The sequence below is a fragment of the Heterodontus francisci genome, chromosome 43, assembly GCF_036365525.1.
Source record: "Heterodontus francisci isolate sHetFra1 chromosome 43, sHetFra1.hap1, whole genome shotgun sequence".
Taxonomy (NCBI): Eukaryota; Metazoa; Chordata; class Chondrichthyes; order Heterodontiformes; family Heterodontidae; genus Heterodontus; species Heterodontus francisci.
In genome coordinates, this window is record NC_090413.1 from 19,255,444 (window position 1) to 19,503,246 (window position 247,803).

At 41.8% G+C, this 247,803-nt stretch overlaps 1 protein-coding gene across 9 annotated transcripts; it reads left to right on the forward strand.

The window, feature by feature from the left end:
- Positions 1-1,230: 1,230 nt before the first annotated feature.
- Positions 1,231-241,099, forward strand: rfx1a (regulatory factor X, 1a (influences HLA class II expression)). Of its 9 annotated transcripts, XM_068021072.1 has the most exons (20): positions 1,232-1,411; positions 54,015-54,172; positions 119,798-120,010; positions 123,546-123,865; positions 156,270-156,379; positions 190,977-191,072; positions 196,393-196,496; positions 198,176-198,443; positions 200,349-200,530; positions 205,124-205,243; positions 207,059-207,198; positions 208,338-208,456; positions 214,123-214,232; positions 214,551-214,702; positions 214,847-214,944; positions 218,175-218,324; positions 220,285-220,493; positions 223,985-224,138; positions 225,862-225,907; positions 228,283-241,099. In XM_068021072.1, the coding sequence occupies exons 3-20, from the start codon at positions 119,985-119,987 to the stop codon at positions 228,438-228,440; spliced, it is 2,562 nt and encodes an 853-aa protein (XP_067877173.1). In that variant the 5' UTR covers positions 1,232-1,411; positions 54,015-54,172; positions 119,798-119,984; the 3' UTR covers positions 228,441-241,099. The 9 variants fall into 9 exon arrangements, with proteins under 9 accessions (XP_067877169.1, XP_067877170.1, XP_067877178.1 ...); XM_068021076.1 differs by lacking the exon at positions 119,798-120,010; XM_068021073.1 differs by lacking the exon at positions 54,015-54,172.
- The last annotated feature ends 6,704 nt before the right edge of the window (positions 241,100-247,803 follow it).

Here is a 247,803-nt window from a genome sequence, read left to right on the forward strand (position 1 = left end):
TGACCCTCTGTACTTCCTAACGTCCTACCATCTATTGTATATTCTCTTGCCTTGTTAGTCCTCCCAAAATGCATCACCTCACACTTCTCAGGATTAAATTCCATTTGTCACTGCTCTGACCATCTTACCAGCCCATCTATATTGTCCTGTAATCTAAGGCTTTCTTCCTCACTATTTACGACACCACCAATTTTCATGTCATCTGCGCACTTACTGATCATACCTCCTATGTTCATGCCTAAATCATTAATGTACATTACAAACAGCATGGGTCCCAGCACTGATCCCTGTGGTACACCACTGGTCACAGGCTTCCACTCGCAAAAACAACCCTCGACCATCATCCTCTGCCTCCTGCCACTAAGCCAATTTTGGATCCAATTTGCCAAATTGCCCTGGATCCTAAGATACCTTCTTAACCAATCTCCCATGCGGAACCTTATCAAAAGCCTTACTGAAGTCCATGTAGACTACATCAACTGCTTTACCCTCATCTACACATCTAGTCACCTGCCCAAAAAAGTCAATCAAGTTAGTTAGACATGATCTCCCCCTTACAAAGCTGACTATCCCTGATTAATCCCTGCCTCTCCAAGTGGAGATTAATCCTGTCCCTCAGAATTTTTTCCTATAGTTTCCCTACCACTGATGTTAGATTATAGTAAATCTTTTTGCACCTTCTTCAGTGGCTATATATCGTTTTTATACGGTTCACGGTACTTCAAGTGTGGTCTAAACAAGGTTCTATACAAGTATAATATAACTTCTCGGCTTCTCAATTCTACTCCTTTAACAATGAACACCAGTGCTGTGTTTGCTTTCTTATGGCCTTATTTACCTGTGTTTTTGTTAGAATCTCAACAGGTTAATTGTTAAGAATCTCAGTGAAGTCTGCAGCACTCACCCAGCCAGTGAATGATTAACATTTTAACTGGAAAATTGGGAACTTGTCAACATTTAGGGAGATAACAACAATCTGTGGCAAGTCACAATGATACAGAACCCTGCTAAGAACACATTAACTTTTAAGTACATCAAGTTCTCGTGCAAAGAGCATGATTTTGGTTATTAAATATTCATAGTGGACTATTGTAAATTATTCTCTTATTTCCTTGTGTTTTAAATCTCCCCACACCCTACTGTTACATTAACTTTTTTAACTCCTGCCCTGTACTTTATGGAGTACCCCTCTCCTGTGCTTCCTGTTATTCCCAATAGCTGGAGTTGAGCATGGGAACTTGGTATATGTGGAATCATTCCTGCTGGGTGTAGCAGTTTTGGTAATGCCCTGATGGGCTGTCTTGTAGAAAGTCACTGTAAATAAACAGCATCTAGAAACAAGGAAACATCCGTGAATGCTCCCAATGACCCAGGATTTCTCTGGTCTCATTAAACTGAAAGACAATTTGAGGTAGGATAAGAATTTTCTTTTAAAATTGTTAAAAAATAAACTGCTCAGTGCTGCATGTGATAAGACACAAATTAAGCAACTTGGAATCCACCTCCATTTGAAATGTTCAAATGCTGTGCCCTCTACTTGCGAGTGAACCTATGTTACATGATTGCACAAGCCCTGTCCCCTCTGATCTCAAGGTGAGCCAAGTGCAGAAACTGCCACATCTCCCCAGCTGGGCAGCATTCAATATTTGCCTTGTCATCAACTTTCAGACAGTCGATAACCTCTCACAGCAAATTGCAATGTTTTTCCTTTTGGAACTATGTGACGAGATGCTCCAAGGACACCATCCGATTCAAAGTCAACTTTTTGCAGGAAGTATTAAGCAATTGAGCACAGTCAGTACATTTTTATACTAGTGCAACATTCCTTCCTAAAATGACATGATTGTATTGTCTGGATGTGTCAGTAATTTTAGTAAGAGTTCTAGTTTTAATTTTTTTTTAAATCACATGACTACTTTAATGTCACAAGGTTGAATCCACATTACTGATTTGAGAGATTAATAAGACGGAGAAATATGGATTGAGACTCACACGTTATTGTGAGATCTGACTCGGGGTGACATCAGTTCTGATGTCTGATTCACATCCTAAGATTCAGAAGCAATTGGGAAGGGGGAAAGGGAGCAATGGGAATGAGAGTTTGTATATGTTAAACTTGAGTTTGTTTTAGAAATTTCCAGACGGAAAAAAATTGCAAATCCAGACAAGCAGCAGGCCTGACAAGAAGCCTTATGAAGACATTCTGTTACCTGTTAATACTGGTGAAGAGTAAGTCATGCGTGTTTTGGGATAGAGTAACTTTTCTTTTTAAACAGGCATCGGCCTCACACTGCACCTGGTTGGGTACATTTCAAAGCTCCCTTCGCACTGCCCAGTCAGAGGGTTGTCCCATTCTCCTATTACCACTGTGCTCGCAAACCTGCATTGGTTCTTGGTCAAGCAATGTCTTCATTTTAAAATTCGCATCCTTGTTTACAAATCACTCCATGGACTCGCTCCTCCCTATCTCTGTAATCTCATCAGTCCCACAACCCTCCAAGATATCTGTGCTCCTCTAATTCTGGCTTCATGTGCATCCCTGATTTTAATCACTCTGCCATTGGTGGCTGTGCCTTCAGTTGCCTAGGCCCCAAGCTCTGGAATTCCCCCCCTACACCTCACCACCTCGTTTTCCTCCTTTAAGACCCTCCTTAAAACCTACGTCTTTGACCAAGCTTTTGTGGCTCGGTATGATACTTTGTTTTATAATGTTCCTGTGAAGTGCTTTATTACATAAAAGGCACTATATAAGTTGTTGTTGGGGTGGTGATGAGAAAGTTGCTTCCTCTGGTTGCTATGTGTTAGTAACTTTGTGAACCCAATCTCATATGCAAAATGTTTCTGGCAAAATTGTAAAAGTGTGCTACAAGTTTGTAATTTTCTTAAATAATGACCAGAGGAAATCTTCTCTCCAACTCCAAAGGTATAACTCCAGGGTTTGATATGTTTCCCTCCAACACATTACTTCTACCTCTGTAACATCGTTCAACTCTGACCCTGCCTCAACTCATCTGCTCCTGAAATCCTCATCCATACCTTTGTTACCTCTAGACTTGACCCTTCCTATGTTCTCTTGGCTGGCCTCACATCTTCCACCCTACATTAACTTGTGCTGCCCAAATCTTAATTCACTCCAAATCTCATTCACCCTTCACTCCATGTTGACCTTTGCTGACTCCCCAACCGACAACACCTCAGTTTTAAAATCCTCATGTTTTCAATGGCCCCGCCCCTCCGAATCTCTGTAGGCTCCTCCAGCCCTACAACCCTCTGAGATCTCTTCACTCATCCAATTCTGGCTTCTTGCGCGTCCATGATTTTAATCGTTCTAGCACAGGCGGCTGTGCTTTGAACTGCCTGGGCCCTTCGCACTGGAATTCCCTCGCTAAACCTCTCCGCCTCTCTACTTCTCTCTCCTTTTTTAAGATGCTCCTTCAAACCCAAGTTTTTAATCATCTGCCTTGATATCTCCTTCTGTAGCTTGGTGTAATGATCTTTTAAGTGCTTTGGGACGTTTGGCTACATTAAATGTGCTATGTAAATGTAAGTTGTTGTTGAGTGATTTCCCTTTCTCACAAAAGCAATCTTACTATGCGAGATTCCAAGTTGTATTAAACTCAATGCTAAATTTCCATGCTGCAAGACTGGCTGATCTTCTTTAAGTAAAACTCCCTTCTCAAGGAGAAACAACAGATCTACGACTGGATACTCCAGCTTGGATTACAGGTGAGATTCATCAAGATTATATTTCAAAAATGGAAATACTGCAGACCAAATGAAAAACTGATGTGGGGAAGCTAGAAGTTTTTTTTCCTGTCCAAGCACCTCGCTACCCTCTCGTATTCATATGTGTTTAGCCCATATTATTTGCCCATAATTCTTACCAGAAAGTGTCATAGCAATGTGGAAGACCCAAAGAAGTGAACACAGCAAGTTCTGACCAAAGGAATGAAGAATACTTTCTATTACCTTCTTGCTGGTGCTGGAGTTAAAATGAAAGAGGACCTACTGCTGGTACCGTTCAACAACTAAAGATTCTTGTCCAATGGCAACATCCCTGTTCCAGGACAGGACGATAAAGACATGTTTGAGCAGATCAACTTTTCTATACTGAAGATTGTATAGAAAAGATCACAGCAACAAAATGAGCCGAAGACTCAAAACATACCACGTCAATTAGCAGAGTCTGATAAATTTATTTTAAATACATTTGGCATTGGACAGAGAATGCATATTATATTTTTTCTCATGCTTCTCAATTTGGATCAGCTTGGATATTTAGAGGCGTTTCTGCACTTTCCCATTGAATTATTCAGGATTCGTTTCCAGCTGTACAGAGATTGGGACTACAATAACATGAGAATAATTTAGGGTTAGATATGACATTTCCTTGTATTTTATCCAGTTAACAGATTATAGTCAGTGAGACCAGATTGCACATATTAATTTCCAGAAATGCTTTCCTATCAGTGGGACTTTCCAGTAACAATTTTTTTGTGGCAGAAGATAACTACTGGATATTGGCAGTGGATGTCCTGAATTCAAGCTCCATGTTCTGGGAAGTATGAAAAACAGAGGGATTAACCCTTCCAAGAGCCCTCAAGCAAGTAGCTTTTATCCCGAGTCAGTGCACACTTAGCTATTGGCAAACGATTGCCTCTAAGTCAGAAGAGCATAATCAGGCAGGATTCCTGCTCCTCATTGCTAGCCAGTGACCTCTGCTGGAAAGTGCATGCAGAAAAGATGGGGTAGTACTAGATTGGACTTGGCTGTAATGGTGGACTAGTCTGCTGATTTTGACTAGGTAGATTCATGAGTAGCCCATGAACGATGACACAGCACAAGTCTGTGTCTTCAGAAGAGATAAGAGATGTCAAAACAGGAAGTTTGTTTTGCCATTTTCACAAAGACTCAAAGAAAGTTTAGCAGTTAGTCAACAACAGTTCCTGTTAATATTCACTGTTCCATTAAAACAGGGATGTTCAATAGAAATCACTGACCAGCCACAGGCATGTCTATGGCGACACCGTATGAGCCACATGTACTAATTTTGTGAAAAAGGCTTTATATACAAGTAAATATAGCTCACTTGTACACGTAATGAACCAACACTTCATTCAGTACGAAACTTAGCAGTCTTTCATCAAAGTTTAGAATTCTGGCATGAATTTTATCAGATTTAGTGCAGCTTCTAGGTTTTTGTCCAGAAGTTGTGAATGGTACTTTGACCCCATCAGTGTGATTGCTGAGGATCAACTTGCAGAACCAGATGCAGCAGACCCACTCGCTGCTTTCTATCCAGAATGCAGTTGTACGCTGCTTTCTCTTTGCCATGAGGTGCCCTGTTGGAGCTGCTCATTACAGGTTGATCTTGCTTTCTTCTGATGGCCTGGACCGGTTTTTCCAACTGGTCAATGCTGAACACAACGACAGATCTCCTCTCTCCAGACAATGTTGCTTATGCTTCCATGATGCTGGAGGATAGCATTTTCACCATATTACACACTATTTCACAGATACCAATAAGCAGTGACCAAGCAGACTTAACAATTATAAAACACTTGTATACTTTGTTTTCTTGTCGAAATATTTTCAAAGCAAATTTGTCTCTTTTTAACAAATGAAAAAAAAGGGTTAAAGTACACATGTGTATGCCTTGCGAATGGTATGTGTATTTAAGTCATAGGCCCAACAATGGTGTCGATCAGTCTTTTTTTTTACAATTCCCAAATGGCCACATGTAACTAGTGGTTATCATATTGGACAACATTGCACTAAGACAATAATGAACAAAGAAAAGTGCATGCCTATCTCTTATTTGGACTGTTAGCTCCTCATCTACATATGAAGTGTTAATTTATGCCCACTGTTGAGCACCAGACACAGGTGGCTCATGGTTTTCCCACCCAACCACTAACTATTCTGACAGATTATTTTTGGCTTGGGTGGAGCTCACTGTCCTCAGCGTAGCCCAGAGAACAGGTAGGTTCAGGAAGTACCATGGAGATAAGCAAGTCATTGCTTGTTAGTTTCAGTACTGACAGTAGGAATGACCATGGCAGTGGCTGATATCTGCTTTCTCAATAACATGCAAAAGAAGCGATGAATGGAGAGGAGAGCAGAGAGTACAGTTGATGTCAATAGATACAGCACTGGAGAAATTTGACCAAAACCTCCTATCAGCAAATGTTTGAGACATTCCATGGTCGAGTGATACACTAGAATTGGGATCAGTAACTGTAGTGATGCCTACATGATTAAAATGGTTTTATAGTTTCTATGCATGTGGGTAGTTGGTGTGGTTGTAGGGATAACACACGGTAGCTGAAAGTGTGTAATTGTAAATTCATCTGTGTTTTATAATGAATATTGAGTGTGGGATTAATTTGGGTGTTTTAATATTTGCATTTGTTTTATATTTTATCACATTGTCAATGCCTCAAAGCACTTCACACAATGGATTGTTTCCAATTGCTGGCCAGGCTCAATGGGCCAATCACCTCCTTCTGTGACTGACTAATGAAGACAAATAGAACAACCAAAGTCCCACAAAGGCCTGTACGGTGAATGACCAATGAAAGTCTTTTTTGGCGGTGTTTATTGAGGGAGTAACCGGCCAAGACACTGAGAATTATTTACACGTCCTTAGTAGCCACCTGGACAGGCAGGCAGTCTGATTAATGCCTTTGCAGTTCAGCACCTCTGTCAATGCAGCACTCCCTCAGTACTGCCCTAAAGTATTCGCCGAGATTATGTGCTCAAGTTTGTCTCAACCCTACAACTTTCTGACCCTAAATTAAGGGTTAATGAAACCAAGCATATAAAAACGGAACCACTGGGTAGGAGCGCAGGGAGGAAGATAGGCAGGTGTATTTTGTTTTGGACTGAGGCAGGGGATGTAATTAGATCATAAAAAGACTTGCTATTCAACAGCATCAGACCCTGTGCACTCGCAGAGACTATCATGTTACAATCTTTACATAAGTAAACCATTCAGTATGTCATTTTGTATTGCCTTCCAAGTACAGATGGTCCAAAAATCAGGGTGCAAAAATGACAGCTGATTGGGGATAGGTAGACAGCCATTGAGCAGGGGAGGAAGTAAAATGCTAAGTTCAATTAAAAACTGTCATGATCGTTTGGCTTCATAGTTTTTGAGTATTCCATTAAATAATAGGGCCATCTGCAGCAGAAATAGTCTCTTTACTGTTAGGTTAATGGAAGCTATTGATCTCCTAAAACACCTGGAGACCATGGAATCAGGAGTCACAAAAGGATGGATCAAACTCACTCCACATTTGGCGTTCATATAACTTTATTTTTATATTTAACAGAAATCTCTCTTTTGAAGGGTCCCACATAAGGAAGATCCTTGAACTTGAGCCACTTTAGTTGTCATGTGGGTTTCGTACCAAGTCTCTGTAAACTGTTTCATTGACCCCGGCTGGGGCTATCCAGAATATATCTCCATATTTGGAAAAATTTCACTTTTACTTTTTTGTGTGTGTGCCTTTTCCCTCGCTACAGCTGCTGTTTGTGTTTTCTTGGAGGCAGGAGCTGAAAATGGAACCAGCTGTGTTTTCCTGTTTGCTGTTATTGGCAGAACATGGCTGCTTAGGTCAGGGAGAGACGATGCTACTTAAAGACATAGTTCTCTTCCAGCTCTGCACTCAAAACAATCTAGTTGCAGCACTCTATGTAAGTGATGCTATGCACGAGGCCCACTGAGTCAGTCTGAATATTCTGCTGAAGTGGTCACCCAAAATGTTGGGCGGCACAGTGGTTAGCACCGCAGCCTCACAGCTCCAGCGACCCGGGTTCGGTTCTGGGTACTACCTGTGCGGAGTTTGCAAGTTCTCCCTGTGACCGCGTGAGTTTTCTGCCGGGTGCTCTGGTTTCCTCCCACAACCAAAGACTTGCAGGTGATAGGTAAATTGGCCGTTGTAAATTGCCGCTAGTGTAGGTAAGTGGTAGGGAATATAGGATTACTGTAGGGTTAGTATAAATGGGTGGTTGTTGGTCGGCGCAGACTCGGTGGGCCGAAGGGCCTGTTTCAGTGCTGTATCTCTAAAATAAAAATACAAACCGATCTTTCTCTTACAGATACTGACCAAGCAGTGGTGTTTTTCTTATGTTTTGTTGCCCATGTTCAAAGTGCTAAGTAAATAATTTTGATTTTTTTTAATACCTGAAGTGCAACCCCAGAAAATAACATAATAGAGATGCACATTCAGGGTGGTACTGTAGGTAGCTCTCGACTCAGTGACCTCCAAAATGTAGATTTTAGATGTCACAAATATCGTCTAGCAAGTCTGAAACAATGCCAGCCTACAAAATCTCTTCTCCAGCATCATTTCCCACAAAGTAGTTGAGTTAAATACCATGCGTGCTTGAATTTCCTTGAATTGAATGTGGGAGCATTTCCTTTGAAAATGTAACTGCTTCTAGGTTGTGCGTTGCGAAAATCATGCACAAGAACACAGTAATAAGACCAGACATACCTAATGAGCTAGACACATCCTGATTGGTGAAATGATCATGACTGAATTATAATGTACTACCCAAGGCCATTTTAAAACCATATTACTAAGTCAGGGATCTGCAACCTGCAGCTCCGGAACCTAATGCGACTCTTTAACATCTCACTTGCAGCTCCCAACCTCTTCCAGTTGGATGATATTAACATGAAAAAAGCCTAAAAGCAAGTTAAGTCAAGAAAAGTAAGAGTTGTGTTTTTATTGTGGGGATAAAAAGCTATTTTTTTATATTCATTCGTGGGATGTGGGCATCGCTGGCCAGGCCAGCATTTATTGCCCATCCCTAATTGCCCTTGAGAAGGTGGTGATGAGCTGCCTTCTTGAACCGCTGCAGTCCATGTGGGGTAGATACACCCACAGTGCTGTTAGGAGAGGAATTCCTGGATTTTGACCCAGCGACAGTGAAAGAACGGCGATATAGTTCCAAGTCAGGATGGTGTGTGACTTGGAGGGGAACTTACAGGTGGTGGTGTTCCCATACATTTGCTGCCCTTGTCCTTCTAGTTGGTAGAGGTCGTGGGTTTGGAAGCTGCTGTCTAAGGAGCCTTGGTGCGTTGCTGCAGTGCATTTTGTAGATGGTACACACTGCTGCCACTGTGCGTCGGTGGTGGAGGGAGTGAATGTTTCTAGATGGTGTTCCAATCAAGCAGGCTGCTTTGTCCTGGATGGTATTGAGCTTCTTGAGTGTTGTTGGAGCTGCACCCATCCAGGCAAGTGGAGAGTATTCCATCACACTCATGACTTGTGCATTGTAGATAGTGGACAGGCTTTTGGAGTCAGGAGGTGAGTTACTCACCACAGGATTCCCAGCCTCTGACCTGCTCTTGTAGCCACAGTATTTATATGGCTTCCCCAGTTCAGTTTCTGGTCAACGGTAGCCCCTAAGATGTTGATAGTGGGGGATTCGGCGATGGTAATGCCATTGAATGTCAAGGGGAGATGATTAGATTCTCTCTTGTTGGAGATGGTCATTGCCTGGCACTTGTGTTGCGCGAATGTTACTTGTCACTTATCAGCTCAAACCTGGATGTTGTCCGTATTTTGCTGCATTTCTACACGGACTGCTTCAGTATCTGAGGAGTCGCGAATGGTGCTGAACATTGTGCAATCATCAGCGAACATCCCCACTTCTGACCTTATGATTGAAGGAAGATCATTGATGAAGCAACTGAAGATGGTTGGGCCTAGGACACTACCCTGAGGAACTCCTGCAGTGATGTCCTGGAGCTCAGATGATTGACCTCCAACAACCACAACCATCTTCCTTTGCGCTAGGTATGACTCCAACCAGCAGAGAGTTTTCCCCTGATTCCCATTGACTTCAGTTTTGCTAGGGCTCCTTGATGCCATACTCGGTCAAATGTTGCCTTGATGTCAAGCGCAGTCACTCTCACCTCACCTCTTGAGTTCAGCTCTTTTGTCCATGTTTTGAACAAGGCTGTAATGAGGTCAGGAGCTGAGTGGCCCTGGCGGAACCCAGACTGAGCGTCACTGAGCAGGTTATTGCTAAGCAAATGCCGCTTGATAGCACTTTCGACGACACCTTCCATCACTTTACTGATGATTAAGAGTAGACTGATGGGGTGGTAATTGGCCAGGTTGGACTTGTCCTGCTTTTTGTGTACAGGACATACTTATTATTATGCTGCACTTTATGGTTTCAATTTATTATTTTAACAAAGAAAATCATGTTCTAAATAAACCTGTTCGAGTGGTATGGCTGCACCATGGTTGCAGATAATGCTTTTGGTTCAAGGAACTCATTTTATGGTTGTTATCATTATTATTTCTAATATAGCTGAGATGATAAATTATTCTGACTGTGTAATTAGAAGCTTTTTTTATTAACGAGAATCAATAGCCGAAAAAAATTGTCTTAAGTCTGCACATCTTAAGTTAAAGTTTGTTTTAAGGATGACTTTACTGACAGAATTATAGGTTAAAGTAGTAGTAAAAAAAGAAAATTCAGAATTAGATTTATTTTAGCTTTGATTTTTTTTCTCTAGATACATACATTCAATACATGTATTTTATTTATTATATATGCAAATGATGCATTCTACCAGAGACACTTGGCAATTTGCCATATATTTGGTTTAGAAATGCTGAAATTTCGTCGTGCAGCTCCCAATTGTCTTTATTTTCGGCAACCTTTTCGAAAAAGGCTCTTGAGGTAAAAAAAGGTTGTTGACCCCTGCACAAAGTGGGTGAGGAGGCTGTGTTGTTCAAATAGCACCGCAGCCTCACAGCTCCAGGGACCCGGGTTCGATTCTGGGTACTGCCTGTGTGGAGTTTGCAAGTTTGATTAAGATTTATGATTTAGAGATACAGCACTGAAACAGGCCCTTCAGCCCACCGAGTCTGTGCCGACCATCAACCACCCATTTATACTAATCCTACACTAATCCCATATTCCCGACCTCTATCTACACTAGGGGCAATTTATAATGGCCAATTTACCTATCAACCTGCAAGTCTTTTGGCTGTGGGAGGAAACCGGAGCACCCGGTGGAAACCCACGTAGACACAGGGAGAACTTGCAAACTCCACACAGGCAGTACCCAGAATTGAACCCGGGTCGCTGGAGCTGTGAGGCTGTGGTGCTAACCACTGTGCCACTGTGCTGCCCCTAAGTTCTCCCTGTGTCTGCGTGGGTTTTCGCCGGGTGCTCCGGTTTCCTCCCACAGCCAAAGACTTGCAGGTAATAGGTAAATTGGCCATTGTAAATTGCCCCTAGTGTAGATAGAGGTCGGGAATATGGGATTACTGTAGGGTTAGTATAAATGGGTGGTTGTTGGGCGGCACAGACTCGGTGGCTGAAGGGCCTGTTTCAGTGCTGTGTCTCTAAATAAATAAATAAATTTGGTGTTTTCACCTCTCCCAAACCCTACTAGCAAAACCCCATACTGGACCTATTACTGGCTCTGTTGCCAAACAAATGATCAGCTCTCTCATCGCCACCAATGCAACTCTTAATCCTCCTCATTGCAGACGCAGAAGAATGAACAAGTCAAACACCGCAAATGCTGGAAATTGAAATAAAAACAGAAGGTTCAGGAAATAGAAGAAAGACTTGCAATTATCTTGTGCCTTTCACAGCCTCCAGACATCCCAAAGCACTTTACAGCTTTTGAGGTACTTTTGAAGTGTAGTTACTGTTGCCATGTAGGAAACATGGCTGCCAATTTGCATACAGCAAGCTCCCACAAACAACAATGTGATAATGGCCAGATAATCTGTTTGTTTTGTGATGTTGATGGAAGGCAAAATATTGGCTAGAACACTGGGGATAACTCCCTTGCTATTCTTTGAAATAGAGTCATGGGATCTTTTGCACACACTTGAGAAGGTAAATGCAGCCTTGGTTTAATGTCTCATTCAAAAGACAGCATCTCGACAGTGTTTTCAGTTTTTCCCACCCCTCCTCCTGTGATTGATAGGTAATACCTGGTCTCTATTCAGCCTGATATGAAATTCAGGGCATCGGATACAGTTTACACCCAATTATCAGCGGAGATTGAATAGAGACCAAATTTGCACAGTTTTCTCGCAGTCCAGAGCAGAGGTTTGTCTTTCTGATAACCCGATGCAAACTGGATGACAACGGGTGTTCCTGCAGCTGCTTCAAGGAAAGCAGGAAATCCTATCACCCGCCCACTCTATTTTTGTAATGTGTCCTGTAAAAATCCAAAAAATTATTACTTTTTTTAAAAATTCAGAGCACACAACGTTATAAACAGGAAAAATGCTCTGAGTCATGCAACAGTTTGAACTTTGAGTCAATGAATTCCGATAAATATACAGCTCAGGAAATGTTGGACTGGGTTGGATTTGTGCTGCAATGGTGTCTCATTTCTCCACGGTTGGTGCTGCCCTTGGATTTCTCCTGTTGTGAGGCTGAACACATAGCAGCTTAATTAAGGAAGTACCCAACTCTGACACCTCTCACCATTCTTCTTGCCATAATTTCTGTTTGCACTACATCCGCAACACAATAAAGGCTGTACACAGTGTTGAAAGACACCTGATCCATTGTTCACGAGTCTTCCCAGTGATCAGAAGCTTGGGTCACATAAGTCATTTTTATATTAGTCTTTTAAGTCTGAGCTGAGCATCTGTGAGTTGGCTCCTGGTATTTCTGCTGTTAAATTTGGCTACTGTAGACCAGCAGGAGACCAGCAAACCCAAAAAAAGTCTCGGTCATTAATCAACAGAACCAGATCTGACAGCATAAACCCAAGAGCTAGCTCATGGACTCTGGGCTCCTAGAATCTCACTGAAATCTCCCACGAATTATTAGGGAATACTTTCAGCACACAGTAGCTTTTTCTCCCCATTCCTCACACCTGCCCCTACCCCACCACCACTGAAAAAATCAGGACTGAATTTCCCATCTCAGTTGGAGATTAAACAAGGTGGGGGACTTGTCTGAACTTGTGTTTCACTCCACAGATGGAAGAGTACTTATTCTGGGATATTCTCCTTAGGATTTCTGCTTCTTAAAGAAACAATATCCGTTACATTCAGAGTTTAACTGTTTGGTAATCTATTATGCCGCCTGTTTAAATCATTTTGTCTGCAAAATTTTATTTGGCAAAATATTTGCAACAATATTCACATCTTCAAAAACACGATACAGTACAACAATAAACGTATTTATACTGCAGTTTCTGTAAACTATTCAAAAACCTGTTCCAAGTGGAGGCAGCATTCTGAATAGTTTTGCTTGTCGACAACTATAAACAAGGTATTGTAGAACCCCAAATGGCATCGTGGATAAATATACTGCCAGACTGTGGCACTTAGCCAAAGAGCTCAATATGGTCCCTGGCTTACGATGTTGGCTGATCTCAACTGAGGCACCAGGTGGAACACTACAATAGACTGTAATGCCCCTTGGCTATAGAAGGATAAAAAATTAACATGACCAGTCACATAAATACTGTGCTACAAAAGCAGATCAGAATCTTGACTCCCCAAAGCCTATCCATTTTGTACAAGGCACAAGTCAGGAGTGTGATGGAATACTCCCCACTTGCCTGGACGAGTGCAGCTCCAACAACACTCAAGAAGCTTGACACCTTTTAGGAGAAAGCAGCCCCCTTGCTCAGCACCCCATCCAACACTTTAAACATTCACTCCCTCCACTACTGGTGCACAGTGGCAGCAGTGTGTACCATCTACAAGATGCACTGCAGCAAATTGCCAAAGCCTCTTCGACAGCATCTTCCAAACCTACGACCTCTACTGCCTAGAAGAACAAGGGCAGCAGATGCATGGGAACATCACCACCTGCAGGTTCCCCTCCAATCACACACCATCCTGGCTTGGAATTATATCACCATTCATTCACTGTCACTGAGTAAAAATCTTGGAACACCCTTCCTAACAGCACTGTGGGTGTACCTACCCCACGTGGACTGCAGCAGTTCAAGAAGACAGCTCACCACCACCTTCTCAAGGGCAATTAGGGATGGGCAATAAAATGTTGGCCTAGCCAGCGACGCCCACATCCCATGAACAAAACAAATCTGTGATTCTTACCCCCATCACTGTTTTGTAACTCCTGCTGAATGTATGAAGAATTTATATAGTGCCTTTAACATAGTAAAACATTTTAAGGCCTTCCACAGGAATGTAATCAGATAAAAAAATAACAATGACCCAAAGTAGGAGACATTAGGACAGATGAACAAAAGCTTGGTATCCCCACAATCCTCCACGGTATCTGCGCTTCTCTAATTCTGGCCTCTTGAGCATTTGAGCAGCCCCGATTTTAATCGCTCCACCATTGATAGCCATGCCTTCAGATGCCGAAGACCCAAGCTCTGGAATTCCCTCCCTACACCTCTCCACCTCGCTTTCCTCCTTTCAGACATGCCTTAAAACCTACCTTTTTGACCAAGCTTTTGGTCATCTTATGTGGGGCTCAGTGCCATATTTTGTTTTATAATGTTCCTGTTAGGGCCTTGGGAAGTTTTATTATATTAAAGGCGCTATATAAATATAAGTTGTTGTTAGTAACATGACATGGGGGGGCGGGCGCGTCCTGATCTGTGCTCCTTTTTGTCAGAAGATATTGGCATATTAAATATTAGTTATCAGCGTGGAAGACAAGCAACTAAGATGCATTGTGGACATCGGATGAAGCAAGACTGATCTTGGCTCTGATGCCCTCCATGACGAATAGGCTTCCACACTGTCGAGGCTTGGGTACAAGGAGTAGTGATGAGCTTGCCTGTGGCAATGATCGCCAGCAATAAGAATATGAGGAAGATTAAAGACAGCCAATGAAATATTTTGTATGAGTGGTCTGTTAGTCAGTGATGCTGTAAACGATGCTATATTTTGCCTTGTAAGATAATTCTGCTGCACAATAGATTTTGTGACCTAAAGCCCAGAGGATACCATATCTAAAATTAAGATTCTGACAGTGAAGATTAGAATTTGGATAGCTGGATCCAAATACTTCAGGTTTCTAATCCAAACCAACAAACCCAAATGCAGCTGACTTAATAACATCTGGCTTCAAGTTTGCATCACCAGCAATGATGTGTTGAATATCTCCTGACTTAAAGAGTTGGATTATTTACAGGTTTTAGAAGTGTACAGGGAGGTGAGTGCTTAATCCCTTACAAATAATTCGACTCCAGCCAAGTTTGGAATAATAAAACTGGATTAGTCATATTAATGGCATTCTAGGGTTTGTAAGCATTTTGAATGTATATATTCCCAATTTTATTAATAAACATAAATTACTCTCCTCCCATGATGGAGTCATTCACTGACAATATCAGGGTTGAATCTGTGCTGTGTTGTCCAATTTATCTGTTTAACTCAATCACCTAGTGGCATAACTTGCAGAGAAGGAAAACTGCATTTTTGCCAAAAAACTGAAAGTGATAGCTCGGAATGTTGAACTTTTGAACACAGCCTCTTCATAAGGGGGCCCGTGAGATCTTAGGATTTGAAGAACACTGTTGGCTTCGAAAAGTGTTTCAAAAAGGATTACTTGTTATTTTGTCCTTTATTGGACCTGATCTTGCTGGAGTGGGAGCCTCGTAGTGTTCATCCAGTGACAATATCAGGGTTGAGTCTCTCTCTTCCGGTTAGTTAGACTGTTTACTGCACACTGCAGCTCAAAAGTTTTTCTACCATAAGTTGCTGAAAGTGAAAACTGACAAGAATGTGATGAAGACAATGGGGTATCTCAGACCTTAGCGAATGGGAGGGCCGACAGTGTATCTGCTTACCCAGCAAGATTTAATGATTGAGAAAGAAACAGAGGAATGATAGCGAAAAAGGGAAAATTAGAGTGGCTGAATTAATGTCAAATCAGGTACAGAAAGAGAAATAAAGAGAGGGAAATAAATATTTTTTTTTTAAATTTGACATTTTTTAAATCTTTAACAATTGGCCACGCACAGGAATGAGGTTGAATACTTGAAGTTATTTCCATTCTGGCCCAGAGCAGTTGATTGACCTTCTGCGGTGAGTTGAATGGGAAATGAATGCCCCAATCCCAGTTCAAAAATGACGGGGAGGCTAAGGGTGTGATATCGTTTGTGCAAAGTAAGTGGCAGAGCACTGTGAGTTGGCCAGCAAATTCTGGAGATTCACAACTCACGGCGTATCCCTTATTTCCCTGAATGTGTTGATTGATTTGGACATTAATAACAGCGTGCATTATTAAGTCACCGTTAATTTCCCAGCAAGATTTGATCCATTGTGTAAATGTTTACAATACCTGACTATTTAAAGTAGAATGTGCGTATTGTACATGTTCTGAAATTACACAAGTTGAACTATTGGTGCCAGGGTTATTGCCAGCTTATATAAATGGTTTGTATCCCATGATTGTCAGTTCTTTTGCGTAGCTGACATCTCAATATGCCAAAGTGGTAATCTTATGATGAGTTGCATTTTAACCAGCTAACCATGGGGTGTCAGTAGGTTGAAAGATGTTACTTCAGAAGATGAACTGAAAAAGGGCCGACTTTCCCAGAACCTCTTTTAGAAACAAGGAAATATTACTTCCCATGAAATTGGAACTAAATCCCAGAAAATAACGTCACAATTTCTTTTCGAGGCAAAATTCCAAAAGGGAAACTCAGTTTAGCCATGAGATTCCATTTTTATGCTTAAACAGGAAATGAGATTCTCTGTCAAAGGACACACTTTTGTTGCTTGTTTCCGTCTGATAATATCTCTCAGATGTAACAACACTGAGGATCCAAAAGTCAGTAGGCTTTCACCTAATTTATGCATTATTATTTTTAGTGCAGTGTTTGTGCTCATCAAAGTCAGTGCTGGAGAATTTATCAAGCACTTCCAGGTCAGATTCATCACCTCTATGCTCTATTTTCTCCAAAACCTTCATCACAACACCAACAAATAACGTGCAGAATTAAGGGACCCTGCCTTCTGATATGCATCGACTCCAAATGCCCATTGCCCCTGTCTGTGCTTCCTGCCTGCCACACCATCAAATTTAAAATCCTCATCCTCATCTACAAACCCGTCCACAACTCCACCCCACCCTTTCCTTTATCCTTGCAACCCCATCCGGACCCTTTGGTCTTCTGACCACAGTCTATCCTCTCATTCACCGTCCTCACTCTCCTGTGTCGCCACTATTACTGGCAGAGTTCAGCCCTACTCTCTGTAACTTCTTCCTTAAACACCACCTTTTCGCTACTTCCTTCCCCACTTTTAAAAGGGACAAAGCAATACACAGGACAAAGCCAGCCCCAATGTTCGATAAACAGAATACACAGTTCATTACTTCTACCCATCAAATGATATTTTTCCTTCAAATGTCCTTCCAACTGCCTCATAAAATGACTGATGTTACCAGCCCCAATCACCTCCCTGGGCAATGGGCAATGCGCTGCAAGCATTCACCAGCCTTTATGTGAAGTAGCTGTTCTTAAAATTTCCTCCTCATTTCCTAGAAACGTTGAAGCCACTGAAAGACGATAAGGTGCTGAGCCAGATGGCCTATGCACAAAACCGTCCCTAGAAAATCAATCCTCTTGTTACATTTTAAGTCTTTTCTATGCTTCTTACTCCAGATTATTTCAGTTCTTGTATCTTAGATCACTCTCTTGGTTGAGCTTCACTCCCCATACCTTCATAACCTAAGTTAAGACTAAGTTAAGCTTAAGATTAAAAATGGCAGGAGATCTCAGACCCGTGTTATGCTCCTCTTGCTCAATGTGGGAGCTCAGGGACACGGCTGATGTCCCTGACTCCTTCACGTGCTGGAAGTGTGTCCAGCTGCAGCTCTTGTTAGACCTCATGACGGCTCTGGAGCTGCGGATGGACTCACTTTGGAGCATCCGCGATGCTGAGGAGGTCGTGGATAGCACGTTTAGCGAATTGGTCACACCGCAGATTAGGATTGCTGAGGGAGAAAGGGAATGAGTGACCAAAAGGCAGAGAAAGAGCAGGAAGGCAGCGCAGGTGTCCCCTGCGGTCATCTCCCTCCAAAACAGGTATACCGTTTTGGATACTGTTGAGGGAGATGGCTCACCAGGGGAAGGCAGCAGTAGCCAGGTTCATGGCACCGTGGCTGACTCTGCTGTTTGGAAGGGCGGGAAAAAGAGTGGAAGGGCTATAGTCACAGGGGATTCGATTGTAAGGGGAGTAGATAGGCGGTTCTGTGGTCGAAAACGAGACTCCCGAATGGTATGTTGCCTCCCAGGTGCACGGGTCAGGGATGTCTCAGATCGGCTGCAGAACATTCTGAAAGGGGAGGGTGAACAGCCAGTTGTCGTTGTGCACATAGGCACCAATGATATAGGTAAAAAACGGGATGAGGTCCTACAAGCAGAATTTAGGGAGTTAGGAGCCAAGTTAAAAAGTAGGACCTCAGAGGTAGTAATCTCAGGATTGCTACCAGTGCCACGTGATAGTCAGAGTAGAAATGAAAGAATAGTCAGGATGAATGCGTGGCTTGAGAGATGGTGCAGGAGGGAGGGGTTCAGATTTTTGGGACATTGGGACCGGTTCTGGGGGAGGTGGGACTATTACAAATTGGATGGTCTACACCTGGGCCGGACTGGAACCAATGTCCTTGGGGGTGCTTTTGCTAACACTGTTGGGGAGGGTTTAAACTAATGTCGCAGGGAGATGGGAACCAAATGAGGAGATCAGTGGACAGTAAGGAGGTAGTAACTAAAGCCTGTAAGGAACTAGATAACGAAGTCAGCGTGACTAAGGGAAAGAGTAGGCAGGGAGCAGATGATGAATGCAAAGGGACTGGTGGTCTGAGGTGCATTTGTTTTAATGCAAGAAGTGTAGTAGGTAAGGCAGATGAACTTAGGGCTTGGATCAGTACCTGGGAGTATGATGTTATTGCTATTACTGAGACTTGGTTGAGGGAAGGCAACTAAATATCCCAGGATATCGATGCTTCAGGCGGGATAGGGAGGGAGGTAAAAGGGGTGGAGGAGTTGCATTACTGGTCAAAGAGGATATCACAGCTGTGCTGAAGGAGGGCAGTATGGAGGAGTCGAGCAGTGAGGCAATATGGGCAGAACTCAGAAATAGGAAGGGTGCGGTAACAATGTTGGGGCTATACTACAGGCCTCCCAACAGCGAGCGTGAGATAGAGGTACAAATATGTAGACAGATTATGGAAAGATGTCGGAGCAACAGGGTGGTGGTGATAGGAGATTTTAATTTTCCCAACATTGACTGGGATTCAATTAGTGTTAGAGGTCTAGATGGAGCAGAATTTGTAAGGAGCATCCAGGAGGGTTTTCTAGAGCAGTATGTAAATCGTCCAACTCGGGAAGGGGCCATACTGGACCTGGTGTTGGGGAATGAGCCCGGCCAGGTGGTTGAAGTTTCAGTAGGGGACTACTTTGGGAATAGTGATCATAATTCCGTAAGTTTTAGAATACTCATGGACAAAGACGAGAGTGGTCCTAAAGGAAGAGTGCTAAATTGGGGGAAGGCCAACTATACCAAAATTCGGCAGGAGCTGGGGAATGTAGATTGGGAGCAGCTGTTTGAAGGTAAATCCACATTTGATATGTGGGAGGCTTTTAAAGAGAGGTTGATTAGCGTGCAGGAGAAACATGTTCCTGTGAAAATGAGGGATAGAAATGGCAAGATTAGGGAACCATGGATGACAGGTGAAATTGTGAGACTAGCTAAGAGGAAAAAGGAAGCATACATAAGGTCCAGGTGGCTGAAGAAAGACGAAGCTTTGAAAGAATATCGGGAATGTAGGACCAATCTGAAACGAGGAATTAAGAGGGCTAAAAGGGGTCATGAAATATCTTTAGCAAACAGGATTAAGGAAAATCCCAAAGCCTTTTAATCATATATAAGGAGCAAGAGGGTAACTAGAGAAAGGATTGGCCCACTCAAGGACAAAGGAAGAAAGTTATGCGTGGAGTCAGAGAAAATGGGTGAGATTCTAAACGAGTACTTTGCATCGGTATTCACCGAGGAGAGGGACATGACGGATGTTGAGGTTAGGGACAGATGTTTGATTACTCTAGGTCAAGTCGGCATAAGGAGGGAGGAAGTGTTGGGTATTCTAAAAGGCATTAAGGTGGACAAGTCCCCAGGTCCGGATGGGATCTATCCCAGGTTACTGAGGGAAGCGAGAGGAAATAGCTGGGGCCTTAACAGATATCTTTGCAGCATCCTTAAACACGGGTGAGGTCCCAGAGGACTGGAGAATTGCTAATGTTGTCCCCTTGTTTAAGAAGGGTAGCAGGGCAAATCCAGGTAATTATAGACCGGTGAGCCTGACGTCAGTGGTAGGGAAGCTGCTGGAGAAGATACTGAGGGATAGGATCTATTCCCATTTGGAAGAAAATGGGCTTATCAGTGATAGGCAACATAGTTTTGTGCAGGGAAGGTCATGTCTTACCAACTTAATAGAATTCTTTGAGGAAGTGACAAAGTTGATTGATGAGGGAAGGGCTGTAGATGTCATATACATGGACTTCAGTAAGGCGTTTGATAAGGTTCCCCACGGTAGGTTGATGGAGAAAGTGAAGTCGCATGGGGTCCAGGGTGTACTAGCTAGATGGATAAAGAACTGGCTGGGCAACAGGAGACAGAGAGTAGCAGTGGAAGGGAGTTTATCCAAATGGAGACGTGTGACCAGTGGTGTTCCACAGGGATCTGTGCTGGGACCACTGTTGTTTGTGATATACATAAATGATTTGGAGGAAAGTATAGGTGGTCTGATTAGCAAGTTTGCAGACGACACTAAGATTGGTGGAGTAGCAGATAGTGAAGGGGACTGTCAGAGAATACAGCAGAATATAGATAGATTGGAGAGTTAGGCAGAGAAATGGCAGATGGAGTTCAATCCGGGCAAATGCGAGGTGAGGCATTTTGGAAGATCCAATTCAAGAGTGAACTATACAGTAAATGGGGAAAATTGATGTACAGAGAGATTTGGGTGTTCAGGTCCATTGTTCCCTGAAGGTGGCAACGCAGGTCAATAGAGTGGTCAAGAAGGCATACGGCATGCTTTCCTTCACTGGACGGGGTATGAGTACAAGGGTTGGCAGGTCATGTTACAGTTGTATAAGACTTTGGTTTGGCCACATTTGGAATACTGCGTGCAGTTCTGGTCGCCACATTACCAAAAGGATGTAGATGCTTTGGAGAGGGTGCAGAGGAGGTTCACCAGGATGCTGCCTGGTATGGAGGGCGCTAGCTATGAAGAGAGGTTGAGTAGATTAGGATTATTTTCATTAGAAAGATGGAGGTTGAGGGGGGACCTGATTGAGGTGTACAAAATCATGAGGTATAGACAGGGTGGATAGCAAGAAGCTTTTTCCCAGAGTGGGGGATTCAATTACTAGGGGTCACGAGTTCAAAGTGAGAGGGGAAAAGTTTAGGGGGGATATGTTTAGTTTAGTTTAGTTTAGAGATACAGCACTGAAACAGGCCCTTCGGCCCACCGAGTCTGTGCCGACCATCAACCACCCATTTATACTAATCCTACACTAATCCCATATTCCTACCACATCCCCACCTGTCCCTATATATTTCCCTACCACCTACCTATACTAAGGGCAATTTATAATGGTCAATTTACCTACCAACCTGCAAGTCTTTTGGCTTGTGGGAGGAAACCGGAGCACCCGGAGAAAACCCACGCAGACACAGGGAGAACTTGCAAACTCCACACAGGCAGTACCCAGAATTGAACCCAGGTCGCTGGAGCTGTGAGGCTGCGGTGCTAACCACTGCGCCACTGTGCGTGGAAAGTTCTTTACGCAGAGGGTGGTGGGTGCCTGGAACGCGTTGCCAGCGGAGGTGGTAGACGCGGGCACGATAGCGTCTTTTAAGATGTATCTGGACAGATACATGAATGGGCAGGAAGCAAAGAGATACAGACCCTTAGAAAATAGGCAACATGTTTAGATAGAGGATCTGGATCGGCGCAGGCTTGGAGGGCCGAAGGGCCTGTTCCTGTGCTGTAATTTTCTTTGTTCTTTGTTCTTTGTTCTTCAAGACTGTCTATCCTGGCCTTGACATCTATGCAAGTCTTCAGTAATGTGCCCAAACAATAACAGAATGCATCATCTATTAGGATTATCCTACACTTCTGCAGGATCTTTTTCCACTTTTCAAAAGTGATAGACCTTGTTTTAAGTTTAAAAGTTAAATCAATTAAACAAATTAACATGCATATAACTATGTAACCATAATCATAATGCCTACTATTTCCATTTCTCTCACAGGTGGGATAATCTCTAAAACCCCACATGGGCCTGGTATTCCTACTTTCTCCAAAAGTGCTGCTGCAATCTCTGCTTCTAACAACACTGTTAAAAAAATACCATTTCCTCCAACTAACCATGGACCAGATCATGGGAGATTCACTAATATTTACAATGAAAAGTTGGTCAACTGAGTGGGGCAAAAAACAAATAAGTTGCAATTTCTCTGTGTACTCCAGATACACTATGGAAGTTTTTGTTATTGTTTAATGTTCCCTACTCCCCTCATACAGTTTTCTATTTTTGCATGCCTAACTGTATTTAAGACTTCACCAAATCCTTCTGCTCCAGATTGTCTAACACTAAACCAAAAGTTTTAGGTTTGCTAAAAACCTTCTACAGGATCTTTCTCCACTCTTCAAAAGTGGTAGATCTTATTTTAAGTTTAAAAGTTAAATCAATTAATCAAATTAACACAAGGCTCGAAACAGAAGGCAGATTTCCTCCCACAATCGGGCATCCAGATCACAAATTCTGTTAAACTTTTCTTCTCCTAGCTTTCTTGTGAAACTCCATTATAGTCTGTAGAGGAGCTGAAACAATATCAACTTTATGTTACTATTTTAGATTCTGATTATTCATTTTTACTGTTAAAGAGCAGGACTTTGCAATTCCTTCCCAAATCTGCAATTGGAAGTGAGGTGATTGCAGTATGCTGGCATGTAACCCAAAAGCCATTTGCAGAGACGAGGTAGAATGGCATCACCAAAGATAAAATCAACCAAAACATGGCCTGAAAGCCATAGGAAACAGTACACATGGAGATACTGAGATTTATGCTGCAATGTAATTTATGTTAAGTTGAAATATAAGAACATAATAAGAACATAAAAAATAGGAGCAGGAGTAGGCATTCAGTTCCTCAAGCCTGCTCCGCCATTCAATAAGATCATGGCTGATTTGATCATGGCCTCAACTCCATCTTCCTGCCTGCCCCCCCCCCCCCCACCCCATAACCCTTAACTGCCCTATAAATCAGAAGTCTTTCTAACTCAGCCTTGAGCATATTCAATGACCCAGCCTCCACTGCTCACTGGGGTACAAAGTTCCAAAGATTAACAACCCTCAGAGAGAGGAAACTCCTTCTCATCGCCATCTTAAATGGGAGACCCCTTATTCTGACACTGTGCCTCCTAGTTCTAGATTCCCCCACGAGGGTAAACATCCTCTCAGCGTCTATACTGTCAAGCCCCCTCAGAATCTTATCTCTTTCAATAAGATCACATCTCAGTCTTCTAAACTCCAATGAGTATAGGCCCAACCTGCTCAACCTTCATCTATCTATATTCATTTTCGGGGGAAAGGCTCATTTACCCTTTTGAATTCCCAATGGATTAAAAAGTGGTGAATTTTATATATATTTTTTTAAAACGCGCTTGTATTCCTGAACAAAATATGTTGCACCTTATCATTTTGACTCAGACCTTAACAGAGGCCAGTAAGATTCAGTGTGGAAGCTATTTCTGACACAGTGGAATGTCAAAACAGATTTGTGCTGATTGTCTGTAGTATAGCTGTCACTGGATTTTATGTGGCTGGAAGGATTGATGTGAGAACCTTCACAGAAGGATGAAAAAGAGGAAAGATGTTTTGTGACTAGCGTGTTATAGCTTGTAACTTTAAGAGACATGCTTTTTCATGGCAGTACAGCAGATGTTCCACTGCTACTGTGGGTAGCAGAGAGTAAATGGCTACTTAAACGATGAAAGCATGTGAGGACCCTCTTCCTTTCTAGGAGTGTCTGTTTTTAACCCTTTGAATACGTGGCAGCATTTCAGATACCAAAAAGCTCCACAATTCCTTCCTTGGCCTAATGTACAAGCTTGCAGAATTTTTGTTTGTCTCAACTTGGTAGAAACAGGGGTATTCAACAATCATTTTGGATGGTGTAAATCCTGAATCAATCCAAATATTGATCTCAGACTTCTCCCTCTGCTTTCTTCCTCTTTTTTTTCCCATTCCTGCTCTTATATTTCTGTCTTGCTAATTATAGGCTTTGTTATCTGAATCAAGATATGAGGTATTTTCAACATAAGGTTTGCCAGCAACTGGCACCATCTTGGACTTCAAACCAAAGACTGAGCATGGCAGGAGGTGACGTTGCTTCAGAATTCACATACAGATCCTATTCAATCTAATTTCAGAGTCAGTTGATTTGAGTTGACTGTTGACTGATTCAAGAACAGTAACTAGAAGAACTGAAGGCTGCACTTCAATTTGAAAAATCCCTAAACCAGACTGGGGCTCACATCCTAAAAATGGTATTCAGGTCTGAAATTTAGACCGACAAAACTTTCCTGCTAGCAATAGCCAAAAATGTTCAGCTCCTCCAACTAGACTCCACAAGCTTAAATGTGTTTGGATTTACACAAGCTTGAATATTTTAGTGGGGCAGGGGCTGGGGAAGACGACGAGGAATCTAGATGCTGCATGTTTTAGCGTACTTTCACCTTTGGTACCTGAGTTTGAAACTAGCCCAATTTGGAAAGATGGGTTTTCTCTCTGGGCTGAATTTTCAGGCCCCGCCGAGGTCGGGAACAGAGGCAATGGGGCCAGAAAATACTGGCAATGGCCAGCGTGCCCACTTCTGGGGCGGGCCATCTTTGCCAAGGCGGGTTCAGGGCCGGCAGAGCTACCCACCCCCACAAGGTGGGTAGTCAATTAGACTCATTAAGTGCCTTGTTGACAATAGTTAAAGGAAGCCAGCTGGGTGTTTATCCAGGCAGCCGCCAGTTTCCTGACGTAATGGGGGGCAGTTTAACTGCCTGGAGGCAGGCACGCAGCAGTAGGTTGGGGGCCAGCTCTCCAGGCAGGCCTGCATGCTCTCCCTGCCTGCCTGGGTGCAGGTGCAGCCAAAGGCCGTCCTGTAGAGGGATTCCCCTCCCACTACCCCTTCCACAGCGGTGACCTGGCTGCTGAATCTGTTTTTTATTTAAAGTTTTGTAAAAGTTGGTGAGAGGGCACCTCCATGTTGAAGCACCCTCCCAGTTACTTAACCTCTACTACAGCTGCTGCTGCTCTTAGGCTGGAAGGCCCTCCAGCTTCGAGAGGCTGCCTGCCAGCCTTACTTGGACAGGGTACCTGCCTCCGTGCCAATTTAGGGTCACCTCCGTGAAAATCCCTGAGTGACTGTTTCCCCCCAGAGGCAGGTTCGGGACCTGGAAACAGTCCTGACTCTTGTTTCCCCACCCGGGGGAAAATTCAGCCCTCTGTCTCTCAGCTGCCTTAACCCCTTTTGAATTGGACACCGAACCACAACACAAAGCACTATCCAGAATTCGATGCAAATTGGTTTACCTTTGGTAACCTCATCAAAAGACTTCAGTTGCAGCTGATTTGGAAGTTGTGAAAAGTTGCAGTGATGCAATAAGGTATTCTGAGGTTCAAGTTAAAGCACAATGTTAGGGAACAGCAAAGAGAGCTTTAATCTGCATCGACCTGACTGGGTGGTCTTCAGGCTAATGATAGTATGCAAGATGGAAAAAATGACCCACTTGACAGCAAAGAAACCCTTTAAACATTTTCAGCATTAAAAATGTCTAAAATGAGTTCACCTGGGTTAATAAACTTTGGCTCGACCTCTTCAGAGCTCTAACACCCGTAAACCAATCCTATCGAAATGTCATAAGTACTCGTCTAAGCCAATAGTTTCTTAATTTTGGCCTGTTAATGTTTTAGGTATTAAAATCAATAAGCAGGTCCTGAATAAGGATCAAAATACTGAGACAAATTTACATTATTATTTCCTACTGTGACTGAAAGCTTTACAATAGTACAGGTGATATATGAACTGGGCTATTTGGAACTGTGTCATACAGACCAAGAAAGTCTTAGGTTTTCCCTTTGATGTCTGCTGATTTCGTTGGTCAGCAATAAGATTACAAGTGGTTTCAGCAATACTGGGCAAGGAGGATGAATAAAAGAATTACAGATTAGAGCCAAAAGCTGACAAGTCCCCAGGCCCTGATGGACTTCATCCTAGGATCTTAAAAGAAGTGGCCACTGAGATAGTGGATGCATAGGTTTTACTTTTCCAAGATTCCCTGGATCCTGGAAAGGTCCCATCAGATTGGAAGATGGCAAATGTAACTCTGTTATTCAAGAAAGGAGGAAGACAGAAAGCAGGAAACTACACGCCAGGTAGCTTAACATTTGTCAAAGGGAAAATGCTAGAATTGATTATTATGGAGGTTATCGCCAGACATTTAGAAAATCTCAATGCAATTAGGAAGACTCAACATGGTTTTACAACTATAGAACAATAGAAAAATTACAGCACAGAAGGAGGCCATTCAGCCCATCGTGTCCGTGCCAGCTGGAAGAAAAAAACTAACTGCCTAATCTAATCCCACCTTCCAGCACCTGGTCCATAGCCTTGCCGGTTACAGCACTTCAGGAGCATGTCCAGGTACCTTTTAAAAGAATTGAGGGTTTCTGTCTCCACCACCATTCCTGGCAGTGAATTCCAGACACCCACCATCCTCTGGGTGAAAAAGATTTTCCTCATGTCCCCTCTAATCCTTCTACCAATCACCTTAAATATGTGTCCCCTGGTAATTGACCTCTCCGCGAGGGTAAACAGGTCCTTCCTGTCTACTCTATCTCGGCCCCTCATAATTTTGTACATCTCTATTAAGTCACCCCTCAGCCTCCTCTGTTCTAAGGAAAATAACCCTAGCCTATCCAATCTTTCCTCATAGCTGCAACTTTCGAGCCCTGGCAACATTCTTGTAAATCTCCTCTGTACTCTCTCCAGAGCAATTATGTCATTTCTGTAATGTGGTGACCAGAACTGTACGCAATACTCCAGCTGTGGCCTAACCAGCGTTTTATACAGTTCCAGCATTACATCCCTGCTTTTGAATTCTATAATAAAAGCAAAATACTGCAGATGCTGGAAATCTGAAATAAAAACAAGAAATGCTGGAAATACTCAGCAGGTCTGGCAGCATCTGTGGAGAGAGAAGCAGAGTTAATCCCATCTCATTTACCGATTAGGCATACTACAGCTTGCCAGACTGAACATTGAGTTCAATAATTTCAGAGCATGACGGGCCCCCCCATTTTACTTTTATTTTTAGTTATTTTTCCTTTTTTCTTTTTTTATTTTTTTTTCTGTTTATTTTATTTCATCTTAGTTTGTTCAGTTTGCTTACTCACTTTTTTTTCATGTTTGTACTTGCGGCTATTCAATTTTCAGTCCGTTAACACCCTATCTGTACTAATGCTTTGTCTTTCAATACACCATTAACATATTGTTTGCCTTTGCTCCATGACCTTCTGGTCAGTTATTCTGTGACCTTGTCCTTTGTTATCTCTTGCCCCACCCCTGCTTTACTTGCTTATAACCTTTCACATTTCTAATATTTGCCAGTTCTGAAGAAGGGTCACTGACCTGAAACGTTAACTGCCTTTGATCTGCCTATTACAAATCTGTAGTGGCTATAGTTAATTAACTCAAACCTTGCCAAATGCCTGTTGATTTTTTTCCCTTATTATTGTTTCTAAAACCTTACCCACCACTGAGGTTAAACTGTAGTTACTATACTGGCCTGTAGTTCTGAAGAAGGGTCACTGACCTGAAACAGTAACTCTGTTTCTCTCTCCACAGATGCTGCCAGACCTGCTGAGTATTTCCAGCATTTCTTGTTTTTATTTTTGTATTCTATACCTCGGCCAATAAAGGAAAGCATTCCATATGCCTTCTTCACCACTCTATCTACCTTTCATGCCACCTTCAGGGACCTGTGGACATGCACTCCAAGGTCTCTCACTTTTTCTACACCTTTCAATATCCTCCCATTTATTGTGTATTCCCTTGCTTTGTTTGCTCTCCCCAAATGCATTACCTCACTTTTCTGGTCTGAATTCTATTTGCCACTTTTCCACCCACTCAACCAAACCATTGATATTTTTTCTGGAGTCTACAACTATTCTCTTCAGTGTCAACTACACGGCCAATTTTTGTGTCATCAGCAAAATTCCCAATCATGCCTCCCACATTTAAGTAAAAATCATTAATATATATGCAGCAAGGGACCCAACACTGAGCCCTGTGGAAAGCCACTGGAAACAGCTTTCCATTCACAAAAATATCCGTCAACTACTACCTTTTGTTTCCTGTCCCTGAGCCAATTCTGGATCCAACCTGCCACATTTCTCTGTATCCCATGGGCTTTCATTTCACTGATCAGTCTGCCATGTGGGACCTTGTCAAATGCCTTACTAAAATCCATGTAAACCACATCCACTGCACTACCCTCATCAATCCTCTTGTTACTTCCTCAAAAAGCTCAATTAAGTTAGTAAGACATGACCTTCCCTTAGCAAATCCATGCTGACGATCCCTGATTAATCCGTGCCTTTCTAAGTGGCAGTTTATCCTGCCCCTCAGAATAGATTCTAACAATTTACCCACCACCGAGGTCATTATTTGGCCTATCCCTCACACCCTTTTTAAACAATGATATAATGTTCACAGATCTCCAATCCTCTGGTATCTCTCCTATATCTAGTGAGGATTTGAAGATGATCCTCAGCACATCCGCTATTTCTTCCCTGGCTTCCTTTAACAACTGGGGATACAATCCATCTGGTCCTGGCGATTTATCCGCTTTCAAGAATGTCAGACCCTCTTGTACTTCTTCTCTCATTATGTTTATCGTATCCAATATTTCACACTCCTTCTCTATAACTACAATGTCTACATTAGCCCCCTCCTTTGTGAAGACAGCGACAAAAAATTCATTAAGAACCCTGCCCACATCTTCTGCATCCATGCATAAGTTCCATTGTATATCTCTGATAGGCCCTACCCTTTCCTTAGTTATTCTCTTGCTCTTAATGTACTGATAAAACATCTTTGGGTGTTCCTTGATTTTACCTGCCAATAATTTTTCATGCCCTCTCTTTGCTTTTCTAATTTCCTTTTTTACTTCACCCCTGCACTTTCTACACTCCTCTAGGCTTTCTAAAGTATTAAGATTTTTGTGATCATCGTAAGCTTTCTTTTTCTGCTTTAACCTGCTTTTGTGAAATCGTGTTTAACTATTAGAATTTTTTGAGGAAGTAATAAGCAACGTGGATAATGAGGAACCTGTGGATGTGGTATACTTGGATTTCCAGACAGCATTTGACAAGGTGCCACATCACCGGTTAATAAACAAAATAAGAGCCCATGGTGTAGGGAGTAATATATTAGCATAGTTAGAGGATTGGCTAGCTAACAGGAAACAGAGTAGGCATAAATGGATCGTTTCAGGTTGGCAAGCTATAACTAGTGGAGTGCAACAGGGACCAGTGCTGGGGCCTCAACTATTTACCATTTATATCAATGAGTTGGATGAAGGAACAGAATGTATGGTTGCTAAGTTTGCTGATGACACAAAGATAAGTAGGAGAGTAAGTTGTGAAGAGGACATAAGGAATCTGCAAAAGGATGTAGATGGTTAAGTGAGTGGGCAAAGATTTGGCAGATGGAGCATAATGTGGAAAAATGTGAACTTGTCCACTTTGGCCGGAAAAATAGAAAAGCAACATATTATTTAAATGGAAAGAGATTGCAGAACTCTGAGATGCAGAGGGATCTGAATATCCCAGTACACAAAACACACAAAGTTAGTATGCAGGTACAGCACGTGATTAAGAAGGCAAGTGTAATGTTGTTGTTTATTGCAAGGGGAATGGAGTATAAAAGTATAGATGTTTTGCTACAGTTGTACAGGGCACATCTAGAGTATTGTGTACAGTGTTTGTCTCCTTACTTAAGAAAGAATATAATTGCATTGGAAGCAGCTCAGACAAGGTTCACTCAACTGATTCCTGGGTTGAGAGGGTTATCTTATGAGGAAAGGTTGGACAGGTTGGCTCTGCATTCATTGCAGTTTAGAAGGATGAGAGGTGATCTTATTGAAACATATCCTCTTCTTAATTCATGATCCCCTCCTTACCAAGCTCCCTCAATTACCAAACTCCCTTCTTAACACTCTGTGCCCTCCAGCAGCACTCAATGCAGATAATCAGCATTGAGAGTGCCCTGAAGTTATACTGTGAAAACAATGCTGTGTCAGCTCTGCTAGAGCTCTACTACAGCTCAGAAAACAGTTTAAGCTATCTACCTAATTAACTAGCTACAGCTATTTTCAGAGTATACCTCTGTTTAAAACTGCAAGAAACCTAACTTACTTCTTATCTGAAACAGGAATTACAATTAATTGCTAGATGTAAATAAAACAAAAACTAGTCTTGAGAGATTAACCCTTAAAATTCACTCAGGACTTGACAGGGTGGATGTTAAAAGGATGTTTTGCCTTGTGGGAGAGACTAAAACTAGGGGGAACAGTTTAAAAATAAAGGGTCTCCCATTTAACACAGAAATGAGGAGAATTTTTTTCTCTCAGAGGGTCATGAGTTTGTCAAACTCTCTTCCTCAGAGGGCGGTGGAGGCAGGGTCATTGAATGTTTATAAGGCAGAGCTAGACAGATTCTTGACAAACAAGGGAGTCAAAGGAAAGTGGAGTTGTGTCCACAAACAGACCAGCTGCGATCTTATAGGATGGCAGAGCAGGCTTGAGGGGCCGAATAGCCTACTCCTGCTCCTAGCTCGTATGTTTGTATGATTGCTATCCAGTGAAAGTATGGAAGTAACTGAAGGTTGGATTGGGCTTGAATGTGATGCCCTTGCCAGCCAAATAGCCTTCCCAGACTCCGGGAGGTTCACACACAAGTATTGCCTCACATGGGTAAACCACCAGGGACGTTAAGGGGACCTACGCCTATTTCCCTGTTGAAGCAAGGTTGTTTTGGGGTGTGTCAATTATTTGTAACTGCAGCAGCTAAACTGACCACTGTGACTGAAAAGCAAAATACCGCAAATGGTGAAACTCTGAACCATAGACATAAAATGCTGGAAACACCTTACAGGCCAGTCAGCAACAGTAGAGAGAGCTGACCCCATTTCCAGTTCATGTTGACACACAACTAAATATCTAATCAAAGATGGCCTCAAGATAAAGTCAAGTGAAATAAGATCTGCTTTTCTGCGTTTAACTGAACTACAATGCTTGGTTCTAATGAAATGTCACTGACCTGAAACGTTAACTCTGTTTCTCTGTCCACAGATGCTGCCCGACCTGCTGAGTATTTCTGGCATTTTCTGTTCTTATTTCAGATTTCCAGCATCTGCAGTATTTTGCTTTTATTGCTGCGCTGTGGCTGTTTAATCCACCTGGACACTGAATAACAATCATAACTTTAATATGATTGAGGAGCTAAGTGACCCAAACGGCTTTTTCTTCATTCCGCTTTATGTTTTGCATGTTTGCAGTAATTCCTTGTGACTTTTTGTTTAAAAGCCTTTTGATGTTAAGACTCAGGAGAGCGGTTTAGCCAAGTTTAGTATGATATGTGAGGCAGAGATTGAGACAGAAACAGTAGGCTGTTGAACACAAAGGCTTCTTCTTTATTCTGTTTTACTCTCATTTTCCCTTTGCTAGCATGTGTGTTCTACAGCAGCCTGTACAGTACATTATGCAATTGCAATTGCGAAACACTGGCTGAAATTTTACACCTGGCGGGAGGCCTCGCCTACCGGCCAAAAAGTCAGTGGCGAACCCAACTCCGCCAGGCCTGGGGAGCCAGGCCTGGATTTTACGCTCCCCAGGCTCTTAATTAGTCTTGGAGGGGACTTCCACCTCCTTGAGGCAGGATGTCCTGCCTAATGGAGCTGCTGGCCAATCAGCTGGCTGGCAGCTCTTAGTTCCAGCAGCGCCACCATTGGCCATTAATTGGCCACTTAAGGGCCTTGATTGGCCTGGGGCGGGCGAGCCATTTCCCGCTGCTGCTGCCGCCCCCACTCATAAAATGGCAGTGGGGGTGGGAGGGGGGTGGGGGTGGGAACGACCCCCCCCCCCCCACCACCACCGCCGCCGCCTCCCACTCAATTTTACGCCACCACCAGCCTGCTCATTTGGGGGCCATAAAATACCAGCCACTATCTCAAAACACAACAACATTACAGACGATCTGGCTTTAACTAATTGCTTGTAAGATAATGTAAAAATCAAGACTGATATTCACCGAGTCAGAGATTATTATTAAAAACCTCCCAGAAAATATACATAAATATACATTTTATAATAATAGCATAGAATATAAAATATTTTTATATTTAACAAAATCCCCAAAGACCCTAAGGCAGAATGCTTCCCAGACATTACTTTTTGTACTTACTGTTGGCAAAATGCAGTTTCTCTTGTAATGCCTATTGTGAAATAATTCTGATGTTAGAACTGCCCTCCTCCCTCTCATGCATAGTTTCATGGCACCATCTTCATGCTCAGTGCCTGGAACGTGCTCCAGTTCCTTTGCCAATTCTTACAAACCTGCCCTGCTGCCTCTCAGCTTCAGTGCAGTTGAGGCAAAAACCAATATGTCAGAGGTGGAAACATCTCATCACTCAGATTTTACCAACTTCGACCTCTACCCTTTGACTTAGTCCTGCCCAGCTTGTTTTTTTTAAATGTTTTCTCTGTTTTTGGGACATGGGTGATACTGGCAAGGCTGTATTTATGACCTAGTTGCCCTAAAAGGATGACGGTGGCAATGGTGCCCCCAAAATGATGTTAGATAAGCAATTCCAGAACATTGACTCAGCAACAATGAAGGAATAGCAATATATGTCCAATTCAGGATGTGTGTGACTTGGAGGGGAACTTTCAGGTAATGATGTTCCCATATTGCTGCTCTTGTTCTTCTTGATAGTTGAGGTCACAGGGGAGGGTGTTGTCATGGTAACCTTGACCAGTTGCTGCAATGCATCCTATGGATATTGAGTCTGGTGACGGTCCCGATCAAACAAAACTGCTCTGTCCTAGATGGTGGCGAGCTTCTTGACTGCTGTTGTGGCTTCACCCATCCAAGTGAGTCATGACTATTCCATCATATTCCGGATGAGACTTGTAAAGATAGAACCATAGAACCATAGAAAAGTTATGGCACAGAAAGAGGCCATTCAGCCCATCGTATCTGCGCGGCTGAAAAAACTAGCCGCCTGTTACGACCAGATGAGAAAGAGGTCTAGGGTTCCCTCTCAGCCTTCACCTGGTCTTACTGTAACAGGGTTTAATTTTAAACACACCATGCTTTTAGATCTCCCTTGGTGAATCCTTGTTCACCGCTTGCCAATAATAAAGCAAAGAAACCATCACAACCAGGTTTTCTTAGGTTTAAAGAAGAAAAGTTTGAAATTTATTAAACTTAAGCTCTAATTCAGTTAATACCTATGGATACATGACGCCCACACTAGCATGCACACGTGATACACACATGCAGATAGAGACAGAACAGAGCAGAAGAAATAAAGTGGAATAGTTTGAGGCAATATCTGAAGAGTTGTTGTTACGGTTCTTTGAGCTCACTGCAGAGTCCTTGATTGTAGGTAGATTTTGTTTTTCGTTGGGGCCCAGTATTCTTCTTAAACCCTGTTCACTGTAGGAGACTTTCCTCTCTTGGGGTTCAGATGTCTTCAGTGGATTCAGAGGCTTGTGAGAGAGAGATGGGAGCAGACAGGAGAGATCGTCTCAGTCCAGGAGATAACAGACACTCTCTGTTCAAACTGTTTGTACAATTCAGAAAAAAACCCAGGTTGCCAAGCAGGTTAGTCATGTGACTAACTGGTCTGGCCATGTCTTGGATTGTATCACCTTAGCAGTCTCTGGAATGCTCCTCTTACACAGAATACCTGGTGATCAAGGTCCATTGTGGGTTGAATGTGTCAGGGAATGGTCCTTTGTCCTTCCAATCACCGTCTGTTAATATGCAAATGTCTTTTTCAGCTACGGCTGATCTGTTTAACAACTCCTTTCTTCACTCCAATAACAGTTTAAAATCAATGTTCATGAAAAATTAATGTTCCTCATGCTTGGAAGGGGGCGGTGCCTAGCATGACACCACCCATTCTAATCCCACCTTCCAGCACCTGGTCCATAGCCTTGCAGGTTACAGCACTTCAGGTGCAGACCCAGGCACCTTTTAAATGAGTTGAGGGTTTCTGCCTCCACCACCAATCTGGGCAGTGAATTTCAGACACCCACCATCCTCTGGGATAAGAGTTTTTCCTCATGTCCCCTCTAATCCTTCTACCAATCACCTTAAATCTATACCCAATGGTAATTGATCTCTCCACTAGTTGAGTTGAGTCACAAGCCACAGAGTATCCACTCTGCTCTTGTAGCCATGGGCTGGAATTTTACACCCCCAACCCCACTGGGACCGGGCTGGGAGGTGGATGGGGCTAATAAACCCGGGATGGCAGGAGGTGTCATGCCCGTCACCTACTCACCTCCACTGGAATTTTACCAGTGACGGATGGGCACTTCGCTGACTGGGGAGGCTGCCCAACTAGCCAATTAATTGCCTGAGCCATGAAAAATAGCATCGTGGCTTCCAGGGCCAATGGAGGCAGGCTCGCCCCCAGTTTTCCAGCCATTGAGCAGGGCCACCGCTCAATCCTGGCCATGGTGTTGATATGGCTGGTCCAATTCAGCTTCTGGTCCACAGTAACTCCCAAGATATTGATGGTAGAGGACTCAGTGAGGGCGGTATAATTAAAGCCGAGAGGAGATACTTTGGATTTCTATAGTTTGAGGCGGTTATCACTGACATCTACAGCAAAAATGTTGCCTGCCACTTATCAGCCCAAGCCTGGAGGCTTATCACTGCTAATTCAGGATTGTGCGTAACCATTAAGGAGGTGAACAGCAGATTCCCGAAGGTTTTTTCAATAAGTGTAGATTTAAAGATATTTGACCAGTGCTGTGATCCTAGCCACACATACAATCAACTACTTGAAGATAAAATTGCTAAGACGCGTTAAAAAATTCTGACTACTTCCCAAAACCATAGGCTGGAATCGTCTCGTCTGTGGGCGTGGAGGCTAATTTGGTGATAAATGCAGTAACAAAGCAGTTCCTCAGTGATCATTACCATGATATAATCTAGATTCTCTAATGTTATTTACCTTGGAGTCATTGCTGTGTGGGTTGAAGTTTCAAAATCAATAGGAATTCAAGAAGGTTACATAGCTATGGTGGGCAAAGAATTGAAAAGAGTGGAATAAGACATTTAAAAAAAATTGGTTTATTCCAAGAAAATGAACAATGTCTTATCAACTTCTGAACGAAAAGCAATCCATTTTGCTTTCTGTTTCTGATAATCGTTAATTGTTACTTATAGGACAAAAAGTTCAGTTGTATGCCATTTAGCCTAATATAAATTAAATATCAATAACATATAGCATGAAAATAAAAAAACGTCACTGCTAACTTACATCTCCATTCCGATTTTTACTTACCAAAAATTCATCTACTGTCTTATTCACACAGTTGAGAGATGTCCCTAATTCATACATTTGTATCATCTGTGTTGATATATCCACAATCATCACCACCATTAAAGGATAGGAAGATAGGCACCAGCATTTAAGGATTTAAAGATAAAGATGACTAAGATGCATTAGTTAAGGGACTGTGAATCACACGCCAACAGGCACAACAGAAGTTTGCATCATTCCAATCCTGGGCCAGTGCATTTTTAACATTTTGGTTGTACGGGTGGGAGTATGTCAAAACACTAAAGTCTCTGCCTAACTTTACAGAGGAGATCCAACAGACCACATGAGCACTTTTTGAACCCAGTTGATGCACTGCGATGTATTCCACCTTTTGTGCTGGGCCTAAACAGTGTGAGACAACATCCTCAAAGGCGTCTTACAGTATGGGATTTAAAGTGAGATGGGGACCTCACTTCCAAATTATACTGTTATGTTGGTGTTGCTGCAAAGCAAAGCTGCACCCTACGATGACATTGTAATGAATTCCCATTATTCCATAGATTGTAGCCACTTTATAGCAGAAGAATATAAAAGATTTGCAACTAAACACTTATTTATTATTAAGAAACTTTAAAATCTGACTCTTGAATAGCAGAACTTCAAAAAATCTAGAACAGAACAAGTAATCTGGCCCATGAACTTCATCCCTTTATATAATAAAAGCAAAATACTGCAGATGCTGGAAATCTGAAATAAAAACAAGAAATGCTGGAACCACTCAGCAGGTCTGGCAGCATCCCTTTATTACTCAAAGTTCCCCATTCTGGCATTTTGAACTTCTCCAATGTCTTTTCTCTACTACCTTAGATGTTCTTTGTAGCATGTGTTTAACATTATCAAAAATGAAGAAAACAGCAGTCTGTTTTACTTTGATCTGTCCCTTGGTTAATGATGGATTTTCTGTTTTAGTCATCGTGTTAATATGAAAAACAAAGTTTTTTGAAACTGTAGTGAAAAGGGAGACCAGAAAAGCTAGATTCTCTAATGTTATTTACCTTGGAGTTATTGCTGTGTGGGTTGAAGTTTCAAAATCAATAGGAATTCAAGAAGGTTACATAGCTATGGTGGGCAAAGAATTGAAAAGAGTGGAATAAGACATTAAAAAAAAATTGGTTTATTCCAAGAAAATGAACAATGTCTTATCAACTTCTGAACGAAAAGCAATCCATTTTGCTTTCTGTTTTTGATAATCGTTAATTGTTACTTATAGGACAAAAAGTTCATATGTATGCCATTTAGCCTAATATAAGTGATAAACATATGATAACTTTATATTTGGAATTGTCTGTTGCAAGGGTTAAAATCTTTCAGTTTATTTCCAAGTTTATATAGTTCTCCATTTTCTTAGGTGTCAGCCACAACTCAGCAGTAGCATTCTTGCCTGTTAATTACAAAGCCTCACTCCAGAGACTTGAGCACATAATCTTGGCTGACATTCCAGAGGGAATTCTCTGCTGTCTTTCAGATGAGACATTAAATGGAGGCCCTGTCTGCCCTCTTAAAGTGAAAGAAGTATAAGAGGAAGTAAAAGATCTGGGGGATTATTTTGGCCAAAGGATGAAAACAGGCGCTAACTGCATGCAGTGCTATTAAGACTCGTCTGTTTGAAAGTCTGGATTTAGCACACAATTTTAGTTCTAATTGCTGATTACCTTAATTTGAAGGAGCTGCTAAACAGACACCTGCAGGTTTAGCATTCAAACACTGATTAGATGCAATTTTTTTGCAGCAGTATCTGTGGACTCTTTGCACCCATTTTCACTGATGATGTGGAAGGCTTTGTGCTGTTTTTATTATGCAGGTTGACTGATCTAACACTGATGGATATTAGTGAGATATTGCTGTAATTTCTCAATCCTCTTGTACTGCGTCTGAGTGAAAAAGGTTTTTTTTATTTGTTCATAGGATGTGAACATCGCTGGCTAGGCTAGCATTTATTGTCCATCTCTAATTGCCCTTGAGAAGGTGGTGGTGAGCCACCGTCTTGAACCACTGCAGTCCATGTGGTGTAGGTACACCAACAGTGATGTTAGGAAGGGAGGTCCAGGATTTTGACCCAGTGACAGTGAAGGAACGGCGATATAGTTCCAAGTCAGGATGGTGTGTGACTTGGAGGGGAACTTACAGGTGGTGGTGCTCCCATGCATCTGCTGCCCTTGTTCTTCTAGGTGATAGAGGTTGCAGGTTTGGAAGGTACCGTTGAAGGAGTTATGGTGAGTTGCTGCAGTGCATCTTGTATATGGTACACACTGCTGCCGTTGTGCACTGGTGGTGGAAGGAGTGAATGTTGAAGGTGGTGGATGGGGTGCCAATCAAGTGGACTGCTTTGTCCTGGATGATGTCGAGCTTCTTGAGTGTTGTTGGAGCTGCACCCATCCAGGCAAGTGGAGCGTATTCCATCACACTCTTGACTTGTACCGTATAGATGGTGGACAGGCACTGGGGAGTCAGGAGGTGAGTTACTGCAGAATTCTCAAAATAGAGATTCTAAGATCTTCTGAGGAATCGCGTTGAATGTATTCAAAATGTGATCAATTTTTTCATGTCGATTCATTATTCTAGTTGACATCCCACAAGTCAAAGTTTTGCATTTCTACACTAATGCAAAAATTATGCGATTTTTCAGGGAAATATTACCCTGACAGAAGATTTTAAATCCAAGTTTTAAAAATCGACCTCTCAAACATGTTTATTTTAATGGGGTGAAAATAAGGTTGGGGTTGTGGGCTGGTCCCTTTTGACCAATAAGCTGACTGGAATTAATTTCTGGAACTTGGCAACTGTGTGGTGGGCCTGACTAATGCGTGGCCTATGGCAGCAACTCTGCATGGTGTGGTGTCATTTAATCTCACCAGCTGGGACACGCGTGCTTGAACTGAAAATATTTGGGTTTTAAATGCACCGTTTCCTATGAATAGCGATTATTGCCTGACAAAAAACTGTGAATTATGGGCACTGAAAAGGAAATTGCATTTGGCTTTTGGAGACTTTCTCTGTTTTCCTTTGAGAGGGAATCAGATACAATTACACTGCTAGAGAATTCCCAGGAAAGAGGATTTCTCAGAAAGAGAGAAGGGAAAAAGGGGGAAATTGCTTTGGAGCGAGAAATATTTAAACTGTTTGTGTTTAAACTAAAGTCAGATCCCATGTGGGTCATGCTTCGCTAATACCACAAGGAATTTCTTTAGAACGAAGAATGCTTGGTTTGAACTACTTTCTGTATTGCAAACCTAGTGGTTTTATTCCATTGGAAATGTGCCAAGATATGATTTTGTAGTTAAATATTTCACTTGATTTTTTTTGATTAACTTTTAATCTTTGGGGACATAGGGAAGCAAATTTAAGCTCCGCTAATTATATTGATGGAATTGCAGGTCAGGTGCTGGGGGGAAAGGTCTGTGAAATAGTCTGTAAAGATGTTTAACTATATTTATTAAAGATCCACACCAGATCAACAATTCTGGAATTCAGCGCATCAATATTGTAGAAGCACTATCACAAAGTGTCATGATGAGACTTCAGCCCTTGTGATACTCCAAGTCTCAATCTCTATCACCCTGGGGGAAGAGGCCCAGTTACCTTCTTTCTTTATTTTCACTCTGGAAATAATCATGTGTTTCTGTGTTTTTGAAATCATATAGTCGCAGTAAGGCTTTGTGTGGTGGCTTATGCCATTGCCATATTTTGCATTAGTTCTGGAAATATGGTCAGAATTGGCCCTCCTATCAAAATCCTGCAATTGGGATGTTTTTGGGAAGAAGAAGAGGAACAGTGGGGCGATGCAGGCAGCTGAAGTTTCAACACACGGATCATGCCAACCTGTCATTACCCATTAACACCAGCAGAAGTACCCTTACCTGGATTTTTCTGAGGGCCCCTTTTTGTGTGTGCTCTGGTTCACCTGAGAGCCAGTGGCAGAGTTGTGTTGCCTGCTGCAGTTTGTCCCTTTTTGCATTCACATCGGGTAGCATAGCATCCTCTTCCCCATTCATGAAAGGTTGGGTGGAAATGCTCAGCAGACCAGTCAACATCAAAGGAGACAATGGGTGAAAGGTCTACACATGAAATAATACTTATCTGTTCTACCACTGATGCAAACTGACCTGCTGAGTGGTTCCAGTCTTCTGTTTCAGATTTTCAGTATCTGTGTTTTTTTTGCTTTTTGCTTATGAAAGGTTGGGTGCTAAGTCTTGCCATCACTTGTGTTTGGTGCGCCATAATGGATTTCACTTCTTTCCTTCTCTCTCTATACGTCTTTACCAAAGGCTGGAATGTCTTTAGAGCTTCCTATAGGCCACAAGGATTTTTATCCCTCTGCGTGGCTGCATCCCTTCAAAATGCAACCCGTAGACACTGAAGCAGCCTGTGTCCAGATGCAGCAAGACCTGGACACCATCCAGGCTTGGGCTGATAAGTGGCAACTGCACAAGTGTCAGGCAATGACCATCTCCAACAAGAGATAATCTAACCATCTCCCCTTGACATTCAATGGCCTTACGATTGCTGAATCCCCCACTATCAACATTCTGGGGGTTACCATTGACTAGAAACTTAACTGGACCAGCCATACCGTGGCTACAAGAGCAGCTCAGAGGCTGGGAATTCTGCAGCAAGTAACTCACTTCCTGACTTCCCAAAGCCTGTCCACCATCCACAAGGCACAAGTCAGGAGTGTAATGGAATACTCTCCACTTGCCTGGATGATTGCCACTCCAATAATACTCAAGAGGCTCAACACCATCCAAGACAAAGTAGCCCACTTGATTGGCACCCCATTCACGACCTTAAACATTCACTCACTCCACCACCAGCGCATAGATGCACCTCAGCAACTCATTCAGGCTCCTTCAACAGAACCTTCCAAACCTGCGAAATGCACAAACATTGCAATTTTGCAGCCTCTCTATTAGGCTAAGTCACTACACGAGACCTCAGCTGTGATGGAGTTTCAGGTGGGAGGAAAGGTTTCTGAAATAATTATGCCCATGCATAATGAGAGTCACTATTAAAATTGTTGACCATAATTCCTGGCACGAGGAAGGAAGCTGTTTTTCTTTCTGCCCGATACACTGACACACAAGGGATTTAACAGAACATTAAAATAAGAGCTAAGCATTTTCTTTTGTTCTTGGAATGTGGGTGACAGAACTAAGGTCACACTTATTGCCCATCCTTAGTAGTATAGAGAAAGTGACATTGGACAACCTCCTGTAACTGCTGCAATGATGAAAGAGCAACATTTTCTGTCCAATTCAGGGCGGTATGAGACTTGGACAGGAAGGTAATAGTGTTCCTTCAATATTGTTTTCTTGTCCTTCTCAGTGGTAGAAGCTGCATTGGAGCAAGGTGCTGTGCAATTAACGTATTAAGTTACACTTCAGATTTCATTCTGATGGGGTGGAGTATAGAGTCATAGAGTTATACAGCACAGAAACAGGCCCTTCAGCCCATCGTGTCTGTGCTGGCCATCCAGCACCCAACTATTCTAATCCCATATTCCTGCACTTGGCCCATAGCCTTGTATGCTATGACATTTCAAGTGCTCATCTAAATATTTCTTAAATGTTGTGAGGGTTCCTGCCTCTACCACCTCTTCAGGCAGTGCGTTCCAGATTCCAACCACTCACTGGGTGAAAAGGTTTTTCCTCAAGTCCCCCCTAAATCTCCTGCCCCTTACCCTAAATCTATGCCCCCTGGTTCTTTACACCCAAGCTAAGGGAAAAAGTTTCTTCCTATCTAACCTATCAATGCCCCTCATAATCTTGTACACCTCAATCATGTCCCCCCTCAGCCTTCTCTGCTCCAAGGAAAACAGCCCTAGCCTTTTCAGTCTCTCTTCATAGCTGAAATGCTTCAGCCCAGGCAACATCCTGGTGAATCTTCTCTGCACCCTCTCCAGTCCAATCACATCCTTCCTATAGTGTGGTGCCCAGAACTGTACGCAGTACTCCAGCTGTGGCTTAACTAGCATTTTATACAGCTCCATCATAATCTCCCTGTTCTTATATTCTATGCCTCGGCTAATAAAGGCAAGTATCCCATATACCTTCCTAACTACCTTATCTACCTGTGCTGCTGCCTTCAGTGATCTATGGCAAAGTACACCAAGGTCCTTCTGGCCCTCTGTACTTCCTAGGGTCCTACCATCTATTGTATATTCCCTTGCCTTGTTAGTCCTCCCAAAATGCATTACCTCACACCTTTCAGGATTAAATTCCATTTGCCACAGCTCCGCCCATCTTACCAGCCCATCTATATCGTCCTGTAATCTAAGGCTTTCCTCCTCACTATTTACAGAACCACCAATTTTTGTGTCATCTGCAAACTTACTGATCATACCTCCTGTATTCACGTCTAAATCATTAATATAGTTGCATTTAAAACAAAAAAATGCACTGAACTAACCTATACATCATAATGAAATTTATTAATTAATTCTGTTGTCATCTTAATCTTATGCACAGGTTAACAAGTCTGCAAGAGAACTGAAAGGGGAAAGTGCTTGCCTGACTCATTCAGTTACTGATAATATTAACAATTCCTGGGAATACTACCTACACCTTTAGCCAATGGCCCAGATAAATAGGCTTTATACTATCTTTTATCTGCATCAGAACAATCCTAGCTTTCCAAATCCCTCCAACTCCCCCCCTCCCTCACAAAATATACTTGAACAAGCTCCCCACTCAGAAGAAAAGAAAACTTCCACTGACATACATTCCCAGGATGTTGCAATGAACAGGTTCTATCACATGTCTCCTCAGCCGACCTGCTGCTGAAACCCTCAATTGTGCTTTTGTTTCCTCTAGAGCTGACTATTCCAACGCTTTTCTGGCTGCTCTCCCATCTTCCACCTTTCCGTAAACTTGAGCTCACCCAAATTTCTACTGCCCGTATTGTAACTCACACCAAGTCCCATTCACCCCTCGTCTAGTGCTCACTGACTTACATTGGCTCCAGGTATGGCAATGCCTTGAATTTAAAATTTTCATCCTTGTGTTGAAGTCCCTTCGTGGTCTCACCCCCTCCCTTTCTCTGTAACTTCCTCTAGGCCTTCGACCCACTGAGAACTCTGCTATTTGCAGACAGCAAGTCCCACAATACCAAGTAAAATGAATGGCCGGGTAATCTGTTCTTGACATTGGCGGTTGAGGGAAGATTATTAACTAGGATCCGGAAGACCTCCTTGATCATCTTTAAGTAATACTATGAGATCTTTTACACACAACTAGACAGATAGCCAAGGCTTCAATTTAACATCTCATCTGAAAGACAGCACCTCTCACAATGCAGCACTCAGTGTCAAACTAGACTGTGTGCTCAAACTCCAAATTGGGACTTGAATCCATCACTTCTGACTGACAATTGAGCCAAGTTAAGAGAGAAATGTCTTGCTGAAAGACCATAATCTCACTTCTCTCTCATTCCAAATTGCAAATGTTCTTTCGACAAAGGAGCCTATCTCAGAAATCTGGGGCTTCCACAAGCCACATTTTAAATTCCCCTCAGCACTATTGAATTCAGAGGCCTCTGAAAAATGCACTGAATCCACAATAATCTCATTAGATATATTTTCATTTTTCCTGCATTATGATTTCTATATTGTGAATATAAACTCTTATGCTTCAGCAAAACAGTCTGAGTGGTTCAAATCCCTTACTGGCCTTACTGTTTCAGATTTAACTCGAAGACTGTAATATTACTCGTGGGTCTGCCCAGAACTTAAAGGACAGATTAAACACCATTGGCAAATACACTTGAACTCTCTCTTAAGGATAGACGAAATTCAAACCAAAAAGCAAAGTTGTGCCAGAACTTGAGTGAAGGAGGCAGGTGCCATGTTAGTAGATATTCAGGTCAGGTCCCTACTTGCATGCTTCTGTTTCCAGGTTTGTTTATCCATCTATCTTGTCCTGCCCAAGCTTGCAGGCTTTTGTAGTCATTCAACACATTCTTACTTGCTTCCTTTTTTCTCTCCTTACCATTTTCCATCAATCCCTGCAGAATGCTAGTAGAAAAGAAGGCACTCCCTTTTCCTGCCTGCGAAAGTCTCGAAAATGCTGCCTTGTAAAACTCTATTGTACACAAAAGTTTAAAAAGAGTTTAACCTTTATTTGTTCACCCAGGGTTTCTGGAGGCGACAGCAAGATGTGGGAAACCTATGATTTTCACATCGCTAACCAGTGCAGTTTATTCAACTCCACCTGTATTATCAGGAACCAAATTCACAACAGATCTTTATTAATAGTTTAGTCAAGCTATGCCTCATTATCTAGAATCGAATGTTTTTAATGTGTAGCACACTTGTTTATAGGAAATCTAAAGTAATTATGTAATTAAGAATTTCTTTTAGCCTAAGGTTAACAAGTGTATAGAACCAACTTCCAGTACAAGTTGAAAAGGAAACGTCGGGCTAGAAATTACACTTTATCAATATAAACATCCATTTAGTATTCATATGAAATTTGCTTGGGGCATAATCGGGCAACGTTATGGAAGTGAAAGCATGCAGACTTCGTGATGGAGAGGATTGCAGAAGTTCAGCTCAGCTGACTCCAAGCTGCAAACAGTCTGATTCAGCCCCAGATAGTGGCCAGGGAGAGCAATGGAGTCACTCGCTAGGGATTGGAGTTTGCAATAGAGACTGAAGACAATGAGTCATAGAGTCATAGAGTTATACAGCACAGAAACATGCCCTTTGGCCCATCGAGTCTGTGCCAGCCATCAAGCACCTATCTATTCTAATCCCAGCACTTGACCCGTAGCCTTGTATGTTATAGCATTTCAAGTGTGGTACACCACTGGTCAGAGGCTTCCAATTGCAAAAACAACCCTCTGCCGCCTGCCACTAAGCCAATTTTGGATCCCATTTGCCAAGTTGCCCTGGATCCCATGGCTCTTACCTTTGTGACCAATCTCCCATGCGGAACCTTATCAAAAGCCTTACTGAAGTCCATGTAGACTACATCAACTGCTTTACCCTCATCTACACACCTAGTCACTTCCTCGAAAAATTCAATCAAATTTGAGGAAATTTTGGCTCATCCAATACTGGATGTCAGGACAGGTAGTGAGCCTAATTAGAGGCAGTGGAGGGGTCGAGAGAGGTGGTGAAGAGGTAGAGCTTGGTGTTGTCAGCGGACATGTGGAACCTGTTTTGGGATACACCCTAGGCTGGCTCAAGAGGTAACAGCATGGGAGTGGGAAGAGAAGTGAGTGCAAGTTGTCATGAAGACCCCACCTGCCAAGAATGAGGCATATTAATTTTATCTTATGAACAATAATTTTAAACTGTTGCTGGAAGGAAGAGATGACTTGTTTAAAGAGATCAGCAATGGCTGGAAAACATTTTCAAACTAAGAGACAATGGGATGGATGTTATGTTGGGTGGACGGGAGATGGCCACCAACATAAAAGTCAGATGCGAACCCGCTTCCGCATAGCCTGAGGATCCATCTCGCATTTTACGGGTCCCCAGGTTTTAATTGTTCCGAGGCGGGACTTCCACCCGCTTGAGGGAGGAAGTCCCGCCTCACTGAGCTGCTGGCCAATCAGCGGGCTGGCAGCTCTTAGTCCCAGTAGCACCACCGGGAGTGGTGGCCACTGCTGGGACTGCAGTCCAGCCGATGGCAGATGAAGACATGGGAGCCGGGATTTCAGGTGAGTTTTGGTTGTCTCGCAGCATAGTTTGGGTCAGATTACAACTGAACTTGAAAGAAGAGAGCCTCTCTCCTGGTTAGCTCTCTCTCTCTCATGAATCTATGGACCTACTGAAGTCACTTAAACCTCAAGAGAGAAATGACTCCTACATCGTAGCAAGTTTTAAAGCGTGCACTGGGCCCCAACGAAACGGCAAGACTTATCGGCAATCAAAGACTCTACATCGAACTCAAAGGACCGTAAATAAATCCCAGCATTGCCTCAAACTTTTCCCCTTTATTCTTTCTACTTTTCTGTCTCTATCTGTGTGTGTGTTTCTTGCGTATGCATGCTAGCATGGTCGCGTCGCATATTTGTAGTTGTTTTAACCGAATTAGAGTTTAAGGTTAATAAACTTCCACCTTTCTTGTTTAAATCTAAGAAAACCTGTCTGGTTGATTTCTTTGCCTTACAATTGGAGAGCAGTGAACGAGGATTCCCTGTGGGGGAGCGAAAGACACCGTGTTTTTAAAATTAAACCCTGTTACAGTTAAACCAGGCTAAGGCTGAGAGGGAACCCCTAGACCCCTTTCTCACCTGGTCGTAACAAGGTGATCAAAAGTAAACAGCCTTGTTCCTGTAGACAAGGTGACACTGGTTGCCCTCTTAAAGCCTATTTTGAAAACTGTGTGACCTTTGCTTTAAAACCTCTGAAGCAAACCAGATAATTTGTCATATTTACAGTGATTGTACTTTTGTCTGAAACCTTTTATCACCTGTCATAGAGAATTGGGAGAGCCATTCAACCCTGGAAATAATTCTCTTCTGGCAGCCAGCGGGAGCAGTTTTGCAGAGTACTATGAGCAGGTCTCATGCCCACCCTCCTGAATGAGTAACATTGTAGTGCAACTAAAGGAGATATTGGGCTAGAGTTTGCTGGAGCAAGCCATCTTGCTGCATGCCCTGGTAGTTAGACAAATTAGTGCATGTTTAGGTTTTAAAATTTTTTGCCCAGAACTTTGCTGGAAGTGTGAGCTGTTCACAACTCACCAAGGGTAACAGGGCATCTGAGATCTTGGTGAACAATGGAACCCACCGTGTATTTCCTTAACCAATGAGATTAAAAGATTGAGAAATAAAGAGGAGGTACTGAGACGGAATTAGAGTATGTGAATTCAATATCAAAGCAGGTAAAGAAAGAGATGGAAAAAAACATTGGCTTTAAAGAGACAAAGAGACAGGATTTAAAATGTTAAAATCTGCCATTTTAAAAATCTCCTAGAAGAATCACAACCTGAAGGAATGAGACTCCACACTGATAATTGTTTACTTTCTGGGCTGGAGAGATTGATTGGCAGCCAGTAATAGTTACCATGTTGTTAAAAGGACACTCACGCTGTTAATTTCTGTAGCAAGTTTAATGGACAAATATGGATCAACTTGATGACAAAATAATGTTGTACTGCCCAGCAACCTGTAGCAGTTTGCAATTCAAGGGGTATCTCTTCTTATATAATATAAAAACAAGAAATGCTGGAATCACTCAGCAGGTCTGGCAGCATCTGTGGAAAGAGAAGCAGAGTTAACGTTTCGGGTCAGTGACCCTTCTTCGGAACTGACAAATATTAGAAAAGTCACAGATTATAAGCAAGTGAGGTGGGGGTGGGGCAAGAGATAACAAAGGAGAAGGTGTAGATTGGACCAGGCCATATAGCTGACCAAAAGGTCACAGAGCAAAGGCAAACAATATGTTAATGGTGTGTTGAAAGACAAAGCATTAGTAGAGATTAGGTGTTAATACACTGAATATTGAACAGCAGCAAGTGCAAACCTGAAGAAAAACAGTGGGTAAGCAAACTGAACAAACTAAGATGAAATGAAATAAATGCAAAAAAAAGATGGTAAAAAATGTAAAAAAGAATGTAAAAAAAGGAAGAAAAAATAACTAAAAATGAAAGTAAAATGGGGGGCTGTCATGTTCTGAAATTATTGAACTCAATGTTCAGTCCGGCAGGCTGTAGTGTGCCTAATCGGTAGATGAGATGCTGTTCCTCGAGCTTGCGTTGATGTTCACTGGAACACTGCAGCAATCCCAGGACAGAGATGTGAGCATGAGAGCAGGGGGAAGTGTTGAAATGGCAAGCAACCGGAAGCTCAGGGTCCTGCTTGCGGACTGAGCGGAGATGTTCTGCAAAGCGGTCACCCAGTACCCACTGACCTTCTCCTTTGTTATCTCTTGCCCCACCCCCACCTCACTTGCTTATAATCTGTGACTTTTCTAATATTTGTCAGTTCCGAAGAAGGGTCACTGACCCGAAACGTTAACTCTGCTTCTCTTTCCACAGATGCTGCCAGACCTGCTGAGTGATTCCAGCATTTCTTGTTTTTATTTCAGATTTCCAGCATCCGCAGTATTTTGCTTTTATTTTAGGGTATCTCTTCTTCTTCGCTACAAGTTGCTGACTGATTTGCACATCAATAAATATGTCTATCATTATGTTAGCAGCAAAATTTGGCCCTATATTTTAAACAATGGAGTATCCTTCAGCTGATTGGTAAACATTGGCAATTAACTATATGACTAGCAGCCTAATATCATCAGGAGTACTTGCTGGGTAACGTGAATGAGCTCCAATAATGAGAGGAAAAGACTAAAAAAGAAGAAAGAACATGCATTTATATAGGGTCTTGCACAATCTCAGAAGGGTCCGCAGGATGGAAGACAGTTGCATACCCAAGGACCTTCTGTATGGTGAGGTAGCCGGGGCCAGTGAGCGCCCAAAGCTCCACTTCAAGGATGCTTGCAAACGTGACATGAAGGCACTAAATTTCAACTATCGCACCTGCAAGTCACTAGCCGGCAAAAGAGGGAAATGGCGACACATCCTGTGGATTGGTGTGCACTACCATGATGACCAGTTGCTACAGCAGCTTGGCAACAGGCGCCAATGTCACAAACAACAACTCACAGCGTCACTTGGCAGCTTCATGTGCGGCACTTGTGGCAGAACCTGCCTCTCAGGGATTGGCCTTCACAGCCATCGTTAAAGGTGCATCAAGAGAAGTCACCCCACCTAAATGGATTGTTTTCTCCCTGTCCATCATCTTTCGTAGATGGAAGGATGCCAACCAAGCTCAATCTCAGAACGTCTCAAAGCACTTTACAGCCAATGGAGTACTTTTGGAAGTGTAGTCACTGTTGTAATGTAGACTAATTCATGCCTTTGTTACCCCTGGACTTGACTATTCCAAAACACTCCTGGCTGGTCGCCTCCATAAACTTGAGGTCATCCAAAACCCTGCGGCCCATGTCCTAAGTCACACCAAATCCCATTCATCTATCACCCCTGGGCTTGCAGACCTATATTGGCTCCTGGTCAAGCAACTTGATTTTAAAATTCAGATCCTTATTTTCAAAACCCTTCATGGCCTCGCCCCTCCCTATCTCTCCCCAGCCCTACAACCCTCTGAGACATTTATACTCATCTAATTCTGGCCTCTTGAGCATCCCCGATTTTAATCGCTCCACTATTGGTGGTCGTACCTTCAGCTGCCTGGGTCCTAAGCTCTGGAATTCCCTCCCTACACCTCTCTGCCAATCTAACTTGTTTTCCTCCTTAAAGCCTACCTCCTTAACCAAGCTTTTGGTCATCTGACCTAATATCTCCTTATGTGGCTCCGTGTCGTATTTTGTTTTATAATGCTCCTGTGAATCCTTGGGAATTTTTATTATGTTAAAGGTGCTATATAAATAAAAGTTGTTGTTATAATGTGCTTATGATGGAGAGACACCCTGTAGCTTAGACCATTGCTGATTTCAATTAATCCCCCCTCACTCTTTCAGGATGTGTGACTCCTTCAAAGGTAGCTCACATTATGTTATCAACTCTCACAGACTAAATTAGAATATTCTCCTACTTTTGATAACCATGGATGCCCTGAACTATGAGTCTTGGTCCTGAAAAATTTCTTGGTGACATTTTCTCTTTCAGTCGGTAGATGAAAGCAAACTTACCTCATTCCCGCCACCACAGAAACCCTCATCTGTGTCTTTGGCAGCTCTAAAGGTGTCTTCTAACACTGTCCTCACTGGTCCTCTGAGTTGCATAACTTCCAACTTATCCAAAGCTCTGTTTTAAAGATCCTATCCCCCAAATAAAAACCATTTGCCTGTCCACTATGTCATGAAATGGCTACTGCTTTTGTGCTAAATTCCCCAGTCTCTCTGTTTTAATTTATTTCATTTTAATATTAAACAAAAACCATTTTGGGTGGACCAGACTATTTTGTAATTTCTGTGGCGATACCCCTTTAGGGGGAGAGACTTGGTTGGGCCCCAGTGGGGCTAGGTTTTCCTGGCTCCATATTCCCACTGCTCTATAGGCTTACTTCAGGACTCGGGTGCCAGCTCTGGCTCAGTGGTAGTAGCACTCTTGCCTGTGAATTAGAAGGTTGTGCGTTCAAGTCACACGCCAAAGAGGAGCCCATAATCTAGGCCTACACTTCAATGTAGTATTGAGAGGGTGGTGGCAATTTTTAGATGGGACATTATCCCAATGTGCTGTCGCCCTCTGAGGTGGATGTAAAAGGCCCAATGGGGCTATTCAAAGAAGAACAGGGTTTTGGGCAATGGGTTGTTATTCACAACACAAGTTGCTTGAGGCTAAACTGCTGTTAAGCTATTGCGTCGCTCATTTATAACATTAAGCAGCTACCCTTCACCAGAAATAGCCATGTTCACCCAGTAAACAACCCCAGTCTGTAACGAAATCCTCAATTACCTGGGAAGAAAAATCCTGGGTCAACACACCTGCAGGTGTGTCTTTGGCAGCTCTAAAGGCTGTGAAAAGAGGGCTGTCTTGTTTTGCAATATCTCATGTAAACCACTGGAGGGGACTACTGTCTTATACAATCTGTAATTTTTTAATACAATCAACTATCTTATTGAGAATATTGCTCGTACATTTAGAAGAGGCTAATGGATTTGTTGATTACTGTTGTACTGATAGACGTAGACAAATATCAAAATGGCACCCAATCCTGAAATTTTCTGATGCCTGCTGGGTGCAAGAAGTTAACAGTAAAGTGTCTCCTTGAAGTGGAATCTGGTGATCAATGAAAGAATGACTTGTATTTATCGAACACCTTAGCACATCTGTCTTAATTTGCTATCTTGTATTAATTATCTTGTCTTCTCCAGGCAACTAATTTTCCAATGTTAATGTTTAAACGGAGGTTAAACCTGCATCTATCATCACATTAAATACCCAGGTATTGAAACAAAAAAACCAGGTCGATATGCCAATGAAATTTCATCAGAGGCAGGAGATTCATCACTGTTTAGACTTTTGTAAATAGAGCCATGAAGGAATTGGAGCCACAGGACAATCAACGGTGTTGTCTAATTGTCAAGGAAACTGGATAGTGCAATAGGTTAGCACATGGGTCCATAGCCAAGCCTGATGAATATACTGAAACTCTCCTCTGGCAGCTGGCTGTAATGTAAAATAAATTTTGCCAGTCTCAACCCAGTTACTAGTAGAAGTAAGACAGCAGCACTAATAAACTCAGATTTGGCACTAACTGGCAATCTCAATATTTAGTTGTGTTTTACACTACAAGTGCTTTGCACCGTTGTCACAGTTGTAGTGTGAGTGCAACCTCCAAGGCTGCAGATTAGCTGATGGGGGAATTAGAAAATGGTACATCATTGTAAGTGGGGCTACTGTTCTGAGGTTGGGGCAGAAGCACATTGTTGGGGCAGCGTGGAGGGATCTTTACTCTGCATTTAACTGTGTTGTACCTGACCTGGGAGTGGTTGCTGATCCCATGTGTCTTCTCCTTACAGAAGAGAAGGTTAAGAGGAGATTTGATGGAGCTGTTAAAAAAATCAGAATATATAGAGAGAATTGTTCCATTGGTGGAAGGGTCGAGAACCAGAGCACACAGATTTAAGGTGATTGGCAAAAGAACCAAAAGCGACATGAGGAAAATCTTTTTTACACAGTGAGTGGTTAGGATCTGGAATGCTGTGCCTGAGAGTGTGGTGGAGGCAGATATAATCGTGGATTTCAAAAGGGAATCGGATAAGTATCTGAAGAGAAAATATTTTGCAGGCCTCGGGGAAAGGACGGGGGATTGGCACTAGCTAAATTGCTTTTGCAAAGAGTTGGCACTGACTCGATGGGCCAAATGGCCTCCTTCTGTGCTGTAACCATTCTATGATTCTATGTTCCATTCCTAATCCCTGCTGTTCCTCACTGATCAAACAAATTCACAAAAATAAATTATTTAAATGATTACAACTTGGCCACACTGCTGTCCTCTAAATCCAATAAAGCAACAATCAATTTAAAGCTGCCTAATTAATCTCAGGCAGCTGTATAGCTCCCAGCATCATCATCACACCCTCAGCTAACCTAGGCTGGTGCAATGGACACTAATTCACCAGATTCCTCGAAGCGAGAACTAGACCTGTTTCTGGCTGGGGCGGAGATCACCTCATATAAAAGGTAGATACTGTGTAACACTAATCAAGGCCAGAGTGATCTTCGAGACTGGTTTCCATCATGTAACAGGGTGAGAGAAGAATTTTATAGTACTTATTTCCCAAATCGGTCTGGGATTTTATCTGTGTTTTCACCTCTCCCGTGAGGTTACATGGCTTCAGGTGGGTTATATATGAGTATATAAAGCATGGCAGCTATGCAGTCTGTCAATGTGTTCTTATGTAACTCATGCCACACAGCTGACTGGGAGCCTCTAGTGGCAGAAATGAGATACTGCCAAACACAATCCTGAGTCAGGTATAAAACATTTTTCTTTAGTTAAATCCCACTAAAGTGGGCTTTGTATGTTGTTTGGCAAAAGTTTTTTAATTCTTTGAGGGAAGACAAAAAGGGTCATGTGCCTGTTAATCATGAAGTTATTTACAATTGCGAGAATTATTCATCCAAATTCAATTCCAATCATCATAATGCATATTTAACAAATTTGTTTGCAAACACTTATTCATGCACCATCAAATAACAAGCAACTTGGGACTTTAACTGAGAGTCAAGAATCATCCAATTGGGTAATGAGGAGTCTGTTTGCTTTCTGATTGGTGGGTGAAGGAAGTGTACCATGAGGATGTCCGTTTTGAGCAAGCAATAGCAGGAATGCAGCCATAGGAGGTGTGAGGTCATGTGACAAAACCTCCAGGAACACATCCAAGCCGAGTTGGCAACCCAATCTGTAACTGGCCTTCCAGGTGTCCAGGAGTGGCCCAGCTTCCTTATAAAACAAATGAGCAACAAAAAAAAACTGTGCATGCTGGAAATCTGAAACAGAAACAGTAAATTAAGGAAACACTCAACAGGTTAGTGAGAGAATATCTGTAGAGAGAACATAAAGTTAACATTTCAAGTGTAAAGGAACCACATGTGAAACATTTACTTATTTTCTTAGCATTTTTTGATCTTGGCTCTAATTTTTTTCTCCATCTTGGATGAGGTTGGGGAAGAGGGAATTTGCATCGCTGCACCCAGCAGTCTTCCTCTGACTGTCTAACTGAGATTAGGATCTCAGTGCCAGTGTCAACTCATATCCAATACTCCCAATAATACCATCCTACCCAAGCCATGCAAATGAATTATATATGTATTCTGATCACAGTTAGACTGGATAAAGCATTTCCAAACATGCTGCTCCAGTAGGCATCAAAGTTCTGTACATATTATCTCAAGATCTGGTTCTTTCTTTATATTTCTTGTTGGCCTCAGTTTGGCCTGCAATATTATATTGAGCTGCCTAGTCATTGGACTTTAATTGCTGAGGCATTGCAGGGCCTTTAGCCTTTCTGATTAGGGTTGAAGCATTCAGAGTTGCATAGGTGATCTCCTGTCCATCTGTCATTTGTACTTCAGGCACATCTTCCTACATATAAACATATTATTTCTGCATTAATCTATATATTTGGGGCGGCACAGTGGCGCAGTGGTTAGCACCGCAGCCTCACAGCTCCAGTGACCTGGGTTCAATTCTGGGTACTGCCTGTGCGGAGTTTGCAAGTTCTCCCTGTGACCGCGTGGGTTTTCGTCGGGTGCTCCGGTTTCCTCCCACAGCCAAAGACTTGCAGCTTGATAGGTAAATTGGCCATTGTAAATTGCCCCTAGTGTAGGTAGGTGGTAGGAAAATTGTGGGGATGTGGTATGGAATATGGGATTAATGTAGGATTAGTATCAATGGGTAGCTGATGGTCGGCACAGACTCGGTGGGCCGAAGGGCCTGTTTCAGTGCTGTATCTCTCTATGACTATGACTCTATATTTATCATTATTTTACGGACCGCTGGTTATTTTTAATTATGTCCTTTTCTGCTTATTATGGCATCACAAGTGTAATATTCATCACAAAAATTCACAGAGCAAATCAAAACCACTGATTTATCAAGAGGATCAGCAAATAGTTAGCTTATCCAATACCATGAAATAGATTATTTCTATCAATTGCAAACTTTCCAAGACCTAAAGTAAATTTAATTAACAAATAATGAGTACATTTCCTCCTAATGGGCCAAGGTTAAATTGTGCTCTCCTTCAGGGTGGCTAAGTTATATATTTTTTAGCTACTTATGTAGAAAGAATTCCTTTGGGTTCACCCTCCCAATTTCTTTCCTGCCCAATTTTCTGTCCTCCTGAAGATACCAGCTGAAGACAAGAAAGACAAGAAAACAAGAAATGGACTGAGCCTTTTTCTGCCCCAGCTGTTTGGTCCTGTGGATTATTATGATTGAGATGGACTAACTGCATAGATCAGGGATCAGATCAAGGAGCTTCTGCTTGGTATAGCATTCCTTTGGTAAGATCAAGCATTTTTGTCTGTTGTCTAGTGCAAATGTGGAGTTGTGTTTCATTTTAAATGTTTGATGTTGGACCAGGAAGAGTGAATCAAATGTATTGAGGCAGCATAATTATGGCTTATGGGTGAAACCATTCTCCCAACTTTCCTGCATTTGGTATGAGTTTCATTCATGAAGCAGAATTCAGGACTGGGCCCACATGTGACATGGTCCCCACATTGGCCATTCAGTGATCCTCTACAGCTGGTCTTACCTGATATACCAGCCACAGATCTGCTGCCATCCCAATATCCCAATGAGAGGGTTGGGATGTAGGAACTCCCAAGCGATGGGAGTCCTTGACCCTGGTCCTGCCACCTCCCACGCTGATGGCTTTGTTTGGAGTGAGTGGAGGCTGCATATACTACTAAACCATCAGGAAACACCCATGCAAGGCTGAGGGCTGGATATGGCCTAATTTGCAGCTGTTTCATCATACTCCTGCCAAGGTTACGGCAGTATTGTACCATTGCTGATTTTCAGCTCCAATCCAAGTGTCTGTGAACAGATTCTGATGCTTCAAACCTGTTTTTTAAAATAATAATTGTTGAACATTTGTTGAATATGCCACTCTTTTTAATCTATATTTATACCAAATATTGTCATTAAACTTTGAACTAAAGTCCAAATTTATCAGAGGATTTTAAAAATATATTTAAATGTTTTTATTTTTTATGACATAGAAACATAGATCCTGACATCACAGAAGTCATTCAGCCTATCATGTCTGTGCTGGTTCTTTGAAGGAACTATCCAATTCATCCCATTTTCCTTCTTTTTCCTCATAGCCCTGCAAATTATTCCTTTAAGTGCAAATGGTTACAGATAATACTCAATAATGATGTTGCTTGTCTGCTACTGCATATGGAGGGGAAGAATGCAGAATATTTCAGTCACTTAATTTAATTGTAAAAGACTTGCAGCAGGTTAGCCAAGAAATATTAGGCTTGGTTCAGGGTTTTAATAATAGGAATTAAAAACTGAAAATATACTAACCTATGAGTCAAACTGACATTTTACTGGCTGCTGCATTAATTGTATCAAAAGCAAATGATTCAAGCATGCGTATCTTCAGATCAGCATTTTGCTTTGAAATATTTAGAGCAAATAGAAATAGGTGTTTCAAGGAGTCTTGCCAGTGGTTTTGTGGGAGAAGGCACCAACTGATGTATTACTCAATTACATTGACCAAAAAGTCACAGTGACAACCCCCAGATTGTGCAGAGTTAGTGAATCCCACCTACAGTGATAATTGGGATGCAATAATTCGTGGAAGCTTCGTTGGGCTAAGAAGGGAAAGGTCAACTAGGATCTCCCAATCACCACCTACGAATTCCTGCTGGAAAGTACCTAGCTGGTAACGTTGAGCCAAAACAGGAGAGACCTCAGCTGTGATACCACAAACGGTCAAATAACCTGACAAAATTCACTGTTTAGGCCCATGCATGAAGTGTAGCCATTTGGGCAAGGTACTGGAGGGCTGCTTGCGTCTTCAGAGAAGGAGGAAAGTAAAGGGATGAAACCTAGTAAAGCAAATCTGATATAATTCTAACCAATGCATGAAAGGGACAAGATTTTGTCCCATGGAGGTGGGTAAAGCTGGAATCAACAGGATATAATCCAGTCCACTTTAATTCGTATGAAAGAAATGATTGGCCTTATGGAATGTTGTATATTTGGAAACAGTTGGAAATTTTGGAATTCCATAGAACAGCAGCAAATGTTAAAGTTTTCATCCATTGACAATGAGCTGGATTGATTTCTGTATTCCTCACCAGAGGAATCTGCGCTCTGGTGACACCCTGCTTTTCTACTCTTTGGACTTTTAGATCCCACCCAGTTTGCTCCCAACTCCTGTTTCATTTCAGATCTGAATGCTGTTCCTGAATTTTTCACCCACAAAATGCAATATCTTTTAATACAAGAAGTAGATAATGTATTTCATTTAGCCCAGTACAATATGGCTGCTACAATCATAAGGAGAAAAACTGCAACACATCCCAGAGCTAGTGATTTCCACCAGTCACGAGCTGTGAAACCAGAATTTTAGCTGTCAAAGAAGTTCCAACCTACATGTTGGCATATGAGAGGTACCCAATATCGAATTAGTTTCTGATAACTCTACTGTATCCTGAGTGGTGTGAAACAGGGCTGTGTTCTCGCACCCACACTTTTTGGGATTTTCTTCTCCCTGCTGCTTTCACATGCGTTCAAATCCTCTGAAGAAGGAATTTTCCTCCACACAAGATCAGGGGGCAGGTTGTTCAACCTTGCCCGTCTAAGAGCGAAGTCCAAAGTACGGAAAGTCCTCATCAGAGAACTCCTCTTTGCTGACGATGCTGCTTTAACATCTCACACTGAAGAATGCCTGCAGAGTCTCATCGACAGGTTTGCGTCTGCCTGCAATGAATTTGGCCTAACCATCAGCCTCAAGAAAACGAACATCATGGGGCAGGATGTCAGAAATGCTCCATCCATCAGTATTGGCGACCACGCTCTGGAAGTGGTTCAAGAGTTCACCTACCTAGGCTCAACTATCACCAGTAACCTGTCTCTAGATGCAGAAATCAACAAGCGCATGGGTAAGGCTTCCACTGCTATGTTCAGACTGGCCAAGAGAGTGTGGGAAAATGGCGCACTGACACGGAACACAAAAGTCCGAGTGTATCAGGCCTGTGTCCTCAGTACCTTGCTCTACGGCAGCGAGGCCTGGACAACGTATGCCAGCCAAGAGCGACGTCTCAATTCATTCCATCTTCGCTGCCTTCGGAGAATACTTGGCATCAGGTGGCAGGACTATATCTCCAACACAGAAGTCCTTGAAGCGGCCAACATCCCCAGCTTATACACACTACTGAGTCAGCGGCGCTTGAGATGGCTTGGCCATGTGAGCCGCATGGAAGATGGCAGGATCCCCAAAGACACATTGTACAGCGAGCTCGCCACTGGTATCAGACCCACCGGCCGTCCATGTCTCCGTTATAAAGACGTCTGCAAACGCGACATGAAATCGTGTGACATTGATCACAAGTCGTGGGAGTCAGTTGCCAGCATTCGCCAGAGCTGGCGGGCAGCCATAAAGACAGGGCTAAATTGTGGCGAGTCGAAGAGACTTAGTAGTTGGCAGGAAAAAAGACAGAGGCGCAAGGGGAGAGCCAACTGTGCAACAGCCCCAACAAACAAATTTCTCTGCAGCACCTGTGGAAGAGCCTGTTACTCCAGAATTGGCCTTTATAGCCACTCCAGGCGCTGCTTCACAAACCACTGACCACCTCCAGGCGCGTATCCATTGTCTCTCGAGATAAGGAGGCCCAAAAGAAAAAAGAATGCTTAAAACATTTATAATAGATGATGCTTTCTATTTAATTAATGTTACCAGAATCCTGACTCTCTTTGGTTTGATCCTGATCTAAAAAAAAAGAATTAAGTGATGTAGTTACCATTTAACTGATCACACTGGTATTTCTATCATTGTAATTGTGTTGAGACCCATGGGAACTTTCACTCTGAATAATTAAGTCTTGCAATATTTTGCTTCTGAGATGCAAATTTATAAAGATGTGTAATAGCATCACTGTAAATCTCCTTATTAGAAATCATTACACAGTTTGCATTTGCTATTTGTATAGATTCGTTGTAGCATTATTCCACAGTTTAGCCTTTTAAATGAGTTTATCACAAAAAAACTGAAGATATTTTACAGATAATTTAAACAAAGTTAGATTATATCACATCCATAAATGCACTCGATTTGCACACTGGACTTCCAGCAAACGGTCTATCATTCACTTGCTAAAATAATCTGCATAGGGTCACTGTGAGGGAAACCAATCCATCTCTCTGAGATCTTTCTTCTATATAGACAAGTGTGATTTCCTTCAGTTGTAGAGTTGAAGAAGAAAACTGGTGTGTGACTGATGTGAGGGACAGTGCTGATTTCACTATGATGCTCCACATGTATTTTATATAAAAGGAACCAGCCTGATGGATATCAGAATGTATATCACTGTATATCAGGATGTTTCCTCCTTCTCTAAATACTTCAGAAGCTGGATCCAAAGAAAATGATGGTTTGCAGAAAGGATCTAAAATAAACATAACATTTGGAATAAATGCTCTGAGGGACTAAAATTACTCTGAATAGAAGTAACAAAGTTTCAGGGGCAACCTTCTCAAATTAACTTTCAGACTGAAGTTACTTTCGCTCTGCTTCATGAATCCTACTCCATGTACCATTTGCTTTGCAGCATCATTGAGGAGTATCTGAGATTGTGATGCTATTAATACTGTAATGATAAGGACCTTTTAAGGTCTGTTTTTAATTAGTCTTTTTAAAAAGCTGAACTTGTGGGTGTTTTCAGTATCAAAATTCAGGGCAGAAATTATTGCCCAAAAACCAGGGTAAATTCAGTAAAAGTCACTTTTTATTTTAAACATCACTAAACCTCAAGAGATCAACAAGAATAGCTACATGACAACTGACATTTATTTATGGTTCCCAACCACCACTTTATGGCCACAAAAGTTTCAAAAGCTATGTAATTTTCCATAATCATAAGTACTGTCAAGCTAATTTAGCAGTAAAATACATTTACTGTATGTGTGAAAGGCTCTGCACTGCCTAATGTTGACAGCTACAAGTAATATTTAAGGAAGCACATCACTATCATTGCATCCATAAAGCATAAATATTTTTAAAGTCTGACAGAAATATGAAATAGTTGCTGTTAAAATTTAGTTTTGTGCTATGTGCTCTGAATGATATATTTTTGTTCACTGTGTGCAGCAGATCCATTTTATTGCCATTTTATTTATAGGTGTAGTCATTACCAAGTCTCTTCAATGTATATCCTGACATTCAGCACACGCACTTCTCTGGACCTGATATTTGGGAAGAAAATTCAGAAATCTCAGGAGCTTTTCCTGAATTTTGGGAGGAATTTTTTTTTACTGATACCCAAACAAATCTGGAAACGTATCAGCGGAAATTGGTAAAAACTAATTGTTTTATAGGTCCCTGCGTAATAAACAACACAGCAATGAGTCTCTGGTACCTCAGAAGATTTATTTAATCTAATGCTATTCATTCTCACCTGTAACAGTGAGTTTGACAGGGTCACTGTATGTTGAGAATACTGATCTTCCTGATAATTTGATAGAAACAGCAAGTATAAATGTCACCACTGGAATCATTGATTTGGACAAATAAGTACATAAGCTACTGGGTGGACTAGCAAGCTGACATCTGATAAATGCCACTGAACGGCTCTTGTACAAATGAAATTTGTTCCCTGTATATCCATTAGAAGCCTCACAAGACATATCTATAATTTGTCCTCTTACAACCACCATTGAAGATGAGCTCAGCGTTGGTTTTGATGGGAGGATCAGAAATTAACAAAAAATGAGATGCTAAAATAGTTCACTGAGACAGTTGATTTGTAACAGCAGCTGTAAGAGAGACCCAGGAGTGCAGAATACTTGCAAGAACAAGCTACCCCAGAAAATGAATCTGCCAGAACATAGTCAGCAACATGGGCACAATGGAGAACTGATAATATGATGATACTCAGGGTCAGTATGGAGGCTGTGACTGAACTGTGCAGCATTCCCTCAGTACTTGATTTTTGCTTGGGACTTAAGCGTACAACCTTCTGACTCAAGAGACGAGAATGCTACCAACTGAGCCATGGCTGACACCTAATGGCCAATGACAAAACACATTCTGATCAATATTGCATAGACTAAAAATTGTTTCATGCCATCTTGTTTCCAAGTCAACTACTACCTAAAAGACCATATGAAACTAATTGAAAAACAGTTTCCTACTTGGTAATACAAAAGCAGAATATTGTGAATGATGGAAATCTGAAATAAAAACAGAAAATGTTGGAAACACTCAGCGGATCTGGCAGTATTTGTGGAGAAAGAAACAGAGTTAACATCATAGATTGATGACCTTTCATCAAAACTGCGGCACAGTGGCGCAGTGGTGAGCACCGCAGCCTCACAGCTCCAGCGACCCGGGTTCAATTCTGGGTACTGCCTGTGTGGAGTTTGCAAGTTCTCCCTGTGTCTGCGTGGGTTTTCTCTGGGTACTCCGGTTTCCTCCCACAAGCCAAAAGACTTGCAGGGTGGTAGGTAAATTGGCCATTATAAATTGCCCCTAGTATAGGTAGGTGGTAGGGAAAATATAGGGACAGGTGGAGATGTGGTAGGAATATGGGATTAGTGTAGGATTAGTATAAATGGGTGGTTGATGGTCGGCACAGACTCGTTGGGCCGAAGGGCCTGTCTCAGTGCCGTATCTCTAAACTAAACTAAACTAAACTGTTTGGACCATCCTTTCCTAGCACTCATGCTAACTGAGATTGTAAGTGGCTCACTCTCCTCAAGTATTGTCCCCCTAACTTTCCAAACTGCTGTCATCACCCCTTCCTCAAAAATATCCACTGTTGACCAAAAAAGGTTTGTCTCAGTCTTTGAGATAATGAAGCCTGTTGTGTTTGATTGCTCAGTGATTGATTGCTCTGTGCTGTGTTTGAAAGACTGCTTACTGTGCAACCCTGAGGGGCTGTGCTTCCAAATATGAAACCAAGACAGACCCTGGCAGCCATCTGAATAAAGCCTACACAGACAGAAATCATGAGTCTAGTTTCTTCATGTTTGGGGTATGAAACATAACAAAGCCCATGAGCCCCTTGCACTTGTTGGAGATGAGGAGGCAAAGGAGAGGGGTTTAAGGAGATGATTGGTAGTGGCGAAATTAAGCTGGGGTGTTATCTTTGCTCTCCAATATGATCCCCATGTGAGGCAGTAGAGAGGGGTTTTGGCAGAGGAGAGTGAGACCCAATGGGACTTACTTTAATCTAGATAGATGTGGATCTTGCTTTAGCCTGGTGTTCTCTTGGCCAGCCTCCCATCCTCCACCCTCTGTAAACTTCAGCTCATCTATAACTTAGCTGCCCACGTCATATCCCACATCAACCCCGCTCACCCATCATTCTGACCTACCTTGGCTCCCAGTCCCACAATTTAAAATTCTGACTCACATGGTTAAATCCTTTCATGGTCTTGGCCTCTCCCTAACTCTTTTACCTCCTTAAGTCCAACAACTCCCGAGACTTTCAAATCCTTAGATTCTGGCCTGTTATTCCCCTTCCTCCTCAATACATTCCTCCTCACCTCACCCCATACTTACAGCTGTTCAAGCCCCAAACACTGGAATTCCCTCCCTAAACCCTGCTGCCTTCACTCCAACTCACTCTCCTCCTTTAGGATCCTCTTATAACCCAAAAGTTGGATCAAGCTTTTGATCACCTTTCATAATATTTCTTTGACCCAATTTTTGACTGAATATAGCTCTGGAAAATGTTTTGAGATTTTCTATGTTAAAGGTGTAACAGATGAAGGCAAGTTATTGTTGTTCAGTCTAACTTGTTACACCTATTCGCATTGGATTACTGAGTTTTGAGTGATACTGTGGTGTTTTATATCTGCATCCATATTGTCCTTCATCTCTCCATTGTATATCATCAATGCAAAAGCTAACACGGTTCTGTCTAGTGATGGGGGATTTACTGATAACGAAACTTTCTTTGAACAATTCAAATTGGATGACAGGACCCTGAGCACCGCATGTGATTATCACACCTTATCTTCTCTGGATAAATACTAGCTCATTGAGAGCAATTTGGGATTTGGTAAAATTTTTTAAAAATTGAAATTAGTTTCTTTACAATGTGTGTGCCCTTTGTGTCGCTGCAATTGGCTAAGTAGAGTTTTTGCTCATCCTCGGCCTAGTTTGTGTTAATGACTTCCTGCACAGTGACGTCTTGTACCCAAATCCATTATCCATGTGATACTATTCCCTTCATTTAAATGATGCAAAAGTATTTGGTACCAACACAAGAGATAACGGACATAACTTTGTTAGAGAAAAAAAATCTTAAAGCTCAGGAGTAAAATTGTTTTATTTTCCTGTTTTGTAAGCACGCACTCATGTGCGGTTCCACTCACATGTCACGTTCATCCATAGCTATAAATAAACTGAATCCTATCACTGTCCGTTTTTATCTCCTCCAGTCCTACAATACTCTAGGAAATCCGCATTCCCTCAGTCCTGGCCTCCTACATCTGTGATTTCCACTGCCCCACCCTTGGCAGTCATGCCTTCAGCTGTCTAAGCTGCAAGCTCTGGTAGCCCCTCTCTAAACTTCTCCGCCTCTCTAACTCTCTCTTCCTTTAAGAGGCTTAATGACAAATTTTTCCTTATAATTCTTCTGTGAAGTGCCTTGGGATATTTTACTGCATTAAAGGCATTATAGAAATGCAAGTTGTTGTTATGTGCATGGCAATAATTCTCTTTTTTATCTCTCTCCAAAGTGTCATCTCTCTCTGAAATTCTCACCTTGTTCTCTGACTTTTTGTTTGTCTGAACTTCTATCTCTTGCTATCCTTCCCATTTTTTTTGCTTCCACTTCCTTCACTTGTGTCCTTTACTACCCTCATTATTTCTTGTCGCTCTTTCTTCTCACTGTTATGCTGCCTCCTTTACTATTACTCTCTCTGTTTGCCATGCACCCGACCATTTTTCTTTCTCACTTCTTCCCCTTTCTTTTCCCCTGTCTCCATGACCTATTATTGAGGTTCTACGGGCATGGCTGCAGAGCATTTTCAAAAGTAAGCAGCTGGTTTCCTACTAGCAATAAGGATAGAAACAGTGGAGGAAACAGGCAGATGGTGATAACTCAACAGGTATTGAAAGCTGATAAATTGGCTTGGGCGCTAGCGCTGCTTGTTTTAGTTGGATGTACTCCTGGAGCCTCCATCACGTGACCTCCCACCTCCAACTGCCCCACCTTCATGCTCCCACCATTGGTCGCCCGACATGTCCATCCTCATAGCGTATTGCCATCATCTTGTCACCCCATTGGAAAGTGAACAATCTCTTCAGAGTGGCCAAAAGCACTGAAGATCAATAGGCTGAACATACACACAAAAAATGGGGACAAGCCCCTCTTCCCCCTTTTCCATTGCAGATCTGTTGTCGCAAAGCCAAGGGAATTCAGATAGGTAACAGAAGTTTAATGAGGCAGGAGCAACAGTACTGGAAAGAATCCACAATTTTTTACGTGAAAATTTGCAAACAATGCACATTTGCTGCAGGATTCCCACCCGTGCACTACGAAGGGGTTTCAATGGTACCCTTGCCACTTGGCACTACCCCAGTCCCACAGCCGCTGAGGGCAGCTCAAACACTATGAACAAATGGACTCAAAAATTCCTGGTCTCATGGATTCCGCAAAAACTCTTGCTGAGCCTGTTTCCTTCAAAATGTTTGAAAGATAGTACTTAAGGGAGAGAATCACAAAAATTGTGCATGACTGGTCTTTTGATCTGATTTTTCCCTGAAGTCATGTAAAGAAAAATCAGATGGTCAGGAGAAAACAAAATACTTTAAATAATAAATATTTTCAACTGTCTTCACAATGTAATATACTAAGAGAACTTTTGGATTAAACGTGAACTGCCCCTCTGTGCAGCTACAATTGGTTGAATTTGACATTTCCAGGTTTTATGTGAAATTCGGAGGTAATAATCAAATTTTCGCAGGTCTAACTGTGAAATCAAAAGGCTTAATTATAACACTTGCTCCAATAGTGGCAGTTCCTCAACTGAAGAAAATTAATTTTAAAATTTACTTGGACTACTTGAGTTTACTAGTAGTTAATATTACTTACCGCTGAAGGAGATTACGGCAGATTCCTGTGATGAAGAAGGTTCAAGTCATGATTAGAACAGACTGTCCAATATTGTGACCAGCCACTAGTCCACGGATCAGGGAGATGATTTGGTCCACATTGCTCATTCTATCCTGAAAATGATTGATCCTCCTCTGTACACCCCAATCGGAATCATAGACATGAGTTTTAACACCCCCACGATGGTCAAGAGAGTGTTTAAATTGGCAACTCTGTGAAAACTGGCCCCAACCCACCACAAACACACCAACAACTATTTTAACCTTGGTGGAATTGGGGACATCCAAGAAACCTGCTCTGTTGAGGCAGATCCATCATTATAATAAGTAAATGAGGCTCTGTTCCTTGAAATTTTTGGCTGCCGTTGAATTTGAATGAGCATGACGCCCCCCCACCCCACCCCCCCCCCCCCCCACTTTTATTTTCAGTTTTTTTTCTTTTTTCTTTTTATTTTATTTTAGTTTGTTTCATCATTCATTTTATAACCATGTGCCTGCCCACTTTTTTTTTATCATGTTTGTGCTTTGGGCCAGGGCTGTTCATTTTTCTGTCCATTAACACCCTCTCTGCACTAACGCTTTGTCTTTCACCACACCATTAACATACCATTTGCCTTTTCTCCATGACCTTCTTGTTAGTTATTCTCTGTGACCCTGTCCTATCAACACCTTTCCTTTTGTTATCTCTTGCCCCACCCCCACTTTATTTGCTTAAAATCTATTACATTTCTAACCTTTGCCAGTTCTGATGAAAGGTCACTGACCTGAAACATTAACTCTGCTTCTCTCTCCACAGATGCTGCCAGACCTGCTGAGTATTTCCAGCATTTCTTGTTTTTACTTTGAATTTAATGCTGGCTGGCTTTGTTTCCCAGGGTTCATGAAACCCAGCAGCTTAACGGGAGGCGGGAGCAGTTGGATCCAGTAGGCAAGCTTCCCCTTCAATCGTACAACCTCTCCTGCTCCCTGCTCACTACTGATTTCTCTACGCTACCACCACCACCCCCCAATCAGCCCCACGATCCCTACTGGTCTCCCCTCCCTCCTGATTGCTGTCCAACTCCCCTCCGCCACTCCCTCCCCCCCCACCAGCAACCTGCCATGTTTCCCAGGTGCTGGGGGTCCTGTGGTTTTCTGCCGCTGGTTTTCCTGCCCAGCAGCTAGCCAGTCTCTCAATCTGGCCAGCTGCTGGGTGGGAAGCAGCGTAAAAAAAGTTATGTAGTGAAATCCTGCCATTAAATTCAGCAGAACCTCCCTACTCCCGAATTTCTGGATTTCCACCTGCAAACGTGCCCCTCACTTTCTCCCTGCCTCCATATAAATATTGGGCCATAGAATCTTACAGCACATCATGCCTGCTCTTTGAAAGAACTATCCAGTTAGTCCCACTCGTCCCCAACTCTTTACCCATAGCCCTGCAAATTTATCTTTTTCAGATATATATGCAATTCCACTTTGAAAGTTACCTGCTTCCACCGCCCTTTCAGAAAGTGCGCTCCAGATCATAACAACTTGAGTCTTTGCATCCACTACCTAGCCTGGTATTAATTTCTCATTGTATCAATCAGATACACGATATCAGCCCTAAACTTGCCTTTTACCTGTTTGTATTTGTTAGCCGTGGTTGAATTGAATTAACCTTGTCTGTAGGACTTGCTATTATATCTATAAAGTCACCTCTCATTCAGCTCCTTTCAAGGCTGAAAAAGCCCGAGGTTTTTCGAACCCTTCCTAATAATTCAATTCAATTCAATGATACATGAAATCACCTTCTGTCCTTTTCTATTCCACTTCTTAAGGTTTGAAGCTTTCCCTTATGCTGCAATGCCTAGAACTGAATGTTTGTATTTAAAAGGACAGAATGACCAAATGATACCATGTCAGCAGTAATGGAAAGCTACTGATTAAATAACATCGAACACACAATCCACTACCATCTTAGATCCTGCCTGTCAATAATAAAAGTGACATGATTCTAACTTATCGTTCAGCTTGTCATGATTCCTTTATTTCTGATGCAGTACTTACATAGGTGGGGATGAATTTGGGCTTCTATTTGAGGAACTGAAAGAAAAATAGGAAGTATAAGAACCCATGGCATAGTGACAGTGGCTAAACTGAGGCACCTCTTACTATATATTTTCAGATAAAGTTCTGAATCAGTAAAGTCACAAATTACAAGAGACACAACTGAAATATACATCGAATTTGTCCCATGTCCCATGAACCTGTCCTGGTCTGTTTGTCTGCGTTTTCTCTCCTTGCTTTTATTTTCTCAACCCCTTCGCCTCCTCCCGAAACTTAGCGAAACAGGACCATCTCTTTCTTGTCAAGGAAAAATAAAAGCAGAGGAATACTCAGGACCATCTCCCCGCCCTGCCTGTGTTCAAAAACCCAACCAACTTATTGTCAGCTCACTATACGTGCAATGTATTCTGATTTGACCAATGCAGTAAGATTTACCTGCTGGTTCCAGCTTAGCTGCTTTCTATAGCTCTTGGGTCTCCGATCTCCCCTCTGACCTCTGATCTTGCCCCCACTTGGCCTTCAATCAGCCCCTCTCCACTCACAGCCCTGGCCTTCAATCTCGGCCCAGCGCCAGCCTCCAATCTCCTACCCAGGCCTTTGATCTCCCCCTGCTCTCATCTCCCATCCCTCCTTCCAGCCTCCAAACTCTCCTTTCCCAGGTCTTTCCGATGCCTCCCTCTCTCCAGTCTGTTCCCCAGCTCCGGCCTGACCCTCTCAATCTGGCTGTCTGCAATCAGGAAAAGGAGACAAAAATATTAATCAGGACTTCCTGTGAAGTTCAGCAGGACCTGAGGGAATCCCATTTTTCTGTTTCCTGTCCTCAAACAGTTTTCCCCATCACTCTTACCACTCCTTCCGCACCAGAACTAATGACACAACAGAAACCCAACCGCGATCGCAGTTACACATAACTCAAACAACAAACCCTGAAAGGAAGTACAGCATCGTGCAACTCCAGTTACTGATATTTAAACACAAATGGCATTGTTCTGTCACACCTTTTCAAAATATTGTAGGAACCTTTCTTAGCAACAAAGCACACCCCTCCCCCAACTCCCCGATAACTTTACCAACCATTGACAGTGCCATCCTGATGTTGCAATATGGGTGTGCTTGTGTGTAGATGCCAAACCTCTGCACCTGTATTAAAAACATTGAAGGAATAAGAACAATTTAGCCTCTGTAAGAGCATTTGCATCCATGGAGCTCCCCTTGCTTCTATTCAGCATGACCACTGAAGGAAACGGAAGCAAAACCACCACAAATACCATAGGAAGGAGCAATGTATTCACCTGTGTGACATCCGGGATAGAGCGTAACTGCTGCATTAGCCCTTAGCGCCACAGATGCTTCCCCACTATATTATACTGCTCGGTGTGCTGTGGGAGTGCAGGAGGCCTTAGGCTTCTGCTGTCAATAATGTAGTACATCGAAGTGTTACAAGGCCATATATGAATATATATATATATGTGTATTGTTATGTACCTCAGCAGGGAATGACTGATGAGCGAGTATAGAGACAGTTTTTCTGTGTATCTAATCCATGCTGTAGCTGACCTGGGGATGTTTTACAACTGTGACTACACTTCAAAAGTACTGTAAAAAGGGGCATCCTATGGTCATGTAAGGTGCTATGTAAATGCAAGAATGTTTAATTTCAACAATAATTCCTTCACTGTCTCATTAAAGGACACTCAGAAGATCGCAATGTTAGTGAGTGAGCAGTGTAAGAACTGAAGGGGTGCAATCAGAAGGAAATGATGGGATCTTGAGTAAAGGGATTAATATGTACACAAAGCAGGGCGGCAAAGAGAGCAGAGCCCTGGAGAAATCCCCAGCTGATGAAAAATAGAGCCTGTGGGTGAACTCTCTGCTACAATCCATATAGAGCAATACTAGGGGAAATTAGATAACCATGGTGTCACCTAAAAACTACTTAATTATTCCATTCATCTCTTCTCCCAACCTTGATGGTGTCATGTACAAAGGTGGAATAGCTATATGATAAATTCGGAAATTTCCCCTATGCTCCAGTGAATGATGCTTATTGTGCTGTATTATGGGCACTTCCTCTTTTGCTATGAGAATCTTGTAGAATCCCCAGCCCTTCTGCTCCTATACTATTAACTTGACCCTTCACCATAGCCTCTCAATAACAGAAAATGCATACCTGAGATAATGTAGTAAAACGCATAGGTGCTGCCACCAGTGCATCCACACTCAAATATCATTTGCTACCAACAGTAAAGCCTTTCCCATCCTCAAGTATTGTCTCATCTATCACCAACGCAGTGTGTCCCCTTCTCAAATACTTCCTGCTCCATCAGTGACACACCCTGTCCCCCATTCAAACATCATATATACTGAACTGGGCATTGAACGTTCCATATTTACCCTAAGCATTAAATAGATTAGATTATACAGTTAATACTGAGATATACTGCAACCATTCAGTGTGCTTGTTAATTTGTTAGCATTTCTCCCTTGTATGATGTGATTACCACAATGTACGACAGCCACTACTGATTCAAAGTCCCTTCGTTCAAATTAATGGATAACTCAAATTTGAATTGGGCTAAAAAAAATCCTCCAGCGCCATTTTATTTCACCTGAGTTGTTTGAATGACGGCATAATTCCATTTCAGAAGCACAATAACTTTGTATGCATTATGCAGTGGTTTAATTCCACCACAATGGGGAGTTGTTAGCAACTATCACAATGAAATAAGTTAAAATATAACATCCCTCCTGTGGGACATATGTCTCTATACATGCTGGGAGTGTAAATTTTTATTGTCAAAGAAAGGATTACATTATTTACAATTTGTGGTATTAAATGGGCGATGAAAATGTGGCTTAATGCAAATAATGCAAAAAAACTTGCAAGCCATTGAAAGTTAGCCCTTAACTCTTTGCAGTTACTTGCCATTAAAGTCCATTACAGTGCAGATGCGTTTTGGTGTGTTTTTGCTGAATGTTAATTCAATGAAGTTACTGATATACGTCTACTGAATTTTTCACTTAAAGGGCAACGAAAACAAGAATCAAGATTGCAGTTCAATGTTATATCCAATTTTGTACCTAGTATACTGTGAGTCAAGGAACAAAATAATTGTGCACTTACAACCTGAGTTGCAACTTTTTCTCCTAATCTCTACCCCTCCCTTTCTGTAGGCTGACCTTTTACAGAGCTATGAGCTGAACTCTCGGGTCTTGCCCACATGATCGTGAGGGTGAAATTGGGCTACAAAGCACAAAAAGAGCTTGTAGCGAATCGACAGCCAGTGTTTTATTTTCCATAGGGTTGGAAAATGGTGTTAATATTTTTAATTTCAAACCAAGTAAAAGTGACAATGAGACTAGGAAACAAGGTTTCAAAAAGGGTTGGAACTATTGTTCTGTGAACTTTACTGGATAGAAGATCAGCTGCCGATATGTTATGACCCCATGTTGGCGTAACCAATTTCATCCCCCTAGATGTCCACACATGGGGACTTTCCAGCACATATTTACTGAAAGCAGTCGTAAGCAGAAAACTGGCTGATTTTCCCCTCCCTTATCCTAAGATGCTGAAGCTAATGATAGCACTAGTACAGCTACTACACCGACTGAGATCATCAAATTCAACACATCATCTGCATTGAACCCAGACCTCCTTGTGTGTTTAATTTACTTTCCAACTGAGCTATTGGAGGAAGCTAAGTGACATACGACAGGAATAATACTGCTTGACAGTTTTTCAGTGCTTTATTGTGGCGTGCTGTGTTGTGCTGTGCCTGGATGCAGAGCAAATATTACCTGTAAATGGATTTCACCACAGCTCAACAGCAGTGGAACTTGCTGTAGAACAGAATATAAGTCAACAATGTCTATAAGCTGCATTGCATGCTTGTCAGGCCAAATGTTTCTGCAGAATCTCAGTTCAGTGTGCAAAGGAGTCTTACAGGGTTGTAAAATAAAATACCTCTGGAGAAGTCAGTACGTCAACTTTTGAAACTTTTCTATCTAAATTCCTTTCAAATAATTTTCTTTTAAAATATTTGTTCAAAGTTTTATTTTGTATAACTGATTCCTCTCTAGTTACAATTTTGGCACTTTCATAGTGAAGGGAATGAATATTTAGTTGAGTAAAAAGTCACTCCTACTCACCAAGTATGTCAGGAATGCTTACAGGAATGTACTAACGTTCCCAAAAATCATCTTTGGTGGAACTCTGTTAAAAACTCTGTACTGATGGAATTGATCCTGTTAGCCTTTTTCTAGCATGTAAACAGAATTCTGTTTAGTTTTTTTCCAAAAATATACTTTATTCTTAAAAATCTGTATAAAGTACACTACAAACAGTTCAAATTTGACATTTCAGAAAGTGCAATAGAGATCACATTCCTTTGATACAGAGCATAGGTTGCCTCACAACTCTTGCCATTCCACTATATATGCAATGTATATTTACATTACACAACAAAAACATGTTCTGGTGCAGACAGTCTGAGGGGTTTTACACGGGTTCCAGGCCCTTTGTATACAACGGTGGGAGGGCTTTACACAGTGACCTTTCCCCATTGAGCCTTTGTGGTGGCTGCCCCAAGTTTTAGTGCATCCCTCAGTACATAGTCCTGTGTGTAACTCCTTAGTTATGTTGGGAACTGCAGCTAAGATCTAAATGTCCCTCATGATCACCCGCAAATAGTGTGGCCATTTTTTGGTGGCTGTAACCTAGATCGCTTGTTACAGAGTTTACTGCTGAAACAATCAATGTTAATCAATGTGATGGTGGCAGTGTAGGATAAGAACACATATACTGAGGGTGTAATGATATTACTGCTTGAGCATTGCTGTGAGGTAGCTTTATAATTCCAGAATCCAATGGGAATCACTAGAAAACACCTGGAAAAGTCTCACACCAATTGGATTTGACACCATCTGGAGCAGAACTGCAATGCATTGTTGAGGTGGGTTTAGTGGTGTCAGCTGTGGCTGACATCTTGTTTCTGAGTTAGAAGGGAGTGGGGTCAAGTCCTATTCCAGAGATCTAAGTCTAAAAGTTAGGTAAATACTCCACAGCAGTACTGAAGAGGTGCTACAGTGTTGGAGGGACTGTCTTCCAGTTAAGACAAATTGAGGCCCTGTCTGAACCCTCAGTCTGATGTAAAAGATCCCCTGGTACTACTTTGAACAAGACCATGGGAGTTCTTCCCAGTGTACTGAACAACATTTATCCCTCAACCAACAATGTTAAAACAGAATATCTCATTTTTGTCTGTGGGACCTTGTTCTACACTAATTGGCTTCATGTTTCCTACATTACAACAATGACTACACTTCAAAACTACTCCATTAGATGTAAAGCACTTTGGGATGCCCTGAGGTCTTGAAAGACGCTTTATAAATTCACCTTTCTTTAACAGTGCTCAGTGGTCCCTTGGATCCAGTGGCACATTATCATGTTACAATGGGTTGCTTTAATTGTTTTGAAAAGGTAGGCACTCCTGTTTATGTTCTTTAAACATCTACAGTTAAAGTCCAGGAGCAGAGCTCTGTGCAATTGTTTATGTGTTGCATTTACAGAGTTATCTCTTTATAATGAACTTAATTGGGAGCCAGACAGTAGATATGAGGTACTGACTGGCTGAATCAATTCTACAGTTATTGGTTTGAACTGGTAGTTGCAGTATATGAGTGTCTTAAGATCTGGACAATTTGAGAAATTACAGGATATGTGGGCTACCAGGTCTTCTAACAGTCCTGTTTACACTATCAATGTGTCAATTTGGATAAGCTGGCAGGTTTCCTACTACTGAGTTAAGAGCTTATGGGTTTAAGATCCACCACGGACTTGACCACATACTCGAGGTTAACACTTCAGTGTAGTATTGAGGGAGTGCTGCAGTGTTGGACATGCTGCCTTTTGGACAAGATCCCATGGTCCTTTTTCAAAGAAAAGCAGGGAGGCCTCCCAGTGTCCCAGCCAACATTCTTTCCTCAATAAATACCACAAAAAACAGAACAATTAACGTTTGTGGTATCTTGCAATGTGCTCATTGGCTTCCATGTTTCTCTACATAGCGAATGGCCGAACTTCAGTAGTAAATTCATTAGCTGTGCAATGCTTTGGAATATCTGGAGGATATGATGATGTGCTATTAGAATGCAAGTTACTTCTGCCTTCTTTTCTTACAACTAATTGAAATTACCATTAAGAACTTTAATACTGCTTTTGCAGAACTGCACTAGCATCCTACAGAAGATGGCCTATTTACACCAATTCGAATATAAACAGAAGAACAATTAGCAATCGAATCAATTTTTCCTGGGTTGAAGTTAAAGAGATTAAACTGATACATCCATCCTCTCCGGTGAATATTTGGGCCTATCACCAGTTGTGCTGCGGTATGTTAATGTGTCTTACTGTAAAAGAAGCATGTTGGAGACCCACTGAATACAATATTATTCAGCAAGTGGAGCCACGGAAGCCTGCAAGAGCAATGAAGTCATGATCTCGGGTTCAGAAACTCAGTAAGCATCAGTTTGTGACTTGCAGAAATAAATACAAATAAGCACTGTGGTTTAGGACAGGTAGATATAGAAGAATAAAAGTGAGGCAGATGAAGGCAGTGTAGCGGATAGTGATGTCATAAAGACCTGGCATCAACTCAAAAAGAAATCAATATAATAATATAAAAGCAAAATACTGCGGATGCTGGAAATCTGAAATAAAAACAAGAAATGCTGGAATCACTCAGCAGGTCTGGCAGCATCTGTGGAAAGAGAAGCAGAGTTAACGTTTCGGGTCAGTGACCCTTCATCGGAACTGACAAATATTAGAAAAGTCACAGGTTATAAGCAAGTGAGGTGGGGGTGGGGCAAGAGGTAACAAAGGAGGTCTAGATTGGACCAGGCCGCATAGCTGACCAAAAGGTCACGGAGCAAAGGCAAACAATATGTTAATGGTGTGTTGAAAGACAAAGCATTAGTACAAATTAGGTGTCAATGGCTCTATGATTATAATGGCTGGGACGGTAGGTGCTAATTAATTGGTTAGCTGAAGTGCCCTGTTGATGGGAATGTGGTTGCTAAGGTAAGATTTATTTAGAGCTGAACCTCTATTGCATGCAGATGGATAGTTTAAATGCTCAGTGTTCTATTAAGTCAACAACAACAACAAGAGGCAGAGAGGTGTAGGGAGGGTATCCCAGAGCTCAGTGCATGCAAAAATAGAAGGAGTTCTCTGAAAATCACCGATCGGTATTATTTCATAGGCTAAGTAATGCAGTCTACTGGAATAAATTATAATACAAAGGATGTATATATTTGGTTATTTATGCTGCCACCTTATAGAGTCTAGCCAGAGATATTCTTCGATTGTAGTGTTTAAACATTAATCTTTATTGTATAGTAACTAGATCATTCCACACTAGCCTGTGTGTCTCCTTCAAAAGCCACGCTGTAACTGTTCTCGAGTCTCTCCCACATGATCCCACGGGCGGCACAGTGGCGCAGTGGTTAGCACCGCAGCCTCACAGCTCCAGCGACCCGGGTTCAATTCTGGGTACTGCCTGTGTGGAGTTTGCAAGTTCTCCCTGTGTCTGCGTGGGTTTCCTCCGGGTGCTCCGGTTTCCTCCCACATGCCAAAAGACTTGCAGGTTGATAGGTTAATTGGCTATTATAAATTGCCCCTAGTATAGGTAGGTGGTAGGGAAATATAGGGACAGGTGGGGATGCGGTAGGAATATGGGATTAGTGTAGGATTAGTATAAATGGGTGGTTGATGGTCGGCACAGACTCGGTGGGCCGAAGGGCCTGTTTCAGTGCTGTATCTCTAAACTAAACTAATCTCTCACCTCATCCTGGTGGGCAGTAATCTTTACACTCTCTCAAGATTAACCCTTTGATACCCTTATACTACACCTCCCCCCAAGTCTTTATCCCAATATATATTTACTTACATTCACTTTTTTTATTTACATGCTACCTCATCTCCCTGCCCCGCCACCCCCCACACCCCCCTCAAGTCTCTGACTTCATAGATTCAACGTATCAGGAGGCTTCACAACTCTCCCTGATCTTGTCGTCGGATGTGGAAGATTGGTAGTCTTTCTCTGATCCCTTGTTTCTTGACTTCGACGGCCTTTGTTGAGGTTTGTAGCATTCGGTGCTATTTGAGTTTTCACTTCATCATCCGAGTCGTTTAAATGTATGACAGATTGACATCTCTGATGTAAAGGAATAAGGTTCTTTCTATTTCTCTGTATAGAACCTTCTTGAGTTCATTCTTTTGGGCCTCCTTATCTCGAGAGACAATGGATACGCGCCTGGAGGTGGTCAGTGGTTTGTGAAGCAGCGCCTGGAGTGGCTATAAAGGCCAATTCTGGAGTGACAGGCTCTTCCACAGGTGCTGCAGAGAAATTTGTTTGTTGGGGCTGTTGCACAGTTGGCTCTCCCCTTGCGCCTCTGTCTTTTTTCCTGCCAACTACTAAGTCTCTTCGACTCGCCACAATTTAGCCCTGTCTTTATGGCTGCCCGCCAGCTCTGGCGAATGCTGGCAACTGACTCCCACGACTTGTGATCAATGTCACACGATTTCATGTCGCGTTTGCAGACGTCTTTATAACGGAGACATGGACGGCCGGTGGGTCTGATACCAGTGGCGAGCTCGCTGTACAATGTGTCTTTGGGGATCCTGCCATCTTCCATGCGGCTCACATGGCCAAGCCATCTCAAGCGCCGCTGACTCAGTAGTGTGTATAAGCTGGGGATGTTGGCCGCTTCAAGGACTTCTGTGTTGGAGATATAGTCCTGCCACCTGATGCCAAGTATTCTCCGAAGGCAGTTCATACTAGATAAGATTACTGTTGATTCTTGTCTTTCTGGAGAATTACCCCTTCTCTATTTTGGTCTCGTACTCAAAGCTTTTGCCCTTCTGACAACTTTGGTAGGTTTCTTGTACAGTATCTCCTGAAATAATTATGGGTCTGTTTGCTTCGAAACGAATTTTCTTTGTCTTGTACTTTCTGATAATCCTTGCTTTGTAATCCTGGAAGTAATTTCTTGGGTAGAATTAGAAGTTGTGTTTGAAGATTTCTTCCCATTAAGAGTTCTGATGGCGCTAATCCGCACAATAATGGCATTGTTCTGGTTGTCAGTACGTCAGTTCTGTGTGTCAGTGCGTCAGTTCTGTATGTCAGTAGGTCAGTTCTGTATGTCAGTGCGTCAGTTCTGTATGTCAGTAGGTCAGTTCTGTATGTCAGTAGGTCAGTTCTGTGTGTCAGTGCGCCAGTTCTGTATGTCAGTAGGTCAGTTCTGTGTGTCAGTGCGTCAGGTCTGTGTGTCAGTGCGTCAGTTCTGTGTGTCAGTACGTCAGTTCTGTGTGTCAGTGCGTCAGTTCTGTATGTCAGTAGGTCAGTTCTGTGTGTCAGTGCGCCAGTTCTGTATGTCAGTAGGTCAGTTCTGTGTGTCAGTGCGTCAGTTCTGTGTGTCAGTGCGCCAGTTCTGTATGTCAGTAGGTCAGTTCTGTGTGTCAGTGCGTCAGTTCTGTGTGTCAGTGCGTCAGTTCTGTGTGTCAGTGCGTCAGTTCTGCATGTCAGTACTTCAGTTCTGTATGTCAGTGCGTCAGTTCTGTGTGTCAGTGCGTCAGTTCTGTATGTCAGTAGGTCAGTTCTGTGTGTCAGTGCGTCAGTTCTGTGTGTCAGTGCGTCAGTTCTGCATGTCAGTACTTCAGTTCTGTGTGTCAGTGCGTCAGTTCTATATGTCAGTAGGTCAGTTCTGCATGTCAGTACGTCAGTTCTGTGTGTCAGTGCGTCTGTTCTGTATGTCAGTACATCAGTTCTGTCTGTCAGTGCGTCAGTTCTGTATGTCAGTGCGTCAGTTCTGTGTGTCAGTGCGTCAGTTCTGTGTGTCAGTGCGTCAGTTCTGTATGTCAGTACGTCAGTTCTGTATGTCAGTAAGTCAGTTCTGTATGTCAGTAGGTCAGTTCTGTATGTCAGTAGGTCAGTTCTGTGTGTCAGTGCGTCAGTTCTGTATGTCAGTACGTCAGTTCTGTGTGTCAGTACGTCAGTTCTGTGTGTCAGTGCGTCAGTTCTGTGTGTCAGTGCGTCGGTTCTGTATGTCAGTAGGTCAGTTCTGTGTGTCAGTGCGTCAGTTCTGTATGTCAGTAGGTCAGTTCTGTATGTCAGTGTGTCAGTTCTGTATGTCAGTACGTCAGTTCTGTGTGTCAGTGCGTCAGTTCTGTGTGTCAGTGCGTCGGTTCTGTATGTCAGTAGGTCAGTTCTGTGTGTCAGTGCGTCAGTTCTGTATGTCAGTAGGTCAGTTCTGTATGTCAGTGCGTCAGTTCTGTATGTCAGTACGTCAGTTCTATATGTCAGTGGGTCAGTTCTGTATGTCAGTGCGTCAGCTCTGTATGTCAGTAGGTCAGTTCTGTATGTCAGTGCGTCAGTTCTGTATGTCAGTACGTCAGTTCTATATGTCAGTGGGTCAGTTCTGTATGTCAGTGCGTCAGCTCTGTATGTCAGTAGGTCAGTTCTGTATGTCAGTGCGTCAGTTCTGTATGTCAATACGTCAGTTCTGTATGTCAGTGCGTCAGTTCTATATGTCAGTGCGTCAGTTCTGTATGTCAGTAAGTCAGTTCTGTATGTCAGTAGGTCAGTTCTGTATGTCAGTGCGTCAGTTCTGTATGTCAGTAAGTCAGTTCTGTATGTCAGTACGTCAGTTCTATATGTCAGTGGGTCAGTTCTGTATGTCAGTGCGTCAGCTCTGTATGTCAGTAGGTCAGTTCTGTATGTCAGTGCGTCAGTTCTGTATGTCAATACGTCAGTTCTGTATGTCAGTGCGTCAGTTCTATATGTCAGTGCGTCAGTTCTGTATGTCAGTAAGTCAGTTCTGTATGTCAGTAGGTCAATTCTGTATGTCAGTGCGTCAGTTCTGTATGTCAGTAAGTCAGTTCTGTATGTCAGTACGTCAGTTCTGTATGTCAGTGCGTCAGTTCTATATGTCAGTGCGTCAGTTCTGTATGTCAGTAAGTCAGTTCTGTATGTCAGTAGGTCAGTTCTGTATGTCAGTGCGTCAGTTCTGTATGTCAGTAAGTCAGTTCTGTATGTCAGTACGTCAGTTCTGTATGTCAGTACGTCAGTTCTGTATGTCAGTGAGTCAGTTCTGCATGTCAGTAAGTCAGTTCTGTATGTCAGTAGGTCAGTTCTGTATGTCAGTGCGTCAGTTCTGTATGTCAGTAAGTCAGTTCTGTATGTCAGTAGGTCAGTTCTGTATGTCAGTGCGTCAGTTCTGTATGTCAGTAGGTCAGTTCTGTATGTCAGTAGGTCAGTTCTGTATGTCAGTGCGTCAGTTCTGTATGTCAGTAAGTCAGTTCTGTATGTCAGTAGGTCAGTTCTGTATGTCAGTGCATCAGTTCTGTATGTCAGTAGGTCAGTTCTGTATGTCAGTGCGTCAGTTCTGTATGTCAGTAAGTCAGTTCTGTATGTCAGTACGTCAGTTCTGTATGTCAGTGCGTCAGTTCTGTATGTCAGTACGTCAGTTCTGTGTGTCAGTGCGTCAGTTCTGTATGTCAGTGCGTCAGTTCTGTATGTCAGTAGGTCAGTTCTGTATGTCAGTAGGTCAGTTCTGTATGTCAGTGCGTCAGTTCTGTATGTCAGTAAGTCAGTTCTGTATGTCAGTACGTCAGTTCTGTATGTCAGTGCGTCAGTTCTGTATGTCAGTAGGTCAGTTCTGAATGTCAGTACGTCAGTTCTGTATGTCAGTAGGTCAGTTCTGTGTGTCAGTACGTCAGTTCTGTATGTCACTAGGTCAGTTCTGTATGTCAGTGAGTCAGTTCTGCATGTCAGTAGGTCAGTTCTGTATGTCAGTGCGTCAGTTCTATATGTCAGTAGGTCAGTTCTATATGTCAGTAGGTCAGTTCTGTATGTCAGTGCGTCAGTTCTATATGTCAGTAGGTCAGTTCTATATGTCAGTAGGTCAGTTCTGTATGTCAGTGCGTCAGTTCTATATGTCAGTAGGTCAGTTCTGTATGTCAGTAGGTCAGTTCTGTATGTCAGTAGGTCAGTTCTGTATGTCAGTAGGTCAGTTCTGAATGTCAGTACGTCAGTTCTATATGTCAGTGCGTCAGTTCTGTATGTCAGTAGGTCAGTTCTGTGTGTCAGTACGTCAGTTCTGTATGTCAGTAGGTCACTTCAGTATGTCAGTGCGTCAGTTCTATATGTCAGTTCTGTATGTCAGTACGTCAGTTCTGTATGTCAGTAGGTCAGTTCAGTATGTCAGTGCGTCAGTTCTATATGTCAGTTCTGTATGTCAGTGCGTCAGTTCTATATGTCAGTAGGTCAGTTCTGTATGTCAGTGCGTCAGTTCTGTATGTCAGTACATCAGTTCTGTATGTCAGTAGGTCAGTTCTGTATGTCAGTGCGTCAGTTCTATATGTCAGTAGGTCAGTTCTGTGTGTTAGTGCGTCAGTTCTGTATGTCAGTAGGTCAGTTCTGTATGTCAGTGCGTCAGTTCTGTATGTCAGTACATCAGTTCTGTATGGCAGTACGTCAGTTCTGTATGTCAGTACATCAGTTCTGTATGTCAGTGCGTCAGTTCTGTATGGCAGTACGTCAGTTCTGTATGTCAGTACATCAGTTCTGTATGTCAGTGCGTCAGTTCGAGATGTCAGTAGGTCAGTTCTGTGTGTCAGTGCGTCAATTCTGTCTGTCAGTGCGTCAGTTCTATATGTCAGTAGGTCAGTTCTGTATGTCAGTGCGTCAGTTCTATATGTCAGTAGGTCAGTTCTGTATGTCAGTACGTCAGTTCTGTATGTCAGTACGTCAGTTCTGTATGTCAGTAGGTCAGTTCTGTATGTCAGTGCGTCAGTTCTATATGTCAGTAGGTCAGTTCTGTATGTCAGTAGGTCAGTTCTGTATGTCAGTGCGTCAGATCTGTTTGTCAGTACGTCAGTTCTGTATGTCAGTAGGTCAGTTCTGTATGTCAGTAGGTCAGTTCTGTATGTCAGTACGTCAGTTCTGTATGTCAGTACGTCAGTTATGTATGTCAGTAGGTCAGTTCTGTATGTCAGTGCGTCAGTCCTGTATGTCAGTAGGTCAGTTCTGTATGTCAGTAGGTCAGTTCTGTATGTCAGTACATCAGTTCTGTATGTCAGTACGTCAGTTCTGTATGTCAGTAGGTCAGTTCTGTATGTCAGTGCGTCAGTTCTATATGTCAGTAGGTCAGTTCTGTATGTCAGTAGGTCAGTTCTGTATGTCAGTACGTCAGTTCTGGATGTCAGTACGTCAGTTCTGTATGTCAGTACGTCAGTTATGTATGTCAGTAGGTCAGTTCTGTATGTTAGTGCGTCAGTCCTGTATGTCAGTGCGTCAGTTCTGTATGTCAGTAGGTCAGTTCTGTATGTCAGTGCGTCAGTTCTGTATGTCAGTACGTCAGTTATGTATGTCAGTAGGTCAGTTCTGTATGTCAGTGCGTCAGTCCTGTATGTCAGTGCGTCAGTTCTGTATGTCAGTACATCAGTTCTGTATGTCAGTACGTCAGTTCTGTATGTCAGTAGGTCAGTTCTATATGTCAGTAGGTCAGTTCTATATGTCAGTAGGTCAGTTCTGTATGTCAGTAGGTCAGTTCTATATGTCAGTAGGTCAGTTCTATATGTCAGTAGGTCAGTTCTATATGTCAGTAGGTCAGTTCTATATGTCAGTAGGTCAGTTCTGTATGTCAGTAGGTCAGTTCTATATGTCAGTAGGTCAGTTCTATATGTCAGTAGGTCAGTTCTGTATGTCAGTAGGTCAGTTCTATATGTCAGTAGGTCAGTTCTGTATGTCAGTAGGTCAGTTCTATATGTCAGTAGGTCAGTTCTATATGTCAGTAGGTCAGTTCTATATGTCAGTGCGTCAGTTCTGTATGTCAGTGGGTCAGTTCTGTATGTCAGTGCGTCAGCTCTGTATGTCAGTGCGTCAGTTCTATATGTCAGTGCGTCAGTTCTGTATGTCAGTGGGTCAGTTCTGTATGTCAGTGCGTCAGCTCTGTATGTCAGTGGGTCAGTTCTGTATGTCAGTGCGTCAGCTCTGTATGTCAGTGCGTCAGTTCTATATGTCAGTGAGTCAGTTCTATATGTCAGTGGGTCAGTTCTGTATGTCAGTGCGTCAGCTCTGTATGTCAGTGCGTCAGTTCTATATGTCAGTGCGTCAGTTCTATATGTCAGTGGGTCAGTTCTGTATGTCAGTGCGTCAGTTCTATATGTCAGTAGGTCAGTTCTATATGTCAGTAGGTCAGTTCTGTATGTCAGTGCGTCAGTTCTATATGTCAGTAGGTCAGTTCTGTATGTCAGTAGGTCAGTTCTGTATGTCAGTAGGTCAGTTCTGTATGTCAGTAGGTCAGTTCTGAATGTCAGTACGTCAGTTCTATATGTCAGTGCGTCAGTTCTGTATGTCAGTAGGTCAGTTCTGTGTGTCAGTACGTCAGTTCTGTATGTCAGTAGGTCACTTCAGTATGTCAGTGCGTCAGTTCTATATGTCAGTTCTGTATGTCAGTACGTCAGTTCTGTATGTCAGTAGGTCAGTTCAGTATGTCAGTGCGTCAGTTCTATATGTCAGTTCTGTATGTCAGTGCGTCAGTTCTATATGTCAGTAGGTCAGTTCTGTATGTCAGTGCGTCAGTTCTGTATGTCAGTACATCAGTTCTGTATGTCAGTAGGTCAGTTCTGTATGTCAGTGCGTCAGTTCTATATGTCAGTAGGTCAGTTCTGTGTGTTAGTGCGTCAGTTCTGTATGTCAGTAGGTCAGTTCTGTATGTCAGTGCGTCAGTTCTGTATGTCAGTACATCAGTTCTGTATGGCAGTACGTCAGTTCTGTATGTCAGTACATCAGTTCTGTATGTCAGTGCGTCAGTTCTGTATGGCAGTACGTCAGTTCTGTATGTCAGTACATCAGTTCTGTATGTCAGTGCGTCAGTTCGAGATGTCAGTAGGTCAGTTCTGTGTGTCAGTGCGTCAATTCTGTCTGTCAGTGCGTCAGTTCTATATGTCAGTAGGTCAGTTCTGTATGTCAGTGCGTCAGTTCTATATGTCAGTAGGTCAGTTCTGTATGTCAGTAGGTCAGTTCTGTATGTCAGTACGTCAGTTCTGTATGTCAGTACGTCAGTTCTGTATGTCAGTAGGTCAGTTCTGTATGTCAGTGCGTCAGTTCTATATGTCAGTAGGTCAGTTCTGTATGTCAGTAGGTCAGTTCTGTATGTCAGTGCGTCAGATCTGTTTGTCAGTACGTCAGTTCTGTATGTCAGTAGGTCAGTTCTGTATGTCAGTAGGTCAGTTCTGTATGTCAGTACGTCAGTTCTGTATGTCAGTACGTCAGTTATGTATGTCAGTAGGTCAGTTCTGTATGTCAGTGCGTCAGTCCTGTATGTCAGTAGGTCAGTTCTGTATGTCAGTAGGTCAGTTCTGTATGTCAGTACATCAGTTCTGTATGTCAGTACGTCAGTTCTGTATGTCAGTAGGTCAGTTCTGTATGTCAGTGCGTCAGTTCTATATGTCAGTAGGTCAGTTCTGTATGTCAGTAGGTCAGTTCTGTATGTCAGTACGTCAGTTCTGTATGTCAGTACGTCAGTTCTGTATGTCAGTACGTCAGTTATGTATGTCAGTAGGTCAGTTCTGTGTGTCAGTGCGTCAGTCCTGTATGTCAGTGCGTCAGTTCTGTATGTCAGTAGGTCAGTTCTGTATGTCAGTGCGTCAGTTCTGTATGTCAGTACGTCAGTTATGTATGTCAGTAGGTCAGTTCTGTATGTCAGTGCGTCAGTCCTGTATGTCAGTGCGTCAGTTCTGTATGTCAGTACATCAGTTCTGTATGTCAGTACGTCAGTTCTGTATGTCAGTAGGTCAGTTCTATATGTCAGTAGGTCAGTTCTATATGTCAGTAGGTCAGTTCTGTATGTCAGTAGGTCAGTTCTATATGTCAGTAGGTCAGTTCTATATGTCAGTAGGTCAGTTCTGTATGTCAGTAGGTCAGTTCTATATGTCAGTAGGTCAGTTCTATATGTCAGTAGGTCAGTTCTGTATGTCAGTAGGTCAGTTCTATATGTCAGTAGGTCAGTTCTGTATGTCAGTAGGTCAGTTCTATATGTCAGTAGGTCAGTTCTATATGTCAGTAGGTCAGTTCTATATGTCAGTGCGTCAGTTCTGTATGTCAGTGGGTCAGTTCTGTATGTCAGTGCGTCAGCTCTGTATGTCAGTGCGTCAGTTCTATATGTCAGTGCGTCAGTTCTGTATGTCAGTGGGTCAGTTCTGTATGTCAGTGCGTCAGCTCTGTATGTCAGTGGGTCAGTTCTGTATGTCAGTGCGTCAGCTCTGTATGTCAGTGCGTCAGTTCTATATGTCAGTGAGTCAGTTCTATATGTCAGTGGGTCAGTTCAGTATGTCAGTGCGTCAGCTCTGTATGTCAGTGCGTCAGTTCTATATGTCAGTGCGTCAGTTCTATATGTCAGTGGGTCAGTTCTGTATGTCAGTGCGTCAGCTCTGTATGTCAGTGCGTCAGTTCTATATGTCAGTGCGTCAGTTCTATATGTCAGTGGGTCAGTTCTGTATGTCAGTGCGTCAGCTCTGTATGTCAGTGCGTCAGTTCTATATGTCAGTGCGTCAGTTCTATATGTCAGTGGGTCAGTTCTGTATGTCAGTGCGTCAGCTCTGTATGTCAGTGCGTCAGTTCTATATGTCAGTGAGTCAGTTCTGTATGTCAGTACGTCAGTTCTGTATGTCAGTACATCAGTTCTGTATGTCAGTGCGTCAGTTCTGTATGTCAGTACGTCAGTTCTGTCTGTCAGTACATCAGTTCTGTATGTCAGTAGGTCAGTTCTGTATGTCAGTACATCAGTTCTGTCTGTCAGTGAGTCAGTTCTGCATGTCAGTACATCGGTTCTGTATGTCAGTGAGTCAGTTCTGCATGTCAGTGCGTCAGTTCTGTATGTCAGTAGGTCAGTTCTGCATGTCAGTGCGTCAGTTCTGTATGTCAGTAGGTCAGTTCTGTATGTCAGTAGGTCAGTTCTGCATGTCAGTGCGTCAGTTCTGTATGTCAGTAGGTCAGTTCTGTATGTCAGTGCGTCAGTTCTGTATGTCAGTACATCAGTTCTGTATGTCAGTACGTCAGTTCTGTATGTCAGTACATCAGTTCTGTATGTCAGTAGGTCAGTTCTGTATGTCAGTACGTCAGTTCTGTATGTCAGTAGGTCAGTTCTGTGTGTCAGTGCGTCAGTTCTGTATGTCAGTGCGTCAGTTGTGTATGTCAGTAGGTCAGTTCTGTGTGTCAGTGCGTCAGTTCTGTATGTCAGTAGGTCAGTTCTGTATGTCAGTGCGTCAGTTCTATATGTCAGTAGGTCAGTTTTGTATGTCAGTACGTCAGTTCTGTATGTCAGTAGGTCAGTTCTGTGTGTCAGTGCGTCAGTTCTGTATGTCAGTACATCAGTTCTGTATGTCAGTAGGTCAGTTCTGTGTGTCAGTGCGTCAGTTCTGTATGTCAGTAGGTCAGTTCTGTGTGTCAGTGCGTCAGTTCTGTATGTCAGTAAGTCAGTTCTATATGTCAGTACATCAGTTCTGTATGTCAGTAGGTCAGTTCTGTGTGTCAGTGCGTCAGTTCTGTATGTCAGTAGGTCAGTTCTGTATGTCAGTAGGTCAGTTCTGTGTGTCAGTGAGTCAGTTCTGTATGTCAGTAAGTCAGTTCTATATGTCAGTACATCAGTTCTGTATGTCAGTAGGTCAGTTCTGTGTGTCAGTGCGTCAGTTCTGTATGTCAGTGCGTCAGTTCTGTATGTCAGTAGGTCAGTTCTGTATGTCAGTACATCAGTTCTGTATGTCAGTAGGTCAGTTCTGTATGTCAGTACGTCAGTTCTGGATGTCAGTAGGTCGGTTCTGTATGTCAGTGAGTCAGTTCTGTATGTCAGTACGTCAGTTCTGTATGTCAGTACGTCAGTTCTGTATGTCAGTGAGTCAGTTCTGCATGTCAGTACGTCAGTTCTGTATGTCAGTACGTCAGTTCTGTATGTCAGTGAGTCAGTTCTGCATGTCAGTACGTCAGTTCTGTATGTCAGTACGTCAGTTCTGTCTGTCAGTGAGTCAGTTCTGCATGTCAGTACGTCAGTTCTGCATGTCAGTACGTCAGTTCTGTATGTCAGTACGACAGTTCTGTCTGTCAGTGAGTCAGTTCTGTATGTCAGTGCGTCAGTTCTGTGTGTCAGTGCGTCAGTTCTGTATGTCAGTACATCAGTTCTGTCTGTCAGTACGTCAGTTCTGTCTGTCAGTGAGTCAGTTCTGTATGTCAGTACATCGGTTCTGTATGTCAGTGAGTCAGTTCTGTATGTCAGTAGGTCAGTTCTGTATGTCAGTGAGTCAGTTCTGCATGTCAGTGCATCAGTTCTGTATGACAGTACTTCCGTTCTGTATGTCAGTGCGTCAGTTCTGCATGTCAGTGCGTCAGTTCTGTATGTCAGTGAGTCAGTTCTGCATGTCAGTGCGTCAGTTCTGTATGTCAGTAGGTCAGTTCTGCATGTCAGTGCGTCAGTTCTGTATGTCAGTACGTCAGTTATGTATGTCAGTGCGTCAGTTCTGCATGTCAGTGCGTCAGTTCTGCATGTCAGTGCGTCAGTTCTGCATGTCAGTGTGTCAGTTCTGTATGTCAGTAGGTCAGTTCTGTATGTCAGTGCGTCAGTTCTGAATGTCAGTACGTCAGTTCTGTATGTCAGTGTGTCAGTTCTGCATGTCAGTGTGTCAGTTCTGCATGTCAGTGTGTCAGTTCTGCATGTCAGTGTGTCAGTTCTGTATGTCAGTAGGTCAGTTCTGTATGTCAGTGCGTCAGTTCTGAATGTCAGTACGTCAGTTCTGTATGTCAGTAGGTCAGTTCTGTATGTCAGTAGGTCAGTTCTGCATGTCAGTACATCAGTTCTGTCTGTCAGTACGTCAGTTCTGTCTGTCAGTGAGTCAGTTCTGTATGTCAGTACATCAGTTCTGTATGTCAGTAGGTCAGTTCTGTGTGTCAGTGCGTCAGTTCTGTATGTCAGTACGTCAGTTCTGGATGTCAGTAGGTCGGTTCTATATGTCAGTGCGTCAGTTCTGCATGTCAGTGCGTCAGTTCTGCATGTCAGTGCGTCAGTTCTGTGTGTCAGTGCGTCAGTTCTGTATGTCAGTGCGTCAGTTCTGTATGTCAGTACGTCAGTTCTGGATGTCAGTAGGTCGGTTCTGTATGTCAGTGAGTCAGTTCTGTATGTCAGTGCGTCAGTTCTGCATGTCAGTGCGTCAGTTCTGTGTGTCAGTGCGTCAGTTCTGTATGTCAGTGCGTCAGTTCTGCATGTCAGTGCGTCAGTTCTGTGTGTCAGTGCGTCAGTTCTGTATGTCAGTACGTCAGTTCTGGATGTCAGTAGGTCGGTTCTGTATGTCAGTGAGTCAGTTCTGTATGTCAGTACGTCAGTTCTGTATGTCAGTACGTCAGTTCTGCATGTCAGTACGTCAGTTCTGCATGTCAGTGAGTCAGTTCTGCATGTCAGTACGTCAGTTCTGTATGTCAGTACGTCAGTTCTGTCTGTCAGTGAGTCAGTTCTGCATGTCAGTACGTCAGTTCTGCATGTCAGTACGTCAGTTCTGTATGTCAGTACGACAGTTCTGTCTGTCAGTGAGTCAGTTCTGTATGTCAGTGCGTCAGTTCTGTGTGTCAGTGCGTCAGTTCTGTATGTCAGTACGTCAGTTCTGTCTGTCAGTACATCAGTTCTGTATGTCAGTAGGTCAGTTCTGTATGTCAGTACATCAGTTCTGTCTGTCAGTGAGTCAGTTCTGCATGTCAGTACATCGGTTCTGTCTGTCAGTGAGTCAGTTCTGCATGTCAGTACATCGGTTCTGTATGTCAGTGAGTCAGTTCTGCATGTCAGTGCGTCAGTTCTGTATGTCAGTAGGTCAGTTCTGCATGTCAGTGCGTCAGTTCTGTATGTCAGTAGGTCAGTTCTGTATGTCAGTGCGTCAGTTCTGAATGTCAGTACGTCAGTTCTGTATGTCAGTAGGTCAGTTCTGTATGTCAGTAGGTCAGTTCTGAATGTCAGTACGTCAGTTCTGTATGTCAGTAGGTCAGTTCTGTATGTCAGTAAGTCAGTTCTGTATGTCAGTAGGTCAGTTCTGCATGTCAGTGCGTCAGTTCTGTATGTCAGTCGGTCAGTTCTGTATGTCAGTGCGTCAGTTCTGTATGTCAGTCGGTCAGTTCTGTATGTCAGTCGGTCAGTTCTGTATGTCAGTGCATCAGTTCTGTATGTCAGTGCGTCAGTTCTGAATGTCAGTAGGTCAGTTCTGTATGTCAGTAGGTCAGTTCTGCATGTCAGTGCGTCAGTTCTGTATGTCAGTCGGTCAGTTCTGTATGTCAGTGCGTCAGTTCTGTATGTCAGTAGGACAGTTCTGTATGTCAGTAGGTCAGTTCTGTATGTCAGTGCGTCAGTTCTATATGTCAGTAGGTCAGTTTTGTATGTCAGTACATCAGTTCTGTATGTCAGTAGGTCAGTTCTGTGTGTCAGTGCGTCAGTTCTGTATGTCAGTACATCAGTTCTGTATGTCAGTAGGTCAGTTCTGTGTGTCAGTGCGTCAGTTCTGTATGTCAGTACGTCAGTTCTGGATGTCAGTAGGTCGGTTCTGTATGTCAGTGAGTCAGTTCTGTATGTCAGTACGTCAGTTCTGTATGTCAGTACGTCAGTTCTGCATGTCAGTACGTCAGTTCTGTATGTCAGTGAGTCAGTTCTGCATGTCAGTACGTCAGTTCTGTATGTCAGTACGTCAGTTCTGTCTGTCAGTGAGTCAGTTCTGCATGTCAGTACGTCAGTTCTGCATGTCAGTACGTCAGTTCTGTATGTCAGTACGACAGTTCTGTCTGTCAGTGAGTCAGTTCTGTATGTCAGTGCGTCAGTTCTGTGTGTCAGTGCGTCAGTTCTGTATGTCAGTACATCAGTTCTGTCTGTCAGTACGTCAGTTCTGTCTGTCAGTGAGTCAGTTCTGTATGTCAGTACATCGGTTCTGTATGTCAGTGAGTCAGTTCTGCATGTCAGTGCATCAGTTCTGTATGACAGTACTTCCGTTCTGTATGTCAGTGCGTCAGTTCTGCATGTCAGTGCGTCAGTTCTGTATGTCAGTGAGTCAGTTCTGCATGTCAGTGCGTCAGTTCTGTATGTCAGTAGGTCAGTTCTGCATGTCAGTGCGTCAGTTCTGTATGTCAGTACGTCAGTTATGTATGTCAGTGCGTCAGTTCTGCATGTCAGTAGGTCAGTTCTGTATGTCAGTGAGTCAGTTCTGCATGTCAGTGCATCAGTTCTGTATGACAGTACTTCCGTTCTGTATGTCAGTGCGTCAGTTCTGCATGTCAGTGCGTCAGTTCTGTATGTCAGTGAGTCAGTTCTGCATGTCAGTGCGTCAGTTCTGTATGTCAGTAGGTCAGTTCTGCATGTCAGTGCGTCAGTTCTGTATGTCAGTACGTCAGTTATGTATGTCAGTGCGTCAGTTCTGCATGTCAGTGCGTCAGTTCTGCATGTCAGTGCGTCAGTTCTGTATGTCAGTGAGTCAGTTCTGCATGTCAGTGCGTCAGTTCTGTATGTCAGTGCGTCAGTTCTGTATGTCAGTGCGTCATTTCTGCATGTCAGTGCGTCAGTTCTGTATGTCAGTACGTCAGTTCTGTATGTCAGTACGACAGTTCTGTATGTCAGTGAGTCAGTTCTGCATGTCAGTGCGTCAGTTCTGTATGTCAGTGCGTCAGTTCTGTATGTCAGTGCGTCATTTCTGCATGTCAGTGCGTCAGTTCTGTATGTCAGTACGTCAGTTCTGTATGTCAGTACGACAGTTCTGTCTGTCAGTGCGTCAGTTCTGTGTGTCAGTGCGTCAGTTCTGTATGTCAGTACATCAGTTCTGTCTGTCAGTACGTCAGTTCTGTCTGTCAGTGAGTCAGTTCTGTATGTCAGTACATCAGTTCTGTATGTCAGTAGGTCAGTTCTGTGTGTCAGTGCGTCAGTTCTGTATGTCAGTACGTCAGTTCTGGATGTCAGTAGGTCGGTTCTGTATGTCAGTGCGTCAGTTCTGTATGTCAGTGCGTCAGTTCTGCATGTCAGTGCGTCAGTTCTGTGTGTCAGTGCGTCAGTTCTGTATGTCAGTACGTCAGTTCTGGATGTCAGTAGGTCGGTTCTGTATGTCAGTGAGTCAGTTCTGTATGTCAGTACGTCAGTTCTGTATGTCAGTACATCAGTTCTGCATGTCAGTACGTCAGTTCTGTATGTCAGTGAGTCAGTTCTGCATGTCAGTACGTCAGTTCTGTATGTCAGTACGTCAGTTCTGTCTGTCAGTGAGTCAGTTCTGCATGTCAGTACGTCAGTTCTGCATGTCAGTACGTCAGTTCTGTATGTCAGTACGACAGTTCTGTCTGTCAGTGAGTCAGTTCTGTATGTCAGTGCGTCAGTTCTGTGTGTCAGTGCGTCAGTTCTGTATGTCAGTACATCAGTTCTGTCTGTCAGTACGTCAGTTCTGTCTGTCAGTGAGTCAGTTCTGTATGTCAGTGAGTCAGTTCTGCATGTCAGTGCATCAGTTCTGTATGACAGTACTTCCGTTCTGTATGTCAGTGCGTCAGTTCTGCATGTCAGTGCGTCAGTTCTGTATGTCAGTGAGTCAGTTCTGCATGTCAGTGCGTCAGTTCTGTATGTCAGTAGGTCAGTTCTGCATGTCAGTGCGTCAGTTCTGTATGTCAGTACGTCAGTTATGTATGTCAGTGCGTCAGTTCTGCATGTCAGTGCGTCAGTTCTGTATGTCAGTGAGTCAGTTCTGCATGTCAGTGCGTCAGTTCTGTATGTCAGTGCGTCAGTTCTGCATGTCAGTGCGTCAGTTCTGTATGTCAGTGCGTCAGTTCTGCATGTCAGTGCGTCAGTTCTGTATGTCAGTGAGTCAGTTCTGCATGTCAGTGCGTCAGTTCTGTATGTCAGTACGTCAGTTCTGTATGTCAGTGCGTCAGTTCTGTATGTCAGTACGTCAGTTATGTATGTCAGTAGGTCAGTTCTGTATGTCAGTGCGTCAGTTCTATATGTCAGTAGGTCAGTTCTGTATGTCAGTGAGTCAGTTCTATATGTCAGTGCGTCAGATCTGTTTGTCAGTACGTCAGTTCTGTATGTCAGTACGTCAGTTATGTATGTCAGTGCGTCAGTTCTGTATGTCAGTGCGTCAGTTCTGTATGTCAGTACGTCAGTTCTGTATGTCAGTACGTCAGTTATGTATGTCAGTAGGTCAGTTCTGTATGTCAGTGCGTCAGTTCTGTATGTCAGTACGTCAGTTATGTATGTCAGTAGGTCAGTTCTGTATGTCAGTGCGTCAGTCCTGTATGTCAGTGCGTCAGTCCTGTATGTCAGTGCGTCAGTTCTGTATGTCAGTAGGTCAGTTCTGTATGTCAGTACATCAGTTCTGTATGTCAGTGCGTCAGTTCTGTATGTCAGTACGTCAGTTATGTATGTCAGTAGGTCAGTTCTGTATGTCAGTGCGTCAGTTCTGTGTGTCAGTGCGTCAGTTCTGTGTGTCAGTTAGTCAGTTCTGTATGTCAGTACGTCAGTTCTGTGTGTCAGTAGGTCAGTTCTGTATGTCAGTGCGTCAGTTCTGTATGTCAGTACATCAGTTCTGTATGTCAGTACGTCAGTTCTGTATGTCAGTAGGTCAGTTCTGTATGTCAGTGCGTCAGTTCTGTATGTCAGTACGTCAGTTCTGTGTGTCAGTAGGTCAGTTCTGTATGTCAGTGCGTCAGTTCTGTGTGTCAGTAGGTCAGTTCTGTGTGTCAGTGCGTCAGTTCTGTGTGTCAGTGCGTCAGTTCTGTATGTCAGTGCGTCAGTTCTGTGTGTCAGTGCGTCAGTTCTCTATGTCAGTACATCAGTTCTGTATGTCAGTGAGTCAGTTCTGTATGTCAGTACATCAGTTCTGTATGTCAGTGCGTCATTTCTGTATGTCAGTAGGTCATTTCTGTATGTCAGTACATCAGTTCTGTATGTCAGTAGGTCAGTTCTGTATGTCAGTGCGCCAGTTCTGTATGTCAGTAAGTCAGTTCTGTATGTCAGTAGGTCAGTTCTGTATGTCAGTGCGTCAGTTCCATATGTCAGTAGGTCAGTTCTGTGTGTCAGTGCGTCAGTTCTGTATGTCAGTACATCAGTTCTGTATGTCAGTGAGTCAGTTCTGTATGTCAGTGAGTCAGTTCTGTATGTCAGTGCGTCAGTTCTATATGTCAGTAGGTCAGTTCTGTATGTCAGTGCGTCATTTCTATATGTCAGTAGGTCATTTCTGTGTGTCAGTGCGTCAGTTCTCTATGTCAGTACATCAGTTCTGTATGTCAGTGCGTCAGTTCCATATGTCAGTAGGTCAGTTCTGTGTGTCAGTGCGTCAGTTCTCTATGTCAGTACATCAGTTCTGTATGTCAGTGAGTCAGTTCTGTATGTCAGTGAGTCAGTTCTGTATGTCAGTGCGTCAGTTCTATATGTCAGTAGGTCAGTTCTGTATGTCAGTGCGTCATTTCTGTATGTCAGTAGGTCATTTCTGTGTGTCAGTGAGTCAGTTCTGTATGTCAGTGAGTCAGTTCTGTATGTCAGTGCGTCAGTTCTATATGTCAGTAGGTCAGTTCTGTATGTCAGTGCGCCAGTTCTGTATGTCAGTGCGTCAGTTCTATATGTCAGTAGGTCAGTTCTGTATGTCAGTGCGTCAGTTCTGTATGTCAGTACGTCATTTCTGTATGTCAGTCGGTCAGTTCTGTATGTCAGTGCGTCAGTTCTATATGTCAGTAGGTCAGTGCTGTATGTCAGTAGGTCAGTTCTGTATGTCAGTGCGTCAGTTCTGTATGTCAGTACATCAGTTCTGTATGTCAGTGCGTCAGTTCTGTATGTCAGTAGTTCAGTTCTGTATGTCAGTGCATCAGTTCTGTATGTTAGTAGGTCAGTTCTGTCTGTCAGTACGTCAGTTCTGTATGTCAGTTCGTCAGTTCTGTATGTCAGCACATCAGTTCTGTACGTTAGTAGGTCAGTTCTGTCTGTCAGTACGTCAGTTCTGTATGTCAGTACGTCAGTTCTGTATGTCAGTACGTCAGTTCTGTATGTCAGTAGGTCAGTTCTGTATGTCAGTGCGTCAGTTCTGTATGTCAGTACGTCAGTTCTGTGTGTCAGTAGGTCAGTTCTGTATGTCAGTGCGTCAGTTCTGTATGTCAGTACATCAGTTCTGTATGTCAGTAGGTCAGTTCTGTATGTCAGTGCGTCAGTTCTGTATGTCAGTTCGTCAGTTCTGTGTGTCAGTAGGTCAGTTCTGTATGTCAGTGCGTCAGTTCTGTATGTCAGTACATCAGTTCTGTATGTCAGTAGGTCAGTTCTGTATGTCAGTGCGTCAGTTCTGTATGTCAGTTCGTCAGTTCTGTGTGTCAGTAGGTCAGTTCTGTATGTCAGTACATCAGTTCTGTATGTCAGTAGGTCAGTTCTGTATGTCAGTGCGTCAGTTCTGTGTGTCAGTGCGTCAGTTCTGTGTGTCAGTGAGTCAGTTCTGTATGTCAGTACGTCAGTTCTGTGTGTCAGTAGGTCAGTTCTGTATGTCAGTGCGTCAGTTCTGTATGTCAGTACATCAGTTCTGTATGTCAGTACGTCAGTTCTGTATGTCAGTAGGTCAGTTCTGTATGTCAGTGCGTCAGTTCTGTATGTCAGTACGTCAGTTCTGTGTGTCAGTAGGTCAGTTCTGTATGTCAGTGCGTCAGTTCTGTGTGTCAGTAGGTCAGTTCTGTGTGTCAGTGCGTCAGTTCTGTGTGTCAGTGCGTCAGTTCTGTATGTCAGTGCGTCAGTTCTGTGTGTCAGTGCGTCAGTTCTCTATGTCAGTACATCAGTTCTGTATGTCAGTGAGTCAGTTCTGTATGTCAGTGAGTCAGTTCTGTATGTCAGTGCGTCAGTTCTGTATGTCAGTACATCAGTTCTGTATGTCAGTGCGTCATTTCTGTATGTCAGTAGGTCATTTCAGTATGTCAGTACATCAGTTCTGTATGTCAGTAGGTCAGTTCTGTATGTCAGTGCGCCAGTTCTGTATGTCAGTAAGTCAGTTCTGTATGTCAGTAGGTCAGTTCTGTATGTCAGTGCGTCAGTTCCATATGTCAGTAGGTCAGTTCTGTGTGTCAGTGCGTCAGTTCTCTATGTCAGTACATCAGTTCTGTATGTCAGTGAGTCAGTTCTGTATGTCAGTGAGTCAGTTCTGTATGTCAGTGCGTCAGTTCTATATGTCAGTAGGTCAGTTCTGTATGTCAGTGCGTCATTTCTATATGTCAGTAGGTCATTTCTGTGTGTCAGTGCGTCAGTTCTCTATGTCAGTACATCAGTTCTGTATGTCAGTGCGTCAGTTCCATATGTCAGTAGGTCAGTTCTGTGTGTCAGTGCGTCAGTTCTCTATGTCAGTACATCAGTTCTGTATGTCAGTGAGTCAGTTCTGTATGTCAGTGAGTCAGTTCTGTATGTCAGTGCGTCAGTTCTATATGTCAGTAGGTCAGTTCTGTATGTCAGTGCGTCATTTCTGTATGTCAGTAGGTCATTTCTGTGTGTCAGTGAGTCAGTTCTGTATGTCAGTGAGTCAGTTCTGTATGTCAGTGCGTCAGTTCTATATGTCAGTAGGTCAGTTCTGTATGTCAGTGCGCCAGTTCTGTATGTCAGTAAGTCATTTCTGTATGTCAGTACGTCATTTCTGTATGTCAGTCGGTCAGTTCTGTATGTCAGTGCGTCAGTTCTGTATGTCAGTAGGTCAGTGCTGTATGTCAGTAGGTCAGTTCTGTATGTCAGTGCGTCAGTTCTGTATGTCAGTACATCAGTTCTGTATGTCAGTGCGTCAGTTCTGTATGTCAGTAGTTCAGTTCTGTATGTCAGTGCATCAGTTCTGTATGTTAGTAGGTCAGTTCTGTCTGTCAGTACGTCAGTTCTGTATGTCAGTTCGTCAGTTCTGTATGTCAGCACATCAGTTCTGTACGTTAGTAGGTCAGTTCTGTCTGTCAGTACGTCAGTTCTGTATGTCAGTACGTCAGTTCTGTATGTCAGTACGTCAGTTCTGTGTGTCAGTAGGTCAGTTCTGTATGTCAGTGCGTCAGTTCTGTATGTCAGCACATCAGTTCTGTACGTTAGTAGGTCAGTTCTGTCTGTCAGTACGTCAGTTCTGTATGTCAGTACGTCAGTTCTGTATGTCAGTACGTCAGTTCTGTGTGTCAGTAGGTCAGTTCTGTATGTCAGTGCGTCAGTTCTGTATGTCAGTACGTCAGTTCTGTGTGTCAGTAGGTCAGTTCTGTATGTCAGTGCGTCAGTTCTGTATGTCAGTTCGTCAGTTCTGTGTGTCAGTAGGTCAGTTCTGTATGTCAGTACATCAGTTCTGTATGTCAGTACGTCAGTTCTGTATGTCAGTAGGTCAGTTCTGTATGTCAGTGCGTCAGTTCTGTGTGTCAGTGCGTCAGTTCTGTGTGTCAGTGCGTCAGTTCTGTATGTCAGTACGTCAGTTCTGTGTGTCAGTAGGTCAGTTCTGTATGTCAGTGCGTCAGTTCTGTATGTCAGTACATCAGTTCTGTATGTCAGTACGTCAGTTCTGTATGTCAGTAGGTCAGTTCTGTATGTCAGTGCGTCAGTTCTGTATGTCAGTACGTCAGTTCTGTGTGTCAGTAGGTCAGTTCTGTATGTCAGTGCGTCAGTTCTGTGTGTCAGTAGGTCAGTTCTGTATGTCAGTGCGTCCGTTCTGTGTGTCAGTGCGTCAGTTCTGTATGTCAGTGCGTCAGTTCTGTGTGTCAGTGCGTCAGTTCTCTATGTCAGTACATCAGTTCTGTATGTCAGTGAGTCAGTTCTGTATGTCAGTGAGTCAGTTCTGTATGTCAGTGCGTCAGTTCTATATGTCAGTACATCAGTTCTGTATGTCAGTAGGTCAGTTCTGTATGTCAGTGCGTCAGTTCTATATGTCAGTAGGTCAGTTCTGTATGTCAGTGCGTCATTTCTGTATGTCAGTAGGTCATTTCTGTGTGTCAGTGCGTCAGTTCTGTATGTCAGTACATCAGTTCTGTATGTCAGTAGGTCAGTTCTGTATGTCAGTGCGCCAGTTCTGTATGTCAGTAAGTCAGTTCTGTATGTCAGTACGTCATTTCTGTATGTCAGTCGGTCAGTTCTGTATGTCAGTGCGTCAGTTCTATATGTCAGTAGGTCAGTTCTGTATGTCAGTGCGTCAGTTCTGTATGTCAGTACATCAGTTCTGTATGTCAGTGCGTCAGTTCTGTATGTCAGTAGTTCAGTTCTGTATGTCAGTGCATCAGTTCTGTATGTTAGTAGGTCAGTTCTGTCTGTCAGTACATCAGTTCTGTATGTCAGTTCGTCAGTTCTGTATGTCAGCACATCAGTTCTGTATGTTAGTAGGTCAGTTCTGTCTGTCAGTACGTCAGTTCTGTATGTCAGTTCGTCAGTTCTGTATGTCAGCACATCAGTTCTGTACGTTAGTAGGTCAGTTCTGTCTGTCAGTACGTCAGTTCTGTATGTCAGTACGTCAGTTCTGTATGTCAGCACATCAGTTCTGTATGTTAGTAGGTCAGTTCTGTCTGTCAGTACGTCAGTTCTGTATGTCAGTTCGTCAGTTCTGTATGTCAGTAGGTCAGTTCTGTATGTCAGTGCGTCAGTTCTGTGTGTCAGTGCGTCAGTTCTGTGTGTCAGTGCGTCAGTTCTGTATGTCAGTACGTCAGTTCTGTGTGTCAGTAGGTCAGTTCTGTATGTCAGTGCGTCAGTTCTGTATGTCAGTACATCAGTTCTGTATGTCAGTACGTCAGTTCTGTATGTCAGTAGGTCAGTTCTGTATGTCAGTGCGTCAGTTCTGTATGTCAGTATGTCAGTTCTGTGTGTCAGTAGGTCAGTTCTGTATGTCAGTGCGTCAGTTCTGTGTGTCAGTAGGTCAGTTCTGTATGTCAGTGCGTCAGTTCTGTGTGTCAGTGCGTCAGTTCTGTATGTCAGTGCGTCAATTCTGTGTGTCAGTGCGTCAGTTCTCTATGTCAGTACATCAGTTCTGTATGTCAGTGAGTCAGTTCTGTATGTCAGTGAGTCAGTTCTGTATGTCAGTGCGTCAGTTCTGTATGTCAGTACATCAGTTCTGTATGTCAGTAGGTCAGTTCTGTATGTCAGTGCGTCAGTTCTATATGTCAGTAGGTCAGTTCTGTATGTCAGTGCGTCATTTCTGTATGTCAGTAGGTCATTTCTGTGTGTCAGTGCGTCAGTTCTCTATGTCAGTACATCAGTTCTGTATGTCAGTGAGTCAGTTCTGTATGTCAGTGAGTCAGTTCTGTATGTCAGTGCGTCAGTTCTGTATGTCAGTACATCAGTTCTGTATGTCAGTAGGTCAGTTCTGTATGTCAGTGCGCCAGTTCTGTATGTCAGTGCGTCAGTTCTGTATGTCAGTACGTCATTTCTGTATGTCAGTCGGTCAGTTCTGTATGTCAGTGCGTCAGTTCTATATGTCAGTAGGTCAGTGCTGTATTTCAGTAGGTCAGTTCTGTATGTCAGTGCGTCAGTGCTGTATGTCAGTACATCAGTTCTGTATGTCAGTAGGTCAGTTCTGTATGTCAGTGCGTCAGTTCTATATGTCAGTAGGTCAGTTCTGTATGTCAGTGCGTCATTTCTGTATGTCAGTAGGTCATTTCTGTGTGTCAGTGCGTCAGTTCTGTATGTCAGTACATCAGTTCTGTATGTCAGTAGGTCAGTTCTGTATGTCAGTGCGCCAGTTCTGTATGTCAGTAAGTCAGTTCTGTATGTCAGTACGTCATTTCTGTATGTCAGTCGGTCAGTTCTGTATGTCAGTGCGTCAGTTCTATATGTCAGTAGGTCAGTTCTGTATGTCAGTGCGTCAGTTCTGTATGTCAGTACATCAGTTCTGTATGTCAGTGCGTCAGTTCTGTATGTCAGTAGTTCAGTTCTGTATGTCAGTGCATCAGTTCTGTATGTTAGTAGGTCAGTTCTGTCTGTCAGTACATCAGTTCTGTATGTCAGTTCGTCAGTTCTGTATGTCAGCACATCAGTTCTGTATGTTAGTAGGTCAGTTCTGTCTGTCAGTACGTCAGTTCTGTATGTCAGTTCGTCAGTTCTGTATGTCAGCACATCAGTTCTGTACGTTAGTAGGTCAGTTCTGTCTGTCAGTACGTCAGTTCTGTATGTCAGTACGTCAGTTCTGTATGTCAGCACATCAGTTCTGTATGTTAGTAGGTCAGTTCTGTCTGTCAGTACGTCAGTTCTGTATGTCAGTTCGTCAGTTCTGTATGTCAGTAGGTCAGTTCTGTATGTCAGTGCGTCAGTTCTGTGTGTCAGTGCGTCAGTTCTGTGTGTCAGTGCGTCAGTTCTGTATGTCAGTACGTCAGTTCTGTGTGTCAGTAGGTCAGTTCTGTATGTCAGTGCGTCAGTTCTGTATGTCAGTACATCAGTTCTGTATGTCAGTACGTCAGTTCTGTGTGTCAGTAGGTCAGTTCTGTATGTCAGTGCGTCAGTTCTGTGTGTCAGTAGGTCAGTTCTGTATGTCAGTGCGTCAGTTCTGTGTGTCAGTGCGTCAGTTCTGTATGTCAGTGCGTCAGTTCTGTGTGTCAGTGCGTCAGTTCTCTATGTCAGTACATCAGTTCTGTATGTCAGTGCGTCAGTTCTGTATGTCAGTGAGTCAGTTCTGTATGTCAGTGAGTCAGTTCTGTATGTCAGTGAGTCAGTTCTGTATGTCAGTGCGTCAGTTCTGTATGTCAGTACATCAGTTCTGTATGTCAGTAGGTCAGTTCTGTATGTCAGTGCGTCAGTTCTATATGTCAGTAGGTCAGTTCTGTATGTCAGTGCGTCATTTCTGTATGTCAGTAGGTCATTTCTGTGTGTCAGTGCGTCAGTTCTGTATGTCAGTACATCAGTTCTGTATGTCAGTAGGTCAGTTCTGTATGTCAGTGCGCCAGTTCTGTATGTCAGTGCGTCAGTTCTGTATGTCAGTACGTCATTTCTGTATGTCAGTCGGTCAGTTCTGTATGTCAGTGCGTCAGTTCTATATGTCAGTAGGTCAGTGCTGTATTTCAGTAGGTCAGTTCTGTATGTCAGTGCGTCAGTTCTGTATGTCAGTACATCAGTTCTGTATGTCAGTGCGTCAGTTCTGTATGTCAGTAGTTCAGTTCTGTATGTCAGTGCATCAGTTCTGTATGTTAGTAGGTCAGTTCTGTCTGTCAGTACATCAGTTCTGTATGTCAGTTCGTCAGTTCTGTATGTCAGCACATCAGTTCTGTATGTTAGTAGGTCAGTTCTGTCTGTCAGTACGTCAGTTCTGTATGTCAGTTCGTCAGTTCTGTATGTCAGCACATCAGTTCTGTACGTTAGTAGGTCAGTTCTGTCTGTCAGTACGTCAGTTCTGTATGTCAGTACGTCAGTTCTGTATGTCAGCACATCAGTTCTGTATGTTAGTAGGTCAGTTCTGTCTGTCAGTACGTCAGTTCTGTATGTCAGTTCGTCAGTTCTGTATGTCAGCACATCAGTTCTGTATGTTAGTAGGTCAGTTCTGTCTGTCAGTACGTCAGTTCTGTATGTCAGTACGTCAGTTCTGTATGTCAGCACATCAGTTCTGTATGTTAGTAGGTCAGTTCTGTCTGTCAGTACGTCAGTTCTGTATGTCAGTTCGTCAGTTCTGTATGTCAGCACATCAGTTCTGTATCTTAGTAGGTCAGTTCTGTCTGTCAGTACGTCAGTTCTGTATGTCAGTACGTCAGTTCTGTATGTCAGCACATCAGTTCTGTATGTTAGTAGGTCAGTTCTGACTGTCAGTACGTCAGTTCTCTATGTCAATGGTGCTGATTGGAAATCTTGGTTTTTCTTCACCATAGCTTTAATGGTTCTAACCGCTCGCTCAACTTCTCCATTTGATTGTGGATACATTGGAGAGCTTGTTAGGTGAACAAATCCACGTTCTTCTATGAAGTGCATGATGTAATCATTTGCAGATTGTGGTCCATTATCAGATACTATCTGATCACGTTTACCATGTGGTGCAAAAACTTCTTGTAAAACTCTGATTACTGCTTCAGTTGTTGTTGTGTACACCCACTTAACTTCGATCCATCTTGAGAATTTATTAATTTATTTAGAGATATAGCACTGAAACAGGCCCTTCGGCCCACCTAGTCTGTGCCGACCATCAACCACCCATTTATACTAACCCTACACTAATCCCATATTCCTACCACATCCCCACCTTTCCCTACCTATACTAGGGGCACTTTATCATGGCCAATTTACCGATTAACCTGCAAGTCTTTGGCTGTGGGAGGAAACCGGAGCACCCAGCGAAAACCCACGTGGTTCACAGGGAGAACTTGCAAACTCCACACAGGCAGTACCCAGAATTGAACCCGGGTCGCTGGAGCTGTGAGGTTGCATTGCTAACCATTGGATAGGATCTTCCATTAAAGAAGAATAAATCCATCGCCAACTGTCCCTAGTCTAGTTGGGAATTGGGTCAAAATTAAAGGCTCTCTTTGATCTTGTCCCTGTACCTGACAATTTTGTTGGACTTGCTTCTTCCCAAGTTCTCTTTCCGTGTAGCACTCCTGTTGGAATTTGCTGCATTTCTCTTTCTCTCTCTGGTAATCTTTGAGCGGCATGGCGGGCTGTGTTGTGTTGTGTGGGTTCTCTCTGCATTGTGTGGGCTCTCTGGTGGAATCCGGACTCTCTGCAGTGCTCAGGTTAGGTTGGGGGGCTCTCCCTCTGTCCTGGCTCCTGGATTCCTCTTGTTTATCGCCTTCAACTTTCTTTATAATATGAAGGTCAATAGAAGCTCTTCTACTTAACAGTGAGAATTCCTGATTGCTTAGGACATACAGTGTTTCTAATATCAGCTTTCCCTTATATTGAAGCGTCACTTGTAACTTCCCCATTACTTCAAGTACAACATCTCCTGGGCCACGTAACTGAGTTTCTGTTGGTTGCAGAACATGTGTAGATAGCCACGACTCTTTATTTGACAGGACCGTCACACTTGCTGCAGTGTCGAGTTTGAAATTAGTGATACGTCAGTTGACCAAAATGCTTGTTTTGGATCGTTGATCTTGCCAAGAAAATATTTCGATTGGTCTGCTGCAGGAGGTTGCGTAACTTCATTTACCCCTCCATTCTTAACTACTTTTCCTTTAGAGCTTGAGGTAATCCAGATTTTATTTCAGCACATCTTACTGAAATGCCCTATTTTTCTGCATTCTGCTCTATTGGCAGCACATTGTTCATGCTTTTGGGAAGCTTTTGCATCACAGCGCTGGCAGAGTTTAAAGGCATCTTTCACTTTTGCCCAAATACGTGCACCCCCCCACCACCACCCAGTATACAGTTTTTCCTTGTGCTTCTTGTTCAGCCCTCTGGTGAAGAAACTGAACTGTTACAGGAGGTTTCCTGTCCCAAGGCCTTTCTTCACCTCATATAATTGGTCTGTTATTGCTGCGCAGATTGAAGTAGGAATCACAAGCTTTTAAGACTTCGTCAAATTTTGCTGATTTTTCATCAATACATTGTCTTGCTATTATCTCATCAGCTGCAGCACCAATTAAATATAACAATGTATTCACTTGATCTGTTTTGGACCTGCTGTCCAATTTTGATGCAATTCTATACCTGAGGAACCTTTTCCTCCATAGTACCCAGTTTTGAGTCTGATTGGATCCCTCGTGACTTTTGAAACTCTCTGGCACTCCAATTTTTGATCAATTTTTAAAATTTTTATAAACTTTTTAAGAGAGTTCCCCTTGAAGAAACTCTTTTTTTCAGGCTAGTTTGCTTTGATGGAATGTAGTAGGTGCTTGTATGTGTTCCCCATTTGTTTTTTTCTCTAGGGGTTTTCCCTTTGCTTAAGCAGTTCACTGAAATGTTTACACAGCTGCCTATTGTAATTGACAGAGCAGTTCCATAGACAGATAAGGGTTTTCCCCTTTGCTTTTTTTGAGTTAAAGTTTATTTGATTTTCTTCAAGGTTGATGATTTGATTTTTTTTTAGCTTGGCTGCTCTATTGGAGGCTCTGCTGTTTGAGGGTTTCCTGCACATTTTTTCGGACCTTTTTCGCATGCTTTTTGGGGTTTTCTTGCTCTCCACCTTTGCATTCAGCCTGAGTGAGGGATTGGGTTTTCCCATTTTTTACTCTCTTGCTCACACAGAGCCTTTAGAAAGTTAATTTTTTAAACTCTTCAAAGGCTTTTTTTTCTCCGGATTTCTCAATTGTTGGCACAATGACTCATCCAATCGCTTGCTTTTCAGCCATGCTTTCATACTATGGAGCTTTTCTCTGCCTTCTCAGGTATGTAGTTTATCTTTTCTCTTCAGCTACTTGATTTAAAGTTTCTTCTCTTCTGGTTGAAGGATGATTGCTGCTTAAAATTTTCTCTCCTGGGTATAGGACTTCGATCCCAGCGCTTTTCACGACGTTATATATTTGGTTCTTTATGCTGCCACTGTATTGAGTCTAGCCAGAGAATTTCTTCGACTGTCGTGTTAAACATTAATCTTTATTGTATAGTAACTCAATACTTTCCACACTAGCCCGTGTGTCTCCTTCAAAACCACGCTGTAACTGTTCTCAAGTCTCCCATATGATCTCTCAACTCATCCTGGTGGGTGGTATTCTTTATAATCTCTCAAGATTAACCCTTTAATACCCTTATACTACAAGGGAAATGCTGTCTTCAAAATTTTGCTAATTTGTTTGTACTTACACAGTTTCATCAAACACCGAAATATTTATTTGAATTAAATTTTCTTGTTAAATAAATAATGCATTTTAGGATTAGAAATTAAATTGCTTGTCATTGGCTGGAATATAAAACATCCTGTCCAATTATGGGATTCAGGTGCTTAATTCCATATATGATGCTGTTCACAGTGGAACAGCAATCAAAAATCCAATTATATTGCTGACCTATATAGCCAAAAGAATAGCATGCAGGTAAGAAGTAATAGTGCTAGTGCATGTTAACTGTTTATGTTTTATGCAGACAAAGATTTGGATTTAGGGTCTGCTTGTCTGCAATTGTAAATGAAGATTAGCGCTGCTCTCAGATTCTCCTCCCATGTTTACCTGAAGCTGTTCTTTAGGGAGATCAAACCTCTACTACATACGAAGGGCTGGGATTCCTGATATTGGGAGGGTCAGAGAACAGTGTCTCCATTAACTGGGAGAAGGGGAAGAATTGGAGAAGAGTGTGTCTGTGAGAGGAAGGCAGAGAATTAGAGAGGAGTGCCAGAATGAATTGAAGTCGGAAAGAGACAGGTACCAGAATGAACTCAGGAGGGAGAAGAAGAGCATTAAAGTGAACTCAAAGGGAAGAAGAGTGCCCGCATGAATGGCTGGGGGCTGGGGATGGAGGTGTGGTTTGTGGGGGAAATTACTGCAAATGTGAACTGAGAAGAGGGTGAGCATGAAGTATGCAAGTAGGAGAGGAGAATGCAGCATAGACTGCTGGCAACAAAAAGAGTAAATGCCAATGTGATCCAATGAAAGGGGGAAGAAGAAAAGAGCCTCCGTGTGTAGCAGGAGAAGAGTATCTCCAAATCACTGTGGCAATCAGATGTAATAACAGTACCAATTTATATCCACAAAAGCCTGTTATATTACAGCTCGAAGTGAAAGAAAATCCCTTCAATTTTTGCTGCAATCTTCTTCCTATATAACTGCTGCAAAATCATGTATACCTGTACATTAACGTAAGGCAAGCCCCTGCTACGTTGCACTTATGGCAACTGCAACCGAAAGAAAACCCAAATTGGTCGGAAAGATGCATAGAAGTGTGAAGTGATACATTTTGGTAGGAAGAATGAGGAGAGTCAATATAGAAGAAAGGGTACAATTCTAAAGATGGTGCAGGAACAGAGAGACTTGGAGGTATATGTGCACAAATTATTGAAGGTGGCAAGACAGGTTGAGAAAGTGGTTAAAAAGGCACACAGGATCCTGGGCTTTATAAATAGAAGCATTGAGTACAAAAGCAAGGAAGTCATGTTAAGGCATTAGAGAGGGTGCAGAAAAGATTAATGAGAATGGTTCCAGGGATGAGAAACTTCAGTTACGTGGATAGGTTGGAGAAGCTGGGTCTGTTCTCCTTGGAGAAGAGAAGATTAAGAGGAGATTTGATAGAGGTGTTCAAAATCATAAGGGATCTGGACAGAGTGATAGGGAGAAACTGTTCCCATTGGCCAAAGGATTCAGAACAAAAGAACACTGATTTCAGGTGATTGGCAAAGGAAATAAGGGTGACATGAGGAAAATCTTTTTTATGCATTGAGTGGTTAGTATCTGGAATGCACTGCCTCAGAGTGTGGTGGAGGCAGATTCAAGCGAGACCCTCAAAAGGGAACTGAATCATTACCTGAAGAGAAAATATTTGAAGGGCTATGGGAAAAGGCAGGGGGCTGGGACTAGCTCTTGCAGAGAGCTAGCATGGATACGACGGGCTGAATGGCTTCCTTCTGAGCTATAACCATTCTACGATTCTATAACACTGGTTCAGCCTCAACTTGAGTATTGCGTCCAATTCTGGGCACCGCACTTTTGGGAAGGATGTGAAGGCTTTAGAGAGGCTGCAGCAACGATTTACAAGAATGGTTCCTGGAATGAGGGACTTCAATTACATGGATAGATTGGAGAAGCTGAGGTTCTTCTGCTTAGAGAAAAGAAGGTTGAGAGGAGTAAAAGCAGAAAGTGCTGGAAATACTCAACAGGTCAGGCAGCATCTGTGGAGAGAGAAGCAGTGTTAACATTTCAGGTCTGTGACCTTCCATCATAACAGTTCTGATGTAAGGTCACAGATTTGGAATCTTAACTCTGCTTCTTTCACCACAGATGCTGCCTGACCTGCTGAGTATTTCCAGTACTTTCTGTTTTTATTGCAGATTTCCAGCATCTGCAGTATTTTGCTTTAATTTTAAAATTGAGAGGAGATTTGAAAGAAGTATTCAAAATCATAAGGGGTCTAGACAGTGTAGATAGGGAGAAACAGTTTGTATTGGTGGAAGGGCCAAGAACCAGTGGGCACCAATTTAAAGTGATTGGCAAAAGAACCAATGACAACATGAGGAAAAACTTTTTTATGCACTGAGTGGTTAGGATCTGGAATACATTGCCTGAGAGTGTGGTGGAGGCAGATTCAATTGTGGCTTTCAAAAGGGAACTGGATAAGCACCTTACCAGAAAAAAAATTGCAGGGACCATGAAGATAGGGCAGAGGAGTGGAATCAGCCCAGTTGCTCTGCAGAGAGGCGGCACAGACACAGTGGCCTGAATGGCCTCCTTCTGTGCAGTAACCATTCTATGATTCTTCAAAGATGGAAAACTTGGGGTTGAAAAGATGTAACATTTGTGTACAGTCATATAAAAGATATAGGAAAAGTATATCGAGAATGCTGCTTCAAATTAAACAGTAGGACAAGGTGATTCAGATTAAAATGAGCAAAAAGCAAATTTAGATGGGTGACAGGTAGTCCATTGAACTTTGAAATATGGAGGCAAAAATCTCTACGAAACAGGTGATACTTTGATGGGGGCTGGGGGTTCTCTTTGAAAGGATGAACTAAAAAAGGGATACATGGCTTTCCTCATCCACATCTGTATAGTGAACTTATAACAGCAATTGTAATGCTGTCATTGTTTCTCTTTTGTCTTTCTTTAGTAGAGAAGGAACATTAACCTCTGCTGACATGATGAATAGAAGTAATTCTAGCAGGAAGACTCCTTAGCAAACAATGATTCACAAGATACTCTACTGTTGGGTTTGCCTCTCCATTGACTATTGTAGGGCACAGTGGTCCATTCAATAAACCACATCTCCCACAGTGCCTCACTCGATGTCACTTTGAGGGCATGCGCAGTACGTGCACTGCCCGTCTCCATGACCCACTATAATCGTCACCATCACGCAGAAGGGGATTGGATTGACTGACATCGTGTCTAACCAATCGAAACAGAGGAGAAGGCGGGTACAGCCGAGTGACAGGCAATTAGCCAATCAATGAAGAGATGCTGGGCCAGACTGATGGTAGCGAACCAGTCAGAATTGTGGAGGTGGGCAGGATTTCCGGTATTGCGTTGCCTGGGTTGATTCCGGAGGCTAGCAACTGTTGCCTTGAGGACGAGCGCCATAGCCACCGTAGTCCTGGCGACTGTTACCCCGTCAAACAACAACTTACGCCACAAAGGTGATTCTTTTTTTTCTCTCTTCTCTGCTCATCGAAAAACTTCGTACGATAAACAAAAACACTTTTTCCTAATAGGAGATTATAAAATACGAACCAAAATTCTCAGCCAAAGAGATTAAAAAGATAAAAAAAAATTAATATGACGATGCCAAAAAGATTTTTCAGGCACAAAATGGCGGTGGTTAGAGTCCAAAGATCACTCTAAATATTCAATTACGGGAAAATATCGTAGCTTTATTCTCTTTTTGTAATAGTTATGAAGTAAATTGAACTTTTTATAAAAATTGTAATCATTTTTGTCGTGATTGATTATTGTTAGAAGTAGCGTAGGCCGTGTCAGTCAGTTTCGAGGTAAACATTTTGTAATTGCTAGGCTGTTAACTTAAAAATTATACATTTGTGTGAATTTGTGTTAAGGCGGGGCGGAAGTAAAAAAAAAATCGCTCGTTATTGTAAAACAACAGGAATTTGTTGATTTGATATAGTGAACTGGAATAGGAGGCGAGGTCCGCTTTTTGCGGCGCAGCCTAACTGGATGGGAGAGGAGGGCGGGGACTGTGATTGATTGACGGAGGCTTTAGCCAATGGTAAGGTGGTGTACGCCAACGGGGCTGAGAATGACCCAATCGGTGCGCGGGCGGGGCGGGGCTCTTGAGCAGGTTTGCGCGGGAAGCTGGATGCGGTTGGGCACGAGGCAGGGCTTCAAATGCCGTGGTAGACGTGACGTCATTGGGGTGGGCCAGGGCACCTGCACTTCTTGGTTTTGGGCTTGTTTGTAGCTTGTTGACTCCTAAATCAGGTGTTGGAACATCATTATGATCTGCTTTAGCTCAGAAAAAGGAGCAGGAATAGGCCATTCAGCCCCTCGAGCTCAACCATTCAATAAGATCACAAAACATCAAGGCAGATTTTCTACATCCCTACAACCTCATATCCCTTAATTCCCTTTGTACCAAAAAATTTAACCCAGCCAAGGAAAACATCCGCCTAGCATCTAGTCTGTTAAATCCCTTAAGAATTTTATATGTTCCAATGAGATTACCTTCTAAATTCTAGGGTATATAGGCCCACTTTTCTCAATCTCTTCATAGGACAATCCTCTCATCCCAGGAATCATTCCAATGAACCTTTGTTGCGTTCTCTCAAAGGTTTAGCTGGTGTTATAATCTTTTTGATCCGACTAGGAAAGCAGTTGCACATAACTACATATGAGGGAGCCGATTGCCATGGGGTAAAAAGACTTACATACCCAGGATTAGAATAGATAGATGCTTGATGGCGGCAGGGCATGATGGGCCGAAGGGCCTGTTTCTGTGCTGTATAACTATATGACCCTATGTGTACAAATACCTACAAATTTACAGTGTGGTCTTGGTTGTGGTTGGTGAGGGTTTCAGAGTGCTTGTTGTCATTTTGTTTATGCTGATCTGATGAATAGGAAGACTATGTTCTCAACAAGGGTAGTGTGTGTTCGAGACCTAGACATGCTAGGCTAAAGCGGATAGTGAATAGATCAGATCGTGTATGCAAAAGCTTCTCACTGCAAGTTAGCCCCCAGGTCAGTACAGAATAATGCTAAGGATTTAGGTCTCAGGAAAACTTGCAATAAAACCATTGCACATTGGCATTGCCTGTAAATGAGAAATGCTGCTTTTATTAAGATATCTTACTCTGATGCAAGTTCAGCATATTAAATGTACTTTGATGTTCATACCAATGTCGCTAGACTGTGCCAAAACAGTTAGAGTATGGTACATTACTGTCTTCCCTAAGCAGTCATTCTATATTTACACCAAACATCTGGTCTGGAAATTATGGAGTTTTTTTATATCACTATTGATGAAAATAGATACATCATAATGCATTAGAAATGTTGAGCTATAATATTGTATGTCTAATACTTCAGTGAGCGCATAGTGCCACTGATTAGTTTCATGTAGTTAAAATGTATCAATGCTGGGTTCTAGTTGGTCACTTATGCCAAATCTAGAGCTCCCTGGTTATCTAGAAGCATACAGGGTAAGATAAAGCAGAAAAAGAAAGCTTATGACAGTCACAAAAAGCTTAATACTTTAGAAAGCCTAGAGGAGTACAGGAAGTTCAGAGGTGAAGTAAAAAAGGAAATTAGGAAAGCAAAGAGAGGACATGAAAAAATATTGGCAGGTAAAATCAAGGAAAATCCAAAGCAAGAGCATGAGGATAAGTAAGGAAATGGTAGGGCCTATCAGAGATGTACAAGGTAACTTATGCGTGGATGCAGAAGATGTGGGCAGGGTTCCTAATGAGTACTTCGTCTCTGTCTTCACAATGGAGAGCGATGATGTAAACAGTGTAGTTAAAGAGGAGGAGTGTGAAATATTAGATATGATAAGCATAATGAGAGGAAGTACTAGAGGGTCTGATGTCCTTGAAAGTGGATAAATCACCAGGACCTGATGGATTGTATGCCATATTGTTAAAGGAAGCCAGGGAGGAAACAGCGGATGTTCTGAGGATTGGAGGTCTGTGAACATTATATCATTGTTTAAAAAGGGTGTGAGGGATAGGACAAATAATTATAGGCCGGTCAGTCTGACCTTGGTGTTGGGCAAATTATTAGAATCAATTCTGAGAGATAGGATAAACTGTCACTTAGAAAGGCACAGATTAATCAGGATTTGTTGAGCGAAGGTTGTGTCTTACTAACTTGATTGAACTTTTTGAGGAAGTAACAAGGAGGATTGATGAGGATCGTGCAGTGGATATTGTCTACATGGATCTTAGTAAGGCATTTGACAAGGTCCCACATGACAGACTAGTCAGAAAAGTAAAAGCCCATGGGATACAGGGGAATGTGGTGAGTTGCATCCAAAATTGGCTCAGTGACGTGAAACAAAGGGTAATGGTCGACGGATGTTTTTGCAAATGGAAAGCGGTTTCCTGGAGCATTCCACAGGGCTCAGTGTTGGGTCCCTTGCTGTTTGTGGTATATATTGATTTGGACTTAAATGTGGGAGGCATGATTGGGAAATTTGCAGATGACACAAAAGTTGGCTGTGTAGTTGATAGTGAAGAGGATAGCTGTAGACTCCAGAATGATATCAATGGTTTGGTTGAGTGGGCGGAAAAGTGGCAAATGGAATTCAATCCGGAGAAGTGTGAGATAATGCATTTGGGGAGAGCAAACAAAGCAAGGAAATACACAATAAATGGAAGGATATTGAGAGGGGCGGAGGAAGTGAGCGACCTTGTAGTGCATGTCCACAGGTCCCTGAAGGTGGCAGGACAGGTAGATAAAGTGGTGAAGAAGGCATATGGAATACTTTCCTTTATTGGCCAAGGTATAGAATACAAAAGCCGGGATGTAATGCTGGAATTGTATAAAACACTGGCTAAGCTACAGCTGGAGTATTGCATACAGTTCTGGTCACCGCATTACAGGAAGGACATAATTGCTCTGGAGAGAGTACAGAGGAGATTTACAAGAATATTGCCAGGGCTTGAGAATTGCAGCTGTGAGGAAAGATTGGATAGACTAGAGTAGTTTTCCTTAAAATAGAGGAAGCTGAGGGGTGACTTAATTGAGGTGTACAAAATTATAAGGGGCCTAGATAGAGTAGACAGGAAGAACCTGTTTCCCCCAGCGGAGAGGTCAATTACCAGGTTCAGAGATTTAACGTGTTGGTAGATGGATTAGAGGGGACATGAGAAAAAACTTTTTCATCCAGAGGGTGGTGGGTGTCTGGAATTCACTGCCCGGATCAGTGGTGGAGGCAGAAACCCTCAATTCATTTAAAGGTACCTGGTCCTGCAACTGAAGTGCTGTAACCTGCAATGCTACGGACCAGGTGCTGGAAGGTGGGGTTAGAATGAGCGGCTAGGTTTTTCAGCCAGTGGGCTGAATGGCCTCTTTCTGTGCCGTAACTTTTCTATGGTTCTATGGACCAATCGGGACATTGGGGAAAAAATGGAACCAGTATTCTCCATCTGTTTAATCCTCCACTCTGGGCATTGTGCCCACTTTGCCTCACACCTGCTGTACATCTATACCTCTCTATACCTGTTCAAAACGTTTCAATTCTGTTTTGATCCCTCCCAGGCTTATTATCCTCAGTGTTTCAGCCCTGCTGCAGTTTTGGGAACAAGTCTGCTCTTTGTTGTTCTCCCTGGCTCAAAGTCCTGTATCCAGGTTGGGCTAAAATCACAGCAGGATTCTGCTGCCCACCAGATGTATAAGTTGTAGGCAGATGGACAGGCCTACACAATTTCAAAATCGTTAGCTGAGCTGAATTGCCAAGTGCTATGTCTACTGCTGCTAAAAATTGAAGCATAGAAGTGGCAGACTCACCACTTCGGAAGTTAACTGATCTTCTGATCCCTGCACTGACTAAGACTTCAAACCCTATTAAAACGATGACTGTTAATTCACAGGAATACCCTGTTGTGCACCTGATTGAGATGCTGGCAACACTCCCCTGATCCTCAACTGCAAACAGGCTTGCATCAGAAACATCCTTCCCTGCTAACCATGCCCAGTTTCCTTCACATCTGTGTTTGTTGTGGTTTCTCTTGGCAGCCTCTCCTTGCCTGGCCTCGATCCCCATCTCCTCCCTAGTATGTTCTGGCTCTTATTTTCCTGTATGTGCTCATCTTCAAAAAGGTAAAATATTCAAATACAGTGAATCAATAAATGAACATATTTAAGTGTGGACAGGCATGGTGAAAAATACACAGAAAGAGAGATGTAGGAAGAAGTATTAGAAAAATAATGGGAGAAACAAATATATAGAAACATGTGAAAGTGTAATGGCTACACAGAGTGTGGAAAAGTGGAGGATAAATAGAAAGATGTAGCGGTGACAAAGAAACAGACTATGGGAGAGAAACACAGATCGACACTGGGGTTCAATTAATAGTGTATAATTATCAGGATAATGTGGCTTTCAGTAACTTATTTTCAGTTTTAACATTTGGGAGAATGCATCATAATGATTATAACACAAAATTTCATGGTCCATTGCAAGTTACAGTTGATCTATTTCCAGATCTGCCTACTTTTGTTACTTGTTCATTCCTGCTCTGCTGCTAACATTATATATTTCTAATCTAGGGAAGTAAAACAAGTTAGAACACACAGTCTCAATTTATGAATTTTTGAATAAGGTTCACTGCCTGTGAAACATTCAAGCACAGAAGCTGGTCTGATGGCATAAAGCTACTTGTTTTAACTCTGTCCTAAGCTGATTTCCAATTTTCAAAACAGACTTCACAATCCCTAGTTAGTGGAGAATTTGTTGCAACTTAGTGGCCCTAAATTGTTCAAAAGTTTGACCAGATCAAGACTGTGATTGAACTACGCAATGTTTCACTGTGGCCCAAACCTTGATACCTTCTCTCATCTGCTACATTTTACTTTTTGACTAGTACTCCCTGAAGGATACAGCGAATTCTGTATTAATGCATTTCAAGGTGGGACAATTACCAGGGCACAAATTAAGTATCACATAGAGAGGATGAGTTCATATAATTGTAGAACATTTCAGTATGAAAATGAGCTATTCGTCCATCAAGTCTGTTCTGGTATATTTCCCCTAATGAATCATCTAGTCGAATGCCACTCTCTTCTTTACTAAAAGAAAGACTTCCATTTATATAGTGTTTTTCATGACCACCGGATATCTCAAAGCACTTTACAGTCAACAAAGTACTTTTGAAGTGTAGTCACTGTTGTAGGAAATGTGGCAGCCAATTTGTGCACAGCAAACTCCTACAAACATCAATGCGATAATGTCCAGATAATCTTTTGTGATGTTGATTGAAGGATAGATGTTGGCGTCGACACCAGGGTCTTCGAAATAGTGTCATGGGATCTTTTACATCCACCCAAGCAGGCAGATGGAGCCTCGGTTTAACATCTTATCTGAAAGATGGCACCTCCAACAGTGCAGCAGTTCTTTAGTACTGTATTGGAGTGTCAGCCTTGAGTTTTGCGCTGAAGTCATGGAGTGGGACTTGAACCCGGTGAGGTGAGAGTGCTACCAGCTGAGCCATGCCTGACACTGCCCATATATATATCATTTAATATTCTTATTTTCAAGTGACTATCTAATTTCTTTTATAAAATGAATAAAATATATTCTTCCTACAACTCCAGAATCATTTTTAGGGTATGTGGGAAAATCACAGAAAAAGTAGGAACACTTTACAATTATTTTCCTATCAGCTTTTCTCCCCTTCTCTCCTAAACGCATTAATCTCACTGGAATACAGATCCACAGGTACTGATTTCCCTTTGCCACCTTTTGTCTATTCATCTGTAAGCACAGGCAGTGAGTGTTGAGAGACTATTTGATGATGGGAAGCATCAATCATCATTTGTCTTGCAGGCACCATCTGCAAATGTTTTTACTTTTTACTAGACAATGATATTAATCATAGATTGGGACAGCATAGAAGGAGGCCATTTGGCCCATCATGTCCATGCCAGCTCTCTGCAAGAGCAACTCACCTAGTCCCACTCCCCCTGCCCTGTAGCCCTGCAAATTATAGTGTGAAACCCACAAATGTATGTTCATGAAAAGGCATGCTTGCTGTTAATACCATTGCATAGATGCCCTTTCACTGGATCCAGTCAGGGGCCCCATGAAATTGCACAGGTTGTACAGTGCATTGCTGTCCCATGAAGCATCAGAGTCTAGCGTAATCCTACCTCATCTGACTCATGCATCATAGATGAAGATGACATTGACACTGAGTTTCGTACCTACTTTCCAGCAGAAGTCACTGAATAGTAATGATAAATAGGGATCAGAGATCATCTTTCTGTTCTTCTTACCCACATGCAAACTTGGGCAAGGGAAGCCAAAAATAAAACACAAATGATGACAGTAATTTTGCTTTTTTCCCTTTGAAAATCCAGCGCTTTTGTGTTGGAGGTGGAAGCTCTGACATATTACCACCATTATAAGTTCAGCATCTCTAATTTGTGTCTAAGATTTGCTAGAACTTTAACTAAAATCTGCCAAAGAAATAAATTTTGGAGTGAAACACCCTAAAAACAATTATGCAGCATGCTAATAGAAGGACAGAAATCTTTTGGAAATTTTTTGCTGCTGAGGACAGGTATGAAAAAACAAATCAGGATATTATCTTCCTTATCTTTGGCCTCCTTGTCTCAAGAGACAATAGGTAAGCGCCTGGAGGTGGTCAGTGGTTTGTGAAGCAGTGCCTGGAGTGGCTATAAAGGCCAATTCTAGACTGACAGACTCTTCCACAGGTGCTGCAGATAAAATTGGTTGTCAGGGCTGTTACACAGTTGGCTCCCTCCTTGCGCTTCTGTCTTTTTTCCTGCCAACTGCTAAGTCTCTTCGGCTTAGTAGGGTGTATATGCTGGGGATGTTGGCTGCTTCGAGGACTTCTGTGTTGGAGATACGGTCCTGCCACCTGATGCCAAGGATTCTCCGGAGGCAGCGAAGATGGAATGAATTGAGACGTCGCTCTTGGCTGACGTACGTTGTCCAGGCCTTGCTGTCGTAGAGCAAGGTACTGAGGACACAGGCTTGATACACTTGGACTTTTGTGTTCTGTGTCAGTGCGCCATTTTCCCACACTCTCTTGGCCAGTCTGGACATAGCAGAGGAAGCCTTACTCATGCGCTTGTTGAATTCTGCATCTAGAGACAGGTTATTGGTGATCGTTGAGCCTAGGTAGGTGAACTCTTGAACCACATCCAGAGTGTGGTCGCCGATATTTATGGATGGGGCATTTCTGGCATCCTGTCCCATGATGTTCGTTTTCTTGAGGCTGATGGTTAGGCTAAATTCTGTGCAGGCAGCCGCAATCCTGTCGATGAGTCTCTGCAGACACTCTTCAGTGTGAGATGTTAATGCAGCATCGTCAGCAAAGAGGAGTTCCCTGATGAGGACTTTCCGTACTTTGGTCTTCGCTCTTAGACGGGCAAGGTTGAACAACCTGCCACCTGATCTTGTGTGAAGGAAAATTCCTTCTTCTGAAGACTTGAACGCATGTGAGAGCAGCAGGGAGAAGAAGATCCCAAACAGTGTAGGTGCGAGAACACAGCCCTGTTTCACACCACTCAGGATAGGAAAGGGGTCTGATGAGGCGCCGCTATGCTGAATTGTGCCTTTTTATTGTCATGGAATGAGGTGATGATACTTAGTAGCTTTGGTGGGCATCCAATCTTTTCTAGTAGTCTGAAGAAACACAAAAAAAGCTATTAATGAAGGAAATACACTTTGGGCGGGTCAACCTCTATGACAAGAGAAGAGATAGTGTTCTTGTTTTGGCTGGGGACTCAGCTTGTTCCTAACAAAATGTTGCACTTTTAACTAGTCTTTTCAGATACTGATGCATCTGTTGCTGTTTATTTCCTCTTAAAATAAGTGAAATGCTCTCTGGCTGCAATCCATGTACAATGTTCAGATGCCCAGGCAAAACTGTTCTTTTATAAAATGGTAATTGAGCTGAAACCACGTACATTAGAATAGATTCTGTCCTTGTGCCATATAAAGGTACTAAATAAATACGTGTGTCCCCTGTGACTTGTGACTCTTCCACCACATAAATAGTTATTTCGATCCCTGAGTTGCTATCTACTATGAGCAGAATTCTGAAACTTGTAAGTCCCACAGATCCAATGCATTAGTGATCAGCACCTGATTAACAATACTGCAGTTTGACAATGCACGGTCACAATTTTCCAAAGAAGTATATTCTAAATTGGTTAAAAGTTTTCTCATTTTGATGGCACAGATGAAAGCCGCTGCATCCTATTGTGTTGTCAAAAAACGATCTTGGGTCGTGGCAGAGATGAACAAAAATGTACAATAGAATTGGAGGGAGGAGAAAGAAAGGCTAAAACTGAAACCTGGATCCTTTGGTAATCACTAGAGGTGTATTTTACTGATAAGATACAAGAATTTAGCCACAAAGTAACCTTACTGCAAAAGTGAACCCTTACCTCTGATCTTAACTGTACTATCCTATGGGCAGTAATTCCACTTTTGCAGTTTGAAAAGCATATTGCTAATGAGCACTAAGCTAGAAAATATCTGAAAAAAACTATCAGAGGTAAGGGATTCTGTATATCCTATTGGCATATGGCTCCTGGTAGAATAGTAAGTATGCCTTTAAATGGAACACTTACGTACTGTGGTCAACTATTGAGTGAGAGTGCACATTCAAGGTGCTGGTTTACAAAGTATATTATGATTTCTATTATTGAAATGAAAACTATACTGAATTTTTTTGTTTACCATGGTAGTAGTACTGTGTTTCAATGGTGATATTGGTGGAGTAGGTTGTAAAAGTACCCTTCATCAGAATGATTTGCAGTCCTGTGAATATTGAAACGACAAGTGACAAATAGAATAAATTGTTGTAATGTGACATAAAATACCTGATTTTTTTATGACTGGTGATTCTGGCAATCATTCATTATGCATCACCAGGAAAAGTAACTAAGACAGCTATACCAGGTCTTTTTATTTGATCAAAATTCATACTTCCTGGAAAATGGCAACTTAATGGGCTGCCACAATATCGGATCATCGGTATATCATTTAATAAATTTATTGAACCACCTGTAACAGAAGGTCTGTAAAATTTGTGTATGTCTTTTTGTATATATGTATAATTATAGACTAGTTCTTGTTATTAGAGTAGGATGGAAACAGATCATCATAAATCCAAATTTGGTAGATAGCTGCTTGTTGATTTGGAGGTGACCAGATTGGGGAGACTGGGTTTCAATTGCATAGCTTCTCGTGTTATTCTGAAAAGAATTCTCATTTGCATGTTTGTCAGGTGTGCCTCTATGCTTATGTCAATGGTGATGGGAAAATATATATTTTCACTCCTGGATAGTTCTTGAGATACAGGTGGTCTGATTACATTTTACAAGATTAAACATTTTTTTCCTATTTTAAACTGATTTATCAGAGAGAAAAACTTTCCTTAAACAAGAGAACTATGTTTATTTCAAATTGAATGTCACAAACCAAGCAGGTGATCTCACCTTATGCACGTTGTCACCTACCTGTACCTAACAAACCTGGTTGAATTTTTTGAGGAGGTAACAGATGTGATAGATAAGGTATATGGATGTTTTTTATATAGACTTCCAGAAGGTAGTCAACAAGGTTCCAGAAATGTTAACAACTTGCATTTACACAGTGTCTTTAACATAGTAAAACATCCTGAAGCACTTCACAAGGGTATTATCAAACAAAATTTAACACTGAGTCACATAAGGAGATATTAGAATAGATGGCCAAAAGCTTGAACACAAAAATGAGAGCACTTGAATCATTGACAACCTATTGGCTTGGATGGCGAATTGGTTAGGAGGTAGGAGATGGGGAGTAGGGATAATGGGTACCTACTCAAATTGGCAAGCTATATCCAGACAGGATCTAACCAGAGCTCTGTATAGCTGTAATGTAACTCCCATCCCTTTGCATTCCAGCTGTTAAAATAAAGACCAATATGCCATTAATCATTTAATATTTTTTGTACCTGCCCACCAGCTTTTAGTGATTTCTGTACTTGGACCCCTAAATCTCCCTGCTTATCCATGGTTCCTAGCTTCTCGCCATTTAGAAAATACTCTGATTTATCTTTCTTAAGTTCAAAGAGGATGGCCACACACTTTGCCACATTGAACTCCCATCAGCCAGTTTTGCCCACTCACTTAATCTAACAATGTCCCTTTGTAACTTTTTGCTCCCATCTACACTATTTACTGTACTATCTGAGCTGAAGATGGTTGGGCCTCGGACAGTACCCTGAGGAATTTCTGCAGTGATGTCCTGGGACTGAGATGATTGACCTCTAACAACCACAATCATCTTCCTTTGTACTAGGTATGACTCCAACCAGCGGAGAGTTTCCCCCCGATTCCCATTGACTCCAGTTTTGCTAGGGCTCCTTGATGCCGTACTCGGTCAAATGCTGCCTTGATGTCAAGATCAGTCACTCTCACCTCATCTCCTTTGAGTATAGAAGATGAAGGTGTGATCTAATTGAGGTGTTTATGATCAGAGGAGTTGATGGAGAGAAACCATTTTCTCCAGTGGGGCAGACCAGAACAAGGGAGCATAACCTTAAAATTAGATCTAGGCCATTCAGGGGTGAAAACTGAATGGCGGAACAGGCTTGAGGGGCTGATTGGCACATCCCTATTCCTATGTTCTCGCCTCCCTTTCTCTGCCGAAATTCCCAACTCTTGGGAAACCCATGCCCATCTGTTAGTTTAAATCAGGTAATGTGGCAGACTGATTTTAAATATATTGAGCATCAAAAATAGGAGCAAGAGGAGGCCATACGGTCCCTTGAGCTTGTCCTCCATTCAATAAAATCATGGCTGAACTTGTATATCAATTGCACTTTCCTGCCCGATCCCCATATCCTTTGATTCCGTCAGTGTCCAAAAATCTGTAGATCTCAGTCTTGAATCTACTCATCAACTAAGCCTTCACAACCCTGGTTCTCTACCCGTGGGGTAGAAAATTCCAAAGAAATTAAGCAACACTCGGATCCCATTCTCCATTTTTTCATATTTAACCACTCCCCGATGCTATACTGCCTGCCAAGGTTGGATGGGGTTAAAAAAAATTAAACTATGATTGAAACTCCATATTTGCAAATTATGTAAACATTGTTAGATGACACTTTGTTTTGTACATGTGCTTCAGTAATGGAAACTATGAAAGTGTCAGAAATCTGGAATATTGCAAAGTTTGAGAGAAAACACTGTGCCACCTTTAGTGAGAGCGAGAAATCCTGAGCATTGGAAAATGTGAGCGAAGAAGAGCCTAAGTTATTCAGACCAAGAAGTCCTTAATTGTTTCACTTACATTTCTATTCCTGTCATCTTCTAATGTATAGATTTTCCTTGTTGCTGTTTTCTGGTACAAGGTCTGTGATCTTTGGATAATGTCATGTACTAAATGGACTTTAAGCTAAATCTAGCCTTATGGTCAGTGTGACCTGTAAAAGTGAGTCTGATCTGGCATCCCATGAAATGCATTGTAGAACCAACATACATTCTTTACACAGTGTTCCAATGCACAGCAAGTTCCTTTTCCAGTTTTTTTTGTACAGTTCACTTCTAACAGGCAACTGTGTATGTTTTTAGTTTCTATGTCATAGATGGATTAGTACCTGTAGACCAATGTCATCTCCAGTGCTTATCACCTTTTAGTCCTGCATCATGATTCTGCAGCCTTCAGTGTGGTGATTGAGTAATTGGGTTACGCAATGTACCTACAAATACTGCTCCAGCAGGAAGTGTCTGGGGAAAAGGACCATGGAAGACTAAAATGAGCAGTACTGCTTTTTACTGGAAAAAATTGTCCAGAAGGAGGGCCACTGAAGAGATTATTTGGCTGGTTTGCTCATATCAAAACAACGTTTAAATTGGATAAGACAGTGGAGCTGTTGTCTCTACTTGATGGTTGTGAACCTTGTGTAGTTTACAGAAGCCACAACAAAGGTTTTAAAACCTTTCATCTCATCATCCTTACACCATCATAAGCATTAGAAATGAAACCCAAGATTCCAAACACACGTCTCATACAGTTCATGCTAATGTGTTGAGTGTCATGGCTACACTCATCAAGCCAGAGTTGTGGTGGTCTGAGCATCAATTGATGACTGATAACATGCTACCCAAGCTGGTCTTCAACTCCCAGCTGATAGAGGATAATTCTTCAGGTGTTACAAGGCTGTATTGAAAAACAACTGTGAGATCAATGTGGAATCCTGAGAGCAGCTTCTTATAAAGTCAGATGACAGAATGCCATTTGCCACTGTGAGATAGCATGTTGTGTAGTAGATATTTGCAGTAAACCAAATTCTTTATCCAAGGAGCAAGTAAAGTCCATTTCATAAGTCACCTAACTTCTATTGGACACTATGTGTGTTTATATTATACTCCACTCTATGATTTTTTTAACTTTACAAATTTTTATGTTGATCCAGATGAGGGCATATTGGTAAGAAACTGACCATTTTCCACTTTGTGCAACCAATGTCAGCAGAAAGCACTCTCACGCGAGGTATAGAACTGGTCAGATACAGAGAGAGCAAAGCTCTTTGTATTGTGCCTCACTACAGTCTAAACACAGCAACCTAATCTGTACTGCTATTATTTATTCTATGCTAATTCACTGTGGCTCTTGGTTATCCAGAAATCAAACAAGAAGGAACTTATGAATCTGGTAAGGTACTCTAGTTGAGACTGCAGATCGAGAAAGTGACTTTTTTTTCAAGAATTTAGCTGGGGATCCCTCCCATATCTCTGCTGGTTAATACTGTGAGTAACTGAGCCATATAGACAAAGAAGGTGTCAGATTCAATCTCTAGGCAGTACTGAGCTAACAGTAACTGTTAAAAATAACAGTTGCCCCTCATTTGTTAGAGAGGGGCAAGACTTCCATGTTTGCCTGTCCAGACTGCTATCCACTGACATCTATTGGAAAATTGTGTGCATTTGTGTGGACGTTGGAGGAGAACACATTTGGAAGTAGCTGTGATGCCCATTGCACCTGGATTGCATGCAGAGACTCATTGTATAGCCCACATATGAATAATATCTACTTAGGTAAGGTGTTGGACGGTAGCTGGCACTTGTGAAATTAAAACCTAGCAAGGAGTCATTGATTTTAGGAGGAGATAACCAGAGAAAATTGACATCAAAAGTTGGAACACAATGGACATTCCTTTTCCAAAATACATCGCAAATTTGCTTTTGAATTTTCAATTACAGCAGACACTTTTTTTATCCAGTGGGTCCTCCAAGTGGTACTTTTTATATAAACATATTCCTGCAGCTGGTGACCTAGATTTTGCTACATATCAAAAAGTGTATTTTATTTCCACAATTCCTCTGTCTATTGGAACACTATGGGGGAAATTTTAAGCTCCCAAAAACAGGTGGGTTGGAGCATGTGACGTAAAAAATCTGAAACCCGACCCCAACCCACTTCCCGTGTACCCAGTTTTAAAAGGGGCAGGACAGGAGAGCAGGCAACCAACCTGCTCTCAGGGAGCTTATTGTAATGAGGCTGTGTGCCTCTGAATTAACGGCCATTCTAAATTTAACCTTGATGGGCCAAGTTTCCTGAGTCTCTGGGAAACCTGTTGGCTAAAGGGAGCCTGGAACTGCTGGATCTAGAAGGTAAGTGCCTTTCCACTTGGATCCAGTTTACCTGCTTCGCCAGCCCCCGCGATCAGGTACCTCCGTAACCCTTCCGATTTCCGCTCCTTCCCTCCAATGCCTCCAAGCCCTCCCTCCCTCATCTCCACTTCCCGGCTGAGTCCTGGTACTGAAGACCAATACCCTGCCACCCTCTCAATCTGGCTGGCTGCAGCTGGGAAGTGGAGACAAAATATGTTAATCAGGTCCTGCCGTTAAATTCATTTTTTTGGGTTTCTCAACCTTGCACCTACTCCACTCCCCACCTGGCCTCCCTTTCCTTCACTTCCTTCCCGTCTCCAAGCAAATATTGGGATCTATATTTCTAACGTGATTGATGTTGGTATGCCTAATTCATGTTGTTTGATGCAACTCCAAACATCCGTTTACTGTAAATACTCATTGTAAAAGAAAGGCCTTACCTTTTATATAGTGGCTTATTATATATCTCAGTAATGTTTCAGAACACTTTGAAGTACATTTTTTAAAAATATGGTGTAATGTAGTGTTTCTTAGGCTGGATTGAATATAAGGGAAAGCACTTTACGATTGTAACTACTTATGTTTATATAGTGCCTTTAACGCAATAAAACATCCCAAGGCACATCAGAGGAGAAATATAAAACAAAATATGACACTGAGCCGCATAAGGAAATATTGGGTCAGATGACCAAAAGCTTGGTCAAACAGGTAGGTTTGAATGAGTGTCTTAAAGGCAGAAAGCAAGGTAGAGAGACTGAGAGGTGTAAGGAGGGAATTCCAGAGCTTAGGGCCTAGGTAACTGAAGGCGCAGCTACCAATAGTGGAGCGATTAAAATCGGGGATGCAAAGGAGGCTATTAAAATATTACAGTCATTTTTCCCAGTTCCAGTGCTTTTCTAACATTTAAATTAACATTAGCATGAAATGGCCCACAGCAAATTACATGACATGATGATTTATAGAGCCAAGGCTATATTCTGCTAATAGTGTGGAGCTGTGTTTAAGGCCACAAAGACTAATCTGCAAATGTGCAGACTGAGTTCAATTAAATTTTTGTGTTGGTAAGGAAGTTTGCAGTTTAGAAGATGCTTATAAATTTCTGGTTCTCAGTTAATATATTAATCAAAACTTCATTTTCAGCAGTAAGTCATCAAGGTAGTGGAGAAACCACAATTGTGACAAAGAGCATTTTTCAAAAAGATTTGTAATGACTTTACTGCCTCTTTTTCTCTTTTATTAATAGATTCTGCTGACTCCTCATGTTTGTTTCCTCATTGATAATTTTCAAGCCACATTCCTTGTTCTTGATTCCTGTGTTTACTTTTACAGTTTTGATTAGTTACTCTTTTATGATAATGACAGTGAGTATTAACTATATCAGTGGCAGCTTTTATTCCAAACAATTTTTTTTTCCTCATCAGATGCGTTTTTGAAAATGATTTGATCCAACCTGGATTATGAATTTGAACAGGTTTTCAATTAAACTCGACTTCAAGCTGAGGGACAGAGATGAGTCACACTGTCCTATGGAAACAGCTCTCTGTTTCGATATGATTAGTTTATTGAGCTGCTGTAAGTGGATGGAAAAACTCATTTATTTCCCATTGAATGGAATGTCCAATGAGCAGCGTTAGGTAATTTTGTATATTAACTGCAGGTTATTGCTGTTATCAACTTCTTCCTGCGAAAAATGTGGACAATTATCTCGGTAGATAATCCATTCTGGGGTAATGTCTGGAAGTGTTTATGAATGACAGAAAGATTATCCATTCACAAATGATGGTGGCTGCAAACTTTGCCCCACCCACTGATTTTCAGGTGATGCAAAAATTGTGGACTAAATTTTGCTGCTGGAAAATAAAAATAAATTTTTTAACATATCCATAGATTTACTGCTCCAGAGAGGAAGAAACAAAGGGTGGAATGTGTATATTTATGTATGCAATTGTGGTATTTATTTATTTAAGGGAAATACTTATTTTTGAGGAACCAATGAAAGCAATTCAATGTCTTTAGAGATCTCCTGGAAACTTAAAAACCAATGGTACCAGACCCACCAGGGATTTTCTTACCATCTCCATTGCTGGCATCCTAGGAATCCACCAGTGAGCCAAAAAATGCCTTCCACCTCTCAGTTTGCCAAACCACAGCTTTTCTTCCCACAGTACTGGCAAGCCTATGATGCCAAATTCCCAGCACCATGCAGTACTACTGAACTCCAGCACACCGCCCCATTTTTGCCAGTACCTTGGACCATTTATCTGGTGCTATCAGATTGCAGAACCACCACCAGTACCAGTGTTGCTCAGCTGCCACCCCCCTGTCCCCAATATTGCTGTAAGGTATGGATCAAAATTAAACCCGTAATTAAAGGCTACTCTATGGTGACTTTCACAGACTAATGAACAAATCATAGAGTTTAATTTCCAAAGCACCGATAAAAGTACTGAATGTCAGGTAATAAAAATAGAATTTGATTTATTCAGTCAATAAATCAATCGCCTTGCCAATACCTTGTGCATTATTTGGCATTTCACCCCGATCATTAAAAAATATTTTATCTGTCTTCTGCTCCATTGATAAATATACGTCTCTGCCTAGTCTGCTAGCCTATCTATGTCCTGTCGTAGGCGTTTCATTTCATCCTCACTGTTAGCCACAGCTCCAAGTTTGGTGTCAATGACAAATTTTGAAATTCTACCCTGTATTCCAAGATCCAAATCATTTATATATAGCAAAAAAGGCAGTGGTCTTAGCACATGGGGAACACTACTGTCTACCACTGGCTGTTCCCTGTCCTTAAACAAATTTTTTTATCCAATTGGACACTGACCCTCCTATTTCATTTTGTATGATATAATGCTCCTGGTCTTTTATAAAATTGCTAATTTACTGATTTAGCTCGAAGTGCTCGGAACAGATGTATCAAAAATCTCCATAGTGACTTAGATTACTCTATTCAGCAAGTCATTTTTTGGCACAAGATGTATTACTATGAGTAGAGGAGAAGGAAAGGAAATTCTTAATTTCACAAAGAATTTCTAAAAGCCCTAACGAATTTGTATTAAACTATCAATACAATTATTGTTGGCAAGTCATTTGGTGTGGCAAAATCACAGCAAAATGCCTACAATTCTAAGCAGTTGTGGGTGATAAATTTTTGCAGTCCCAATCAGCCTTTCCCCTCATCAGCTTTTCACTTTTAAAGTGCTGTGTATGTCTCTCTCAGTTCACTTAAGATTGAAGGAAGTTTCCAGCTGGTTACTGTAACAGCTGGTTGTACAGTCAGCAGTATCTCACTCACCAGCTCTGCTTCAAATTAAGTTGGAATTAAATTGACAAGGAGTGGAGCTGAATATGTTAAATCTATAAGAATAGCTGGTTAGTGCTCAACTGCTTGAACAGGTGTGCACTCAGTTCCATTCCACTTGTTCGGTTTCAAATGCAAACTTTAATTTTGAACAGGGTCAACTGCTTCACTCTGAGGCAGGCTGACCAAGGCAAAATAGTAAAACAGCAGCTACTTGTATTTATAATGCATCTTTAATGTAATAAATGCCCCGAGTTGCTTCATAGAAGCATTATAAAACATAATACGACACCTAGCTACATAAGGAGATTTTAGGGCACATTACGAAAAGCTAGTCAAAGAAGTAGATTTTAAGGAGCATCTTAAAGGAGGAAAGCTAAGCAGAGAGGAAGAGAGGTGTAGGGAGGGAATTCCAGAACTTAGAGCCCAGGCAGCTGAAGACAAGGCCACCACTGGTAGAGCGATTAAAATCGTGAATGCTCACGAGGCCAGAATATCTCAGAGTTTGTGGGACTGGAGGAGATTGCAGCGATAGGGAAGAGTGAGGCCATGCTGTTGATTAAAATTGAAGTATAGGTGAGGGGTACACTGAAAGAGAAAGTTTCCCTGTAAGATAAATAACCATATGATTTGTTGGTTGGATGTTGTGCGACAATAAATATCTTGCTGATTTTATTATCATTTAATTGCAAAAAAACTTCTTTACACTTGCCATAACGAGTCCCAGTAAGTATTCATATGTCACCTACGTGTGGCATATCTACGTAAATCATTGAACAGGTGGTGCGTTTGCGTTTTTATTCTGGGTTGTGTTATTGTACCATGAAGGTCATGGTTTTGGGTACAACATTAGTAGAAATTATATTTATGTTGACTTGTGGATAAGGTTTGCAGAGATCAACTGTACTTTTTATGTTCTTATTTGAGCCAGCAGCAAGGCTAGATAAGTATAATTAAATACCTTAGCTCCAATTATAGAGTATTTGTACTTCATGTGCTTTTCTCTTCTTTTCATCCAAGAATGAACAAGCCTTTTTAAAAGTTTATTGATTCACAGCAATGCTGTATGCTGAAATACGAATATGTGACACCTCAGAATAAGTATATATTCCTCTCTCATTTTGCAGTCTCAACCACATTGCTGTGGGAGGGGCTGAGTATAGACCATATTATTATTTGTAGGTATGGAGGGGAATTGGTAAGAAATCAATTCAGCCATGAACTTATTGAATGGCGGAGCAGGCTCGAAGGGCCGAGTGGCCTACTCCTGCTCCTAATTCGTATGCTTGTCTGAAATGTCCCTGGAGCAAGTTAGCCACTTGCCCCTTCAGGGGCAGTTGGTATTTGGCTTGGAGAGAGCAAAGGATAAAAAGCAAAAATCTGAGGATGAGCATGCTTTCAAAAAAAAATTCTTCCAAGTTTTGCCCCTTCAGGTCCTAACTGTGGCACCCGGTATTACATTTTTTTCCTCCAGATGGGAGGTCAGGAGAATTTGGTCAGTTTCCTTAATCATCCGATGGAAAATCAATTCTACAGAGCAAGACTAGTTTAACCGATTTTTCCTGTGACCAGCTGTAGATTGTAGCAATTCTTTCTGATTGGAATATATGGCAATTGCAGATGGTATTAATTGGCTTGATGCTGCCATGTTTCAGCATGGATTGCTCAATCATAAACCATATCCATTGTGCACAGATAGGTTAAAATACCTACTTTTAAATATGGTAGGGTTTGCACAACATCACCATTGCTATTGTTAAATGTAATGCAGAAGGGTAGCAAAAATTAGCTGATGGCAGCCAACCAGATTGCTGAGTTTTGATAAATTATACACTGATTTTCTTATCTTGTTTTCTTAGTGGGCAAAGTGGAGAGTGCCATTTAACTGTACCACCTGCAGAGGTTGGTATGGCAACACAGGCCTACGTTACAGAACTCCCACCAGCTCAGCAACAGCCTCAACAGCAGCAGCAACAGCCGCAGCAGCAACAACCAACCCAACAACAGTATGTTACAGACCTGCAGACTGCTGCACAACCGTCACAACAACAGCAGCCACCACCGTCCCAAAAACAGTATGTCAGTGAGCTACAGGTGTCGCAACAACAACAACAGCAGCCTTCTGCTCAGTTGTCACCAGTAACAGCACCACAGCAGTACATTGTGGTTACAGTGTCAGGTGAGTACAGCATACGATAAATGTGATGAATAGCTGTGGGTAATCTGACGCCTGTTGGTGCCTCACTGCAGTTATCCAAGGGCAGTTTCATAATTGTCCTTGTTAATGCTGTCTCTGGCTGTATAATTGTTCTGTTTTAAAACTAATAATTATAACATCTGGTATACTCTCAGAAGGGTCAAAAACTCCTTCAATCTGAACCTTAGGATCTGTTTTACATGATGTTAGGGACTGCAAAAAAAAATTAGTATCAGATCTGTGGTACCATCTAGAGTAAGTCTTCACAGTGTTCCCTCTAAGCTGCACAGGTGCCCGGCCGTGAAGCAATCCGGAACATATCTTTAAGACATGCGTGACCATGCAGCAATCTTAAAGGGACCATGCAGTGCAACAAACAGGCCACGCAAAACAAAAATATTAAAGGCAACATTGAGTCAAAATGCGACAGAATTTGTTTTTAACCAATGGAGTATTTCATTGTTTCTCTTGCTCTCATAGGACTTTTAGGGGTAGAAACTTATAGCTACATCATGACACTAGAGTGGCACTGGGGGAAATGATCCTGTGTGCCTGAACAGTTTGACACTGTCAAGTGTGATCAGCACACTCCAAACAAAAAAAACTGACGAGATTTTATATATTGGTCTACATTTTTCAAGGATTGGTGAGTATTATTTTAGTTACTGCGAGAAGATTATACCCTCATTGCTTCTGTAAACTTTAAAAAGAAGTTTCAAAATTAAAAAAAGATTTTATTGAATTGGCTATATTAGCAATTTGACAGATAAAAGAGAGACAAAAGAATGCAACTCCTATTGAATCATAGAATGGTTACAGCATAGAAAGAGGCTATTCGGCCTGTCATGTCTGTGCCAGTTCTCTGCGAGAGCAATTCACCTAGTTCCACCCACCTGCCTTTTCTCTGTAGCCCTGCAATTTTTTTCTCTTCAAAAAAATCTCCATTTCTCTTTTGCAGCCCACAACTGAAACTGCCTCCACCACACTCTCAGGCAGTGCATTCCAGATCCTAACCACTTGCTGTGTAAAAAAGGTTTTTCCTCATGTTGCCATTGCTTCTTTTGCCAGTTACCTTAAATAGGTGTCCTCTGGTTCTGGATCCTTGTACCAATGAGAACAGTTTCTCCCTATCTACTCTGGCCATACCCCTCATGATTTGAACACCTCTATCAAATCCCCTCTTAATCTTCTCTTCTCCAACCTATCCATGTAAATGAAGCTCTTCACCCCTGGAATAATTCCCGTGAATCTTTTCTGCACCCTCTCTAATGCCTTAACATCCTCCCTAAAGTGCAGTGCCCAGAACTGGACACAGTATGCCAGTTGAGGCTAAACCAGTGTTTTATACAGGTTTATCATAATTTCCTTGCTTTTGTACTCCATGCCCCTGTTTATAAAACCCAGGAGCCTGTATGCTTTATTAACTGCTTTATCAACCTGCCCTGCAACCTTCAGTGATTTGTGCACATATATCCCCAGGTCCATCTGCTCCTACACCCCTGTAGAATTGTACTCTTTAATTTATATTGCCTCTCTTTGTTCTCCCTACCAAAATTAATCACTTCACATTTTTCTGCATTAAATTTCATCTTCCACTTGTCTGCCCATTCCGCCTATTTATGTCCTCTTGAAGTTTATCACTATCCTCCACACAGTTCACAATACTTCCAAGTTTTGTGTCAATTACAAATTTTGAAATTGTGCCCTGTACATCTAAGTCTAGGCCATCATTATGGATCAAGAAAAGAAGGGGTCCTATCAACCGTTTACAACTATTCTCTGTTTGCGGTCACTCAGCCAATTTCATATCCATGCTGCTACTGTCCCTTTTATTCCGTGGGCTCTAACTTTGCTGACAAGCTTATTAAGTGGCACTTGATCAAATGTGGACAACAAGTGGAAGATGAAATTTAATACAGAAAAATGTGAAGTGATTAATTTTGGTAGGGAGAACAAAGAGAGGCAATATAAATTAAAGAGTACAATTCTACAGGGGGTGCAGGAGCAGATGGATCTGGGGATATATGTGCACAAATCACTGAACAGGCTCCAGAAGCTGGCCGAGCGCGTCTACCCTGAGGCACAGTGTGGCTTTCGTGCAGAGAGATCGACCGTTGACATGCTGTTCTCCCTTCGTCAGATACAGGAGAAATGCCATGAACAACAGATGCCCCTCTACATTGCTTTCATTGATCTCACCAAAGCCTTTGACCTCATCAGTAGACGTGGTCTCTTCAGACTACTAGAAAAGATCGGATGCCCACCAAAGCTACTAAGTGTCATCACCTCATTCCATGACAATATGAAAGGCACAATTCAACATGGTGGCTCCTCATCAGAGCCCTTTCCTATCCTGAGTGGTGTGAAACAGGACTGTGTTCTCGCACCCACACTTTTTGGGATTTTCTTCTCCCTGCTGCTTTCACATGCGTTCAAGTCCTCTGAAGAAGGAATTTTCCTCCACACAAGATCAGGGGGCAGGTTGTTCAACCTTGCCCGTCTTAGAGCGAAGTCCAAAGTACGGAAAGTCCTCATCAGGGAACTCCTCTTTGCTGACGATGCTGCTTTAACATCTCACACTGAAGAGTGCCTGCAGAGCCTCATCGACAGGTTTGCGGCTGCCTGCAATGAATTTGGCCTAACCATCAGCCTCAAGAAAACAAACATCATGGGGCAGGACGTCAGAAATGCTCCATCCATCAATATTGGCGACCACGCTCTGGAAGTGGTTCAAGAGTTCACCTACCTAGGCTCAACTATCACCAGTAACCTGTCTCTAGATGCAGAAATCAACAAGCGCATGAGTAAGGCTTCCACTGCTATGTCCAGACTGGCCAAGGGAGTGTGGGAAAATGGCGCACTGGCACGGAACACAAAAGTCCGAGTGTATCAGGCCTGTGTCCTCAGTACCTTGCTCTATGGCAGCGAGGCCTGGACAACGTATGCCAGCCAAAAGCGATGTCTCAATTCATTCCATCTTCGCTGCCTCCGGAGAATTCTTGGCATCAGGTGGCAGGACCGTATCTCCAACACAGAAGTCCTCAAAGCGGCCAACATCCCCAGCTTGTACACACTACTGAGTCAGCGGCGCTTGAGATGGCTTGGCCATGTGAGCCGCATGGAAGGTGGCAGGATCCCCAAAGACACATTGTACAGCAAGCTTGCCACTGGTATCAGACCCACTGGCCGTCCATGTCTCCACTTTAAAGACGTCTGCAAACGCGACATGAAATCCTGTGACATTGATCACAAGTCGTGGGAGTCCGTTGCCAGCGTTCGCCAGAGCTGGCGGGCAGCCATAAAGACAGGGCTAAAATGTGGCGAGTCGAAGAGACTTAGTAGTTGGCAGGGAAAAAGACAGGCGCAAGGGGAGAGCCAACTGTGCAACAGCCCCGACAAACAAATTTCTCTGCAGCACCTGTGGAAGAGCCTGTCACTCTAGAATTGGCCTTTATAGCCACTCCAGGCGCTGCTTCACAAACCACTGACCACCTCCAGGCGCGTATCCATTGTCTCTCGAGATAAGGAGGCCCAAAAGAAAAAAGAGATCAAATGCCTTTTGAAAGTCCATGTACACCACATGAACAGCAATGTGCTCCTCAGCCCTCTCTGTTACCTCATCAAAAACTCAAGAAAGCTAGTTAAACATGTTTTTTCTTAACAAATCGGTGCTGGCTTTCCTTAATTAATCCACATTTGCCCAAATGACTATTAATTTTGTCCCAAATTGTTTCTAGAGGTTTTTCCACTATCAAGGTTAAACTGGCTGGCCTGCAGTTTCTGGGCTTGTCCGTACCCACTTTTCTGAACAAGGGTGCGACATTTGTAATTCTCCAGTCATCTGGTATCACCCCTGTATCTAAGGAGGAATGGAAGATTATGCTTGCTTCCCTTAGCATGCTTGGATGCATCTCATCCAGCTCTGGGGACTTATCAACTTGGAGTACAGCAAGCCTATCTAATACCTCCTCTTTATCAATTTTTAGCCCATCCAGTGTCTCAACTACCTTCTCTTTCACCATGGCTTAGGCTGCATCATCTTACTTGATACAGACAGATGCAAAGTACTCATTTAATACCTTAACCATGCCCACTACCTCTGTGCGTATCCCCATTTCAGTCCCTAATTGGCCCCGCTCCTTCTTTTACCACCCTTTTACTATTAATATGCCTACAGAAGACTTCTAGATTCCCTTTTATGCTAACTGCCAGTCTCTTATTTATTTAGAGAGACAGCACTGAAACAGTTCCTTCGGCCCACCAAGTCTGTGCCGACCAACAACCACCCATTTATACTAATCCTACATTAATCCCATATTCCCTACCACATCCCCAGCATTCTCTTACCACCTACATACACGAGGGGCAATTTATAATGGCCAATTTATCTATCAACCTGCAAGTCTTTGGCTGTGTGAGGAAACCAGAGCACCAGGTGGAAAACCACGCGGTCACAGGGAGAACTTGCAAACTCCGCTCAGGCAGTACCCAGAACTGAACCCGGGTCGCTGGAGCTGTGAGGCTGCGGTGCTAACCACTGCGCCACTGTGCTGCCCTTCTCATACTCTCTTTGCTGCTCTTATTTGTTTTTTCACTTCACCTCTGAACCTTCTATATTTAGCCTGGTTTTCAATTGTGTTATCTACCTGATATCTGTCGTATGCACCCTTTTTCTACTTCATCTTACTCTCTATCTCTTTCATCATCCAGGGAGCTCTGGATTTGTTTGCCCTACCTTCCTCCCCCTCATGGGAATGTACCTTGACTGTACCCGAACTATCTCCTCTTTAAAGGCAGCCAATTGTTCAGTTACCGTTTTGCCTGCCAATCTTTGATTCCAATTTACTTGGGCCAGTTACAATGGTACTGGGAGTAATCTGGATATTACTACCTTTGAGGTCCTGCTTGCTAGTATATTTCCCAGCTCCTTAAACTCTGCTTGCAGGACCTCTTTCTGATTTCTGCCTATGTAGTTGGTACCAATATGGACTACGGCCACTGGCTGTTCATCCTTCCTCCTTGGAGTGCTCTGCAGCTGCTCAGTGGCATCTTTGACCCTGGCACTAGGGAGGCAGCATACCATCCTGATTAACATCTAATTCAAAAACAATGATCTGGCAGCTAGCAGTCCATGCTTCATTAATAATTATTTCCAGGAGATCGCTGGAATAGGTAAGATGGCCGCTGAAGCTTAAGTGCATTTATCTGCTTGTTGTATATTGTGAGAACCATTATGCCATATTTGACAGATATTTGGGTTTCACAGCCAATCGACCAATGATAGCTATGTTGATTTATTTTATTGTCAATTTCACAAACATTTAGTTCTCTCTAAAGTTGTTACTTCGACTCCAGGTATATCAATGGAAGCTTTAATCACCAATTTCCTAAGTTAAGGAGGTTTACATGTCAGTTAATACACAATAGAATTACATTAAATGTGAAATTGTAATTACTGAGAAAGGTTCAACTTTTTTATATACTCGTTAGTAATTTTAACTCTGTACTATCAAAGTACCATAACAAATGGCATCAACATATATACTTGAGCACATTGCTATTAAAACTGCCTCAGTTCTGCATGCATTTTTGCTTTTCTTTATTTTTGTTCCTCATTCACTTTTTCTGTAATATGCTGATGATACATCAATAGTTTTGCTGAATGGTTTTATTTGTTTTGGAGCACTGGATCATAATATTTTGCAACTGGGAAAGAGGAACTTCAGACAAATATCTCTTTAAATTGCCTCTGTTTATTTGTCATGTATTGTCTGGGCATCTTGAATGTCTTGGTCGGTCTTGTGCTGTATCTGAAAGAGTGGAGTGCTTATAGAATTTTATTAAAGGAAAAATACATGCTCATGAGGTTGGTTAGCCTTTGATTTTATTTCCTCAGACCAAGTTATCAAGTGGAGAAAGTACATTATTAGCATATTGTTGGTTAGATATGCACATGAAATCATTGGCTCATGTTGGCTGTTGATTGACAAGGTCTCATAGAAACATAGAAAATAGGAGCAGGAGTAGGCCATTCAGCTCTTCAAGCCTGCTCCGCCATTCATTATGATCATGGCTGATCATCCAACTCAGTAACCTGTTCCCGCTTTCCCCCTATATCCTTTGATTCCTTTCGCCCCAAGAGCTATATCTAACTCCCTCTTGAAAACATACAATGTTTTGGCCTCAACTGCTTTCTGTGTTAGCGAATTCCACAGGCTCACCACTCTCTGGGTGAAGAAATTTCTCCTCATCTCAATCCTGAAAGGTTTACCCCGTATCCTTAGACGATGACCCCTGCTTCTGGACTCCCCCACCATCGGGAACATCCTTCCTGCATCTACCCTGTCAAGTCCTGTTAGAATTTTATAGGTTTCTATCAGATCCCCCCTCACTCTTCTGAACTCCAGCGAATATAATCCTAACCGACTCAATCTCTCCGCATACGTCAGTCCCGCCATCCCAGGAATCAGTCTGGTAAACCTCCGCTGCACTCCCTGTATAGCAAGAACATCCTTCCTCAGATAAGGAGACCAAAACTGTACACAATATTCCAGGTGTGGCCTCAACAAAACCCTGTATAATTGCAGCAAGATATCCCTGCTTCTGTACTCGAATCCTCTCGCTATGAAGGCCAATATACCATTTGCCTTTTTTACTGCCTGTTGCACCTGCATGCTTACCTTCAGCGACTGGTGTACGAGAACACCCAGGTCTCGCTGCACATGCCCCTCTCTCAGTTTATAGCCGTTCAGATAATCTGCCTTCCTGTTTTTGCTACCAAAGTGGATAACCTCACATTTATCCACATTATACTGCATCTGCCATGCATTAGCCCACTCACTCAACTTGTCCAAATCACCCTGAAGCCTCTCTGCATCCTCCTCTCAACTCACCCTCCCACCCAGTTTTGTGTCATCTGCAAATTTGGAGATATTACATTAAGTTCCCTCATCTAAATCATTAATATATATTGTGAATAGCTGGGGTCCTAGCACCGATCCCTGCAGTACCCCACTAGTCATTGCCTGCCATTCCGAAAAAGACCCATTTATCCCTACTCTTTGTTTCCTGTCAGCCAACCAATTTTCTGTCCATCGCAATACTCTACCCCCAATCCCATGCGCTTTAATTTTACATGCTAATCTCTTATGTGGGACTTTGTTGAAAGCCTCCTGGAAGTCCAAATAAACCACATCCACTGGCTCCCCCTCATCAATTCTACTAGTTACATCCTCGAAGAATCCTAGTAGATTTGTCAAGCATGATTTCCCTTTCGTAAATCCATGCTGACTCTGCCTGATTCTACCACTGTTCTCTATAAAATCTGTGCTCTGCTATAAAATCTTTGATAACGGACTCTAGAATTTTCCCCACTACCGACGTCAGGCTGACTGGTCTATAATTCCCTGCTTTCTCTCCACCTCCCTTTTTAAATAGTGGGGTGACATTAGCGACCCTCCAATCTGTAGGAACTGTTCCAGAGTCTATAGAATCTTGGAAGATGACCACCAATGCATCCACTATTTCTAGGTCCACTTCCTTAAGTACTCTGGGATGCATACCATCAGGCCTGGGGATTTATCGGCCTTCAATCCCATCAATTTCCCCAGCACCATTTCTTTACTAATACTGATTTCTTTCAGTTCCTCTCTCTCACTGAGCCCTGTGTTCCCCAACCTTACTGGTATGATATTTGTGTCCTCCTTTGTGAAGACAGAACCAAAGTATGCATTTAGTTGGTCAGCCATTTATTTATTCCCCATAATAAATTCCCCTGTTTCTGACTGTAAGGGACCTACATTTGTCTTCACCAATCTTTTTCTTTTCACATATCTATAGAAACTTTTACAGTCAGTTTTTATGTTCCCCGCAAGCTTGCTCTCGTACTCTATTTTCCCCTTCTTAATCAATCCCTTGGTCCTCCTTTGCTGAATTCTAAACTGCTCCCAATCCTCAGGTCTGTTGTTTATCCTGGCAAATTTATATGCCTCTTCCTTGGATCTAATGCTATCTCTAATTTCCCTTGTAAGCCATGGTTTGGCTACCTTTCCCGTCATATTTAGCAAAACTAATATTGTTGATTAAAAGGGCAAGAAAAATGTAGCTGGAGTACTTTTTGTTCAAAGTCTATTGAAAATGATACATATGTAATTTAGGTTTATTTTTTAAAAGGCCAATTTTCTGACTTCCACAGAGAACTGCTAGGTTGTGCCTTCAGCAAGAAACTTCGCTGACAGGCGCAACCTTATGTGTTCTGGACTGGCTCCTTTGATTGGTGGCTGCCACTTCGGAATGGTCTGAGCGCTAATTCGGAGCTGCTGGACTCTTGAGATACCTAGGGGAATGCACAGTAACTGTTGTGTTGCAGATTAATACTTCTGAAATTTAATATTGTTCGACTAGAAAATAGCAGCTTGATTTGGTTTTCCTAGTCAGTGTTCTAAGTACTTGTAAAATATTATTGCTGAGGCCCACAGTACAAATGGGAAATTGAATTGTTCAGTATTTATCTATGTATGGACTTCATTTTAGTTACAGCTTGAACAAATAAAATACCGGTGTTTGAATATTGTCTAGTTATTGACTCATGAAATTATAAATGCATATTTTCAGATTTTTCCTACACCCTGTACGACAACCGTTGCAAACTAGAAGAGAAGAGTTTATGATACGAGTTTACTAACAGGAGTGACAGCTTATGGTATGGTCAGCTAAGCTACAGGTCTAGGTATGGCCTGGAATGTCCAACCCCTGATCATAGAACCATGGAATGATATCACATAGAAGGAAACTATTTGACCCATCGTGCCTGTGCTGGTTCTTTGGAAGAACACAGGAACACAAGAAATAGGAGCAGGAGTAGGCCATTCAGCTCTTCGAGCCCAGCCTGCTTCACCATTCAATGAGATCATGGCTGATCTTCTACTTCAACACCATTTTCCTACACTACTCCCGAAACCCTTGATGTTTTTAATATGTAGAAATCCATTGATCTCAGTCTTGAACATACTCAATGACTGAGCTCCACAGCCCTCTGGGGCAGAGAATTCCAAAGATTCACCACCCTCTGCGTGAAGAAATTCCTCTTCATTTCAGTCTTAAATGGCCTGCCCCTTATTCTGAGAGTGTGTTCTAGTTCTGGACTTCCCGCATTAACCCTGTCAAGTACTGTAAGAATTTTGTATGTTTGAATGAGGTCACTTCTCATTCTTCTAAACTTCTAAAGATCCAAGAGCTATCCAAGTAGTCCCAATCCCCGACCCTTTCCCAGAGCCCTGCAATTTTTTCCCCCTTCAAGATTTATTCAATTCCCTTTTGAAAGTTATGATTGAATCTGCTTCTACCCTTTTCAGGCAGTGCTTTCCAGATCTTAACTCACTGAGTAAATATATTTCTCCTTACCTCTGGTTCTTTTGCCAATTACTTTAAATTTTTGTCCTCTGGTTATTGACCCTCCCGTCATTAGAAACAGTTTCTCCTTATTTACTGTATCAAAAATCTTTCACGACCTTGATTATCTCTATAAAATTTCCTCTTAACTGTTGCTACTGTAAGCGAATAACCTAGCTTCTTTAATCTCTCCACATAACTGAAGTCCCACATTGCTGGTACTATTCTAATAAATCTCTGCACCCTCTCTAAGGCCTTGGCATTCCTTTCTAAAATGTGGTGCCCAGAATTGAATATAATACTGCTGCTGGAACCTAACCAGTGTTTATAAAGGTTTAGCGTAACATCCTTGCTTTTGTCTCTAATTGCTGGATTTATCCCCCTCCTTTTGTTGAACAGGGGTGTAACATTTGCAATCCTCCAGTCCTCTCCCACCACTCCCATATCGAAGGAGAATTAGAAGATTGTGCGTCTGCTATCTCCACTCTTGCATCCCTCAGCAACCTAGGATGTATCTCAACCGGATTGAGTGACCTTTTACTTTGAGCGCCATCAACCTTTAAAATACCTCCTCTTTATCTGTTCTTATCCCATCCAGTTTCTCTATTACCTGTTCCTTTACTGTGACATTGGCAGCATCCTCTTCTTTAGTGAAGACACATCAAAGTACTTATTTATTATCCCAGCCATGCCATTTGCCTCCTCAAGAAGATATGATACTTAATTGCATGCTATTGATTAATTTAGATTGAATTGTATATTGCTGATTTATAAAACCTTCTATTTATTGGTGCAAAAAGGAGACATAATTGAACAGTCCATCAAGCAAGTGCCTGTGCACAAATCTTACACTTCACGAGTAATGTTCTGTTAGGGAAACATGCAGGTTTTTTAACTGAGTTAATAGAACTGAAACGGAGGTGCTACTTTGTATTGTATCAGTTTCTAGTACTATAAAAACCTTCAGAAGTATTTTACTTTGAAGATGTATTCATGCACTATACCTGTATACAAATTTTGGGGACTTCAATTAAAATAGTGAGAAATGCACAAAGAAAGCTTCAGTTTTTGTGTCTGGATGACTCCCTGACCTAGGAGCTTGTTTTGGATGTGTAGGGAACATCTACAATTCACTTAATCCTGGTTGGTGTTTAGTTTCACTTGTTCCATTTGGATCAAAACCTTTCAGGTCGTATTGACCTGTTTCATTCATTTTAACTGATGAAAATTTTTTTGCTCTAGCCATAGTCCCAAAGAACCATAGGCATCTCTCCCCATTAGAGAGAGACAGTTGGTGATGTATAGTTTGAGGGTCACCACTCCTCAACCGTGGGGCAAGGTGAGGAGGCAGGCCTGCATGAACTACCACAGCCAGTACAGGGATTGAACCTGCGCTGCGTCATACTCTAGCCATCTAGCCAACTGAGCTAACCGACACCCCCCCACTGATGAAAGTTACAACAAATTTATTGTATGAATGGTAGTGGCTGGTGACTACACTAGGCATTATAACTTCTGATGTGCTATTCACAACTGGATGAATCTGGCAGTTTAAAAAACAAACTTATACCATGAATTTGGGCAAGACATACATTCTGAACACAACTATATAAGATTGTTTCTGTTATTAACCAGTAGTGACTATTTAATAATATGCAGCATGGTAGAATGATGAAGAGATTTGTACTTTGAGCGTATGTTATGTAAGTTGACATAAATGTCGTTTCTTGGTCTTCATAGATTAAGAGAATGGAAGTAATTATAAAATAAAACTATAAGGGCTAAAGACTGAAGGTTTATAATTCCTTCTGGTTTTAGTCACTGAAATTTTAGGGAAAGGTAGGAACAAGATCTTTTTCCGCTCAGAGAAAGTTTTTTTTATTATTTAGAATTCTAAGTGAAGGACACTTATGTTGAAAAGCTTAGGAGAAAAGAGATAAATCAAGAAGTGGCAATTAGGTGATACCCAACTGGATTTAAAAGGCACGATTGTAACATGTAGGTAAGCAATCCCGCAGTTTGAAGGATCTGGGAATGACTTGAATTTCAAATAGGAGACTGTGGGGTGTAATTGCTGATGTACTATTTTCCTTTAATATTTACTTCTGTACTGTTCAGACACCTTTAACCTATTCACAAAGATGCTGTTAGGCTTCAAGACACCGTGTGGTATTTTCTGTGCAGAATGTATTCAGGATGGGGTTTATGATGTCACAATGCAGTGGTTGGCAAATGAGAGAATAGTCAACTATGTAAATAACCAAATTTCTCTAAACGAAGTAATTTCTCCATGATAGAAGGTGCTTTTTTAAAAATCTGGGTGTAAATTTTTAGTTTTGGAATATAAATATATATATATATATATATATATATAGATGTTCCTATTTATATTGTTGGCATTTCGTAATCAATCATTGAGCTCCTGTCTTTCATATTGACCCAGATTTTCCTGGGACTTGGGTCATTGTAATGGCGCATCTGCATCGTAGGGACTCTTGAATGGTTCAAAAGAAAGAAGAAATTATGGAGTAAGTGATTTACACCATTAATTATGTCACTCCATATGCTTCTGAAACTTTTGCACAGCTTTGTCATTACCCTAACCAAAAATGTAGAAGGTAATTGATATAACTCTGCTCTAATTAAAATCAATGGCGGCCTCAATTCTCCTGCATTTTAGTCGGTTTTCATTGCCACTCTCACTTTGACTTAAAAAATAATGCTCTGGCCTAGAGGTGCCGCGATTTATTGCTTCGAGGCTGTTAAAACTACCAGTTGTTAAAAATGTATTACAGTGGAAAGAATGAAACAATAGGATTCCAATCACATTTAAACCGCATCACTCAGACCACCTATTTCCACCTCTAACCTTCCCTGACTCCACCCCTTCCTCAGCTCCTCTGCTGCTGCAGCAACCTTCATCCATGCCGTTGTTATCTCTAGATTAGACTATTCAAACGCACTGCTGGCCAGTCTCCCATGTTCTACCCATGCTGCACATCTCCAAGTTGCATTCACCTGTGCTCTCTTACCTACATTGGCTCCTGACTAAGAAATGCCTCTTTTAAAATTCTCAATCTTGTTTTCAAATCCCTCCATGGCCTCTCCCCTATTTTTGTAATCTCCTGTAACTCCACAATCCTCTGAGATATCTACATTCCTTTAATTCTGGCTTCTTGAACAAGCCTTATTATTAATGCTCCACTGTTGGTGGCTTCAGCTGCCTCGGCCCTAAGCTCTGGGATTCCCTCCTAAACTTTTCTGCCTCTCCATTTCTCTTTCGTCCTTTAAGACAGTCCTTTAAAGTATACTTGGTTAACGTTTCGGGTCAGTGACCCTTCTTCGGAAGGGTCCGAAGAAGGGTCACTGACCCGAAACGTTAACTCTGCTTCTCTTTCCACAGATGCTGCCAGACCTGCTGAGTGAATCCAGCATTTCTTGTTTTTGTTTCAGATTTCCAGCATCCGCAGTATTTTGCTTTTACTTTAAAGTATACTTCTTTGATTGAGCTTTTGGTGATCTGCCCTAATATTTCCTATGCGGCGCGATTGAAAATTTTGCGTAATAACTCTTCTGTGAAATACCTTGGAACGTTTTATAATGTTAAAGGTACTATATAAATACAAGTTGTTATAATATATTGACTTGGAGCGGCCCAAATTCATAGATCATACACAGCAATGAAACTGACAAAAATCTTGAAATACTGAAAGGGGTTAAATTTGATTTATGAAGTTACTCTTCTATTAACCAAAAACCACTTGCAGCTCCAAATGTTCCTCACTTAAGCTCTTAGTTTGATACTCTGTGCCTAAGTTGTCTCATTAGAAAACCAGCAATATTTGGAGCAAGTTAATAAAAGCAAAATTGGAGTGGTAGATCTGTTGACATGGGTACAGAATTGTACGAAGTAGGGGATAAACAGTAGGGATATTTGATGTATATATAATGGGTATATATGGGTTTATAAGGCCTGTGTTCTCAGAACCTTACTGTATGGCTGTGAAACGTGGGTGACTTACAGCTACCAGGAAAAGAAGCTCAATAATTTCCATCTTGGCTGTCTGCGGCGCATTATGGGTATATCCTGGCAGGACAAAATCAAAATGCGGTAGTCTTCTCAAAGGCAGAGCTCCCAAGCGTGTTAGCACTAATCAAACAGAGGTAGCTTCAGTGGATTGGACACGTCCGTAGGACCTTCAGTATGGTGAGGTAGCCAGAAACAGACGACCAGTGGGGCATCCAAAGCTCCACTTCAAGGATGCTTGCAAGCATGACACGAAGGTCCTAAATGTCAACTATCGCACCAGGGAGTCTCTAGCTGGCTAAAGAGGGAAATGGTGATGCACCCTGTGGACTGGTGTGCACTACCATGATGACCAGTGGCTACAGCAGCTTGGCAACAGGCGCCAACGCCGAAAACAATAACTCACAGCGTCACTTGGCAGCTTCACATGCGGCACTTGTAGCAGAACCTGCCTGTCAAGGATTGGCCTTCCCAGAGGTCAGCAAAGGTGCAGCAACAGAGGACGCCCCACCTAAATGGATTGTTTGCAGCGTGTCCATCATCTTTCGTAGTTGGACGGATGCCGATATCAACATCAGGAGATCAAGAGTATGGATAACAGGTATATACTCCAGTTGGCAGTATGTGGGAATTGTTGCCCCTAGGGATTTGTACCAGTGCCTCAGCTTCTCAATGTATTTATAAATGACTTGGATGAAGGAATAAAAAGGTGTATATCTAAGTTTTCTAACGACACTAAGTTATCTAAAAAGAGCCAGGATATTAAGGAGTGGATGATATGTTACAGTCATATAAAACTCTGGTTAGACCCCACTTACAGTACTGTGTTCAGATCACCGCCCTTCAAATGATATATTGGCCTTGCAGCACAGATTCACCAGTATGATACCTGGACTAAAAGAATTAAATTCTAAGGGCAGGTTGCATAGACTAGGCTTCTGTTCCCTTGAGTATAGAAGATTAAGGGATGATCTACTTGAGGTGCTTAGATGATTAAATAGTAGATAGAGAGAAACTATTTCCTCTGCTGGGGGAATCCAGAACAAAGGGGCAAAACCATAAAATTAGGGCTAGGCCGTTTAGGGGTGATGCCAGGAAGCCCTTCTTCACACAAAGTGTAGTGGATATCTGGAACACTTTTCCCTCTAAAAGGTGAAAATCAATTGAAAATTTACGAACTGGGATTAATAGATTTCTGTTAGGTAAAGGTATTATGGGTTACTTAACTAAGTCGGGTAGATGGGACTAAGATACAGATAAGCCGTGATTTAATTGAGTGGTAGAACATGCTCAATGGGCTGAATGGCCTACTCCTATAACAGCAAGATTTAGTGAGTCTCGCTAATCTGGCCGTTGTAGGAAAATCTGGGCCATTTGTTTCCTCAGCCATTAGATCATAAACCTCTTGACTGAAATGTAACAGCTAGGGCAATGGAGTAGTACAGTTAGGAACTGGGAGCCAGCACAATTGATCCAGGGTTCTTCTAGATAGATTACGATGCTTTCAACCTTACATTTGATCCATTTTATATTATTCCACTGCTTTGCATGTAATGGAGTATTAGTAGGTGAAATGTCAAAGCCACCAATAAAGATATTGATTTTTATCACCTCCCACCCTTTTGATGGCATCCCCAATCCTTTTGCTTCTTCATGTTACTCGTCCCCCCACCAGCCCCGATCCTTTTACTTCTATCCCACCTCTCTTCTGATGGCAGCCTGGTCCTTCCACCCAGCTCTGATTGCAGCCTGGAGCTTCTGATTTCTGCTTCCTTCCCTACGAACTGCTGGGAACTGTCCCCATGGGTTCCTGGCTGTGGCCTGCTGCCTCTTATCTGCACTCCCTGCCTGCTGGCCAGGCTGGCAGTTTGAACCACTGTCAGGCAGGAGTTTGAAGAAGGTTGTATAAACTGTGCCCGACCATTAAGATCGGCAGAGCCTCCGTGTTCCTGCCTTGCTGATTTCTTCCCATGCTAATGGCCTTGCCCACATCTATCCCATCTTACTGTTAATATTGGGGCCATTTTCTTCCCCTAACAGAAATTATTTAATCACAATCCTGGAGTCCTGCTTCTCCAAAGAAAGGCTTTCATAGCAGTATTAATACAGAAAAGCATCTAGGTCTAAACGTTACTTTGGTGTAGATAAGATCATCTTCAAAAACATTTCTCTTTGGCATTGTAACTGGCAGTAGGAGAAAAATCATAAAATTGAACAGTACAGAAGGCAGCCACTCAGCCCATCATGCCTGTGCTGGCTCTTTGAAAAAAACATCCAATTAGTTTCAATTCGCTGTTCTTTCCACATGGCCCTGCGATTTTTTTCATTTCAAGTATATATCCGATTCCCTGTTGATAGCGAATGTATCTGCCTGCACCACCTCTTGAGCCAGTGCACTTCAGTTCATACCTTGTTCCTTTTTTTAAAAAAAAACATTTTTCTCATCTCGTCACTGATTCTTTTACTAATTACTTTAAATCTGTGTCCACTGGTTACTGACTTTCTTGCCAGTGAAAACAGTTTCTCCTCAAAATTTCTGCACCATACCAATTCTGGCCTCTTGAGCTTCCCTGATTTTAATCACTCCACCGTTGACAGCCGTGCCTTCAGCTGACCTCAAGCTCTGGAATTACCTTCCTAAGCCCCTCTGCCTTTCTATCTGTCTCTCTCCTCCTTTAAGATGCTCCTTAAAACCTATCTCTTTGACCACGATTTTGGTCATCTGCCCTAATATCTCCTTTTGTGGCTCAGTGTTGAATTTGTTTGACATTGCTCCTCTAAAGCACTTTGGATTTTTTACAATGTTGAAGATAGTGTTACGACCAGGTGAGAAAGGTGTCTAGGGGTCCCTTTTAGTCTTCACCTAGTCTTATCATAACAGGGTTTAATTTTAACCACGCAGTGTTTTGAGCTCCCCCTTTGGTGAATCCTTGTTCACCACTTTCCAATTATAAGGCAAAGAAATGAGAATAAGCAGGCTTTCTTAGGTTTAAAGAAGAAAAGTGAAATTTATTAAACCTTAAACTCTAATACGGTTAACGCCTCCGGATATACACTGTGCTGTATGACTCTATGACGCAGCCACGCTAGCATACGCATGAAAATAGGGACAGAAAAGAGAAGAAAAATAAAATGGAGAGGTTTTTTTTTACTGTGCTTCGAGCTCACTGTCATCCTTTTGTAAGTAGTCTTGCTTTTCATTGGGGCCCAGTATTCTTCTTAAACCTCGTTCACTGTAGGAGACTTTTCTCTCTTGGGGTTCATGTGTCTTCAATGGTTTCCGAAGCTGGTGAGAGCGAGATGAGAGCAGACAGGAGAGAGATGTTCTCAGTTCAGGAGAAAACAGCCATCTGATTTCAAATTCTTTGGAAGTTCAAATTCAAAAAACTCCAGCAGTCAGTTAGTCATGTGAGCCAAACCGATCCGATCATGTCTGTTTGTGTATTCAGCCATCTTAGCAGTTAACCTTTCCACTTTCAATGTCTGGTAATCAAAAGTCCATAGTGGATTAAATTGGAGCAGGGAATAGCCCCTTTGTCCTTTGAAGTACTGTCTGTTGATATGCTAATGTCTCTCTCCAGCCAAAGTCTCTAATTGTTTTTTAAAGCAAGTTCTTTCTTCACCAACAACAGTCCAAAATCAATGTTCTTGTGGCGAAATTAACCTTCCTCATTCTTGGCAGGTGGGGGGCTTGCCTGACAGTACTATACAAATAAAAGTTGTTGTTAATTACTCTATCAAAATCCTGGCTGGTGCTTCCTATCATTTGCATTTATGTTAAAGGGAAACATTGGAAAACTATTGCCTAGGCACTTTAAGATGACTGCGAGGCTTCGAATTGGCTTTTCATTGATCTTAGTTTTGGATCAAAAATAAACCACTTGGCCCATCATGACATCATGCAAACCATGTATCATCTACCCTAGCATTCACTCTACTCCACTATTCAGTTTCCTGAGAAAATTTCTGTCTGAATACTCCTTGATCCCCATAGGTAATCAAGGAAAATTTATTAATCTTCCATCTTTATATTTCCAATATTCAACCATCCTCTTCAGGGACAGCCATCCATCCCCATCACACTGTAGCCAAAACAGCCATACTGTTCTGTAGAGAATTTGATCATTACATTATAGATGTGTTGAATAATATCTATTCTCCAAAGTAGAATAATTAAAAATGCTATAAATCCTAAATTTTAAATTAAACAATGCGCAGTAAGAACCTTCCAGAAAAGCCAAATGTACATGGTTTTTGTATACATCTCATTAAATGAAAAACATGATTATTCCAGAGTTTAAAAATATGATGCTCATGATAAGAAATAAGACAATCCTCTGAGTCATACTGTGAGATTGGGTTTCCAAGGTCTGTCTTGGATACATAAGCTGACACGTTGTGAAAGGCAGTGAAGTTGCATGAAGCAGAGCAACAACCTGTGAAGTAATGGAGTCCTTGTCACTGAAGAAGTCAATGTCCAATCGTGATAATTTTTGTATCATGATCATGTCTCCACGTAAGTAAAGCCTTTGTATTTATAGCTTGTGTCTCCCTAGAATATAGCTGGTATATACCAAGCATGTCAAGATATGAGGATTTTGCTTTCTGTTTGTGAAAATTTTACGTTTTCCTTTAAAACACTCTTATTTTTGTGTTTACAATTTTTTTTAAACCAATACAATTCTCAATTTAATAACTAAGTCAAAGGTTACTGACTTTCAAAATAAGCTCATTAAAATAATGGCTGCAATTTTTATTTTTCCAATGCATTTTGTAATTGGACATTGTACTGATTAGTGGAATTTTATTTTGTGACCTGTTGCTATGAGAGATACTTTAGAGTACATTATTTAATCAATATATATGTTTGTATATTTTGTTCTTTTTATGGTAATGAATTACTTTGAACCACTGATTTACAGAGAACATGATCTGAATGGTGAGATTAAATATTGGTCCAGTTCCAAACAATATCAAGCCAGCAGTGGCTCTCGAGTAAAAGACAAATAAAGTGGTTATTTGACTATTGTGATGCAAATTGTTAATCAGTTCTGGCAGCGGGCATTTCATTTTCATACATATGATCATCTTACACACTGCATGGGTGGGATTTTTATTTGTTGGTGAGGGCAGGAAAGTGGGTAAGTGCTCAATTAAAGCACCACCACTGCCCCCCCCCCCGCCTCTACCTTTCGGGCCAGCATGCCAGTTTCCCGATGCGAAACCGGCATGCTCTGAGGTTAAAAGGTCGTGGCAGGATCCAGAAGAGGCAACCCACCCACTCTGTGCAGATGGCCACTTAAGCCTATTAACAAGCTTGTCAGCTCATTAAAGAGCCAGTTTAGAATTTTCTTTCTAAGGTGCGGGTTCGATGCACTGTCAAAACCACAACAGGGTGGAGGAGGTACTGACACAGCAGGGAGTGAGCTGGAATGGCAGTAAAGAAGCAAGAGGCAATATTGAAGAGTGAAGGCTTGCAGAAGGCTCTCATTCAATGGCAACCAGTTGTGCTCATTGAGTAGAATTATTTTTTAAACCTCTGCATTCTTGACAAGGGCATTTTGGGTGAGCCAGGATTGGGAGAGGGTGGGAAATGGGCCCTTCAACTATCTGGTCTCGCGGCACGTGGTAAGGGGTATGGGTGGTTCCCACTGTTCAACTCCCAATTGAGCACAGCAAGTGTTTTTGTTATTATGCTTTGAACTCCTTTGTTTTATTTGTCAAATAAACAGACAGCAACAGGTTTTCTTGTTGGGTTAAAACAGAAGATTAACTATTTATTGAACAATATTTATTCCCGAAATGGTTGCAACCACACCCATACACGCATTCACTCTCGCAGGCATACCAAAGAAATGATAAGAGAGGAAAAGGGGTAAGTAGTTTGAAGTGAAGTAGGTTTTTGAGGTTCACGGTCAACCTGTTGAATCTTCTTGGGGGTTAATTTCTCTTTTAAAGTTACAGGCCAAGGTTTTTTAGATTTCTCTGGTAGCTGAGTCGTCAATCTAGAAATGGGGGATCACTTTCAGTTCTCTGCTGCACAGTTGAAGCGTGGAACTCACAGCAGGGCACCTTCTTTTGCTTTTGCTGGATTTCTCCCAGCTCTCAGCTGGACGGGTTTCCGTGATGTTTGTCCTGGTTCTCTCTCTCTCTCTCTCTCTCTCTCTCTCTGTGTCTCTCTCTCTCTCTCTTAGTGCCTGTCTGGGACTGAGATGCCCTTGCTGGTGGCCTCTGCATGGAGGTGCCTGGGTGGGGGTGAGGGGCCACCTCAAAAGGCTGCTGCATCGTCAACACTGTGGGGGAAGCCACTGTCACAGGGCTTAATTCCACAGATGCTTCGTTCGTCAGAGGGGCGGGTGATGAGGACGGAGCCCGTCAGGGGTGGCTCCCTATCACCGTCTGTAGCCTCCTCAGCCCTTTCATGGTGCCCTTGATCGCTGGAGGGGATCATCGGTGGGCATAGCTGGCATCCACTCCATGTCTCGTTGCGCCACTGACTGGGCAATGAAGATTATGGCATGCATCCTGTGCATGTCAGTATGCTGCTCATGCATTCACTCTAAGTGATCCTGCATATGGCTCTCAAGAGGTTGGCCATGCTCTCATTGGAGGAGCTCATGCGCTCAAAGCACTGAGTCATGGTGGAGTACACGAGATGAATGGATTCCTCCATTTTCATCCCATGACTCCGCCAAGCCTCAGGTAACTCCGACATGTAGGCATACATCTCAAGCTGGTTCTCCAGGTAACTTTTTTGTAACTCCCGAGCCACTGCATCGTAGGGCTGTGCCAGTCATCCATCCTCCGAGGGATACTGCCTCCAGCAGCACCTCCAGTGAAGCATCAGAAAAATGGGGGGTGGGGGGAGGTTGCTGTCCTGGCGCTGGAGCCTTCCCTACCTCTGCTCAGGTTCTCCTTCCATTTTTTGAATGAATGGCAAATGGCTGCTGCCTGCCCTTTAAATCGGGCCAGCTGCTGTCTGAGTCAGCCCCCTTCCAGTGCTCACTGCTACTAATTGGGCGATGGACACGACTTGAGCTAATTAAACAATTTGCAATTTGTACTTGAAACGTATGTATGTTGCCGCAACGGGATGGGGTTGACCCAGAGGTCATCGCAATGCCGGACCTCTGACCCCAGAATTGAAATCTTGCACTGAGTGTTTAATCTGAGAAAGCTAGACTTAGAAAATAACAGTGATTCAGTCATTATCTCTGTAAACTCATTTTTCAACAGTTCTTTATATGTGCAACTTGAAGGAACAGGAAAGTTCACATTCTATTTATCTATGGTTCTATTTAATGATTATCATCGCTCTCGTAAAAATGAAAATTTAAAAAAAATCAAAGCACCTGATGTACAGAGACTTTTATTTTTGGAATGTGGGTGACACAGGCAAGACAATATGAATTGTCCATCTCTAGTTGGTCTGAGGGCGCTTTAAAAGGCAACTATATAGTGGGGGACTGGAGTCACATGTACACCAAACCACATACCGTAGGCTGCCTTCCTCCAAGAACATGAGGGTTTTTGTAGCAACTTTCATGATCTTTGTTTTCTAATATTGTTATTATGTCGGCAAATAGGGTAGGCATTTTGCACATAGCAAGAGCCACAATAAAAGCTTGCTTTTATCTCTTCCCTTTCATCCACAAAATGTCCCAAGTTAGTTTGCAGTGTTGGGCTGGAGAGAGGATTTGGAGGGGAAAACCTGAAGACTTAAACGAAAAAATGAGTTTTTAAAGGTGATGGAGGAAGTAGAGGGACAAAGGGTTCAGGGGGAGGGACTCCAGAAAGCACAGTACAAACAATTGATGAATAAACAATCAGTCTCTCTTTTGCATTGTTGATTGAGGAAAAAATGTTGGTGAGAAATTTTGGAGAACGTCTTACTCTTTAAATATTATCATGGCATCTTTAACATTCACCGGGGACAGACACTGAGGGGGGTCAGGAGGAGGAAGAGATCACAGAAATCCAGACTTCCCTGTTTGATGCATGACAGACAGTATAAACCACACAAAGAAAGCCAGATAGAGAACAAACATCCACTGAAAGGAAAACTAAAACTGCACCCAAAATTAAGTATTAACTACCTGGATTATCTTGTGGCTACCAAATGTTTAGGTTAGTAACCTGAAAAATAAGTACCATACTCAGAATCCTGCCTCAGATTTCTTCATGCCATTGGAGACATGCAGATGGCGTGCTGTTGTATTTGCTCATTTTCACTAAAAACCATTTGTGCAAGTTTTGGGTAAGAGTTAGCAGAAGAATAAAATGGCATTCGTTCTGATGAAGAGTCACTGACCTGAAATGTTAATGCTTCTCTCCACAGATGCTGCCAGACCTGCTGAGTGTTTCCAGCATTTCTTGTTTTTATTTTAAATAAAATAGCATTGACTTTGGCCCTCGTCCATTGTGTACAGTGCTCGCATTTCGTGTGTTTGAAGTAATCATTGGGTGGGAAGATTTTTGGTTGAATTTTGCTCAATGTAATCTTATTCATTATCATTATATGTAGAATATTATACTTATGATAAATGGCAAGTATTATTGCGTGTAATAGTGTTCATCACTTTAAGAGTAGAATCAATGGATGACTGTTATTTCTTTTTCATTTCCCAACCAGTTTTCTACCTTCGCTGCTTCTGAAGACACTGTCTTTTAACTGGGGTATGGTTTCTTGAAGTCACTTATCCTTAATATCTCACCCAAGTAGTCATTATTCATGTACGAGCTTTGGTAGGTTATTTAACTCTGTAGACATCATAACTGAGTCCTATTCTTCCCTCACCTGTTTTTCACACTTAAACTTATCTAGTCGTTTATCTCATTGCTTTTTGTAGGCCTTGCTACATGCAAATTAGTTGCTGCGTTTCTCTGATTTACAACAGTAACTACACTTCAAAAAGTACTTAATTGGCTGTGAAGCACTTTGGGATATTCTGAGGTTGTGAAATGGAATTTCAATTCATTCTAGCAACAGTTGCTGGATAGTGATCAAGAGCAAGAGTTCTGGCTAATTTCTCTCTACCCTAACCTAGATATGCTAACCAATTGAAATCCCTGTATGTCCGTCCCAAGTGAGACAGGCTATGTCGTCATAGATTGGGAATCATTCCGGGGACTTTGCTAGTTTGTACAGCTTAGCTGTTCACTGGATAAATTTACTGAGAAATTAGGAGAGCTTAAGTATTAGTTTCTGTTGGCACTATAGCAAGACCTGGCATAGTTTTCTGCAGTATTAATTTACATTAATGACTGTAAAGAGGATTTTTTTTCAATCTAGCAACATCTGTTCATTCGGAAGATTGTATAATAGCCTAACTTGAGATTTTAGTTTTATCATTTATGAGAGATCTTTCCTCATAATTGCAACCTCTACATTTTAAATTGTATACTTGCATGAAAGTCATAATGTTTAAACCTCTATTTTGCTGAATCTATTCTGTGAATTCAGTATAATGAATTTGAATGATTATTAAGAGTGCTCTCACCTCTGAGTCTGAAGTGTATAATCCAGGCTGACAGTCCAGTGAGGTACTAAGGGAATGAGACTATATAAATGCAAGTCTTTCTTTTTTATTGTATTCGAACCAATTATGTCTATAAAATATTATCAAAACAATTTCAAGAAGGTTGGTTTCAGTTTCTGACACAGATGCCTTATGAATAAGTGGAATAAGTAAACAAAATGAGAGGATGACACACTGCTGTTCCAGTGGGAAGGACTATGAGTTGATAGGGTGTAAGGTTAGGTCATTATTTTCCCATATGCTGGTTTGTAGACATCAGGTATCATATCAGGTGTATTTTTGATGTTTCCTTAGAGAAAGGGAGTGAAAATTGTAGGATGATTTGCCCCCAGCTGCTGTTTTACATATCCTAAGAGCTAGTTCAAGAATAAATCATTGAGAGCAGGTTGTCTTCTGCTCCTGTTAATCTAGGGATAGAGGTATGACGTAAGAAGTGAAATTAAAATTAATTGTATTGGCGAATTGTAAGCCAGTATATTATTTAAGTATTAGGATGCCTCTCATTGTGTTACTGATCAATAATCTAGGGCCTGAAGAACAGTTTGGATGTTTACCTTGTCCCTCCTCTGAGCTCCGGATGGACACTTGACCTCAGCTGTAGCTGCTTACTGAGCGCCTGCTGATATTCCATAAGCTTGGGAATTGACACTCAGCCCTTCTACAGTCACTGTATAATTAATGTAATTTAAGATTTAAACTGAATTAGTTTAGTTTTGACTACAGAACATGCCAATAACTGAATATAATAATAGATTATTTGCTTTAAGACAGCACTGCCCTGTGAATACTTTATAATCTCTTCAAATATGAAATGACACTTACAATGTATATGGATTTCGATGTCTCACCTTTTTGTAATATTAATAGGTGTAGTTTAGGTTGTTGAAGTTTGAGTCGCTGTCCAAGACTCCTTGCACATCTTGCATAACTGAGTTAGCTCCTATTGCTTGATCTCTCAAGTGGCTTCTACAAAATTCTGGAAACTGTTTTGCTTCAAAGTGAGAGGGAATGTTTAGGCAAACATAAAGGGTCTCTCACTGGTGGGTTGTGCAGATCAGTTTTTTTTTTCAGCAGGTGACTACCAGACAAATGATGTGATCTTTCAATTTCAGGGATAGTGACCATAATTCTGTAAGATTTAAGGTAGTTATAGAAAAGGACAAAGATGGGCCAGAAATAAAGGTACTGAATTGGGGGAAGGCCGATTTCAATTTGACAGAACAGGATTTGGCCAAAGTGGACTGGGAGCAGCTACTTGTAGGAAAGTCTACATCAGGCCAGTGGGAGGCATTCAAAGAGGAAATAGTGAGAGTTCAGGACCAACATGTTCCCATTAAGGTTAAGGATAGGACCATCAAGTCCAGGGAACCCTGGATGTCAAGGGATATAGAGTATTGTTTTAGTGACTGGAAGCCAGTGTCCAGTGGTGTACCACAGGGATCTGTGCTGGGTCCCCTATTGTTTGTCATTTATATAAACGACCTAGATGACTATGTGGGGGGCAGGATCAGTAAGTTCGCGGATGACACAAAGATTGGCCGAGTGGTTAACAATGAGGTTGAGTGTCTTGGGTTACAGGAAGATATAGACGGGATGGTCAAATGGGCAGAAAAGTGGCAGATGGAATTTAACCCTGAAAAGTTTGAGGTGATACACTTTGGAAGGAGTAATGTGACACGGAAGTATTCAATGAATGGCCTGACACCGGGAAGTTCCGAGGAACAAAGGGACCTTGGCGTGTTTGTCCATAGATCTCTGAAGGCAGAAGGGCAGGTTAATAGGGTGGTGAAAAAGGCATATGGGACACTTGCCTTTATCAATCGAGGCATAGATTACAAAAGCAGGGAGGTCATGTTGGAGTTGTATAGAACTTTGGTAAGGCCACAGCTGGAGTACTCTGTGCAATTCTGGTCGCCACATTATAGGAAGGATGTGATTGCACTGGAGGGGGTGCAGAGGCGATTCACCAGGATGTTGCCTGGGATGGAATATTTAAGCTATGAAGAGAGGTTGGATAGGCTTGGGTTGTTTTCGCTGGAGCAGAGAAGACTGAGGGGTGACCTGATCGAGGTGTACAAGATTATGAGGGGCATGGACAGGGTGGATAGGGAGCAGCTGTTCCCCTTAGTTGAAGGGTCAGTTACGAGGGGACACAAGTTTAAGGTGAGGGGCAGGAGGTATAAGGGGGATTTGAGGAAGAACTTTTTTACCCAGAGGGTGGTGACGGTCTGGAATGCACTGCCTGGGAGGGTGGTCGAGGCGGGTTGCCTCACATCCTTTAAAAAGTACCTGGATGAGCACATGGCACATCATAACATTCAAGGCAATGGGCCAAGTGCTGGCAAAGGGGACTAGGTAGACAGGTCAGGTGTCTTTAATGCATCGGTGCAGACTCGATGAGCCGAAGGGCCTCTTCTGCATTGTATTATTCTGTGATTGGATCAGGAAAAAAAAGGAGGCTTATGGCAGATTCGGAGCACTGAAAACAACGGAGGCATTAGAGGAGTATAGAAAGTTGGGGGAGTACTTATAAAAGTAATTAGGAGAGCCAAGAGGGGACATGAAAAAACATTGGCGGTCAATATAAAGGAAAATCCTAAGGCGTTTTATAAGTATATTAAGGGCAAGAGGATAACCAGGGAAACAGTAGGGCCCATTAGGGACCAAAGTGGCAATGTGTGTGTGGAGCCGGAGGACATACGTGAGGTTTTAAATGATTACTTTTCATCTGTTTTCACTGTGGAGAATGACTATGTAGGTGTAGAGATCAGGGACGGGGATTGCGATATACTTGAACATATTAATATTGAATGGGAGGAAGTAGGAAGAGGAGGTGGTGGCGTAGTGGTTAGCACCGCAGCCTCACAGCTCCAGCGACCTGGGTTCAATTCTGGGTACTGCCTGTGTGGAGTTTGCAAGTTCTCCCTATGTCTGTGTGGGTTTTCGCCGGGTGCTCTGGTTTCCTCCCACAGCCAAAGACTTGCAGGTTGATAGGTAAATTGGCCATTATAAATTGCCCCTAGTATAGGTAGGTGTTGGGGATGTGGTAGGAATATGGGATTAGTATAAATGGGTGGTTGATGGTCGGCGCAGACTCGGTGGGCCGAAGGGCCTATTTCAGTGCTGTATCAATAAATAAATAAAAATAAAATCACTGGACTAGTAACCCAGAGACCCAGGGTATTGATCTGGAGACATGGGTTCGAATCCCACCACAGCAGAAGGTGGAATTTGAATTTAATTACTAAATCTGGAATTAAAAGCTAGTGAAACCATTGTCGATTGTTGTAAAAACCCATCTGGTTCACTAATGTCCTTTAGGGAAGGAAATCTGCTGTCCTTACCTGGTCTGGCCTACATGTGACTCCAGACCCACAGCAATGTGGTTAACTCGAACATGCCCTCTGAAATGGCCTAGCAAGCCACTCAGTTGTACCTAACCGCTGCAAAGTCAATAAAAAGGAATGAAACCGGATGGACCACCCGGCATTGCCCTCGGCACTGGAAACGACAACAGCAAACCCAGCCCTGTCGACCCTGCAAAGTCCTCCTTACTAACATCTGGGGGCTTGTGCCAAAGTTGGGAGAGCTGTCCCACAGACTAGTCAAGCAACAGCCTGACAGTCATACACATGGAATCATACCTTAACGACAATGTCCCAGACACTGCAATCACTCTATCCCTGGGTATGTCCTGTCCCACCGGCAAGACAGACCCAGCAGAGGTGGCGGGACAGTGGTCTACAGTAGGGAGGGAGTTGGCCTGGGAGTCCTCAACATTGACTCCGGACCCCATGAAGTCTCATGGCATCAGGTCAAACATGGGCAAGGTAACCTCCTACTGATTACCACCTACCGCCCTCCCTCAGCTGATGAGTCAGTACTCCTCCATGTTGAACACCACTTGGAGGAAGCACTGAGGGTGGCAAGGGCACAAAATGTACTCTGGGTGGGGGACTTCAATGTCCATCACCAAGAGTGGCTCGGTAGCACCACTACTGACCGAGCTGGCCAAGTACTAATGAACATAGCTGCTAGACTGGGTCTGCAGCAGTTGGTGGGGGAACCAACATGAGGGAAAAACATACTTGACCTCGTCCTCACCAATCTGCCTGCCGCAGATACTTCTGTCCAAGACTGTATTGGTAGGAGTGACCACTGCACAGTCCTTGTGGAGACGAAGTCCCGCCTTCACATTGAGGATACCGTCCATCGTGTTGTGTGGCACTATCACCGTGCTAAATGGGATAGATTTCGAACAGATCTAGCAATGCAAAACTGGGCATCCATGAGGCGCTGTGGGCCATCAGCAGCAGCAGAATTGTACTCAACCACAATCTGTAACCTCATGGCCCGGCATATCCCCCACTCTACCATTACCATCAAGCCAGGAGACTAACCCTGGTTCAATGAAGAGTGCAGGAGGACATGCCAGGAGCAGCACCAGGCATACCTCAAAATGAGGTGTCAACCTGGTGAAACTACAACCCAGGACTACTTGCATGCCAAACTGCATAAGCAGCGTGCAATAGACAGAGCTAAGCAATTCCATAACCAACAAATCAAATCTAAGCTCTGCAGTCCTGCCATATCCAGTCATGAAAACTGACTAGAGGAGGTGGCTCCACAACTATCCCATCCTCAATGATGGGGGAGCCCAGCACATCAGTGGAAAGATAAGGCAGAAGCATTTGCTACAATCTTCAGCCAGAAGTGCCGAGTTGATGATCCATCTTGGCCCCCTCCTGAAGTCCCCAGCATTACAGATGCCAGACTTCAGCCAATTCGATTTACTCCACGTGATATCAAGAAACGACTGAAGGCACTGGATACTGCAAAGGCTATGGGTCCTGACAATATTCCGGCAAAAGTACAGAAGACCTGTGCTCCAGAACTTGCCGCACCCCTAGCCAAGCTGTTCCAGTATAGTTACAACACTGGCATCTACCCGGCAATGTGGAAAATTGCCCAGGTATGTCCTGTACACAAAAAGCAGGACAAGTCCAGCCCAGCCAATTACCAATAGCCCCATCAGTCTACTCTCAATCATCAGTAAAGTGATGGAAGGTGTCATCAACAGTGCCATCAAGCAGCACTTGTTTAGCAATAACCTGCTCAGTGATGCACAGTTTGGGTTCCGCCAGGGCCACTCAGCTCCTGATCTCATTACAGCCTTGGTTCAAACATGGACAGAAGAGCCGAACTCCAGAGGTGAGGCGAGAGTGACTGCCCTTGACATCAAGGCAGCATTTGACTGAGTATGGCATCAAGGAGCCCTAGCAAAACTGGAGTCAATGGGAATCAGGGGGAAAACTCTTTGGTGGTTGGAGTCATACCTAGAGCAAAGGAAGATGGCTGTGGTTGTTGGAGGTCAAACATCTGAGCTCCAGGACATCACTGCAGGAGTTCCTCAGGGTAGTGTCCTTGGCCCAACCATCTTCAGCTGCTTCATCAATGACCTTCCTTCTATCATAAGGTCAGAAGTGGGGAGGTTTGCTGATGACTGCACAATGTTCAGCACCATTCGCGACTCCTCAAATACTGAAGCACTCCGTGTAGAAATGCAGCAAGACCTGGACAATATCCAGGCTTGGGCTGATAAGTGGCAAGTAACATTTGTGCCACACAAGTACCAGGCAGTGACCATCTCCAACAAGAGAGAATCTAACCATCTCCTCTTGACAGTCAATGGCATTACCAATGCTGAATCCCCCACTATCAACATCTTTGGGGCTACCATTGACCATAAACTGAACTGGAGTAGCCAGTGGCGCAGTGGTTAGCTCCACAGCCTCACAGCTCCAGGGACCCAGGTTAGATTCTGGGTACTGCCTTTGCGGAGTTTGCAAGTTCTCCCTGTGACCACGTGGGTTTTCGCCAGGTGCTCCGGTTTCCTCCCACAGCCAAAGACTTGCAGGTGATAGGTAAATTGGCTGTTGTAAATTGTCCCTAGTGTAGGTAGGTGGTAGGGAATATGGGATTACTGTAGGGTTAGTATAAATAGGTGGTTGTTGGTCGGCACAGACTCGGTGGGCCGAAGGGTCTGTTTCAGTGCTGTATGTCTAAAAAATAAAAAATAAAAAATACTGTGGCTACAAAGAGCAGGTCAGAGGCTAAGAATCCTGTGGTGAGTAACTCACCTCCTGACTCCCAAAGCCTGTCCACTATCTACAATGCACAAGTCAGGAGTGTGATGGAATACTCTCCACTTGCCTGGATGGGTGCAGCTCCAACAACACTCAAGAAGCTCAACACCATCCAGAACAAAGCAGCCCGCTTGATTGGCACACCATGCACAAACATTCACTCCCTCCACCACCGACGCAGAGTGGCAGCAGTGTGTCCCATCTACAAGATGCACTGCAGCATCGCACCAAGGCTCCTTAGACAGCACCTTCCAAACCCGCGACCTCTACCACCTCGAAGGACAAGAGCAGCAGATGCATGGGAGCATCACCACCGACAAGTTCCCGTCCAAGTCACACACCATCCTGACTTGGAACTATATCGCCGTTCCTTCACTGTCGCTGGGTCAAAATCCTGGAACTCCCTTCCTAACAGCGCTGTGGGTGTACCTACCTCACATGGACTGCAGCAGTTTAAGAAGGCAGCACACTACCACCTTCTCAAGGGCAATTAGGGATGGGCAATAAATGCTGGCATAGCCAGTGACGCCCACATCCCATGAATGAATTTTAAAAAAAAATTAGATGCTTTAGTGGGCTTAAAAGTGGATAAATCCCCAGGCCCAGATGAGATGTATCCCAGGCTGTTGTGTGAGGCAAGGGAGGTGATAGCAGGGGCTTTGACACAAATTTTCAAATCCTCTCTGGCCACAGGAGAGGTGCCAGAGGACTGGAGGACAGCGAATGTGGTACCATTATTCAAGAAGGGTAGCAGGGATAGACCAGGTAATTACAGTGAGTCTAACATCAGTGGTTGGGAAACTATTGGAAAAAATTCTGAGGGGCAGGATTGATCTCCACTTGGAGAGACCGGGAATAATCAGCGATAGGCAGCATGGCTTTGTCAGGGGGAGATCGTGTCTAACTAGTTTGATTGAATTTTTCGAGGAGGTGCCCAGATGTGTAGATGAGAGTAAGGCAGTTGATGTAGTCTACATGGACTTCATTGAGGCTTTTGATAAGGTCCCGCATGGGAGATTGGTTAAGAAGGTAAGAGCCCATAGGATCCAGGGCAGTTTGGCAAATTGGATCCAAAATTGGCTTGGTGGCAGGAAACAGAGGGTAATGGTCGAGGGTTGTTTTTGCGAGTGGAAGCCTGTGCCAGTGGTGTACCACAGGGATCGGTGCTGGGACCCTTGCTGTTTGTAGTGTACATGAATGATTTAGACATGAATATAGGAGGTATGATAAGTAAGTTCGCAGATGACACGAAAATTGGTGGTGTAGTAAATAGTGAGGAGGAAAGCCTTAGATTACAGGATGATATAGTGATATAGATGGGCGGAGCTGTGGCAAATGGAATTTAATTCTGAGAAGTGTGAGGTGATGCATTTTGGGAGGACTAACAAGACAAGGGAATATAAAATGGATGGTAGGACCCTAGGAAGTACAGAAGGTCAGAGGGACCTTGGCGTACTTGTCCATAGATCACTGAAGGCAGCAGCACAGGTCGATAAGCTGGTTAGGAAGACATATGGGATACTTGCCTTTATTAGCCGAGGCATAGAATATAAGAGCAGGGAGGTTGTGATGGAGCTGTATAAAACGCTAGTTGGGCCACAGCTGGAGTACTGTGTACAGTTCTGGGCACCATACTATAGGAAGGATGTGATTGCACTGGAGAGGGTGCAGAGGAGATTCACCAGGATGTTGCCTGGGCTGGAGCATTTCAGCTATGAAGGGAGACTGAAAAGGCTAGGGTTGTTTTCTTTAGAACAGGGAAGGATGAGGGGGGGCTTGATTGAGGTATACAAAATTATGAGGGGCATTGATAGGTTAGATAGGAAGAGACTTTTTCCCTTAGCAGAGGGGTCAATAACCAGGGGGCATAGATTTAAGGTAAGGGGCAGGAGGTTTAGAGGGGATTTGAGGAAACATTTTTTCACCCGGAGGGTGGTTGGAATCTGGAACGCACTGCCTGAAGTGGTGGTAGAGGCAGGAACCCTCACAACATTTAAGAACTATTTAGATGAGCACTTGAAACGCCATAGCATACAAGGCTATGGGCCAAGTGCTGGAAAATGGGACTAGAATAGTTAGGTGCCTGATGGCCGGCACAGACACGATGGGCCGAAGAGCCTGTTTCTGTACTGTATAACTCTATGACTGTAATTCTGTCACAAAGCGAGCCTCTGGTCCCATGTAAAATCCATCTGCTTGTTTGAAGACTGATCCCTGAAATGGCCCATAAGATGCTCGTAATGCTCACTTGTCTGGTTCCTAGCTAGGAGGTAATTGGGCAGCCATTGCCTGGAAGAAAGTGCTTTGAATGACCTGTGTAGTGGACCTGGGGTCTTTCAGTGCCTTTATCAGGGGATGTCCATGGAGCTGGAATCTGTAATGTTTGCTGTTTGGTGCAGGAGGGTGGAATTGAGGTAGAAGATTAGTCACGTTCATACTGAATGGCGGAGTAGGCTCGAAGGGCCAAATGACCTACTCCTGCTTCTATTTCTTATGTTCTTATATGTCTCGAATCTGAAACCTAGTAAGTCTGTATTTCCCCAGCCAGTCCTTACAGATATAAAAACAAGAAATGCTGGAACCACTCAGCAGTCCTTACAGATCCTGGTTCAGAGTCCAGTCAATCAAACATCAAATAATCAGATTGCTTATGTGCTTAGCAGCTGCCAATGAGATGGTTTGAGAGTGACACAAACAGAATTGTCACATGATTCCTGTTGGCCAATGTGATTGCTGATTTTTTTTAAATTATAGATTGGCTTCATAATTTCAAGTAAATTTGAATTATGTAATATCCTTGAAATTTAATGACATCACAGTAGTAGCCAACTTCCTTACGTTGATGCAATTGTTCATGGTTTTAAAAGATAGACCACACTAGATAAATGTTATGCATTTAAAATAAATCTCTTACCTATTGGCATACTTTATCTTGTTAGTACTGAGTGTAACTTTTTTTTAAGTTTCAAATTTGTATCCTAGATCTTATTGTTAAAATCATGCTGCTGCTGCCATCAAATTAATTGTGTTAGTAAATTGTAACTTGGTTTGGAAAGGTAAAACAAAAGAACATGGCCAAGGTTCAGAATGAGATATTATTGGAACAATGAATTATGAATAGAATGAGTAAAATTAAATTAGCATTAGAACTGAAGATGGTCCTGTAATATTACAAACTCCTAAAATCATTTGTTACTTTATTTTTCAAATCCATTGTCAAAGTTCTTCATCAATAAGACAGAAGTTATGAATGTGTATTAAGAGCTGTTACTGTTTTTCTTTAGAAGCGAGCATGAGGCCAACCGAGACAGGCTCAGATTCCAGCTCCTCTTCAGCTGGTGCACAGTCTGGAGTTCCAACACAGGTGGTACAGCAGGTTCAGGCATCACAGCAGGTGAGTGAACAGTAGAGAATTGTGCAGTGAATCTTCTCACAAATTAAATTTGCACATATTATTGAATATCTTATGTAACTTATGAATCCTCTTTACTTAGCCAACAGTGATCAAAAAGTACTTTTATGTATCTTTTTTCTTCTTAAAGATTATCTTCCCTTTTAAGAGATTTGCCACTATTGTTTTATGTCATTAGTGTGGAATGCCTTTGGCTGTGGACTTTTGACAACTGCCATCAATGCTGTTGAATGGTAGGAGGCACAATTCAAGCCAGAGTGAGGCATACAGCTCTTGCACTTCGTAGATTTAATTCATTAAAGTAACAATACATCTCTGTATAAATAGGATTGTAAACAAGCTAGCATGAGATGCATTTCTACTAAATCTTTTATGACAGATTAACAACTTGTTTATTAAGTGTGCCTGACGACTGTTCCTTTGACTTCTTTAGTCAATCACTCTGTGTTTTATTTTTGCCGCAGTACTATCTGTTCTCTGTACTATTCCCCAGCTGAGAAGTTAGGCAGGAGACCAAATTGTAGTTGTGGTCTGTTCAATCTTGTAAATAGCCACTTGGAGTTGCATGAAAGCAGCTCAAGGTGATCTGTGCTGTGATTGTTCTTCTCTGTAAGTGGAGAAACAGCTTGTCTTAACTCTTAATTCCCCATCATGGCAATTCCAAAAGTGTAAAGTCACCACAAGGCCTATGATGCATGTAAACCTCTATCCAACCACTCCATGGTACAACCAATTGAAATGTTAAATAAAAATACCTGTTTCTGCATCACTTTTGCTCCTTGTCTTTTGACGGTCTGGCTGAGAACTGATGAAACAATGGAGCTAACTAAGTGTAAATGAGAGGTAGTGTTGGGATTTGAACTAGTTTAAAAGTGCAGAGCTTAATCAGTTGAACTGGTTGGATGCGTGCTTTATTTTTGATGTGACGGAAACCACACTTGCCGGATAGAAATATTAATTTCATCATATGGGACATTATTTGAACGCTTACTGGACATTGAACATAACTTGTTTTAAAAAGACCACAGAACAGTGGCTGAAAACATGGCTGCACATTTGCATTCTAAACGACAGTTGCTTGGAGTACTCCCGGATTCAGCTAGCCAGATGGGTTTTGTCAATGGTAATGACCAAGAGATATTGAGAGTCATTGAATGTGTAAGAGCCAGCATTCCACCCCCCACTGAGAGTGTCTGATAAACTTGGAGGACTCCACAAACCTCGCAGGCGAGGCTGGTTCAAACAGGGAGCTAGTCACATGACTAACCTGCTGGCCAACCTGGAGTTAATTGAATTGTGCTCACAGAACAGTTTTTGGAAGAGACTGCAATTGAACTTCAGGGACCCACTTAAGCCTCAAGACAGAAGACCAACGAAACAAGTTTGAAAATGTGCACTGGGCTCTAACGAGAACTGCAAGACTTAACTTCAATCAAAGACTTTACATCCAACCCAAAACCAGTAACTGAACTCTATCTATTACTTCAAACCTTCCCCCTTTAATTCTTTCTCCTCCTCTGTCTCTATTTGCATGTGTGTTTATCACGTATGCATGCTAGCATGGTCGTGTTGCGTATTTTTAGTAGTTTAACTGGGTTAGAATTTTAAGATTAATAAACTTGCACCTTTCTTGTTTAAACCTAAGAAAGCCTGTTTAGTTGATTTCTTTACAGTGACAATTAGAGAGTAGTGAGCAAGGACTCGCTGGGAGGAAGCTAAAAACACGGTGTTTTAAAAGTTAAACCCTGTTATGGCCAAACCAGGAAAAGGCTGAGAGGGGAGCCCAAGACCCCTTCCTCACCTGGTCGTATCAGAAACTTGGGGACTCGTCTGGGATTGGACCCGCAGACAAACGAGAAATTGGATGTGGGAAGTCAAATTGATCCAATCAAAACGAGAAAAGATTTCAATACAGGTTTTCTTGTGGTTGTGTGAGCTAGAATACTAACATGTCTGCGACTGAAGCCAGTAACTCCTGAAGCCAGGATGAAGTAACTTGGGATAAGTTAAAGGCGCTGTCTATGGAAGAGTTGAGAAATATGGCTGAGCAGTGTGGGATCACTTTGCGTGCCAAGGCTAGGAGAAAGAAAAGGAGAGAGAAAGAGAAAGAAATTTCCAGAAGGAACGGGAGGAAAGAGAGCTCAGGTGGCTTGAGTTGACGAGAGGGGCGACGGAGTAACCCCAGTAAAGGAATAAAAAATACAAGTGGTGCGGGGCTGTGTACAGAGTTTTTAAAATTTTCCCAATTAATTCCAAAATTCAATGAGGGAGACGTGGAAGCATTTTTTGTATCTTTTGAGAAACTGGCAAGGCAGTTAAAATGGCCGGCTGAGAGCTGGACTCTTCTGATGCAAAGTAAGCTAACAGGAAAAGCCATGAGGTTTATTCTCTGTTGCCAGATGAGTGTTCATCAGATTATGAACTGACAAAAAATGCTATCCTCGGGGCATATGAGTTAGTACCGGAAGCATACTGCCAGAAGTTTCGAACCCTCAGCAAGCAAGCTGATCAAACTTGCTTGGAGTTTGAGAGAAGTAAGCAGCTGGCTTTTGATCAGCGGTTCAGGGCTCTTAAAGTACAGCCCAGCTATGAAAGCATCAGAGAGGTGGTTTTGCTAGAGGAATTTAAAAACTCTTTCTCCTTATCCATAAAGACACATGTGCATAGAATGAGGCAATCCGCAGTTCTGGCTGATGAGTTTGCTCTTATATACAAGTCGGTTCCCCAAGGGAAAACCTTTCCTTGTCACCCCCACAAATCCGAAAAGGACAAAGGGTAGGAAGGTGATAGGAGCCCAAGCAGTCCTAGGAGAGAAAGAAAAGCAGGACAGGCCCTCCTCCAGCCAAAAAGGAAGGTGCTGTAAATAGGAGTGAGACCCGGAGACCTGTGTGCTTCCATTGTAATAAGGCAGGTCATCTGAGAGTTGACTGCTGGAAACTGCGGGATTTTGTGTCTAAAGGAAGAGTAACCCCATACCCCTTGAGTGGGGCACGCAAGCCCATAGTAATCCTCAGGGATACAGGGGCCACCAGATCCCTTTTACTGGGAAAAGACCTGACCTTTCCCCCAGAGAGTGCAGTAAATAATGAATGGTGGTGAATGGTCTTGGATGGCAGTGTATGCCTGTACCTGCACACCGGATGCACCTAGAGTGCAACCTGGTTTTGGAACATTACAGCGCAGTACAGGCCCTTCGGCCCTCGATGTTGCGCTGACCTGTGAAACCATCTGACCTACACTATTCCATTTGCATCCATATGTCTATCCAATGACCACTTAAATGCCCTTAAAGTTGGAGAGTCTACTACTGCTGCAGGCAGGGCGTTCCACGCCCCTACTACTCTGAGTAAAGAAACTACCTCTGACATCTGTCCTATATCTATCACCCCTCAACTTAAAGCTATGTCCCCTCGTGTTTGCCATCACCATCCGAGGAAAAAGACTCTCACTATCCACCCTATCTAACCCTCTGATTATCTTATATGTCTCTATTAAGTCACCTCTCCTCCTCCTTCTCTCCAACGAAAACAACCTCAAGTCCCTCAGTTTTGGGACCGGTGACCATAGGGATTGTCCCTAGTTTCCCTGTGGACGGGGTTGACCTGCTCCTCTGTAATTATCTGGTGGGGGTGAAGGTGGTAGCTTCCCCAGTAGTGAAAGAGAGACCGCAGGAGGTCAGAGAGACAGGGCAGTGGCAGGAGACGGTCTCCTGCAGTTTCCTTGAATGTGTAGTGAATTGGGCCATGACCAAACTAGCTCCTCCAGAGGAGACTGAATTGGCACTGCAGGCAGATGACCATGAGGTCTGTCTGTCTGAAACTTTCTTTGGAAAGTTAGAGGACCCAGGGAATGAATTAAATAAATCTTCCCTAGCTGAGGCTCAGCGAGCCGACCAAGTATTGAGAGAGTTAGCGGAGGCTGCCCAGTCTGAAATTGAAGCAGAGGGAGTCCCTGATTACTACTATTTAAAGAGTGAGGTACTGATGAGGAAGTGGAGTTCTCCTCACAGACCTGAGGACAAAGAGTGGACAGTGGTTCACTAGTTAGTAGTGCTGCAGAGGTAGTCATAGAGAGATACAGCACTGAAACAGGCCCTTTGGCCCATCGGAGAGGTACCGGAGAGAAATATTAAGAATGGCCCATGAGATTACAATGGCTGTACATGTCAGTATACGAAAAACCAAAGCCCGTATAAGACAGCAGTTTGACTGGCCAAAACTCTACAAAGATGTGGTGGAATACTATAGGAGTTGCCACAGGTGCCAGGTTGAGGGGAAACTCCAACCCACAGTGAAATCTTCACCCCTAAGTCCTGTACCAGCATTTGGAGGACCCTCCAGCAGAGGGCCGGTGAATTGTAAGGGATCCCTGCCGAGAACAAAAGGGGACAGTCAGGCACAGGGCTGGCAAAAAGTTAGAGAGGAAAGGGGAAAAAGGGACAGAGTGGACAGGTTAAAGGAGATCCAAGAGGATTCCCAAATGGAAACCCCCTACTGTCCGGTCAGTCAACCCCGAAGTGTTTGAAAAAATGACCCCACATCTTTCTATGTAAATGTAGACACCAGTAGCACTCCACCAGAGTCCCAGAGGACAAAGGGAAGATTAATAAAGAATCCCCCCCCACCCCACAGTCAGGAGAAAAGGGAAACAACCATACCCGAAAGTGAAAAGCACTTGCATGACTCATCAGAGCACTGAGAGATCAGAGTGGATCCATCCACTGCCAACTCCCATGATCAGAACTCCAAAACAGGGCTAATTAAATCTAACCCTCCCCCTGCAGACCTCAACAGGAACAAAGGCACCCTAGACAATCATGGAAATGTGCAAACTGCACACCTCCCCAAAAATTACATGTTTATTGGGATTCCCATTCCCAACGTATTGCAGGCTAGAGGCCTGCTCAGGTTGGGAAAAAAGAACCCGACCAGAACCCGACTGAATCACCACAGATCTGAGCCCAACCCGGCCCGGGTCCCTCCGATTTTGTCCCGACCCCGACCCGACCCAAACCCACCACGACTCGATCCGACCGGAGCCCAACCCGACCATCTTTTTACTCCCCTTCGGACTCAGAATCTCCACGAAGCTGCAGCGCATGCGCGATGACGTCATCGTGACGTCACTCGGTCACTGCGCAGACTCAGTTTCGTCCCAGACTCCCAGCTCAGGTAAGTTTTTTTTTTAATTTCAATACTTAGCAGCAGAGCACTTACTGTGTGTGTGCAGACGGACCCGACCCGACCCGATCCCAACACATGTCGTCGGGTCCCGTCAGGTTCGGGTCGGGTAGTAGGCTTCTATTGCAGGCTGATAGAGAAGAAAGTTCAAACCCCTTTGGACAACACATAGCTATCTCAGACCCACCTCAAGGGAAAAGGGGCAATTTAAAGCAGCACTACTATTAAGGAAAGACAGACTGTAACAGTTCTTAAGATTTCTGAATGAATGAGAGATATGCACCTGTGTTTTCCTGTACTTTCTCTTCTTTCTATTTTATAATGAAATGTTCCCCCAATATCGCATTTCATTCAGCTGGATGTGGAAGTTTGACGGAAACCACACCTGCCAGATGGAAATATTAATTTCGTCATATGGAACATTATTTGAACGTTTGCTGGACATTGAACATAACTTGTTTTAAAAAGACCACAGAACAGCGGCTGAACATTTGCATTCTAAAAGACTGTTGCATAGAGAGACAATGGGAGTAGTCCCGGATTCAATTAGCCAGATGGATTTTGTCAATAGTGATGATCAAGAGACATTGAGCATCGTTGAATGTGTAAGAGCCAACATTCCACCACCCCCCCCACTCCCCCCGCCACTGAGAGTGTCTGGTAAGTTTGGAGGACTCACAGTTTGGGGCGGCACAGTGGCGCAGTGGTTAGCACTGCCGCCTCACAGCTCCAGGGACCCGGGTTCGATTCTGGGTACTGCCTGTGTGGAGTTTGCAAGTTCTCCCTGTGTCTGCGTGGGTTTTCTCCGGGTGCTCCGGTTTCCTCCCACAAGCCAAAAAGACTTGCAGGTTGGTAGGTAAATTGGCCTTTATAAATTGTCACTAGTATAGGTAGGTGGTAGGGAAATATAGGGTCAGGTGGGGATGTTGGGTAGGAATATGGGATTAGTGTAGGATTAGTATAACTGGGTGGTTGATGGTCGGCACAGACTCGGTGGGCCGAAGGGCCTGTTTCAGTGCTGTATCTCTAATCTAAAAAACCTCGCAGGAGAGGCTGTTTCAAACAGGGAGCTAGTCACATCTCTCTCTCTCTCTCTCTCTCTTTCACGCAAAGTTCCAGGGACCCATGGAAGTACCTTAAGAGCCTCAAGACAGAAGATCAGCAAAATAAGTTTGAAAGTGGTCTCGTTGCATATTTTTTGTAGTTTTAACTGAGTTTTAAAGTTAATAAATTGCACCTTTCTTGTTTAAACCGAAGAAAGCCTGTCTGGTGATTTCTTTACAGTGACAATTAGAGAGCAGTGAGCAAGGACTCACTGAGGGGAAGCTAAAAACACAGAGTTTTAAAAGTTAAACCCTGTTATGGCCAAACCAGGAAAAGGCTGAGAGGGGAGCCCTGGACCCCTTCCTCACTTGGTCGTAACATTGAAAACAACCTATGTGCTAATTTGCTTTAATTTTTAACATGAAAAGTAATTAAGTCTGAACTGTATTTTAAGATATTGTTTTGGGTTCTCCAACCTAAAGCTCCTTTTAAATCAGAATAGAGCTTGTCTTAATAAGGAAACCTCTTGGAGTTTTTTTTTTTGCAAGACATCATGTGATTGTAATAAACCAATAAAGAGCGGGCAGGTCTTGGACAGAAATAACAAACGTAAAAATAGCCTAGAGATAAGAAAAAGAGATGAGAATAAAGCCCATAGACAGGGTTTTGGGTTGGGACCTCGATGTTGAAGTCAAATGGGGGTCACGACCCCACACTAGGCTGAATTTAATGGGTCCCATGGGGGAGGGGGTGGTGGGGTGCGGTGGGGCCATAGAATTGAGCCGGGGCAGAGGGCCCATCGCCTTCCCGTCGCACTAAAATTGAGTTGGGAGCGGGATAGGCCAACAATGGCCTTCCCGCCCAGAGGTCAATTGAGGGCCATTACCCGCCACTTAAGTGCTACTTTCTGCTGCTGCTGGAATTTAGCCAGTGCAGGAGGGGATCTTCTCCATGCTGGGAAGCCACCCAGTAAAACAAGGTGCCCAACCTGGGGGCTTGGTGGAGGGGGGCCTGCTCCTTGGGCAATCTGTGGCTCAAGCAGGACCCCCACCGGGAAACAACCTGCCTCCCTGAACTCCCTGCCCCCTGCACTAAACACACCCCATCTCACCCTCCCTCACCAGGGCCTGCTGGTCTGGCCCCGGCGACCCCACCTCACCTTGGGTGCAGGCTGCAACACTGGGCCTGGGTCCAAGGCCTTTTGTAGGCACTGCCAGCCGTCTGATTGGCCAGCTGTTCTTGGAGGTGGGGTCCCTGTCTTTAAAGGGATGGGGATCCTTGTGCCAAGCGCTTAAGTGGCTGAGCACTGTTAAATCGTGCTGGGAGTGGGTTCCGAAAGGCCGAGGCGAGGCTCCCCCTGCCTTTTCGGCCCAGCACCGAGAGCCTTGCTGGCAAGACAAAACTTAGTCCACTTTGTGGGAAACAGTCACCTGGCAGTGATTTTCCTGAATTGGCCAATTAGTGGCCAGAGGACAGGCTCGCTACTCAGTTAAGGATGACGGCAGGCTCTCAAAGTCTGAGGGCCAATAGGAGGCCCTCCAGCTCTAAGGAGCAGCAGCCTGCAGTTCAGGTAAGAGAGAGAGAGAGTGGGCATCTCCATCTTGGGGAGCCCTCGCTCCTACTTTTTAAACTTTTAGATTTAAATTTTAAAAAAGACCCGAGCTGGACCACCATTGTGGAGGGGAAACCCTATGGCCGCAGCTGTAGTCAGGCAGATGGGGAGGGCCTCAAAGCCTGCCTGGAGCACTGGCCAAGCTCCCCACTCCCTCCCCCTACTGCTGGGAGGCTGCCTCCAGGTAGCTAGCCTCGTCTCCGAAACCGTGGTGGGGTCCGCTGGCCAACTGGAAAATTCAGTTGGCCTCTGACAATAGGCATTAATAGGCTTTTAATTTCCCTTAATTGGCTACCCATCACTTGTGGGTTTTCATGCCTGTCCGTCTCCGTACAAAAATTCAGCCACAGATCATAAATAGTATTAAAGGTAATATAAATACTTCAGGATCTGGAACAATATATGAAGAAATATAAAAATACTACAGGAATGATGAAAACAAAAAGTGTGAGAAAAACAACATCAGAGTAAAGGGGTCTATTGCCCAAGTAGGAGTTCTATACACAAATGCATGTAGCATAAGGAATAAAACAAACAAGTTAGAAGTGCAAATCCAGATTAAAGATGATGATGTAATGGATATCACGGAGACCTGGCTACAAGCTGGGCATGACTGGGAGATAAATATTCCAGATTATAGTATTTAGAAAGGACAGGAAAATTGGAAAAGGAGTAGCAACAATATTGGTGACAGTCACTATTGCAGCATTAGAAAGAGAGGATATTTGTAAGGGTGAGCGGGCTATAGAAATGCTCTGGATAGAATTGATGAATAGGGAAAGATACAAAACCTGAATGGGACTTGTCTGCAGAACTCCAAATAGTAGTAATAAAGTAGTGGGTATCATAAGTACGGAGATCAGAGAAACCTGTTGAAAAACGTGTGATTATGATGGGCGAATTTGATTTTCACATAGACTGGGAGAAGCAGAATAGTTCGAGTCCCAATGGCAGCAAATTTCTTGAGTGTATTTGACAGTTTTTCTGGAACAATATGTTCTGAAAATAGGCCACACAAGTTTTAGTGATGAATAATGAGCCAGAATTAGTCAACAATCTAATGGTAAGGGATCATCTAGCTAACAGCATAACATGATTAATTTTGATATTAGGTTTGAGAGGGTGAGTTACAACCCAAGATTTTAAATTTAGGCAAGGCTGACTTGTGTAATTAAACAATCCTGGTCAACAAAAGTTCAAAAAACAATGGAAATCCCTCAGGCAGGGAGAGGTATAAAGAACAGCAAAGGGATACACAGAGAGTAGATGGAGCTACAAAAGATTAAGCGAAAGAGGGTGGCTAAGAGTAATGTGGGCCTCTTAAAGACAGGTAGAGGTGATATTTTAATGGAAAATCAGGAAATGGAAGATTTGCTAAATATTTGCTTTGTATCAGTCTTCACAGTAGAGGAAGAGGATGAAGTACCTGAGATCCGAGGGAAAACTAAAACTAAAAGTTTAATGCAAATACTGTTATAAGTGTGTAAATAACCCAGTAATTTGTGATGAGGAAAATATATGCTGAGAGTTCTGAAATGCCACAAATTGTTGGATGATTTTCACGTCATTAGCCTCATAAAAATGGGAGCTCACTTTCAACTTCCCCGAATTTCAAGAAATTTCTCGCATTTGTGGCGTTAAAATAAATTAAACTTGCTGCAGAAAGTTATGGCTGGTACATATCGCATAAGGACCCTTTTAATGACAAGATTCATGTTCCTGCATTGCCACGCAACCTTGGTTGCCCAGAAAGGAAATAATTAAAACTGTGGACTCTCGTTCCTGCAGGTAGTAAACTGTTCCTAGAGGTTTTTAAAATTTTCAATTTTTTAAGCTTTTTCTTTTCCTTTCTGTATCTTTATTTCCCTACTCTCTTAATCTAATCTTTCTGCCTCCATCTTTATTTCTCTTTCTGTATCTAATTTGACTTTAACCATCCAATTTCCTTCTCCATTGTTCCTCTGCATTTTTAATCTTTAAATTTTATTAGTTAAGGAGAAGACTGTTTGTCCCATTGTTCACCAGGTTCTAGGTGCTCCATTGACTTTGCTGCACCATTATCAACTTGCACTTGTAGCATTTTGCAGTGCAACTTTTTTTTCGAGCTGTAAGATGAGGAAAATAATCTAACAAACCAGGCATGTCATGAGATGCCCTGCTCCAGAAAAAGGACTTCTGGTACTGTACTTGATTAATTTTGCACATTAAGAAACACATTGCTTTAAATAGAATAAGTATTTTACACTTTAGTGAGAATCTGTTGACTTTCCTGTTGCTTTATAAGCTGACTGTACAAAAAGTTCCATTTCCTTTGGGCTTGCACTTGGATTGTAAATTCAAAGTCAGAATTATTTTGGCCACAATCTCTTTGGACCTATTCATAACTTTTCACTGAGACCTGCTTCAAGGCACGTTCCTGCTCAAACAAATGGAAAAGCCCAATATCAAATTGAGAAAAATACTCCTTTGTTCGGATTAACCATTTAAGTACAATAACATTTTGCCAAGGATGTTGGTGTGTTTGAAAGGAGTAAGAGGAAAGTTAGGTGGAACTGTGGTTCCAACCATAAAGGAATTGCTGAGGTTTTATACAAATGAGATCTGTGTTGTATTAAATCATAGTGAAATTAAAAATGGCAGAACTCACGCACACGAAGTAGTGTTTTCCTCCCACAGTTTTGTACATAAAATATGTGGTTTGTGCCTCGGCACTCCAATATTCACAGAAAAAGTTTAAAAAAATACTTGCTACAAGAAAATTTTGAGGAAGAAATTTTTTTTCTGTAGTTCTGCTTGATCAATTTTAGTAGTCATAGTTCTGCCAAATAAATACTTGGGCCATGTTTTATGGAAAAATTATGTGGATTTGCAAAGCCCTTCAGGGGAAGGCTGAAGTGCTTGCAGTTTATTTTGTAGTCTAGTCTTTCAAGCATGTGGTAATATTTTTAAAAATAAAATTCAAAAAATATATAAGACCCAGATTTTGATACATAGGAAACACCTGTGTTGCCGCTCAGATTCTGCTGCAACAAGTATGATGAGTGGCATCATATTTCAGCCAGGCAACTTTAGAGGACATCCATCTTATGGAAAATGAGCATCTGCTCCAGAAGAAAACTAAAGCATCAACCTACTTATAGCAGGCTGTACTTATATAGGGCGAATATGAAAGATGTCTCTTTTGTCAAATGATTGTGAAGGGACTATGGAGGAGAGATGGTGGTAATGTTGCTGATCTAATAATCCAGAGCCCCAGGCAAATGACCTGGGGACATTGTTTAAATCCCAACATGGAAACTGGTGGAATATAAATTCAATTAATTAATAAAAATCAGTAATAGTGCCATGAAACTATCATCGATAGTGGTAAAAATCTATCTGGTTCACTAATGTCCTGTAGGGAAGATAATCTGCCATCCTTACCTGGTCTGGCCTACGTGTGACTCCAGACCCACAAAATATGGTTGATTCTTTACTGCCCAACTGAAATGGCATAGCAAGCTACTCAGTTGTCAAGGGCAATTAGGGATGGGCAACAAATGTTGACCTTGCCAGCGACGCCCACATCCCATGAAAGAATTTAAAAAATGAAGTCTCAATCCAGAGTGGATAAAATTTAATCCTGATCGGAGTGGATATAAGACGGTAAACGTTTTACAGACAAATGTTTTAACACCTTCTTGAGATATGGCGCTCTGCCTTACTAACATAGACAATACATCAAGAATAGCAAAAGTAGGTGTAACAATAAAATTTGCCCATAGTTTACATCGATAAAGAGCATTAAGGTTAGTTTTCTTTAACTATTTAAAACCTCTTGTTTTTCAGATGTTTTTCAAGGTCTATTTTAGTGTGAAAAATCATGGGGAAAAATAGGAACTAAAAGAACTGAATATATTTGGAGAAATTCAGTAAAAATCAGTATTTATTTGGAACATCACAAAAACACAAGAAATGAAAGAGTTTTAAAAAAAACACACAGGCATAGTTGAGATAAATGACAGTTCAGTGAACAGCCGGGACTGGCGCAAGACCCAGGTGTCATGGCAGCTGCCTGATAAGCAGTCACACATTCGCTGCAAGCAGCTGCGGTGTTCACATACCAGCTTCACCTAGATTGAGAGGGCTCCTTTAATGGTGACCTCTGCAGGTGGTAGCCTGACAGTAGGCCTGATGGCCACATGAGTGCAGTCTCTGAACATTAAAACCGATGGTTCTCCAGCAATGGTGCCAGAACCAATGACCCTCTGGGCCTGGATGTGAGAGTTCGTCCTGACGTGGACATACTCTGGCCCTCTGGTGCAGGGCATTGGTGACCTCCCTGATGCAGCAGTGCACTGCTGTCTCTGGTGGGCCCCTAAGAGGCTGCAGAGGCGTCAGCCTTGAGAATCGCTGCCACCATGAGGAACAAAGGCATGGGATGTCCACCAGAGCCCATGGGTTGCAGGTCATCCTTGAGCAGGGCACAGAGACATGTCACTACCCTCTCTATATGCGCAATCTCCTCTGACACTGGTGCTCTGACATCCGATGGCATGTCATGTTGGGGCCTGTAGATGCACGGCAAACATAATGGCGAGCTCCCCTTGGGGGCTGCTGCTCACGACCGGGGGCCTGTACGTGGATTGCACCTGCCTGTTGGTATGGCCTCTGACGCATACGAATCCTCACGTGCAGAGGATCACATAATGTAGGATGAGCCATACCTATTTCCATGTGATAAATAAAGTTGAACTCTGCTTGTATTCGAAGGTTCCTAACAGGGCATGGATTGGTGTTGATGGGTACATCAGTTGCTTTCCTGGATCAACTATGTGGCGTGCCCATCTTGGCCAACACTCAGAGTGGCACAGCTTGACCACATCAAGATCCTACAAGCTGAATCGATTGCCCCCACCACATATATAACCTTAATGCTCCTGCCCTTTCTGGCACCCTCCCCACACACAGGGTGCCTAGTGTGCCATTGCCCCCTCACAAACTCAGCGTACACTGTTAACAGAGGGATGGTACACGGTACCTCCCTTCATGCCAGAACAGCTTTCCCTCCAGTAATCCCAGACCCCCTCCCTTCCAGAATGCAGTGAGACCCTTGTGTATTCCCCCCCCTCACTCCTCCCTTTAGGAATGAAGTGTTAGGCTCCTGCTTAGCCCCCCCCCTCCCTTACAGAATGGAGAGTTAGACCCCTGAATATCCCCCCTCCCTCCTCGCTTACAGAATGCAGAGTTAGACCCCTGCATATTCCCCCTCCCTTTAGGAATGCAGAGTTAGACCCCTGCATAGCCCCCCCTCCTCCCTTACAGAATGCAGAGTTAGACCCCTGAATATCGCCCCTCCTTCTTCCCTTTAACAATGCAGAGTGAGACCCCTGAATAACAGAACTTACCTTCACTGGCGACAACTTCTGCCTCTGAGGACCTTTTCAAATTGTGAACAGGATGGCACGTGACAGCCGTCCGTTCAGCGAAAAATCCGAAAGTGCCAGTGGAGAGGCGGCGGGCTGCATAATCAGCAAAGGGAATTACTCTTTACCATATGCTAATTGTGGTGCTGCCGTCATGTGGCGGGGGGGGCCGCACCGAGGTCCTGCCACCGCTGGTAATATGCCGCAGGCCCTTCTTGACGTCATCGGTCGAGGTGGGCCTCTCCCCGCAACATTTTACCGGCCCCCATGCTGCAACCCGCGGCATCGAGGGGCCAGTAAAATTCAGCCCTATATGTGTAGATGTTTTTACCCCACATGGCATACTAACTTTTATATACAAAACAATTTTCCTCCCACTGGCACTGGTGAACACAGTGAATTTGGGCCATTTGGGAATAAATAGAATCCATTTTTAGACAGTGCCTATACAGATTTTTCTTTCAGTGCCCTCCCCCCCACATTTAAACTACAATTAAAAATTTTGTAGAAAATCAAAGAAGCTGTTTGGAGTGACTCTAGCAAATTGCAGAGCCTTTTATGAAGACAGTTGTGCCCAGAAATGTGTGCGCATTACAATCACTGCAGCACATATCATAAGCTTTAACATGGAGGAGCAATGGGGTTATTCTTGGCAGTTGGGAATTATAAAAAACACACAGGCATAGTTGAGATAAATGACAGTTCAGTGAACAGCCGGGACTGGCGCAAGACCCAGGTGTCATGGCAGCTGCCTGATAAGCAGTCACACATTCGCTGCAAGCAGCTGCGGTGTTCACATACCAGCTTCACCTAGATTGAGAGGGCTCCTTTAATGGTGACCTCTGCAGGTGGTAGCCTGACAGTAGGCCTGATGGCCACATGAGTGCAGTCTCTGAACATTAAAACCGATGGTTCTCCAGCAATGGTGCCAGAACCAATGACCCTCTGGGCCTGGATGTGAGAGTTCGTCCTGACGTGGACATACTCTGGCCCTCTGGTGCAGGGCATTGGTGACCTCCCTGATGCAGCAGTGCACTGCTGTCTCTGGTGGGCCCCTAAGAGGCTGCAGAGGCGTCAGCCTTGAGAATCGCTGCCACCATGAGGAACAAAGGCATGGGATGTCCACCAGAGCCCATGGGTTGCAGGTCATCCTTGAGCAGGGCACAGAGACATGTCACTACCCTCTCTATATGCGCAATCTCCTCTGACACTGGTGCTCTGACATCCGATGGCATGTCATGTTGGGGCCTGTAGATGCACGGCAAACATAATGGCGAGCTCCCCTTGGGGGCTGCTGCTCACGACCGGGGGCCTGTACGTGGATTGCACCTGCCTGTTGGTATGGCCTCTGACGCATACGAATCCTCACGTGCAGAGGATCACATAATGTAGGATGAGCCATACCTATTTCCATGTGATAAATAAAGTTGAACTCTGCTTGTATTCGAAGGTTCCTAACAGGGCATGGATTGGTGTTGATGGGTACATCAGTTGCTTTCCTGGATCAACTATGTGGCGTGCCCATCTTGGCCAACACTCAGAGTGGCACAGCTTGACCACATCAAGATCCTACAAGCTGAATCGATTGCCCCCACCACATATATAACCTTAATGCTCCTGCCCTTTCTGGCACCCTCCCCACACACAGGGTGCCTAGTGTGCCATTGCCCCCTCACAAACTCAGCGTACACTGTTAACAGAGGGATGGTACACGGTACCTCCCTTCATGCCAGAACAGCTTTCCCTCCAGTAATCCCAGACCCCCTCCCTTCCAGAATGCAGTGAGACCCTTGTGTATTCCCCCCCCTCACTCCTCCCTTTAGGAATGAAGTGTTAGGCTCCTGCTTAGCCCCCCCCCCTCCCTTACAGAATGGAGAGTTAGACCCCTGAATATCCCCCCTCCCTCCTCGCTTACAGAATGCAGAGTTAGACCCCTGCATATTCCCCCTCCCTTTAGGAATGCAGAGTTAGACCCCTGCATAGCCCCCCCTCCTCCCTTACAGAATGCAGAGTTAGACCCCTGAATATCGCCCCTCCTTCTTCCCTTTAACAATGCAGAGTGAGACCCCTGAATAACAGAACTTACCTTCACTGGCGACAACTTCTGCCTCTGAGGACCTTTTCAAATTGTGAACAGGATGGCACGTGACAGCCGTCCGTTCAGCGAAAAATCCGAAAGTGCCAGTGGAGAGGCGGCGGGCTGCATAATCAGCAAAGGGAATTACTCTTTACCATATGCTAATTGTGGTGCTGCCGTCATGTGGCGGGGGGGGCCGCACCGAGGTCCTGCCACCGCTGGTAATATGCCGCAGGCCCTTCTTGACGTCATCGGTCGAGGTGGGCCTCTCCCCGCAACATTTTACCGGCCCCCATGCTGCAACCCGCGGCATCGAGGGGCCAGTAAAATTCAGCCCTATATGTGTAGATGTTTTTACCCCACATGGCATACTAACTTTTATATACAAAACAATTTTCCTCCCACTGGCACTGGTGAACACAGTGAATTTGGGCCATTTGGGAATAAATAGAATCCATTTTTAGACAGTGCCTATACAGATTTTTCTTTCAGTGCCCTCCCCCCCACATTTAAACTACAATTAAAAATTTTGTAGAAAATCAAAGAAGCTGTTTGGAGTGACTCTAGCAAATTGCAGAGCCTTTTATGAAGACAGTTGTGCCCAGAAATGTGTGCGCATTACAATCACTGCAGCACATATCATAAGCTTTAACATGGAGGAGCAATGGGGTTATTCTTGGCAGTTGGGAATTATAAAGTATTCTTCAGAGAAAATGGCTGATTTAAACCTGATATTAATTCTGAAATCTCTAAATTTGCACATACAGATGTGGGAAATTTATCTGGTGTAAACTGGAAGCTTTACTGTGGTTGAGGTTGAAACGTATTGTTAATGTATTATATCTAACTCGTGCCTGGCCTGGAAATGCATACTGCTGGAAAAATGTTCCATTTCAAGGACTTGACCTCCCTCAATCGATAAAAAAAAATGCATAAATAGATGGTGATGAATCCAATACTGCAAAACTTAGAGGAGCCAGCATGAAAGGTCTGAACTCATTTCTACTCTCGTATTTCTGGTATAATTAACCATTTCTGTATCTGATGCTGGAAATGTGTCATATACGGTAGCAAAGATTCAGACTGTTGTAGTCTGAAGATAAAGTTTACAACTTTGCAGAGACTTGTATTGTTAACAGCAAAACCTCATGTAGGCTTTAACAAAGGACTCAGCCTGTCAATAGGAATAAAAAAAACACATTGATATACTGATATTAAGAATAATATTCCCTACAGGATGTGGGGAAGAAACTTTGTTTGAACTTACTCTGTTGATAATCTTTCATGAATCAGCCTTATTTCTAGATAAGACGTGTCTGACTACACAAAATGAGAAATGAAATCCATTCAATATTTATGAATGCCGCAGCCAAAAATAATGTTTTATTTTATATAATATACTTCTCCTTCAACTCCACGCACTTCCTTCAAGTAAAAGGTGTCACTATGGGTACCCGCATGGGTCCAAGTTATGCCTGTCTTTTTGTGGGATATGTCGAGCATTCTTTGTTCCAGTCCTACTCAGGCCCCCTCCCCTAACTCTTTTTCCGGTACATTGATGACTGTATCGGTGCCGTTTCCTGCTCCCGCCCCAAACTGGAAAACTTTATCAACTTTGCTTCCAATTTCCACCCTTCTCTCACCTTTACATGGTCCATCTCTGACACTTCCCTTCCCTTCCTCGACTTCTCTGTCTCCATCTCTGGGGATAGGTTGTCTACTAATATCCATTATAAGCCCACCGACACCCACCGACTACACTTCTTCACACCCTACCTCCTGTAAGGACTCCATTCCATTCTCCCAGTTTCTCCGTCTCCGACGCATCTGCTCTGATGATGCAACCTTCCATGACAGTGCTTCTGATATGACCTCCTTTTCCCTCAACCGAGGATTCCCCCCCACTGTTGTTGACAGGGCCCTCAACCGTGTCTGGCCCATTTCCCGCACCTCTGCCCTCAACCCTTCCCCTCCCTCCCAGAACTGTGACAGGGTTCCCCTTGTCCTCACTTTCCACCCCATCAGCCTCCATATCCAAAGAATCATCCTCCGCCATTTCCGCCACCTCCAGCGTGATGCCACTACCAAATGCATGTTCCCCTCCCTTCCCCTGTCAGCATTCCGAAGGGATCATTCCCTCCGCGACACCCTGGTCCACTCCTCTATTACTCCCACCACCTCGTCCCCGTCCCATGGCACCTTCCCCTGCAATCGCAGGAGGTGTAATACCTGCCCATTTACCTCCTCTCTCCTCACTATCCCCAGCCCCAAACACTCCTTTCAGGTGAAGCAGCGATTTACTTGTACTTCTTTCAATGTAGTATACTGTATTCGCTGCTCACATTGTGGTCTCCTCTACATTGGGGAAACCAAGCGCAGACTGGGTGACTGCTTTGCGGAACACCTCCGCTCAGTCCGCAAGCAGGACCCTGAGCTTCCGGTATCTTGCCATTTCAACACTCCCCCCTGCTCTCATGCTCACAGCTCTGTCCTGGGATTGCTGCAGTGTTCCAGTGAACATCAACACAAGCTCAAGGAACAGCATCTCATCTACCGATCAGGCACACTACAGCCTGCCGGACTGAACATTGAGTTCAATAATTTCAGAGCATGACAGCCCCCCATTTTACTTTCATTTTTAGTTATTCTTTTTTTCTTCTTTACATTTTTTACAATCTTTTTTTTTTGCATTTATTTCATTTCAGAGAAATGTTCAGTTTGCTTACCCACTGTTTTTTTTCATGTCTGCACTTGCTGCTGTTCAATATTCAGTCCGTTAACACCTTAGCTGTGCTAATGCTTTGTCTTTCAACACACCATTAACATATTGTTTGCCTTTGCTGTATGACCTTTTGGTCAGCTATGTGGCCTTGTCCAATCTACACCTTCTCCTTTGTTATCTCTTTCCCCACCCCCAACTCACTTGCTTATAACCTGTGACATTTCTCATATTTGTCAGTTCCGTAGAAGGATCACTGACCCGAAACGTTAACTCTGCTTCTCTTTCCACAGATGCTGCCAGACCTGCTGAGTGGTTCCAGCATTTCTTGTTTTTATTTCAGATTTCCAGCATCTGCAGTATTTTGCTTTTATTTTAATGTTTTATTTTATCGCTTTTATTTCCAATGTTGAATTTGTTTTTTTCAAATAGAACTTCTTTTTTGCAGTCTTCCAAAGTGTAATATTAATGAAATATGCCAGCAGAACTGCAAAAATCTTCATCTCCAAATAGTTTCAAAGAGATGTACAAAATTATGACAGGTTTAGACAAGAAAAGTTGTTCCCATTAGCTGATGCTGCAAGCACTGGGAGACACAGATTTAAGATTTTGGGCAAGAGATATAGGGGGTGTTGTATGATCGCCTTAAGAGTGATGTCCCTTTAAGAACTCAGTATGCTGATGAGCTAAGTGATTAGAAGCCATAGTCACTGTGCAACTGTAACACTCTCAACAAAGGTTCTGTATATAGTTTGCTCTGTATTTTATATACCAGTTTAGCTGTTAATAAACCTTTGAGAGATCTTCAAGGAAGTGGAATCCACGTACCTCATTGTGTTGCTTAAAATAACACAAAGAACACATGACGGGGGGGGTGGTGTGGTGGGGGGATGTGAGAAAAAACTTTGTAGGCAGCAAATGTTAATGACCAGGAACTCGTTGCCTCTGAGGGTGGTGGAAGTGGAAACAGTGAATGATTTCAAAAGGAAATTGGATGGGCACTTGAGGGAAGTAAACTTAAAGAGCTACGGTGATAGAGTGGGGGAATTGGACTGACTGGAGTGCTTGACAGATGGCCGGCATAAACTTGTTGGGCCAAATTACCTCCTTCTGTGCTGTAATGACTCTATTACTTGAAGCTAGGCACAGGTTGTGCCAAGGAATTATCACATATCCTCAGGTGTTAGCGACATTATGATTACTTCATAACTTTTGGGAGTTAGAGATCATCAGATACACCCCTTTGGAATGAGTTTCAGAAAATTTCAGCCTACCACTTTTCTTTGGGGTCCGATGAAGATATTAACGCACTCCTAACAACCTTGAAAAACATCCAGGCATTTCCAACTCCTTGTGCCCCCGCTCCCTCAGTATAACATCCAAAATGATTCCTGTCTGACCTGTGTTTTCAGCATTGTTTGTTTTTGTTTTGCTTTTTCTTTGCTTTTTATTCCAAAATATTGCGCTGGCTATCATTGTAGAAAATGATTTTTTTAATTAAACAGAAATAACCTGTTATTCAGTCAACAAATAGAGAAAATGTGGAATACAATATTCAGAGTATAGGAGGTTAAATTCAAAAGTGAGGAAATTATACTTTAGTTGCACAGCACATTTGTCTGATCCTATCTGATGCACTGCATTCAGTTTTGGGCACCAAAGTACAAGCACAGATTCATCAGAATGATACCAGGGATAAAAGGGTTAAGTAATGAAGACAAGTTATGCGTAAAGTTGGCTTGTATTTCTTTGAGTATAGAAGTTTGAGAGGTAATCTAGTTGAGGTGTTTAAATTGGTGAAGGAATTCAGTAGGGTGGGTATGAAGAAATTTATCAAAGCAATAAGGAAAAAAGCTGTAAGTGGAGATGAGGTACAGATCAGCCATGATCTAATTGAATGGAAGAACAAGCTTCAGGGACTGAATGAACTACTGTTCCTCTGTGCCTACATTATTGAACAGCAAGCTAGATACTGGCCTGCTCTTGGAATATGTGGCTCTGAGTGTTGGCCACAGCACAGGCTGTGACCAAACTAGTATGCTACATAATTTATGGCTTTCAAAGTGATCCCTCAATTTTTTTTTGGAGATTCTGTGTTCCAGCTATGTTGAAAAGGTTTATAATGTGTGAACAATCCAAACAGCTTCTATCATCAGTGGTGGAGCTGAATTTCCTTGGTCTTTCTAGCAGACAGCCATCATGCAGGAAATGGAAGTAACCACAGAATGGTCAGGTTTAAATGAGCTGTGACCCAATTAAATGTAAAACTATAAGCGAGGTTTATAACTTTAAAATGGCTAAATTCAAAGAGATGAGTGAAGATTTAAAACAAATGGATTGGAGGAGGATATTTAACAGTATTCCAATAGAAGACAAATGGAACACCTTAAAGAGAATAACAATGGGCATGCAAGACAGGTTCATATCCAAGTTCAGACTAAGTATGCATGACGCTAAATGGATTCAGAAAAAACTAATTAAAAATTAATGAAGAAAAAGTACATATTTATCCCACATGGAGAAAGAAGGGCTCGCTGGGATGAATGTAAGAGTACATTAAAGCAAATTTAAAAGGTCATCAGGCACCAAGAGAGGCCTAGAAAAACTGGCTGCAGAGGCAAGTAAAAAAATGCTTTCAATATTGCCATAGCAAGAAGACTGTCCGAGAAAAGTAAGAACATTAAAATATGGAAATTGTCTTGAAAATGAGGATCAGCAAAAGATAAATAATCCGAACAATTAGTTCCTCTAAGTATTCTCAAGAGAAGACATGAATGACATGCATTTCACCCCCCCCCCACCCCCAAAAAAGGAACACTGTCAGAACTCATCACTAATAAGAGATGGAAGCTGCAGGCAAGCTGAAAGGGCTGAAAATAAAGAAATCCCTAGATACAATGATAACTTGTGTTTCTGCAGCACCTTTAAAGTATGAAATGTCTTCATGCTCTTGTGAAGCATCTTATCAAAAAAAGTAATTAAAAATGCTATGACTGAACAACAACTTGCATTTTTATAGAGCACCTTTAACGTACTAAAATGTCCCAAGGCACTTTGCAGCAACATTATCAAACAAAATTTGACACTGAGCCATGCAAGGAGATATTAGATGATCTAAAACTCTATCAAAGAGGTAGGTTTTCAGAAGCCTCTTAAAGGAGCAGAGAGAGATGGAGAGGTTTTAAGAAGGGACTTTCTTGAGCTTAGAGACTTGGCAGCTGAAGGCACAGACACCAAGGGTGAAGTGATGAAAATCGGGGATGCGCCAGAATTAGAGGAGTGTGCAGATCTCAAAGACTTATAGGACTGCAGGAGTTTACATAGATAGGGAGGGCAAGGTCATGGGATTTGAAAACCAGGATGAAGATTTTAAAATTGAGGCATTGTTGGACCGGGAATCAATTAGATTGGCGAGTACAGCGGTGAAAGGTGACTTGGTGCAAGTTAGAAGAGATGGTGTTTATCCCACAGTGTTGAGAGAGACTAGCAAAGAGATTTATGAGGCACTGATTATCAATATGAGGGAGATAGTGGATACTCAAATGGTACCTGTAGTTTAGAAACCGACTAATCTATTGCCATATTCAAAAAAAATGACAAAACAGTCAACTGCAGATCTATTCGTCTTAGTTCAATTCCATGTAAAATAATGAAATTTGTTATCAAGAGTAAGGATAATCTGTTCAAACGCACCTATCTTTATATGAGCAAGATCATGTTTGATCTCATTAATTTCCTTGAGGAAATAATAACCCGAATCATAGAGAGATACAGCACTGAAACAGGCCCTTCAGCCCACCAAGTCCGTGCCGACCATCAACCACCCATTTATGCTAATCCTGCATTAATCCCATTTTTCCCTCTCACATCCTCACCTTCTCACACTAGGGGCAATTTTTTATTTTCATAATGGCCAATCTACCCATCAACCCAGAAGTCTTTGGCATGTGGGAGGAAACCAGAGCACCCGGAGGAAACCCACGCAGTCACAGGCAGAACTTGCAAACTCCGCACAGGTAGTACCCAGAACCGAACTCGGGTCGCTGGAGCTGTGAGGCTGCGGTGCCAACAACTGCGCCACTGTGCTGCCCTAAGTGGTAAATCTACCTCAACTTTAAAGACATTTGACAAAGCTCCAAACCAAACATTATGAATTAAGCACACTGGGCACAACTTAAGTATGATTTAAAAATTGGCTAACGGATAGAAAAACAGGACACGAGTTTGAGGGATAATGTTGGAGAAGATGGAAATATACTAAGTTGTGCTTTAGGGCTCGAGGATCATTGCTGTTTCTAATTTACATCAATGACTTGGATTCAGAAAATCAATGCAAATTGGCCAAATTTGCAGATGACACCAAACTTGGAGGGGCAGTGGTATTGAATGATGCAGTCTAGCAATTACAGAATGAGTTAAACAAAATATTTGAGAGAGCCAAACAATGCCTGTTTCTGTGCTGTATAACTCTATGACTCTATGACAAGTGCAAAGTACTTCATAGAGATTAGGACAAATGACCAAAAAGCTTGGTCAAAGCAGTAGGTTTTAAGGAGCATCTGAAAGGAGAAGAGTGAAATGGAGAAACAAAGAGGTTTAGAGAGGTAATTCCTCAGCAATACTGCAATCACCTAGGCAGTAGAAGGCATGGAATGACTAAAATCCCTGATCTCCAGTGTCGCGGGGGGTCTGAGTTATAACGTAAGACTAGACGGCATTGGTACTTTCAGCCTGGAAAGGATGCATCTTGAGAGGTGATCTTCTGGAGGTATATGAAATAATAAACAGTAAAGAAGAAATTTACCCGCAATACTACTGTATAATAAACAGTGGGAGTAGAGCAAAGGTTCAAATCAATAAAAGATAACTTTAGGACTGATGTAAGAAGGTTGTTCTTCAATAGAAAATGATCAACGTCTGGATGGTGCCCAAGCACTGGAGTTTTCAGCAACCTGGTCCTGACAAGAGCTTGGATGCACTGATAATGGTGCAGACACCCACCAGCTGCCTGTAAATGAGATTCACTTCTGCTGACTGGGTATACTGTGGCGGGGTCAGTTTCAGATGGCAAAATCAGTTGCAATCTTGTTGTTCTGCCTGGATTGCTGATCATGGATTTTCAGGCATCTTTATAACATGACTAGAGCTAGTGCACAGTTAGCTGTAAACAGCTGAAAAATGTGGATTGTCAAAGTTCTCGCAATGCATTAAATTGTTTTTTTGCCCTCTTTGATACACAATGTAACTTTTAAGACATAACTGCAACTCAACTCTGCAATAGTTGCAAATATGTTTTGGACCCCATTTTTTAATTTATTTGACTGAGAAAGATGGGAAAAGACAAATTAAACACATTGTAGACTTCCTTTATCCACTTTTAACTTGAAGATTTTCTGTGCCCGAGTTCAAAGGAGTATACAATGAATATATAGGCAAAACGATTGAATCACAGCACGCAGCAGTGGCCTGACAGCTATGGTTGGGCTAATAAGGAAGGTGACTCCGCCTGCCCCAGCCACTACCGCCGCCCCACCCACATCGCAACTGCCTTCAGCGAGCGATTTAAATTTAATCTTTTACATAATTAACTCACAGGTCTGGATATGAGTGCATAGCTTATCTTTCTTGTTGGCACAAGGAGAGCAGTTTTCAAGGATTCTACATCGATTTGCCTTTAGCACAGTCCTAACTATCCCGAGGAAGCAACGTTTTTATGGTGATAATTTCCATTAACCCACATCAGCAGCGGAATAAAACTGAACTAGAGTAAAAATGAAAGAAAAGTTCATCAGTGTTTTCTAATGGTTTTGTTCGCCATCTACTTTTCTGTTAACATTTTGGAGAGTCCTATATGTTGTTTGTTGGAGCCAAGTGCTCCGAAAGCTGTTAGTGCAAATTTAGACGTAATTTTTTAAATCAAAAATAAAGATTTTTATTTATTGGTTATACAAAATTTGGTTTGGCTTCTGTGGTTACCCACTGAAAATTTGGATGAATTCCTGAAATTTTAGCCTGCAAACAATTTTCATTAATAGTTGATTACTTAATGAGACACCAACTCTTTTGAGGACTGCAATAACATTTCTGCACCAAATGTGTCTCTTGGTGACTGCACAAAGCACCCACTAATTAAGGCTTTGTAGTTTACTTCTTTGCTCTTGCCAAATGAGAATGCTTAGTGAATGAGTTTCTGTGACTGGAATGGAAGTGGGGATCTGAGGAAGGAAGATATAAGTCCACCTGCTCATAAGACAGGACAAAACTGGCCTATATTAGATATATTGCAAACATTTTTAGATCAGAAGTAACCAATTTGCTTAAAGGAATAGTGTTCCTCAATAGAAATCATAATGATTGAGTATCTAAATTGTAATACTACTGCCAATAATCTGCCAAATTGTTATGTTTTTGTGCAATAAACTGCATCATATCGCCCCATTTTAGAGTATATTATAAGCATATGTTTGTCATTCATCACCCTGAGTGCAGCAGTGATTAATTTGATTACTAACTGTTTGCCTGCCTCAGAGAATTAATACGGTGTTGCTGTTTCTTTTCAATGACAGAAAGCAATTGTTTTTGCTGAATGGGAAGTTCAGACCTGGATTGGGTATATACGTTGACTAAATTTTCCTACACCACATTGCAATTGTTTCAGAGTGCCTTTTTAAGTTGGATTCTCTATAATGTATTACTTTTCTCCTGAGCAGAGGCTTCTAGTACAGAATGCTGTGCAGTCGAAAGTGGACCAGTTCCCGCAGCTCCAGCTGCCGGGAGTCCAGCAGGTAGCAGTAATGCATCAGGTAACAGTTTTAGCGATGTTACTTAGTCTATGGATAGGGATGCCACATATTTTGGTAGTAATTTTATTGAAGAATATTCTTGATCTCTGACTAATACTGATACAGTGAAATATCAACGTTAGTGAATAGATTTCAGAATGATCTTATTAAACCAATATGATTCTGTTACTATTCTACTGATCTTACGGTCATTACAATGAAAGGAGCAGAATAATTGTTATGGTTTTTGTACAGTTTCAATATTATTCCAATCCTAATTGGATAGCTTTGTGTATTACAACAATATGGAGGACTTGGGGAATTGTTGAATACCACATGTTTTCCTCAAGTGATTAGCTTTGTTACCTTAGAATTGTCTGTCTTGTGAAATTATATATAACAGTTCCTTGACACATTTCCTCATAGCATGAAACCATTGGTGAATTGTCATTGTTGGCATTAGGTCAATATTCACTTGCAGACGTTCACTGTATAGGTTTACATGTGACCAGTGGTCATTTGAATGACACACTAGAGGTGCCTGGTGTTCATAGAACCATACTCATCAAGGAATTGATACTTTCTGGAGAGGATGAAAAGGGGAAAAATTGGCAGTGAATGGAGGAAGAAAAAAAATGTATTAATTTTTGTAAGAGAACCTGCTTCCACAGAGGTAGAGTAATACTTTTGGAGGATGTTATTCATGTCTGACCAGTGAAGTAGACTTCTGCTCTGTTTCAAGTATACCAGAGTTTTCATATATTCAACTAATCCTGGATTCGCTCTGTATTTTGTTTCTTAAAAGGGTCAATGCAATGATCCACTTCAGTGTAATTTATGTCATTGTGTCATGCGTTTGCTCAACTTTTTTCTTTCTCAAACTATTGCATGAGCAAGCTGTCCCCTAAGAATTCTTTCAGAAATATGTAGACACTCCCCTCATTCTGGAAGTTCAAAGTCCAATCCACAGAAAATATTTGAACCCACAGTCACTGTTAATTTCTTGGTGGTTTTGTGATGCTGCAGCTAAAACATATGTCTTACATAATTTTAATGGAAAAAGGTCTTGCTAGGTTTCATTTAATTAGCAGGAGAATAGAAACTTTCACCTATAGGAAAAATTTAACATTCCGAAAGTCTTGCATTCCATTGGTTGCTTTGTTTTATTGGGCTGGATTCTATGAGCTCGCCGCCGATGTCATTTAAATAGCTGGAGCAACCTGCACCCCCCACCAATCATGTGGAGGGGGCGGGCTGTCTGTCCCTGGTAATGGCTTCAACACAGTCAGTCCTGCTAGGATATTAAAATTTTTAGAGAGATACCCTCCCAGAATTACATAAATAAAGTCCCAATGCCCCTTTCCCACTCCTCTAATAACAATTACATTAACTATTTGCCCTTTCCCCTCTTACCTTTAACATCTGACCTTCCCCCCCGTCCCCCACAAACTGCACAAAGTTTAAAGTACAACCCTTCCCACCATCCCCTACACCCATGATGTTTATTTGATCCCGTCCCCCTTTAGCCCGCATTGATAACTGTACCTTCTCCCTCCAACCCACCATAGTCGCGCCACGTTTCCCCGGATGGGGATTTGAAGGCGCAGGTGTGCCGGCCACTGCACTAAAGGTCACGGCGAGCCCTCAAGATCGTGGGCGAGTATACTTAAATTAATTAATTTTATTGATTTAAATATTCAAATTGTGGTCCTGTTGCCCAATGGCCGGTGGGTGGGTGGCCTTCACGGAGCCTTGCTGCCACCGGGAGAAACGGATCAGACCCTACCGGTGTCGAGATCTGTGGCGGGCCTCATTCAGAGCCATCTTCTTAAAATCAAGCCCATAGTCTCCAATATATGCTAGCAAACTGACAAAAAAAAATAATTGTAAGAACTTTGCATTTAATTTACTCTAGCAATAGTAAGCATGGTTTTTAATTTTCAGTAAAAAGGCAACAAATTTCTTAGGTTAGGGATGATAAATGTTATACTCAATGAGGCAAGAACAGGAATCATTTCATAATGAGGGACGAGGACATAAAACAAATTAAGAATCATATAGGAAGTAACTGTTTAAATATTAACAGAAGGGGCATTTTAAATAATAGATAAATATTTTGTACAATTACAGTTTAATAGAGCAATAAGTAGTAAGCTTATCACTAATGGACAGGTGCTGTGAGGAATTTCAAGTTATGGATAATCAATATCATGAGAACCAAAAGGCAAATTACAGTAAAGACTTTAGGCCTAATTTACAGTGCTACAGCTACATACTATAATGATAAGTGTAACACTATAAACTGTGTTGGTCGGCTGGAACAGTACTAATGTTAACTGCCAGCAGCAATGGTGTCTACGCAGTGTGTTTTCCTTGCTGTGGATTTACACTGTTTTGATTCCAGAGCTACCACTGTTCCAGAATTCATTGCACATCATTGTTGCCATTTATACCTATCAGTGCAAAGTCTGCTTCTTATGTTTCATCAGATAAGTTTAACTTATGCAGCCAGTTTATACGGAATACCTAGGGTTTTCTCCAGCACTTTTTTTTTTCTTTGGCCTCCTTGCCTCGAGAGACAATGGGTAAGCGCCTAGAGGTGGTCAGTGGTTTGTGGAGCAGCGCTTGGAGTGGCTATAAAGGCCAATTCTAGAGTGACAGACTCTTCCACAGGTACTGCACTGCACTACAGTTATAGTACTCACACCTATGTTACATAATAACATTCAGTTTGGATTGTTCATGCACGTGTAGTGATACTATTAACTTTCAAAGGACGCTGGTGCTCCTCGATGTTTGGCCAATGTAATTTGACTAGTACAGAAAAATACATGGAGAAGGGTTAAAACCATAAGTTGAGATTTGCACTACTAGGCAAGTAAAACAGCAATATCAGGCCTTTTTAATATATATAGCTACATACTGGAGATCAGTGGCCCATGGAAAATAGTCAAACACTTAGGACATGGTCATGTGATGGGATCCTGAACACTTATGATATTTAATAGATTATGATATGTTCATTTAAGTGTGAAATATCTTAGCTTATAGATGTTTTCTTCCTAGTTTAATTTTTTAAAATGTTTTTTGTAACCAAACCTTTTTTAATTTAGTTAATGTTGATTCAGAATGTGTGATCCTCTTTCATGAGTTTGTGTATGTTTTTAGGTTTTTGTTTGGTTGTTCAGATCAGCGTTCTGTCATGTTACACAGTTAGAACTCACTGTTTTGGTTATTGTTTTATGTTGGCAAATGTTTAGTGGCATTTGGTAAGTGAGGCAATTTGGAAAGTACAACTAAAATTCTTTGAGTTTGCTTCCTGGCTGTGTATTAAAAAGTATAATGTGTACATTTGGTGTCCAGTAGATTGTAAAATACTCTAGTGTCATTCAGTTCAGTTATTTCATTTTTAAGACTTTAACAGATTTATATTCCACAGTTTGTCATAATTGCTCTCATTAAGTGCTGATTTTGCATATTCTTAGGCTATCTTGTCCTCGTACTGTTCAGGTTTAGGATTTTCAAAACTATTGTTTACAGTTGTGTGATCAGCAAAGTTTCTTATGCCATTAATGGGTTTATGAGTTTAATTTCTGATGAAAATACTTGTGGCTTGATTGCTCAAATGTCTTTTAGGCCTATGCCATTGCATGTTCTCATTCATTTGGTTGTTAATTCCAAATATTCTTTAATCTCTCAGGAAAGCTATGTTTCTAATTTAAATTCTTCATGATGACCTGTACACCATAGTGTTTATCGACTTATGAGTCACATAATGTATCGTAGAATTTAACAACAGAGGAGGGGGCCATTCGGCTTATTGTGTCCATTCTAGCTCTCTGAAAGAGTTATCCACTTAGTCTCCCCTTTCCCCATCTTCTTTTAAATCTTAAAAAAACCCTTCCCTTTTGTAAGTGATTACTATGACTTCCGTTTCCACCACTATTTCTGGTAGGGCATTTGATTTACAAGAACACTGTTTAATTTTTTTTAGATGCCTTACCTTGCCATTCTTTTGGTGATAATCTTAAATATATGCTCTCTAATTGCAGGTTCACTGACCACTGCAAATACATTTTCTTATTTACATTCTCAAAACTCTTCATAATTTTGAAAAACTATTATCAACTTTCCTCTTAACCTTTTGTTCTAACGAAAAGATTCCGTTTCATCTCTCCTAACTAATGGTTCTCATTCCTGGTATAATTTTAGTAAATTTCTTTGGCAACCTCTCTCTGGACTTGACATTGTTCCTTGAATAGGAAATTATGATATCCTATTGGTCCTGTTTTGTAGATTTTAATTTTTGCCTTGTCTGTAATATTTTAAGTAGTTTACTTGTTTGTTTTATTTTTATTTAATTAAATCCTTGGACTTTGTCAGTTTAAGGCTAGTGCCTAGTTTCTACTTATGGCTATGGATTCACTGATGTTGGTCCGTCCTGAATAAAACTTAATGTAAGGCAATGTTTAAATTATGTTACGTATTTCCCTTTTATTCAGTGGAAGAATTTTGTCACATTTACTTTGAGCATGATTGGGGTATTCCATACACTTATCTGTTCTTGTTTTAGTTGAAAGTAGTCAGTGAGAATGGTTATGTCAATTTAGTTTTCTCTTAGAGTACTTTTTGTTTTGATTGTTATCAAGAAAACTGTCTATATTCTCCATAGTCTGTAATTTAAATGTTTTGTTCTGATGTAGTGTATATAATGTATATATTTTCAGAGATATGTGGTTCCGTGTCAGTCTTTGAAAGTTACTCTTCAGAATAAATTATATTTTCCTGTGACATTTGTTACGTTTTATGCTATGTCTTGAATTCCTGAGTGTTCTATTTTGATTGTGGATTTGCTTAAGTTTGATGTTACAGATATATTTATTGTAAAAGTTTACTTTGCAGTCCATTGTTTTGATGTTTTAATTGTACCGTTAATATTGATCTTAATCGTGAGGGAATCTTGAGCAGATTAGAGCTTTTAATTTTTTTTTAATGTTTTTGTGGCTTTTAGACATTTTCTATCATCACATTGATGTGTTTAGTGAAATTAGCAACTGTACATTATCAATGTGCTAACATACCACCCAAAGACTTTCTGTGTTTGAAAACAAGTATTGAACAATAATCACCAGTACAAATGCTGTGAATATTTTATATCTCATGATAAATGGAGAGTTCATATTAAAACTCCCCCTTTAAAACATGTTTTTTGTAGAGTTGCCAATGGAGGCTGCTGAATGTAGTACTATAACGACACTGCAGGATATACAATACAAGTAATTAACAATTCATTACAATTTTTTTCTTAACCCATTGGTGAATCATATGTAATCATGCAATGATGGAAAATATTTTTTTTCGTGGCTTACCAGCAAAGAAGTGTCTTCATAGGGAAACTGGTGAATTGAATTGTAATAATTTAAGCCTTGAACTCAGGAATTTCAGAATTGATTCCTTCATAAAATTTAACTAAATCTATTGAATCAATGTGTTAATTCAGATTAATTCATTAGATTAAATTTTCTGTGGATAATTTTTTTTATGCCTTACAGTTGTTCAAAGTTTTAATTATTTAAGCACATTCCTAAAATTATATCGTATTAGCATGTACTTAGCATGTGCAAAGTAAGAAAGTGTAACATAAATGATTCAAAGTGGGTTTTTTTCAGCGTCTACACATGAGATGGGTACTGTAACCCCTAAAGACCGAAAACCTTTTTCTAACTCATCTTATTTCATTGCAGTTACCCATCTCATGAAAACAGAACCAAAAAAACACCATTAGCAGGTTCAGTTTATTACATTCACTGTTTGATTAGCAATAACAAAGCTATTTCAGACAGCATCAGTTTAAGGAAGTGCTGTACAGTGTGCACTTTTTTTAGGAGACAGTTCAGCCCATTGTACCCCCGCTCTTCCATAGCCCTGCAAACTTTTCCTTTTTAAGTACATATCTTCCTTCTGAAAATAGCTATTGAATCAGCTTCCACCAACCATTTCAGTCAGTGAATTCCTGATCTAACAACTCACTGTAAATACATTTCTTCTCACCTCCCCTTTGCCTCTTTTGCCAATTATCTTAAATCTGTGCCATCTGGTTATTGACTCTTCTGCCAGTAGAAACAATTTCCCCTTATTCACGCTATCAAAAACCCTCATAATTTTGAACACTTCTATTAAATCTCCCCGTAACCTTCTCTGCTGTAAGGAGAACAATCCCAATTCCTATATTCTCTCCATGTAATTGAGATCCCTTATTCTGGTGTCATTCTGATAAATCTTCTCTGCACCCCGTCCAAGGCTTGACATCCTACCTAAAATATGGTGACTAGGATGAGGCACAATAATCTAGCTGAGGCTTAGTCAGTTTCATAAAAGGATGAGCATCACTTCCTTTGTTTTGTACTCTATGCCTCTATTGTAAAGCCAAGTATCTTGTATGCTTTTTAAAAACACTTTGTCAACTTGTCCTCCCACCTTCACGTATGTGTATGTGAACCTCCAGATCTCACTGTTCCTGCACCTGCTTTAAAATTGAACGATTTAGTTATAAAGTCATTTCTCATTCTTCCTCCCAAAATGTATCACTTTCCACTTCTCTCCATTAAATTTCATCTGCCATATATGCTGCCCGTACTTTTTCTGTTATACAGTCTACTTGTGTTCATTCATAGGGCTGGGTTTTATAGGGGCCTCAACGCAGGATCCATGGCAGGGTTCGGGGGGGTGCGGTGGGGGGCATGAAGATTGTCCCGGATGAGGCCCGCCACCGACCTCAACACCGGCAGGGCCTGTCCCAATCTTGATGGCGGTGGTGAGGCCTCATGGCAGCACCATCCCCCCCCCCCGCCACCCCGGCCGCTCGGTGATGGGACCGTGATTTAAATATTCAGATTAATTTACTTACCTGAATTAATGACTTTCCTGTCGCCTCCTGAAGTGCTGCCGCGATCTTCATCCTGCCGGCTGGCACTGCCATGCCTTCGAATCCCCATCCGGAGAAATGAGGTGCACCACCTGTGGGGAGGGGGAAGGAGGGAAGTTTATCAGTACGGGGGTGGGAAGCGTGGTCAAACTTACTCTATTGCTGGAGGGGGTGATGGGAAGGGGTAAAGGTAAAAGGTTCTGAACTTTGCCGGGGTGGGTGGGGTGGTAAGTATTTCGGTGGTGCGGGGGAAACGCAGGAATTACATGTAATGCTATTGGGGGATGGGAGAGGGGCTGGAAAGATTTTTTTAAAATTATTTTTAATAATTTTAAATTCACTGTTCCTTTAAAAATGTAAATTGTCATTTAGGGCTCTAAGCCCTTTAAAAATGGTGCCGGCGCCTGCGCAGTGGTGCTGGACGCCGTTGCTGGGGACGACTCACCCACCCTTTCCACGTCATGGGGGGTGGGGGGGGGGGCACTCAGCAGTGGCCATATGAAATCCAGCCCATAATTTTCTTTAGCTTCAAAAATTATCGACTACAAATTAAACAATTTAAATAAAATGGTGCAGGAGGTGATGGAATATGTCTAAGAGTGTATAATAGCTATGGAGGTGATGCAAGGAGGTGATTCTGAGTACAAAGGATCAATATGTACTCATGCAAAGCAAAATTACCAAGCTTAAAGATACCTGCCTGGTTGAAAGAGATTACTAAGCAAGACATAAAGAAGCAAAAAAGATATGAGCGAAAATGGCACAAATCTTTCAGAAATCATCGAATATTGGAGAGGTACTTGAGGGTGAGAACGGCAGATGTTACTCCTATTTTTAAATTAGGGAGCGAAAGTGACCCCAGAAACTACAGACTAATGAGTTTGATGTTCACCCTGTGGGTAAATTCATGAAAAACCTTATTAAAGATAAGGTCATGGAATATCATGATAGAAATAAAATCATAAAAGATAACCAATATGGATTCACGAAGGAGCGGTCTTGCCAATCTGATTTATTGGTTTACTTTGAGGATGTGACAAAGGAGCCTGGCACAGACACAATGGGCTGAATGGCCTCCTTCTGTGCCATAACTTTTCTATGGTTCTAGAGGGTAAGACGGTGAATATGGTGCACTTGGATTTCAGTAAAGTCTTTGATACAATTAAAGGCTCTTTAATTGAAAAGGCTGGTACTGAAAATAAAGAAAGCAGGAATCAAGATACAATGGATATATAATAGGTTGACTGATAGAACCCAGTGGGTGGTGGGTATGGTATTTCCATTAGTGTTATCAGTGGGGTCCCAGAGGGGTCTGTTTGGGATTTGTTTGATATCTTCCTGCTCCTCCCAGCTCCACATTCAGGGTAAATATATTTCAAAAATTTACCTTGTAGTTTGCAGGTGGTCTCACGGTCTGACTCTCCTGAATGAAGTTGGGCAAACCAATCTTGCAGTAGGGTCCTCAGACAGGTATTGGGCCTTTTATTTGCACATGTGAAGGGTTAACGATTTCAGGTGTGGGCTATATGACAGTTTTTTTTTCCTGTCAGAATGTGCATGCATGTTTGCTTCCCAGGATATTGAGGGCTTTGTAGACCACTTAGGGCCCATATTTGTCAGCCAAGGTTCAGAAAGCTTCAACCACTGGTGCTTTTCTCACCTTATGTTTGGGTCTGTTGTAGATGAATTGTTGGAGATTGATTGCCACCATTAGTCAGCAACTCCAGTAATGTTGTATTTTGTACATTTGTTACCTAGAAGTTCAAAGGTTTTTTTAAATATTGAAAGGGGAAGTTGAAAAGCTATTGATCTAGCTATAGGTCTCGATATACCTTGTCTCATAAATTTGCTAACTGTATAGATTTATTCTGGGCCATTCAAATTTGATAATTCTTGTTCAGAGTTTTGATTAAAGCACTTTTGGCCCAGCTTCATAAATAGGCATACCATGATTTTAAGTGTTTTGTTAAAGCTAAATAATGCAGAATATTGGAAATACTTTTCTGTTTTTCTTATGTGATGTAGTACATAATTATACTTCTGGGGCAAGGCACAGTGGCCATAATTGCTTGCATTTGTATTAAAACAATACTTGTGTCCGGACGTCTGTCTAACAAAGTTGCCAAAATGGTCTTTTTGCAAACATCAGAGAAAATGGGAAACATCAGAGTACCTATCCATGGGCCATTTAGTCTATTCCTGTACAATTGTTTGTCATCATGACTGTTTGAAAGTGTACGGTAAAGTTAAAGAAAAGCAAAGTGTAAGGGAGAGAACTTTCAATGTAAGGTGCTTCCATCCCCTCTGAAACTCCATTTTGCAAATTATCTCCTTAGATGTGCTCTTACTATAATTTCTGTTTTTCAGTTCTGCTTGGACCCACCATCCCATATCTCCTCTCTGTAGAGAACTGCTCTCTGATGTTAGTCAGAGGAGCATTGGAGAATGGCACCAGAAGGAATTCTGAAGATCAGCTTTTCAGCTGATCCTGGCTTTTCACAGCTCAGGCATAACTGAGGTGGCAATCTATAGAATTCCCTATGGAACTTTTACTTATGCTTCCACAGTTCACATCATAAGAAGACTTTGAGTTTCATCATGTTCTCAGTTTTATCTCTGCTGTGCTAAGGGAGGAGGAACTATGTGCAGTAGTTTAAAAACACTCTGAACAAGATTCTTTGTTCAGCAATCCCTTTGGCTCTTCACAATACAGAGCAGGTTTGAAATATTAAATATTTGACATTGCAGAAAATAAAGTAAGAAAGTAAGTTGCTCCTTTGAAAGCTGTAGGTCAAGCTCAAAGCAAATTCATTGATTTTTATTTTGCCTTTACAGAGGTCTGTTGTGCAAACAACACCCCAGGCTGCTAAAACCAGCCAAGTTCAGCAGTTATCAGTACAAGCGCTGCAGCAAGTTCATGTTTCTCAGGAGGTATGTATTATTGTTTAATTTTTTATCTCCATTTTTATATTGTCTCTGCTATTAAATTGTAGAACAAATTATGAACACTAAATTTTGTTAATTGTTCGTTATGACTCAGTTCCATGAAACATGAATAATATTATATAGGAATGACTGCATTATGGTTGTCATAAATTATAAGGTAAAGAAAGAGCATTATGATCCTTTATGATGTCTAAGATCTTACCACATGGCAAAATAAGTCTGTCTGCATTGCAGTTATTTTCTGCTAGATGATGTGGCCATTCACTTAAATCATGTTTTAACTAATAGACATCCAACATTGAATGGAAAATTCAGGTAAAATTATACATAGTTTATATTTTCTTTATTATAAGGCAATTGTTGCATCCTCATCCGAATGGGACAAGGCTTCACTAATTCTACTCACTTTATAGGTTTTTCCCCGCTTTTCTTCCTCTCTGCTGAAGGCAGTAACTAATGCTGAAGTACGGTTCGAAAGACATCTCTCTGCTTATCTTACACAAAGATGCCATTCTTGACGTGTAACCAAGATACTGACAGTCAGCTGTTCAACCAAAGAGGAAGGGGTGGTGATATCACAACCAAGTTTTAAGCAATTCTCACCTGACATCAGACATGCACTTTTCCGCTGTAGTTACTGCATCAGGAAAAGAACTATAGCTGATTTTCTTCCCATTTCCTAGCTTGGAAACCACCAATTGTTGTTCTTCTGGCAATGTCCTTAGTGATTTAAATTAACTCAGCACAGACCATGAATCAAATATACAACTATTGGTCTGTATAGCGCATTACCACAGAACTCTTACATTTAACTGCTGAGTCTTCACACAATTCTTTTTTGTTGAGCATCTCTGATTTTACTCACTCCAATATTGGTGACCGTTTCTTCAGCTGCTGGGATTGTCTCCTTAAACCTTTCCATCTCTCTACCTATCTCTCCATCTTTGAGATGCTCCTTAAAGCTTATCTCTTTGACCAAGCTTTTGATCATCCTTCCTAATATCTCCTTAAGTGGCTCAAATTCTGTTTGATTATATGGCTGTGAAGCACCTTAGGATGTTCAACTACGTTAAAGTCACTTTTTAGCACTAGTTGTGGTTGAGCCATTGGAACTTTTTTCAATGCTTTTGTGTTGGCTTTAATACTGTTTTGCAACTTAATATGTAAATTGACTAAACCACATAGAAAATGCAGTGTTCAAGAAGCCTACACTCTGTCTTGCTACTAGTCTTCCAAAAATGATGTATACTTCAGGATTAAGCCGATATCCAATAGTTGTAGGAAAATACCATATTGCAGTAATGGCCTTGAAAAGGACAGTGTCCTAGTAGTTTATACTTGTTGAATGATGATCTATTAATTTGCATCAATTATCTTCAAAAGATGAGGCAGGCCATGCCCATAATAGGTAATTTAACATTTCACTATTAATCCAGGACACAAATCCTAGATGAAATGAATATAGTCAAGCAGGATTAGATTTCTTGTAAAATGAAAAAATTCATCATTTTATTGAAAACGTAGATTTTGCATGAAAGTTGAACCTGAAATGCACAAAAACAAGCCAGAATTATTGGAGCTAGGCCATATAGTCACTTAAATAGCTTTCTGATGTTTAATCTAATGAGCCAAATCTAGCTTTTGTTTTGATGGTCTTGGGATTTGTTTGGTTTGAAATGAGCAGACTATCTGTATTTAAAATGACTTGTCCTTAATCTCTTAGGACATGCCACTGGTCTGTTCCTTACATCTCTCAAAACTAAACACAAACAAGTTTTGTACACAAGCTATGCATGTTGCAAAAGATCTAAGTTAACTTACTGTTTTGAAGTATTCCACCTCTTAATATCCATTTTGCTTTTTACCAGAAAATGTTTAACATAAATATTGACAATTATTTGTATAACAGCTCTTTGACCTACTATAGTTTGTTCTATAATAGTTCACCAGCTTTTTGGTGTGTCTGGCACACAGGATCACCAAATTCTTCCCATAGGAATGAAAGAACTTAAATTGAGAGAAACAGTCAAATTGTAGAGTTGAGTTGCCTATATTGGACAAACATTTCAGTTTGTATTTTCATTTTCATTTTTCTACAAATTAGACAATGTATGACCCTATGTCCTATGTAGATGTGATATACATTTTACAATACTATATTAGGTGGTTTCTTGAGTTCTTTTAAACTATATAGTGAATTTTATGTCCAAGATGAGGGATGACCATGCTGGGGAATGGAATTTTTTTTTATTTAGTATTGTCGGTAAAAAGTTCCAGGTTACATAATGCACAGATTACATACCTTAACCTTTTTGCCCAGCAGCCTCAACTTGTGTCATTTCTGTTTCCCATATAAGCAATGCTACTAAACTAGATTTCCCAACTCAAATTCTGAGTAATTTTATACCTTAGACCTGAGTCCCTTAGGAGGTGGGTTGAGATATGCCAAAGTTAATACTTACGACCTTTAGGTACCATTAGAAAGATCATCCTATATTGGTCTTTTTTGGTCCAATTCGGTCCAATTCCATTCAGTGTTGGCATGTTCATCCATCTTCTGCTCTTGTGACTGTATTCTGGTAGAGTAAATTGATTTAGTAAGAATAATTTGCTTATATTATACACTAGAGCACGGAGAATGAGATTTCCAGTTTGATAGAGAAAGATCAGAAGCTGCAGGTAGTTGCCGATTCTCCCAGCTCAAAGAACAGTATTCATGAAGAACATCAGTTAGGAAACTCCCAAGCATTGAGTCCAGAACACAAAGTGCACGTCTTACACATGATGCCTTCCACCTCAGCACCAAGGGTCGAAGTGATTCGATTTACTCCCCAGCATCTTCCCAGCACAGAGCAGAAAGTGATAATTGAGCAGGTTCCATTTTTCTCCATGTTACCAGCCAGCCCTGAGCAACGAGTCAAGGTCCAGCGAGTCCCTCAGGCACTAGTTTTTGGAACAGGACCAACTGCTCTCAAAGTAGGTCAAATGAGAAATAGCTATAAGGATGAACAGAAGACTTGAGTTATTCCAGTTCCTTTAAAGATGTTTACTGTTTGCAAGTTGTGTTGATTTTGTTTGTCTTTTAAATATTGTATTTTAGTAATGAGCATAGTTTTTTTCTGTTAAAAAGATAACTAATTTTCGTAAATTACGTTATGTATGTTTTAGGAACATGCAATAGTGATTTTAAAACTTTTCTGTGTGAGGGATCCCTGAAAATACCCAGACATTGTATAGGACCCCTGACCACAATTTTTTGAAAACTGTGTCAGCAGCCCAAAGAGAAACTGTTCTTGTAGTCTTAAGCATTTTCTTTTACAGGAACAGAGGTAATGTGTTAGCTAACAGATATAGAATAATATAAATCACCGAAATTTGGACTCAATGAAGGTGCACAATATGTCTGACCACAGACAGAAGGAAGTCTGATGACCTGGTGGAAACCTCAGAGTCCATTGATCTCCATTTGAAAATGTCTGGTATACAATTTATTGATATTCATTATTTAAGGATATTCATTCAAAATGAGTTGCTGAAAATTCACTGCGGTTTTTCAAAATATGTATCTAAATGGGAAAACCTGATCACTTTTTCTTTAATGGATCATTTTATTGTGCCTGCCTCATCTGAATTAAAGAAAACATTTTATATTGGTTACCTTGAAAGTATTTGTGTGTGGTCCCAGCTGACAGGCCGGTATTGTGGAGTGGGAGCTCCTCCACTGGATAATCTGTGGATCTTTCGCAATTGTGGCTACGGCGGGATGGTGGGGAAATAAGGTGAAGCATCGCAGGTCCCCAGGCCTGTCGCTGAGGGGGCGCCTCCATCCATCTGCCGGATTTCAGCCTCAGTGGGGGGCCAGTAGGCAGTCAGAGTGTGAAGAGTGGCCTCACTAGGCACTTTAATTGGCTACCTGCCACTGCCAGGCAGGTAGCCATCATCTGCCAGAAGCAGCCTTCTTCAAAATAGGCTGGAGACTGGAACATGCCAGCCTGTAGTGTGAAGTTGCCAGCACGGTCGCCTCCATGCCCACCTCCACTGCACTATGAAAATCCAGAGCAATGTATTTATAATGGTTAGACTCCAGTCAGATCCACTGGGAATCTGCAGTTAAAAAAAGGGTGCATACTACAAGAGGACTTGATGAAATTCACTGGCACCGTGTTATAAATTCCGACACTCGTTCCAGCTAAAATACATGTTTACTGTGGATTGAATAACTTTTAAGAATTATTTCCAGGAACCTTACAATAAACTAGGTTCTTTGAAATGTATTTTAACTGCTTGAAATTCATCCATTCTTTGGATCTGTTTTTCCTATCACCCCAAATGGGCGTAGTTCTTCATTAATGTTCTCGATATAATTCATCGCTCATTTACGGACTAAACTGCAGGTGTAAGACCTGCCATACAAATTAATTCACCAGAAGAAAGCTAATTCTACAACAGATCCATAGTTGTGCAGAAGTTCCTGAGAGTGTGGAATTCAACTAATAGATAATTGTATAATCAAGGATTATACAAGGATTGTCATTGCAATGATGAGAATCAGCATCAGTAACTGCAAGGAATTGGTTTAGTTATACACTTCATTTAAAAACAGGCTCCCATAGAGATGGATGGTGAAAATGTGTTTAAATAACTATGTACTTACATATAGGTAGAATAGTAGCATTATTTGAAATACAAACATTAATTGATTAATGCATTAGAGCTGAGATGTGGGTTGGTGTCTTGCAATACTTTTATTCTATTTAGATACAGAGTTTTCTCTGATTTTGTCGCTTCAATTTCTTTTCCCTGAATTGGTAACTCATGCATGAGTACAGTGGTGACCCTCTCGTATTTTGGAAAGTGGCCATCCTTTATGTGTGAGTCTCGACAGTGATGTGGGTGGACTATTCAATCTGTGGAAGCATACATCTGAGTCTGACTCTTCCCTTCCCCAGCATCCACATTGACTGCTGAATAGTGATTGGAGGAGGGAATGCGAGACTTTCCTGGCTTGGGCAGCCCAGCATGACACCATTTATGTATTTACCCACTGATTAATGGAGGCACGATTGCCATTATGGTATTGAATGCCTTGCAGGCTTCAAATAATAGTACCATAAGTTTAAAATTGTTCCTCCCACCAGTACCATTGTATGTAGAGGTTAAGTCATATTAATTGAATGGGAAGGCCATTATTAAAGAAGATGATCTAACATTTTGCTTCAACACAAATGTTTTGATGTTTTGGTTTCTTAACTAATAAATAGTACACGCTAGTTAACCCTTTCTTCCTGATGACCTCCATTTTTAGGTTCAGCAGTTGCAACAGGTCCCAGTGCAGCCGGTTCAGCATGTCTACTCAAACCAAGTGCAGTATGTAGAAGGGGGTGATGCCAGCTATACCGGAAGCACAATGTGAGTAGAAAGAATGCTTGTCAGAATACTTCAAGAACTGATCAAGGAAAGTGCAATTCAATGGAATTAATATTATTTTTAAGGATGTAGGTTTGTATAGTTACACTATATGGTGGAATTAAAGGGCCTTCACAGCATGGAACTGAAAGGCCACTAATTGGTAATTGTTGATCCACGTGAGTAAATATAACATTGATCATTATCCTATCACAATGCACAAACTGCATTAGAGAACAGTGGCCTCATCACAATGTGGTCGAAATGTCTTGAAGGGAGGAAAACATCAGAATAAAAGTAAAAGAAAATTGCCAACCAAGACAATGTTTTTTTTTAAAATCGGTTCAATTGCAAAAAAGTAGATTTCTACATACGAAAGGTGAAAGATTCAGGGTTTGAACAAAGTCAACAAATAAACTGGCTTCTGTGGTTATACAGTGAGTATATGAAAAGCCATTTAATTTTCATGAGTGAGGACAACAACCAAAACCACAAACAAGATGTCGGGTGCTGATTTCAATAGCTGCGGTTGCATTTTAAAGCAAACTGAATTAGTTTGCTTATTTTTAAGTGACTTTCAGTTAGAGGTTCATTACCATGGATGAATCAAAAGAATTTGATGTTGACCACTTTGTGAAGATCTAATTCTGGCCTTGTGCGCATTCCCGATTTTAATTGCTCCACCATTAGCGGCTGTAGTTTCAGCTGCCTTGGCCTTAAGCTTTGAAATTCCCTCCCTAAACCTCGCCATCTTTCTACCTCTCTCTCTTCCTGCAAGATGATCCTTAAATCTTACCGCTTTGGTCATCTATCTTGATATCTCCTTCTACAGCTTGGTGTCAAAAATATTTTTATTCGTATACTCTTGTTCGGCACCTTGGGACGTTTTGTTACGCAATAGCACTATATAAATTCAGGTTGTTGGTTGGCGTATTTGTACACTTCTAAATGTTTAGTCTAAATCTCTCTTGGAAGACTGATTTTCGAGGTTGCAGGCAAATAGCGATTGCTGCTTGAACATCTTGAGTGCTGTGCTGTAGATTTGCATTATAATACATGTTCTGACCAATATAACAAATTTCCTTCTATTCAAATAAATTTTAAAAAGTGATCACTTCTTTAAAAATTAAGCTTTATTCTAACCATTCATCTCAGAATTTCAGCTTCTTATAGCAAGTGGGCAGGAACCATTACAGGGCTATATAATTAAGCTTATGACACTCAATTATTTTTGTTTTAAAAAGATATTTTCCTCTTTTCTGCATTTTTAAAAATTTGTTTCTTATTTATAAAAGAGCTTGCATTTGTGTAGTGCGTTATCACATCACTGAAATGTTTCATATTAATAAATTACATGAAATATTATGATAAATGGTCTGAACGAGCACATTTTGAAACTCCAAATTCATTTGATGTACCTGCTGCATGCATTTTATATTTTTACTGTAATAAAAGCCTGCTGTGTTTTAGAGGAAAATGAAGATCTAAGGAACAAATTAGTTAGAAGAACTGCATGCCTCTCCTGGGTAACCAAAATAAGATATTTAACAAAGAGCCTCTAATATAGTTTGTTTATCTTTTATATTCTCAGTAGGTTTGTAATACTACAATTCTAAATATAAGTAGGCAAACTGTCACTAAAGTCGTCTTTGTGGAACCGCTGCCATACTTTCTCATTTCAGACGTTCAAACACCTACCCTTATTCAGAAACTCAGCTGTACAGCCAGAACACAAGCGGGAGTTACTATGAATCTCAGGGGACACCAAACCAGGTTGCCACGCCGGTGACTTCGCAGAACGTGGTCAGTAGTGGAACGGTGCCAATGTATGTCACGGGAGGGCAGATTGTGGCCAACCCAGGAGGAGGGACCTATGTCATCCAGGGAGGTTACATGCTGGGGAGCTCCAGTCAGTCTTACAGTCACACCATGCGTGCCTCTCCAGCCACAGTGAGTCACTGGTCAACTCTTCCAAGTGCTGACTCCCCTGGGGTTTCTGTGTTGTATTATTCAATAAGGGTGGTCCAGTAGCACAAATGTTAGAACACCTGCCTCCCAACCAGATGGTCGAAGGTCTGGTTTACAGGATTGCCTGTCGCTTTAAATTGCATGTCGCTTTTGAGACTAAATTTAATTAGTTTTTGCTAGATGGGATGTGTTTTCTAATTTGGGATGCTCTTTTGAAAAAGCTGAGATAATAGACTTGCAGCACAGCAAATGTATTTTCTGTTGTTGTGTCATGGAACAGCATTGACAGTAGTGGTAGAGAAATCTGCGCAGCAGATCATCCTAGTCTCTTGGCTGAAGGATGCTATCTGTGGGCGAGCAGCACCTGGGATAAAATTGGGAATAAATACAAAGTAAACAGATGTAGATATATTTTCTGTTAAGTGTTTTGTTATTCGTGTTTGTTGTGCATTTAATGTTTAGAATAATGACTGGAGCATTATTTGACTGTTTCTCAATTGAGAGTTCTCATAATATTGTCGACTGCAAGAGTGACCCTCAATGCTTTATGTAGTCATTTGAACCCTCAGATTGTGTTATAGCCACTAAAATACTCCCATGCAACATATGTACAAGAGCGCAAATATTTTATTAATTATGTCTATCTTTCATATTGAGTCTCGAATTGAGTAATGTGATAAAAGGTAGACGAATTATGCCTAACCCTCATGAAAACGTAAGTGAAGGAGCCAGTGATGTAGTGGAAGTTTTTTCTCAGAGCATTACAAAACTATATACTATCTTCTGTATATTATAAAAGCATTTGTACACAGGCACAGTGGATATATTGTATGTTACTTAATTGTGACTGTATAACAATATTAATGCCAATTCATATTGCAGCCATATATTGAATTGGACTATCTTGTAGAAATAATAAAATAATTGCCTTGTGCAGGCTTTTATAACAGACAGCAAATTGAACATTATAGAACATATTGCATCGAACTGTGACACAAAATACAGTATACAAGGCACTAATATTTTTATGTGCAAAGTCTTACATTTGATTCAAAATGAACTGGATAACTTTATATTTGTAGCAGACTATTTTAGCTACTGGACAGAGTTTTATCATAATTCTTTTTTTAAATTCTAATTAAACACAAAGGAATCATCCCTATGCCTGTAAATGTTGTTAGAGAGAATGACACATCCTAAATGTGGGTGTGAATCTTATACCTTCAGATAGAGCAGTCAGAGGGAGATATACAGGAGAAAGACAATGAGTGAAAAGATTTGCAGAAAGAGGGAGACAGAAAGAGTGAAAAAAAATAGAGAGACGCAGAGGGAATGATTGCAGAACAAACAGAGGGAGACAGAATTATGAAGCGCGGACAATGGGATCAAATTTTCAATTTTCCCCACTCGGACATGAGAAAGGTGCTGTGGTCCGGCCTCCTATTTTAGAAACAACCCAATTTTATTTCCTCTGAAAGTAATGAAAATGAAGCGGTTTCTGTAATGGGCAGCTGATCTGCAACACCACTTTTGTGCCCAGGCAGTAAGTTGAAAATCTACCTCAATTTATTTTATTTTTATCCATGAGCAATGCATCAGCAGATCAATTAGTTATTTAAATTACTTGTGAAATGCCACGCTCTTCGAGTGAATCTTAAAGAAATATTCTCAGGCATGAATTATTGTCTTTTGTTTCACTCCTGTGGATTTTCAGCTTGTTATATTGTAAAGGTAACACTGGCTGTTGATGTAGCTCTTTTTCCAGTAACACTAAACAAATGTAAAATCTGACAAACTGGAGATTTACTTAAATTCACAATAAAATAATGTTGCAAGGAAAATGATGAATAAAAACGATGAAAAAACATTTTTCTTGTTCTTGCACAGGTTCAGTGGTTATTAGATAACTATGAGACAGCGGAAGGAGTGAGTTTACCTCGAAGCACTCTATACTGTCACTATCTGCTACACTGTCAAGAGCAAAAACTGGAGCCTGTAAATGCAGCCTCTTTTGGCAAACTGATACGATCAGTCTTCATGGGACTCCGGACCCGAAGACTGGGCACACGGTTAGCTTTTCCTTTTATCATTTTCACTGGGGGTTCAACGTAATTAAGTGAGTTTCGAAGTCATTCATTAAAGTTGAAATGTATGGACTAACATTCAGAAACATTCTAGTGCTCAGATGCAAGTTACCTTCAGTCCTGTGCCCGTTCCAAGTTAAGGTTTTTGAGGACCTGTCCTTTGCAACTTGCAGAACAAATACATTTCCATGAGCTAACATTTGTATTAATGTTTTTGTGTACATTTGTAATGCATTTCTAACTTCACAACACGTGTTCAGGTGAAAATAGCATGGATCAGTGCAGAAGCAAAATACTACAGATGCTGGAAATCTGAAATAAAAACAGAAAATGCTGGAAATCCTCAGCAGGTCAGGCAGCATCTGTGGAGAGAGAAACAGAGTTAATGTTTCAAGTCGATGACTTTTCAGCAAAAACTGGAAAAAGATAGAGATGTAACAGGGTTTAAAGGAAGTACAGAAGCCGAGAGGGGATGAGAGGGTGTGAGAAAACTAAAGGGGATGGTCTGTGAAAGGCAGGCGAGATTAAATGACAAAATGAATGATAGTGCAAGACAAAGGGAGATGGTCATGGTACAAGTAAAGAAACAAAAATGGGTCTAGAGGAGTTTCTAAAATGAGAATAGCCATGTAAATGAATCACCACCAACAGCTGCTGTCTGAAAATAGGGAGCAGAGGTTATGATCTACATAGGAACAGGAGTGGGCCATTCAGCCCGTCGAGCCTGCCCTGCCATTCAATAGGATCATGGCTGATCATCCACTTCAATGCCTTTTTCCCACACTATCCCTATATCCCCTTATGTCATTTCTATTTAGAAATCTGTCAATCTCTGCTTTGAACATAATGACTGAGTTTCCACAGCCCTCTGGGATAGAGAATTCCAAAGATTCACAACCCACTGAGTAGGGCGGCACAGTGGCGCAGTGGTTAGCACCGCAGCCTCACAGCTCCAGGGACCCGGGTACGATTCTGGGTACTGCCTGTGCAGAGTTTGCAAGTTCTCTCTGTGACCGCGTGGGTTTTCGCCGGGTGCTCCGGTTTCCTCCCACAGCCAAAGACTTGCAGGTGATGGGTAAATTGGCTGTTGTAAATTGCCCCTAGTGTAGGTAGGTGGTAGGGAATATGGGATTACTGTAGGGTTAGTATAAATGGGTGGTTGTTGGTCAGCACAGACTCGGTGGACCGAAGGGCCTGTTTCAGTGCTGTATCTCAAAAAATAAACAAAATAAAGAAATTTCTCCTCATCTCTGTCCTAAGTGGCTTCCTCCTTATTTTGAAATTGTGTCTCCTGGTTCTAGACTGCCCAACCAGGGGGCACATCTTAGCTGAATCTACCCTATCTATCCCTTAAAGTATTTTGTAGGTTTCAATGAGATCACCTCTCATTCTTCGAAAGTCTAGAGAATACAGGCCCCCCAGTTTCCCCAATCTTGCTTCATAGGACAGTCCCACCATCCCCGGAACAAGTCTGGTGAATCGTCATTGCACTTCCTGTATGGCAATAATATCCTTCCTAAGGTAAGGGGATCAAAACTCCACGCAGTACTCCATGTGCGGTCTAACCAAGGTTCTATACAACTGAAGCAAGACTTCACAACTCCTGTACTCAAATCCTCTTGCAATAAAGGCTAACATACCATTCGCCTTCCTAACTGCTTGCCGCACCTGCATATTAGCTTTCAGTGACTTATTGATGAGGACACCTAGGTCTCTTTGTATATCTACACTTTCTAATCTCTTACCATTTACCATTTGGGCGGCACAGTGGCGCAGTGGTTAGCACCGCAGCCTCACAGCTCCAGCGACCTGGGTTCAATTCTGGGTACTGCCTGTGTGGAGTTTGGCAAGTTCTCCCTGTGTCTGCGTGGGTTTCCACTGGGTGCTCCGGTTTCCTCCCACAGCCAAAAGACTTGCAGGTTGATAGGTAAATTGGCCATTATAAATTGCCCCTAGTATAGGTAGGTGGTAGGGGAATATAGGGATAGGTGAGGATGTGGTAGGAATATGGGATTAGTGTAGGATTAGTATAAATGGGTGGTTAATGGTCGGCATAGACTCGGTGGGCCGAAGGGCCTGTTTCATGCTGTATCTCTAAATCAAAAAAAATCTGTTCCTCCTACCAAAATGGATAACCTGACATTTTTCTGCATTATATTCCATCTGCCATGTTCTTGCCCGCTCACAAAGTCTGTCCAAATCCCCTTGAAGCCGCTTTGCATCTTCCTCATAACACACATTCCCACCTAGTTTTGTGTCATCTGCGAACCTGGGAATACTACATTTGGTCCCCACATCCAAGTCATTGATATATATTTTGAACAGCTGGGTCCCAAGCACTGATCCCTGTGGTACCCCACTAGTCACAGCCTGCCAACGCGAGAATGACCCGTTTATTCCTACTGTCTGTTTTCTGCCCATTAACCAATCCTTAATCCATGCCAGTATATTACCTCCTATCCCATGTGCTTTAATTTTGCTAACCAACCTCCTGTGGGATACTTTATCAAAAGCCTTCCGAAAATCCAAGTATGCCACATCCACTGATTCCCCTTTATCAATTCTGTTAGTAACATCCTCAAAAAACTCCCAACAGATTCGTCAAACATGATTTCCCATTCATAAATCCATGTTGACTATGCCCAATCAGATCATTATTATCCAAGTGTCCATTTATCACATCCTTTAGAATGTATTCTAGCATTTTCCCAATGACTGATGTAAGGCTAACAGGTCTGTAGTTCCCTGTTTTCTCTCTCCCTCCCTTAAATAGTGGGGTGACATTTGCGACCTTCCAATCTGCAGGAACCGCTCCAGAATCTATAGAATTTTGGAAGATGATCACCAATGCATCCACTATCTTCATAGCTACCTCTTTCAACACACTGGGATGTAGAATATCAGGTCCTGGGGACTTATCAACCTTCAGCCCCATTAATTTCTCCAATACAACCTTCTTACTAATACTAATTTCCTTCAATTGAAATTGTTGAACTCAATGATGAGTCTGGAAAGCTATAAAGTGCCTAATCGAAAGATGAGGTGCTGTTTTTTGAGCGGCATTGGAACAGTGTAGGAGGCAGAGGACAAAGAGGTGGGTGTAGGGTAGTTAAAGTGACAGGCAACCAGAAGCTTAGGGTTACAATGTGGACTGATCAGTGCAGACACTGCTGCGAGCAATTCTGTGATGCAGCTGTTTTGTTTTGCCAAATTGACAATTTTTATGTTAAGAAACGTACCAGATTATTGCAGCAGTATTAATATTTGATATGTATGTAAGCTAGAAGAAGTGCACCATCACCTAGTACTGCTCAGGTCTAGAAAATTTTACAATGAGCTGCTGAGGGAGGAAAGCCTGGAACAAACATTTGAAGGATCTATTGAAGTGGCATGTATTACCATTTTTTTCACAGAAAATACCTTTGTTACTCTGAAGGTGATAGCACATGATAACAGCTGAAAAAAGTGATTCTGTATTTTAATGTTACCTTTAAAAATATAATTTTGACATTGTGTGGTAGCACCACTGTGTGGCCAGAGTAGGTGCTACACCTAAAGACTGGAATGTCCAAAAAGCAGTCAAGAAAATAAATTCTGCAGAAACCAAAAAAGGATACAACTAAATCTTAGCATAATCAGTAGCTTCTTTTCTGTCATGTTTTAACAAATGTGTGGTATTGAACTAGGTTGTAGCATCAAGCAAGAGTTGTGAAAGAAGAGAGCAGGAATCAAAATATTTTATTGGAAGAACAAATGTAAATAAATGACTATATAGTTCTAAAAATTACAAGAAGCGTGCATGGAAAAGTACGGCAAAGTAAAAGGAATGGGCTGCACAACTGAAAATAGGAGGAGTAGAACAGAATTGTGATTTATTTGCAGCTCATTTTCCTTTTGTTCTTTGTCTTCAGTTGGAATTGTCAGGTTAGCTCTGGATTGATTTGAGGGTTGTGCTAAGTCTAACTCAGAGCTGCAGTTTAGCAACACTTTTATTCTGTTTTTAAGCAATACCTTGATACTGCAGTATGAATTTTGACCATTGGGATTAGTGTTTGAAGTTAGAATCAACAGGAAGGATTCATTTATTACTTTAGAGAATGATTTTTATTCGTTCATGGGATGTGGGCATCACTACAAAACCAGCATTTATTGCCCATTCCTTCAAAATGCAACTGAGTAGCTTTCTAGGCCATTTCAGATGGCAGTTAAGTCAACCACATTGCCTTGGGTCTGGAATAACATACAGGCCAAACTGAATAAGGATGACAGTTTTCCTTCCCTAAAGGGCATTATTGAACCAATGGGTTTTTATGACAATCCAATAGTTTCATGGTCGCCATTACAAATACTGGCCTTGTAATTCCAGGTTTATTTAATTAATTGAATTTGAACTTCCCAGCTGTGTCGTGGGATTTGAGCTCATGTTCCCGGATCATTAATTCAGGCCTCTGGATTACTTGTCCAGTAACATAACCCACTATGCCACTGTACCCCGGATGCAAATGTAAATACCATGTATGCATTTTCTAGGAAGTTACCTCAAGCTACTATTCAGAAACTATTTTCCTCTATTTATAGGGGAAATTCAAAGTATCACTATTATGGGCTTCGCATTAAAGCAAACTCACCACTAATTCGACTGATAGAGGATCAGCAGCACCTGGCCATAAGACAACAGCCATTCACACAGAAACAGAGGTGAGTGAACAAGAGAAGGATCCCATTTATGCTGGCGCTGATGATTTGCATCAATTCTGAATCAACAACAGATTCTGATTAGGGAAGCAGATACCTTTAAGCTAATGCTTTTATTCCCAAAATAAAGGATATGTCTGCTCTTTTTATAGTGGTATCCATTAGACCTTCCAGACTACACAAAGATCTGAATTACTTAACACTTGCCAAAATAGTTTTCAGAAATCTCTGCTATTGATTAACGAAACGAAACTCGTATGAGACTATCCAGCATGCCTTATTCCAGTGTCAACTAACTCATTGCCTTCCGGTATCTGCAGTTTGTATTTGCTTCTGTTGATTGGTTTTAAATACAGTAAAGAGCAAGGCTGGAAGTTACTCAGTTAAGAGAAAAATGCCTAACCATAGTTTTCCTCCTAAAGGAACCTTACTTCTTGATTATCCCAGTCTAATAAATACTGCATGATATTTCCTACTTGCCAGGCTATTTGATGGAGTAGGAGTTGGCCATTCAGCACCTCAAGTCTATTAAAATAGATAATGATAGTTTTGTATCTCACTCCATTTACCTATCTTTGTTTGACATGTCTTGATACCCTTACCGAACAAAAATCTGTCAGTCAGGTTTGAAAATTACTATTGGCACAGCTTACACAGCCCTTTTAGGGAGCGAGTTCCAGAATTCCTCTATCCTTGGTGTGAAAAGGTGGTTTCTGATTTCCCCCCCTAAAAGGCATAGCTCTGATTCCCTGACCAGAAAAAAAAGTTTCTCTTTATCTACCCTAACAAATATGTTTTATAATTTTAAATCTTTCAATTGGATCACCACTCATCCTTCTGAACTCAAAGGAATACAAGCTAGGTTTGTGCAACCTGTCCTCATAATTAATCCTATTACTTTAGATTCTGCTGAATCTTTGCTATACATCTTCCAAGGCCAATTTGTGTTTCCTGAGGTTTGGTGCCCAATCTCAATACAGTACTCCAGATGGGAACTGACCCAGGCTTCTATTACTCAAGCATAAATTACAACCCGCTTGAAATAAAGGCCAACATTCTATTAGCCTTTTGATTACTTTGTTGCACCTGTGTACTAGCTTTTAGTGATTTCTCTACAGGGATTCCTAAATCCCTTTACTTCTTCACAGCTTGTAGTCTCTCACCATTAAGAAAATATTCTGATTTGTCTTTCTAAGATCCAAAGTGGTTGTCCTCACAATTCCCCTCATTGTACTCCATCTGCCATAGTTTTGCCCATCACTTAGTCTATATCCCTTTGTAACTTCCTGTTCCCATCCATGCAACTTGCTGTGCCTCCTAACTTGGATATACAACTCTTTATTCCTTTATCCAAGTCATTCATATACATGGTGAAAATCTGAGGCCCCAGTATAAATCCTCGAGGAATATCACTTGTCACATCCGGCCAATCCTGAATGGAACTTCCAATTTCTTGATTAATTACCATGTCGGTAGCATGTTGGGCATCATGTTGTCCTGCAATTTGCTGTCCACTGCTGTTGTAGTCAAAATAGTAAACATTCTAATATGAGGTGAGCGTTTTACTGTAAATATAGCAGATGGCACATTGGAGTGGTACTGTAGGGTTATGTTTGATATTGTCTTCCAAATCACTATTGCATCAATGTCAGTATTTGGGAGACCTCTTATAATGGAGTGCACCTTTCAGAGCATTAATTTTCCCTAAATAACAATTCTGGAATCAAATGGCAACAATGAAAAAGTAAGTTTTATTCTATATTTCAATTTTTTTTGGAAAATGCTACTTTGACCATTAAGGAATGGACTGTATTTCAGTCCGTTTTCTCCTTCATGCTACAGACTCAAGCCCATCCAGAAGGTGGAGGGGATGACAAATGGTATGGGAGTTGGGCAACAACAGGGTGGTGGCCTGTCAGATATCAGCGCGCAGGTCCAGCAGTATCAGCAATTCTTGGGTAAGTAACCAAAAAGTTTCACTAACCTGATAAATTTTCCACTGTAGCAGATGCAGATAATACATTTTGCATTGCAAATTGAGGTAGTCATGAATGGTAACGTATTGATATTGACTATTTCATCTCCACCTCATCAGAAAAATGGATGAAACAAAATATTTCTTTATACAATTTTACTTTCAGTGGCTTCTCCAGATATTCTTCCTACTGTTAGAATACATCTTTTTTTTTCATTATTAAACATACATCTGAGCCATACAGAAACTAATGATCCTGTACATAAATAAATGACTGGAAAATCTGAGTGAAGTAGTTGTTATGAACATACTGAACTTTTGTAAAATGCATACATTGTTGAAATAATTTCTTCATATGCCCATAAGTTAGTGGTGGGCATCATTTTTACTCCTATTGCGAGCTGTTCAAGGTGAAAAATCTAGAGGCTGTAACGCATTGGAGGAAGCAATACAGAAAATTGTTTCACAGGGCTAATATTCTGGAGAAAGTACGAAGTGCTGAATTTTGTGTTGGAGACATAAAAGTTAATAGATTGAATGGCTAAGATCACTGACTAAGATGCTCTATTATTTTTGATTATGAATAAAATCTCATGTTTTCCTAACAGCTTTACCCTTTCTGGTTATCAAAATATCAATTATCCAGGGTTAAATATTACTGCAAACTATTGCAAAACACAAATTTGTGTTTTTGAGGGAGCATTAATGTTTTTCTACCAAAAAATACCAACTTTACACTATGTCCAGCTGAAAGGAATTCCAGTCAACAGTGTAGTGGTTGTCAACTCCATGACCTTCACCAAGGCTTCTCTGTAACTGACCAAGCAAATGTAGCAGATTGATGATCAGTGCCAACTCTTCCTATCTCCTTCCAGTTAGTTGCTTGATCTGATAGTTTGAGAATAACTGCTAAATTTTGTGCATTTGAAGTTGACAGATTCCATTGTTGGATAACTTCAGAACTCAAATGTGTGATCACAGACTCTAAAATAATCACTCTCATCTGACAAAAGTGGCCTGACTATTGATCAAGACTATGGCAGATTCACTTTTCAGTGTTTGATACCTTTATTGCAAGAATACTAACGTAGTTTGCATTCTTCATTGCATATTGTATTACAGATGCCTCTCGGGCTCTACCAGAATTTGTTGAGATAGACTTGCAGGGAAAAACATTGCCAGACAGTATCACTATGGAACACATCAAGGCTTTCCAATTACTCTATCGGGAGCACTGTGAGGTATTGTGATATCTTCCTGACACATGCAATTAAAGTTAAAACTTCAGTTTAGTAAAGTAATAATGTTTCGGGCAGGAGAGAAACCATTGGTCTATCCAGTCTGCCTTTCCATACTTTTTGCCAGGTTCTTTAACATGAACTAGCCATGCCGTTAGCCAAACAATTACAACATAGACACCTACTCAACAAAGTGGAAAATTTCCCAGGTATGTTCTGTTCACAAAAAGCAGGACAAATCGAATCTGGCCAAATACAGCTCCATCAGCCTACTCTGCTGTCTAGCAGCACTTAATGCACCAATAACCTGCTCACTGACAGTCTATTTGGGTTCTGCCAGAAACATTCAGCTCCAGACATTGCAAACATTGACAAAAGAGCTGAATTCCAAAGGTAAGGTTAGAGTAACTGTCCTTGACATCAAGGATTAAGAAGAAGCTTCTATAGTTTAAAGAAGGAAGTGTTAGGACCCCAACATTTTATGCAGAAGGAAGATTGATCCACTTTGAGCCACATCTTTAGCTGGGAAACCTTGATTGCTGATCCCACTTTTTTACTGCCTGGACATCGGTGTCTCTCATCACAGGATGAATACAGGTGAGGGAGGCCATCCAGCCCATTTTAGCTCATCCCTCTCGAATGTTCTGGTTTCATTTGTATTACTGGCACAAGATGTTGAGTTACTGATCTGAGCGTCGTGTTGATCTTATCTTTCTGTGCGACTTGCCCACAAATTGGGGCAGCACAGTGGCGCAGTGGTTAGCACTGCAGCCTCACAGCTCCAGCGACCCGGGTTCAGTTCTGCGTACTGCCTGTGAGGAGTTTGCAAGTTCTTCCTGTGAATGCGTGAGTTTCCGCCAGGTGCTCCGCTTTCCTCCCACAGCCAAAGACTTGCAGGTTGATAGGTAAATTGGCCATTGTAAAATTGCTCCTAGTGTAGGTAGGTGGTAGGAGAATGGTGGGGATGTGGTAGGGAATATGGGATTAATGTAGGATTAGTATAAATGAGTGGTTGTTGGTCGGCACAGACTCGGTGGGCCGAAGGGCCTGTTTCAGTGCTGTATCTCTAAATAAAGTAAAAATAAAATTGGGAGGGGCGAATAATGCAGCTTCCAGCCATTTTGACATCTACCAATTAGCTTTATGTGCTCTTGTGCCCCCAGAGCTGAGTAAATATCTGCATGTTAACAAAGTTCGAAATCATTGGTATCATGTCCTGAGAGTCCGACACACTGCCATTTGATGAGGTTATTAGAAAACTAGTTGCTGCATTGTATGGAACAATGAAATATAATGCATGCTCCCCCATTTAAAACAAAGCTACACAACACATCTTAAAATCAGTTTTCTTTCCAAGAAAGTGATTGACATGCATGATTAAGTCTGCATCTGCGTTCTTGAACTTACAAGAGATCTCCCTGTTTAGAACCTCCAAACCCTCCCCCAGTGTTGTGTTCGACTGACTTCTGTTACTTGTTGCTTGTTTGTGCTATTCTGCCAATAATTTTCTCCTCTTAACTTACTGGCCTTGATTTTGTTCGAGCAGGGCATTGTTAGACTTTCTCCCTCGCCCTTCAGCTGAAAATTTTGTCCAGTCAGCAACAGGGCTTCTGAGATCTTAGTGAAAGATGGAAACAACAGTCTATCTCCTTAACCAATGAGTTGTAAGGATTGAGAAAGAAGCAGAGGAATAATGGAGAGGGAAATAGGGTGAATTAGAGTCAAATCAGGTACAGAAAGAGAAATAAAGGAGGAAAGAAAGATTGAATTAAGATGGAAAAAGAAAGGTAAAATAAGGGGGAAACAAAGTGTAAATTTTTAAAAATCGCCATCGATTTACTATCTGCAGGATTGAGACTTCAGAGTTTAAATTGTTACTTTTCTGGGCTGGAGAGATTGATTGACATTGCAGGTACATAAATCCCTTCAGTAAAAAGATACTTGGGCTGTTGAGTACCAGCCCTGGCTTTCTATGATGAGTTTGATTCAACAATTAATGCGCAAATGCAGCAATGACATGAAACAGAAGAGTAGCCATTTTCGTGAGGCTAACGGCAGAGTAGAGCAAATTAGCCAACAACATGTGGCAGTTTGCAGTTCATTGGGTAGGACCTCCACTGCAAGTTGCTGGACGATTTACACATTAGTCATGGCAAGCATTATTAAACTTGCCGTTATTGTGGCTGCAAATACTAGGCCAATGTTACATGTACTTTTCCTTCAAGGAATAACATCATTCTACTTCCTCTAGTTCATTGAAGGCAATTAGTATTGGACTGTTATACAACCTTCGAAGTAGGGAAACACCTTGTACCATCTACAAAATGAACTGCAGCAACTCACCAAGGCTCCTTCAACAGCACCTTCCAAACCTGTGACTTCTACCACCTAGAAGGACAAGGGTAGCAGGTGCATGGAAACACCACCACCTGCAAGTTTTCCTCCAAGCTGCACACCATCCTGACTTGGAACTATATCGCCGTTCCTTCACTGTTGCTGGGTCAAAATCCTGGATCTCCCTTCCTAACGGCACTGTGGGTGTACCTACACCTCAAGGACTGCAGTGCTTCAAGAAGGCGGCTCACCCACCACCCTCTCAAGGGCGATTAGGGATGGGCAATAAATGGCTTAGCCAGCGATGCCCACATTCCATGAACGAAGGGAAAAAAAGGGTTTGACCGAGTTTGGCACCAAGGAGCCCTAGTAAAGTTGAAGTCAATGGCGATCAGATGGAGAACTTCACTGGTTGGAATCATGCCTAATACAAATGAAGATGGTTGTGATTGTTAGAGTTCTTCAGGGAAGTGCCCTAGACAGCTTCAGCTGCTTCATTGATGACCTTACTACCATCATAAAGTCAAAAGTGGGGATATTTGCAGAGTGCAGAGTTCCATTTGCAATTCCTCAGATAATGAAGCAGTTTGTGCCTACATGCAGCAGCAAGGCCAGGGCTGTTATGTGGCATGAATGTTACTAGTCACTTAAGTGTCAGGCAGTGACTATCTCCAACAAGAGTCTGAATGCCTCCCCATGAAATTCAATGATTATTACCATCCTCAATTTCCCCCACCATCAACATCATGGGGGTCACCATTGACCAGAAACTTAACTGAACCAGCCACATAAATACTGCAGCTACAAGAGCTGGTTAGAGGCTGGGTATTCTGTGGTGTGACTCACCTCCTGACTGCCCAGAAACCTTCCACTACCTACAAAACACAAGTCAGGAGTGTATTGTAATATTTTCCACTTGCCTAGGTGAGTGCAGCACTTAAAAATTTCGACGCCATGAAAAATGCAGCCTGCGTGATTAGCACCACAACCACCAAATTAAGCACTCACTCCATTCACTACCGGCACAACATGGCTGAAGTTTGTACTATTTACAAGATGCAATGAGTCTCTCCCCACCTTTCTTCATCTGACCCCATTAATATATCCTTCAATTCCTTTCACCCTCATATGTTTATCCAGGTTCACCTTAAATGCACCTTTGCTAATTGCCTCAAATGCTCCATGTTTTAACCATTCTCTGAGTAAAGAAGTTTCTCCTGAATTCCCTATTGGACTTATTAGTGGCTATCTTACATTCATGGCCCCTCATTCTGAACTTCCCCTGCAAGTGGAAAGATCTCAGCACCTATCCTATGATACCCCTTCATAATTTTAAATACCCCGATCAGGTTATCCCTCAATCTTCTCTTTTCGTGTGAAAAGAGCCCCAGCCTGTTCAATATTTCCTGATAGGTATAACCTCTCAGTTCTAGCATCATTCAAGTAAAATCTTTTGCACCTTCTCCAGTGCCTCCTTTTTTATAATCTGGAGGCCAGAGCTGTTCGCAGTACTCCAAGTGTGGTCTAACCAAGATTCTAAAATTAACATCATTTTTTTGCTTTTATATTCCCTCTGGAAATGAACCCCAGTGCTCTGTTTGCTTTTTTAATGGCCTCATTAACCTGCATCGCTACTTTTCTTAATTTCTGTGTCTCTATCCCTCTGTTTCTCTACCCCATTTAGACACTTAATTTTCCAACGAGCATGTGGTCTCCTTATTCTTCCCACCAAAATGTACCACATCACACTTATTTATATTGAAGTTTATTTGCCAATTACACACCCATTCTGCAAGTTTATTAATGTCTTCCTGTATTTTGTATCAGTGCTCCACTGTATTAACTTACACTATTCAATTTGATGATGTCCACAAATTTTGAAAATGTACTTCTGATTTCCAAGTCCAAATCGTTTATGTAAATGGTGAACAACATCAGTCCCACCAAGGAACCCCGTGGAACACCAGTTCCCACCTTGTCAGTCTGAGTAACTCTCTTTGACACCTACTCTCTGTTTTCTGTTTTATAGCCAACTTGTCTTTTGATTCCACATGTTCTACCTTAGTCATAAGCCTACTGTGTGGTACTTTGTCAAAGTCTTTTTGAAAATCGAAATACATTATGTCTATTGCATTGCCCTTATCTACCCTTTCTGTTACTTCTTTAAAGAATTCAGTAAGATTGGTCAAGCGTGACCTTTTTGAAATCCGTGATGACAACTGTTTATTATATTTTTGGTTTCTAAATGTTTTTCTGTTTCACCTTTGAGTAAAAATTCCATTATCTTTCCTATCACCAATGTTAAGCTAACTGATCTGTAGTTCCCTGGACTTGTTCTATCTCCGTTTTTAAAAATAGCAATTACATTAGCTATCCGCCAGTCCTCCAGCACTATTCCCTTTTCTAATGAATTTTATATATATGTAATAGTGCCTCTGTGATTCATTCCTAACTTCTTCTAACAGGTGCTGATGCAATCCATCTGGACCAGGGGTTTAATCCTCCCTAAGTTAATCATTTATCTACCCCCTTTCTTTCTTAAAAGTATTGATATCTTATTTGATCTTCCTCGAATGTCACATCCACTATGTTAGTCTCCCTAGTGAATACCAAGGCACAGTAATTATTTAATATTTCTGCCATTTCAGTGTCATTACCTGTGAGTTTATCGTTTGTATAGTGGCCCTGTGTCCATCCCAGTTTTCTTTCGTTGTTTGTGTCTTCAGAATGCTTTATTATTTCTTTATGTATCCTTGATGGTTTACTTTTGTATTTGCTGTTTGCCACCCTAACTTTTTTACACTCCTTTCTGAGCTTCTTTTGTATAACCTTTTGTCATCCTCTCCTTTGTTGTCTATGTACACAATGTACGTCTTTGTCTTTAGTTGCTATTTTGCCCCTATTTCTTTATTCATCCATGATGTGTCATCACTGGCTAGTTTGTTCTTGCGTTTTAGTGGAATATATTTCTCTTGAACTCTATTGGTCACTTTTAAATGTTTCCCACTGCTGATCTATTTCTTTGTCAGTAAAATGTTCCAGTTTATTTTCCCTAGTATCATTCTCATCCCATTAAATTGAGCTTTTTCCAATTTATTACTTTTGTCTTTGTCTTACTTATATGCTTCTCAATCTTTATATAAACCTTTAATTTAGTCAAGCCTTACTTTCCCTAGCATTCATATTGAGTTTCAATTATACTGAAGTTAATCAGTGAATTTACCAGATTTAATGAATTCTTCATATTCCCCTTTATATTTATTAATGGCATTGCAACCTGAATTAGCACTAAAATGGCAATAACCACTTCAAATGTATTCATTTTGCCTCTATAGGCAATCCTAGATGTGATGGTGAACCTACAGTTTACTCTGGTTGAAACCTTGTGGAAGACATTTTGGCGATACAACACTTCCCAGTCCAGTGATGGCTCAGGATTGTCAGTGTGAGTGATTAACAAAACATCTTGCTGGAGAGAGGAATTCTAAAAGTGAGGGTGGGAGAGAAACTGAGATGAACTACAGATAATTGAGGGGTCGGGGGTAGAAGGAGCGGGCAGGGGAAGGTCGGTGTTGCTTTGGACTGAAGGGACAAAATAAACCAGACCACGAATTCCAACAGAATGGCATCTCATTAGATTTTTAGAAAATGTTTATATTTTTGCCAGGTCCTTCTATTGGAATCAAAAGGGAAACTAGAAAATTATACGGTCACTGGCAATGTCCCAAAGTGTTGTCAACTCAGTGTTGTTTATTTTTTGCAGTCACGATGAAGCTGAGAAACGCCTCCCTAAGTCATGCCTAGTTGTTCTCTGTAAGTATGAGCCTTCCCTGAAGTGGACGAAATACTGTGATAACATGCTTTACCAAGGTCTGGTGGAAATCCTTATCCCAGATGTCTTGCGGCCTATCCCGAGTGAGTATTTCCAGGAAAGTTAAATAGTTCATCAGTAATTATTTAGAATTATGGCTAGAAGAACTTTGTAGAGATGTGTTTGGTAGTCAGTGTGCACTGTGAATTATTATCCACAGCTACTGACTGCAACTAATCACTTTCCAGGTGCCTTGACTCAAGCAATTCGTAATTTTGCAAAAAGTTTGGAAAGCTGGTTAACTAATGCTATGATGAATGTTCCTGAAGAAATGGTTCGTGTGAAGGTAGGATGGGTTTCTCAGTTCTCTACTGCGTAATCTAATGCAAAAGACAATGCACTATAGATTTAGGAGAGACAAATATAAGCATGGACATATTAATTTTATCAGCCTTATCTAATTAAAGGTTTATGATTTGGTATATATTAACTATTTGGACATAAATGTAGGGGGCATGATCAAGAAGTTTGCAGGCGACACAAAGATTGGCCGTGTGGTAGATAGTGAGGAGGATAGCTGTAGGCTGCAGAAAGATATTGATTGTCTGGTCAGATGGGCAAAAAAGTGGCAAATGGAATTCAACCTGGAGAAGTGTGAGGTGATGCATTTGGGGAGGTCAAACAAGGCAAAGGAATACACAATTAATGGTAAAATACTGAGAAGTGTAGAGGAAGTGAGGGACCTTGGAGTGAATGTCCACAGTTCCCTGAAGGTAGCAGGTCAGGTGGATAAGGTGGTTAAGAAGGCATAAGGAATCCTTTCCTTTATTAGCCAAGGTATAGAATATAAGAGCAGGGAGGTTATGCTGGAACTGTATAACTCATTGGTTAGGCCACAACTTGAGTACTGTGTGCACTTCTGGTCACCTCATTACAGAAAGGATGTAATTGCTCTAGAGAAGGTACAGAGGAGATTTACGAAGATGTTGCCAGCACTGGAAAAATGCAGCTATAAGGAAAGATTGGATAGGCCGGGGTTGTTCTCCTTGGAACAGAAAAGGCTGAGGGGAGATCTGATTGAAATGTACAAAATTTTGAGGGGCTTGGATGGAGTGGAGGTGAAGAGCAAATCACCAAAGCAGAGAGGTCAGTGATGAGGGGGCATAGATTTAAAGTGATTGGTAGAAAAATTAGAGAGAGATGAGGAAAAACCTTTTCACCCAGAGGGTGATTGGGGTCTGGAACTCACTGCCTGAAATGGTAGCTCAGGCAGAGACCCTTGATTCAAAAGGAGTCTGGTTAAGCACCTCAAATGCTGTAATTTGCAGGGCTACGGACCAAATGCTGGAAGGACGGATTAGAATGAGTGGATCGTTTCTCGGCCGGCACAGACACGATGGGCCGTGGCCTGTTTCTGTGCCTTAAACTTTCTATGATTCTATATCAATCAAAAGCAAACAGTGATGCAAATGGAGCCGTATCACTTGTACCTTTTCCAACTGACAAACTGGAAAATCAGCCTGAAATGTCAGGAAGAAATGGCTGAAATGAGGCAAATGTTACTATATCTAAAGACATGAATATTTAAACTACGGCAATAGTTTGCATTTATATAGTGTCTTTAACCTAGAAAAGCAACCCAGAGGCGTAATCAGACAAAGATGGGTCCTAAGCCAAAGAAGGGGATATTAGGAGGAGTAATGAGAAGCTTTGTCAAAGAGATGTATTTTAAGGAGGGTCTTAACAAAGAGGTGATGAGGTTTGGGGAGGGTATTCTTATGGGCCTGGATGGCTGAAGGCATGGCCGCCAATGGGACAGGGGATGCACAAGAGGAAAGAGTCTGAGAAATGGATACTTTTGTCAGTGTGGGCGGGCTGGAAGAGCTACAGAGATGGAGAGGAGCAAGGCCATGAAGTTTAAATATAGAGTCATAGAATAGTACAGCACAGAAGGAGGCCATTCAGCCCATCATGTCTTTTCCAGTTCTCTGCAAGAGTAACTTAGCTAGTTACACTCCCCTGCCCATTCCTCGTAGCCCTGCAAATTTTCTCCCTTCAGGTGCTGCTTATCAAATTCACTTTTGGAAGTCATGATTGACGCTACCTCCACCACACTCTCAGGCAGTGCATTTCAGATCCTAACCATTCACTGCGTAAACAAGTTTTTCCTCATGTCGCCATTGGTTCTTTTGCCATTCACCTTGAGAATTTAAAATTGGAGGAACCAGGAGCCAATGAAGTTAACAAGGACAGGGATAATGATCGAGCGGAACTTGGTGTGTTAAGTTAGGGGCAGCTGTGTTTTGGAATGTGCTGAAATTTATGGAGGATGGAGGATAGGAAGCCAGCCAGGTGAGCATTGGAATAGTTGAGTCTGGAGGTAACAAAGGCATGCAGAAGAGTTTCAGGAACAGATTTGCTGAAGCAGAGTGCATGTTGGTGATCTTATGAAGTAGGTGGCAATAATGATGGAGGTGATATGGGATTGGAAACTCAGTTCAGCGCTGAATAGGAATCTGGAGTAACAGTCTAATGGTAATAGATAGAAGAAAGTGGTTGAAGATGGCCTTGTCTGTGAATCAAGACCGTGGGAACAGATAAACTATATAGACGGCATGGTCATGGTAGTGGCCATGAATATGGGTATGAGAGTTTATATGGAGGGAGAGCTTTAGGGAGGACAGGAGAGTAACGGTATCAGATGAGAGAGGGCAGTGTGAGTTGCAATGGATTAAATAACCTAGTAATTTCATGTTGGTATCATTTTTGTGTTTCTAATGCATTGTTGCAGTTTACGCAAATCCATATACTGATTTTTTTTTAAAATTTGGAATCTGATTAATTTTTTTTTTTGAAATTCCTCATCAGTTGATTGACACATTACTATATTTCAGTATATAGTTTAGGTCACAAATCATCAAAGTACAATGAGGCATCAATCCCTCTGTTTGGGGGGGTGGGAGAGGGGAAGCTAATTAAGCATAGATTTTCTTCATCTGACTCCTGTAACTCCAAAAGGAAGTCTTGAAAGTTGGAATAGTATCAGGAACAAAATGTCAGGACATTGGGATAGCCTTGTAATCGACCAACAATATCAGGCCAGTTGAAGAACATGCTTATAATCTCTAAAAAGAAATGCACATTATTCCAAATACAGCCTTTTAAGACTTTTATACATTTCAGAGTATAGCACATATTCGCTCCATCATCTCAAATAGTGTGGTGCCCTTTTGACTTAAAGGTCATTTTGTTTGTGTCAAATTTGATACTGAACCTGAGCTCCACTTGCCCTTTGAGTGTGACAGACACCTTGCTTTATTGCACATTATTTCAAGATCTGTAGGGCAAGGATTTGTTCAAGGTGTAGTTCCTTTTAGAATTGTAACACTTAAATTAATTGTATTTTTTAATTTAGTTTAAATGAAGCAACTGTAACTTATGTTTTACAGTTCTATACCAGAAAATAAATTTGTCCTTAACTGTTTCTTTTTCACACACCATTGGCCCATTGTTAATAAATTCAAAAATGTATTTGCTCCTTAAGTATTCATTGCTGTTCATTTCTACCTCCTGTAGGTGGCAGCAGCAAGTGCCTTTGCACAGACTTTGAGACGTTATACATCCTTAAACCATCTTGCTCAGGCAGCCCGAGCTGTGCTGCAGAATACTGCACAGATTAACCAGATGCTGAGTGATTTAAACCGAGTAGATTTTGCAAATGTTCAGGTAACTTTCACTGCACCAGAGGAAAGTTCCAGGTTCAATCCTGGCCATTTGAGTTAGCTGATCTCAACCAAACAGTGTTAAGAGACTCAAAAACAAGAAATGCTGGAATCACTCAGCAGGTCTGGCAGCATCTGTGGAAAGAGAAGCAGAGTTAACGTTTCGGGTCAGTGACCCTTCTTCGGAAGTGTTGAGACTATTGGCCCAGATTTAACAGTAGTAATGATAGCAAAACTGTCAGTTTTGCTGTCTTTACTTCCATGAGACCGACAGCAATTTCTGAAGTCAACATATGAGCAGTAAAATGCGGAAATCTGGAAGTTGCTGTCAATGAAACCCTGCTTTTCCAGAGGGTGCACTGCTGAGGTCCGCCCGGCTGCAATCAGTTGGAAATTACAAGAACTTCAATTCTTATGCTCTTAGTCTCGTTGTCAAAACCATTGAACAAGTTGGACCTTGTTGAATGAGGTGTAACTGGGTTTTTAAAAGCATACTAAGTTCATAATTACTGCTAAACAGCCTCACTAGCCCTGAAAGAGTAATTTTATATTTGTTGAATGTTAGATTTCTCTATTATAATGGGAAATTCCACATACTTTTAAAGTAACAATTTTTTTCTAAAGTTTATGATATTTTATCTTCTACCTTAATCCCATGTGTATATCCCAATCATCTATTTCGCTATCTGTAAAAATTTAAAATTTAAAATTAATTGAACTTTTTTTACTTCTCAGTTTGCTGTCTGTGAGAATACTTCAGTATGACTGGCTTTTTACCTTGCTCTATGACATCACTGTTGCTGTACACCTGGAGAACCCCTTGACTTAGCGCCAGGAATAAACAACTGTTGGAAAAGGAAAGTCCGCACCATAGAGATCACAAGATCTTTAAGGGCATCTTTCTTTGAGGTCAGCGGAAAGCATCATTGCTTTGTCACTGATCGGAAATTACAACGAGACTTAGTGCCTCCGGTTAGGAGAGTAAAATGACTAACCAGAAATTACCTCATCTAATTGTTATCCTTTGATCCATGCTGGAAATTACATTTTGTAGAAATTGGGTAAAGTCAGGTTCGGTCTTAACTTTGGTATCCCATACTCTACTAGCCTAAGGACAGTAACACTCCATACTCACAGATAGAAAATAGTCCAGAGCCCTCGCAACACTTGGGAAACTATACCCCAGCATGACATTCTTTCACAAGAGGAAGAAAAAATTGCAGAGAGAAAAGACTGGAAATGTGAGTCCTCAGAATCCAAGGTGAACAGGACAGGTGGCAATGTGGTGACAGTCTGCTAAAGCAAATGTCATATCAACGCAGTAGCTGGCAAATGGTTAAAGAAAGACAAGCAATTATATAGCACGTTATCAGGTCTTAAAGTGTTTCACGTCCAGCAAATTACTTTGCAGTGCAGTTATTGTTGTTATGTGGACATAGCAAGATCCCACAAATGACAGTGAAATCGATAATCTCCCTTTGGTGTCTTGGACTCAGGGAAGAATGTTGGCCAGAGCAGTGGGAAAACTCTGATCTTAGAGTCATGTCATGGAACCTTTAACATCCATCTCAACCACCAGAGCAAGCAGATGGAGTCGAGTTGTAATTTCATATGACTGACAACAGCATTCTCTTAGTACTGTACTGAAGTGTCAAATTCACCTGAAGTCCTGAAGCAGAGCTTAAACCTACAAATGTCTGACTCTGAGGAGAGGATGCTGTCAACCAAATCAAACTGTCACTTGTAACTTGCGTCAGATTTACACTACTAGATTCAGTCAGGAGCTGATGCTACATTGATTATGAGTTCATGTAGTATGAAACTAATCAGCAGAGCTAAATCAAACTCTAGATAGTGACATATTACAGGGAGAGGGGTCCCTGGCTGCATAACTAGCCTTTTGAAAATTTGGTCATTTTTGATGAGCGGATTTACATGTAAAAATGACTCCTTGGTTTTCTCAGGAGCAAGCCTCATGGGTGTGTCGTTGTGAAGATGGTGTGGTACAAAGGCTGGAGCAGGATTTTAAGATGACTTTGCAGCAGCAGAACTCCCTGGAGCAATGGGCATCGTGGTTAGACAGTGTGGTGACCCAGGTCCTCAAACCATATCATGGAAGTCCCAGTTTCCCCAAGGCAGCCAAACAGTTCCTGCTCAAGTGGTCCTTCTACAGGTAGGAGTTACAGTATTGTCCTCCATTGGTAGGAGTGCATTATTAAATGGAAATCTAATTGAGAAGGTCCATGTGTCATGAAGCACAGGAGATTCATGTATGCTATTTGAATTGAGAGATGGCATCAATGCATTTCAATCACTTGAAGCAACTGTAATCTTTATACTGTGTAGTTTTGTTTCTAATACTTAGACATTCAAGGCAGTCTCAGTTCCATGTGGGGAATATTGATGATAAAATGTCAAAGCCTTTGTACAATATTAACCATTTAATCAGGAGCTGTCATTTAGGTTTATAGATGTCTTTTGGAGTGAAAAGTTTATGCCATAGCTGCATGAGTTGTTCCATTAGTATGCACTTGGGTTGTTTATGAATCGACTACCTCTCCACCTGTAGCATGTTACGTGACAATAAATGGTAAATATGTTACCTTGCTTTGAATAAAGCTGTCTCTCAGCTGTAGATCTGCTTCCATAGATGTGTCTCGCGTCATATTTGGACACAAATATGTGGTTTAAATAAAGAAGGAGAATGGAAGATAGGCTTGCATTTAAAAACAAATTCTTGTCCTCAACATGTCCCAAAGCACTTCACATGCAATGAATTACTTTTTAAAGTGTAGTCAAAACAAGAACTACACGTAAAGACATCTAGCTTCAAAGGATGCCAGTTAGATAAAGTGTCATTCTTGTTCCTTCTGGCATTCTGCACACAGTGCTGGAGTAGGCTGACTCCACACTTGCAAAAAGTTAAGGATTTTTAACATCATGATATTGATAAGCATCTCTAATTAACCCTTCAACCATCATGCAGTATCAAATTGGGTGAGTATATCTGAGTGCTGGTCCTGTTTCCTTAGTCATGAGAAACATTCAGTTCTCCAAGCTGCACAGTTTTAATTGTTTGGATGAAGTGATTTCAGGTCTGATTACCCAACAAAACCTTCTTCTTATCACACCGATACTCTGATTGTATTGATTATGGTAGCCAGTACTGGGGGACTTGGTCCCTCTTTCCCAAAAAATAATTCAGGGCCTTGGACATTTTTCAATGCTAGAATACCACATTGTCTATCCTGCAGCTTTAATGCAGAGAGTTTTGCTTTAAAGCAAATTCATAGAGTTTGTCTAAGTGTACTTACATAAGATCAACAACACCAATAGTTATTAAAATGTTCATGTCCTGTCTTATGTAGATGTGGAGGGTTCTATTCGATGCTGTTAAGCACTCAAATTGAAATAGTTCATTTCTTGTTTCGCTCCCTATTAAACTGTATCCAGTCCATACACTTCCTTGCATGTTTCCTGCTAAATAACTATGATTAATTCTTTCTCCCAAGATGGTGTTCATATTGACAGTGATTAAGTTATTTGGCTCCTTCTCAGGTTATAAAGTCGAGTGAAGTAAGTCCAAGACATGCTCCTGTATAAGACCATCTCCAATCCACCCTTGGAATCCTCCCATTCAGGTGGAGCAGGGAAAATATCAACACTTGAGCTCTAAATTCTCTCATTCAAGTCATTCAATTTTGATTTATCCAAATATATGGTTTTGAAATGATTTTGCAGAGGTGAGGAATAGTAGCGACTAGAAGATCTTTCTAAAGGCAATCTAAAATGTGGTCTGAAGGCGTGATCTGGTGCCCAAGCCTAATCTCATTAACTATTCCAGATCTTGTGATAATAGAAAATCATATTGTTTATTGGCATTAAGCCCATTTATACCAGATTTAAACTTCAGATATAAAATAGACAGGATCTATGAATGATCTGTCTTCCTTCCAAATTAATTCCAATTTATTGAGAAATATATCAATACCCTTAATTTCTTGTCGTTGAATGCTGTGCATATAACTGCATTAAGCGCAACGAATGATTGCATAGGTAACGACAGCAAGATGACCAACATGTTACACCATGATCATACGACTCAAGTTCAGATCATGATAATCGAGACAAAATTAACAGTCACTTGGACAAGTGTGGATTAACTAAGGAAAGCTAGCATGAATTTGTTAAAAGCAAATCATGTTTAACTGACTTGCTGAGTTTATTAATGAGGTAACAGAGAAGATTGTTGAGGGTAATGTGATTGATTTGGTGGACTTCCAAGAGGGCTACATAATAGATTTGCCAGAAAAGTTGAAACCTATGTAATAAAAGGGACAGTGGCAGCATGGATACAAAGTTGGCTAAGTGACAGAAAACAGAGTAGTGGTGAAGGCTTTTTGGGCTGAAGGCAGGTATCCATTGGGGTTCCCCGGGGGTCAGTACTAGGACCACTGCTTTTCTTGATGTATATTGATGACCTAGACTTGGCTGTACAGGGCACAATTTCAAAATTTGAAGATGACACAGAACTTAGAAGTATTGTGAACTGTGAGGAGGATAGTGATAGACTTCAATAGGACATAGACAGGCTGGTGGAAGGGGCAGACACGTGGCAGGTGAAATTTAATGCAGAGAAGTGTGAAGTGATATATTTTGGTAGGAAGAATAAGGATAGGCAATATAAAATAAAGGGTACAATTCTAAAGGGAGTGCAAGAATAGAGACTTCTGGTGCTATATGTGCACAAGATGTTGAAAGTGGAAGGGCAGGTGAGAGAAAGTGGTTAAAAAGGCATACGGGGTTCTGGACTTTATAAATAGTGGCATAGAATACAAAAACAAGAAAATTATGATGAACCTTAATAAAATAGAGGCTCAGCCTCAACTGGACCATTGTGTCCAGTTCTGGACACCACACTTTAGGAAGGATGTGAAGGCTTTAGAGAGGACACGGAAAAGATTTACAAGAATAGTTCCAGGGATGAGGGACTTCAGTTACGAGAATAGATTGGAGAAGCTGGGGTTATTCTCCTTAGGGAAGAGAAGTTTAAGAGGAGATTTGATGGCGGCATTCAAAATCATGAGGGGTCTAGACAGAGTAGATAGAGAGAAACTGTTCCCTTTGGCATAAGGGTCGAGAACCAGAAGACACCAATTTAAGGTGAATGGCAAAAGAACTAATGGCGAGTGGTTAGGATCTGAAATGCACTGCCTATAAATGTGGTGGAGGCAGATTCAATCATGGCTTTCAAAAGTGAATTTGCTAAGCACCTGAAGAGAGAAAATTTGTAGGACTATGGGGAATGGCTGGGGAGTGTAACTAGCTAAGTTATTCTTGCAGGGAGTTGGCGCAGACATGATGGGCTGAATAGCCTCCTCTGTGCCGTAACCATTCTAAGATTCTATCATAATCTCCAGCTAATAAATTTTCTATCCTGATCAGATAATTGTGGAGTTGGTGGTAAGTGGGAACCAGCCAGAAAAGCTATTGCCAATCATCATCTGCTTTTTAGCACTTTATCTTCTTTTCAAGCCAAGAAATGATGTGGGATACTTGAAGTTTTCAAGAATAAATAGATACCTTTAGAAAGTGTACAGGGAAGAACTATTATTCATAACAGGTTTAAGTGAACTTCAGAAAGAGCTGTTCTTTTTATTTCAGTTCAATGGTGATTCGGGATTTGACTTTGAGGAGTGCAGCAAGTTTTGGGTCCTTTCATCTCATTCGCCTTCTATATGATGAATACATGTACTATTTGATAGAGCACCGTGTGGCACAGGCAAAGGGAGAAACACCCATTGCTGTCATGGGTGAGGTAAGTCGCATATGTTCTCCCATCTCCATCTGATTCTCATTATTGTACGTTTTAACAAAGATTAACTTTCCCTCCTCATCCTTCTCGATCTCTCTGCAGCCTTTGACACTGTTCACCTACACCATCCTCCTCCAGTGCCTCTCCACTGTTGTGCAGCTGGGTCAGACTGCTCTCACCTGGTTCCATTATTATCCCCATAATCGTAGCTAGAGAATCACTTGCAATAGCTTCTCTTCCAGCTCCCGCACCGTTACCTCTGGCATCCCCCAAGGATCTGTCCTTGGCCCGCTCCTGTTTCTCATCTATATGCTGCCCCTCGGAGACATCTGAAAGCACAGGGTTAGTATTCACATGTATACTGACAACAGCCAGTTCTATGTCTCCATGATCTCTCTCAATTCATCCACTGTCGCTAAATTATCAGACTGCCTATCTGATATCAAGTACTGAATGAGCAGAAATTTGCTCCCAATTGAACATTGGGAAAACTGAAGCCATTATTTTTGGTCCCTGCTCCAAACTCTGTTCGCTAGCTTCTGATTCCATCCCTCTCCCTGGCAACAGTCTGAGATTAAACCAGTCTGATCACAATTTTGGTGCCACATTTGACCTCTGAGATAAGCTTCTGATCTTATGTTTGCGCATCACTAAGACTGCCAATTTCCACCTCCATACCATCGCCTGACTTCACTCCGTCCCAGCTCATCTGCTGCTGAAACCCTCATTCATGCCTTCTAGACTTAACTATTCCAATGCACTCCTGCCTGGGCTCCCACATTCTACCCTCCATAAACTTGAGGTCATCCAAAACATTGCTGCCTGTGTCTTAACATTTACTAAGTCCCGTTCCCCTATCACCCCTGTGCTCACTGACCTACATTGACCCCAGGTCAAGCAATGGCTTGATTTTACAGTTCTCATCATTGTTTTCAAATCCCTCCATGGCTTCACCCCTCCCTATCTCTGTAATCTCTTCCAGCACCACAACCCTGTGAGATATCTGCACTCCTCTAATTCTGGAGCCTTGAGCATCCCTGACTTTAATCACTCCACCATCGATGGTTATGCCTTCAGTTGCCTCAGGCCAAAGCTCTGGAATACCCTCCCTACACCTCTCTGCCTCTCTACCTCTCTTTTCTATTTTAAGACATTTCATAAAACGTACCTCTTTGACCCAGCTTTTGGTCATTTGGCCTCACGTATCCTTCTGTGGCTCAGTGTCATATTTTGTTTTATAATGTTCCTGTGAAGAGTCTTGGGATGTTTTATTTCCTTAAAGATGCTATATAAACATATGTTGTTGTTAATGTGTTAATTTTTATCTTATGTGTTGAACTCTGGCCAATATAAATGCTTTTTGCTAAACCTTTTGCAGCTTTTCCAAATACAATAAATAATAAATAACGATTAATTATTTTATGTAAAAATAGTGAATATAATTTTAAAAATTAGTAAATGCATTTGTAAATTTGTGAAAAAAAATCTGGGTGTATACTTGTACAGAATGAAAAATTCATGCAGCCAACAGAATATTTTTAATTCAAAGCTTGATTTTGTGAAACGTGATAAAAGTATTTATTATGACATTCAATGGTTAATCACACAAGAGGACACTTAAGCACCAGGCTGTTGGTCAAGCATGCAGCTACTTGAGCTGCTGGTCCAGTTCTATAATGCAATGAGTTAAAGACAAAATAAGACTTTTTTCTTCTTTATACTGTAGTTTGCTGATCTTGGAAGGGCTTTAAACCCTCTGGACCCTGACAAAGGTAGGTAATGTACTTGGACACAAAATAATTACACCTTTGTTTATTTTGCTTTTGAGTTTGTAAAATTGGAAGACTTCTAAGCCAATACTCTGGGGCAGATTGATCAATTATACAAATCTGGAGGGTGAGAGGCATATTGTTGGACACCAGGGAGGCACAAATGATCCTCATTTGGACTGCGAGTCTCATTTCAGTTCACAGATTGCCTTGTATCCTTATTCTGATTTGGGCATTTATGTTGACTGAGCAAACACAAGCATCTGATTAAGAATAATGATTGCCTATTTCCCTTATGTAATGGTCCTGCACATTGAGTAGTCATCACTGCTAAGTGCCAGTTATTTATCCATAATGTGCACCATATCCTTCAAGCTCCTTAAAATAACTCTGTGCAAGCAAATTCTTTGGAACAGCACAATCTTTGGTTCCATGTGGAAGATGAGAAGGTAGGAATGAGAACAGGTCTGTTGCCACATCTAATTAACCCTTTTCTTTGGGACCTTGTACAGAACCAGGTCATATAATGTACATCCCAATGTTACCTTTGGGTTGAACTAATGATCATGTGAAGAATAAATGCCAACACAGACTGGTTGGGCTGAATGGCCTGTTTCTCTGTTGTAATTTCTATCTATATGTAATTAGCAATGAGCCTGCATTTCTGAAGCACATGCTCCTCATCTCCAACCACCCTTTACTGTTTAAAGTCCTTCAACATATTGTCACCTCCCAGATCCATGATGATTTTTCCAGCAACTGCGTGTTTGAATCTCGTCGGTCAGGTTTCTGCTGCTGCCAGAGCACCAATGCAACTGAGGAAAGTCACAAATGACATTCTCTGTGATTGTGGTCATCACCCTCTCATCTTCTGCTCAACCTCTGTAGCCTTTGATACAGTCAACCACAGTAGCCTCATTGTGTCTTTCCTGATGTCAAGCTCAGTGGGACTACCTTCTGTTGGTTCTGCTCTTATCTGTCTGGTCATGGCCAGTGCATCTCCAGCAATGGCGCTTCTCCTTATCCACAAACTTATCACTGGAGAACACAACAATCTATCTTTGTCACTCTCTTCTTCCTCAGCCGTCATGGAATCATCTTTCACATATATGCTGGCTACACCCAGCTCTACCTTTCTGCCACCTCTTTAGGCTTTTCTATTGCCTTTCCCCAACGTCTGGTTCTAGATTAGCCACAATTTTCTCCTGTTAAGCATTGGGAAGACCAAAGACATTATCTTCAGCTTCTGCCTAAGCTCTGTACCTCAGCTACCAATTCCATCACCTTCCTCAGCCAATGTCTCGGACTAAACCAGATTGTTTGTAACCTCAGTACCTTCGCCTCAATCTGATTCCAGCTTCACATCCTCTGCATCACAAAGATCACCTCTGTATCCTGCCTGCACCAACTGCCGCTCATCCCCCACCCCATCCAATTCTCCAGCTTCTTATGCATCAATGCCTGCCACCTTTGGCAGCGTTTCATTCATAAAGCTAGGCCCCACATCCTGGAATAGGTTTTGTAAACCACCTCACCTCTTTTCCTCCTTAAAACCCACCTCTTTGGCCAAGCTTTTTTTTGGTCACCTTTCCTATTTTCTCCTCTTTTGCTTGGGATACTTTTCACTGTTAAAGACACTATATAATGGCACTCTATATTGCAGTTTTTGTAGCTGAAAAGTGTTCTTCTAATTACTTCAACCAAGTTTATATTTACATCATTGTGTCCAACTCTGAAACTAGCAACTGCATGCCAAGTAAATATTCCATAAGCAATATTTAATTTGAGATTTGCTTAGCCTTGTAATTACGTTGTCTCATTCTCTTTTTTCAAACCCAACACAAAAAAAATTCTATATTCCCTGTCCCAATTTTCATCACTTTACATAAGCAAATAAGGGGTCTTATGCCTGTCTGAGGCCCCCACTACAAAATTGGTTTGCCCTGAGGCAGCCAGCAGTAGCCCCGGTGGCACTCCGTAAAATCAGGCCTTTAGGATTGCCTGCAACAAAGGAGGTAAGTTTTCAAAATTTTCTTACCTGAATATGGAGCCAGGAGGAGTTACAGTGCTCCTCCCAGCCCCACTTTAAAGCATGTGGGCCACTGCACCCCTGACCCGTTTCTTTGATCAAGTACCATTGTTCTTGGGGTTTCCAAATAGAATGTTCCAACAGATGATTCCAGTGAAGCTGTTCTGGTCAGCATTCAAGGTTATCAATGTCTGATCCAAGCAATCAATCAATCAGGAAGAATGATGGTGAAGTGTCCTGAATGAAGGAAATCAATTTTGTTGAGGAAGAGTCAAATTATAATATTTGAATATGAAATGCCTGGATTTGCATTGTTTTTCCTTTTTAACCACCTGTTCTGTTTAATCAGATGAGGAGGAGGAGGAAGAAGAAAGTGATGATGACAGCCAGCAAGAAATTCCAATGGACAATGAACCCACATTAGTGACAGACTCCATGGAGCCACCAGCGAAACTGCCCCGGACAGATTCAAGGGGAGTGTTCGTCCAAGCACCACCAACCAACTGAGAATAAAACGTAGGACAGAAACAGGAAAGCTTTCACTTGAATTTAACACAGTTCACTCACCATCCATGGCACTTAACTTGCCATTGCATAGAAAGACATTGTCTATAGTTATCACGAATCTCATCTACCAAAATTATTTTAGTTCAACATTTATTTATATGAGTTGTATAAAAAAAATAAAAGAAGAAATTTCCTTTCAAAAAATTGGGCACAAAGAGTAGAATGCATTGGTAAATGACTCTCTTTACACAGTTACTAACTTTCAAGACACAGAGCTCACAGAATATATAGAAACTGAAGCTTTACCAATCTCAGTATTGTGCTGCATCCTTTGCATCCTGCTGCTTACATTCTTTTGAAAACCATGGAAGCCAAGTAGGACAGTAATCTATTGCCCAAACACCATGATCTCATCTCATTTAGCAGCGTTTACTTTTACTTTTCTAATTAAAGCAATGTATCAGCGAGTATTGTTTGCTGCCACGGAAATAAGACAAAAGGGGAAATTAAAAATCCCACTAGAATTTCTAACAAAAATACTGAGATTCTTTCAAATGAAATGAGGTCAGTTTAAAAGTGTGCTACTAAACATTGCACAGTTATAGGAACTAGGGTGTTTGGCTGTTGGACCTCTAATGCACCCTTAGTTAAAATAAACTGGAACCTACTAGATTGTTGTGTTCACTTACACGTATTTCAAATATTCGCATTTTAAAAGAATTGCAAACTGTTTGATCACGCAAGCAGCTTCATCCAGCTAAAGTAATCAGTTAATCTACTGCCGGGAAAGCACAGGTTAGACTGGGGATGTAGAGATGAACTGAATCAAAGATAAGTCATCCCAGATTGACAAACATGATGGTACTTTCACAATAATGAACATCTTGTAAGCCAATCTTGGAGGAGCTCTTCAGCTTATTGTAGGGGCTTTTGTTTTTAATATGTTGGTTTCTTTTAAAAGTTATACAAATTTATTGGACACATGTTGAAATGCCGTGCAGTATTTTGTGCAGTGGCAGTAGATGGTATGTGTAACAGAAATACTGACTTCACACGTGAGTCGTTTTTGTTTGACTTTCACATAGGTAAATTACTAACCATTTGGATGGTGTATTTACCTCTACTGCTCATAGAATGAACTTTTATTTCAAGTGAAACCTAACAAATATAATGCATTTTTCCATGTTGCTATTTTGTCCTTTGGCTCTGTGTTCCTCTTAGGGTGATCCTAGTTACTGCTCATGGACTTGAAGAATTGATCACTTACACAAAGCACAATGAAGCACTATCGCAAAAATAAGAAATTCCAGTTTAAAGAATGATGCCCACTCATTTTCTTTTCTTAGCTTTTCATAGGAAAACACTCAAAACAGCTGCTTTCCTGACTTAACTCACCTCGCAAGAAACTGCTCTTTTTTTAATCAAACTCCAAAAGTGAAGGTGTTATTAAATACAGCAAGACCCCTGTTATCTGGACTGGCTAAGAAAATTGCAAATTAGGAATATGTCAGAATTGTGAGTTCAGATAATCTAAAGGTTTTCATTATTGTATAGTACATATACAATGCCCAGGGCATGAACCTGGAGCTCTCAGAGGGATAGAAAACAGTGATGAGCTCACTGAAAGTGTTAGGCATGCTCGGTTATTGCAACAGATTGCAAACTAATGCTTTTATAGGAAATTTTTATCCATCATAAAACCTGATAGGAATAAAAACAGGACTGCTAGGCAACAAAGAAAAAAAATAATAGGATGCAAATCCATTGGCTCGTAGCATTGCCAGTTATGTGATTTGGTCAGTGAATTGCAGAACTCAACCACTGACACCATTTTTCTGGTCCATTGACATAAAATTCAGGAACTGTTATATCTTCCTGTATGATTTATAGACATAATTTCATTATTTATGTTGCTATGCAATGTTTTTAATGGAATTTTGAATTTTTGCTTCCTATTGAAGTACAGATTTTTTATTATTCTTCTGTTCTGCATGGATCTCCCATTAAAATATTACAGTAAATGGGATAGAGCATTAGGTTGTTAGCATTATATTCCATTGCCTTCTCTGCTCCAGTCCTGATGATCTTTGCTCTGCTAGACCTACCACGCTTAGCAAGTCAATGAATTACAAGATTGTAGACAATCATTGTAAAGAGCCCTGTTCAACACTATCATTCCTAATGCTTCATGTTGCATTAAATTGATAAATAACACTGGATAACACCAGCTGTATTCACAGAAGTGCAAAATATTAAGCTTTTCAATCTACCTGCTGAATATATTTGAGCACCATCTTAATAAAACACAATCATAAAACAAGTTGAACTGCAATTCCAGACCACAAATCTAATCTTGTGCTGATTTCTTTAGTTCATCGGTGCCAAGCCAAAACTTACTTCAGATTTTGTTTTCTTGTGTGTGGGTGAATTGTAAAAGCATGATGTGCTGATTCATCAGGCATCACTGCCTTCTGTAATTACCAAAAATACAAACATCCCAGTTGCCTAGGCAACACTGTTAGTAGAGAAACTGTATTACAGGGAACTTTGAGCTTTCTATTTTTATGGCTTCCTTGCGTTCATTTGGACCTTGTCTTTGTCTGAGGAAGATTGAGAACTCCTTAGCTAAAATGGCAATGCGTGTTCTCCAAACTCTACCAAACTGACAATTAAAAGTATTTAGTGAATAACCGCTATTTCTTTGGGACACCCGACTATTGGGGGAAAACCCAAAATACTTATATTTTAAAGAAAATTATATTTTTCTTCTCGATTTTTTTTTTTCAGTTTCTACCCTCTGCTGAAGATACTGACTCGTGCTGGAATACAGTCGGTGCTGGTAGTGCTGCAATGCCTCGCCCATGTGGCCATTCTTCATGAGTGAGCCTCGACAATGAGTGTCAACAGGCAGCTTGACCATGTGTGGCATCACAATTCAATCTGATACTGTCTTAACCCAATGTGTACACACTCTTTCTAGGAGGAGTCACTGGATAGTAATCAGCCAGCTTTTTCACTTTGCAAGTCTTTCACATAACCTTTTCCACCAAGCCCTGCACTGTCACCATCCATTGACCATTAACTTGATTTAAAGTCTTTGGCTTTTTTCCCCTCACTCTACTTACCCTCCATTAAATGAGTGGTTGCTGTCCTGAATTAGCTTTTGTTGCCTTACAGACTTATCTTCTAAGAAAAGCCAGGGTATGAATTTAGACTAGGATTTCCTATTTGAGAGCCCAGTGCTGTAGTGCTGCAAAAGTCCGTAATGTAGTCTGTAAGGACATCAGAAATGCTGAATAGAATAACCCATAGGACTTTGAATCACTTTATATTTTTGTATTTGGATGCAGAAAGAGCACAACAGTTCCCAAAGAGTTATTTAAGAATTAGTTTCTTATAAATCCTAGAAATTCAACTAACCACTAAAATAAGTTACTTTACCTCAATGAAATTAGCTTTTCATCTGGCACAAAGCAGAACTGTGAAAATTAATTCTGAAAAACGGCAAAAATAAAATTAAATTGGCTGCAAGACGGGAATGAAATGAGTTGATGGGATATGTTTGGAGGGCAAGGGAAAAATGCAATACGCCATACAAAGGAAACAAACAGACATTTAGAAGGGGAGATAACATTGAAGCCACTTACGCATTGGCTCATCAAAAATGGAAAGGATGTGATCTCGGTTCCAGGTGTAGTTCTGGTGTGGAATTTTCCAGTGGTTATGATGCACTCGTTGTCCAATATGTCTAGATCAGTGCTTTAAAGTGTAAATCATAGCCATAATGGTCATGCTTCAGCCAACAGAAAATGTAAGGAGAAGCTAGGAAACTGTGACATGTGCCTTGATCAGCTGCTAACAGGAAAGTTTGTTACAATTTGCGCAAAAGATTTTTTTTTAACCTTTAAAGTCTACACAAAATGATGAAGGATGTTTTAAGTATTCAGCAACTGTAATGGAATGGGAAGTTGACCCTGTAAACTAAACTGTTTTTGATTTCTATGGTAAGATTAATGTAGGGATTTAGTTGTACTGTGATGAATTAGTTCCTGCAATATGACTAGCCTCAGAGGGTGCACATTATTTTCATAGCTGGCATCATTGCTTTCTTTTTTTGTAACCCACTGGCAGTTATCATTAAAAATAGTTGGGGAGAGCAAGCATTGAGGGGCTTGACTATCCTTGTCTTTTCACATGTTTATATTTAAGGTTAAATGATTAGAGCATTTATTAAAAGTTCTCAGAAACATTACCTTTTATCCAAAGAATCTCCACTTTTTAATAGAAGAAAACCTCAAACCTACTTGATTCCACTTCGAAAATGTCCATTCACTTGCCAGCACGCCTTCCTCTGTGTTAGGCTACTGTCTCATGATGTCAGATGAAGGGATCCACCCATTGGATCCTCGAGCAACTCCATTAGAAACAACAGAGGCACCACTTCAGTCCAGTGTGAGAACCAGTCCACTGTTTTGGCTGGGCTAGGCTAGGCTAGGCTGCTTTGAAGTCCTTCGCGTGCTTTATCTAATGCAATCATTACAGAATGTTTGGAGTAATTCTCAGTAATAGGGATAGAAACTCCACGTAGGGAGAAAAAACATTTTTTTAAAAATCAAATTTGAGGCATTGGTCATTATCTTCTATTAAAAGCAAGAGTACTTTGAAAAAAAGTCCTCTTTAAGTTTAGCGATTGAACAGGAACAGAACAAAGAAGTTCCAAACTGTACACTTTACTACCTGTGCCATGAGAGCCATTTCTCTGGGCATGCTTTTTTCCCTGCAACTAATTAATCTGACCAATATATTGACAGGTGCATTTGGATGCTCTGTTATATTCTGTTTATACTCCTCTGTAGTTGTCTAAGCTCAATACGCAAAGTTAATAACTAGTTGCAGTGAAGTAGTTCCCCCTGCTAAAATAAAGCACTTTAAAAAAAAAAATTTGAATTATTTTAGCAGAGAGAAGTTTGCAATAGATGGGTGGAAAGTGGCAACAGGAGTAGTAGTTTAGCAGGATAACTATATGCCTCTAACTCAACCTTGGGATGGAGGGGCTAATTTTAACTTTCAGTAATGGCGTAACAAAGGTGTTATTGGATTGGCCACCCACTATAAACCCCGCCTGATATTCCTTTCATTGACTTTAATAGAGATATAAATTGGCCGTCCATTATATACTCCACCCCATCTGATATCGCCAAAGGTTATTACCCTTAAGTTTCTCTTTAAGGCGAGTCTTATTGATCCTGATGATAATTATAAAGTACTGTTAAGTATGTACTGTACTGTTGCCAGCCCATGTAATAATATAAATGGTACTGCAGATTTTGAAACAAATCTAAAATATTTGCAGCTATAAGATTGGAAGCCTGCAATTGTTTCTTGCCAGTTCTGCAAAGGTGTTCGTAATCTGAGCCAAAGTTTTGTGTGAAACGCCCCAGTCGATACAGTGCTAAACACCCTTGTCTACTTAATGTTAGAACTTTGGCAATGATCTGTGCTGTAGAAGCAGTCCATCTGGCTGATTCTGAAGCCATTCACAATGATTCAGAATGCAGTCTAGATTGTATCGTGCCACAGTTGTCAGTTTGGTCAGTCGAGTCTCGAATGCAAAATTCTGAAGCAGTAAAATGCATGACTAATTCTATGCTGAAGAATTTGCTTTCATGTATTAGATCTGGCAGAGCAAAGGTATAAACATGGTTTTACACTGTATTTTGTTGATCTGCCTTTTCTTAAAGAGTGCCTTCAGGGAAACAACCCAAAAATCAAATTATTCAAGCTGCTCTGTATCCAGTAATAAATACAAAGCAAGCTTTATCTGTTTCCACAAACAATTCCTCAAATTTGTTTTAGAAAAGCAAAACATAAACTATCCGTTTCATTTCTGTTGATGTCATTAAACTGTATCACCAACATACATAATTAACTTTCACAAAAATATTCTTTCTCTTTTAGTACTGCACAATAGCAGGTGACCTCATTCCCACTGTCTCATATTTAATTGGTTGTAGGACATCTATTTGAAGAATGTCAGCCTCGTTTTTTTTCTTTTTACTTGAATGCCTATTGTGGGCAGGATTGGTGATATTCGGTGACGGAATAGATCAAATTGTGTTTTATATTTTTATTGTATTTTGTTCCTAGATTTTTTAACCAGAGTTCAGGCGTTTGTATTCTGCAATTTTTTTTTCTCTATTAAAAGCATAAACCAGTGGCCTTGATGATGAAAAGGGAAGTAAAGTTTGGTGAGTGACAGTGTTTTATAAATTGACTGGAGTTTCCCTTTAAACTACTGAAAAAGAGGTACGGTAAGGTATAAACGACAGGTAATTTTCTGGTATAATCAGATGTTTGATAATATAAAGGAATGACGAAAACATTTCTTTAAATCTTTAGTAGATCTTTAATAGAGTTTAATTTGGAAAAAAAATAGTTTATTTTAGTTTATTTTTAGTTCACAGTTATTTTCAGAAAACAGACATACCCAAGTAATCTTTGTTTGAATTTATGTTGTGGATGAGCTGAAAAATTACTTAGTGCTGTGGTTTTCCAGTGTTGTTTCTAAAGCTCAAGGGGGAATCTTATTGGCTTCTATCAATATGATGATGTAATTCAGGATGAAAACTCCCCCATGATTACAAGGTTTTAGCATGGAATTCTGGAACTGCCCACAGCCACACTCTCAAACAAAAGCTGAGAAGATAATCAGGCCAACAACTGGCAGTTCAACTTTCTGTTAATTCATTCAGAAATAGAGTCCCGTCAAATCTCTTGTGACTAATTATATATGCTTTTTTTACTGTACAAACTTTAGTAAGGCAACATTGGAGAAGGCTGGACTATTTCCGTATCTATTGAAATTTAGTTGTTTTATTGTGCAAGTGTTTTGCCCTTTTCCAAGTGCAATTAAACAGGTTTACTATCTCTTTTTAAATGGGCTATTTGCATTAGATTAGAGAATTAGAGAATTTTCCTTTTAATGTGCATGATGTCCATTTAGATCACAAAAAGTGGATTTTCAGGTGTATAAAATGTGAGAACTGTGGCCAGAGGAAAAGAAATCAAACTGAGTTAGAAACTTTCTATTAAACTGTGGTGTAAAACCACTTGGTAGCAATTTGCAGCATATTGTATCTTCATTCAAAAATTAGGAACAATATTACTGGTTATGTATTTGATTTGGAAGATTTTGATTACGAGTGTTCAAAATTGATCATTATGGGTCAGATGGCAGTAGAGTGATGAACCTGCTAAGATTTTTGAAGGCTCCGATTTTTGAATTGCCTTAAAAGCAGGAGCTGTGAAGCCCACCCACCAAATAATATGCCATACACCACAACTAACATTGGCCTGAAATACTTGTTTTCAGCTATCTTGCATCCTATCCATTGACACATAATTAATTTTCCAATTTTAAACAAACTGTTGCTCTCTCATCTGCCAGTTTCCCAACATATGTCATATCTGGATAGCCTGTTTTTTTCTTAAATTACTGTGGCGGGTGGGAGAGAGAGAATGTCTGTGTTCATTACGTTATAGATTGCCAGTCCTGGGAAATGGAACACTTCTCCACGTTGGAGACCATTTAAAAGACCAAACAGAAACACTTAGGATATATCATTGGATTAGATGTAGAACAGTCATCTCACTGAACAAACCCTCCTCCTAACCTTGGAACAAGACCTTTTGGATATATAAATGTCTTCATTTTTCCTGCACTATCCATCATTGTCACCTCTCTGAGAGATGACTAATTTGTGTCAAGTTCTGGGTATTTTCATACTTTGGGCCCATATCCATTGATTGAGCTGAGATTGACCAATTTACTTCACATAGAATCCCTATCACCAGCATCAAAGCCTTTATCCAAATAGTTTAAAAAGCTATTCAAGTCTAGAACACAGGTGAAAGAGGAAGCCTACAAAGAAGGTGTGAGCATTTAAATAATAAAACAGAGATATTTATTTCCTTCTCCTTCGCACATTCACACTTTAATTGTATAAAACAAAGGAGACTAGGATAAAGAGCAGATGCTACAATGTTTTCTGTGATGCAATAGGTTAGTACTTGTTTGGCATCCTGTTTGAAGTCTAAATTCCTGGAAAGAAGCATTTGAAGACCTATAAAAGATTCTTCCTCATTCATGTATACTGCACATACAAACTACAAGGCTTCTACCCAATTGGACACTCTCACTTTAGACCTTTTTCATCTGAAGCAGTCATGGAAGTCCTGTGATCATCTCCAAGATCATCCCCAACCCCTTATCTTATTAATTCTAGATCAGTTTTTCAGTTCTTTTTCAACTCTAGGATAAAAGCTGTTCACTGTTAATTTGGTTATTTTACAATGATTAATCATCAATTAGTTACCTACTTAATCCTGCAGCTCTTGAAATATGTTCTTTTGAGTCTTTCTTGTGGTTGTTTCTGTTTTACAGTCTTGATGTTAGTACCGTGATTTTGGAGCATGGTTTATTTTTCTGTCAGGTTCACATTTTGGTCAAGATGTGCCTTTTTTTGTTGTTGCTGTATTTGAAGTTACCTTGACATTGACTGGAGGCAATGGCAGCCTTTTAAAAGTTGTACTTTTTTGAAACTAGCTTTTCTAGTAGCCTCCAGTGGTACTAGACTTGTCTTCTCATGTTGAATAGGCTTTTCCTTGAAATTCAAGAGGACTCATTATTCATTCTTGAAAAAATGCTAGTTTCTCCTGATCCACCGCACAATGTCCGTGAGAAGTGGAATTAGTTTTGAACTCAAAAGTCAAGAATATAAGCAGTCTGGGTCAGATAGATTGACCAGTAGGGCATTGTAGCCATTCCTTGGAGCATGCTACCCTAAAGCACCAACCAAGTTGCATTCTGTGTGGACATGAAGTTGAAGAGAGGGTGTTAGGCCATTGTTGGTCGCACAACTTCTCCAGCTTTCATCATAAATTTTGAGTGCCCATTGGCCTCAATGCTGAATTCAGTCACTACAAAATTTCTCTGTTTTGTAATCAGATATTTTTCTACTAAAAACGCTTTAGAGGTCTGAGGATCTTTCTGGGTGAATGAATCTGAACTAGCTGCAAAGTTCTGACTGAGACAGACTTCAACTAATGCAGCCCCAGATCTAGCAGTGATTTCATTTCTCCTTTTCTCTACCAATTGATGTCAACTATCACTCAATCATCACTAACCATGTCCCAGATCCTTGTGTGAAGCTATTAATGAGTAGTCATCTCCTTTGAAAAACTTCTAATGGGATTGCAGCACCATCTTCAGTATGGACATCATTTTCCTAGTGTGACCCCCCCTCAGATCAGTAGGTCATTATTTCTATTGATACAGCTACTGGAGAGGCTTTTGGCTCCTTTGAGGAAATAAAAGGCATTGTCCTCACCCTTCTAGTGCTAAGAAAGTTCCCTCTGATGAATAGAATCTCCTCAATATGGGGCAGCACAGTGGCGCAGTGGTTAGCACTGCAGTCTCTGTAGGGTTAGTATAAATTAGTTAGTACTGATTACTGTAGGGTTAGTATAAATGGGTGGTTGTTGGTCGGCACAGACTTGGTGGGCCGAAGGGCATGTTTCAGTGCTGTATCTCTAAATAAATAAAAAAATAAAATAAATATGGAAAATTTTCCAGGCTCTTTGGAGATGGGCTGGGAGACAGGAAGGCTAGCAAAATGGCAGTGTTCAACGTTGGGATTGTTGGGGGGGGGGGGGGGCGGTGGGTGCAGGGTTGTGTCCAACATCTTTCTGCCACCATGCCTCTTTGCCAGCAGCAGGAAAGTTGGCAGATCGGCTGCCTCCTGGGAGGCTAATTGAACCACTTAAGTGACCAATTAAGAAAAAAAATTGAAGGGCACTTCCCGCCTTGGCGAGCATTTTCCCCGCATTGGGGAGGTCCCACTGACGCAACGGGAAGATGATCCAGTGAAACCTGATGTCCTCCCAGCGGAGGGGGCGGCCCTCTTTTTGGGATGGTCTATGGCCCACAAAGGGCCCTGGTGGCAATAGCTGTCCCTACGGCAAAGACACTGCCAGCACTTAATGACCACCATCCCGATCACCAGGGCCTGCCTGGTCCCAGCATTCCCCAACTCCACTTACCCCTCTTCAAGGGCGTCCAGCCATTGAGGCACCCGCTCGCTGCAGCCTCAGCAATGGCCTCCGCTAGCAGTGGCGCTGGCTGAGGCTGCTAAATTGCTGGTCCTCTGATTGGGCTGGCAGCTCTTGGGGGCAGCGTCCTTAATTGGAGGCACAGGAAGTAACACCTCTTTTTTTGGAAGTATCTTTAATATTTTATAACTTAAACCCCACTCGGCAATTTGAATGTGGCATTTCTCAAAAAGTTGCCAATAAAACTGTGCCCCAGTGAACTTCTTTAAAACTGTCAGTGTATGTTCTGCGATCCAAGTGCAATTGTACAAATGCCAACTTTCCATTGTGCCTGTTACGTAAGAAAGTGGTTTTGCAGATGACTCAGTTTACACTTGGTTCAGCTGGTAGAAAGTTTCATTTGCGACTTTTATAATCGAGCATGGATAACTGCACTTCCTGTGAGTTAAGTGTGAACCATCTCAGACAATTGATGAAACTCCCTCCTAGCATGGCTGTAAACAATTCTGTATTGATCAAAAGCAAAATACTGCAGTCGCTGGAAATCTGAAAAAAAAAGAAAATACTAGAAATACTTAGCAGGTCAGGTTCATCAACCTGAAACATTGATAAACTCAGTTTCTCCACAGTTGTTGCCTGGCCTGCTGAGTATTTTCATCTTTTTCTGTTTTTATTTCTGTATTAAAGTTGTGCACACATTTTACTGATTTCCCAATTAGCCAGGTTGTTAGACTATAACAAGAATTTAATTTTTACTACCCAACAAATGAACAGAAGAAGCAAGCACTGTGCAGTAAAACTCTTGAAGTAAAACCCTTTCTTTATCAAAGGACCACATCTCTAAGTATATACAAAGATCTGGATAATACTCTGATTAATTCAAATCACCTAATGATTCAATTTTTTAAGGCCAAAAAACAATTTTGTCAATTACAGGAATAGACTGTAGCTGGAAGCTTATGTTCAGTACACCTTTGGTATCTGGTTAATGGTCCAATAATTTATTCAAATCTATTGCCAGATTCATTTGATATCCCATGTTTATAATTATGTAAATTGTATTATCACCTTTCCACATCCTTTTTCAGTCAAGAAGATGGGATGTAAGTCAATCTCTGGGTCTCACTGTGATCACAACTTAGACGCTTTATGGCCACAGTCCATCTGGTATCAGCCTGATCCAACAACTGGTGTTCCCTCCATCCCATGAAGCAGGCAGAATTAAGATTTCTAGGATTTAAATCTGTAAGCACAGGGCGCTTAAAAGAATAAAGCTGGGAATTTCCTCAGTGCTGGTCCTGCTCTGCCAATGTAACTTTGCTGGAAGTACAAATGGGATTTCCAATGCACTTCCAGCAAAGTTATGGCAGTGAAATGGGACCAACTCCAAAAAAAAATCCCCAGCCCAGGTATTCATTTTTGAAAGATGTCATCTCCATATATTTGACTCCAATAGCACGCCACTAAATGTAAGCAAACTCTGTATTGAGGCATGTTTCATTATTCTGTAGCAACCCACTCATATTTGGGGAAATATTCTGCATCATATAAAAGTCTAAATTCTGAATAAGTGTTTGAGAAATGGACATCACTGCATTTGTCTTTCCTTTTATCCAGAAATTGCTGATTTTATGGAGCTCTATTATGTTTATGAGAGGAATCTTACCTCTGTTGTGAGGGGTGTATTCTCTCAACTTTTTCCTGCACTGCAGAACTTAGTTGATACCTCATAGTTCTAGTATGTTGGAGAACGTCCAAAGAATACAGCCTCAAACTAAGATAAGTGCCTCTGTCAAACCATCTGAAGGTATGTTCATAGGAAGGTGATGTGCAGACATGGTGTTAACAAGACCCATTCTCCTTTCACCACTTGTACAGCACCAATGCAATGAATTCCGTTTCCTTCACAGAATTCTAGCCAACATGACCAGCCTGATGGCAGAGAGTTTGTTGCCTTTTGTTAACCCTTAATATTAAATTAAAATCATTTGTAGAATTTTTGTTTCTCCTTTTCCAGATAAAGAGTGTGTGATGTGATTAATGTATTTTGCAGTTAATTGAGGCACTTGTAATATATTTGTTGTACCAGTTTGTAACTCAAAATTACATATAGTTTTGAAAAACAAAACAAAAATCTGTGCTTTTGTATGTAATTATAATCTTTATTACACGTTGTATTAATATTGGGTGAGTTGTGAAAAGAAAATGATTATTTGATATATTTGTTTCTGAACCATTATGGCCTTATTTGTTGGAACTTTAGTCTTGAGATACATCTGTGATATATAGTTGTATGCTGTTCTGTATCGGAAAAGTAAATATTGTATTTTGTATAAACAAAAAAATGCTTAGTTTTGTTGTAAACTGGGTGCTTTGATCAGCTTTTGCTGAACTATGGACCTTAAGAGAAGGAAGCAGTGTTTGAGACTGCACTGTTTAATGTTGTAATTCAGCTTGGGGTGATACGTAAGCATTTGTAAGAGTGTTTAGTCCTGGTGCAAAAGCTGTTTTCTACTTTTTGTAGTGTTCCTTTTAAATAAAAGAGCAAATATAACACACTTCAATTTGCTGCTGCCTCTTACAACTATTTGGAATTTGGCTCTCTAATTTCTAACGGGTACTGAGGCAAAAGCTGGCCTCATTCGAACATATATAACAGCTTGGGCCCATGTAGCACGTTTTAATAGATCAAAATGTCTCGAGCACTTCACAACAGACAGGGTATGGCAATGTATATCCAGTAGTAAGGAGAAGAGTTTGCGGAGGTCACTAATGGCACGGCTGAAAAGAGAGATTTTGAGGAAACTTCAAGATCACAAGATAGATGTGGAAGATCATTCAGCCTGCATCCATCATTACCTCATCCAGGCCACCTAACCTCATCCATCTCGAAAGACCGACAGTCCCCCAGTAAAACATTGTTAAATGGTTCCAGGGTTTGTGCCTCCACTCCCCTACCCTGGATCCCAATCATTCCGTAAAGAACTTCCAGAAATCAGTCCTAACTAAATGATCCAAATTTAAAAGTTCAAATTCAGGTTTTTTTTGGAAGATCTATACAACATTTCCTACACTCCAAAGAGAATTCATAAGCTGTTTAAATCATTTTGATGTGATACAGTGACTATATTGCAATGGCTGTGAAGCACTTTTAGGACATCCTGAGGTATTGAAACACACTTCATAAATGGAAGTTTATTTCACATACATTGCCAAAGATGGTCTTTTCCAATTTTGCTGAGACACCATGCTGTTGAAAAGATTTACATTAGAAAGTTTCAGCAAGATGTACCAGTGTGGTCAATTCACCACTATAAATATTTTGTTTCAAAGTTAATATTGTTACGGCCAAGTGAGGAGGGGGGTCTCTAGCTCCCCTCTTGCCCCTTTCTCTTATTTGACCACAACAGGGTTTATTTCTTTTAAACAGTGGTTGTGCTTACCACTTCTGTGAGTGTTTTACCCACAAATAGATTACAGGAGGGAAAATAGATTTGGTGCTTGGATGAAAGTCCAGAATAAATGGAACTTAAATGCAGTCTGTAAATCTAGTAGTCCTTGGCTGAAGCTGTATGCTGCAAGTCCCTGCTGGTCAAAATGTATTTTGGCTGGCTTGCTTGGCTTAGGGTTTTTCTGAAGGCAGAATCTGTAGTTGGCTCTCTTACCCTGGTTGCTGGCTGTAACGATCTGTAGGCTTGGAGGATTCCCCAGTCGCAGACGGTTTTCATTTGATTTCTGGGGAGAGAGGAGAGAGAGAGGAGCAGCAGCCTTCATTGCTGCTGTCCACTCGGTTACTGCCTGTTTGTTTCTGTGTAACAAAACGTGTTTCTTCAAAGATGAACAGGTGGTCACATGGTTCTTCTCAATCCCCTTTGTTCTGGGGGGTTTTCTGGAATCTTCTAATGAAATTCAAGGTTCTACATGCCTCAGGGTGTCCATTCACACTTGGAGGGGGTTATCTCTTTCAAAGTCAATGGGTGGGGATGGCCTTGACAGTTGTGCTAATGAAACCATTCTATGTAATTCAATCGCTTGGAGCAAGTCATTGTTCTGGTTGGGCTTCTTTGTTAGACTTTTTATCTCCAGTCCAATCTCCTGGTATTTCAGATATAAATGGCAGTGGCCACCTTGGCTGCTAGTTTTTTTTATAAGTTACTTGGAGGCTTTTTTCCATTAAAAGTCTAAGGTAAGTTTCAACCAATGAAATTAATATGCCCCATTTGGCATATAGGGCTTTCCTGACAACATGCACTGAATTCTTCTGTGGTTCATTGTCCCAAGATAAGACAATAATAGTACCCAATATTTATAACCTGTGAGCTGCTGCATCATAACTCACCCCAACATTGGAGAAATCGGTCCCTGGTAATAATTTTGGGGCCACTGAAAATACCGCTGGCTTTTCTTTGATGAGCTGCGTAAAAGCAGACAGAAAATAATTGAAGCATAAGAACACAATAAAGAAATCTATTGCTGGCATCAGGTTGCTCACTAAATATCTCAACTCAGTGAATACAAGACATTTATTTTGGTTCATGTTGGTAGTTTCTGCTTCCACTTTAATGTATCAACATTTTAGCCCAGGTCAGGCCCCATTCTCCTCAACTGGCGTCCAGTGGTAACATTCTTGCCACTAGGTCAGAGGTCCTGGGTTCAAGTTCCACTCCAGAGGCTTGAGCACATAATTCAGGCTGACATCAGTGCAGTACTGAGGGAGTGCTCCACTGTCAGATGTGCCATTTTTCAGATGAGACGTTAAACCAAGGCCCTGTCAGCGTTCTCCGGTGGACATAAAAGATCCCATGGAATTATTGGAGGGAGAGCAGGCAAGTTCTCCACTATGATTTTGCCAATAGTTATGCCTCAACCAACATCAATAAAAACACATTATCTGGTCATTATCACATTTGCTGCTTGTGGGAGCTTCCCATCAGCAACTTGGCTGCTGTATTTCCTACATTACAACAGTAAATGCACTTCAAAACCATTGTAAAGCGCTTGGGGATGTCCTGAGGTGAAAGGTGCTATATAAATACAAGTTGTTTCCTGATAGATTTCCTCTCCCAGCTTTGCTCAGGCGTGTTAATGTCTCCTATATAATCTAATTGAAACTTAGGTTTTACTTTCAGAAATACTAATAATAAGGTGCAATGTAATTGCAGGAATCCAGGACCAAAACTCTAATACACTGAAATTCAATAAAAGCAAAATACTGCGGATGCTAGAAATCTGAAATAAAAACAAGACATGCTGGAACCACTCAGCAGGTCTGGCAGCATCTGTGGAAAGAGAAGCAGAGTTAACGTTTTGGGTCAGTGACCCTTCTTCGGAACCCCGGACCCTTCTTCGGAATTATCACTGAAATTCAATGCCGCTTTCTGTGGCTGATCTGTCCTCTAATTCAGCTTTTAGCTTTTGGACAGAGCTGTTCATTATTCTGCCATTAACACTCCCCCAGATTAATGCTTTGTCTTTGAATACAACTATTGCACAGTGGCGCAGTGGTTAGCACTGCAGCCTCACAGCTCCAGGGACCCGGGTTCGATTCCGGGTACTGCCTGTGTGGAGTTTGCAAGTTCTCCCTGTGTCTGCGTGGGTTTTCTCCGGGTGCTCCGGTTTCCTCCCACAAGCCAAAAGACTTGCAGGTTGATAGGTAAATTGGCCATTATAAATTGTCACTAGTATAGGTAGGTGGTAGGGAAATATAGGAACAGGTGGGGATGTTTGGTAAGAATAGGGGATTAGTGTAGGATTAGTATAAATGGGTGGTTGATGTTTGGCACAGACTCGGTGGGCCGAAGGGCCTGTTTCAGTGCTGTATCTCTAATCTCTAATCTCTAATCTATTAGCACTCCCTTTGCCTTTGTTCCATGACATTTTTTTTAACACGTTCATGGGATGTGGCCATTGCTGGCTAGGCCAGCATTTATTGCCCATCCCTAATTGCTTGAGAAGGTGGTGGTGAGCCGTCTTCTTGAATTGCTGCAGTCCATGAGGGGTAGTTACACCTACAGTGCTATCAGGAAGAGAGTTCCAGGATTTTGACTCAGCAACAGTGAAAGAATGATGATATAGTTCAAAGTCAGGTTGGTGTGTGGCTTGGAGGGCAACTTGCAGGTGGTGGTGTTCCCATGCATCTGCTGCCCTTGTCCTTCTAGGTGGTGGAAGTCGCGTGTTTGGAAGGTGCTAAGTAGTCTTGGTGAGTTGCTGCAGTGCATCTTGTAGATGGTACACACTGCTGTCACTGTGCATCGGTGGTGGAGGGAGGGAATGTTTGTGGATGGGGTGCCAATCAAGCGGACAGCTTTGTCCTAGATGGTGTTGAGCTTCTTGAGTGTTGTTGGAGCTGCATCCATCCAGGCTAATGGAGAGTATACCATCACATTCCTGACTTGTGCCTTGTCGATGACGGTTATTAAACTTGCTACTTCCGACTGAGTAACAGCTGGAAATTTACCTTTCTCTAAATCTTTGCCAGCCACATTCACAATGCAGAAAGTAGCGCATCAGTCTTTATTCTTTGCAATCTCCAGCACCCACGCTGAGATTGGCTAAGATTGATCGTATTCAGGCTGTAAAGTTATATCAGCCTCCTCCAGCGTCGTAATACCTAGTTTCAGCACAGGAGGGAGCAGAGAGCAGAGCGCTGTAGTACAGGTGTTTTACGTCAATGAAAGCGCTGCACTGCTCTCTACCTCCATCCTGTGGCTTTCTCGGATATTACAGGGTTTTCTGGCTCCCTCCTGTGTTGCTCCTAGGTATTACAGCGCTCTGCTCTCTATCCACCCCCCCCCCCCCCCGCGTTCATCCCCGGTATTACAGCGGTCTACTCTCTGGCTCCCTCCTGTGTTGATCTTCGGGATGACGACGCTCTGCTATCTCGCTTCCTCCTGCGCTGATTCCTAGTATTACAGCGCTGTGCTCTTTGGCTCCCTCCTGTGTTGATCCCCACAGTATTACGACCTTCTGCTCTCTGGCTCCGTCTTGCGTTGATCTCCGGTATTCCAGTGCTCTGCTCTCTGGTTCCCTCCTGTGTTGATCCTTGTATTACAGCCATCCCATGCAATCGAAGGCCGTGTATTACCTGCGCTTTTACCTCCGCTCTCCTCACTATCCAAGGCCCCAAACACTCCTTCTAGGTGCAGCAGCGATTTACTTGTACTTCCTTCAATTTAGTATAATGTGTTTGCTGCTCACAATGACATGCTGTTCTCCCTTTGCCAGCTACAGGAGAAATGCCGCGAACAACAGATGCTCCTCTACGTTGCTTTCATAGATCTCACCAAAGCCTTTGACCTCGTCAGCAGATGTGGTCTCTTCAGACTACTAGTAAAGATCGGATGTCCACCAAAATTACTAAGTATCATCACCTCATTCCATGACAATATGAAAGGCACAATTCAGCATAGCGGCACCTCATCAGACCCCTTTCCTATCCTGAGTGGTGTGAAACAGGGCTGTGTTTAGTTTAGTTTAGAGATACAGCACTGAAACAGGCCCTTCCGCCCACCGAGTCTGTGCCGACCATCAACCACCCATTTATACTAATCCTACATTAATTCCATATTCCTACCACATCCCCAGCTGTCCCTATATTTCCCTACCACCTACCTATACTAGGGGCAATTGCTAATGGCCAATTTACCTATCAACCTGCAAGTCTTTGGCATGTGGGAGGAAACCGGAGCACCCGGAGAAAACCCACGCAGACACAGGGAGAACTTGCAAACTCCACACAGGCAGTACCCAGAATTGAACCTGGGTCGCTGGAGCTGTGAGGCTGCAGTGCTAACCACTGCGCCACTGTGCCGCCCTACACTGTTCTCGCACCTACACTGTTTGGGATCTTCTCACTGCTGCACTCACATGCGTTCAAGTCTTCAGAAGAAGGAATTTTCCTCCACACAAGATCAGGGGGCAGGTTGTTCAACCTTGCCCGTCTGAGAGCGAAGACCAAAGTACGGAAAGTCCTCATCAGGGAACTCCTCTTTGCTGATGATGCTGCATTAACATCCCACACAAAAGAGTGTCTGCAGAGACTCATCGACAGGATTGTGGCTGCCTGCAACAAAGTTGGCCTAACTCAGCCTCAAGAAAACGAACATCATGGGGCAGGATGTCAGAAATGCTCCATCCATCAATATTGGCGACCACGCTCTGGAAGTGGTTCAAGAGTTCACCTACCTCGGCTCAACTATCACCAATAACCTGTCTCTAGATGCAGAAATCAACAAGCGCATGGGAAAGGCTTCCACTGCTATGTCCAGACTGGCCAAGAGGGTGTGGGAAAATGGTGCACTGACACGGAACACAAAAGTCCGAGTGTATCAAGCCTGTATCCTCAGTACCTTGCTCTGTGGCAGCGAGGCCTGGACAACGTATGTCAGCCAAGAGCGACATCTCAATTCATTCCATCTTCGCTGCCTCCGGAGAATCCTTGGTAGCAGGTGGCAGGACCACATCTTCATCGCAGAAGTCCTTGAGGCGGCCAACATATACACTCTACTGAGCCAGCAGCGCTTGAGATGGCTTGGCCATGTGAGCCGCATGGAAGATGGCAGGATCCCCAAGGACGCATTGTACAGCGAACTCGTCACTGGTATCAGACCCACCGGCCATCCATGTCTCCGCTTTAAAAACGTCTGCAAACGCTTCATGAAGTCCTGTGACACTGACCACAAGTCGTGGGAGTCAGTTGCCAATGATCGCCAGAACTGGCAGACAGCCATAAAGGCGGGGGCTAAAGAGTGGCGAGTCAAAGAGACTTAGCAGTTGGCAGGAAAAAAGACAGAAGTGCAAGGAGAGAGCCAACTGTGTAACAGCCCCAACAACCAATTTTATCTGCAGTGCCTGTGGAAGAGTCTGTCACTCTAGAATTGGCCTTTATAGCCACTCCAGGCACTGCTCCACAAACCACTGACCACCTCTGGGCGCTTACCTATTGTCTCTCGAGACAAGGAGGCCAAAGAAGACAGCATGCTGCTCCCAGGCTCCCCCATGTGGTCTTATCCAGGATTACAGCTAGCTGCAATCACTCAGCAGGTCTGGCAGCATCTATGAAAAGAGAAGCAGAGTTAACGTTTCGGGTCAGTGACCCTTCTTCGGCACTGACAAATATTAGAAAAGTCACAGATTATAAGCAAGTGAGGTGGGGGTGGGGCAAGAGATAACAAAGGAGAAGGTGCAGATTGGACCAGGCCACATAGCTGACCAAAAGTCACGGAGTAAAGGCAAACAATATGTTAATGGTGTG

Bases quoted from the DNA above. Each gene is read 5' to 3' on its own strand.
- rfx1a (XM_068021068.1), top strand. From the start codon at position 1,356: ATGCTCCCAATGACCCAGGATTTCTCTGGTCTCATTAAACTGAAAGAC. The intron at 214,233-214,550 runs GTGAGTGATTAA...TATTTTTTGCAG, and splicing joins GATGGCTCAGGATTGTCAGT to TCACGATGAAGCTGAGAAAC. The intron at 218,325-220,284 runs GTAACTTTCACT...TGGTTTTCTCAG, and splicing joins TAGATTTTGCAAATGTTCAG to GAGCAAGCCTCATGGGTGTG.